This window comes from Chroicocephalus ridibundus, chromosome 3 (assembly GCF_963924245.1).
Source record: "Chroicocephalus ridibundus chromosome 3, bChrRid1.1, whole genome shotgun sequence".
NCBI lineage: Eukaryota > Metazoa > Chordata > Aves > Charadriiformes > Laridae > Chroicocephalus > Chroicocephalus ridibundus.
The window spans coordinates 11,230,966-11,435,867 of record NC_086286.1 but is presented as its reverse complement, the minus strand read 5'-3'; the positions used below and the strand labels follow the sequence as shown (position 1 = coordinate 11,435,867).

At 47.6% G+C, this 204,902-nt stretch overlaps 1 protein-coding gene across 3 annotated transcripts; it reads right to left on the bottom strand.

The window, feature by feature from the left end:
* Positions 1-21,420: 21,420 nt before the first annotated feature.
* SLC24A3 (solute carrier family 24 member 3) lies at positions 21,421-204,449 on the bottom strand. 3 transcript variants are annotated; one of them, XM_063327970.1, is made up of 17 exons: positions 204,376-204,449; positions 173,598-173,735; positions 97,412-97,488; positions 86,500-86,574; positions 80,600-80,684; positions 78,209-78,312; positions 55,956-56,030; positions 51,295-51,320; positions 49,568-49,621; positions 47,866-48,011; positions 44,790-44,950; positions 43,944-44,220; positions 42,140-42,306; positions 40,238-40,352; positions 39,223-39,335; positions 25,857-25,922; positions 21,421-24,819 (listed from the first exon to the last, which is right to left on the bottom strand). In XM_063327970.1, exons 4-17 carry the CDS (start codon positions 86,563-86,565, stop codon positions 24,670-24,672), a joined length of 1,605 nt encoding a protein of 534 aa, XP_063184040.1. In that variant the 5' UTR covers positions 86,566-86,574; positions 97,412-97,488; positions 173,598-173,735; positions 204,376-204,449; the 3' UTR covers positions 21,421-24,669. The 3 variants fall into 3 exon arrangements, with proteins under 3 accessions (XP_063184040.1, XP_063184037.1, XP_063184039.1); XM_063327967.1 differs by lacking the exon at positions 204,376-204,449 and adding an exon at positions 203,720-203,949; XM_063327969.1 differs by lacking the exon at positions 204,376-204,449 and adding an exon at positions 203,720-203,949 and having other exon boundaries at positions 47,878-48,011.
* Positions 204,450-204,902: the final 453 nt, after the last annotated feature.

The following is a 204,902-nucleotide window of genomic DNA, read 5'->3' as shown; positions in this document are numbered from 1 at the left end:
TCTGTTTGGCCAGCTGTGGGATCCGTCCGATGTGCTCTTTTCACTGACTTCGGCTAATGAACCGGAGAAAATAAATCACAGCACTGATGCCGTTAGGACACGCGTGGCCCGCAGTTCATCCCAGGATCCTGACGTTCCGTGTTTCACAAGTTTATTAGATTTATTTCAGTGCAAGTTATTTCAATAAGAAAACAATGAGAGCAAAATTTTCCTTCCAGTCTGGCAGCTGCTTTCTCTGTAAATAGAGTACCCATTAAAAATGCTAGCAACAACACTGAAGACAGCAGCTGGCATGTCAAGCGTGATTAGGAGCATACTCAAGGACACGCAGCGGTGGAAAAATCTACTTCAAGGGGGTACAGCAATTCCAAAATTCAGACCACTAAAATGAAAGGTGGAAGCCTACCCTAGCTTTGAGGAGGTAGGACAAAGCAATGATTCCATGTCTTATTTACAAGGTGGTGACATTTACATTAATCCACAGCTTCCGTGAAAGTGGCCGTTAATCTTCAGGCGCAAGAGACCTGTTTGGCTCATGGCTACAACGGCTTAATGCATCTGAGCAGCTTCTGTTGCTGCAGCTTTCATGTAATCTATAGCTGTCTTCTGATGGAGAGGTGCGAAACTTCCGTGGCGTGAGCTGGAGGCAGCTGAAGTAAACCCTGCTTGCCGGTTGTGAAAGCAGTGGTGAGTTCTGCAAGCTGTCTCGAGGGCCACTGAAGCCTTTCTGCTCCACCTGCCACGTGCACCACACAGCGCGTCGACGTTAAAAACCCATTTATCACAAGGCACACAGTGACTGACTTTTCAGTCCTGCTGCCTCTGGAAGCTGCTGGCGTTTATATGCAGGTAGCCTAGTAGGTGGTACTGAAGTCCGGTTTTGCAATGTCTGTCTTGGCATAGCTGTCAGAGCCCTTGGCTACCCTTACGGAGAGTGGGGAGACACCACTGCCCCCCCAAAAGCATCTGGGAGCAGTTCAGTAAGGTGCCTGCTAGCCACAGTGGAACACAAGAGCAAACGAGAGGCAGTAAACGAGAGGCAGGTTAGGACATAGCCAGCCCTGCCAAACTGGAGCAGGACTGAGCTCTAAGGACTGGAGGAAATTTCCTGGAAAAGACTTTGCTGCATAAAGCCTTTCAAGTATCTGAGATTCTGGGTGAACTTTCCTGGCTTGTTTCTTATTTATCCCTGATTGACATCCCCCTCACCCCAGCTGTGAGCATGGGCTTGGCATGATTTTCTATACATACAGTAAGCTTGCAGAAAAGAAGATTTTTCCAAGCCCCGAATGGCTGGGCTATATTTGTCGTATGGGTGTGGGGCAGAGACCAATGTGTAGGCAACAGGCTTTAAGCATTGGTGGGATGCCCTACAGGACTTGCCTAGTTTGGACAAGAAATGGCACTTAGCCTTCCTCCAGCTGCTGCATCACTGTATTATACACCCCAGTGAGGTGAGGGAGGCTTTCCCATGTAATTTGGTTTTGACTGGGCCTGGGCATTATGTACTTTAGCTATAAAATTCAAAACACCTGTTTCTTATTTCCATTGCAAGTACAGAGGAAAACAGCGTTACTGGGATCTCCAGTATCTTGAGTAGGTACCGAGGGGATAAGAACCAGACTTGCTTATCTGTTGTCACACCCTGGCAACTGCAGCAAGGAGAAGCAACTACTAATTTTTCAGCTAGCTTCTCTTGTGGCTGCCAAGATCCCTACGTCAAGAGACTTTCCTCTTCCACTGGCTCCCATCCTAGAAGCCTGCCACATCGCCGTGGGCTCTGCAGGAGGGAGAAGAGAAACGGCAGCACTTTTTTACAGCAAAGGCAGATGAGTCCCTGGGATCCGTCTCCTGCATGCCGAACACTTTGCTGCTGCGCCACAGGCAGGTCTGTATGATCTCCCAGCCACGACGGAGGTGCGTCCACACCAACCCTCCAGAGCCTGGTCGTGTTCACTGATGACTTCAGAGTGATCTTTTCTCGCCTTAAAATACAATGTGTGTTGCAGTTTATAGCACGTTAGAGCGATTACTTCAGTACAGTCAAAATCTTATCCCTTGGCAGTATTGTGCGTATTACATTTTGGGCTATAAGTGGGATTTCTTGTTCTGATTTGCAAAACAACGTTGGCACTCGTCTGTGTTTTGTAACAAAGGAGGAGGGAGACAAGAATCAAACTGCATGAAGGAGGCACGGCAAAAACTGCTTGAGAGCAAACCAGACCTAGTTGTTTTGTTTAATTTTCCTAATGGCTTCTTCATACAGTGAGCAGAGGGGACACAGATACTTACACGCATGGAACACGTACCAAACAAACCCACAAACCAACAAGTGAACAAAACCCATACAACTGAGCCAACTAGTTTTTCTGCAAGCTGTAGCAAGGCTGGTATTGGGATCCCGAGTTGTTCTGGGCTCAGGCATGACCTGCCTTGTACAGTGAGGCAGGATCTCTCCTTCTTCCACCTCTTCATTTCCCAAATCCAGAGGATACTCCATCTTCATCAAAATTTCCTAGTTTAGGATTCACTAGTGCAAGATAAGACAGTGATCCTGACCCTGTACGCCATATACTCCAAAACTTCATACAGTCAAAAGCCACAGGAGGGACACCATGAACCTCAAAAAGCCGCGTGGAAGGAGAGTGCCAAGAGAAGTCCCAGGCAGCTGGAAGCTCTGGCTCCCCAGGGCCGCGAGTCAGAGCTGGTGCAGATGTGCAGCTGGATCCCAGGGCAGGACAATCCACGGTTGCTCCTTCCCACCTCTGCACGCATGGAGTTAAATCCAGTTGGCAGCTGGTGACAAGCGTTGCTCCCCAGGGCTCAGTATTGGGGCCATTTCTGTTTAATATCTTTATCAACGATCTGGATGAGAGGATTGAGTGCACCCGCAGTCAATTTGCAGATGACACGAAGTTGGGCGGGAGTGTTGATCTGCTTGAGGGTAGGAAGGCTCTACAGAGGGATCGGGCCAGGCTGGGTCGATGGGCCGAGGCCAATGGTAGAAGGTTCAACAAGGCCAAGTGCCGGGTCCTGCACTTGTGTCACAACGGCCCCACGCAGCCATACAGGCTTGGAGAAGAGTGGCCAGAGAGCTGCCTGGTGGAAAAGAACCTGGGGGTGTTGGTGGACGGCCGGCTGAATATGAGCCAGCAGTGTGCCCAGGTGGCCAAGGCGTCCAACAGCATCCTGGTCTGTATCAGGAACAGTGATACCTGGCCAGCAGGACTGGGGCAGTGATTATCCCCCTGTACTTGGCACAGGTGAGGCCCCACCTCAAATACTGTGTCCAGTTTTGGGCCCATCACTGCAGGAGGGACATTGAGATTCTGAAGCAGGTCCAGAGAAGGGCAATGAAGCTGGTGAGGGGTCTGGAGGGGTCTTATGAGGAGCGGCTGAGGAAATGGGGGTTGTTTAGGCTGGAGAAAAGGAGGCTGAGGGGAGACCTAATCGCTCTCTACAACTACCTGAAAGGAGGGTGTAGAGAGATGGGGGTCGGTCTCTTCTCCCAAGTAACAGTCGATAGGACAAGAGGAAATGGCCTCAAGTTACACCAGGAGAGGTTTAGACTGGATATTAGGACAAATTTCTACACTGAAAGGGTTATCAAGAACTGGAACAGGCTGCCCAGGGAAGTGGTTGAGTCGCCAACTCTAGAGGTGTTTAAAAGATGTATAGATGAGGGACATGGTTTAGTGGTGGACTAGGCAGTGCTCGGTCTGCAGTTGGACTTGATGATCTTAAAGGTCTTTTCCAACCTAAATGATTCCATGATTTTATGGGGATTCCCCAAAAGCAGCCTTTCCAACGTAGGCCGGTGCTGTTCAGGCTGGTTACCTGTGAGCATTGCTTGCTCTGCTGCTAACCCGTGCCTGCCTGGTACATGTGGCAGAGCCATCTTGCCTCCTCTCCCCCTGAAAAAATAATTTCCCCTTCCAGAGCCACGTTACACGGCTCAGCGTGAATGGGGCAAACACCTAATATCACTGTAGGGGAAGGGTGTTCCCTGCATATGGATCGGACAATGATCCTGCTCCTTTCAGACAGCCTGGGCTGAGTGATCCTGCCAATATGAGAATAAAGTAAGAGCCGATCCTTAATTTGCTGGGGCCTGGGACTGGTGAGGTGAGACGCCGACACCCTGCAAATGAGAAAGTGGTTAATCCTGTTGCTGTGGCACTGTTTGAGTTGTCACACAGACAGAGCCACCCTTTGAACGAATGGAGCGGGCAAAGGGATGTGACTTAATCCCTGAGGGTGGGTTTTGAGAAGGCCGAAGGTTGAACCCTTTGACTTCTGGCTGCTGGCTGCCTCTTGCCATTTCCACGAGCACAGACACCAATGTCAGGCAAAGAAATAGCTTCAAAACTGGGACTTACGTCTTACCTGTCAGTTCTCTCTTGTGAGGCAATACAGTAGTTCCCCAGTACTGCGCTTTGCTTCACATCCTCATTACCGTATCTTGATAAAGTTCTTCTTGTATGAAAACTTGCCTCAGTGCTCAGATGAGCCTAGCACATTTGTCGCGTTTGATTGCTTCCTGTTTGGCCTCAGTGTAAAGCTTGACAATGACACTGGAGACTGCTTCTTGAAAGAGATGATGTCTTGTGGATTAACCTGGTTTTCAAGAGATTTTGGTTCCCTTCCCAGCTCTGCCTCTGCATGATTCTTAATAAGGAACTCTTTATACTGGTCATCCCATTAACTACAGGGCATGGGCATGCATTTATTAAAGCCTACAGCGCTCTTGTATTTATTGAACTAAAGGCTACAGAAATGGGATAAAAATCAGGCTGGACAAATGTTCTGAAAAAGCCCCAGGTCACTTTTGCTTCTTCACATGGCTTCTCCCATACAGGAAGAAAAAAATCTGTCTCTTCTATTTTCTGTACTCATTGCAGAGCCACTCTTTTTGCTTCTTCAATTATTGTTTTTTCCTCCTTTAAGGTTGATAGCAAAGAACTGGAATCAAATTGTTTATGACTCTTAGTCACTGGGAAGAAATTGCTCTTTCATTATTTCATGGTGCTGTGCTCTGAAGTTCGACTCTCTCAGCCTTGGTCCATGAAGGGAGATCTGGCCAACAGCTTTTCAACACTCCCCCGTATCAAGATGGATTTCCATCGTGGGGTTCTGGTGAGGGATCTGACAGCGGCTAGTCTTCATGCGTCTTCCTGACAGCCAGGAAACGTGGAAGAGGAAATGCTGCATAACTGCATTTCCAGCTCAGTAGCACGCACTTCTTATCTTCCCTCTCTTTAATTTGAAGTACTTTTTTGAAAACAGTATTCAAATAAAAAATGTGTACAGGGATGGAGGAGCCCTTTGACATCTAAGCTCTCAAAGAGCATGTGGACCAGAACCCCAGGTTTCTCAAAAAGCCCCTGCAGAGCGCAGGGCAAGGGCAACCCTGGGGCACCACACGCACCCTGCCCTCGCTGAGCACCGTGTAAGGAAGATGCGAGGGCTGTGGCATCTGATCCCACCTCCTCACCAGCAGCCTCATTAGATCAGGGAACAAGAAGGGAAGGCACAATAACGAGCCTCCAGCTGCCAATGAAACCTCGTTCCAGCTGCCTACGTGCCAAAAGCTATTCCTTTCTCTACGGCCCGAGCCAAAGTGACATGAGAGCAGTGAGGAGATCTCTGTCCAGGGAGATGATGACTGCCAGACACTAGCTGTGAGTAATCCTCAGGAACTGGTGAAAAATCAGAGCCCTATTCTGATCCCACCGCTGAACATGTATCTTTTTCATGTGACACCGTGTGGGGAGAAGGAAAGGGGTGGTAGGACCTGCATTTAGGTAATCGCTTCCTCACTCCATCCGGATGCTCAGTCGCTGATGCTGTCTTAGACCCTGAAGCACAGTGACTTGAATGGATTCAAGTTTGGACGTCAGTTTTAAAGCACTTGGGAGTACCAGCTACCAAGTAAACTAGCCTCTGCCTTCATTATGGTGGTTGCGGTACTGGCAAATGAGAACACGCTCTCATCACCTTCCAAAAAACACAGGCTGGCATTTCCAGTCCTTCTCTCGCAACTGTCTCAACTTGCAGGAAAGTAATGACCGTGAGTCATCCTTTCATCTTTACAACACTACTGGAGAAGACAAAAGGGGAAAAAAGACAGTGTTTGTAGACTGGCCATAAAATTGTTTGTTAAATAAAGTCAACTGTGCTTCAAATCTCTAGTTACAATGAGAAGTGACATACACCATACCAATTTATGGGAAAGCAGATCACTACGGAGAACTGCGATCAATTATTTGTCACTTCAGCGTAATATTTTAACAGTGCACTGTTTAACTAGACCCAACAAAAATGTAATTACTAATGTAATTTCTGCTTCTTAATTAATACTCTTAACATCTGCCCATCGCTTCCCAAGACTTCCACTGCTTTGCTATGCCTGCGTGTATGTGCGTATTTGTGCCCGTGGGCAATGCCATTCCAAGGCGGCAGCAGGCATTTGCTTTATTATCTCTTGGCAGCCAAACCAGACCACTACAAACCTGGAGGAGAATCAGGCCCTCCCTTTGCCGGGACAGCAACGAGATTGCCATTATTCAAGGGGGAGGGGGAAAAAAATGCCTGTAGCTATGTTAAAAGCTCTCGTCTTTATTAGTGGAAGTATTAACATTTCCCAATGTGCTTTCAAGTTATAGTCAAGTATTTTGCCTTCAGTTTGGAGCAGATCGTAAAAACGGTTAAGTCATATAAGGTGAATAACCCGAGGATGATCAGCTCCGAGAATAACTCCTATGGAAGTGGGCAGAAGCTGGTGTGCAGCCTTGGAGTTTGAAGGATTTCCTGAGACTGGTTTGAGAGTTAAAGCCCTTGCTCTTCTCCAGTGGGGAGCAAATGAGTGTATGTAGAACAAAAAAAAACACATTACAGAGATAAATAATATTGGCAGAGAGCATTAAATATTTTAAATAGCGGAGCATTAAATATTGTTACCATTTCCTAGAAAGGCCAAGCATTAGGAAGTCAAATGGTAGGAAGCAAAAGGACAAGATAGTACCTAAAATGTAATACGTGTTGAGTCTGGGTTTCACAAGTAGTTATTGCCACAGACCTCCACTGAACCCAGCAGACAGCTATCTACTTAATCTTCAGCCTGGAGAGAGCTCCGACAGCCAGGAGCGAGGACAGAGCTGCAACTGGGCCAGGTTCTTGAGACGCTTTCGGTTAACCCAGACCCATATTCTACAGGCAGCTCGGTCTGAATGGGAGTATCTCAGTAACAGAGTAAGTGGCTTTTTGCATAAGGATGCCAAGATCTGGTCTGCTAGGTTTAATATTTTAATCTGCTAAGCGTACCGCTGCTCTAATCACAGCTACGGTGGAGTCCTTGAGCAGCTGAAGATTAGAGAGACCATCGGTAATCCCTGCCATGCTGCACAGATGAAAACTATCAAGTGGATTTATGGAGGAAATAAGGTATATACAGAAACTCATTATTTTCCAGTTGAGACAAAACTATCCATTAATATCTGCCACAGAGCATACTCTAGAAAAACAGATATTGAAAATGAGCAAATCCCAACAGGTCTAAGACATATGCGATGAACCACTTGTTAATATTCAATCCGGCAAGATCTGTCACTAAATGTGGGTAGCAGTCCTGTTGGTATTTGTAAGTCTATATGCCCTAGATGGCATTGCTCTGCAACGTTAGAGAATATACTTCCAAAATCCAAGCTCTCGCTGCAGTCAGCACAAAAGAATTTTAGGCAGGACAAGTGTTGATTTAAGTTCACATACACAAAGATAACAGCAGAGTTCTCTTTTCAATGTTACTTGTCTGAGACACTTCCACTGCAGCTGATACATTAATTATGCCAATTTTGGGGTTTTTTTTTGTTCATTCTTTCTTTAAAGGCTCACTGGTAAAATCTTCTTGTGCAAGCAGTTGCAGTAAGCAACTGCTCTGGTCTGAAGCGGTTTCATTGCACCTGCTCTCTCCGGGCCGCGGTATTTAATTGTTTTTGTTTATTCTGTGCTACTCTTCTCTAGTGATTTGCTTGGCACTGTGAAGAAGGTTCACACCAGTGACAGAGTGCTTTTTGTTCCCGACAGTCAGGGGGTGAAGATGAGCCTCCTCTCTGAACGCTAGCCGCGGCCCGCTTCAAGCAGATGGAGGGGAAGCGGGCAGATGCTCTGCTACGCTGCGAGGGCTGGTTACCGTTGCAGCGGGGAGGAAAAATAAGGCACAAAACTCAACATACCTGCAGTTTGTCCCAAGTCCTGTGTCTGCGTGCTTCCCTTTCAGAGGCACAGCCATAGGTTGCCTTTGCTTCAGGAGCTTTCTAGAAAGCGCGATGTGCTGGGAGTGCCTGCGTGCAGCCACCTCCCAGCGCCCAGGATTAGGAGTTGCAGTTTCAAGGAGCTGTGCAGCCCGCCGGCAACCCGAAGGCTGCCTAATAAAGGATTTTGGCACTGAAAGCCCTAAACATTAAGCGACCGGTCTCCAAGGTGTGGTTAACATGTCCGGGCACCCCATGCAAGGATGGGGAGAAGCCTCAGGTGGGAAGTCCTCACTAGCCAGCTCACTGGGCTGGGAGATGCCTGCAGCCGAACCTCCAGGGCTGTGACAGAGAGTTGTATGGAAATACCTCAGCCTTTCTGGGATGTATCACCCCTTTGCTTCATGGACATTGCACTTCTTTTGGGACGCTGAGGTATGTCCTGCTCCGCAAGCGCATGCCCTTTCTGTTGCCTGTGTCCTGGGAGGCTGCAGCACCAAGAAGCTAAAAAACATTTTGGGTGGAAGCTTGTGTCCAAGCCCTCCCTCATTCACTAGACAAACAGAAAGGAAGGCGACTGCTTGAATTCCTCAGGCATGAGATAAAAGTCCTGGTTCCCCAGAAGCCAAGGTCCACAGCGCTGATTTGGGCGGTTGCGCAGTGGGACCGTCGGCTGCGCTGTGACAGGTAAAGGTAGGCTTAGGGAGCAGGGCGTCGTGTCACAATTTCCTTGGAATGACATTTTGGAAGGAAAACTAGTCTAATGCTCCAGTACAGGCTAGGGTATGTATTGTGGATGTACATATAGTATAATTTGTCTTACAGTATAAAAGGGAAGGAAAGATCAGCCACAAATGCAGGTTTTTCTTTTGGTGTTTTTTTTTTTTTTTTCCGAGTGTGTGTGTGTGTGTGTTTTTTTTCCCCAGACGTTACTCCAAAGATTAAAACAAAGGAAAAAAGACATTTCCCTCGGCAGCAGAGACGTTCATTAATCAGTCCTCTTGCAAATGTGATTTCTGAATGGCTGAAGACTTCTGAGTTATCAATCAGAGGACATTATGCTGAGAAGACAGGCAGATGCAGTTTTATTCAAGCAGCAAAGGATGTAATCAACAGGTCAAAAGCAGTTGGGCAGAGCCTGGAGGGAGACTGTTACCTGCAATGTACACAGAAAAAACCTCTCATCTCTGCAAGTGGTATCTCAGAGCAAGTAACTTTCAGGGTGGCAAAGACACAAGTTGGGCCTCCGTAAAGCAAGCTAGAAGTGACCTCCAAAGGGAAAATAAATAGGATTTGTGCCCTAGTCTTGCATCTTTACGATGGCTAAAGATGGCCAGGTGGGAGAGGAGAGTTAGCTTTCAACACTTTGTACTTTCGCTCTGATGTTTCATTTTTTGTTCTGCACTAAAAATTGACATCTTTGCTCAGGCAGGGTTTGTGATGTTTGAAGAATAACTGCAAAGACGACACAGCAACAGCTAAAAATGCAAAAGTGAATACATGAATATGAAATACGTATTCTCAAATAACTCCTCCAGCAAAAGCAATGATGGCTTGCCTTAACACTCTGGTTTTCCTAACTTTAATGAAAGTGGTTAGAAATTCAATTACTCCCCCCTGACCTCCGAAAACTGACTTCTAACTTTCCAGGCTGTAAGTTACACAAATTTTCCTGAAGTGAAGTAATCGCAAGGCTGAATCAAAAAAGATGCATATTTGGCATATCACCTTGGCAGGGGGTAGGGAGTGAGAGTATCTTCGGAGTCCAACAGCCAACTGGAACAGCTCCAAACTGTGACGAAAAGCGAAATTATCTCTGAACCAGCAAACTAGCCATGGGGAAGTCTCTACAGAGACACGGCATCCGTATGGATTCCAACATACCTTTTGGGTTGCCAGCACACAGAGCTGGAAAGCAAACAATCGAACTAATGGAAAATATTTTCAAGGCAACTGCTGGGCTTGCAGTGATGAAAGGCGTTTTCTGCATTAACATCAAAGGCTGCACCTCATCTCTGTACTCGTGGACAGAGAGGCGGGATCAGCGTGAGCGCCTTTTCTGCACTGCATGGCTCTTCTGCACCTGGAAATAGCTGCGGATGTGTAAATAAATAACCTCTTCTGCCTAAGACATACTACTGCTTCTTCTGGACGTGGCGGGTGCTTCAGAAGAAAGATACCATTTTGTCAGTGGCTGTTACAAGGACATAAACAAAGGTATTTTAGAAAGTCAACTCCATCCCAGCTGAAACCAGGACAGCGAGGTAGCTGGTCGCAATTACATGCCTCTTCATTCAAGGATCTCAAACCCTTCCTTCAGAGAAAGTGTAATGGGAGGGGAGGTCAGCTGAAGTGTCCCAGCATTCTCATGCGACGAGGTAGGAGCAAGGAGAATCCTGTCACCGAGGCAGGCTCAGGTTTAGCAGGGGAACTGCAGTCTCTGCTCAGCTGGTGCAGAGCATAAAAAGCAGCGTACGTATTTTGCTACTCCAGAATTATGTCTTCGAGCAAGCCCTTTCCACAGGTTTTCTGCAGCTTTCTGTAACGGCAACTGGCTGCATCAGAACCATTACAATAGCACCTCCCCCTCGTTATTATTCCAAGCACTACTGAAAATATTACTCCAGAAATAACTTCAGAGGGAGGACTGGATCTCATAACCACAGCTGTCACTGGCTGAACAGCCACAGGCACAGAATCCTTCCAGCTGTGAGAGTGACAAGCAACTCCCACCGCCCTATGCCTGGAAGAGAATAACTACCTTCAGTGCAGTAACGTCAGATCTGTGTTGCTGTAACAGAGTTGAATTTGACTCGTTATATAAGAGGAAATAAAATTCCCTCCGTGTTTTGTTTCTGTACAGACTTCGACACGGACAGGTCACACGAGCCAGCCGACTTCTACGTGAGCTACTGTGGTGCACACACCTTTACGGCAAGTGCACGTTAAGTGGCGAAGGAAGTACAAAGAATAAAAACTCTCTCTTCTTCTTCCTTCACTCCCTAACTCCATGCTTAGCTCAAACGAGTGGTACAAAGTATTCTCAGAATTATGCCAAAAAATGAATAAATCATTGGGATTGTGACCCACAGGGGTGCTCTACTCCTATGTCCAAGCACACCCTGAAGTGTTAAGTTAGTACAAAGAGAGGATATTTTTATTGATAAACATTATATTGTCTTAGTGTAGATGTCTGACACATTATTAAATCAAATGACAAAACATTTAAAGTAATTCATTCTAATAAAACTTTTTGATATTCCATAGACAATAGTGCTGTGATTTTTGTTTATAGTATAACACATTAAAAACACAGAAATACAAGTTTCTAATTTCATAGGTTACCAGCAAACAGAGAAAAATGCATGCTTTCATTTCTGTTAAATTTGTAACTTACACAGGCAAGTGGAACAGCTATGCATAGAAGACTATTCTACAACAAGTTGTAAAACAAACATACAGAAAGACTGACCTTATAATACTTGTACAAGTATGACAAAACCATTGTAACTCATTTCAAAAGGTAACAAATGTTTTGTCTGTGGCTCCACCATTTTAACACTTCTAAGATGACTTAATAAAAAGCTATTTTGAGTAGAATTGTATTACTAGAAACCACCGATTCTTTTGTTTTCTGGCTGGCTGTAAATGAACATACAGTCTATGTGCATTCGCACTCAGTTCCACCCACATTTTCTTCCTTACGGTTAGAAGCATCACAGAACCTTCCCACCCAGTGAAACGGAACCCAGACAGTGTCGTTTGATCCCAAATCAAACAAAAGGTGCTCGTATCAGTCACTTTTATTGCTGTGCTTCCTGCAGCTTTGATGCCGTCGCTGCACCATGAAGTAGAAAACTCATCACGCGCACAATTCAAAGAAATCTGTACGGTTTCACCACAGTCTGTTTCAGAACAAGCGATAGCAGGGACTGCATTCAGCCGTCGAAGACTTCCGTAATGGTACAAAACCAAGTTTTCCGTGATAGCTCCACGAAATTATCAGATCTTGAATAGCTAACTGCTGGGCCCTGAGAAGATTTGAACACCACCCCCACCCCCCCTCCCCAGTTGCTGGCACTGGGGCTCTCCCTGCCTGCCTTGGTGGTGCAAATCTGACTACGGGGCGCAGACCTAGGCTGGCTCTGACGGGGCTGATTAGGTCAGAGACAACGCCATGGGAATATGACGGTTTGGGCCTGGCTCCGAAAAAGGCTGGAAGGGGCTAAGAGTGGCCCTCGTGCAAAGGAACGGGCCGCCCTTACACCAGCTGACTTGCTCTGCTACAGGCACGTACCTGCCAACTCACCGCAACCACGGGGGAACTGGTGGGCAAAGCCCCCGCAAGGAAAAGGAAACGAAGGGAAGCGTCTCCAGAGAGCCTGCGCCCAACAGCACCCGCTGCCCTGCAGCAGCAAGCAGGGGCCCAGCTCTTCTGAGAATTCAGCCACGTTTTTAAGTGCATAAATGGGAGCTATCAAAAGTGCGGAGCTGGTCCAAATAAACGCTAGATGAGCCAGGGGAGGAGGAGGCGGCGCTGGGGAGGGCGGGGGCCCCTGAAACTTGTGCAACATACCTGAGGATTAACGGGTCTGCCCTGCTCGCCTTTTCGTTCTAGTCAAACCCTGATTTACACCAGCGTGTGAATTCCCATCGCCGTGCTTGTGCCGGGGTTGCAGGTGGAAGTGACCTTCACCCTGCGGGGCTGCTCCACACCCCCACGGCTGTGACCAGATGAACCACAGACCGAAGGGAAGCACCAAGTCCTGCCCTCCTGCGCGTCCCCGCTGGCTGGAGCTCTGAGGGATGCACCAGCAACGGGAACACCTGAACCACTGCCGAACCGTACCGGGGGATTTCAGATTGCGCAGGACTCTGACAGACAGAAAAAAAACCAACCCACCCCCCAAATCCCCAAAACCCAGGCAAACATCTTCCTAGTTTGGTTTCAGACTTGGAAACAAACATTCAACATGAGGATGAACATAATCTACCCTTCCTTTAGTCATCTCTTACAAATAGTGCCTGCATTAAGGGCCCAGTAATGACTCTCAGCTTTACAAGCCCGTGAAGTCAATCAAACTATACCTCAAGGGAACATTAAGTAAAATTTGTCCCTCGATCTTCAACGCACGGCAAAGTTCACTGCATGCCAGCTCATCTCTCAGGTATGCAGATTGCTACTCGCGGGTTTACGCAACCATTTATCTAACAGATAACATGCAAAATTGTGAAGCTCGGATAAGAACTGAGTCGGGAGACACTACTTTTGGCATCTCTCTCCCCTTCCCTGATAAAGGGATGCAGTATTTCTCACTGGGAAGAAATACCTTTCACCAGGAGGGCAAGAGCTGTAAAGATCAAACAGTATTCAGGCAAACCTCCGCGTACACGCAACCCCTGCAAAACTTGCCAGTATCCTAATTACACAATAACCAGCTGTTTGTGGTGCCATATTACTCTCATTTGCGCTTGCTCTCCACGGGTGATGAATAATTACAGAATCATACTTTGTGTCCTTTGCTTCTGGCTTTCACTTTTTTTTAAAATCCTGAAGAACAAAGTTATTCCACAAACATCTTGCTTTGGCTTCTTTCAAGGACTTGCTGTAGTTCAAGTTCTGCGCTTGCTCATTTGACCTAAGCATCGTGCAATTTCACAATACAATTTTGAGATACAGAAATGTATGTTACGCTCAGAGGTTTTAACTCACCAGGGAGAATACTACTGAAAGAAAAGCCTTGTTTCTGAGAATCTAGGACGAACAACTCAGCCGAGCTTTGTGCTTGACAGAACGTGGAAGCTCACTTTATGTAAATCTTAAACGTTATACAAACCTTTATGAAAGACTGATGTAGTACTTTATGCAATCATCCCTTATTTTCCAATTTTTTTTCCTTTTCTAATCTGAAAAATGCCCAAGTCTTTAACAGCTGATGAAATACAGGCTTCCAGCTTCCCCCTGCCGATACGTTGTCTGTAAAACGACTCCATCGTTGCTCTTACGTTTCCCAACAAGCCCTACTGTCATTCACACCGATAGCAACGACGTGATATATTCTTCTACAATGGAGATCTACTGACCTACCTGAAACCAAAACAATGCAGCAGAAATAGGGAAGTATCACATTTGGCAGCGGTGGGACCATTTTTACTGCAGGATCTCAAGGTGGAGATCCTTGCCTGCTGTAAACGGTAACTACCCCGTCATAAAGCTGGGACAATAAACATCAGCGTCACCCAAGCATATGCTAGCGCATGACGTCTGTTTTAAAGAGTGATTTTCACATTTAACCAGAGCCATTCACTGTTAAAGGGAGCTGGAGAAAACCAGGCAAAGGAAGATTACTTCCTTACTAAAAGAAGACTACTGAAAAATGAAAACCCCTAAAATGTAAAAAAAAAAATATCTACTTGGTATCTTATGAAATGTGAATTTTAATTATTGCAAATGGTACCTCGTGACAGTGTTATTACAAACATTAGAGTGCAACGATTATTTTCTATTTATATATTTCTACTCTTAAAGATCAAGAGGTGAGCACTGCAGAAGCATCTTTGGGTCTCTTAGCGTTCCTCAACTTCTCTACTCATATAAGTCACCAGAAGCATCCACGAAGGTCTCACCACTTTTAGTGGCCACTCAAAAGGACGGTACAATGCTTTTAATGGCTTAGTCTGCTCGGTCCCTGATTCAGGAAAACTTGGCTTTAGCTTTAGGTGGGGACTGAATTTAGGTTCCTAAATCTTCTGTCAGCACAGGGAAATGTTTTCTTGAACCAGGGCCTCACCCCTTAGTGTACGATAAATAAATAAATAAAATGTATAAATACTTCAGTGCAGAATTTCCTGATCTCAATATCTCATGCATGCTAATTTTTTTTTTTTTTTTCTTTTTCAAAGCTGTCTTTATGTTCAGAAAATGCAACTGGAATTTCAAATGACTAACAATAATTACAATTGGAAATATTACCGAATGTACAGAGATAAGCTGTTTAAGCTTTCGAGCTGCTATATTATAGATGCGCAACTGCCATGCACCGCTCACAATACCTTGCTAATACAACGTGGAGACAAATAAAAACTAGTAACCACCTCTTGCCTTTATAAATAGATGTGCGTAAGACTATTTTGAATACTGAGTCACTTAGCATCTTAGCATTTGCCACGACAGGGCTTTATTCCTATGCAGATGGCAGCTGGTTACCGCAGGGCTTCATTTTAACAACAGTGGACGTACTAGGTAAAGTATAGATATAAAGTTGCTTGAGTATAAATCTACGTTCATACATTTTTTAAAAAAATGACACCTGAAGTCTGCCAAGAAATGATATGAACTTATGACCGAGTCCCTCAGTAAAACTAGTATGGTATAGTCTGGCTTCATAAAGCATAAAAGGCCTAGGTCAGATCTATAATCCCTTAATCCGATCAATTATGTTTCCTGTAGAATGAGTGTCTTTGCATAACCAGCACTGAGCAGGGTTGTATCCTTTTCATTCATTTTGAGGCCATTTAAGATATAAAGTATCCTCAAATGCGCAAATTTCCCTTTGAAGCGTCTTTGAAAAGACACCCTATGAAAAGTGTTCCCATGTGCTGTTACGACTGGTTATTTCAATGGTTTGGGGTATTTTGAAGGCAGACAGTAGGCTTACAGTTTTGGAGCCGGGTTGTTTGAGATCAGTGTGCCACCCAAAGATCTCCTTGCACTTTCTCCCGTCGATTCACTGGATCAAAACCTACATCCTCTTTCTGCTAGCCCAGTGCATGAATTCTGTTGTTAAGGAGGGTATCGGCCAGCCTTCAAAGCCAGAGGAATTCAGCTTATGAGACAGAAAGTAGAAGCAAAATCCTGAAACCTCGCAACACAAGGACCAAGACAAAATCTTAAGGAAACAAGCAAGCGGCTGCTGGGCGTACAGGGATGTCTGCGTTTGAAAAGGATTTCACGGCACGTCCCAACATTTATACAGGGTCTGCATACCTCACCTCTATCACAAGTCCTGTACACAGCATCTTAGGTCCCAGAGAGATGTGCCTTCCCGAAACAGCCGTGTTCCTGTTAACTGTCCACTGAACTGCTCAAACTCCTGTCGTTCTGACGTTGATCAGCACACAATCACACAAGCAGCTCTGCCAGAAAGACGGCAAGCTTCAGCAGAGAGATAGGGTGATTGCTGCAGAGGGCGGACACGGGTCACCACCTCGTCGTCTGGCACAGCTGCAGCCAGAGCATATCTGTCTACACACTTGTGCCCTTGACTGTGGGACGGGAGGGTGCACGCTGTAACTCTAGATAGCACGAGGAAAACTCAAGCCCCCGTCATTCAAATGATCGCAAACTACAGCATTGCAGCGTTTATCTTCCCCCTTGCCTTCCCCCAGCCTCACTCCCTTCTTTCCTTCCCAAACAGCTCAGTTCTCGTTATTTTAGCATTTGCTAAGAAAATTACAAGATGCAATTCTAAGGCTGTAATGGCCAGGAAGGAGGTTTACCTTCTGCTAGGGGCTGTGTTGGGTTTCTGTAGCCACAGTGTGCCATTCTACTTAGCAACCCTATAGAAAATTAACCTTTTCTTAACAAAGGCGGTCCTCAACAAAGTGAAGTCAAGAACTGACACGGAAGCTAATACAGAACTGTCTTTTCCTGCAAACTGTCTTTCGTTACCATAGTCCTGCCAAGAGTAATTAATGCCATTTACACACAAGTTACACCAGGGCTCAAAGTCAGGATGTAAAAGCATGTTTTTCTAACGGGACTTTCATCTTAATTTCAAGTGCTGGCTCAAAAGTAGTCAACAGCATCAGAGCATCCTGGATGTGATCCTTCATATTTCACCATCTTTATGCCTACAGACGCAGTTGCACGAAGCTGGGACACGGGAGAGAACTACTGCTGTGGTACCTTAGCCCAAAGTTTGCAAAGCAAAATTATTTTTCCATCTCCTCCAAGAGCACACTGGATCCTCAAATTCAAAAGACCCCAGCCAAGCCCTGTGCATGCTTCAGAAATGCGAGAGGACACCAAATGAACTAACTAGCATATGGCAGGCAGAGGAACTGCCCGGCTCTCCTTTTTGTGCTGGCAGGAGCTGCTGGGAAAGCAAGGCGAGAGGGGCACCCCGCCGCCGGTGCGTGTTGTTAACAGACCAGCCGGACATCTGCCTGCAGGGTACAGCAGAAAGGACACTGCACAACCCCATCTGCAGGCTGCCCAGGGCTTGGGCTTGATCCAAAGCCCTTCTAGCTCGGTTAAAAAACCTTGCTTTTAACTTCAGGAAGCTCAGCGTCAGGTCCTGTTTGCACAGGAGAGCTACTAACATGGGCTACTGGCTTTTAGACAGGCACACAGGAAAGCGGTAAGTTGACCTCAAGGCAAAATCTAACAGGGAAAATCTACTTTCCTAAATGGCATCAGTAGTAAAAATCTCAGCAGCTGACTCCCAGTGAACAGCCTTCTAAAAGCCACTTCCCTTATTTTAACCCAAGGCATGTTCATTACAGGGTCTCCTCATGAGAGCCATCTGCTGACTGACCACACAGGATTCTGCCCCCCCCCCAAATGGGAACGTTTTGCTGCAGTTGCTCCCTATGACAGCCCCCACTCTTACCCTGCACATGCTGCTTTTGGTGGGCACTTAAATAAACCCTGCTGATGCCGAAGAACCGGAGGCACTGAACCAAATTTCTCAGCAAAACACTTAAGCATGGCCTCAGCTTTCAATACACAGACCTCTGCACAGCAAGGTATGGGCTTCAAGTGAAGCAGGGGCTCTGGTACTTTCTGGACTTGCAACTTAGGAGCCTGCTTGAGCACAGCCTGCCCTAGCGTGCCAGGACCTGAAGAGGTGCAAATGCCCCCAGCCCCTTGCACGGGGGTGGGTATTACCCAGGACTGGCAGGCAGTGTGCTGCCTCCCCTTCCCTCGGGAGCAGCACTTTGCGTGTCCCCGAGACGCCGCAAGAGCTGGGCTCAGAAGTACGTCCCAGCTGAACAGGGCTGGGCGAGGGCAGCGTCGTCTGCGGCTACCCTGACAAGACTTTCCCACAACGCGCTGCCGGCTAGCGGGCGCAGCTACACCGGCTGGGACAAGAGCTGCCTGAGGCCCAGCTTTCTCAGGAACCATGCCAGCCACGGGAACTGGAGGCTGCCCAGCATGGAGACATGTCCTGGAGGACACGAAGAACAGCGGTGCTCCTGCCATCCCGTGGCTATTTCCCTTCTAAACCTCTGAAATTCCAACACTCACTAAATGACAGCGATTGTACGGCAGCCATGTACCCGTACGCTGACGGTGCTACTTTTGGACAGGAATTATTACAACAGGTCTCCTTCAGAGATGCGGTGGTTTGCTACCCAGGGGTCTGCTTTACTGAAATGACCCCACCAGTTGTATGTAGATCTCACTGAATGAACGCAGAGGTCCTTATTTTTCATTCCTAATGGCGGTGTTACGTATCCCTATGACTACTAAAACTTACTTACATTGCAGGCCTCTCTCTCCCCAAAACACTTCTGCGGTTAACCCCTTCCACAACCAAACATCTGTCTCTACGTGCACGAAGTGAACGGAGGGCTTGCTTCCTCACCTGCTCCAGCACCTATTGGCCAGGAGACAACGCTGACCAGAATTAAGGTAAGACTTTGTCCTAAGGGAAATCTGCGTTTCTACTACGAAGAAGGAGCAACTGTCATTCCAAGCTAGCAGGCAGTAACAAGGAGTGGTGTGCCCCGGCAGCCCCCTCCTTTCATGACAGCATAAGACAGACAAAATGTCCAGCAACAGGGATTACTCCTCTGGGAATCCAAGCTCCTTGCTTTGCTCTTGCTTGCCAGGCATGCCGCTGGAAAACCTCAAAGGCAAATGCTCAACCTCATAGGTTCAGGCATGCAATGTTATGTTTTCCCTCAACTGGCAATAAAAAGGTTATGTTAAAATTGTTGCTGTAAAATTACCATGTTGACTTCTAGCACCATTCAAATCCTACCTGGCAGACGAAGATTATCTTGACAAGACTTCTGCCAGGTTGTTTTGGTGTGGAAGGTTTAAAACTTATTCTGCAAGGCTATTAGAAAAAGTAACATAAAAAACTACCTAAAATATACCATGATAAAGTTATTTTAACTATAAATACATTACAAAATCTGTTGCGCTAAAGAAATTGTGCTTTTTTAGAAGCTTTCCTGAAATTAGATGATTCTGCCCAAACTTGGATAACTTGGCCTAGATCTCAGGCTGTTTCAGGGCGGTGAACAATAGGTTTCACAGCCAAATCATATCCCTTGGTGCTCAATGAAATAACTGCCATTTTGTCCCTCGTTGCTTTCCTGTAAATAAAAAAAACTTTTCCAAAAGGCATGGATTTGTCCAAACCTGAGATTGATTCTGGCGATTCAAACAAGTCAGAGCAGTTTGGGTGGAAGTAGATGCATTTATGCTTCAGGTTTGAGGCCACTAAGTGCTAACAGAATATTCATGTAAATTCCCTTAAAGGTGCCTAGCCATATTAATAGTTATTCATTTACCTATTCAGATAAGAAAATAAAAAGTTCATTCATCTTTAAAAAAACAAAGTGCAACAGTCCTTTTCAGGACATACTGCTGCAAACGTGTACACACTGACCCTACAAAACAATCACTGGGGTTTTGCCGTTGATTTCAGTAGAGGTCATCTTTCACTCAAGTCAGGGAATACTAAAAACTCTCTTCCTTTAAGCCTTGCGCTACACGTGGTACAGCCTTTCAGCATCCTCAAACTGCAGTTCCTTAAATTTGAAGTGAAGTAGCTGAGGTCTTCCAAATATTCAAACTTCCACCGCTTTCCTTAAAAGCATGGCTTTAAACTGATTCAGTTAAAGTTGTACAAACCTAATATGGACATTCTTACCTGGACTTAAGTCTATTTTAGTCTAACTTACAGTGGCTACTGATCAAGTGAAATTTCACGAATACAGGGCAGATTTAAATCCAGCTAAGCATGATCCACTGAGACTGATTTTTAACGTATATATTTAAACAAGTTTAAAGCTCCAGTGGTGCAACTTTGACATAGGTAAACCTTACACTATTGCACCTCTGTGAGCTTTATTTGAAAGGATTAGGGCTTCCAAAAAAACTTGATATAAGAAATATCTGTCAATCAGCAGAAAGTTATGGTTTTCTAAAAAGTTATCCAACAATATTCAATCTACATTTTATCTCACAGGTATTAATGTGGTTATTTGGAAAAGGCATATAAAAATTCCTGTTCTGACAGCAGGATAATAAATGTTACCCTCAGGTTGCTCCACCTACGTTGAATGTTGTTTTTCTAAAACTAGATTGCTGTTCTGTACCTGATTCGTTTCCTCAAGAAAAAAGCCAGTCCCGCATCTATCTGAATGTTAAGAACAACCATTTGTTTTCACAAGCACTAACATCACAAATTCAAAGCATGCTAATAAATTGATTTGAATGACACAGCGGAGGACAGAAAGCTGAAAACAAAGGAGGCGAGTAGCATCAGAAGAAAAAACAACCAAATTATACCAGTAAAAATCTCCTCATTTCAGGTTGGTGTTCCTATTGTAGAAACAATCTACCAAAAAAGTGCAGTACATCAAAAAAAAAGGGAAAAAAACCCCGACCCCAAAGCCAAAAAATAGGAAGTATAAAATTGACCTTTGGTAGGGACAAAAGCAGTTTTTCCAGCATGTCTTAAGACCTCCTCATGTCCTATCCTATCCTATCCTATCCTATCCTTCTGCCTTTGACCCACTGTCAAAGGAAGGCCATCCACATGTTGAGCGGAGTTGAAATTAGCAAGGGATAACACTTTTAAATCGGGTCAAAGTCAGAGCTGCGATGAAGCGCTCTCCACTGAGGAAAAGGTTCTTTAATCTCCCTTTGAAATACTCATTAAGAATTGTCAGGAAGGGCTAGGAATGGAAACAAAAACAGTCGACTGGTCCAAAGACCAGAGCAGTCTCAGACGTGAAGGTGACCCTTGCTTTCAGAAGAATAAAACCGCACAGGAATCACACTCATATTCAAAACCCCAACCCAACCTGGCTTCACCACTGGTTTCCCGCAGATCCCGGGCCTCTCCACAGCCCCTTTGTGCCTCAGCTCCCTCCTTCCCCCCAGCCAGCCACCCCCCAAACCCACCCCAGTCCCACCACCTACGGCCCTGTCCCACACCACACCTCCCCGTGCACAACAGGGGGGCAGCCGCCCTCGATGGGCTCCTGTGACCCCGCGTCCCAATGACAGCCCATGTCTTAGGCAGCAAAGAGCACTGCAGAGCTTCTCACCAGGAAACCGAAGCTGGGCCCTGGCTGTCCCCCCCACCCCGCACAGCCGGCAGCTTCCACAATCTAACGTCGGGAGGGGAGAACCCCTCAGACTCAGCCCTCTGCTTGGCTTGATGAAGTAAAGCTATTAGTATGCACTGGATTTGAATATAACTGTCTATTTGAGTTTTGGAGTTGACGTACAGGTAGGATGCTAAAAAATTGCTCAGGGATTTTGCTTTGGGGACTTTTCCACAGGCTTTGATTATGCTAATGAGCTGGAGAGGCTCTCTCTTTAGGAGACAAAAACAAGAATGCACACATTCAGTTGGTCTATCCTGTTCCAAACCAGGTCTGCACTGGTTGATTTGGTTGCAAATCGTTAAGCACATCGCACTGCATCTGTCAATACAGGAAGTGCTTATCAACTCATATATGGCACAAATAATGGCAGTTCAATGTACCTTTTTGCTTCTGCTTAGAAAAAACAACTTGCAGAACATTCTTGCACAACACACAAGTGTCAAAACAAGGTATTTCAGGTTTTACACACAATGCAAAGCTACGATATACTACAGTATTTAATGCACACCAATAGGAAAAGTTCCTAAAAAATACTCATGCAGTTTTTGTGCCATGGGATAGGTAATGGCTATTTCGTAGAAATAGATCCAACTGGCTCCATTGGAGCAGCAGTATAAATATTCAAAATAGAAGTAATAATAGGCCCTGATGTGAAACTTCTCTTTTTTTTTTTTTTTTTTTTCTTCCCCAAATCTGTCCCTCTGTCAGCAAGGAAACACTCTGCTCAGGAGCAACTGCATCTTGCTACAAGAGTATAGGTGTGTGTTTGCGGGGTGGATTTTAGTGAGATGTGCCACATTGTTGCTAACATTGTTTGATTTAAGGAAGTATTTTAGGCATTTTAGTGGTTATTATTATTATTAATCACATTAACAACAACAAAAAAGAAACAACAGCAACAAAAAAAAAACAACAACAGGAAGGTACAGTGGGCTTCCTAACGCAAAAGGACTTCCAGCGGGCATAGGTACGAGAAGGCTACTCAGACAACAGGCTGCATAGCTCGACAAGTAGCAACACAAGCGTTTCCCAGAATGAAAAATGACGACGCAGGCATGTCATTGACTCTCTCTACTGCTTGTCCCTGGACCCTTCCTTCTTCTTGCCAGGGATCCACAAGCACACTTTGTCCGCCAAGGCCAGCGGTACACGGCTTTTGCCACTGGACTTCCTCGACACGCACACTGCAACGGCTGCCAGTGCCTCCGCACATTCGGTGTAACAAAGAAAGAAAATCAGGTGCTGAGCTGAATGGAAACCGCAGGGTGTAAATATTTTGATTTACAGCATTTTGCCTAAAGAAAATCAAACTGAAGAAACTTCCAAAAGTGCAAACGAAATTAAAATTGGCTTTCTGTCTGAGAAACAGGACTCTTCTTTTTTTCGGAGTTTTTTTTTCCTGTTATAGTTTCAGGTTTGGTTTTTTTTTTTTTTTTTTAGTTTTCCTTTCTTTTATGTAGGGTTTGCTGTGCCTTACTACCAATATTTGCCACTGTTTGTACCATAGACAAAAACATTCACCTAGCTGGTAGTATCTTAATACATTTCATAGTAGAACATATACAAGAAAGAGGAAAAAACATACCAAATGAATCAGAAGTGATCAGTGCTTAAAGTAAATACAAGAGCCAGCACTGGCAAGAATCCACAGTACCAATACATACAAATGAAGTCGTGATGGTGTTTCTCATGGGGTGGAATCTGCCTGCATATTAATACAGAATTATACAAAATCTAGCTGGGATATTGGAACAATGAATAGCTAAACTTTCACAATAACTTAAGATCTGTGAGCGAGTCTGCATTGAAGATATTCCACATTTTAAAAAGTGCCATCTCTCTCTGTGTCTTCCTCCCTCCCAAAGGAGGGGTGATGAATCCACATGATCTGTATTAGATAAGTTCCACTGCTTAAGAAGACAAATATCTGACCAGGTCCAGTGTATTCTTTAAAGAGTGGCAAATTATGACTTCAGTAACTATGTCTGTGCAAAATATGCCTCTTTTCTTTTAAAGAAACCAGTGTCTGTAACTCATTTAGAAAAGTTCCGACACGTACTTATGTCCTTCTCAGAATGAGTAAGACATGAACTATTGAATCCCCCCAAAACAAGAAATCTGATGAAGCAGAGAAAGTTCTGACCTTCCATTTCCACGTGCAGATCATTAAAAACCAGGACACCTCCTTGGTAGCCCTCCCGGGCTGGCGATCAAACTATTGCTTGGAAATACCATAAACACCCTAGTAATAAAACTCCAACATTAGTAGTAAAATGGTAGCAGTGTTTACCCTTTGAATCCATGTTTACCTTGCTTTTCTCATCACACCTGTACAAGATTCATTATTTATAGTAAAAAGTCATTGTCTGTTGCCTTGACAGTCTTCTTTTAACACGCAGTAAATCCATTCATACGCTGAGTACCTTGAATTGTATTCCCATATTACACTGCCCTGTGACCTTTGGATCGTTACAGGAGACCCAGCGCTCAGGAGAAGCTGCAAGAGAGGACGTTGATCTCTGGCAATTAAAAAAACCCCAACAAAACAACAAAAAGAACCCCAGAAGGACCAAAAAACCAAAACAAAACTAAAAAAAGAACCCAAACAAAAAACCAAACAAAAAAATTCCCATGAATCTCCTTGAAAATCAGCCCGTGTACGACGTACCCTCTTCTGCATTGTAGCAATAGTCTTAAGTCATAAATTAGATTAGTCTTCCATCAAATAACTTAAAAAAAGAAGGAATTGTAGCAGACCAGTTTTGCCTGGCTTGACGCCAGTTAGCAGCCAGTTCATCTAAAGTCCCAGTCACACTGTTCAAAAACTGAGCTAGGAAATCACATGAATGTTGAAAAAAAAAATAATCTTCACATCGATGCAGGATTTTTCCAGGTTGTGGGGGGTCAGGGAGAGGGCAGACCTAGATGGGGCCACGGGTCCTATGAACAGTGAACAGGATATACAGCACGACTTGGAGGTGCACCGCATTCAGGAGATGCCAGCCGTGGTTTGTATTGCACAGGTAAGAAGGAAGTTCCTCCCGACAGTCTGCCACCTGCATTAGTGATCTCTGCACATTGGTAAGTTCACAAAAGTGAAAACATTGAATTCTGTCATGATGGAGAAACACAGGAAGATGCCGTAAAGGGAAAGGCACACACACCCTAGCTTCTTATCCAGTTTCCATTTGTTCATGTGGACGCCAAATACCTACAATAAACACAGAGTAAGCCACCACAGCAGGAACATTTTAAATAAAGCGGTAAATCACATTCTCAATTACAAGAGCACCAAGACGACTCTCCCCTTATTGACCATGGTCACCTGGAAGCAATCACAATGCAAATACTGCAACAAGTGTGCTGAAGACCACAGCTGAAGTAAATCAGAGTATCCCCGTTGCAACCATTGAAGTCACACTGACTCACATCACCTTGAGTCCTGGCCCAAGAGCCTTAAGTTTCTGCAATTACTTTGATTTTACGAAGAACAATCCAATTTAATTCCATCAGAAATGTTTTTGAAGGTCAGATTCCTTTTTCTTCACTCAAAATGCTTCATGTGCCCCTCTGCATCTCCATCTAGAGCCACACAGTCTAAGGCTGTGCTGGACTTTGCTTAGTTTGCTCCCACACAAACCTCTAAAAAGGTTAAACTCTTGTGTACGAGGGAATTGTGTTGGTGTGCCATGCGCAGGAGGACTCCCTATAGCAGCTGGTCTCAAGATTTGGAAGAGGTCACACAAATCCTCTTCCCTCTATCATTTCTAGTCTGCTACGTTGGACTTGGACAGCTCAGGGAATGCAAGGCACTGATTTCAACAGAAACAATGTCACATCCAGGCACTATTTGTTCTGGTCTCTGTTGTATTTCGGAAGGTTCCTACGGAGGGCCAAAGTAAACTGTACAGCATTTTGTCTACCTGTCCAGCAGGAGAATGGATCCAGTCATACATCAAGGGATCTGCTTCAACTCTACCATGAAAAATAACTAAAGATTACCAATGGATCTCCTGGACTCCTCCCATGAAAAATACACAAATGTGAGAGCCATCCTGTGACAGCGATAGCTTCTGAGAAGTGCCAGATTAAGGTCTTGGGAAGTTTACAACAGGAGTGAGCATCCCTATCCCTTAACTACAGACTTTGCATCCACTATTACAGCTGGAGGTGAGAAAGGAACAGGTGAAGAAAATGTATATAAAAATTGCTATTTTGGAAACAAAGAACAAAAGACGATATACATACTGTGACAAAAACAGATGCCAGCAGGAGACCAACAGAATAGATAAGTCCTCTGCTGTTTAACCGAATCTGTAAAAGAAGGAAGTTTATAAAACCGTGTCACAATTTCAAGCAACAATATTTCTCTTTGCTGATAATTCTGTAATCCTAAACTGCTGAGTTGCTAAACACTGTCTTGCAAGCTGTAAATGCCAAGTCAGATCATTACATCACAGATTATTTTGCCTACTCCCTGTTGCCAAAAAAGAAGTAGTATTATTAGTGTCCTTAGGACCTGACAGCTTTCGAACTGTTCCACCCCTACATGGACTTTGTCATCCCTTATATTGTTATATAGTGAAATTTTCTTTTTGGCAATTAACTCTTATGTGAGTCCTGTAAGAACAAACAGGGAAAAAGGAAATTTTGCATTCAGTCACCAATTAACGCTTCACTGCGGGGTGAAAATAAACACGGACACACACAAACACATAACTTCTTCCCTACTCTCACTCATCTCGGTGAAGGAAACAAGTCAGTAATATGATGGCCTAAACCTCACCTGCTGAAAATCATCACTACCAACGTGTTAGGGCACACGAGCATAGGCTGAACATTATTTAGCACTGAGGCAAATAAGGCAAAGAGACAACTTATTGTCTGTAGAGCTGCCTACGGATATTGTCACTTAGGTTCACAGGTGCATCACAAGCTCTGACGTAGCCATCTCCGTGGCAGAGCCATGATTACACCCACTGTGCAAGCGAAGAACCGAGATACTGGCCTCAAAGCTGTGAAGCTATTTAACTGACATTTTTAGAGGCTTTGGAGTCTAGCCAAAGGCCTTTACTTGCATCTTTAATCCCTAAATACATTAAAAACATGATTTTATGTAACACAAGCCTAAAACTACATAGAAAGGCCACAGGTAATAAAGCCACCCCCCTAAGCCTGTTCCTCAGCTAGGATCACACCTCTCTTCAGTTTCCTATTCTTCTCTGATGGAGCTTAAGCACTGGCCCTTTGAGCACTTTTATATGATCTTCTCAAATAGTATCACCTGCAGCATCTCCAAGGGAGCACTCAGGTGGAGTCTCTCAAGGCATTTCTGCAGCGGCTACTGTGTGAGAGAGGCTTCCTCCTAGGGAAGGTTGGCTTCTCCAGGGAAGCAACAGGGCAACTGGAAGCTGTGGAGTGGGTGCCATAGGTGACTAAATTGTAAATCTTTAGACCACCTGTTATCAATTATTACCTTAAGGCCACTATAAGGTAACACAGCCCATCTGTATTCCTCCCTGCACTTTCTGTGTGACGAAACCCTACGTGAAGTTGAGTTCCAACTGGCAGTCACCAAAACCAATTACTATTTAAAGTAGCAACCAACTATTTAAGTTTCCTGGCAGAGGTCAATCTTAGCAAAAGATTATGTATGAGTATTTTTCAAGGATGCTTTAGAAAAGGACACTGCTATTGTTTGTCTAGTAGATGTTGATTTTGTGCAGTGGTTATATTTTCAGTCACACCACTTTGCTGCTGAGGTCAAACAGCAGAACTAAATGCTGGGATCTTCCTTAATGGTGCTGGTAGCCAATTCTTAATTGCTCAGTTTGTTCTACATTTGTATACAAGGAAAAGCAAAAACATCAGTTCATCCCTGCAAACGATCTACAGACAAGAGAATAGTTCCCAGAATGAAAGTTCATCCACCTCAAACAGTACATTTTTTTCTAACAGCTAGGTTTATTTCTTATTTTTTAAAGTGTTTTTAGTCCATTGAACAATTAAAACTAAACTTTCACGCTACAATATTATTTTCCCAACTGTCAGCACAGAAAATAATGGTACATAGTGTATCACTGGCCATTTTTTGGTGCTCGCATCCTTTCAGTTAGACTATAAAGAAGCCCATTTGCAAGAGAACCGGGTATTACTAATTTGACGATAAGCAGCACTACAATTTCATGAATGCAGGACTGCTGAGGCACTTGCACCATTTTACATCACAGTCGGGAAAAACTTTTCACCCAAATATTGCTTCCAAATCCAAAGTAATGATTTACCTTCATTCCCCATGGACAACCGAGGGGAGAGCCTGACTTCCAGAGCCAAGGAAAGGATTACTGGTTCTGACATTTTGCAAACCTGAGCCTGCAATGACCGCCATACACCCAGAATCCTCTAGGCAAATCCATGTTGGAGACAAGGTCAAGCACGCTGCAGAAAGACAGTCTTGGAAGGATTTCTCTCTTTTCCTGTACATGTTCAAGATTCAGCACGATGACGCATTGCTGTACTTCTAATAAACCATGAGAAGCGTGAGTAGGTCTTGCGCAGCTACTATACATTGGAATTGTTATCAGCATTTGTACTCACAAAGGTCCCACCAGTTTGCAGAGCTCTGTTGCTGCCTGAGACTTCTGTTATCTTCACGTACGTTAGAATACCGGCTTACACAAATGGCACATTTTCCTTCTTAACTGATTTTTGCTATCATAAAAAAGGCTACAGCCGTGATGCTCATCTGTTCTTAAATGCATTACAAGATTTCTTTAAGACATAAGGTGTAAGTGTGTGTATGTACAGGGGGACCATTATATTCCTACGGCCATTACATGTAAAATACAGTATTCTCACTAGACTAACCGCCCAAAGAAATGAAGGATTTGGATTGCTTCAGAGCGGGAAAGCCTATTTTTGAACTGTCTGCATAACTGAAGGTGAAAAATGTAACGATCCCCCTGTTAATGTAAACTGCAGGTTCTAAGTGGCGGACAGGAGGAAGTGTATTTTTGCAGCTATGGAAGAATTCTCAAAGGCCACCGTAGCTTCTATTACCAGTCCCAAGAAAACCTCAAAGTTTTGCTGAAACAAGAGCTGCTCTTGGGAAGAGAGACGACATCAGATTCTGACTCAGAAAACCTTTTTCTTTGATATCTTAAAGCCTATTTCCTGTTACACTAAGGAGCCAGGAGAAGCTAAATCTGGAGGCTCTGTGCACACATTATTGCTCCCTGTAGAGATGGACTCGTCCACTGTGTTTCACTCACCCCTCTTCTCCTGCTTCCACTAATCTGAATGATCCATACATGATAGGTGACCTGGATTTCCATTTTAGGTATTCTAAAATGCAAAAAAACCCTAAACTAGCTTTGTGTAACTAAAATACAAATTTAAAGCCACCTTCCCTGCTACCCCAAATGAGCAGCAGCTGGCTAGGGAAGACAGATGCTATTTTACAATAAATTCCTGTCTGGATTTTGGTCAGGAATTCTGTTTGACCAGTGCCAATATCTGTAAAAACTGTCAGTATGAAATACATCAATCGTAAAGGAATCTACAGGAAAAGGAAGCAAATGAAGCAGCTGGAATTATTTTAGCATGGAAAATGTCTGAATTCAACCTAAAGTGCAGACGCTCCTTCTCAGTTACATCATTAGCCTCCATAAAACCAGCAGACATTTGGAAAGAAAACCGTTCCAAAGGCCTCTGTGTCTGATTTGCTGAGGACAAGGCTTCCAAAGAGAGGTGTTTGGGGCTGTTTTCTTTCTTTGGACTACCTGCAAGGCTCCTCTTTGGAGGTCACTCGGGGGAATAAAAGTTGCTAATTAAGGATTATCCAAAAGTAGAAAGCGTATGCTAATTATTTATGACAGGTTTTATACAGTGACACACGTCATGCTGATCCCACATGGGCAAAGCAAACGTGGCAACCGCTTCAGCAGCATGAGCAGCAATTTTCCCTTGCAGTGGTACTGCATTAAAACACACGAGTTTCACTCCAGGTTAACAGCTCTCAACTCAGGCTTAACTAGCAATGCTCCTCACCTGGGATCTAGCCCAGCTCCCACTGTTAAGCAAAGCAATTAGCTATTAATTAACCTAAATAACAAGAAGCTTCCTTCACGAGGCTTGACTATTCCCATAGAAAGAAAGGATTTCCTGGGAGGGGTGGAAAGGGTGTTTTCTAATGCAGTTTTCACTTTCCAGGGCTTTTTGCTCTGCAAAAAATGGGACCATTTATTAGGGTCATTACCTAATACCTCACTCTGCCACGGGACAGCAGGATTAAACCCCTTCCATGTACATAGCAAAGGGTGGTTTCCTTGGGCAAGCAAATGCTAGCTGTGGAATGTACTTTGTCAGGAAGCTCATTTGGCTGAACTGGATACATATCACAGCTGGACTTTCTGGAAGAAAAAGTGCAACTCAGAAAAAGTGCAACTCTTTGGGTAAAAAACTTTGTTGGTGAGCTCAAAGCACTGTAAAAGCTGTGCAGAATTCCAAGTGTTTCCACTGTGGCTCAGGAGGTGCCGCATGCATGGCGTCGCCCTGCCATGCCATGGAGCAGGCAGAAAGGGGACCGAAGAGAACAAAGATGACAGGTGGGAAGGGCTATAAAACAATGAGAAGCGAATGAAAAACAACAGAAAGAGAGTTGGAACGAACTGACGTTGATGTAAGCCCGTCCTCAAAGCAGACTTGCCCTGGGACGGCTGGGAGATGGATTCCATGGATGGATGCTGGGTGTAATTCCGGATGCTGGACTTGCAGTATACATGCTGTGGAGTTACTCTATGTGCACACAAGTAGTCCAAGTAATGTGGCTCGCTGCTTATGCACAGGGCAGCTCTGCATGGTGTGTGCAGGGGGTCCAGCTGTGTACAATGCACTGCTTTGCTGGCACACGCACTAAGTCTGATCTCACTAGCCTTTCACACACATGGAGAATGGCACACATTCAGGCACGGGGCCCAGGGTCTCTGGGTTACTTAAGATAGCCCTGGAGCAAGCTGATTCACACCAGTAAGAAACCTCCCTCACAGCAGATACAATTCCTGTTTAAGTCTTTTGCCCAGATAACTCTTAATGTAAAGGTTTCTTGGAGTAACGCAGTGCTTCGAGATTCTTGCAGCCTTTGTAGCTTACACTGAGAAGAGAATGAAAACTGTCTGGGTTTGTTCAGGTCCAAAATGCAATGGCAGTCCGGTCTTTGAGGGATTTTTTTTGCTAAATATTCTCACTCAAACAAAGAAAGGTCTCCTTGGAGCTAGACGGAACTCATTGACAAGCATTTGTGGGGGCTGCAGCCTGAGGATTTGGAGAGATGTTCTCCAGTACACCTTGCGCTGGTGGTAGAAGGGGTTTCCAGCGTTAGATCAGCCAGCAGTGACTTTCCTGACGCACTGGTCACATTAGAGCATTCTCCATTTACCATAGCTGAGCAAGGTAGGCTTGAGCAAATAGCCCACATTGTTTGGGGTATGACCACATATTCCCTTCTATCAAATTTGCTACTGGGCACTGAAGTATTTTAATTCTTGCATTAAGAGTCACCAGAGGACTGCCGCCAAAGCTCTTGGCTAGCCTATACCTAGCTCTGGAAACAGGTCCGTGAAAACAGAATGGAAACCCTCAAATATTAATGAAAACGAGAACATTTAATTCTAGCAAACACTGCTATTACTTATCTAACACAAACAAGAGAACATACGGTTTCAAAGGAGACAGGTTCAGATTTGCTCTAAGTCTGCTGAAACTCTGAACAGTATTGCGCTAATTGGCGCACAGCAGGGGTGGCTCATCAGAACCAAAAGGCCGGTACAGCAGCTTCCTACTGTTTTATCCTACTTGTTAATGCTAAAGGCTTTCCTACAATCTTCTCCTGTTTGGCCCAGGTCCACATTAGAACCATTCTGTCCGCAGCAATAGTTAGAGTCACAAAAGCCACACAAGTAGGTGTGCTGCTTTTTTTTCACCTTCTGTCCAGCTCTGGTAGTCTTTCAACATTTTCTAATCTAATGCCCATCTATCTATTTCAAAAAGTAATCATACAGAACCATGAATTGTTTTATACAGTATTGCTTGGTGGTTCTAAGATAGGTAAAGTATCTTAGTTGAACAGCCACTGAATAGCCACTGTTTACTTATTTCTCGTTTCTCTCATTTTAGTTCTATACTTGCCTGGAGGATCCTTTCTTTTTCTGCATTTGATTTTGGACTACTTGCTGCTGTTTCACAAATTTCCCATAAGCCTACAGCTCTGGAAATACAGTTTTAACCGACGAACTATTCCCACTTCTCTGATTATCACCGTAGCCTGTCCTTTTTCTTATTGTGACTTCTAACTAACTGTGAGCACAGGAGCTCAGAAGACTCTGAAATTTGGCACAAAAGCTTAAGAAAAATGTGTTGTTGATCTGTCAAATTATGGTAGAAATAAGTCAAGCAGCTTTCGCATGAGTCAAGTGGCATTTCCTGCAAGAGGCAGTAGAATAGGTTTTCTCAGGGTATGTGACAATGTGTAAGTTCAGGGAAAACAAGGCCAGCAAAACATTCAAAACTCACAGTAAGGGAGGAGATAATTTCAGTTTTTAGCAAAGAGCAGAAAAAGGGCCTCAGCTGGAGCCTTCTTAATTATAGAAGGAAAAGCTCAGTTCTCTGCTCATTTAAGAATAGGAAATGCTTCTTCCCCAGGAGAGAACTGTCTGCAGACGAAGCACTCCCTCATACTGCAAGGAGGAAAAATCAACATTCCCAAACTCTCCTTTGAGGTTTGGCTGGTATCTAGTGGCTAAAGCAGGCCAGACAAACACTCTGTTTTGACTGATCACACATGAAAGGTTTGAAAGTTCAAAATCTACTCTGTCTGAATTTGAACAGAGGCTATCTCCTTGCTTCTCGTGTAGCAAATACAAAGACGCTGCCACCAGCTCCAGCTATTCCCACGCAGCTCCTGCAGGCAATAAGGAACTGAGGCTGGAGCTAAACAGCAGAGGAAAAACAATGGAAACAAAATAAATGTGATTCCATTCTTCAGTTCTTTTCTGGCAGTTGCTGAAGGGAAAACAAGGAGCTATTGCCAAAACCCAAACTGGTTTTGCTCCAGGGTCCAAATACGAGAAAAATTACCTCATTCAGGAATATTAGAAGGACTCTGCTATGTTTCCAGTCCCTTGGCTGACAAAGTCACAGGTCCTTTGTCTGTTTGGGGATCCTTTTCCTGCAGTGTCCCTGCCTGGCAGTGAAAATTCAGCGTAAATCCTGCATTCCCCAGGCCTTGCTGTAAGACAGGGGTCTCAACAAACTGAAACTTCAGACATGTTCTGCATTACCGCATGTTTCAATGGAATTTCCTTCTTGGACCTTTTCTGAGACTCCTAAGAAAGAACCCTTGCTTTGCTCTGTATCACACAATTCACTTTGCAGAGGGTACACACCCTGGCGTACAAAACATGGGAGTGCTGCACGCGGACACTCAAGGTATTAAGCAAGAAACGCAGGGGTTATGGTTGGAGAGAATTCCTGTATTGTTAGGAGCTTTGGAAGGGACCAGACACTTTTGCTGTACTACAGTATAACCATCCGAGTCTCCCTGTCACGGAACCTGCGAGAAAGTGCACTCCATACGTGCAAACTACTCCAGGAAGCTGGAGGGACTAGCTTTAGCATGCACCTGCTTGCTATGCCCATCCATAGGTTTTTGGGATCAGCTAATAAATTAAACCATTAATACCTGCCAAGCTGCATGCTGCTGATGCAGTGACACAAGCACATTGCGTTGCAGATGCTAATGTGACAACTGGAAAGAGTCTGGCACCCCAGAGCAGGAAGAGGAGTAACATCTACAGAAGTGACGAGTGATGCTGCAGGAAGCAGGGCCCCCGGCAGACACTTAAGAGCCACCACCCTGTTGCTATCCTCCACCTTAATGTTTGTCCCACAGACTGACAGCTCCATCGAACCTATTCCTCCCTCTTCCCTCAGAGGATTTAAAGGTGGTCTATATGCAGACAACTGGGCTGGAACATGGCAGGGAACAGATACACAGATGCTGGCTGTGAGGAGACGGAGGCCAGCTTTGTCCTAATGTCATAAGATTCATCATAGGGCCTTGAATTAAAACAGCGAACAGCAAACTGGTCAGCGAATAGCAAAGCAGTGACACTTGCCATCTCAATGTGTGTTTCTTGAGTGTCCGCTTCCCTCTGGCTTCTCTGATGTCTAACAAGGCTCACACTGGGGTTACTCCTTCTCTCTCTAGCTGCTCGTTTGCATGAGAGGAATGTAACATCTCTAAGACTTCTAACTTACTGTCAAATTTTGCTGAAACTGGCTGAAGTTATCAGGCAGGAGAGTGATGGATAGACATATGAGTATACTCCCAAATGCTGATGTGAACAAATGAACCTGGCTGTTTGTCCTTAGGCTAAGATTCCTAGTCTCTAAAATACTCTTGGCTGATGTCTGGTTTACAGCTTCACATCCAAAAAAAGATTCCAGAGGGAAGCAATTGGATGGAAGACGTGAAGCAAATGTCCTTCCACTCTGGATTTGCCAGGGCCACTGGGGAAGGATGCTTACAGGATTAGAGAGTCAGCAACGTGTCCAAGACTCAGAGCTGGAAGAGAAGAGAAAGCGAACTCTTTCAAAGGTCTCTCTAGGTCCACAGGGATGCTGCTTTTTCTCCGAAAGTCCTGCTGGCATGCTAGATTAGCTATGGTTGATAACAGAAGGCCAGAGCTGCAGCAGGAGGGTGGCCAAGTGACCTCTGAGTAGTGGAGATGGAAGCTCCAGCGGGAAGCACACAGGAAGGCAGAGTTAGTGCCGGGACATTAATGAGCGTCCAGAAATAACAAGGACTCTTAAAATAATAAACATATAGTTGGGTTAGAGACTAGACATTGTAGAAACAGAAGGGATCTGATATGGAAGCTGTTTGATATCGATTAGATCTCCCTTTTGATGGGAAAAGCATCAGTGGCCTGGCCCAAACCAAGAAGTGTGGGATGGACAACCGAACTGAAGGCAAAGGGCGAGGGCAGAGGAGGACGTTTTTTTCTCTGCACCAACACTAACTAACATTTTCCTTGAGAAGCAAGAGATGGAGCATTCTCTAGCTTGGGGTTGGACTGACTCTAGTCAGCGCTGGAAGGAAAAGATTAAAAATCCAGTATTGCACATTGATGATCACACTGAGATGGACCTGGTTCGTCGTAACAGATACACGTAGGCGAGGCAGGGTGAATGGTATCGGAGACGGGTGCCCTGGAGCTTACAGTGGTTTTGCAAAGCACTGCCTGGTGTGCCAGCTTCCTACATCACATCATGTGGGTGCAGCCCCTCTCTTCAGGCTGGGGCTGTGACTGCCCTGCAGTCTCCACTTGCGGTGTACCCACACCCTACAGGAAAATGTTTCATTCAAAGTAGGAAAACAGAAAAAGGGGAACTTCCTTCTCTAAAATAGGTGACAGATGCTTCCAAGATGCAGCCTGAGAAGCGCAAGATGGTTTTCCATTCCTTTCTTGTAACGAGAAAGGAAGAATAAAATAAATAATAAGCTGAAACATCCATTGACAACGGGCCTGGGAAAGGAGCAGTCGGAACTGGGAAAGGCACTTAAGCAAAATGACTGTGATTTAGCAACCCAGCACCAGGATGTGTCTCGAGAGATTCACAGTCTCTTTCCAGTTCTGCCACTTACCTACTGTGTGACCTGCAGCAAGTCCATTAGTCTCTCTTCGACAGGTCCCCTCTTGCTCTTCTCCTGTCTTATCTATTAGATCACAAGCTGTATTTTTCCCCCTCAGGCACTATCTCATAGACTGAACTTGTTTAAACAAGAAGTCGTGATTCTGCATCGGGCTTCTTGTGGTTGCTGCCAGGCATATGACAAAACTATGCAATAACCAGGACCTTGCAGGACAATGCTTTCAATATATCGATGTTTCACAACCAGCCACAAGCTTGCAGGCTGTATCTCATCCAAAGCTCTCCGCTTACCTCAAATCAAAATGCACCCTCTGTAAAATGGGCTCTGAAACACCCACCTGCCCTCAGGGAGTTTAAGGAAGGCTCAAACACAAGCTCATCCTACGAAAGGTGCTACCGCAGCTGAAAGTGCCATTGGCAGCGAGACTGCTCTTGACATTCAGAACGAAACCCCACGAATCTCCTTCTGGTTGGGAGCAGCTACTTGGCTGGTTAGTGTGTGAAGCCGCTTTACCGCACGCGGCTGAGAAAGTTCAGAATGTGCATAATCACAGGACGTCACACTGCCACGTGCATGTGCACACTGCAGCACAGAGGCAAAGGGAAAGAAAAAGGGAGCAGACCCTCTTCTCCAGTTCTGCACAGCAACACGCCAGAACTCTTGACACCAGCATTAACAGGGAGCAAGATTTGGCCACAGAGGATTCTGAGTCAGGCAGCCTGGAATAAGAGATACGTAGAAATTTTACGGAGTATGATATTAGAGAAATACCATACTCTTTGAGTGTTTAGACTTCCAGAAAAATAAGGCTGGAGAGGTCTTCTAGGACGGTCTTCCGTGTTAAAGCTTAACTTTCAAATCAAACAGTCTACTTTTTTTTGGCTTCCACAAAAGCTATTACTGCCTTAACAGCTTATTGAATAAAATGCATTTACTCTCTACTTTCAGCAAAAGCTTAACCTTGCCACAGCCCTCTACTATTAAACATTCTGGGGAGGCAATCGTGGTTTTGGATGGCTATGCAAAAGCAATCACGAACAAGCAAGCTCTTTTTGTCTTTTACAAATCTCTCCTTCCTTCTGTACGCAAGACAGGGGCATCACAATGGCTTTGAGGAGTTCCTCTCTTGGAGGAGATGCTACAAGGACAAATTTGGATCCTACCAAATACCGAAGGAGCAGAGCTAAATTGTCACTCTTAGCTCAGAAATTACCTAGTGCTTCTGACTCCCAGTCACATTTAGCGGACAAGCAGGTTGGCCCGAGCCTGCGAACCCCCGCACAGTGAGCAGGCCCTGCTTGTGCGAGCAGCCCAAGGCTCAGCCCTATGGACCCTCAGGGAGCAGGAGCTCCTTGTCCTCTGCCCCTGCTGACCTCCGTGTGCCAGGCACATCAGCAGGGCTCCCTGAATAACTAACAGCACCTTGTAGCTCTTAAAGCTGTCACCAGGCTACACCTGACCCAGCTAACTCAAGCCTTTTCTGGCAACTTAGTAATATTTAAATAATTAATGACTAATAATGTGGGGGATGAAGGGAGGGGGCTTGTTTTGTTTTGAAGTCCAATTATCCAAGGATTTAGACAGAAATCCAGGAACTGCAAGTGAAAACTGAGGAAACTCTCTTTGCTAATTGTGGGGCTGTTTCCAAGACTGCCTTCTCTAACCACGTGATCACGCTGTACAATGATCATTTTGGGTGTGCAAAACAGTAGTGACATTGTTATGCCTCCATGAAAGCTGGCTGCTTCTCTTCAGTCACTTGTTTTCATCCTTTTCCGCAAAAATATAGATGAGCTACAGATAAGTTGCTCATTGAAGAAAGGGATTTTCTTCCTACAGCATTGCTTCCTTTTGTCACACCTATATTCAAAGAGAGGGAAGATCCCAGGAACTACAGGCTGGTCAGCCTGACCTTGATACCTGGGAAGGTGATGAAGCAAATAATCCTGGGAACCACTTCTAAACATATGAAGGACAAGAAGGTGATTGTGAGCAGACCTACAGATTTAAGCAGGGGAAATCATGTTTACCAGCCTGATAGCCTTCTACGATGAGGTGGACTTGCTGGATGAGAGGAGAGCAACAGATGTTGTTTATGTTGACTTTAGCAAGGCTTTTTGACGTTGTTTCTCAAACATACTCGTAGACAAACAGAGGAAGAACAGATGAAATAAGTGGACAGTGGAGTGGACTGATAACTGGCCAAACCGCTGTGCTGAAAGTCCAGCTGGAGGCCAGTCAGTAGTCGTTTACCCCACGGGTCAACGCTGCTTAACGTCTTTATTCATGAACTGGATGATGGGGCAGAGGGCACCTTCAGCAAGTTTGCAGCTGGTACAAAACTGTGAGGGGTGGCTGATGCACCAGTGGGTTGTGCTGCCATCCAGAGGGACCTGGACAGGCTGGAGAAATCTGCAGGCAGGAAACTCACGAACACCAACAAAGGGAAATGAAAAGTCCTGCACCTGGGAAGGAATAACCCCACGCATCAGTACGTGCGGGGGCTGACCAGCTGGAAAGCAGCTTGGCAGAGAAAGACCTCTTGATCCTGGTGGACACCAAGCTAAAGTTCACAATGCACCCTTGTGGCATGGAGCACCAACAGCATCCTGGGCTGCGTTAGAAGCAGCACTCCCAGCAGGTAGAGGGAGATGATCCTTCTCTACTCAGCATTGGTGAGACACATCTGGAGTGCTTGGTCCAGTTCTGGGCTCCTCAATACAAGGAACACACAGACTTACTGGAGCGAGTCCAGTGAAGGCCCACAAGAATGATATAAGGGACTGCAGCACCTGAGATACAAAGAGAGGCTGAAAGAGTTGGGACTATTCAGCCCGGAAAAGAGCAGATTCATGGGAATCTTATCGATGTGTATAAATACCTGATGGAAGAAGACAACGTGCAGCCAGACTCTCCGGAGTGGTATCCATTAAAAGGACAAGAGATAACATGCACAATTTTAAATACAGAAATTGCATTTAAACGTAAGAATGCTCTTTTACTGTGAGAGTGGTCAAACACCGGAACAGGCTGCTGAGAGCAACTGTGTAGTTTCTATCCTTGGAGGTATTCAAGACCCAACTGGACATGGTCCCAAGCATCTTGCTCTAGCTGCCCCTGCTTTGAGCAGAGGGCTAGGGACCAGATGATCTCCGGAGGTACTTGCCAATCTCAACAATTCTGTGATTCTCCAGTCCTTTAACTTTGCGTTTACTCAGTGATTGTAATCAACAATCTTTCCTCTGTCCTACACTGCTGTCTGAGCGTTGTCCAGCTAACAGCAATAGCAACAGCGAGTTCCCTCTAGGACTTCATGGCATCTCCTCCTCTGCCTTGTCAGAAGGGAGCTTGCAAACAACTTTGGGGACAGGGGGGTGGCTCTTTTGTCATTTGGGAAGTAAAGGACAGTTTCATTGGTGTTGGGTAGATTTTCTCAAACAGGAAAGCTCTGCAGTGTTTCCTGATGATGGTCATGCTCTGAAATATCCAGTTATTTAACCGCTTCCTTCATCTTACAGTGTGTTAACAGTTTAACCATGCTAGAATTTTTCTTACCAAAGGCCCTAGAGGTTTTCTCTATGCTTTAATTTTCACCTATGTGTTTATCCCCTCTGTCTTATTAAAAACAGGATAATTCTCCTTAATTGGAATATATTCAAGTGCGTGAAAATACCATATACTCTAGTGACTTGGCTTATTTCAGCACAGACTGCCTTTAAGGAAGAAATGGAAGTACCTGTCCTCCAAAGGATGGGGAACATCCACTGACAATTACTTGGTACTTATCCCAAACTGTAACAGAGTCCAGTCCACAGAATTTTGGACTTTTTTTTTTAAATAGGTCTGTTTTCTTAAAGAAAAAAATTAAAAAAGAATCATATGAACTAATGTAGGACTTACGTATGATCCATAATTCACTGCTAGGGTCTGCAAAGCCCACGGGAGGCCTAGGCCAATTAAAATATCAAAAACATTGCTTCCGATGGAGTTTGACACAGCCATATCTCCCATACCTGCAGGAATGGAAACCATGTACAATCAAACATGTCTCAGAGAAGTCTTTCAACTTTTAAACAGAAATACATTAATCTGAGCTAATCCAGACAATTTCCAAGGAGTAAGGCAAAGAGTTAAAGGAGATCTCACTCATCCCATTCCTTCCCTTTCACCACCCCATCACACAAGGCTAGCAGGGTTGAAGGGCCTGAATCCACCTCCTAGGATCATCTGAGAACTTCCCACAACTAATCCTCCACTGCTGTGGGGACCCTGGCCACTGGCTGTGCTGGCTGCAGCCCACTGGCACTCTTGTGCCATGCTCAGTGGGGCTTTTGATGCTTAATGTAACCATGGCACATGAGTTTCTATACTGGACTGATTAGATTAGGTCTTCAGTTAGTCTATTTATTAAGCAGCCAGTTGTTTCAACGAAGAGCCACTGTTTTTGTTCCCCAAAGCAGTACTGACAACTTTCTTTTTCTCTTAAAACACCTGTTGCTGGAGTCACAAGGGAAAAAAAAAAAAGGAGTTTCAAAGAGTTTCATTAAAAACAGAACTATCTTCCAGTCCTTATGACTGTGGAGACAAGCTGGAAAGTGACCTGAAAGTCCCTTATGCCATGTTTTGAACAATTTTATACCATTGATATTTAAATTAAGGAAAACATTGTGACTTTTGGGGAAGGCTTGTAGTTGACCGTAGTGCCAAAATTTGTTCCGCACCATCATTAAGAACATATTAGCTGCTTCGTAATAGCAACATAATGAATTTCCTTCTTGGTTCTTGTTTCAAATTTCAGCATCAGGAAAAGGGCTCTGTATGTTTTCACATTCAGGACACATCTGCGCTACCTAAAGAGGAAGAGGACAGAAGGAAATACTTCCATAGCAGTATAACATCTCTGTGATGAACCTACCTTGCCTTGCTACGATAAGGCTTGCCATGCAGTCCGGCACACTGGTTCCAGCTGCCAAGAAAGTGATGCCCATGATCACATCTGGAATTCCCAGTGTGTAGCCAATGATTGTCACCTAAGGACAGGAAATAAACTGTCAAGCTGTTTACAAGAATTAAAATCAGAGAGCAGCTTGGCCCAATTCTGCAAGATGCTGTGAGACAGAGTTCACTGCTCTGCGAAAACTCACACTTTCTTTAAAGAGAAGCAGTGACAGGCTCTTTTGGTATATTCATCCCCTGGCAGAGCATAGCAATGACGTGCTTTGTACTCCCTGTGGTTAGCTGCTTCACACCTTTCATCCATAATTTTTCTGATACTAACCTGGAAAAGAGACTATATGGTGGCCCACTACCCTGTGTAACAGTCTCCTTGTCTTGGCTGAAGTTTGCAGACATTATTATATACAAATAATAGCTAAGCAGACACTAAACCACCCCCATGGTTCATTATACTACGAGAACGCTATATGCAGGGACATATCGCCAAGTGACTGCAAACAACTCCTATTGGCAGAGAAGAGATACCTTTAATTTCCTCTTTCCTTTGCTATAAACTCTTATCTACGATAAATTAGTGCTCTTCAAATTGATTAATATTTTAAAATTTTGGATGCCTTTGTCTAATGACACCCATTTCCTATAAGCCACATTTAATTGCTCTTCTGAACTCTCTGCAGCATACTCCAAGAAATGTGAACCATATGTTAGAAGCAACACAGTGACCCAGTGGGCTCTGGTATTTCAGCTATGGAAAGCTGCGATAGCTTTTTTTCTTGAAAAACAGCTCATCCTCGCAGATGAAAAGCAGCAAGTAACCTTCTGTTTTCTTTTCAGGGTAACATGGGCTATTGAAAACAAAACAAAATAAAAACCCGTCTTCTGTAACTGCTTTGATTAGTTCCTAGGGAAAAGCCTGGCATTCATTTTTGCATTTAGTACAAGAACGAACTGTGAAGGCAGTGAAGATTTTTTTGCTGCCTCCCCCTTCCCAGCAGGGAAGCAGCTGCCAGTGCTTTAGCGAGGCATCTCCACGCTCTTCGGGTCCCATGCCGACGCAGACCATGAATCGTGCACCCCATCAAAAGTGCAGCAGCCCAGACCCAGGCTTCCCTTGTTAGACCTTCTCCTGATGCCGATGCTCCATCATTGTCTGATTCTGCTTAAGAGTACAGACCGCCCCAAAAGAAACACAATCCATGCTGCAGTGTTACTGTAATCCTAACGAGGATGACTTACACTTTTTACCTACACATATCATGTAGTGAGGCCTGCAGCAAGCTAAAAGGCTCAATGACCCAGTCAGTGCACAAAACTTGTCCCCTGTGAACAGTCCAACTATGCGTGTATTTCCTTGTGTTCCTTTTTATTTATCCACTTCTACCTTTAGGATAATGAGGTAGAATTAAGTTCCTGTTAACCAGAGTAGTTGTGCAAGAATTTGGCTCAATGTCATGCTTTTGTTCATGCCGAGTTCCAAGTTTCGTCATTCACAACTCCGTCTCTCAAGCTTGCTTGCTCCAAGAAAAGGAAAAGCTATTGAGGCCAGATTCTTACTAGCACCAGGGCCTCTTTACACCGCCCTGCACAAGAAGGAGGTGTTAAACTGGTGTAAGTGTAATTTTTTTCCCATGTTAAAGAACCTGGGTGAAATTCCAGCCATGAATGAAGTTCAAAGGCCATGGTTACCGGCCCCTAATTTTCTTCTCTCAGTGTGGACCACTCTAATAGAAATGGAAGCAGGCTTAAGGCTTCTCATTTAAAAATTCAGGTATGTAGAGCTTTCTACAAATTTCTCTAAGCTGTCAAAAACCACTGCTGTTGCCCCTCCCAGGCTGTGGTTTCTGCTTTAGTTGGTACGTACCATCCACACCATCATGTAGGAGAAAGCTGCAATCCAGAGGGTAGAAGAAGCAAAAGTAACCATGAACCATTTTTCCAAGTGGGGTTTGTTACAGTTGGGCACTGTGAAGTACAGGACAAAACTCAATGGCCAAGTAAAAAGCCACTTCAAGATTTCTATCTTGCCAGCTGTAAAACAAAAAAAGGGAAATAATCACAATTCTAGTCTCCCTTAGTCCAGAATGTTATTATTTTGTTAATAACAAGCAAGATGCCAGCAACACCTCAACCTAAGTGCTATTCAAACAGATAGGGACAAGACATTCCTTGTTCAGGATATCATGGTGTGATGGCAGAGATGGGAGGGCAGGGATGGGCAGAGAGGAGGAGTATGAAGTGCCTCCCTGAGAGTTAAGTAACGGGTCAGAGCACACTTGCTACCCTCCCTGGGTCAAGTTCTTACAGGTACCACATAAAAAGCAAGTTCTGGAAAGAGAACTGATCCATCTTCAACCACCTAATGGGAGGGTACAGAAAAGACGGAGCTAGGCCCTTCGCAGAAACGCAAAAGGGACTTATGAGAGCCAACGGACTCAACTTGCAATAAGGGAAATTCAGAACAGATGCTACCATAAATTCTGCGCTTTCTTTTTTTTTGCCCTACCGTGAGGGTTGTCAAACACTGGAACAGGCACCCAAAAAGACTGTCGGATCTCCATCCTTATAGATAATCAAAACTCAACTGGATGCAGCCTTGGGCAACCTGCTCTGAGCAGGGGTTTGAACAAGGGATCTCCAGAGGCTCGTGACAACTTTTCCCATACCATGAATCTAGTGTCATAGTCCATAGGACACCTAAATTACTCTCTTCAAGGCTCAGGTTTTTTCCTTCCTTGAACTATAGCTATGTTGTTTGAGTGATGAGATCTGAACATGAGTTCCCCAAAACATATCTCACCTGTAAAGGGCAGGGCCAGTCCCTACAGTACTCTGGCTTGTCTGCAACACAGCAGATCTTGCCAGCAACAACACAGATCTCACCAGCTGTGTCAAGTGTGAGTCAAAGGTAAGGCAGGGATACGTTTTAATCATCCCGGGACTCGAGCCCTGATGGGGTAAGAGGGAGGGACTTGGCAAAAAGGAGAGCTTCATCCTGCAGGCGCAGTGCTCAGCAACCTGAGGCACGTGTGGTTTTTCCCAAGTCACGCAGCTGCTCTGACTTTCTAAGCCCTCCAGAAACACTGAGAAGACACCGTGGCTGTGCCTAGTTAAGAGCAGGAAGCAGAGGCACCCAAGGACCTTCTTTTGTTGTCTCTCCACACCAGCACCACCGCTGCCTTGTCTCCACTAGTACTACAACTTACCACAAAGGTAAGAGCGCACCTCATTTCCCAGCAAAGGTAAGACCTAGGTGCAGACACATCTGACCTGCATTCAGGCACCTTGACAGCAGCCCCCACCATCCTCGGCTTCCTCTGCAGTCAGCAGAGACAGATGGGCCTCTCTGGTGAGGGTGACCCAGGTTTTGAGGGAGGAACCACCCCATGGAGATTGCTGCCTTTCCCTTCTGACTGCAACAGCAGCGTTGGGCCAATGCACGAGCAGCAGCAGAGGTGTGTCCAAGCCCAGGAGTCTGCAACCTGAGAAGTTCCTGCTGCTTCCCAGTTCCTCTCATCTTTTACCTGTGACCAGGAGCTACACTATGAGGTGCAGGCTGATGAGAGCTCTCAGAGACACTTCTACCTCAACACACATCTGCAATGCTTTCTGGCATACCCAAACAGAGTTTTGCTTTCTGGAACAACACAAACCCAGGATTTTCTTACTGGGTAGGTCAAAAGGTGTGTATGGCCCTTCATGGTCATCATCGTCATCATCTTCTTCCTCTTCCTCATCGTTTTCGTTGTTCTCGTTATCCTCATTCTCATTCTCTGTCTCGTTCCCAGCCTCAGCCATGTCTTCGTCCCGCCGTGTGCCATTCACACCCCGCTCGGCGGAGTTGCTGGGGCCTGTTCCATTCTCAACCACGTGCTTGATAGGTATTTTGATGGCTACTTCTGACTCACCATTGGTGTAAGTCCTGCTGTTGATCAGTCTTTGTCTCTGCAAATACAGGCACAAATTCTTACTGAAAGACAGATTTTTTTTAAAGAGCAAAGGAGGAACAGAGAGAGATGTGCAGAGTTTGTTAAAAATTTGGCTTTAAAAGCAAAAGGGATGAATTTTGATCAAGTATAACATGATGCTTGCTAGCAGATGACTAGATAAATCTCACATATAAAACTTTTATAAGAGAAGGACCAGTGGCTGTAGAATTGACTCGAGGAGTACTCCAAGACTAGGGCCAGACTAAGTACAGACTCGGTCACTTGCACTTATTATTATATAATTATTAAATAAGTGCAAGTGATATTAATGTTGGATCAATGCTGGCAGCACCTCCTGTGAGCAACAGTTACAGGTAACATAACCACTAATGACTTGAAACTTTCTCTGCGAAAATCTCCACGGGGACTGATAGCAAGGGTTGAAGTTGGTGTCAGAAGGATAAAATCTGGGAAGACGCTATCAGGGATCCAGAAGAAACACAAGAGTTCCATTTTGACCCAGACACTGCTACAGGAAAAGGCAAATTCAGAAGAAGAGGAGGTAGGGGGAGATAAAAGACATACCTCATTGATTAACATGCGGCTAGCCATGGAGAGACGTGTTTTGGGAGGGAAGTGGCTAGTTATCATGATCCGGAGCCCAGCCTCGGAAAATGAAAGCTGGTGTGGGTAGGCAGACAGCAGCTCATCCACCATGATCACTGAGGCTTTACGGTGGAAATTTCCTGCAGCCAAGGAACAAAGAGAAACTGAGATCATCTTCCAGCAGTCTCCCTCTGTGCCCTACATGGCTCTCCAAAGAATAAACCTACGGATTCCACAAGTCCTTTGTAAGAACCATTCCTTCAGCTACTACCATTCAAAATATGCCTCTGCTGTCCTTATTTTCTGTCTTTACACATCCTACACTTCTGTCCTTAAATAAATTGCCAACATGGTACCTCCACTCACGCTCATTACAGAGAATTAAATCTGCTCTGCGCAGTTCATCACAGGCCAGCATTAGGCAGATCACTGCCTCCACAGCAGCTATTCCACCAAGGCAGAAATGGTGCTGTAGTAAATCTGCATTAATTCCACTGTTATAATCTGCACTTCTGTGAGTATCCTCACCCATCGTTAACTGTACACAGGGGTGAGGAACTTGTCACTGTGTTCCTGGAGGGTGCCAATGCCAATGGAAAGTGGGTCCCTGCATCCTGGGCTTGCAGCTCATAGCTGGGAAGGTGCCATCAAACCTGGCAGCAAGCACATGTGCCAGTCCGTGGGGTGTGACCCACAGTGCAGGAGCAAAGAAATGAGGAGACAGGGGCAGGTACCTGAATTACGCTCCAGCTGGCTCACAGTGCCAGTGCCCATTGCCTCTGGGGTGACACGGTGCCAGTGCCTATACTTTTCACCTCAGCCTGTGAATTCTGGACCAGGACTGGCACTTGGCAGCAGGAAAACCTGAAGTCTTCCCTGACACATCTCCACTTTGGTATATTAAAATCAGCGCTGAACACAGGCAATCATTCATGATAGGACAAGAGGAAACGGCCTCAAGTTGCGCCAGGGGAGGTTTAGACCGGATATTAGGAAAAATTTCTACACCAAAAGGGTTATCAAACACCGGAAGAGGCTGCCCAGGGAAGTGGTGGAATCGCCATCCCTGGAGGTATTTAAAAGATAGGTAGATGTGGTGCTTAGTGACACGGTTTAGTGATGGTTTTGTCAGTTGGTTGATGGTTGGACTCGATGATCTTAAAGGTCCCTTCCAACCTAGACAATTCTATGGTTCAATGATTACTATTTATTGCCATCACTGCTAGTCTTACAGAAGAGTATCTCCTTGGCCTTAGTGTCACTTTTTTTTTCTGACTGAGAAGGTTTCCATGGATTGGGGTAGGTAAGTGGGGTCATCCATATTCAAAAAAGTCAAAACAGCCAGACACCTTTTCCTTGTGACTTTTTCCATGCTGGCATTTCCTGCATGGCACTTGGGGGAACTGCCCCAAACACAGAAATCCTTCTGTTTGATTCTTTTTGGTCCTCTGTTCAGAAAAGATCTCAGAAAACGAACAGTAGTGTCTGAAACCCTCAGGCAACCTGTTGCAATTGGTGCTGTTTGTGACCACATGCTACTGGCTGGTGTGCACAGCAGTGCCACTTGCCTGTCTGGACCTCCGGTGGCCCACTGCCAAGTAAAAATAGGAACAATCTGCAAGAAAATGAAGCAATCCTTTTGTCTTCCTTCCTCAGCCAGTTTGAGTAACCGCAAGTGTCCAAAACAAAAAATTACCAGCAGCTGAGCAGCGTCATGCAAAGACGCATTCTGGAGAGATTTAAACCAAATCCCACAATCAGAACCGCCTCATTTGTGCGTAACCCTGCGGCCACTGGGTAAACCTAGATGAGTAAGGCCTGAGTTTATGCTTACGGAGAGTTTTACCAGTCTAGCTTTACTGGTACAGAGTGTGGTCATAGTGCCAGCACAGTTTCACTGTTGAGAGCCCCAGGCTACAGACAGCTGTTCCCATAAAAGCAGCTTCCCCAAACCAGAGCGCAGAGCACTCAGAAAAGCCTTCCCTCAGCAATAGGGCAGTAACACCATAGCTGACTCAAAGGGTTTGATGCCAGCAAATAAACCCCCTCTACATTTCATGTTTAGTTGCTTACCGTATACAGACTATGTCTTTCAATCACTGTTTAAGAGAGATCTACTTCTGTTATTTTTTTTTTAGGCCAGTGAAACAAAAAGGGCAGTCCATCTGTAGCCAGAGACCAGGACTGCTTTAGACATGCCAGAGCTCCTTCTCAAGTTAAGCCAGTGACTAGGGGGTGTGTGTTATTCCTGTGGATAGGTGCACATAAATCCCAAGCAGTTACTGCACGTGCTTGTTGACTGTTGCAAAGATAAAAAAAAAAGGTCCTCTGGAAACACAGTTTAACACACGCTTGCAAATGCACATATCGAACTACTGCTGCTGAGCTACGGAGTGGGTGAATTCTTTTAAGCTGAAGAAATACAACCATTTTTATATGCAATTGTGACTAAAGTCAATCGGGGGCATATTTCAGCCAAAGTGACATCCACTTCAAGAGCATTTACTTGGAAAAGTTGTGCACATTCAAGACAGCATGTGCAGTAAGAGCACGCTACCTAGACCAACACAGAGTCCCCACTCTCCCTTCACCAAGGGAAAGGTGTACGCTGGTATAATTAGGGCCTGCTCAATTTATGTCATTTTGGAATGGAGTTAAATTTAACTGGAGGTACTAGATGTAAATGGGCATCTTCAGTGCAGAATAACAGCGCCCACAGGAGGATTTACAATGGCATGGCTGTAACAGCCTAAGTAAGTAGCCCCTGGGCAAGTCAGGCTTGAAGCTGGAGGAGTCCTTTCAGCCAGGCACTTGTCCAGCAGCAAGAACTACCCAGAGGAGGCCTGAGCTGCCTCCAGCAGCAAAGGATGCAGTGGCTGAGGTCACCGTGCCATGCCCTCAGGCACAGAAGCTACGGCCATCTGGCAGGAGGGTTACAAAAGGGCCACCTCCCTGCCTATTTCATGGCTGATACGACAGAAGCAGTCCACACCGTATGACTAAGCAGACAAACTTGTAAACATTCAGAATAATGCAAGCAAGCAGCGTGACTTACTGGAACAGTTACCTTTCTTTAGTAATACCACTGTGGCATCGCAGTTGCTGTTATCGTCCATTTCCGTGTTATTTGCTAAACCATTCACCATATTTGCAGAGTTTTTTGTCTTCCTTTCAAAGCAGTGATGTATGGTTGAGTTGTACCTGCACAAATGAAACAAACTCTAGCTGTACCTTTGCTCTTTCTACGTGGATTTCTCGACGCTCTTCCTTTCCTAGACTCATATCCTGCGCGATCCAACTAAGGGAGGGAAGAAAAACCCTCTGGTTTTAAGGAAATCTAGCCACAGTGTGTGTATGCCAGAGCTCCACGTTGTACACAATGCAACCTCTCCATACCCAGAATGCTACGAAAGTTACAAGACACGGATCTTGAATGTATTATGTGTAATTAGTACACTGTATAGCAAATAATGATTACTTGTCATCGTCCAAACTTACTTTTTATCACATAATCACACCTGAGCGTGAGTGTTGTTTTACCTGTGAAGATCTACCACAGAAACACACAACCATATGCTAAGTTCTGTTTCAACTTAGGGGGGAAAAAAACCCATAATCTTTGTTTCTCATTTTATTTAGAGTAGCCAGGAGCTGACACAAACATGAGCCGAGGATCTCACCACGATACTCAAAGGCAAGGACAGACCACTGTGAACACCTGGCTGAGGTCCCTAACCAGGGTGACGACCTCCCCAGCTATAACCAAAAAGGTATGAAACATCTGTTCACACGACAGCATTGCTTTCAGAAAAAAAACAAAAGCACGTTCTAGAGTCAGACATTACAACTGGCTGTTTTGCTGGTCAGTAAATTGTTGCAAGGGTGAAGCTACCCTCCATGTTAAAAAAAAATTTCTAATTATTAGAAGTGAGATGAATTCTGACTCGTGTTCCCTTCAACCTAGCCCGAGTGTTTTGCTGTTCTCACTGAGAATTCCTCTCACAATATTTACTCTATCCGTCATTTCAAAACAAATCTCTACTCTTACTTGTTGAGACAAGACCACTGGTGTGCTTGGCAGCTAGTAGGTTTTGTTGAATGTTCCAGTTTAAATATGGGTTTCCTTTCCACTGGCTTTTAAAAACAAGGCAGGAGGAGGGGAACCAAACAGCAGAACAGAGTAGCTTTGCTAGCACGAACTTGCGCGACAGGAGTTACACAAGTCAGATGCTCAGAAAATCAATGCTGATTGTTCTGTAGTTTTATCACTTGTCTCCAAGCAAGCAAGAACAAATTGCTGCGGAGTTTTGCACCCATAAAAAGTAGACTGGGATCTCCCATGTGTTTATTTCTGAGTAAGGATGCTAAAACAAAGTCACAGGAGGCTGCTTTGGTGGGGCTCAGAGATGGATTCGGTTCTCTGCTCTGCCACAGACTTGCTGCATTAGTCTTGGTATGTTCCCATAGGGTATGATCCGTAAAGCATCACCCACCTTTAGATGTCTGATCCTTGGATCTATATTACGGGGATAGGCAACCTCTTCCTGCCTCACCAGGATAAATTACAGGTAAGTACATGACAGGGCAAGGTGCTTTAACCCCTACTATTGGAGGCGCTGCTGGTGTGCAAGCTGGGTGATGCAGTGGAAGCCCTGCCCACAGCCTGCAGCTCTCTTTAATTACCTTTGCAACCTCTGGAAAAGGACTGGAGCAGGGAGCCTTACAATCTAAACAAACCAAGGGCACATTTGACTTACTTCATGATAACGATGTAGATGACATACATCAGCACTAAGACTAAGGACTCCCACCTGCAAACAAGAGCAACACAGAAAACAGATCAGAGCAAGGCACGGCAGTCAGCTGCCTGAGTTCAGCCATTCCCCCCATCTGTCACACCACAAAGTTGCAGAAAGGCTTGACCCTCTTGGGTTGTCTTAACACACCTCTAGAAAAGGGCATGTGTGATGCCTCCTTTGTTTTCCTGACTTCTGCTCTGGTTTTACTTGGCCAAATCAATCCATCTGCTAAGAACAAGTGACTAAACCCAGAAGCTTAGTGAACAAATCACGCACCCAACATAAGATCTGTAAGGACAATACCTGTGGGGGCTGCAGCAGAGGGAAGGGAACAGCCGTCCTGCTCTACCTGCACAGGTGTAAAGCACGTCGTTGGGCTTTCTGAGCATGCTAAAGCACACCGAGCACGCTGAGACAACCTGAACAACGGCAGCTGCACTTTCGCTACTGCTGCTGCATAACCACTGAGAATGCGGCAGGCATGATTAGATATTGGCAGGGTTTTCCTCCACTGTTTCTGTGTCAAACTAATTAAATTTCTATGAAAACAAAATAGACTATGACTTTCAGAATTTTTTTTTTAGGTAATATCTTTTTCATTGACCAAAATGCTGTATTCTGCATAGTTCCCTATGCAGAATCCCCTATGGCAAACTGCTAGTCCTTGTGGAAATCATCCATTATCAGGCTGCTATATACCAAAACTCATAGGCCATTTTCTCTTTAAGGATTTTGAGACATTGCACTAACTATATCAATATCTCATTCCCTGCTTCTGGCAGTTCAACACTCGGTTTCCTCATTGATGTGTTTCAGTTGAAGGGCAGAGTCAACTACAATTGGGCCTCGAGTCAATTTTAGTTAAAAAAACAAAACAAAACAAAGAAAAACAAGCCATTGCAAAACTCAGTGTTTCAGAAATCCTTCTCTGAAATGAAACATAAATCCCCCAGCGAGAACAAGTTTAAGAAAACACGCAACCCAAAAAGCCTGACTCCCCCTAGTGCTTGTAATCTAAATAATACTGGCTGTGAGTGAAATCAAAGCTACCACTGTCACTCTACAAGCCCTGAGAGGTGCTGAAAACAAAACCATCAAAGCAAAACAACTGAAAGTACACTTTTAAAAGTGTCTGAAGCCCTCCTAGCCTACCATACCTACTGCAGTACTTTCAAGCACGTTCATGGAGATATTAACATTTTTTTTTCTTTCTTTATACCAGTCATTTGCTCTTTAATATTGCCTTAGGAGCTTTTGCTTTTTAAATTATTAAAAATCCAAATATTGGAACACACTTATTTATGATTGCTTGGGTGGCCCTTTCCATTCCCAGGCGGGCTGACATCCCTGTCACACTGACACCCAAGCAGCAGTCTCTGCCTCTGCTGAGCACATCGCCATCCCTGGACTGCTGCAGGGTGGCCAGAGGCTACCGACTGCTGTCGCTGTATTAGGAAACAGTCTGAGTAATGCTCCCCTATGCTCTCCTCTGTAGCTCAGAAAATGAGTTATTCTAACCCATCTTGTGCTGGGGTTTCTCACACAGCAGGAATCTGCTGCCTGAATCGCCCTGCAGACCTTTTTATCCTTCCCCTCCGCTCCTAAGGAGCCCCGCTTATTGCAGTTTTTGTGGTATAACCAGAAAAAAATGAAAAGAGAAGAGATCCACGGACGGATATACTTACCAGGAAACTTTTTCGTCATAAATAAACTGTGGAGAAAAGGTTTAAAAATAGGCATGTTATACATGAAATCACAGATGAAAACAGCTCATCACCTGAGCATGCAACAGAGCGGGCAGAGCAACCCAGGGCTCAAGGCAATGGGATTAAGCTCTGGTCTGTTTTGGCACTGCCCTCCTGCCCAGCCTTTGAACTTTTCAACCCTTAAGTTTCTCTCACCTAGTAAAGGCGGGCAGGTACTCCTTCCCCAATACCACAGGATCCTTGTGTAACCAGGGCTATTGCGGCAGCGAAGCAGAAGCGGTTGCAGGGGAAAACAGAAGTGAGTCAGAGAAGGGGCTGCACCTGCCTCTGACCCGCAGGGCTGGTCTCACCACAGACACGGCCTCTTCCCCTGGCCTGTTCTTGGGTGGCAACTGGGCAACCCGTATGCAGATTTACAGCCAGCTCCGCGGCTGCTGTGAAATTCCGCCGGCTGAAAACTGTGCCCAGGGTTGTCCCTGCCCATGGCGGGGGGGTTGGAACTAGATGATCTTGAAGGTCGCTTCCAACCTGAACCATTCTGTGATTTCTTTAATATCCACGTGATCACCACACTGGCTGAGTTTAACTACTGCGATCGCCATTTTAGCGCGCCTGCAGGCGGATGCTGAAGCTTTCGGTGACAGTGCTGCGCAAACCCCCTTGGTAATGTGTCTCTTCCCGTGTGCGTTAAGACGCCCCGTGCTGGGGATGAAATAACGCTACGCCAGGACGGTGAAGGGTGTTTGCCCATCCACGCCTGGTTTCGGGGGGGGGTGTGAAGAGGCAGAATTTGGGAGGTGACCGGCAGGTGGCTGCCGTGCTCCACAGCTGGGCCCTTCCCCACTACAGGCTCCACCACCACCACCAGCCCTGCTGCGAGCGGAGGGGGCTGCCACCCTCCCTCGCTGGCAACACCCCTCTGCCTCCCCTTCTCCTTCCACCTCAGAGGGACCCTGGTGGGGGGCTGCTCTCCCTGCCGCTCCCAGCTGCCGCATAAAGAGCGGGGGGACCCTCAGCGTGGCTCAACCCGTGGTGCCGTGACCCCACCTGCCATGGCTGCTGCAGCAGGAAGGCCCTGAGGGCCAGCCAGGCCACCTGGCCTGTATGCAGGGTGGCCAGGAGCGCTGGCCAGGCCACCCGGCTTGTCATGCAGCAGGAGGACCATCCAGGCTGACTGGCCACTGTGTAGGGTGCCCAGAATGGCCAGCCCTTCACGGCAGAGCGGGGCCTCTCCGGGAGGTTGGAGCTGGGGTCGCACACAGCAACCTGTAGCCTCTGGGCGGCCACTCCACCCCGTCAGCCTCGGAGAGGAGCCCACTTTCCATTCGGTCCTTCCAAGGCATCCGCGCCCACTTTCAGCTCGATGCTGCGCGGGGAGGCGGAAATGCCGTATTTGCAGTAGGGAAAGACAACCACGGCAGTGCACCGGAGAAATGGGAGAGAAAGGGAAGAAGCCTCCGGAAGCACAGTGAAACGCTTCCCTTCAGCTCTAGAGCCTGTAAATATCAACTCCTGTGGGACAGCCGGCACCAAGCAATAGTTATGTTGGTTACTGGAAGAAAACGTGACCACAAAACAACACGCATGTTTTAAGTTCCAGCTCCCAGTCACCGTCATCTAATCTGACAAGGCCTGTTTTAGGTTACAATGTGTTGGTGTGACGGGACATGAAAGCATGGGCATTGACCTTTGTGATTAAAAATAGCACCCGTCCCACTTTTGTCACTAATGACTCTGACCACGTCCCTTCAAGTTAAGATACATAGCCATCTTTCTCCCTTCAAGGGAAATGAAGAGTAACAGTTTTGCCAAGCCTTACCAGAAGACAAGGTAACCTTGTAATAGTAAGCTTAAAAAAAAATAAAAATTACAGGGCTGAATCAAGGTGAGGTAAGTATGGTAAGGGTGGTTTATCCGCTTCTAATCTCTGCGATTTAGAGTTCACTCATTCTTATCAAATGGCCTGCAGCACCAAACAGGTGAGTTTATACCGCTTTGCTATTTATTACTGCAGCACTGCAATTACTTGGCTAGTGGAAATAGAAGGAGACAAAGTCACATTGATTTACCCAGCAGAATATCAAGGTTTTGGAAGCTGCTGAATCTCAGCGTTGGCAGGAATGTATTTATTTCCCCTCAGGTGTATTTATGATCAGTAAAGACACCAGTGGAGTGCAATGTATAAAGCAATACCATCCCTCAAGAAAGATGACTGTACTTCAGCTGCTGCAAAGAAGTCCCAATGCCCTGATATGGCAAATCATCCCTATATGGCAAAGCACTTAAGCTCCTTCTGAAATTTAAGGCGCACAGAAATCTAACAAAGGGGGAACCGCACATGGTCACGGAGCCTGTGGCTTGTCTCCCAGCAGAGACATCAGGGACTGGAGAGTTGGTATTTGAGTAACAATGTGCTGCCACCTAAGTTTGATTCTGCCTTAAAAGGATAGGAAAGATCCCAGCCACTGTGAAGCCAGGGTCCCTGGGTGAGTGGAGGAGAAACTTCTTAAACTGAAGCAGCATCTGACTCGTAAAGGAAAAATCCTCATTTGCCATCAACCAGGGAGCAATATGGCATATAAAAGGGTTGGTAAATCAGCTGGGAGCTAAATCTTTAACCATTTAAAATGTTTTCCCTTCCTCCCATCTCTCCCTGTTTTTTCTAACAGGTGTTTAAAAGTAATTTGCAATGATTGCTGTGGAGTAACGCTGAAGAGAAGTGGGACACGCTCCACATCTCCCAAGCCACAATTAGCCATGTAGTGCTGTAACATGGGAATCAGAGTTCTGGCAATGCCTTCAAGCCTCCACTAAGGCCTAGAGTTGCACAGTCCTGCTGCCCTGGCTGCATGGAAGACCTTGAACCTCCCAGCTGATGAGTAGAAGAGTGGGCAACGACTGGAGAGAAGCTAACCCGAGGCTTAGGAAAAAAATAACGGCATCCTGATATTATCGGGTCCACTCCCAAAAGAAAAAGACTTCTGCAGTTCTGTAATTACGCAGAACGGCTTATACAGAAATAAAGTATAGGAGAAAAGTCTTAAGGATAACAGATATGTCTGTTTAATGAGCCATACAACTTTCTCATTACATAGGATACGTAGCTGGGAATTTCAGGGGTGCACTGAACACAACACAGAGTGGTTCTCAACATCCCGAAGCAGCTGACGACCACAAGGATGAACCAACCATAAAAAAAAAAACCTGTCTTGCTGTACGAATTTAAAAACTGATGACAGACTCAAGGATGAACCAACCATAAAAAAAAAAACCTGTCTTGCTGTACGAATTTAAAAACTGATGACAGACTCAACAGATTTTTAACTTGCCTGCCATCACGCAATAAACGAAACACCCAAACCAAACAACAGGAGGCTAAATGCCAGGCAGCTCGCCATGCTTCCTGTGGAGTAAACTAAGAGAACGCCTGCTAGATGTCTTTAAGCTCGTGCAATGTAATTTATTACAATTAGTGGGTGTGGCCAAATTTGTTGTGCAGGAACACTTTTGGTATGAGGTTACTGTCAAGCTGTCAAAAAAAAAAAAGTTTTTTGTTTTGCAGCTCATTGCTAATAATTACGTAGAAAAGTTATTTTTCATCAGGTGCAAAAAGGCTAACCTTGCAGTGTGGGGAATAAAAGTACAAACACGTTGAGGCAAACCCTCCGTTTGAGATTAGACAGATTGCCTTTGGACCTACAGAATACGCGTAGTACACAGGTATGCGCAGAATGAAGGCAAGACAAAACACACTGTTGAAACTGCGACTGACAAAAGTAGCACAAACATCAGAAATGGAAGTGTTTATCTTCTGACTCTAAAGTTCTCTTCTTGCTTACACGTGGAAGTTAACCTCACAAAATCACTCTTCCTTTCTTTAGGGAATCTAAGGGCCTAGACTAGGCTGGGGGAAAAATAAAAAGAAGGAAAAAAAAAAAAGAGCAAAGTAGCAACTGTTACCAGGAAACTCAATCTTTACATTTCCTGACTTTGGTATTGGTTGCAAAGGTAATGCTAAACCGACAGCAGTGTCTTTATCTGAACATTTTTTCACTGGATAGCCCAATTCTGAGAGATTGGGAGTACTTACTGAGCTTGATGAAAGCTGGAATAGAAGCAATGCTAAGAATTACTGAAACTGTAGCCTTCATCAGCGGATTTGGTGCTAATGTGCACCAAACGAGACCTACCCCGATTAACTTTAATGTTTTGCAGTTGCTGACGATCTCCTTCCTCTGGGCACAAATGCTGCCTCCTTACAGGTCTTTTAGACTTTTTCTAGGAAGGCGTGAGGGTGGCTGTCACGAGAGGACTGACCGACACACCGCTCCAGAGCTGGCGGTGGGGGTACAGCACCGGGTTTCAGCTCTGCACCCTGCGGCCGCAGCGGGACTGGAGCAACGCACTTCTCCCCAGCTATCACTCTGGGATCTCTGGACGCTCCTCAATCTCTTACCCTTGGGCCACGTTTTTCTATGTATGGAACCAGGGAGATCACCAGTACATTCTTCCCCAAGCAGAAAACCGTGTGACTCCTGGAGCTAGGATCTTAGCTACAATACTATGATTTCTTAGCAGATTCCCTTTACAGGGGGAAGTAGGCATGGGCTCCCCCAGAAAAATAACTTTCAAAAACTTACCACAATGAGTGCAACTACTGACAGTGTATAGTAGATCGAATCTCTCAAGAGACTCCACGACGACAGTGCAACGACCTGGGAAAACAGGTAAGGAGAGGATGTCAGCCAGGCTCTCACCAGCACGACTGCCACGCTAACATTGCGTGCCAAAGTTAAGCCCGTCGTTCTGTGTAAGCTGTCCCCACGCATACTAGGACACGAAGAGGAGACCCAAGCCAGGAAACGCACTGGCTTTCTGCAGCTGCTCGAGGAACAGCCACTAAGAAGATGGCGGGATTGATGGCTAAATCTGAAGAGTAAAAGGTATGAGGTCACGGGCAGCAGATGACTTCCATGCAAAGTCCCAGACATGCCAGATCACACCAGTGTTGTCAAAGCCACGGAAAGGGAAATCAAATCCCAAGTATTTATGGATGACAAAGAAGTTTCCCATGTGTTCAGCAGGCTACCTGAGATCCCTTTCTCCCTGAAATCCCTCCCACATACACAGCACAGGGCCTGCAGTAGCAGTCCCTGCAGCCTGAGATGTCCCCCAGGTCTGGCTGTGTGCTGCAGCTGGCGGTGGCTGAACCACAGGCAGGTGTGGGGCAGTGGGGCTCAGCTTTACCAGCAGGATCCTTCTGTGCCAGTGCTGACGCTCCGCAATGAATGGTCACAGGAGATGAACAGCCCTGTCAAGTCTTTGGGGCAGGACGCGACCACTCGATTCCACCCACCCCACGGTTCACATCTGTTTCTTGTATTACTTTTCCCCAACCTTGAGACTCCTGCCTTCCTTGAGAGAGGAAACGAGCCTGAAATGCTGAGCAAGAGCACAAGGTTTGCAATGGTCCAGTAGGCAGGGGAGCACCACCAGACACAGTCCCCAGCTGCTGCCTAGCAATGTGGGTCTTCCCCATCCTTGTCCTACCACCACATGCCTACATCTACTGCAAGTCTGGTTGCTGGCATCTCATACACTGGGTTTCCAGGAATTTTAGACTGCTGGATGATGGGCTTCTCCTTGCTAAAAGTCTCATCTTGACCCATGCTGACTCATTCAGGATGGGTCAAGGGGTCATTCGGGGGGGATTCCTTGGACAACAGAAGTCACACTGCAAAACAAGAGTCCGACAGCGCTGAGCAGCCAGATCCCCAGCGTGCTGCTAGTCTGAACCTTGGCAGAGACGCGGCTTCACCCTCCACACTGATGGGTATCAGTACAGCTCCGTGTGCATTTGCACAGGTTTTGGGACTCAAGTTAACACTCCAGCAAAGCATTAAGAACAAACCCCAGGAATTTATATGCAACAGAGGATAAAATGGGACTGCCGTGCTGTTCATTTCACTTGACACCTTCCAAAGCCACAGAAATGAGGAGGAATCATCATCGTAGGCTGAACGAGCCTGCAATTCAGATCTTAGAAGAAAAAAATACCAGTGAATAAGTTAGCCTTTAACTTCATTAACAGTATTCAAACGGGCAGATTAAAAGCAATCACGTGGTGGTAACGTCTTCAGTATGATTATATCATTCACAGCCCTAGGAAGTCCCCTCAGTAGAAGCTTCTTCTCAAATCTTTATTTCCCATTTCTGGAGTGCATTTCAAACGCTGGGGGTCACATCCTTCACGGGTGTAAACCCCAAGGAGGCAGATGGGAGATGGCTAATTTACACTGACTTGGATCTGGCCCCTGAATGTATAAATGAATTTTCTGACCACATCCTCCAGTCATGCTTGTGTGTGAATTCAGTCAAACAAACAGTGGCTTCATTTTCATTTCTATGATATCTAAGAAAAGGTCCTATTTCAGAGTGCTAGCTAAAACAGTTTCCCAGATTTCTCTGCAATTTAACTCTTACAATATTGGAATTTTCCAGAACTGCTAGCAAAACAAATGCTGTAAAAAGATGCTGACCATTATACTTAAAAATCTCTGCAGCCTCTTAATACTATAGCTTTTTAAAGTGGATGTAATTTATGCCCAGTGTAAAGTGTCTTTATGCAACCATTGACATGTAAGAAACTCCTATCTAAAATAAAAAAGCAGGCCTTTAAAGTCCTTGAGTCGGATTAGATTTATACCAGCTGACAATACATTTCAATGCATGTAGGGATAGATGAATGAGATGCTTTATGATGGAAATTTCCAAATGTGGAAACCTGGAGCTGGGTTCATAATTCTATTCAGACATCCTTAATTAAATCTCACGTCTTACAGACAGTGGGTCCCTTCATTTTGATTGAGCAATTTTTGTAAGGAAGTTTATAAAATAATTTGACATTATTCCACCCAGCTTTTATGATGCTGCTTAAGGTCCTATGCACTTCCGTCAGCATGGATGCTGGTGGGGACTTTATCGCTGTAAACTTAAGCTCTGCATAATAAAAGTTACAACATTTCTGAAACAAATGACAAGCCCTGTATGAGCAGGCTTGCTGGAAACTGTCACTATTCTATCTAATAAACTCCCTCCTGGGTATAAGGGGTCACCATGCAGCACAGCATATCTGTGAAAGCAAGATGTCCGGGTTACTATGAGTCAAGCTAGTATCTCTCCTGTTCTTTGATATTCTACAATAATCTTGAAGGTAGTCTGCAGTATTTTTTCCAGGGAATTTTCCTCAGACACCTGCATGAGAACGTTAAGCTACATTTAAGTGTCTGGACCTATCTAGCAGGGACCTAGTGGGCAAAAGTCATAGACCAAGATACTGTGGGAATCGCAAGGACTCCTGTATTGATTTCAGACTGGATTGAAGGGAACGTGCTCGTGCCTGGGACTTGCACAGGCTGCTCGCATTTCACAGACATCCGAGTAGGTCTCCCTGACGCAGTAACTATGGGGCAATTAAATCTCAGCTCTCCTTAGGGCGTGAGCCGTTTAACTGAAGTCTTTGAACCATCTCATCACTAGGGAGAACAATCTGATATAGGAAAGTCATGCACACAAGGTAATCATGCACCGAGGGTAAAAGGAGCTAATTAGCACTGAGGGAAATGGCAGTGCTTTCAGCCTGCTGACAAGAATCGTGTATTCTAGTTTATAACTGTCAAGACCCTGAATGTCTAAGTCGTGCCATATAGTCTTGCAGCAAACCAAGGACCCCACATAAATCTTAATGCACTGCAAACCACTTAAATTACAGTTTAGCAGACCAAGGCAGAAAGGAAATCAGGGAAGCAATCAGCTTAGGCAAAAACATGATCAAATTTGAGTTTTAAATCAGCAATACTGTAACCCAGTGGAGAACTGGTCCTTTGGGAGCCCAGCATAAAGAGGCAGTTGTAAAACCAGCGATTGTCGGGCTACACATTTCCTCTTTTTGAAGGAAATACCCAAAATCCAAACTCCAGACCAGTGACTATTAGCCCTCTCTTGACTACTACAATGGTGACTGAATCCCTAGAGCTGAAAGGAAGAGTTCTTTAGTCCAGGCTTAAATCAGAGCAACCCCCGACGGGTCTGACACAGATGAGGACCCATAGTGCATGCTCACCTGCAAGCTGCAGCGTCATTCCTATGGCAAAATGACCCATATTAGATATTTGGTTTCTCATTAATGAACTTCCAGCCTGCAAACTCTTATGTATAACATTTACTACTCAGAATGCTTATTTCCCTTTTTGAAGGGCTGGAGAGCAGAGAAATAAAGACCTTATCAGTTCCAGTTTGATTTCCGCGGTTCTGAACTCCTGAAGCAGCAGCCCCACGCAGGACACACGACCTCCTCCATCTAGCACACACATGGAGATAAGCCACCAGGAAGAAAAACACTGAAAATCAGACAATGGCACCTTCTGCTCTTGGCATCTAAATTAGCTCAGGGCACCCAGGGCCTCTGGCAATATACTCCATGCCCCACCCCAGGGCTTCCTCATTTACTCTGTATAAAACTGACCCTTCTTTCTTCTGCTCTTCCAAATTATTTCTCTCCTCTTAGCTGTGCAGAATCTCTTCTCCCATCCAGAAGAGACCTGCTGGCGGAGGCAATGCAGCTGGCCATTTTAAAGCCTGCTACTTGCCTGCTCTCCCCGTTACGGTGATGGGCCCGAGATGAAGTGTGTGATGCAGAACATGGCTGCTGCTGCCTTAATAAGGACCTTTGTGCTTCTACTGCTGCCAACGAAGGCACGAGGCAGTCCAGAGGGGTATGGGCTGCTTGATATTTTCTCTGCTCAACCTTCCAGGGGAAGCATGTCAAACGTTATCTAAGCACATCCACGTTCTCCAGCGACCTTTTTCACTCTGAATTGTTCCAGGGCTTATCCTCCTCTCATGGCCCATTCTTTGCTTGACATTCTTGGGCTGAATGATAGGCTACACACACTGCCTGGAAATGCTAGGCTTTGGAAGCAATCTTCCTAATCTTATTTCTCTGTTACCCTCTGGCATAGAAGGTCTAGATCTTCAGGTATTAAGAGCTAATAACTTAATTTGTTAATGTGGAGAGGCAGGAATGCTTGGGTGAGGGTGTAAAAAGATTAAAGGCAATCCCTGCGGTGATTAGCCTTAAGACTCTACGGAGATCAACAGAGATGTGCTGATGGGGAATCCACCGCTCAGTGTCTCACAGCTGGAAGTATCTCCTTCACAGCTGAGGAGCACACGGTGTTGTTGACTCCTCGTGCGTAGTTTTGTTCATTGATGTTAGATCTTGGCAGAGAGATTGCCACTCAGCAGAATGAGTTTTCGGGCACACAGAATGCGTTTTTGGGTAAAGGTAAACATTTCTCATGAGTTTTAAAGGAAAGTGGTCAAATGTCTCTAATGCATTAGACATAGTTTTAATACAAACGTGCCTCCTACAGCACTGCACCACAAGCAAGTGGGACCGATCATGGTCGCTAGTTTGGGTAGGCCCTTCTGTGCAGCTCTGGGGTCCAAGGGTGCTTCCAAATTAATCACCGGTCTGGAATTTCACTCCACAAAGTTTTCATGAGGCTGTACTGAGAGTCACAAAGCTCTTTCCTGGAGAAACAGCTTTTTCTTTTAACCTCCAGCTACAGCCTGAAAGATGACTGTAAACTGACACAGCCTTACCTGGCAATGCTGCAAGACAGGTTAAGAGAACAGGCAGCAAACACAAGCCCCTTTTCCCCGCTCCTGTCTTTCCCCCTCCTCAGAGATGGGAAGCCAAGGGAATATGTACCGCTGCCAGGCTCTGCTAGGCTGGGGACGGGAGGAGCAGCCAGGCAACTGGGTGGTTTCACAGCAGATGCTGCTCCCTCAAGTTTTCATTCAATGCATTTAAATTCTCATTAAGGGCTTGTCAAAAGGCATCCAGAAGCAGAGAATCTGGGTCGCTCTTCATGCTGCCCCTCTTTGATGTGGACTGCGCAGAAGCAATTAGGGAAGATCTTACACCACCCGAACAGAGTCTGGGATCTGGCTTTTGAACGTTCGTCTGTGCTGACTGACAAAACTCCTGCCCACTGTGATACCTTGCAGGCACCCTGAAACATCACAAGCAGCCAGCAGCAATGTGCTGCGTCAGCCTCTTCAATCAGCTGCACCAAGACGTGCGGTGGGAATCTCCTCGCACCCTACTCCTGGTTTGCAGGACCTACCCTCGCAGCTGAGGCGTCACTTGTAAAGCCTGGTGGGGTCCCCTCCAGAAGGTGTTGTTTTCCTGACAATGCCATTCACCAAATCCGTGACAAAACTCCTAATCAGCCCTGTGATAATATAATAGGATCTCATGGTCAAAATAAGATAAATGACTAACTGTTGGCAAATGTTAAACTAAGTAGTGAACTCAGGCGGAGATTGGGGACGGATTTTCAGGGAAATCAGACCGACAGTAATTTGTAATTAATACATGTCTTACGCATTTGGAATAATACAAAAATAAAAAGGGCTCTACCTCGAATACCATCTCTCATCCTGAAGGCAACGTGAAGATGAAATCCAGCAGCACTCTACTTCCTCGTGGTTTGCAGAAATCAGTCCTCAGCGAAGCCCTGGTTTCTACCTCTCAGGAACCAAACCCGAGCACTGCTGCACCCCACTGAAGAGAGACAGGTCACAGCAGGGCCTATCAGATGAAGTATCTCGAGCCACAGCTACAGAGAACTAGGAAGGGAGAAGCTTCAGGGCGCATACGTATTTTGCTATTCACCCATCCAGACGCAACACAAGCGTAGTTCTAGAATGCGGTAGTGATACTGCTTCGCATTGTCCCAGTCATTGCCCTCTTCTGGGATCCAGTGGATCCCAGTCCCTCTTCTGTCCAAACACGACCCCAGCCACAACCAAATCAGCGTTCATTTAAAGAGAGCCTGCTGTGCTCACACAGCCTACCATCGCTCCAGTGGGTCGAGAGTTTCAGGAAGAGAATTACCTACAGTCTGCTGTGAAATCTTCACTTACTGATGGGTTTCATTGTCGTGAACTGCATTGGTAATAACAGTGATATTAGTTGAGGTTTAATTTTACTTGCTCTGGATGAATATAAATGGCAGCTGTCTTAGCAATAAACATCATTATTGGATCTTAATGACCTTATGCAAATCCAACCAATCATCCTAAAGTCACAGCTGCTCAGCCAAGCCAAGCAGAAAATTAAAATATCTTCCATGAAACGACTGAGACACTTTCTCCACCAGGTACTTGGGAGAGAGCGAAATGACTTGATTGGACACAGCAAAACCTGCCTACAAGGATGGATCCTTGTACACCAGACAGTTAAAGATAGAACTGTGCTTCATTTGCAAAATTGAAGTTATGAGCAGTTTGACATCTGTGTCAGTGGTGGGTAGAAATAAAGAAAATCTACCATGATCAGGTAAAATTTAATAGGTTCCCACTGCCTTTTATTTCGTTAAATACAGCCTAAGTTTTACTCGAATCTGAGAAGTCACTGCAGTTAAGGAGATATGTATGTGAATGAGACAGAAATAAAGGGATCCCTACAGTTCCTACACATGGTGTCCCTTAAAACTCATGGAGCTTTTTTGGAATACGAACAAACCTCTGGGGCAGCTCCTTGAAGCCCTTACACCGTTACAAAGATGGGCACCAAACAGAGAGGGCTGCTGTCTGCCACAGAGATGTCTGTGTCTCTCTCACACAAAGCTCTCCTGCAACTGAGCTCTGGCATCTTCCTGGTCACGTACATCTCACAGGGGGTGAACACCGATGGCGCCCAACCTCCCTCACCAGATAAGTCACCAAGCTTCCTCCAGTGCAAGCAGAGGACCATGACAAGCCATGGCTCACTTCTGGCCCCACTCCTTAGGTCCCTCATGCGTCTGTGTGTGGATACGTGTGCAGCTGATGAGTTGCTCCCACATGTTGGGCAACGGCAGGCAAGGCTCTGAGCCTTTGGAAACTGGTCCAGGCCTAGAGTCGGTGGCTGACCTCGAGGGCAGCTCACACTTCCAGGGACAACTTGCACGCGGGCTGCAAGCCAGATGAATCAAGGGGCTGGTGGCCGCAGCAGACTGCTCTGGACAGTCTACACCTTGAGGAACCCTCTCCTGTCCCATGACCAATGCACCGAGCTGAAACATCCCTCAGAAGACAGCAGCTCAAACCGGAGAAGTTTAAAAGACTCAGATTTTGTGCTACTCCAGCATCTGTCAATCTGTATGGAAAAGCAAGAAAAGTCAAATTCTTTCTGCCTGTCTTGACAGCAGCCTGGGAAATCCTGACTTCTGAGGAGCCAAATATCCAGGATTGCCTTTGGTGAATCTGTCAAGGACCTCACTCTCCGGGACAGCCCTGACAGGGACTGATCTCTCAGGGTTTCTCAATTTCCCTTGACAGGCACAGGCTCTGCCTTTTAACTTTGCCATTTATTATTTTAAGAACTCCTTGCTCAGCTCAGGTAATTACAAGGATCCTGCCACCTGCCTGTTCATCCTCGCTGGTCGTGATATCAATGAAGCATCATGTATTAATGTGAGAGAGTGACACTGCCTTATTTGTATTCATCTCTATATTAAATTAGGCTGTAGATCCATCTACGACTTTCAGCAAGAAGCCACTGCAGAGGCTCTGCATGTTTCCTGGGAGACATATCCCCATATGTTATACTAAAGAAGAGAGCTAGCCTGGAGGTGTTCGCCTGGGACTCAAGCAATCCAGTCCTTGTTCTGCCCCCAGCCCTATGGCCTAAGCTCGGGTGAATTAATGAAGCACTCTCCCTTCCTTGTACAGGAGATGAAAGAATTTTTTTTATCCAGCAGCAGCACTGGAGAATAAATGCCCGTGGGACTGCACGGGGCCGTAATCCTTCAGAAATGGGGGACTCACAAATATCACAGATACACACTTACTGAGCTGTTGCACCACGCTCATTTCTCACTCGTACCCACCTCGTTCATGTGCCACTCTGTATTGACAGAATTTTTCTCTCTGTTTAGGTCTTTTTTGCCCTAGTGTTAATCACCTTACCAGCATCCATTCGTTTTGTTTGCTGCTGCAAACCATTCGTGAACTTGCCCAGCAGTACCTGGAGGCCGCATTTTCACCAGCATCATTCCCACAGCAAAACACGGGGTTGTGCCTGAGCTAAGAAGCGCAGACTAGAAATCCCGTAGCCAGGCCTGGTTTAGACGGTGGCGAGGTTCTGGTGGCACTTTGACCCACTCCATAATTCAGACACAGAATCAGCCAAGCAGGTCCAGCAGGATCTCAGAAGCTGCCCGTCGGTCCTCAAACACTGGAGGCTCCCAGCCCTCACCAGCGGGACTTTTTTCCTGGCGTCTGCCAGCAAGTCTGCCACATGACTTCTGGCCACATCCTTCCACGCCGTGGGCCTTTTGGGGATACTCTTCCGATGCATTTCACACCTTCTCTGAGGTCATTTCGCCTCAATGAAACCTCCCTCACCTGCTCAGTAAAATGTCTCACGAACCGGGCTCGTGATCCTTCCTTGTCACTGAAGAAGGCAAATCCTGCCAGAAGGGACAGCAGTGTTTCTGCTGGCTCCAGAGCAGCCCCTGGGGGACACAGGCGGGGTGGAGGCAGGTTCTCCCTGTCCCAAGGGAGAGCCCCCAGCACCTTGCAATGTTCAGCCGCCAGGAAAAACAGCAAAGGGAGTGCTAAAGGTGATGTCTGTGATTCAGAGGCTGCAGGCTTTGTGCTGTTTGAAAGGTCATGACCAAACAGATGGGAAATAGCAACTGCGTGTTTAATATTCTGCACACACTTTCTCTCTTGGTGTTAAGTGTATCAGTCCTAGAGCAGTTGTAATGAAGATATAAGGCAGGAAGGAATTTCTGAAAATAATTACCGCTATCTTCCAGCAGCGTTTAGAAAGAGAGGCACTGCCTGACCATCAGGACTTGCAAGTCAATTTTCACAAAAGTCCCCCTGCTTTAGGCACTATTAAATCTTACCTGCAATGAATAAATCGGTCAATCAGAAGCTAATAATCATTAGCTGCAAATCAAATACAGCAGAGATCACAGGGTATACTTTTCCCCCTTGCTGCTCCCCCAGCAATCATCTGCCAGACTCAGATATGAACCTGTGAGTCAATCACGCGTATTCCCACTTTACTGTCCCTGAAGGGAACAGAAACATTGGTGTGAGCAACGTCTCTGGGTGTTTCCTGAGGAGCTGGGGTCTGAAGGCTGCAGGGGCATGAGAAACCACAGCAAAGGGCAAGTTCTCCACGCTGGCTGGAGCAACATGCTCCACAGCTGGGACAACCCCATTGTGCAGGTGAAGGACAGGCGAGGCTGGCTGCCAAACAGCCGGGCAAACACACGAGGGACTATCTCATGACAGCACAGCGGGAGTCCCTCATCCCGTGTCCCCTCCCAGCATGCTGAACCACCCTGCGACAGATGAAATTTCAGACAGATTCCTGCGTGGAAAGCCACTGCCGCCTGTGCAGCCTTCCTGGAAAGCCAGCAGGCAGTTGACATCAGTGTGGGACTGTGCTGGGACTAACAGCACAGTAGGATGTCCTGGACCGAATGCTAGGGAGCAGACGGGGATGCTCCCTTCTATACCCCATGGTGATGTCTCCCCGCTGTTGACATGCTGGGGTCACAGCTGTCTCAATATCCCAGGACACTATGAGTATTCATCTCAGTCCCCTGACCATAATCTTCACCGAGTACCTCCTGGCAAAGGCAGCAGAGTTCCGCAGCGTAGCATTTGGGTTTGCCAGGGGTTTTGACCCACACAAGTTCAGTCGGGAGGGATGCTTAAAGTGAAATATAAACTATGAGCATGGGGCAGGGCAAAAAAAAAAATCCAGGCCTTAAAATACATGTCTCTCTCAGCTAGTAATTGCCAAGCAGCTCTGATCTAATGGACTCACTAGGAGGAAAGCTTCCTTCCAATTACCAGCCCCCTAATTTTACCACTGGTTAGCCATTCTCTGCAGAGTTCAACCGTCACTCTGGCTCCCGGTCCGTACATTGTGGACCAACTCAATTTATTCTCATTATTTCCCCAAGAATATTTGCTTTTTTAAGCAGCTCTTGATATTTTCATTACTGCGGCAGCAATCCGTCTCTGTGACATTCTCAGAATGGAAACAGTGGACACTCTCCAAACCTCAGGACAAAGCCAAAAATATTTCCCTGCTCAATTGGTATTCATAATTGTCCATGAGTTATTCAGATCATCGTGTCTTTTTAGCTCAGATTCCCTCAGAGCCAAGGCAGCAGGACCCCGAAGACCTGCATTTGCAGACATCTCCCGGACGGCAGGCGATTCTGTGCAGGATTCACAGCAGAATTCAAGGACAGCTATAGACGTGGTACAGGAAGGCATGCACAGGGTAAACATTTCCCATTCTCCCCAGACTGGCCAGTGCTTGTCAGACATAATACCAGCTTCTGTGATTTCCTTGCTTTTACACTACAGATGATTTAAGAAAAAACCCTACCAACGGTAAGTCCACAGTATTGATCTGTGTGTGAATTTTGACAGAGAAAACTTGACCTCAAACGGTGATGGTGTTCAGTGGCAATTAGGGACTAGACTTGATTGCTGATAGGAATCCATTTTCAACTCTTCTGATCGTCTCCTCTATTTGTATTCTACTATTGAATGTAACTCTGTGAAGAAGGTTTTGAAATGCTAATATAAAAAAATCAAAGCAACTTCTATGATGGCCAGGCTCGTCCTGGATCACTCACAGACAGCAATCCTGGCACCCGATCTGCCCATCATACCAGTCCCTATCATATCTTCATGAAGTAAAAGACGGTATTCTATCAGTACCGCCATGCCGTCCCTGGGCCTGAGAGGAGCTTCCCATAAATACCTTACCAATGCCAAACCCTTCCTGTGCCCACACAGCCCATAAATCACTCACTACGTGTTAAGCAGCTGGCCTGCAGCGTCCACATTGCTGGTCCGTCACGGTTTCCTTGTGCTTTCCCGTCTGCCTGCCCAATCCCCCTCCTGTTGTCTCCCGTCATACACTCTGATCAACAGCTTTCAGGCTCAAGAGCTGTGTTCTGGCTCTGTATTTGCATTAACATACAGTACTGTGGAGTTTTAATCCACAACTGAGACTGCTAGATGCTATCACAACAGCAACACGGACCTTATGAGGAAAAAAAAAATAATAAAAATCATCAGTAGGTCCAGTCTCACTGGCCTCATTGTGCAATTTCTGGTTCAACTTAGATGCGGACGCCAGGCCCCCGACACCACAAAGTCTAGGCTTGCATGCCTCACTGGACAGAAATGATGCAAGCAGCCCTGCTTTAAGCTAAGCATTTATTAGCCACTTTGCTAAACTGGCGCCCAGTGCAGGAATACTGATTTCATGCAGGCTGCTAGCCTAGTTCTGGGAAATAAAGTTACTTCGGGAACGACAAAAAGCTTGCAGAGCTCATCAGACCTCTCCAAAAGGAGACCAAAAGGGTTAGGGTGTAACAGGTACCTCTGACAAAGCTTATTCACCATGCACAGGTTGATGCTATGTAGCAACACCGTGGAGCCAAGGCACGACACTCACAGAGAACAGGACAGTCACCTTCAGTGTTTTCTGGTTTAACAGACAGACTGTGTGGTTAACACAGGCCACGTTTGCTCGCACGACGGCTACCAATTTGCCATAAATCCCCAAGTCCCCGATTCCCCAGGTAACATCACTTGTGTTAAAGGGGGAGCTGGAAAGGAATCTAATTTGCTTTGTCACTCAGAGTCGCACTGTTGTCTGCCAGTGCCAAACATCCCAGTAGGAAAACCCTAAGGAAAAGGAGCACTCTGCTGCTTTTACAGTGGGCGAATGTCCTCCTCGATTGCTGTGACAAAACACAAAGAAAGATGCAAGAGGCAGAGGAACCCACGCAGCTGCCTGCCCAGAGTATCAGGGAAGGGAGCCGAGGCAGAGGTAACTTCTGCTGCCGGCCCTGCGGCTGGCAGCACCCTCGTTATTCTGGGGGTGCACGAGGACTTTCCTAGGGCATACAGAAAGGCTGCAGCCTCTCCACTTCGAGGACCCTCAGGCAACATCTCTATTAACTGATGTCTCTGCCCTGAAACTCCATCGACACCTTTCTGCCCTGTCTGCAGTCCAAGCTGCTTACTGAGTGCCCAACTTTCTGTAGGACAGTGGGAATGACACCGCCAGCATCCTCCCGCTGCTCCTCTGCTACTTGGGGTTTCACATACACATGACCATGCCAGCAGTTCTGTGTTCCCATCACGACCATCGCCTTGACTTCTGGGACAAATGTGAGTTCGGTGGAAGTCTCAGCGCTAGATCTTTGTCTGGAAAATTACTGTCCTTTTCTTGCTTTCAAGTCTGCAACACACTTTTATCAGTGAAAAGACCAGGCTTACAGTCACTAGAAAACATTGCCAGCACGAAAAAAACACATAGAATCATAGAATTGCTGAGGTTGGAAGGGACCTTTAAGATCATCGAGTCCAACCTTTAGCCTACCCTGACAAGAGCCACTTCTAAACCATGTCCCTAAGTGCCCCATCTACCCTTTTTTTAAACACCTCCAGGGATGGTGAATCCACCACCTCCCTGGGCAGCCTATTCCAATGTTTAATAACCCTTTCAGTGAAAAAATGTTTCCTAATATCCAATTTAAACCTCCCCTGACGTAACTTGAACCCGTTTCCCCTCGTCCTATCACACTGCCTACCAGACTACAAGAGCAGCATACAGTCCCAACAGTTGGCATTAAGTTGTCCTTAAACTACTTCTCCACGGTTTTACATGTTTTCCACCGATGGTCACAGACCGACGAATTAAAGAAACAACATTCCAACTCTCCCCTCCCAAAACTCCTCCACAATCCAGAAGAAAGAAAAAAAAGCTGATGAATGCAATCATAAAGCCAAACATCAGTAACGACTCCAGTCTGAACTACTTGTTGTCAGTGAAATTAAAGCTTAAAAGATTAAGATGCATGCAAGCTAACTGCATGACAAAACTACGTTAAAAATAGATTGCAAAAGTCCCAGTCTCTTCAATAAACAATGTTCTACCTAGTTATTAAATCTCTGTTCGCTTTCCTAGTCTCAGCTCTTTGCTGTTTGTAACACTTATTTCTTAGGTATATTTTCACACTGATATGAAACTGAGCTCACATCAGCCGCTGATTCTGAGAGGCATCCCCAGCTTACACAAGGGTTTACTGTAACTTGGACAAAGGAGAGTCTTGAGAGCTTAGTTTATTTCCTCAGGTAAAAGAACACCAGTGGAGCAGAAGGAAGCAGGTCAGATGGGGTCAAGGTAGTCCTTTTTTACTCCAGTGTACTGAAGAATGACACCAGGCCACCAACTAGACCCCCTGACAGAAGAAATACCTGGAAGAGACTCTAAAAAACCAAGAACGTCTCTGGCACAACCCAGAACTCATGGTCCCCTGCTCCACCCAGAGCAGCCTGTCTTGTTCTGGGGAAAGCTGAAAGAGAGAACCTAGAACTCAAATGAAAAACACAGCAGTTAAATGGTAATTAACAAATCAAGCTATGCAGACTAAAAACTGCTGTTTAATGCTGGAGCGACTTGCAACTCAAGGTTATACTGCTTTCACTTAAGCACTTTTCACTAACCTCTTCTCATCCTTTCATCCTCTGCTGCAACACTGCAAAAGGCTGCAGTTTAGTGCTGGAGGAGGACAGAGGGGGACTGGATGACATGCAGGAGAGAGCAGCAGAGCTGCAGAATAGAGAAGAATCTGGATGGAGGAATTCTCAAAGCTGAACGAAGTCTGCTTGTGCTGGCTTGAACGAGGGCTGAATTAAGCAAGCACTGACTGCTTCCGAGAATCCCACATCCTTGCCGCCAAGCATGACGAGAGGGCAGCGGAAGGAGGGGAGAATTTGTGAAGCACAAACATGGGAGTCAGAGGAGACAGGGCAGAGAGGCTGAGGCTTGGAGGGGACCCTGGGCTAAGGTCAATCTCCCCATACGCAGTTGGTTTGCAGTCATGGAAAAGGCCTAATACAATCCATCACAATGCAGACGGCAGGCTCCATGCCTGCATCTCTTCCCTGCTATCTAGCATACATCCCTGCGAAATGTTACTGAACTTACGTTTGAAGAGCTGCATCTGCTACCATTTCATCTCTTGCAGCATTCTCTTACTTTCTCATACCCTCTTTGCCAGTAGAAAGCAAAACAGCCACGGCAGCTAAATAAACAATGTTTGGGTTATGTGACTTAGCTGTACAATTGAAAGAATATGCGTTAGTGTCGCAGGCACGCAGACAACTGAGGGAACAGCTACGGGCACATCCAACCTGCCCTATATCAGCATTTGGGGAAGGAGGACAGTTCTTAATCTATTTCCATATGCTCAAATCTTCTCTGGTTTAGAAGTCGCACCTACTGCCTAGATGAAATAAGGCCAGTCTTCCTCAGTGTGTGTGTGCATGTAAGACATCAGCAGAATATTGCAACAGGATGCAAGAAGAAAGAAGGAAAAGCTTCTAAGGCTCACTGCCCCAGCCAAGTGGGCTGGACTCAGCCATCCGCGAGGGTAAACTTCATCTATCTCTCTAAATATGCCTTGGTCAGAGATTTCAAAACGCATCAGAGGTGGAGTTCTTCAGCTTCCAGAGGCCCACTTTAAGATATTTTAAAAAGAGATCTGATTTTCAGAGTGTGGATGCTAGTTTAGAAAATCCAGCGTTTCCGGGTGGTTTTGGTTTGGCCATCAAAAACGCGGGCAGTCTGCGTCGACTGTCACTTTTTGAACAGTGGCCCTCCTGTGCCAAGGATAAAGACCTCAGGAGATTTCATTGCTCATATCAGTGAGAAGAGACAGAAATTGAAAAAAATAACCCTTCCAGTCCAGAATCCTCACTGGTGATCCACAAAGTGTCATCAACACTAATTGGAAGGGAAAATCAAGTCACTTTCAGGCTACTGAAACACACATTTCTTACTTTTTAACAAACCATGACACAAATATTTTTTACATAATCTAGAACCACCTCAATTCTGAAATTAATAAGAAGACCCCCAACTCTTAAGTGTCTGATGGGTAGAGGTGTCTCTGACTCATACTGGATTTGAAACTTTTTTACATTTTCAGCACTGTTTAAAAACAAACAAGGCAGAAAATGGGTTTACAATACTTAACGCTAACAGAAATATTTTTATGATTGTTTAAAGCAATTTTGCTTGCTTGCATTTGTTAATCCTTCCCTAGAGCCTGTAACACACACAACTTCAGCTCTGGGCTGGCGCACGACAGCCGCATGGTAAATCTCCCCGATCTGCTGGCATTATTCAAATCAAAATGTTTTCCAGCCCAACTTGGTCCTTTTCTGGCTGGGCCACAAAGCAAAAAGGAGCACGAGGATACATTAAAGCTGATTTTCATCCACATCAACTGGTTTTTAGCATGAGAGTAGCTCTTCAGGAGCATTACAACACTACCACAGCTATTTGGAAGCCCTAACGTGAGGCGTAACAGCAGACGGCACAAACCAGTTGTGTGGCTTTCCGACACCCATCCTGCAAGCAGCTCCGTCTGCAGAAATGAGCTTGGCTGCAATTGCTTGCAGGACTGGGGCTCTAGCTACCAAGGTGATAAATTCCTTAAAATTTCAAAATTAAACACATAAATAAAGAAACGAAGTGGAAGCTTTTCTAATTACTGCCTTGCTTGAGGGCTTCTGGCAGCCTGCTCCCAAGCTCCTTCAGACTGACTGCTGAGCATTAAGCACTGTTTCCCCTTCCCGCAGCACCAGTTCCCAGCAGCATCTTCCCACGTGAGCCAGGGCGAGAGCCAGGCAGCGCTCAGCGGCCGACCAGCGAAACCTGAGCTGGTGCCTGCAGGCAGGGTGGCCAAGATCTCCATGGCTCTTAACACCCATTTCCAGCAGGCTCCGAGCATGGACGGGGAAGCCTCCTACTCCAAAGGCAGGGGTGACGAGCACCACCGGTGTGTGTCGAATCGAGATGCAGCATAGCCTGAGACCTGCTGGGCGACTGGAGAAAGGGCAACACGTGGGGGCTTCCCATTTTAGACTTGCCATGCTGGGTAAGGGACGCTTGTTATAAGCCTTTTAATGACTTCAGAGATGCAGCCAGAAGGAAGCCTCTCACAGTGGCTGCGACTCTGCTGGGATTATAAACCAGGGATGGTTTGCCAATGACACAAAGCTGGGAGGGGTGGCTGACACACCGGAAGGCTGTGCTGCCATACAGAGAGACCTGGACAGGCTGGAGATCTGGGCAAAGAGGAACCTTATGAAATTCCATTAAGGGCAAGTGTAGGGTGCTACACCTGGGGAGGAATAACCCCACGCACCAGTCCAGGTTGGGGGCTGACCTGCTGGAGACCAGCTCAGCTGAAAGAGACCTGGGAGTCCTGGGGGACAACAGGATGACCATGAGCCAGCAATGTGCCCTTGTGGCCAAAAAGGCCAGTGGCATCCTGGGGTGCATCAAGAAGAGTGTGGCCAGCAGGTCGAGGGAGGTCATCCATCCACCACTCTGCCCTGGTGAGGCCACACCTGGAGTACTGTGTCCAGTGCTGGGCTCCCCGGATCAAGAAGGACAGGGAACTGCTGGAGAGGGGACAGCAAAGGGCTATCAAGATGATGAGGGGACTGGAACACCTCTCTTATGAAGAAAGGCTGAGGGATTTGGGTCTCTTCAGTCTGGAAAAAAGATGGCTGAGGGGGGACCTTATCAACACTTATAAATACTTCAAGGGTGGGTGTCAGGAGGATGGGGCCAGGCTCTTTTCGGTGGTGCCCAGCGACAGGACAAGAGGTAACGGGCACAAACTTGAGCATAGGAAGTTCCACCTAAACATGAGGAAGAACAACTTTCCTTGGAGGGTGGCAGAGCCCTGGCACAGGCTGCCCAGAGAGGTGGTGGAGTCTCCGTCTCTGGAGACATCCAAAACCCACCTGGACACGTTCCTGTGCCACCTGCTCTGGGTGACCCTGCTCTGGCAGGGGGGTTGGACTAGATGATCTCCAGAGGTCCCTTCCAACCCTATGGTTCTATGATTCTATGGTGGGATCCTCCAGCCACGGGCAGAGTAAGGGCAGATGTGTCGCAAGCACTCCAGCACAAACTGCCTGTGGGGTACACCAAGTCTGCAGCTGGCAGAGGAGATGAAAACAGCAGAAAATGTGATTGCCCTGGCTCTAGAGCAGGCTCCTTCAGAGGTGCCTACCTGGCATGGATAAAGTTAGCCAGGAGGATTCAGGTCAAGGAGACACAGAGCAGAGGAGTGAGGAGAGGAGAAGTGGGTCTGGGGCAAAGCTGGACGCTTGAGAAACAGCTATGGCGTGGATCCATGATCCAGGGGAAAAATCTTTCTGGAGAAAGCTTTTCTCTCAAGCCTCAAGAAATAGGGAGGGGTTGGGGAGGGCTTAGGAGACAGATTGAACGGAAAGAAACCTGAGTGCCTGGGTGCTTAGAAGGAACATCACTGCGCTAGCAAAAGCAAGCACCAAATGTTAGGAGATGAGGTAGTTAAGTCAGTTGCTTAATTCAGGTCAAGAATGGTCCTAGGGATAAAGCCAGGGCTCATGACAGAGGTGGTTTTGGTGTTCCCTTCCAGAAGGTGGAAAATAAGCTGGGACTTCGGAGAAGAAAAGGGACTCATATAGCTAACGCAGCTGAACGCTCCCAAGGAGAGATGGGCTGTACAGACATTGAGATGGCCACTGAAACCAAGGTCATCCCAGCAAGGAAACTCATGCGCAATGCTGAGGTGAGCAGCAGGAGCAGTGGGAGCAGCATCTGGAGCCGGAGGGAGCTGCCCTCTGAACAAAGAACATGCCACAGGATCCTATATGTTCAGGGGAAAAAACAGGCCCGTGTCAGCTCTAATTGGCCCCTAAAATGACAAGTTATTCTTTTGTGTTTAATCTCTCTGTGCTTTGTTTCCCCACCTTTAAAACATCCCTTCATCTCACAGAGGTTTGGGGAAAATTAATTAATTGTTCATCAACTGCTCAGATACAATAGCGATGAGATCGGCAGAAGTTCAAGAGGAAATTAATAATTCTGCCTCTGTAACAGGGCTTGAATAGAGCCTGGTAAATAAGGCAGAAGGGCACACACTGAACAATGAAGAGAAAACAAAATAATGAATAGCTGCTCGTTAAGTGAGCAAAGTCCATTCTGTGCACTAAGGGAGGCAGTGACCCTGTGGAGAAACCAGCATGGGATCCTGTAATTAAAGACCGTATAATAATGCATGAACACCAGGGGAGCAAATTAAGGTTGCACAAGGAACCTCAATGCTGCTGTTTTCTAACTTTTCAGTGTTTGACTTTCAACCTTAACAATGCTCTTTTAAATGCAGTTTTTAGGTGCGTAGTGTCACATAGAGGTGTGGCCCTCACACTTTCCTTCTCCAGTTCCAGCAGTGGGATGTTTACTCTCATTTATTCTGGGAAGCATGCACTTACCAACCATTAAAGGCTTAGAAAAATAATCAATTAAGAGTTGGTGTTCAAGTAAATGCACACCAGCTTTTTGGGGCTGTGGGTTTGTTTCTTTTTTTTAAACAAGGTGCATGTAGCCAAACCCAGTGTTTTCTTAAGCCAAAGAATAATACATCCAACACAGCACGTACATACCACAACCTAATTTAAAAATAAAACATGTCCTGGAGAGAGCTGGTCAGTATTTTTTAATTCAACCTTTTTCCAGTTCAAAAAACAAACAAACAAACAAACAAAAGGCTTTCTCATGATACTGAACAGTTCTGCAAAAATAAAGAGTGCTTATGGAAATGCTGCAGAAGTCCCCTCCAGGTTCCAGTTCTGTGTTTCCCAATACAGTGCTCCCGAGTGTTCTGCCACCAGGCAGCTGCCCCATAATCTCCAGGAGAGAGAAATTTCCTCCCCCAGCTGCGAGCTGAGCACCCCAGGAGGGGATGAGGCAGCCCTGACACTGAGTTACGGCTTACTGAGCGCCGCTGCCCGTGCTGCTCTCCGGCCGCCTCCTGGACTGCCGGTATCTCCAAGCAACCCAGCGTCCGAACAGCAGCTCATGCCATCAGGCACGGAGCAGCTAGCGGGATCTCAACACGTTACCACAACTGCAGCTGTAAACTGCCCTCATATAAAAGCTCCTGCTGGAACACTGCGGCTACCGCTGGCAGGTGTTACAGGAAAGCAAGGGTGAGATGACCTCCACCCCCTCCGCAAGTCCCCTTGCGGAAATCGGTGGTGTGATCATCTTGAAATTGTCCCTCCTCTGCCAGAGGCATCCCGTGTGTAAAACAGACAGAGGGGGAACAGAGTAACAGCCCTTCTTGCCCGCCCTGGCAATTTGCAGCAGCCACCTCCTGACAGCAGAGCATTTAATGAGGGGTTTTGATGAACACGAAGGCCACATGAGCATCATTGGGTTGAAACTGCCACAGGTGCAGGCTTAATTCTCTGCTTCTCTCCTCCCACCTGACAAACCCAAAAGCCTTCCAGCCTTGAACCGAGATGCCTGAACGTCCGTTTCCAGGGCAGGAGTCCCAGAAAACGGGTCTGTGTTCCTGAGCAGCCTCAGGGGAGATTCACAAGACAGCAAAGTTTGGCTGCTAAATCCCTGCCCATTGACTCACTGGTCTCATCTGAAAATCAGAGGACTTCAGCTGCTGACTCCGCAGGTCTGAGCTCAAAAGAGAAAACGCTGCTCTAACTGCACTGGAGCACAAGAAGCAGCTTAGACCAACAGCCTGCCTCCGGGCTCACCTGGCCCATTACAAGGCAACTCCAAACTGAGATCCAGGTCCTCAGCAGAATTGAAATCCAACTGCCAACAAAATTTGGCACCTATGCTAGTGCGTCTATAGAGACGTTATTGATAATAGAACAAAATTCCTATTAGTACTAACACGAAACAAAAAGATGAATCACACCAGTAAAAGTGAATGACTTTTTGGTGAAGGGCTGGGAGTGGAAAAAAATGAAAAGCACAAACCAAACCAGAGTTTTATCTAGAATACTGGCATTATTTAAGCTGAGGTTTCTTATTTGCTCATTTAAATCATGATTCCATGCAGCGATGTCAATCATTCCAGTTCTCACCCACCTTCTGTGGGTTAAACTGCAGCAAATAGAAGTTCAGTGACCTGACGAAACCACACGCAAACCACTAACAGAGTCAGGGAAAACAAAGTTGGGACAAATCAGTCCAAATCTCAATTCTTGGCTTGAAAGAGATTTGCAGACCACACTTAGGATGACTTACAGCAGCCCATCCCCACTTTGAACTTCTGACAGCTACCACACCTGGGAGACTGAAGGCATTTACAAGAGCGTTTTGAGAGCTGTGTTACATCCTTCAGAAACACTTCCCATCTGTAAATGGTCTCTTGAGAAGACTGACATTCTCCATCAACCCCCAAAACTCTAGCAAACCCTTTCCACTGTGATTTATAGCCAGTTTTTTAGCAGGTTCGAGGCATGCAATCAATACTACGGAGAGTAAAAATCAGAAGAATTAGCTCCTCTGCCATCGTGCTAAACAGTTAATCGTCTTTCTTCGCTTGAAAAAAGCGAACTGAGCAAAAAGTCCTACTTGATTACAGGAGAGCACCTCTGGGGAACACAGCCTCATGCCCTGGGAAAGCTTTGGTCATTTGCATGCTTCCCATGCAAAACAAAGGTGCTTAGGTGGCAAAACGTACCACCGTGGGCTTTTCCTGAAGCCCCCCCATAGTGAAAATGTTCACCATCATCCTGAAAAAGTTCATTGCTAATGCAAATAAAATTGGATTACAAACTTTCCCGGGAAAGTCCTATTTCTCTGCATGCTTTCTCATACTGACCAAGTTATACGGGCCCCTTCTCTTAAAGCTCTTCTTCCAGTGCCAGTTATCCCATTGCCCTGTATTGATAATGTTACCCTGCTTCTCCTCTTTACAAATAAGTCTGCACAGTCACATTTCAAAGAATATTTTATGAGATTGTAAAAATACTGGGCATGTTGGCAAGTGCCAAGGTGAATGCAGATTCAGATATTTAATTATACAGTCAATCATGTCTGCAATTCAGACAGCAGGCTCAGCTCTCACAACTTAATTACTTTAATTTCAGATTAATAGCTTGTGTTGTCATAAGCAGTTTGACACGCTGGAAAACAGTCAGAACTTACACTAGGAAGGGATAGCCTCACTGCTAGTGGGGAAAAAAGTTGGGGCATCCTTGGAAATATTCAAAAACCGACTGGACAAGGCCCGGAGCAACCTGATCTGACTTTGAGATCAGCCTTGCTTTGAGCTGGGGGGGTCAAGGTAGCGAGGGCTTTGGATCAGAGACCTCCAGAGATCCCTTCCCACATAAACCACTCTGTGGTTACATATAAATAATGAGATAAACTACAAGCAAAGGCTCTATGTTTCTTACACAACTTCGTAAGTCATGCCAGTCACCAACAATGTTGTGCCAGCTCAGCACATGTATCTGAAAACTATCTTACACAAAGACAGCAACTTTTGTGATGCTCCAGCAGTGTCATCATTCTTTCAGAGGCATCGTGCACGGCTCACTGAAGTGCATTTTTACCAGCCAGAGGCACAGACATTTCCCGGTTCCTTTGGTCTAAAAGAGCCAGATACAAACGTCACAACACATTTTTCAATAGCTACCAAGAGGAGGTGTTAAATAATCAACTTTTATTCCTTTGGCCACCCACATATCTTGGGCAGCTTAAAAAGCCTGAGTTGACATTTGCTGTTCTGCTTTTCATTTCAAAAATGCAAGGGGAATAGCGTAGGGCCCTATTAAAAAGAACAAAGCCAGAGAAATTTGTGGCAAGGTTGTGAACCTGGCAGCTGATTTCACAGTACAGCCAAGGCACAGGATGAAGCAAGAACTGTTAGGAATCGTTAAATGCTCTTACCTGTCCTGCAAAAAGCCCACACACGCCAATAATACAGAGAATGTTAAATACAGCCGAGCCTACGATGGTTCCAACGCCTACGTCTCCTTTTGTGATAAAAACACCTGAAAAACAAGTTCAAGGCAAGCTGTGTAAATTGGAAAGAGCAGAATTTTTCCACAAAAAAATTGCAGACCTCACACCCCATTAATGAATGTAAAGGCACGTACCACTTCTGCCACTTTTTCTCATATTTAATAAGGCAACTTTCAGAGAAAGGTACTAGGGTGAATAAAGGTGGCAGAACTTGCTTTCTGAGGGGTCCTGGGTAGATTGTCTAATGAAAACCAAATACCTAGACATGTCTAAGTCCCCAACCTCCCGGTCTTGCGTTCCAACATTATGGTAATACACATCACAAAAGACAGCAAACTCTGTGGGAGCAGCTGGTGGGACACAGACCTTATCGCTCTCTACAGCTACCTGAAAGGAGGGTGTAGAGAGGTGGGGGTCAGTCTCTTCTCCCAAGTCACAGGCGACAGGACAAGAGGAAAAGGCCTCAAGTTGCACCCGGGGACGTTTAGGTCAGATATTAGGAAAAATTTCTTCATCGAAAGGGTTGTCATCAAGCACTGGAACAGGCTGCCCAGGGAAGTGGCTGAGTCACCGTTCCTGGAGGTGTTTAGAAGACGTGTAGATGTAGTGCTGAGGGAGGTGGTTTAGTGGTGGACCTGGAAGTGCTAGGTTACTGGTTGGACTTGATGATCTTAAAGGTCTCTTCCAACCAAAATGATTCTATGACACAAATCTGCAGGAAACACCCCATAACACATCCCCTCACCAGTACTCTGCTCTTCCCCATATCCTCATCCCTACTGGCTTCAGTAGGCAAGCAGAAGCTTGGGCTGGAGCCGATTCAGAGCTGCCTGGTGACCAGCTACTTGCAAGCTGAATGATGTCTCTCAGGATGAGTTATGGGGCTACATTAGAAGCTCCTTTCAGAGCTCTTCTGTCAAATTTGGTTAAAATTGGCCAATGAGGTTAATGGTGAGGGAGACGAACTGACAGACACATGCATCATGGTACTGCACAAAATTCTTTCCTTAGGAAGTCAGCCTAAAAATAACACCCCATCTCCTGCTAGCTGTCAGCCTGTTTAAATTCACCACTTGCTTTTAAGGTTCCAATAGTATTTAACTGGCCAGTGTAGTTTAGATATTTTTTTCCACTTTATCCTTTTCTCAGAAACATATTACACAGAAGCAGTCACCCACCAAGTGACACTCAGTATCCAGTGGATTACACCACAGCAAGATAATAATCTGACCGTTCGGGCTTCTCTAAGCCGCCTGAAGGAATCTGGTTTTATTTTCACCCTGCTACTGCGCTATCCTTAACTGGAACACAACCGCAACTTGGTCCAATTTAAGTTCCTACATTTTGAGGCTTTGCTTGGGTAATTGGAACTCTCTGCAGAGTATGTAGCTTCGCGTGAATTAATTTGTGCTCTGCATCTGACAGCTGTGACTGAAACAGAAGTATCTTCTAGAGAAAGTATCTAAGCTGAGAATAATTCTCCTCCGTGATGGAAAGCCCACCTTAACCTCCCAACCGCTGCTCTGACGATCACCTACCAATAGAGATGTGGATCTATTGCAAGACTTCCCCCTTGCGCCAGGTAGCATATGTACAGTATCATTTTATAACAGCCGACTGCAGTCCCCTCTTAGCCAAAGGCTGTTGAAAGACCACATGAGTTTCCTGGGTTTCACACACTTAAGGACTGTTGAATCCCTTGGTCACACCTCCCATAAGCAGAGAGTTGCTTTGGTAGCGTGATGCTCTGACCAATTTGTTTCTGTGACAAAGCATTTCAAATCCTCTTTTTGTCCCCACTCTGGCTTTCCCCAGAGGGAAATGGTGTTAGAAGACTAACCAGAGTGGAGGTGATGGCAGAGAACCTGCAGCTGAGGACACACGAAGAGTTTGCCTGGGTACCAACCCAAGAGGCTGGAGGTGCATCCTTTCACGCTACGTCCTAGAGACGGCGCGGCAGCTAGCATAGGAGGGCGGATAGGAGGGGAGAAGGCTGCACGGGCAGAGAGCAGCGCTGTGCAGTGCGGCTGTGCTACAGCGGGGCAGATTAATGGACAGTTAAGGTGAACCGCCTACTGGCCCTGGTTTGACGGGGTCAGATCAAACCACTTCCAAGGCAGCCCTGCTGTGGGATAACGGCACTTTTTCAGAGCTGCTTCACCTAGCAAGGATTCCCCACAATTAGTCCTATGTGTGCCCACGAGGGAAGGGCCAGGTATTACAACGAATGTTACCGGCACTTAGCAATCCCGTTTCAACTCTGAAAAACAGCCAGGGAAACGCGGAGGTTTCAAGAAGCAGCAGCAGGTTAGTTACCTATGACAGATGTAAACAACTCAGGAGCAGAGCTTCCCGCTGCCATGAAAGTTGCCCCAGCCACATCTTCGCTAAGATGCAAGCGCTGCAGAAAAACACATCAGAGTCATCGATTACAACACTGAGAGGCTGAAGGAATTCAACTAGAAACGTTAAACTGTCCACCTAGAGTGGGAAACCGCCAATAAGTATACAGTTTTATGTTAATAAAGTTTAAGTATAGGGGGAAAAGTCATCACGGGCACTAGCTACTTAAATTGGCATCTCCTTGTAGAGAGGGCAGGTTGTGGCTGTGATACCCTTTACAGAGGAGAGAAAGAGCCGTACTCTGGACAACAGCGAAGCAGTTTCACCAGTCACGGCTCTTTGCCTCCTCCATGACCCCAAGAATACACACCTTATCTCATCTACTTTGGCCTGTAAAGGGCAGGACTGGAGCTCAGGCATGGTTCACCTCTAGCTGCCTTCCCTGCTATCGTTTCAGCCTTGGACGTTTCTCTCTTCATTCCCTTTGACTTGGATCACCATCGATGATACTCACCTCCTACAGCCTTCCCCTGGCAGTGCCCAGGGACTATCTAAACCCGGGATTTCTGGAAGGGAAAGGAACCACTACTCCATGAAAACTTCATCAGCATATGCTGTTTCCAAAGATTTACTTGGTTAATTACTTCCTTTATGTTTTCTGCATTCCCGTTGCTCCATCTGCACAAGTCACTGTTCAGCAAACGCGACAAGGCTGTTAAAGACCACATGCCTTGCTGGCACCTTCCGTGGTTTAATGAGTAGCTAAAAAAAGCCACCCCCTGCATACGGCCATAAACTGCTGAGCTGTTACTACACAAAGCTGGCTTGCTCGCACGCGTGCGAGTCAGCGGCTGCCACTGTACAAGCAAGGGGAAGACAGCCGAGGGTGGTGGGGATGTTTCCCTAGCAGAACCGGCTGTTTGAAGCTTCCCTCTCCTCTCTGTAGCGGTGCAGGGTTTCTCTGCAACTTTATTGTTACCAAAGTACATTTTCGCAGAGGCAGGATTGCAGGAATCCTCCCACCAACCTTATCTGGATTGAAGATCCCGCAAAAGATATTCTAGGCCTGTAAGAGTAGGTAACTCTAACCCCTCATCATACCTATATAACAAAAAATCTTGTACATACGTTATGGGGACTAGGGAAAAGGAAAAGATGTGCCCCCACAGCAAACCCTTTTTAAGCAGAAGACCACGACATCGTTGCAGTGCTATAAAAGCTTGTGGAACCTGATTAAACACAGCTTTATAGAAAATTATTTTAAAATAGGATTGAAACCATTGTCGAAGAAGTTCATAGGACCAGAAGTAGATCCTCAAAGGCCATTTGCTTCTGCAGGATTCTCTATGGAAATATAGAGACAGTCATCCTCCAAGAGTCAGTCGGCAACTCGATGGTGCCTTTGGACAGAAAAGACCATCCGCCAAAGAAACCAGCTGTGCCAACTTTCTGTGGGCATGTTTCAATTTAAAGCTATAGTAGGTTCCCTCGAGGACAGTTCCTAGATAATTTACGGCAACGCATATGTTGATTAACACAATAGAGCAGAGAATACAGCACACTATGTAGGAGGCAAAAATGTATTCTCTGGTATTTGCAGACAAATGTTTGCAATTGACATATGACGTTAGTTGCGTCACGTAAACACTCTGAAAGACCAATAACAGAGAATAGCCGGGCAAATGCAAGTACAAGCTGTTTTAGAAAACAAATGAAAATCAGGGCTTTATTGTAAGTACATCTGAACTAAGGCAGAATGTGAATGTCTACCATAGCAAGCGTTCTGGAACAAATTCTCACCTCAACACACACATTTGGGAGCACAAATGCCTTGTTGGTTTAACTCAACGACCGCTTTCCAAACCAGATGAAGCTAAGCCAGAAAAAGGGCATTTGTTTTAGAGTTAGTGCATCTAAACTGTAAGCAACCGTAGAATAACTATTGGTTGATCTCCAAGACCAAAAAAGCCTTCAAGGCAGGAGGTTTAAATTCTTTTGTGCTGGATACGACAGTAGGTGGTAGTCGGATTACTGATGGTAGATCTTAGGTCAGCAGCAAGTCATTACCATTTACGGTTGTTTGCATGCTAAGCGCATTGCATGTCCTGCCATACCCAGTACAACCTCTTAGACGTGAGTTCCTGCCAAGGGGCTCTCCCCCTGCTCCTTCTCTCTCTCATGATTATTTTTTGTGAGTTAACAAACAAGTCGACACCCTTGAAAACATCACCGGTCTTAACTCATCAGGTGATGGAGAAGGACTCAGGCGGTCTTCTCCCTCACGAAGCAGCCCTGGCTCTCCAAGTCAGCCTACTCATTTCACAGGGTCTTTTATGTGGGGAGAGTATTGGTTGGTGTGAGCAATGGTGGTAGCATTGTCTGTCATCGAGCAGCGATAAAACCTTTCCTTTCCTAGAAAAATAGGCAAGAGTGGATACGACCAAAGGCTGCAAAGGCCTTTGCCAAGTGACCCGAGCCTTTTCCCATGCATTCTTGAGTGCTAACATCAAGGACAAACCATGAAAAGCTGGATGTTTTGAAGACAAGCCATTCTGGACAGATAAAATCCAAAGTAGTTGGATCAAGAAACAGGAATGTGTATTTCTTTTGCTATCATGTAATTACAGAACTGCTTAATTATGCATAAAATACATAAATACAAGGACTTGAATGCCCCTAAAGGTCACCTATGGGGTGAGAAAAATCTTTTTTGGGAGATAATCAAGTAGGAGCAACAGGAATAGCAAAATTCTGATCCATTTATATAACCCATTTTGATAATCTCTAATGACACAGGACAGTACTTTCAGTTACTTTCTCTGGATAGTAACTTCTTAACACAATATGCTAGATCTAGCGTCCTATCGCTAAACTGTTTCTTTCACACACAATTGAATAAAACCTGTTATTATCATCTCGTTTTTTGGTGGTGTTGGGTAACACAACGGTTCAGAACTGCTAAAGCACGAGTTGTTACGTATCATTGAGAAGACAACAAATAACCAGAAAGTAAAGATCTGGTCAAGTGAAAGTAGCCTTCTAGGACCCAGGGGCTTGTAAATACTATGCTAAAGTGACACGGGGACATTACTTGCTTTTTAGACGTTAGGTGTCTGTACAAATCCAAACACATCTGAGAATTTGTCAGAAGAACAAACAGCACCATAATTCTGACACTTGTACCTCTAGAACCAACGTTTTGGGGCAGGTGGAGAGAGGCACAGCTCCTGCACCTAGAGAAAGCTAACGACAGTAAAAAAGGAGAGGGACTTCTCCAGCCTGCGAGCCTCTCATTTACGATAACTAAGTTTACCACCAGTACAGTTAGAAACGGTTAACATTGTGCATAGTATTTCCTCTCGTGATTTGCAAACACAGTCAAGGACCAACACTTCTACTGACCAGCGCAGAAAACTGACAGAAAACTGCACTGGTGCAGAGAAGCGATGGAGCTTGTCCAAGGTCACTCCGAGAGTCCACGGCAGAGCTGTAACAGGCGCTAGTTCTCCACAGACCCAGATCAGACCCCTGCGCCATAAGCAAGGCCACTAATCAAAATACACTCATAGATGAGATTTATTGAGTGCTCGGTCAAGAAAAATAATAACCAATCGTCTGGCTCGACCTGTGTCCCTCTGGGTGGCAGGCCTGCCCTCAGGCATGTCGACGGCTCCCCAATATACAAGCCTGTCCCGGACACTGCTTACTCGGCTCAGGTTTCGTTCCTCTACAGTGACCTGAGCTGGCCTTCTTAAGGCCCACGTTTCCCAGCAGGGTTCCGTTGCTCGGGAGAGGGGAGGTTAAATAACTCAGCACGTTGACGTCTCCAGCATCTCCCATCCCCACTTGCACATCAACACCTCTGTTCCCTCTGCCTGAACCTCGCAGTGGCTTTCCCTAGACTCGGCCCTAGAGAGTGCAGGAACTCTGCAGGACAGAAGCTCCTGCCCTCTGTTGTCGCCCTTCAGTTACCTGAATACTTATGCACCAAAAGAGTGGGATTTCCTGGGGACTTTCTTTTTTTGATGATGCAAAAAAGGCCTGTATGGCAGGGTGCTGAACTACAAATATCAGGTTAGTTTAGAGACAGCTTCCATCAGAGCTGTCGGCACAAATGATCTCTCCTCCCGCCTCCCACACCTCCTCCAAGGGCCAGGCACAGCCTGGGCCACGATGAGTGACACTTATTGCCGGGCAGATCGGCAGGCGTCTCCTCCAGCTGACAGAGATGTCTAACTGGCAAGACCAAACCATATTTTCCACATGCAAAGATTTCATTGCCCAAGACTGACATTGGAGGGGGCTCGCAGCGACTTCGGACACGTGGTGGGTGTTCACCCTGTAGCTGTCTGAGCTGATTTAGGCTAAAATGTACTCCTTGTCTTCTAAAATTTCAGCACGCCAACCTTAGCGAAAGAGGGACAGGGTCCCTTGGAATTGCTGGAAGTGTTCAAGTGCTTCTTTACAGTTGACCTAGCTGTCCCTGCTGCTGTACAACTTATACCAACACAACACAAGGTATGAAACTCATGACTTTGAAGGCAGGATACAAGATCCATGATTTCTACTGGGGTAATCACCAGAGGTTTTAATTTATATCATTTAAGGGTAGGGCCTAGTGTTTTTGGAGACACCCCTGCAAAGACACACAGATGTGAGGCAATAGCAGCTATCACAGTGTGAACGGTGGGAGCACCTGGAGAGCCGTCAGCTCCCGCGCTGGGCACCGCACAAGCAAAGCCGAAAAGCCCCGGGAAGCGAGCACGCTGCACATCTGTAGCATCCTGAACCTAAAACCAAGTCTTCACTTCCAACCAAAGTCCAAGCAGCCAAACCCAGCTCTGGTGTGGGTCTGCTCGGGGCAGTCCTGCCCTGGCTAGGCAGCACTCCCTGGTGGGGCTGCCCTGGGAGCCCGTAAGCCCCGGCGTGAACACACCAGCGGCATGCAGGTCCTCACCAGAGCAGGAGGGAGGCGCATTCCACCGGTCCCACAGGGCCAGGACCACACGCAGGGGCAGGACCCAGCTCTCAGACAGCCAGCTGAGAGCTTGGCATCTCTCCTTCCCCTCGATGGTTTTTTCTTTCTGTTTTTTTTTAAATACCAACGCATCTAAACTCCTCGTGCGTTTTTTCTTTCCCAGCCTGACGCTTGGGATGTTTCTAAGTTTTAAGTTAAAGCTATACGAAACTCAGAAACACCTCATGGATCAAAACTGCCATGCAAAACTCAGGAAATAAAAAAGTTATCACTTTCCAAGTCCCAGGATAACCGAGTGACATGCCTGAAGCCATAACTGAACTAAAGCGCTGTCCCCTACACGGGCAACGAACAACGTCCCAGCACTCTCACAGTCTCTGACGGCTGGATCCTACCTCAAGGGCAGGGTTTCTCAGCTGGAGAGGTGGGAGCACGTCAAGAGGCAAGCCGCAGAGCACAGAACAAGCCTAACAAGCTCTGCTGGGCTTATTACCTGGAAACTGGTGCTGCAGCTAGCACCACCAGGGAGCCCGCAGCGTGGGTCTGAGTTCGGGAATCGCTGCTCTAGAGAAAGCGTTTTTCACTACGTTATAAACTGCCTCCGTTTTTAAGAAGCGCTATGATGCGTCTATAGGAATTGTTATCTGAGAGGCAACTGCTAGCGTTAAGAGGGAGCATCAGCCAAGTTTACCCACCAGCAGACTCCCAGCCCATCTCCTGCGAGTGAGAACACGAAGCTGAGCCAACGCACACACGCGGTGTTGAGCAACTAAACGAGAAGCATGGGGAACGCTCTAAGACAAGAGTAAACACACTATCATCACGTTCAGAGGCTCTCAAGGAGAACTGCTGCTAAAGCAGCACACAAGCTTAAGTAACATCTTCTAATACTTACTTCGCAAATCTTTTCCAACGAAGGGACAAAGAAATCATCGCAGACAATTGCCAAAGCATAAAACATATACACGGCCTGCAAAAGAAAAGAGAAAATGTTGAGTCTGGAGACTGTCAAGCAGAAACGAACTGCAGCATCCCAACTCACCTTAGGTTTGTTTCGGTATATGTTTTAAAAAAAAATAAAATTCTCTTGCAAGAAGAATTCATGGGGCTTTCTGGGATTTAATGGAAAGATAACAAAGTATTCTGTGATTAAGTATTTATTCAAAAGTTCTTACAAGCTGTCAACATTTTATCATCATCATAAAGACTACTTTTTTTTTTAAAAAAAATTCTCTGGATATTGCTAAGCTACACTTAAATATTTTTGCCTTCTTTTTTTTCCCCCTGTTGCACAGCACGAGGATTTTTTATGATTGCATTCTGTGGAAATTTAAACCCTAGAGAAGTAAATTTTGGAATGCTAGTGTTTTGAAAAAGGGGAGAGGAGCTTGTTTTCTGCGACTGAAGCGCCCTGCCATGTCATCTGGGATCCCAGTGATAATTCTTGCTAAACTCCACATAGGAACAACTTCCAAATGACTGAAACCCAAGGGGAAACACAAGACTTGAAAGGACACCTAGCGAATCAACTCTTCCAATTTCATCTGTATTTCTGTAGTATTAAATAGAAAGACATTTCCGTATTATTAAACAGAACACGCTAGGGCCTGATTTCTGCCCTAACGGGCAAATGGCACAGTGTGGCTTACATCCCTGCAGCTAAGCTCTCGTCCTCCCCGAAGTGGGTGACCTGGTCCGTATTGCCCAGAGGGAAGGATCTCTATCCCCTGCCTCGACTCACGTCCTGGCACTGGATAGGAAAATGCTCGTTGGCATAGGGGGAAAACCAGGTGAAAAGCATGCCAGTTACCTAACAGAGCACACCATCACAGCCAGGCTTGCGCCCGTATTCCAGCCTGCTCTGGTTTACTGGCGTAGACGTATCGGAGGCCACCCAGGCTACTCTGGCACCACCTTACACAAACTTAGACCTGTGGTAAAGGAACAGAGCCAGTAATACAGAGAGCCAGAGGAATAAGGGCATCACCCAAACAGGGTAGCCCTGCCCGCGTTTCCCAGAGGACACACTGCAGAGAGGAGAGCCGTTCCTGGAGTGCCGTAGCAAAGTTTTAAAGCCAAGTGTTCCGTGGAGCAGGGGACGTGGGAGAGAAGAGGAGATGACTGCACCCTCTGAAGACCTGCAAGACAGGCCAGTGCTCAGCCCTTGCAGCACTCCTTGGTGTCAGGTATGGAGCCCATCTATTACAGCTGGCATCCCCGTAGAACTAGAAACAATCTGTCTGCATGTGCTACCAAAAACCTGCCACGGAGAGAGCCTTCGTTACCATCTTGGATCTCATTCCCAGCAAACTACAGTAGTGGCAAAGGTTTATTTATTGCTATGTACTTGTGAAAGCACGCATGCACGAGAGAGATCCTTAAATTTTGGGCATGTGAACAGAGAGGCGAGGCTCAGGGCATGAACCTGGAAGAAACTGCACTACAGCAGCTGAGCACAAACCAGCTGTGTCCAAAAAGAGAGGATATGAAAGGCTGCACACGGTCAGACAGGAGAGATGAACACCTGAGCTCTCCCTCTCCAACTCCCCCTCTGGGAGTCCGCTGGCCACCTCTGTCAGGGGCAGGACCCTGCGAGGGGCTGCACCCTGTGCTCAGGCCAGCAGGCTCACCGCTCCTGTGCGTCGAAGGAAATGGTGTCCCCCCCATCACCCGTGTCACCGCAGACGGAGAAACACACGCTGCTCCAGAGCAGTGCGTACCATTAACCATAACAGCAAACTGAGCATCACCGCAGACGGAGAAACACACGCTGCTCCAGAGCAGTGCGTACCATTAACCATAACAGCAAACTGAGCATCACCACCGGGTTTGCGTGGGGCACGGCCCAGCCCAGCCCGAGGGATGGCTTACAGCATCACAGTCCCACAGCGGCGTCTGCATTCCCGTCCTGCCCTCAGCTTACACCCCTTGTCTGACTTGATCACGTAAATCCTCCTCACAGTGGAAACATACACCTCCATAACATTTTGCTAGGTTTTCAGTTTCAGGTCACAACAACCCCATGCAGCGCTACAGGATTGGGGCAGAGTGGCTCGAAAGCAGTCCGGCAGAAAAGGACCTGGGGGTGTTGGTTGACAGCCGGCTGAATATGAGCCAGCAGTGTGCCCAGGTGGCCAAGAAGGCCAACAGCATCCTAGCCTGTATCAGGAACAGTGTGGTGAGCCGGTCCAGGGAAGTGATCATCCCCCTGTACTCGGCACTGGTGAGGCCCCACCTCGAGTACTGCGTTCAGTTTTGGGCCCCTCGCCCAAAGGGAGACATTGAGGTGTTGGAGCGTGTCCAGAGAAGGGCTACAAAGCTGGTGAGGGGTCTGGAGGACAAACCTTATGAAGAATGACTGAGGGAGCTGGGGTTGTTTAGCCTGGAGAAGAGGAGGCTGAGGGGAGACCTTATCACCCTCCACGACTACCTGAAAGGAGGGTGTAGAGAGATGGGGGCTGACCTCTTCTCCCTGGTGACAAGTGATAGGACGAGAGGAAGCGGGTTCAAGTTATGTCAGGGGAGGTTTAGATTGGATATTAGGAAACATTTTTTCACTGAAAGGGTTATTAAACATTGGAATAGGCTGCCCAGGGAGGTGGTGGATTCACCATCCCTGGAGGTGTTTAAAAAAAGGGTAGATGGGGCACTTAGGGACATGGTTTAGAAGTGGCTTTTGTCAGGGTAGGTTAGAGGTTGGACTTGATGATCTTAAAGGTCCCTTCCAACCTCAGCAATTCTATGATTCTATGATTCTATATCGTTGCGATATTTTTCTTTTTCTTAAAGATAGAGCTTCTCACCTGTAGAGCTACCTGTACTGTGCTTTCAAGCAAACAGCCCAAGAAAGAAGTAGGTTTTGGCATCTGGTCCAATAAAGCAAGCGAGCATGCATCAATCCCTTTCTTTTTCACAGTACCACTCACAGGCATGACAACATTACCCATCTTTCCACTCCCAAAGTGAGACAAAACTACTCTGAAGTTCAAAGACGGCTCCATCTTTTTTTGTAACACCTGCCATGTACCACTACAGAATTACTTTTACAAGTAGTGCAGCTCCAGTGAGTAACTACGGCTGAGAGAAGCGGCCAATGTTTGCAGAAAAACAGCGTCTTAATCCTATCAAAGCACAAAGTTATTACCACGTCACCAACACATCCTCCCTGCTTTGCTTGCCTCTGAAGTTTACTGTTGAAACTTGGCTGATGGGAGGAGACCAGAGTGTGTTTTTCTACAGGGAAAGCAGCAACAAAAAAGGCTTCTGGGCTTTTGTTTTTGTTTTCATTTCCCAGGAACAGGTTTATATCCGCCGAGCTCCCTAAAACACGAGTTTCTAACTTGCCAGAATTTAATTACAACTTTGCTGCAAAAAGTCAATGATTCCTGTAAAAATCTCAGCCATGAAAACTTTGAAGCTCAAAAATAATTCAAGTGTATTTTTTTCAGGATTAGAGATGGGAATTTCATCATAATGGAGGATTCTGACGCCATCTTGAAGATTCAGTGCTAGACTGTCACTTCGGACAGTTTCTGTGCTCCTCTGTCACTTCTCATAAACACGTATAAATGTAACTTACACTTTATTAAACTCTTACACTGCAAAATAGCCCAGAGGACCACGAACGTAAGCAAAATTCCAGATCTACAGCTTGTGCCAGGTGCAGCTGAGACCTTGGATCTCGCAGAGGGAGCATTAGCTGCTGACATGATACCAAAAGATAACTGTATGAACAGAGACAAAGGAAGCAAACGGTTCACAGACGTCGTGCATCATAGGAAGAAGGATCAGAAACAGCCCCAGAGAGTTACATGGCCAAATCCCATTGAAATACAATGGAGAGCGGGTGCCCAACTTGAGCCTGGATTTTCTGATCTGCTAATCACATTAATCTGCACTGGTTCATGCCATCATTTCCCTTCCCGAATACACAGTAATACCTTTCCAGAACAGTAATCTGTACACCATCATCCCTATAAATTGAGCGCATCCTCTATATTCGACATAATCTACAGTCACAGAGCGCAGGGCATCATATGGCTGCTTGGGCTTCCTGCAATCTGCTGCCGTTGGGGGAGCCAAGTTCTCCCGAAGGGGGGCAAGGCAATGGGGTCGGAGAGAAGACAGCAAACCAAAAAAAGCGCACGCTCAAAAGCCAAACCAGGTCACTTCAGCACCTGCCTCCACACGTGGCACACACGCGCAGTCGTTGCCCCCCCCATCTTCTCACCGTTTTTTTCAGAGCATGCGAAGTTACTGTATCGTCTGCGGTTGCTCACCAGAAAGACGCTCACCTGGACGGACACCAGGTGCAAGACGTCCATCAGTTTAAGTTTAGGAAAATCCTTCTGAAAGTTTTTAAATGAGCATCCAAATGATGTGAGCGTTGGGTTTGCACTGTCTGCAGTACAAACAAGAATGGCAAGGCGTATTCACGTCCCGGTAACCATGATGTGTGCAATGGCAGCGGGGGACATGACCGACAAAACACAAAAAATAAGTCTCACCCTCAGCATCATTTAGTTGTGTTCCGCTTGAAGTGAAGATACGGAAGTCTTTAAACAGGCAACCTACTTAAAAGACACTCTTCCTCCCCAGAAGGACATTAAAAAAATTATGAAAATATAACGGCCCTGCATAAAAGGATTACAAATACCAGATTAAGTATTACATTAGGATTGATTTTAAAATGACGATTCTAACAAACAAGCATCAGAGAAGTAATTGCAATCTCTGCATCAAAAGAGATTAAGTATCTTACTCGCAATACGTGTTCTGCTGCACAGGACATAAATGATAATTCTTCATGTTTATCCAGCGGTCCTTTGAGATTTCCATGCCAGTCTTCTGACCCAGATTAAAACTTGCTTTACTGAGCTAAGCAAGAAGCTTTTCATAGGAAAGCTTAAATGCTGCAGAAGCCAGCGATTCGCATAGCCCTGCCTTCTTCCCAAGAGAGAAGACTGTCCCTGGCCGCTTCCCTGGCAGACCTCCCACCCCAGGTGAGCTGGCACAGCCAAGGGCCATCACTGAAACCACTGTCACCAAGCATAGGGCTTTCTTCAATTCCGACTGCGTTATAAAACCACCTAAAACTCCATTACTGAAGAGAAATTAAAAAAAAAAAACCAACCACAAAACCACAAACAACCAAACAAGGAACCCACGGAGTCCAAGTTTAGTCGGAGCAGCAGCCCATGCTACCGTGACGTGCTCAGCAGCAAGCTGTCTGTATCAGGCAGCATCGCTAAAGCAACCACATCCAGGGCACTGGAAAACCATCACCTTAACGAGCCAGCCTCTGTGCTGTACAAACGAGATGCGGCTGACTCAGTGCAGAAATAGATAAAGAGGGGATGCATCCAGAGCAACCTACATTTTCTGAGCAGCTCGCACAAGGGAGGCAGGTGCCCCCGTTGGAGCACCCCGTTCCCATGGCTACACCGAACGATGGCAAACGAGGAGCATGAGGGACCCGCTACGCGCGGACACAGACACCTCTCCTTCACCCCAGCTCAGCACACGGTGCCATAGCTCTGTCTGGCAAGGGGTCCGGCCTCAACCACACACGCACACAGACTCTTCACACCAGCAGCGTCCTGGCACCACGTTCCAGATTTCCCTGGAGAAAGCCGGGAAAAAGGGAACCAATGCTGTACGGGAAAAAGGGAACCAATGCTGTACTGTTAAAAAGACTGGGATAACAAAGGGATCGGGGCAGAGCCTGCAGCTGGGCAGATGGGAAGTGATCATCCCCCTGTACTCGGCACTGGTGAGGCCCCACCTCGAGTACTGCGTTCAGTTTTGGGCCCCTCGCTACAAGAGGGACATTGAAGTGCTGGAGCGTGTCCAGAGAAGAGCTACAAAGCTGGTGAGGGGTCTGGAGGACAAACGTTATGAAGAACGACTGAGGGAGCTGGGGTTGTTTAGCCTGGAGAAGAGGAGGCTGAGGGGAGACCTTATCACCCTCCACGACTACCTGAAAGGAGGGTGTAGAGAGATGGGGGCTGACCTCTTCTCCCTGGTGACAAGTGATAGGACGAGAGGAAGCGGGTTCAAGTTATGTCAGGATAGACATAAGGTTAGAGGTTGAACTTGATGATCTTAAAGGTCCCTTCTAACCTCAGCAATTCTATGATTCTATGATTCTATGAAGGCTCAGCAACAACAGGGCAGGGAGGAAAGAGAGTGCCCATCCCATCAGGCTTTTCCAGGGAAACCTGCAGTGATACCCAAACCTTCCTTCCTCTGCTGTCAGCAAAAACCTCACGAATGACTCAGCAAAGCGACTTCCCTTCCCTTGTCTCATGGAGGTAGCAGGTACCTACCACCCAGTGTCCGTGAGCACGGTAGGGCTGGGGTTCTGCACAGCCACCAGTACACATCTGCTGGAACAAACTATAAACCAGTTAAATGCTACGACAACACCCAGACACCTGCACAACACCATGAGGAACAACGCTAAGATGGCAAAACAAAGCTCTCAAGCGCTGGGGAGCTCCCGGATTGCAGGCTGTACACTCGATCCTTTAGCAGTGAACAGCACCAGACTCAAAATCCAGACCCTGGCTCCCTCCAAACTGAGCATCCCAAAGCCGTGACTTAGTGCGGGTGTGACTGTCCAGAGCAGCACGGCCTCTTCTCAGAGAGGACATGAAAATAATTAGCAGCAGTGAAGCAATCAGTTGATGACCTCCAAAGTTTCTATGGGGAAATGAAACACTATGGCTTCAAACCTGCAATACATTTTTAGTGGCCCGCTTTTCCTTAAACTGAATTATTTTCAGCTTAGACCTAAAACTACTGCTGAACTGTTCCTGCCCAGTTTTTCCTAGATTTTTGAAGTGTTTAGGGATTTACTTTCATCTTTATGAAGCGTCAGATTATGTTAAATAACTCTCCACAGCCCCACCGTGGGATCTGCTGGGTCTTTGTGTTTTCACTTTCGTTAAACAGTAGGGAGAAGATGCCTTGGGAATCCCTTGAGAGGCCATCTACTGCCTTCCCTCAAGGCCCCAATTTACAGCATTTGCCCCCTGGTTCTCTGGCTTCTGTTAAACCAGCTTTTACACCTTGATGTCTTCCACGGAAATAAACACAAAAGTATGGGCAAAAGGGGAGAGGAGAAAGATCCCGTTTTTACTGAAATGAATAAAAACTGTCTAAGGGGAGGTCACTAAACACGAGCAGCACGATGATGACCTGCTAATCATCACTCCATTGTTCTCCCTACCATTACAAAGGCCCTTTGATTTTACAGTCCCCTTTCCTCAAACCCCCAAAGAAATTTCAATGGAGACAATGTGACTCTGTGTCTCTCTCTGTCCTTTTTTCCCCACAAAGTGCGTTTCTGTGCATGCTCTGATTTGATCAGACATTCGGTAACTGTGTCGCCAGAGGGCATAAAATAGAATTAGAGGTTTATCACCCCAATACGATGACAACCCCTTTCAACCCCGGCTAACGAGGCAGTCTGCTAAATGCCGACAGCTGCCTATATTCTCCAAGTATCAATTTTTTCTTTGACAAACAGGTTACAAACAGTCACTCTGCTATAGGAGAAGGCAACACATTTGTCATTGCAGCTTCTGCTTCCCACTCCACCCGTGGGGCTGGACCAGGGCCACAGACAGCGAAGCCCGGGGGAGATCTCCTTGGGATTCACGTAGCTGGCAGCTTGGGGTGGAAAGACACTGGGAAACCTCTCAGCTGACGGCCACTGTCTTGGACCCGTACGCCTTACGACAGCCTCTGACAAGCCAGGGGTCACTCCCAAGTACCACGGTGCTAGAAAGGGTGAATCCAGCTGGGTCCTGCACCTTAGGGATGCCCGAGCTGGAGCACGGTCAACAAATCTTCTTGGTCAATAAAACCACTATGGAGAATGATGAAGCACTGATGGACCAAGGCTTCCGTCTTGCTGCTTGCTAGAGGGATAGACACTGGATATGTTTCTGTTGGGACAGCAGATACTTATCTAGTTCTCATTAAGAACGGATTTTTCCTTTTATTCTGAAGTAGACAGTTCATCTTGAAATTTCAGTCCTCGAAATCTCATTTTGACACATGTTAAAAGCATGTACAGCTTATTCAGAACTGACGAAAAAGCTCGTGGGAAAATATCTTGAGGGCAATTATGAAGCCCAAATCATAACTTAAAGTAGACCGGAAAATAACCCAAACCATAGCTTATGCAGTCAACCGTATGAGAATTCCGTGTGATTTCATTGTTGCTAATAATGAAAAAATACAGTCCAGGTCTCGTCTCTTTTAAATAGCCTGGAAAAACACATTCAGAGGTATGGATCACACAGAGATTAAGAATGATTTTAGCAACTCATATTTTTAATGGTCTCATTATAAACTTATTCCTGCAACTCAAGAGATTTTTTTTAAAAAATAATGTCTGTGTTAAAAAAAAAAATCTAAGAAATGTGAGGTTAGAAAGCAGCAACGTGCTGCTATTAATTATCATCTTTTGCCTAGAGCAGCTACACAGGAGTCTGCCAGTTGTTTTCCAAGCAGAGAGATGAATTTAACTGCATATAGTTAATCCCTTTCTTAAGCAACACTTTTTTGTATTACCCATGGTACAGTTACAAGGGTGCCAAGGGCCTACCAGTATTTTTCAAGACTCATTACGACGTTTACACACTTCCTGTATGTATTAAGAGCAGTTAATACAGTTCCTTGAATTAACAGATGATCAACAGTGACCTTTTCCTATCAAAACACAAAAGCTGTTGGAGGCGCAGAGCACTGACTGACAGGAAAACAACCAGCACTTGGGATGCAAACACACACCGGCCGAGGTGCGCGTCAAGGTAGGTGTGAAACCCCGCAGCTGGTACTATGCAACAGGCTGACTGTGGCTGTGAAACAGACCCTGGGGTCATGAAATCAAGCTTCCAAAAGTCAGGAAAGAGCACACCAAAGGCTGCTTGGGATGTACGGACAGGTCTCCAGGATGGCATTCCTTGGGACCACTTCTCAGTTCCATCGGTGCCATCCCCGGTGCCTCTTTCAAGCCCAACCCAAGCCCCGAGTTTGGACATTCAGAAGGCGGCACCGCGCTAACCACCAGCACCAGGGATGTGCAAAAGCCACCACGTGCGACAATGACCCCCCGTGGTGCGGCACACCTACACCACCCCCGAGCAGAAGCAACCCACTGCTCGTTGAGGGGACCAGCAGATTTGACCAGAGCCAGGCAGGTGAAACCCAACGTGCAGCTTCACCCCGTACCTACAGCGGAGGAGCTGAAGATCCTCCGAAGGTCTCTCTCTCTCTCCACCGACTGCAGAGAGACTCTGCGTAGCTCACTGCTGCACGACACTACTTTGAAAGACGGTTTATATGAATTTTTAGAAGTATTCTTGTGGCTGCTAAAAAATCCAGCTCAGGTCCAATGCTCACTTTTTAAAACATCTCAAAGCTCGATGTTCCCATAGAAACTTGGAAGCTTCGAGCTTGACAGACAAAGTCAACTGTGATGTTACTGAACAAATTATTGCAGCCATTTAGCCAATATAAAATCATAACACAAAGCACTCGCATTACAACATGCAATGCAATCTAATTTATACTTAAAAAGACATCATGAATCATTGCACATAGCTAATGGTGACTGCTCATTTAAGCTGACATAAAATTATGAAATGCTTTTAAACATTTATGAGAAGCAGGTATCTTCTTAGCTGCTTAAGTATGCCTCTTCCCCTCAAGAAGAACCAACCTGGCAGTTCTTCTTAAATTAGGACGACATTCAAAAAGAAAAGAATTGTCTTCATTGACTTAGTAAAAGTCGAGAAAGGGATTTGGAGGGGCAGTGCTTCCCTCTGGGAGAGTACTGCAGCTGCTGAATGCAAGGTCCTCTGACACGAGCCAAGTGTCTAGTGCACTGACCGAACAGGGCTATTTACATACATTTAAAGTATGTAAATATGAGTATCTTTATGTAAAGTATGTAAATATAAGTATCTTTAATTTTGGCCTCACCCGTGCACACCACTTACACGGACTTGTTTGGGGAAGAGATCACAAAACTCCAAGCCCAAAATTGCACACATTTCTGATATTAGTAAGGTCTTTAAAATAGCATCAATTAAAGTCTTCTTGGCACATTTCTGAACTTGGAGGCAAATCCCTCGCCTGCCCAACATCCTCCAGAATTCCCAAGAGGATCCAGGACACCCTGCAGCTGACAAATGAGAAGTTACGATCTTTTCTTTAATATATTCAGGAAGAAAAACTCACTTCAGCAATTTAAGTACTCAGGGAAAATCTGGAGTCCCAAACTTTCTTTTTTTTTTTTTTAATAAAATTAATCCAGTTGATAATTGTTTTAAACAGAAAACTTTCTCTAATTTCTTTCTCCTACAGCTATGTCATAAGGGGCGCCATAAGGATTTCTGGGGGAAATTTCTGGGGATAAGACTTCACTTACTTTTGAAGGCAATTACATGAATGTCCTCCCTTGACCTGCCAACCCCACGGCATCCTCATGCTCAGGAGCAGAGGATCACAGCTGCCTGATGGCCTCAGCAAAGTCAGTCTGGCTGGAGTAAAGTAACTTGAAGGAGTTTACTCACATGACAGCATGCATCTGCGCTCATGTGCACCGGGGCTTTTAAAAGGGGTTTATGTAAAACCGAAGTATGTTATACTCAGTGTAGTTACTGAAACTCGCTCTCAACCACGACGGAGAGCAGAAGCCCCCGTGGGCAGGAGGCGGCATCAGCCTGCGGTGAGCGCGCTGAGCCCTAGCCACGCTGATAGGAGAAAAAAGGCAAAGTCACCAAACTTACACAAAGGACGTGCAGGACCACAGCTCCATGTCTCCTGTCCTCATTCGTGAAGATGTCGTTGGGGAATTCATGGAGGGCTGCGAAAAGCGGGGAAAAAAGAAAGCTCAGATGTTTAATCAGCTCCTGAAAACCACCGCACGTGCTGTTAAGTAATGTAACAAAAGTTGCTCGAGCCTTTCTACTGGGCAGCAGTCCTACCACTACCCATGCCAGAGGCTCTTTGTTTCGCCTCTCCGTTAGTTTACCTTAACTTGTCCTCTGGTAATTATAGCCTTTCCCCAAATGTTCACTGTGTGATTTGCTTCAGTGGCAACCACACCATTGTGTACCCAAAGATGGCCTGGGGAGGGCAGATAAATCCCAAGATCACAGCACTGCGCTCTCCTGCAAACGTTCAAGGGAAACAGAGTTGTACAGAGCAGGTGGTGATGGGTCACTCTCACCAAGCACTTCTGACTCATGGTTTTGTATGCAAAATGGATGGCTAAAAGCCCCCTGCCAAGTCCCCGGCACCCATCCGTAGGGCACAGGTAATGTGTACTCATCTCTGGCAGGACCTAAGGCTCTCCAGATGGGCAACGACTTCCATCAAGTGCCCGTCCCAACAGCTGGCGCAGAGATGGCCTTGTAGCAAACCACATCTCAGCTGGCTTCATTCTTTACCCAGCCTTGGTGCCTCTCACTGCCCTCACTGAGCAGGTAACAGCGTCAAGGTACCGGGATCTCCTGCACAGCAAACGCTCCGCGGACAACCTGCTGTGTCGGATAGCCAGCCAGGGGCTGAAAGGACAGGGGCAGATTCGGGAATTTCCAATCAAAATGAATCTCTCCTCTACCTCCAGACTTCGCTCTGCCTCCTCAGAGACGTCCTCAACATGAACAAGACCTCTGACAGATGGCGCCTGGGACGCAAAGAGGGTTTTGACAAAGACATATCAAATATTCGGGGTGGGGGGGGGGAAGCACAAGTGCAGGTCTTTGGACCTGCAAAGGTCTCCATCAGGAAGGCTTAGCGTTACTGTAACCCTACACGCAAAGGCAAGCTGGAGTCCTCCTGAAGACAACGCTTCCGTGACGCACGCCTGAAATGCTGGAGGTAACTTTTCTGTGAAGCTGCTGCTCCCTGCGCCATGAGGACGGGTGAGAGCTCCCACCTTCCGGGCCCGCACGCTCTTGCTCTGCCCAGCCAAAGGTGGTCTGTGTAAAATGGCCGAGCCTGTGGGGCCAGGCCTCAGCCACAGAGCCACGGACAGGCAGCAGCTATTGCCCACAGGAATGCAAGGACGGCATTCAAGGACCCCCCGGCACGGCCTGTACACGTTCCCAGCAGCAGCTTTTTCCCCCCTGCAAACTCAAAGGCAAAGCCGTTCCTGCTCCGAGTGAAGGACACAGGCTTTTACTCTGCAGCAAGGCTGTGGGACTCAGGCAGACTCCATGGTCTAATCAGCTTCAGAAAAAGCGTCTGTCAGTAGAAGCGAACCATGAAGAAACTCCACGCAGAAACATAATTATTTCAAACAGCGATAGGATCGAGCAGAGAAAAAACCAGCAACCCAAATCAGATGCTGCTTCTCTCTGTAAAGCTGCCCACTGGCAGGGTAAGGGGGTCCTGCTTCTCACCTCACTGATCTTCCCATGACCGTGACCTCCTCAGTGCTTCACAGCACCTTGCCACCATCAGCTGCCCTCGGGTAGCCCAACTCACGCAAAGGGAAAAAAAGAAGGCGGTCCACATGGTCAGCACGGTGACGTGCAAAAGACGGTAACCCCCCTCCGATTCCTTTCACCTTCCGAAATTACAAGGTGGCACATTTTGCAAACAGGCAGAACTACTTTTACCCCATGGCATCGTATAAAATGGTGGATATCATTCCCTTGCGATGCTGTGACAGGCAACAAATGAGGAGATCCTCCACAGACTGTCTGTTGGTGATATTAAGTATGGTAATCTAAACGCAAACTCCAGCCACTGCAAACCCTGTCTTGAGCGGTCAGCAATGGTACGCATGGGCAGAAGAACTGATCTTCACACGCTCCATCGCTTGTACTTCTCCCAAAGCACTCCCTACCAGTCACTTCCAGAAGCAGGATGCTGGGTTAGGTGGCCATTACGCTGACTTTCTAACTCGGGCAGTTTTCTAAATAACCAGGAGAGAAGAAAGGGACATTTTGGATCTGCAGGGAGAGGTGATGGAAGCATAGCCATGACCTCCTCATTGCTCAAGCATTCATGCTTTTGCTCCCTTCCTCCTTACAGCGGAGAAAAGCACCAGCTCCAAAGCAATGAGCTTGCACCTAGAGGAGGTTTGCAGTTCTCCTTGGTTTTATCACACGGTTTAACTCCAACAGAGTCATAAAGTCCTAGAAATGACACACTAACAAGCACCTGGGACAGATGATGGCCCGCTGTACCAACCCAGAAAACAGCTCAGCAATTTAGTTTGTCCAATGTGCCTTCATTAAGAGCAATATATTTTTGTTAGATTAGCCGTCCTCTTTCCAAAGTCAAGTAATCAGTATAATGGTTCAAAGGAGCAGGCAATATAGTCAGATAAACTTTGTTGCAAAGACGGTGTTGCAAGCTATTTAAAGACCCCAATGCTTTATTACTGTTCTGGATGTTAATTAGATTATAAAGCACCTAAGGACAGTCTCCCAATTAGGTTGCAGGGACAGCTTTTGGTTATAAACTGCAAAGCAAGTGTGAAGATGATGTTCTGGCATTCCAAGTGCTTCTCAGTCATTCCAGATTTGGATTGCTCAATAACAACTAAAATAATGGTTTCCTTCTAACGGCCAGTTCTGCACATTCAGCCTCGAGTTGGAAAAAATCAAGCTGCGTTTTTCCCGGCTTTCACATCATCATCATTAATAAAGCTCCAGCAATTGGAATTTAATTAACAATTCCACAGATGATTAAATGGAAAAACAACCCAGCTCACTCTCACAGCTTTGCTGCCTGTGAAGCAATAACTGAGGAAAAGGTAACTTAATTTTGTTACTAACGCAAGCAAGGGATGTAGATACGCAGGAACTGTATCTGAGGAGGAAAGCATTCTTTTTTACGTAAGTGGACTTCTGGCCAAAGACTCACCTTAATACTATTAACTGTATTCCTCTGCATTGGTAAATTTTATAATGAGCCCTAACAAAATACAGACGGCACCTTTGAAATTCATCTTACAACGAAGTAACACCAGCAATACCCTCAAATGAGTGCTAAATAACGTCGCAAACACAGATACGGCCATGGAGACACCACATCGCAGCAGGCCAGAGGACTGTGCACCACAGCATGCTGAGAAGCCTGGCGTGGTAGCCCACCACCAGCTCCCGGCTCACGTCGCTCGCCTGGGACCACACGCACCCAGGGACCGGGACCCGCCATGCCTAGCCTCTGGGTGGACTGGGAAGGCCCCCAGTCCCCGCGGCTCAGGGTAGGTGGGAAGCCTGGAGAGAGCAGACTGGGGCTGCCAGCATACACCGCCCCCGGCAAGAGAAACGCCAAGCCTGGGGGCCACCCCAAACTGCACAGGGGGCGGGAGGTTTCGGATTTTTATGAGGACTACCAACACCTGTGACTTTTTCATAACAAATCAGGATTCACCTGGCAGGAGTTGTAACTATTTTCTTCCGAGGCACAGCTACTACTTGCCAGGATGCCATTCACCCTCCCAGCCCCAACAAATGTCCTGCGCCAGATACGCCCAAAGCTGCCGAAAACGTGTTTAGGTGTGCAACCTAAAGAAACTAGTCAGACAGGTACCAGCACAAAAACAGGAGTTAAAAAAACTCCCAACAAACCAACACAAAACACTACGGAAGATGCAAGACAACGAAGTTAAAATAGCTGGAAAGGATTCATCTTTCCTCGGCATAATATCATTATGTGAAAACCAAATGTTTTCATCACAGTTTTGCTAAGAAATGTTCCTGACAATTCACCCGACCATAAGACACTGCAAAGGCAACGCGAGGAGGTACGTTTTTAGCAATATGCGAAACGGTTTGCTAACGCACACATATGCTTCCCTCTCCCTCCTGCCGCTGCCTAGGAGATTTCAGCATGACAATTCATAACAGGCAGAGACGATGAAAATCCAATCCCTTTATCAAGAGTCTCTACCTGTTCCAGGAGACCGAAGTGCACCTAAGGTAAAAGCATGCAGGAAAAAATCCAGTACTAAAATAGAACACGCTTGTCGCTACTGGTGGGGAATCCTAGCCGTCCTTTCTGTGCGCAGCAGAAACATCCAATCCTCCCTCCGGTTCCCACCCCCACGCTGTAATGAAATGCACCTTCTTATCAGAGGAAATCGAAGGTGTCCATCACCGCATTCTCTACCCCGTTGAACACAAACGCTTTTAGTGGCTTACATTTATATGTATGCAATCACAAAATAATGTATGCAAATTTCAAATCTGCTGCATTTTTATTAGATGCATCAGGTGCAGATGAGTACAGATAAGAGGAGAGCTTTGCAAAACACAGGAGCTCCTTTCTAAGAAGAAATAAAGGGTGTTGCTGGAACACCACTCCAACAACAGCTGCCCTATTTAGCTCGTATAAAAAGCTCATACAGTTTGTTATTTTGCTTAAAAGCGTGTTCAGCTTTTGTACAGAAAACAGGGGCAGATTTTGTCAGGCTCATTTAGGATGCACCAGGAAAAAAAAGAAAACAAATACCCTGTCAATGAACCTAAACTCAAAGAATTAAAGACTTCTGCCTCATTGATCCACTCTCGTCCTGCAAGCTTTGTAGGTATTGGGTCCACTAACTGCAGAAGGGCAGAGCCTTCACACGAACCCAGCACCTCCACAGACATTTTCTGCACTGTGGGCATTAAGTACAATGCTAGTTGTCAAGACCAGGCCCATACCCTTGCAGCAGCACTGCAGCATCCAGCACCGACAGCATTTCTACCACGGACATTTGAATTCCAGCCTTCAGATGCATGCAACTCAGTTTTAGTTTTCAGTTAATGAGGTATGTTCTCAGAAAAGAGGAGAGAAGGACTTTTTACAAGGGCACGTAGCGATAGGATGAGGGGTAATGGCTTCACTCCGGAAGAGGGTAGATTTAGGTTGGATATCAGGAAGAAATTTTTCACTCTGAGTGCGGTGAAGTTGTGGCTGCCCCATCCCTGGAAGTGTTCAAGGCCAGGCTGGATGGGGCTTTGAGCAGCCTGGTCTAGTGGGAGGTGTCCCTGCCCAGGGCAGGGGGGTTGGAACTAGAGGATCTTTAAGGTCCCTCCCAACCCGAACCATTCTATGACTCTACGAAAAACAAAGCGCAGGAGCGTGTGGTTTAACACAACGCTTTTTTTTAGGGTGCAGTTCAATCTTGTACTGGCAACTTGTAAAATTACTAGTAAATACTACGATTATCAGAATTCGGAAGTAATTGGAACTAGAGGACTATTAGCTTTGTAAAGGAGGCTAAATAATAAAGGAGCAGACCAGCGGTAGGTGTGAAAAGTTGTGCTCTTTCGCTTTAGCCGAGGGCCTGTCAGCGAGACTTCAGATGTTAGACAGGTAAAAGCCGCGGTGAACGGGGAGCCCATGCCTTTCGAGAGCGGCGCGCGCAGCATCTACCGCAGCCCAGGGCACTACCCCACCAAGCAGAGGGCAGCGGCGGACGCGCTGCTGCTCACTCACACGAGAGCATTCACAAGGGTATCGCAGCATGTGCTCCCCCTCACCACATTTAGAGGAAAATTTTGCATCTACGCTTGATAGGGAAAAGTTATTTTAAGTCATAATACAATGACTTGGCATAAATTCTTGTCCTTTTATTCTCAATCAGTGTGCGATTCATTAAAATTGGAACCCTCCTCAGCCTTGGCTTTAGCTGACTTACAAAACGCTCCGCATTACCACTCTGTTCAGAGGATTTGCCGGCGCAATACAAATTTGCCTCTGTTCTGCACAGTCAAGTTACACCAGGCAGTTCGCACGCTGTGCCAAGGACAGATGTGCAGGCAAGACGCTGCTGTACCATTCTTCTGGAGGGCAGCAGGGAGCGTTGCCCTTTCGGAACCCTCTTCCCTGCCACTCCTTTCCCTCTCCTATTTAATGTTTCCACCTTTCCAAAAGGATTCTTTTTTAAAAAAATGCCAACACCGCACTGGATCAATAGGTTGCAATACATACTTATTTTTTCAAAAAGTCTTTATATTGCTAGCCAGTGTACCTACTCCAGGGACAAGAAAACCCTTGGGAAATCTGCCACAGCTTTCATAGAAAAAGGAAGAACTGCGGATGTTCAGCCTAGGCAATGAATTATCAGCAAAGAAACCATCAGAAATTTAAGAACTGGGTTCATTTTCTCATGCTGTCCCACAATTCTTTCACAGCCAGAGGTAAGTCGCACCAGTGCTAGACACTGCAATCCCAAAGTACCCAAACAGCTAGTGGGGACAGGTCCAGCCTGTATTTGTATAGAGCTTTCCAGGAGAATTACTTTGCTCAGTGGCCCCTTATTTGTCTGCTTCTTTCCAAAGAGCTCTTCAGAAGCGGGCTGCAACATCCCATCACGGGATAGAAGATAAGGCTACAGAAAGGCCTGACTTGAAAAATTTGCATAAGCAGGCTGGACGAGAAACCAGGATTTAGATACACAACTCCAACGTTTAGGGACCATTGGTATCCACAATATCAATGCTACTTCAGTTGTTGTTACAAGTCCCATATACTTCTGCAGCTGGAAAAACACGCAGACACGTAGCTGTGCCAAGCAGCTGGGTGCGAGCTCTTGTCTAAGCCCAGATGACAGATCGTTTGCTCCTGTGCCCAGCTCGGGGTGCTCAGAGCGTGCCAGCTTGCAACAGGAAACCAAATACATCATTAGCAACAACCACAACAGGAACAGAGAACTCAAGGGAACATCGTTACGCCGTTGTGGTGAGGTATTTTAGGCAGCGCCTGTCGTGCTGGTCTCCCCGCCTCGAGAAGGATGCGGTGCGGCTGCAAACGGCTCGGAGAGCAACAGCATCAGCCAGGAGGATGGACAAGCCTCCACGCAAGAAAGGCTAGGAGAGAGACCACCTCTTTGACCTGAGAAGGGCAGAGCAGAGCAGGGATTTCTCAAATTGAGTGGCAAGGGCAGGGAGAAAAGGGACCAACTGCTCAGCAGCTCTCCCAGCGCGTCAACGAGAGAGGGAAGCAGGTCCACGGCCACAGCAGCTGGTCCCTCAGCGCTCACAGGCACTTCAGCATGCAAATCTCAATTTTCCGTGGCTTCACGAAGCAGACTGACAAGCCAATGGCAGAAAAGTAGTCCATCAAAGGCATGTAACTTCAAGATTGTTCCTGTGGCTCAGGAAGTCCCCGTACAGCAAACAGCTGCAGCCGGGGAAAGCACATCAGGAAGGGTCCCCGCATGTTTCCTTAATATATTTCTTTGACTATTTCTACTGTCATCTTATCAGGGAAAGATATTAGTGGACCTCAGTGGACCTTGTGATGTGATCCGGTATAACTGCGTTTTTTGAATCAATATCGTCAGCTTTTTATGCGAGGAAATAAAATAGACTTCAAAAAAATCAGTTACTTTTCTTTTTTCCCCATCCTGAAATTCACGATTTTAAACTCAAGGTTTTTGATCGCTTTGGGGTTAGCAATGATATTACATTCCCCACCTGCCTGCACACTGTCCAGCCCAATTCCCTGACCTCCAACAGCATCCCCTGAATGGTATCAACTCTGACAGTGCCGCAGGCCCTACCAAATATACAGAAGAGTAACCGCTACGTCCCTGAAGTCTGTCCCTCACACAGACCAGCAACCCGCCGGGCTGAGCCTGCAGATGCAGGGAGGCGGGGGCCTCAGAACAGCTACCACCGCCCCTGGAGACTGGCTCGGATGCGGACGGCATCAGGCTCCGCAGCGTGCCAACCTCTGCAGCCAAACCCCGTGGGAACAGCTTTAAATCACGTCGCATGGGAGATCAAGGGACTGTGAAAATCTTTAGTTGTCTTTAAAAGCAATAAAGGATTGATGAAATTCTCTCTGAGGGGAGGGCGGAGTACCTTTTTTTAGAGAGAGATATATATATATCTAAAAAAAGAAATGTTTTACTTTCTGCCAAGTAAGAATGGTGTTAGCATTACAGTGCCATGATCTAAAGTTCAAGAGAGCCAAACTACGCTGATACATCAATAATAAATCATTTTGCTAATGTTTTACTCGTGTCACCACTTAACCGCTGAAAACAAGCAGCTGAAACAGCGTGGGGATACAGCACGCCGCTATAAATCATGCAGCATCCCCACGGCCGATGGCACGCACCACCCCATACCTTGCAACAGCTTTTCAAGGGTTGGCTCGTACCAAGCAACGGATGTTCACATAGCATTCTCTGTACCTTTGCAGTAATGAATTTCTAATTACCAAGAATTAAACATTTACGGTGCATGCTCAGGCAGCGATGAGCTTATGTACGCTTCCACTTCCTCGGGTTACCGCCCGCTGATTTGCTCCTGCAGCGGAGGAGCTTACGCCCAGCACAAAGGATGCTGACAGCAAACGCGCTGAACAAAAAGCATTTTCACGTTTTTCCAGGCTGGCTCTTCAGCAACAACGCACCCAGAGCGTCGCTGTCAGGACAGCGAGCCTTGCTACAAGTCAACGTCAGCTGATTTGCACACCAGCTCTGACCGACAGTGAAAATCCACGCACACGCACACCCACCCCCCGCAGCACATCTGGGTGGGTGCCGGGTCACCTTTTAAAGGGAGAGAGGATGCAGGGAGAGGCGCGGGGCCACCCAAGGTTTCCCGGAGGAGGGGAAGCAGAGCGGAGCGACGCTGCGAAGACGCTGCTTCGCGTGGCCGGGTGGGGGGATTCCTGCGGTGAAGACTGTGGGAACGGGAGGGAGCTCCTCCGACTCCCGGCCGCAGTGCACGGCCCCAGGGGTCTCAGCAGTGGTCCCGTCTCAGAGGCGAGTCCTTGACACTGGAGCTGTGTGCCCATCCTGATGTTCCCTTTATTACCAGTTGCCTTCGGAAATGAGGTTTTATGGAACAAAAGAAGAGCTGCTGGAGCAGATGGAACATGAAGCAAAGTAGATTTAGACAGAGATGTGAATACATGAGCAGAGGGCTTTGGTCTGCATACAATTAGCAAACATTTTCACCCTAACTTTCTGGGAAGGGGCAGATGAGGGGGAATCTTACAGTGGTTGTCAATAATCAGGAGCTGCAGAAAGACCCCGAGTCCCACCTGAGGATGTCAAGCACACAGAAACCTACCATCACAAGTCGCTCACCCCGCAAACTTCTCCTCTGAAAGCGTTTTGGTTGATTTGCACACATTCTCTTACCAGGAAGTCGCCCTTTAGCTAAATATGGCAAGAGGGGAGCGCTGCGGGATCCTGCCAGGATATAAATCCCATCGTAAATTCACCCTCTTAGTCACACAGGGCCATTTATTTAGTCTGGGGGCTTTTTTTAGATGTTAAGACTAGATGCAGCTGTGTCAAAAGCTCTTACTGGAAGACGTCCATCCCATTTGCAGCGTGCTGCTGAGGCTGACGGTGGCATCACCAAAGGATGCTGAACCACCTGGCCAGGGGATGGGGCACTGGGGGGGCTTTTATGGTGTCAGCACCCCCAGGCTGTGAGACAACTATGTGCTTCCCAGAGACCCCAAAACTGCCCCGTGGCTCCCTGCCCTTCCTCTCTTAAGTTAGCACGTATGATACGCGCAGAGCGGGCAGCGTGCCGGGCTGTTTCCTGAAACAAAAACCTAGCCAGACACACACCACAGATCGTGAGCCTTACCATCAAAAATCAAGCATCTTTTTTTGGCTTCCCCTTCCCTGGAGAGACCCCCAGCCCTCTGCAAGCCAAGCGAGCCCCGCAGGACCCTGGTATCCGCAGCCCTGTCGGTCACTGCTTTTCTCTGCTCTCCATAACAACCTGTGCCTCTCCAACAACCAAATCAGTCTAAAATTGCTCCCCCTAATACTTGCATAATTAAGCGTTCGTTTCAGGATTTATGTACGTTAATCAACAGGAACACAGGACAACTCCACCCCAACCAGTCTCCCAAACCCCTCCTTTCTCACCCCGCCAGCAGGGGTCTGTTTCTGCTCCACCACGAGAAGATCAGATCCTCCGGAGGCTGCAGCTCATCGGCCGGACAAGATGCAAAGTGGGCTCAGGGGCTTTGGGTGACAGCACTGGCAGGTTAAAGGAAGTTAGGGTTATCATCTTACACCATGCCAGATGTTGGGGTTTTTTTTTCCCCTCACTGATCTTTAGCTCCCCTTATCAATGGGACAGTCTAACAGCCTAGTAAAAACGCAGGTTTCAATTACAGATAGCTGTTATCTTATCAGCTCCTCTGTCAGTGATCACTGCAAGAGGCAAAGTGATGGGAGCGTCACAACTGAAGCTGCTGAGCCTTGCCAAGTACCTGTTTACAGGTGCCTCTTGGCGGGATGCGCCAGACAAAACAGACGTGGTATGAATAAAATGGGAGAGTTTGCATTTTATTTTTTTGAGTATGGTAACTTATGCATGGGCTGGAGGAAAGAAAGGAAGGAGAAGACGGAGGAACGGGAATATGAGATGATGAACCGCGTGCACCACGGGGAATTCAGAACTGGCAGCTCATTTGCATAGGAAGTGAGAAGAAACATTGCTCCTTCCTATCCTGGAGGAAGCACTCATGAGAAATCCCTGATTGAAAACACCAGGCATAGCGAGCTTCCCCATCTACCCACCTATGCAAACACCCTTCATTAAATCTCCTGGGAAGCCCCGTTTCTGCCTTGTAACACCAATTCTAGGAAGGGAAGCTCTGGCCAGGCTTGTGATTTGAGACTGTAGTGATGTTTATGTATAAAACACGCACATACACTAAACGTGCATGGCTTTGTTAGTGCACCTAATGGCTTAGCTGCTTCTAATTCCATGCACATCTGATTTCACGTGTTCAACATTTAAGGTGTTCAGAGTTGTACAGAAATCGCAAAGTGCACCTCCTTTGAAATGAGGCACCCGTGAAGTGCTCAACCCTGGGCGCCCCATATTCCGTTGTCCCCCCTTTCTTTAGGTTGTCTTGGTTGTGTGCTGTATTGCAGCGTGCTTCCAGGCTTGAATCCTGCTCCAGCGCGTGGCTGTTTCACTATGCCAAGCGTCACACACACACAAACCAAGTCAGATCCAGAAGAGGCTTCCCTGAAACAGATGCTTTCCCCAGATCCAGAAAGTAAAGCCTTGAAGGAACAAACCTCTACCTATTTTGACACTGTTTCCCACAGCATTCTCCTGGAGAAACTGGCTGCTCATGGCCTGGACAGGTGTACTCTTCGCTGGGTAAAAAACTGGCTGGATGGCCGTGCCCAGAGAGTGGTGGTAAATGGAGTTAAATCCAGTTGGTGTCCAGTCACAAGTGGTGTCCCCCAGGGTTCGGTGCTGGGGCCGGTTCTCTTTAATATCTTTATCAATGATCTGGATGAAGGGATCGAATGCACCCTCAGTAAGTTCGCAGATGACACTAAACTGGGCGGGCGTGTTGATCTGCTTGAGGGTAGGTTGGCTCTGCAGAGGGATCTGGACAGGCTGGACCGATGGGCTGAGACCAATGGTATGAGGTTCAACAAGGCCAAGTGCCAGGTCCTGCACTTGGGTCACAACAACCCCATGCAGCGCTACAGGATTGGGGCAGAATGGCTTGAAAGCAGCTCGACAGAAAAGGACCTGGGGGTGTTGGTTGACAGCCGGCTGAATATGAGCCAGCAGTGTGCCCAGGTGGCCAAGAAGGCCAACAGCATCCTAGCCTGTATCAGGAATAGTGTGGTGAGCCGGACTAGGGAAGTGATCACCCCCCTGTACTCGGCACTGGTGAGGCCCCACCTCGAGTACTGTGTTCAGTTTTGGGCCCCTCGCTACAAGAGGGACATTGAAGTGTTGGAGCGTGTCCAGAGAAGGGCTACAAAGCTGGTGAGGGGTCTGGAGGACAAACCTTAGGAAGAACGACTGAGGGAGCTGGGGTTGTTTAGCCTGGAGAAGAGGAGGCTGAGGGGAGACCTTATCACCCTCTACAACTACCTGAAGGGAGGTTGTAGAGAGATGGGGGCTGACCTCTTCTCCCTGGTGACAAGTGATAGGACGAGGGGAAACGGGTTCAAGTTACGTCAGGGGAGGTTTAGATTAGATATTAGGAGACATTTTTTCACTGAAAGGGTTATTAAACATTGGAATAGGCTGCCCAGGGAGGTGGTGGATTCACCATCCCTGGAGGTGTTTAAAAAAAGGGTAGATGGGGCACTGAGGGACATGGTTTAGAAGTGGCTCTTGTCAGGGTAGGCTAAAGGTTGGACTCGATGATCTTAAAGGTCCCTTCCAACCTCAGCAATTCTATGATTCTATGATTCTATGAGCAGAGCCCTCGTGAAGTCAAAAAGGTTCTGCCTTGGCCTCGCTGCAAACGAAGAGCTTGCAAAGTCAGAGGCGCATCTGAGATCTGAGGACAACAAGCAAATATATCTAAACACAAGCGGGGAAGAAATCAGAAATAATAAATAATATGCAACAACATATGGTTCAGAGAGAGTTTACGTCAAATCACAACAGCAAGTGACCTTTACAGAGAAGGTTATATTTTCTTTTTTTTTTTTTCAGTAGAAGACTTATTTCTGTCACAGCAAGATGATGGCAACTGTTTTCCAGGATCCCTTAGCTTTTGTATTTCTGTGTTTCGTTTTGAACATGCTATAGTTTTTCTTTTGCTTTGTTTGTGGCCCTCCCCATTCCCCATCACTAGCAGCAATTACTGCTTCCAGAAGGAAATGCACGGAGGCATCAGGAGAATTGCGCACAGTTACAGACCTAAGCACAGCTGGCCTCGGGTCAAGATGTTTCCCTTGACGAATGCAATACTTGTGCAAAGTTATCCATTATCAGCCACACGCTCTGGTCAGAAATAACCGGCACGAGGAAGGTTCTTAGCAAAACCACAGCCAGCAAAGAACAAATCTCTGGCTAGCTCCTGTCCTCACATGAACCGCCAGATATTCCTAATAACTTACTGGCTTAATTACAGCTATTCTGGACTTCCCGGACTTCTTTTGATTTGGAACAGAATACAGTCCCTCTTTCATTAGCTTTATTTTGGGGAACAAATATTTACATTACATTCATACTGATGGGTAGCCTATCCAACTCTTGCAATTTTTTGCGAGAAGCACTTTTATAAAGCCACCTGAAAAGGAACAGATGCTGCTGTCACATCTCTTCTTATCTTGGGGAGAAAAAGGAGGGACTTTATCATCTCTCAAGATCCCAAGCACTGGATGCAGGGATATTGTGAGTTTAAAGGAGGGGAGCAAATCCCCCCTGGTATGCTTCAGCCATATCCCCATTATAGGAATGGCTGGGAACCTGGATTCGCGCAAACCAAAAAACGTCCTGCAAACAAATGAGCTTTTGGGACTTTGCCCAAAACATGCTGCAGTTGAACACGTGGTCCGGGAATGTTTTTTGCTGCAGATGCTCCTTCCAGCCCAGACATCACCCTTGCCAGGCGCAGGAGACTGGTCGTGTAGCGTCCGTATCGAGCTCACGCTATCTGCAGACTTATCTGTTCACGTCATTAGACACCAGGGCTTTCCCCTCCCTTTATTATTTACTTATTTTGAAAAATCAGCCACGTGACGGTGCTTGCAGGACAGATGGGATAGGCATTAGCCAGCACCAGCATACCCACCACCGTGCCCCAGTGACACGAAGCCCGTTCTGCCCGAGCACAAATCTGCACATGAGCTGTTGGATACACAACACACAGAAGCTTGGGCACACAGCTGAAACACAAGACAGATGGAGCCAACTTTTTGCCAAACAAGCAGAGAAGGTACCGCCACCACCGTGGGCAGCTGCGGCTCTCCCCTCCTGTGGGATGAGCACACGCCTACCTGATTTGCTAGGCTCAGAACCAGCTCCTGGTGGCTTACGAATGCCCAGTGCTAGCCAGCTCCTGGACACACAGAAAACAGACAGTACATCCCAAGGGATCACCTCTGAAATCTGCCAGGGGACTTGCCCACACCCTAGCAGCGAGAGGCGAGACACGCGTACCTCTGTACAACTGTTCTTAGCCCAAAACCAGCCACTCGCTGCCTACAGCCTTCTGGCTCTCCCACAGCCATGGCAACTTGCGGAGCAGGATCCCTACAGAAAGACCCAGACCGCTGTTGTCACTTAGCAGAGGTCTGCTCCACACCCTGACACCAGGCTGAGGGACGGACGGGACTGATGGCCAACAAAGGAGCCCTTATTTGAGGGGAGGGCAGCAGCTCATGATGCCCGCTCTGCTGTCTCTCATGAAACAGGAAAAATAGCTTTTTATTAGAACTAGCCTCAAAGAGCCTAATCTTTCCACAGACAGCAATCACAGAGGAAGCCAAAGGGACATAAGTCGGCATAAAAAACGACTCTCGTTTTGCTATTGATCCTGCCTTCAGGAGTCCCCGGTTATCATTTCCTTGCTCCACATTTCAAGCACACAATTGCAACTGATGGACACTGCCACAACCCCAGGCAGGATGCTTCATCCACCCCGGCCCCTCCCAGACCTCCCCTTCTCCTTCACCTAAGAGAAACTACTTCAATTGTACATTTCAAGACGCACGCAAGACAATGTGACCTTCCTAATAACAACCACCCTGATTTTGCTTCTGGTATAAAGTAATTCTGTAATCCCTCACTGGTTTAGCCGAAGAAGGGCACATCCCAGTGCAGTCCCAAACTGATTTTTAAAATGCTAGCAATTTAGTTACTTTTACAAAGGATCAGCTCTCGAGAGCATTTTTAAAGAAATTCTGAAGGGGGCACACAGGGGCTTGTAGTGCTTTAACTAAAATGATTCCCGTTTGCGCACAACCGGTCTGCATAGGCAATTCCAAACCACTCGGCGCTTCAAGCCTGTTGTGCTAGTGGGCATAATGAAGTTTAATAACAGGTTGCACGATGGAAAAATGTCCACTTTGAGCCAATTTATTTTACGGTGTGCCAAAGCCGAAACCTCTCTCACTAGCTCTGTTCGGCTCCTGATAGAATTGTCCATGCCTCCTCCTACATGAAGCATCATGTCGTATCAGCGATGAACCTCGCCCCTGCAGGGCTCCTCGTCTGGGATTTGTTTTTAACCCCTATTTCAAGAAGCCATCAGCTTCCAGTCAACAGCAGAAGCGACTAACTGAAGAGCTGTCTCGCTTGCCTGCTAAGTACAAGACCATAGATACAAGTCTAGTAGCCCCATCCTCGGAGACGAGGGATGGCGTTTTTAGAGAGGCTCTTCTGCCTCCCACCTTCTAACTCCCTGAGAACTCCCCCCCGAGATGGGTGCGAGTGATCTGCACCACTTCAGAGCAGCAGCGTAACATTCAGAGGCGTTCAGACAGACTTTAGTCACTAAGCTCTACAGTGAACAAGCAGCCCTGGTATTTGACATTTAACCTCCCAGGAATGAAGGCTTCAGTTTTGCCTGTTTATTCTTGCACCCTTCGCCAAAAGCTCACAGTCTCCTGTTTAAGCAGGAAAGGCAGAAAGCAAGGAAGATATGAAAATGTTCTCAGCTCCTTGCTACTGGTCTTCAGAAGAAACCCCAAATGCTCGACACTCAGCCTCGTCCTTCCTCTTTTGCATCCGAGGAGGGGATGGGGTCAGCAACAGCCTACAGCCAAAAATGCATCTGGACAACTTTGAGATGTTTCTGTCCATCTTATCACTTGTTTACTCTCTTCTCTTCTGAGGAGGCAGCTTCGAGTTGGGTCAGCCAAAGCCAGTACTGCCAGGTAAAAAGTATGGCAGTGCGACTGCCAGCAAGAGGACGGAGCATTCCCGTACCTGGCAGTGTGGTACAGGGCCAGCACCCAAGGTTGAAGGAGTGAGTGCCTAAGAGGATGGCGAGATCCTGCAAGGCGAGGATGCCAAGCGAAGCCTGGCCAAAACGCTTCTCCAGGCCAAGGTGGACAGTTTTATAATCCCAAGTACAAATACAGGCTGGGTGGAGAATGGACTGAGAGCAGCCCTGAGGAGAAGGACACGGGGGTGTTGGTTGATGAGAAGCTCAACATGAGCTGGCACTGTGCACTCACAGCCCAGAAAGCCAACCGCATCCTGGGTGGCCAGCCGGTCGCGGGAGGTGAGAGGACGAGGGGTAATGGCTTCAAACTGGAAGGGAGTAGATTTAGATTGGGTATCAGGAAAAAGTTCTTCACTCCGAGTGCGGTCAAGTTGCGGATGTTCCATCCCTGGAAGTGTTCAAGGCCAGGCTGGATGGGGCTTTGAGCAGCCTGGTCTAGTGGGAGGTGTCCCTGCCCAGGGCAGGGGGGTTGCAACTAGAGGATCTTTAAGGTCCCTTCCAACCTGAACCATTCTATATTCTATGATTTCAGCTGGGAGCTAGGGCAAAGCACGGTGCTAGGAGTCGCTGCAACTACAGGGAGCTCCAGAGGGGCCATCCTCACCGCCCCGGCACTGGGAGCAGGCCCCTGGGGAGCAGGGCTGAGCCACACAGCTGCCGCAGGCTCTGCCGCTCGCATGCCGTCATTGCAGGGATTTGTTGCCTTCAAATGAATTTCAGCGTTTAAACTGTCCCGGCTCATCTGCGTAGCAACTCTAATACTCTTTAAGCTCCCTCAAATTTCTAAATGCTTAAAGCTATTACAATCTCTCTGTTATTTTACATTAGGCATCCCATTAACTATTTTCTTACTTTGATGTAATCAGCATTTTACATTATTTGGAGATTAATTCTGGACAATGAGGCCACATGGCCTGTCTTTTCTACCAGCAGACCGGCCTAGAAAAGAGAAGCCCACTCTGCGAGGTAGGACAGCCCTGTCTTTGTCAGAGAGCCACCGTCCCCGCTGCCCTGGGGAGCACACCAAGCACAACCACCCCCTCCACCATCAGCTGGGTGGAGGGCGGCTTGGTGGGAACCACGCTGGAGATGGGCACGGCGGCTCTCGGCACAGCCTGCGGCACCGTCCTGCCGGTACATGACAGTGCCCGTGCCCGAGGTCTACTTTGCCAGAGTTTGAGCCCCCTCCTCTGCAGGGCAAATGTCTGCAAAGTCAAGGTTCAAGACCACCTTATGCAACGACCTTTCAAAGCTGCTTTTTTTCTGTTTTCGGCTACTTTCTTGCAACGCGCAGTGTAAACACACAGGATGAACGATTATTTGATTTTCCCAGTATAGGACCCCCAAAGCCTGTTAAGATTTTTCCTTTAAGCTTACTTTCCCGACACACGAAGGATCTGCTCCCTTCCCCTCTCAGTCAGAACAGAAGCAAAGCTATCCTTCCTCTTTTTCATCCCAACACTATCATCAGCAAGGTGCTTAAAGTGCCTAGGCACTTAAATATTTTAAGTAAATATATTTAGCAAATCAGAGTGAGCTACGTGCTTCAGACATCCATCTTTTTGTTCTTTGCATATAAAACTGACACAAACATTTTCCATTCCAAGACGGCAAAGTGAAAATGATATACATAACTAATGCATCTGTAAGAGGGAAATCAGAGTAATCTTTTACTTCGATAGATTAATGAACGTACATTAAAGGGGAATTCTGGGGGATGTAAACACGTAGCATTCACTCAAATGAAAAAGATGATCGCTGCAATCAATATTGCAACCCATGCCCAGTATTTGCAATATTACTGAAATAAACCACCACTGAAATTAGCCAACAAAAACCTCTGAACATCTGAAGAGGACCTGATTCCCACAAACACATTCACTAACATACGAACAAGCATCCTCTCGTCATCCAGATAGCCATTTTCATGTGTGCACCCAAGAGAAAAATCCTCATTTGCACATGTTGCATACATGTTTGCGGCCTTTCAACACAAAAGCACGTTGGGAGGGATTTTCAGGTGACAAAGCAGTGCAGCTGCCCCATGTCCTTGCTGTGCTTTTACTTCTGGGGGGAGGTTTTTTGCAGGTACCTGCACGAATACGCACGGGTCCTTTGCAAATCAGAGTAACATAAAAAACAGCCCTGCAGCAGACTGACATCCCCTCGAGACAGAACGAACTCCGCCTATGCAAAATATAAACTCTGCCTACGGTAAAGAGAGAACTGTTTTCACTGCTCTCCTAAGCTATACCCCTGCTTTCTCAGGATGATAGGTTGTTTTTTTTTCCAAGGCATCACAACATCGCTGGCTGGGACTCGGTGCGTGATCAGCCACAACCTCAGCTCCCTCTGGGAGAGAGCCGCTGTCAGCTCTCTACCCGGCTGGTTATCCCACAGCACAGTGCGCTTACTTGTGCCCTTTGAACATCACCGTGTCTTCTCCAGACCCTTTTTCAGTTTATCAGGATTTTTGAATACCACTCTGCTACTCCAGATGTACCCTGGAACCCTCAATGCTTCATGTTACCTGCACGTCCAACAGGTCCTCCAGTGGTCCTCGGTGGTATCTGCTAATGGTTTGGGGATTATTTAAACCATTTCTTCACCATGAAGTTCATCACGTCCAGGTTCAATTAGGAGGCTTCTCAGCTAGCTAATTACCCTGTCGCTAGTTCTTTCCCTTACTTCAGGCTGAGATTTCACCGTTTTTCTTAGTGTTATATGCATTAATCATGCGCTTGCCAATGACCATTTCAGTGAAGACTGATACACATGCTGTCCCAAGAAGCTTGATAAATCGCTCACTTTCTAAAAACAGTCACGGCTCCCATTTATGGCGATGAAGTAAATGCCCAGAGCCTCCCAACTGAGCCCTTACATCGCTTCTACTCCGCTTCTGGTGAGCAGATGAAACCAGACTTTTTTCAGGGCCAAACACCGACATTTCAGTTTTGGCCCCTGACCGCATAACACAAAGCACTGTCTCTGCCCAGCCACGTGGACATCGCGTCCACAGTCCTCCTAGCACCTTCTGGCCCAAAGGCGGGGTGGGCCACCAAACCTGGGAGCTCACCACGTGAACGCTGTATTTATAGCTTGCTCATTGTCACTGGTTACAGCATGAAAACATTCGGATGGTCTCCAGCAACTGCAAACTATACGCTGAGCCAGCTGAAAACTGGAGACGACCATAGAAAGAACCGGATGCAGCGCTAGATTCACCACCGATGGAAACCACCATGGCCCTGCCTAAACACAATTAGCGTTAACTGAGGACCTCTAACTGACCTTAGCGTTCTGCTACAAACTGACTCCAGCAGAAAGTCTGTCACAACGCTTATTTGAAATTGAATGCCGGGGGCTGAGATCAGTGAAATTAAGATTTCTGTCTCTCCAGCACAGCCCAAACAGAGTGCGCACTTCTTGTTCCCCACATCTCAACTTCTGAATTTCACAGGAAGAAGCTCAAGAGATTTTTGGCTATTTTTTAAATTACCTGAATAGTGGCATTCTTCTGTCTTCCTCTTATTTTGTCCAGAAGAGCGTCCTTGATGAAGGAGCTCAATGCCGTTTAGGGGATTCAGCCAGAAAGCGAGAGCTGCCAGGGTTCAGATCCTTGGAAAATCCATGCCCGAGCTTTGCTTTGAGCACTCAGTAGCCCTGGCAGGATGGAGGGCCAAGGACTATCCTCTGACATGCAGCAGAGCTGGGTCATGGTGGGCTGTGGGCTGCCCTTTCCTCTGGAGTTTCACTTACAGACTTCAGTTTTCCATTTTGTCCTAGCTGGTTTCTACGCAAAAAGATACTCGAAGACTTCCGTGGTTTTACCGCTGGTTAACTAGATTTATTCCCTGATGAACTACACTGAGCTGCAGGAGCACCACAAACCCTGCAATCCCGCTGGCTGGCAGGAGAGAAGAGAGTCATGTCGTGGTGAGCGTATTCACCTCGCCCGTGCGCGGTTTCCGTGTGTGCGTATCGCTTTCCTGCCTGGCACCGAAATACAAACTGACACATGAGTTTCATTTATGTGCCTATAAAAAGGTCTTACAGAGGCTACACACACATACGCGTATGTACTTATCTATATGCACACATACATATGTGCATGCCCGCACACATACGCATGCAATAACACTAATATTCATTTTCTGAAGTAAGGGAGCCTCATGATAAAGGGAAATCGGTGCATTTGGGTTTTATACCATGATTATTGGGGAAAAGTGAACAAGCATCACAGGCAGATGAAGCAAAGTACACGGCAGGTTCCTCTGCAGTTACACGTTTTGCTTTATGGTGACAGGGAGGCTTAGAGCCTAATCTCCGGCATAAAAATCATATCAATCAATGTCAGCATAATATTCATACATCAGAAAGACAACACTGGCTTTAAATAGGTACCAGCAGTTGCAGAAGACAAGGCGCTTCCAGAACTCCATCTCCGAAGAGCCTTTTATCTCTCTCAGAAACAGAAAGCCCCTAAATATAGGACTACTATTAAAAATTCATGAGCTTCAGCAGCTATTTATCAAAGTCATGGAAATGGGATATTTCCACGATGGTGAATGGCTTGACATTCATTACTAATAAGCAAATGCGCACTTTATTACCATTTTAGAACAGAACATTGCTACCGATACCCAAGGAACGTCGCATTATCACTAGGAGTTAGCATTAGGCTTTGCTACAATAGACACGTTATTTCTGCCATCTGGATGCCTCACGCTTATTAGTTCACAAATGATGATGCTGATGCCAGCTTTGTGAAGCATGTCTGCGCAAGGCTGCTAAGAAGGTCCAGGCGCTGCCCTCCTGGAGACGGAGTGGTGCTTTGGTGCTCCTCTTGACTAGCCGTGTCCCAGACCACAGTTACAACACACCTTCCTCCCATTTACTGAATGCTCTCCCCAGAGCAAACGTTGCAGAACGGCACAGACTGCTGCAGAGTCCCAGCTCCTCAGTGGCACAAGCCATTGCAAATACGCAGCATCACCCTGGTAATTGCACCGTGACAAATCAGCAGGTAGTGACTGCATTACGACTGCTGCTACGGTCCCATGGCAGATGATGATGGTGATTGAGATGCTGCCTTCATTATCAAAGGCAGTTCCTTTTACCCCCTACTTGCGGTCTCCTACTGCAATGACTTCACCTTGAAGTTCTAATCAGAATATAGCCTTACCTTCATATAGAAGAGGTGAAAGAACTGCTCCTCTCTGTGATGGTTTAGATTTTTTACATCTTTTATAAACGCAAGCTTTTATACACCTTCTACATTGACATGGAAGAAGCCTTCGCTGCTGCCTGCTGGGATGGCAGAAAGGAGAAGAAGAAAGTAACACCCCCCCTTTCACCTCCCTCACATGTCAAAGAGAAAACTGGACACAAAAATTGGGGAGTTTGACTTCAGTGGATCCCTGAGAATTTGTTCTTCCCAAAGGGGTTCTTGGAGGTAACCTGACCAACAGCTGTCATCCTGCAAGTGTACATGTGCCTGTATCTGTCACTAAGCCTTTTGGACAAAAGTCAGGAAACTTTGACTAACATGATGTAGGATTACATCCCCTGGGGCCAGTCTGGCCCTGAAGTTGTGGAAATCTGTGGAATTCAGGAAAACTCAGGATTGCTCTACTGTAGCAAAAGAAGCAATCGTTAAGGGGAAGAATGGTTTGGCACCAGCTGCTACTCTGAAGCCTCTGTCCTGAGAAGGTATTACTATACCGAGACTGTGAACGACTGGGGCAAAAACTGCTCTGCGAGACCCCACCTGGAGTACTGCGTCCAGCTCTAGAGCCCTCAACACAAGGATGTGGACCTGTTGGAACGGGTCCAGAGGAGGGCCACGAAGATGATGCGAGGGCTGGAGCACCTCTGCTATGAGGACAGGCTGAGAGAGTTGGGGTTGTTCAGCCTGGAGAAGAGAAGGCTCCAGGGAGACCTTATAGCAGCCTTCCAGTACCTAAAGGGGGCCTACAGGAGAGATGGGGAGGGACTCTTTATCAGGGAGTGGAGCGATAGGACGAGGGGTAATGGTTTCAAACTGAAAGAGGGGAAATTTAGATTGGATATCAGGAAGAAATTCTTTCCTGTGAGGGTGGTGAGGCACTGGAACAGGTTGCCCAGGGAGGTTGTGGCTGCCCCATCCCTGGAAGTGTTCAAGGCCAGGCTGGATGGGGCTTTGAGCAGCCTGGTCTAGTGGGAGGTGTCCCTGCCCAGGGCAGGGGGGGTTGGAATTAGATGATCTTTAAGGTCCCTTCCAATCCAAACCATTCTATGATTATAGGATTGATATTGATCTCCTGGCAGAAATTTGTGGGAAACACAGGTGTAGCTCAGAAACAACATTCGGTGCCTGCACACAGCTCAGCAAGATCACAAAATCACACAGTGGTTGAGGTTGGAAGGGACCTCGGGAGACAGTCTGGCCCAGCCCCTGCTCAAGTAGGGTCACCCAGAGCAGGCTGCCCAGGGCTGGGTCCAGTCGGGTTTTGGATCTCTCTAAGGATGGAGACTTTACAACCTCCTTGAAAAGTATCAACAGCCATATTTTGCCAAAGGTTGGTATTACATCACAAGAACAATCTTCAGCCTTCTAAGGTCCACCTGGGAAAAGCCAAACATGATTTCCCACTTGTTTCTAAGTTTGAAAAAGAAACAGGGGAAAAACTCCTTCCTTGTTTGTAAATAGATAAATCATTCCCTCAACACCATTATCCCCTTTTCTTTAATTTTTACATCCTTTGCAGCTCACACCTTTAGTATTCCAAAACAACATCGTAACAACATTACTAAGAAGCTTTATGTTCTGGCAGCTATGGTTGTCATTTGAGAGATGTTACTTAAAATGTTTTATCCTTTTCCCTTCTACGTATTTTTGAAGCTCCCAAGGAAAAGCTTTTCAGAACTGGTGACAGCAACAGCATACTCTTATTCATAGAAATATTTTATTTTTGGTACTGCTCCCTCCAGGCACCTACTTCCTTCCAAACAAGATACAGCTACAGGGCAGAATCTCAGCTGGAATAAATGAGTCCCTTGGCACAGACTTAAGGAGGCTGGGAAGAGTCCTGGCCCAACAGATGTGTGCCCCGCTCCCATGTAATTAATCTTTGACTAAAATGTATGACTCCAGCAATGAAACCCTAAGCGAGGCTGCGAAATCAGAGTTAGAGATTTGAACGGTTGCCACATCGACTCTCCTACCTCCTGCAAGCCCCACATCTGCCAAAAGGCCGCAACATCACAGCAGTGAAGGACAACACAAAGCACGACTTATAGTCTGCAGGACATGGAGGGAAAGAAAACTCGGCACAAGCGCCAAGCTGACACTGCAACAGCAACTCAGCTTGCAAAGCCCCTTGTCCCAGGCGTTAGCATCGAGAGGGCTGGTGCAGCACACAGCACAGGCTGGGGGTTCCCACTGCTGCTTTTTTGTGTTCAAACACTAGGAAATTCAGGAGGGGAAGGGGAGAAGCTGAAAGAAATAATGGCTCAGTGGACATGCAGCACTTCTGAGCGCCACTAAATGGGTCTGTTGAGCTGGGAAGTTCTCTGAACCAAACACGTGTAATTATCTGGGGTCATAACAAGCTATATGCGCATCACAATGCATTTAAACCCCATTCAGCAATGCCCTTCACGGACATAAATACCTGTGGGACTACTCACAGTCTTAAGGACTAAGCATATAAGGAAAGGTGTTTCTAAACCAAGGCTTTAGAGGACGCGCAGGATACGGTGAATTCCTCTCCTAGGCTTGTGCAGGGTTTAGCTTACAAACAGGCACTGACTTAACTCCTGGGAACATGAAGGAAGGGCGATGCTTTGTACAGACGCTGGGCTGAGGAAGGCAGCCAGCACAGACGGACCACTCACTACACTTTACCTAACATTCAACATCAGTCCTCCCCACCACAAACTAAATTGGCTTTTTCTTGCCCTACCTGCACCGAGAATATATGATGGGCATCTGAACCTTTTTATACAGGGAAACTTTTGCTGTGGTCCCTACCCACACGCTCCTTGCTCTCCCACCCCTTCTTTGTTCCTTGCACTTGGGGCTGTCCCCAGCCTGCCTATCCCCCCGTGCGAGGGGACGTTCAAACTGCACAGGATGTCCCAGCCGAGGCCTCGCCAGCCATCAGCACACGCCATCAGCACACGCCTCCCACGCCTTACCTCCTAGGAGGAGCACCCAGCTACCAGCTGCCCCAGTCAGCTTGTGGTCCACCACAACCTACGGATCTTACTCCGCTGTTTAACCAGGTACCATCCACTTTGTTTCCAATTCTGCATTTGTGCCTGCCATGTTTCAGTACAATCCTTCATGCACATTCATTTATTGGTAACTGTGTTTTTGTTTTTCATGATGTTCCAATGAGGTTTTCAATTAATCAAAGTCCCTGAGTCCAAACCTTACCCTCGGAGATCTTCCAGCTCTTTGAAGTTTGGTATGATGTGGAAACGTCGGGAGTACTGCCCGCAGTCAAAAGCTTGGATGATGAGAAATGCTGAACCCGACCAAAACCAAGGCAGCCTAGGATAGGTATCCCCTTGAAACGCCTTTCAGTTTACAGGACACCACTGAGAACTGCTCTTCTGCTGCTGTTTCTCCATCAGTCATGCACCGGCTCCACTATTTCCCTAAGCCACCTATGTGAGTGTCTTAGGAGGGGCATTCAGACACACAGTCTCTGCTTCTTCCCTTCTCATCCGTGCAAGGCCAGTAATGCTGTCCAAAAGGACACCAGACTGCTTCAACACGATGTGGTTGTTTTTATTACCCTCCAAGAGCTTACAAATTAATTAATAATTTGTTCTAATGTCTTCTCAGTGATCTGAGTTAGGCTGTCTAGCTGCTTAACTCCCTTCACCCTCATTTTCCCCATCGCATTTGCCTTCCTCCAGTCTCAAGAGATGGCCTGTCCTCCACAAATTCTTTGCAATAACTGCAGAAACGTATAGAGATAACGTTGACTCCTTCATTAAATGTTTCAAAGGGAATTTCATCACACCTGTTGGACAGAATACATTCAACTTACCTAAACCATCTTTAGCAAAGACGCTACCAGTGAATTCTTAGTGCTCCTTTTCTCCTACAAGTGTCCTTCCAGCACATCCTGTTGGGAGCCCTCCATCCTAATCTGGCATGCTAAAATGCTCGCCACTTACTTGAGCTCCAAGCAGTCTCCTCTGACATAACACCATCCCAAGCTGGAGGCCAAAGACCTCCTTGGCCTTCTCAACAGTACACCTTCATGGCAGGGTGCTGCTGACGAGGACTGGCTAAGGACAGAGCCCTTTGGGTGGCTCACTAAGTGAGAGGAAGGCGGCAACCTCAGTCAGACATCAGGACGCCTGGGACTCACAGTCCTGGGGCACTGAGGCACCCAGGTCCCCGCAAAGGACCTGCAACCGTGGACCTTCCACCAGCCCCTTGGACAAACTGGCTGGAGAGGTGGTGAGAGTCAATGAACATGGTCCACTTCGAAGTGGTCCCTGGGACACAGCTTCAGATTGCCACGTAAGCAAGCTCCCACAGGTGATTCACCAGTGGTTCCCAGCACAGCCCAGCATACAGCCAGAACAACGGGGCTCTGCTCATTCTGGTGACATTCCAGGGACCCGGGCGCCAGGCTCCAAGCCCACAGTAGAGTTCCAGACAGGGGTTTTCCTGGCTGAACGTCAGATGGAGCACAAGAAATCCTGGGAGAAGAACACACAACGTCAGGGCACTCTGTACAACGCGAGGCCTTCAGGCCTTTAATGCCCAAGAGGGACGACAGCGCACACACGATTTGCTTCCTCCTTCTTTAGAGAAAATAAAAAAGGAAAGGAAAAAAAGAGGAAACTACAAGGGCAGCTGTAATTACATGTAAATCCCCACATGGGCAGGACTCTATTTTACATGTGGCTAGAGAAAGGACCATCTGTTTTACGAAGATACTAGGCTCTTCTTTTTTTTCCCTTTTTTTTTTTTATCCCAATTATATTCTTTTCCTCCCCCCTCCTCCCTAAATGGAAGCATTGCCGTGGTAATATCAAGAGTCTTAAAATAAGATTACGTTTTTAAATGAGAGAGTCTTTAAAGTGGGATTATACCTTACAACAGCCAACTAGGCTTTCAATCAGTTTCAGAGGATATGCTTACAACTTCATTACTCTGGAAGAGGCTATGTTTACAGAGCAACAAATGAGAAGCACTCACATGATGGCAGATGAGTTCAAAGAAAGCCTTCTCCACCAGCTTCTCCTTCCCTAAGCGCAACCAGGGTTCTCTGGTCCTCCTCCAGAGCTTTGTCCGCCGCCAGCTTTAATGACACTAGTGATACTGGCCCTTCAACTATTATCCCCAGCATTTTCCCAAAAGAGAAGAAGTCATACAGAGCAAGATGGAGCTGCTCAGACATGCCAGACATGCCTCGGTTTCAGAGGTACCACCAGCCAGACATGCAGCTGAGGAAGAAAAAGACCTTGGGAAAAAGAAAAAGGGGACCTCGGCGCAGCACAGCAACCCGTAAGGGGGTTTTAAACTGTTTCTCCTCTTGCAACCCTCCCAGCTCTGTTTTCTACAGCAAAATCCTATGTCAGGGTGGTGCTTGCGTCACTTTTGAGTGACAACTCCAGCCAGAGATAGAAAAACAACATCAGAGATGTCTTCCTATCAAAGTCTCATTTAACACTTTCCACTTTTATGTCAAACATCACACACCTCATCGCCCCATCCCCCCTTCTGCTGCCCTGCCTTCCAAAATGGAAAACCAAAAAAGCAGCATTCCCATCCCCAAGGGCAGTTTCTTTGTTTGAAGGCCCACATCCCTGAAGAAACAGGACATGAAATAGACATTTTGTACAGACCCTGCCTGCTGCTCGGCAGGGCTGGAGCTGGTGAAGGGACGCGTGAATCAACAGGCATCTCCCATTACACATTGCTTTTCATTAAGCAAGTGCCGGCGACTCCGTAAGAAGCTCACTGTGCAGACCGGCAACAAGGGCCATTAGCTCACATCTTGCACTGCAGGCTGTGGGTGCTTCTCCTGGGATGACAGAGCCACCTACTCCACCTGCACCCGCCTGGGTTCAGGAGAGACTCCCACCCAGGGCTCTCAACCACCTTCAGCTGCTGCGCCCAAGTATTTGCTATGTACAAACTAAAAACTCCACAGCTGTTGTCTGCGTCCCGATTTACATGAGATCCATCCGTCCCATCTTAGGCATCTGCAAACACAATTAAGAGGGCGCTTGTTGAAAACTGGAGCATTACCTTGTTGCCTGCTGCACAGGCACCTGTGGAGAACAGTGCTGATGCCTACGATCTGCTCTGGAAATCTGCGACAGCACTCTCCCTAAACTATGTTTGGGACCTTCTTGATCCATGGTAAAAAAAGCAAGCGTATAAACTTCAAGCATTTCATATTGCAAATTCACCAAATCCCACAAGTGCGACTCCATTTCTTTATAATGTACGCAGCACACGCTGTATTAAGAAGTGGACTAGGGCTCCTGAAAGCATTAATAGAGGGGAAAATCCACTTGCATAACATGTGGCTTTTAGTTTTAACAGCTGTAAGGAGATAAAACACGTTTAAAGCAAAGCCAAGAAGGATGCTAAGCATCTCCCTCCATTTTATCAGGTTAGAGACAAAACACTCTATCACTAAGGATGCTGGGCTTGCGCCATGCTGGCATGCAAAGGCACAGGGAAGAGAAACGGCTGAGCGAAGGAGGACACAAACAGGCCTTGGGATGCGAAGGGGTATTTAAAAGTAGTATGTCTTAAACAGCTGCATCAAACAAACCAGGCTTTGAGTTGTTTCTGGTGATTCAGCGTGTAAGAAAGAGGGTTTCCTCAGCCTCAAAATGATACAGGCACCGAAGAGGTGACTGCACAGGCTAATTTCCTCTGCTGACCGACACGCTTCTGTGTCACGCTCGGGGAACAAATGCTAAGGCACTTCCAAAACACTTCAGGGAGGTTTAGCTAGAAGGGCAATGGATTTCAGTGGCAATCACACAGCTAAATACCACGTACCCCTTGGTGGCATAACCTTTGCATAACTCCTACACTTTTCTGCGGCGAATAATCTGCAAACAGCCTTACGAAGGCCCTCTCACCCTCTCCGGCGCAAATATTCCCATTTCATGGGGGCACCCGCTAAGAAACACCGTGAACCCCCCAAAGTAGCCTCCAACAGCATGTCTCCAGGTGTCATTCTAGCAACACAGAAGCCCAGGGACGGCATCTCTTCCTGCTGGGTGGCCAGTCAACACCAAGGCAGGGAGCCTGAGGGCATCAGGAGCCCGTCTCCTCACGCTTGTCACCCGTGACCATCTCCCCTCAGGGAACAAGGCGTGTAAGGCAGCCTTGCCTGCAGGCTGCCATTTACACGGGGAGGACTTTTGTAGACATGCGTGCGCAGTGACTGGAAGTCCTGCCGGCAGCGGAAACTCTGGCTGTTTGTGAAAGACAGAGGGCATAACACAACAGTAAACTCTGCCAAGCTTCATGGCACAAGGCTGCTGAGCACTCGGCTGTCACTGAGATCTCTAGGAAATGGGCACGAAACAGTGAAGAACACTGTGGCTAAAGCGGTCTTGGAAAACGGGATTGCTTACAGCCAGGCAAGGCACTCCTGTGCATGCTAACAACCCACTTCATAGCAGGATCCTCCAAAACGCCCAAATGGCTTCAAAGGAAGAGCATTACTGAAAGGCAAGAGAGTTTCTCGGAAGCCTGGAGCAGATTCATCTCGCTGAACCGCAGGTGGCTGAAAGCCAGCCTCCGCTCATCAGCCAGGCTGCCCCAGAAGCGATGCCTGCAGAGGCAGCCAGCGAGACTGGTCCAGACAGGGTGTGCAACACAAGGGTGCCTCCAGGTAGGTGAGATGCTCAGCTCCTGGACCAGCCTCCAGGTCCACTGGCTCGCTGGAGTCAATGGTGAGATGAATCAACGTCATCATCAGCATACTTCTGAACACCTACAGCGTGCATACTGACACGCACATTAGCAGCGTTGCCATACCCTTCTCAGGCACAAGTAGCTCCGATGACTCTTCATAGCCGTAAGCTTTGTAACCTTAACCAAGGTTCCTCCTTGAACCTTACGCCCCACTCACCCCTGCCACAGAAAGCAGAGGACAAAATACATCAAGCACAGTGGTGTTGTCAAAGATGAGAATGAGACCGTAACCAAACAGGTCCCGACTCAGACAGATTTTGTTGGTGAAGGAAGGAAAATATCTGTAACGTTTATATACAGTGCTTCTATCCGCATCTCTGGGGCTAAACTGGATTTCCGAAAGCACAATGGGGCAGCAAGAGAGTTCACTGTCACATAGGTGAGCCACAGGGACGTTTTAGAGGAAACATGAAGATGACACCATGTTTATTGGCAGTCTCCTGCCATGTCTCAGAAACACAGCCAGAATTTTTAGAGCCTTAAAAAGCCGGCAAGCTAACGAACATTATAGGTCCAATCAGCCGCTCGGCTCACAGGGGAGCAGCGTGGATGCAAACAGGAGGAAGAGGCAGTGAATCGTGAGCAGCAAGGCTGCTCTTCCCTTTTGTATGCAGACTGAGGTGCCAGTGCACAAATCAGGCCTGGCTGAAATTAGTGCATGCATTAGCATCTTCTAATGCGTCCTCTTGCAAGCTCTGAGCCATTTCTAATTCCGCCAGATCCCTTCTAGGTCGAAAGTTAGACATCCCTTTCCTTTACCGCTGAAGGCACAAAACCTGGACGCATGATACATTCAAAATGCAACCAATTTCCTTCCCCCAGTTATCATTTCATATCAGTCAGAAGGAAAAAAAAAAATTATTACAGGGTAATGGGGTTGAAAACAGAGTTGCTGAGAAGGGGTCTAACAAACTAATCCCTTTGCTCTGCATGAACTAGCAGCACAGTCTGCTCCTGCGTTTCTGCAAGGCAGCTCCTTGCATCCCAGGTGGGGGGTGGATCCGCTCGAGTTAGGTAAATCTGTGCAATCCCAGTGCTGGCGGGGGGGCTGGGGTGGGGGGACGGGGGCGGACACAGTCAGGTCTTCTTTGTACGCTATAATCCTCCTGCCCTCGGCGCACCACAAGCCTTGACCTTGCTGCAACCCAGGCAGGAAATAAAATTTGTAAAAAATAATCTCTGTTTTCCTTCCTGCCTCCCGCCACTTTCTTTCCTCTTTCTCCCAGCTCCAGGATGCTGATGCCCTCCACCGAGTTCCCTCTGCTGATGACATGGGGAAGGCGAGCATCCCCTCCATCTCCCTCTGCCCAGCGGCTGCCCCCACACCGGCCCCACAGTCGCCGCTGCCCCCATTATGGTAGATTGAGAAGGAAAAGAAAACAACACCCCAAAACCAGGCAACCCGAAGAGGCAGGCGACAGCAGGCGTGCAGTGCAGAAATCCGTCCCACTGAGTCCAGGTGGGGGGTAATGGCTGGACCAGCGGCCCCTCACGCAACTGAAGACCTTTTCCCGCAGATCAACTCTCCTCGTCGACAGGCACAAAGAGCCGGTGCCAGCCTACGTGCCCACCGACTGCCTGCGGGGTACGCGCAGCGTGCAGGGTGGTGGGAGCAACTACGGCTCCCTGACCCCCACCCACTCTGCTCGGAGCCGCCTTTGGAAAGTTCAGGCGGTGAGAAACTCTCGTCGTCCCAAATAAACTAAAAATTGCATTTGCAATGAAAGGCTTTGATTAAAATTGGCATCCCTGAGTATCCTGCTGCCAGCAACCACGCTACTTCAAGGAGATACGCTTTATGGCAAACACAATATGGAAACCTCAGCAAGGAGACCGTGAATTGGATCCATGCTGCTATAATCCAAGATGAATGCAGAACTACTTACAGAAAAGACTGTTAAAGAAATAATTATTAAAATGAACTGGGGACAAAATCTGCAGGAAAGCTTTTCTCTAGTGACGCAAGCCCGCATTTTTCAACGCACATGGAGGCTTTTGCATCTTCTGTCTAGATTCCTTCAGTAACTGCTCTTGGAGAAAAAAGCAAACACCGCAAAATCAGGAATACCCGTCTTCAGAGCAGCAACATTCCCTCACCAGGGCACAAACGTCAAGAACAACAAAGTGTAACAAGGCTGTTGGAACAAACGCAGCCTGATGACAATAAAAATATAGGAAGATCCTTGAAACAGACGCGGCCCCCTGCGATCGCCCCATGTACTATCACTGGCAACCCCTTTCATTTGTCTGCCAGCCGAAAGCACGAACGCTGTAAAAGGAAAGATTCATTATAGGCACGGACTCTGCTCTTCAGGATGACACGGCCCTAAATCAGATGCGTGCCCAATCAACATCTAATAATCAGCCAAAGTGAAAAGTGGTTTTTATGGCCTACTCAAGAAGTAAAATACTGCACAGGTATTTTCAGTCACCTAATACTAGAGATTTACAGTATTTCTGTTAAAGAGCCCTGCTAGAAGAATCAGCAATATTTCTAAGGCAGGTCTCAACAAAGCAAAATATCACCAAAGAGCAGCTGAATATTAATGAGACCAAAAGCCACAGTTCTTCACCCAGGAAAATCCTCCTGGCTATTTTGCGGAACAAGATAAATATGGCCAGATATAGTATCTGCTTTATTTATCTGCATTTTTAGTTATCAGCAGCAAACAGGAGAGGAAAGCAGCCCTCGGCAGAAGAGCTTGCCAGCTCTGCCATCCTGCCCTGCATCCGCGCCCTCCCCAGCCATACCCCACTGGACCCTCCTGTCTTTTCTTGAAGGAGGTGGTACAGCAACTCCTGAGCAGGAAAACAGGAGCATTCCCCAGTCACGGACCCAAGCGTCTCCTTTCAACAGCACAACTGGAGGAAGCCATGCACATCTCCCTGCCCTCGCTCCGGGTAGGGCAGGTGCCCTGGGCACCCTTCAGGTCTCACTGTCTAAGTCCCGTTTGCCCTCGCCAGTCCCCCACCAGCTTGGGCAGCAAGATCTGACCAAGTAACGGTGTGACCTAGGCCTTGCCATTACTGGTTGGGACTATACAGAACGACACTTTATTGCACCTGAAGAAAGGTCCATGACTAGGCAGATATTAAAGGCAGGCCATTAACAGCACCCAGAAGGACAATATATGTTACTATTTAAAGCAAAGAAGAAGAAAATTCAAAAACATGCTTGGCAATAAGAAAGCCACCGCCTTAAGCTCTAGCAACTCCATCCTTAGCGTAGGAAACCGTACTGGGCCAAAGGAGCAAGATTTGAGTTCTGCCTTCATCCCTGGCTTTCAATATATTTAGTATATCCCTCAGGAATGACATTACCCCACTGTGACGCTGGGATAACAGCAAGAGGGCAAAAGGACCACTGCATTGATGGGCTTGGTAACGAGCATTAACTGCTGTACGTGCAACTTGGTCCCCACCAGAGAGCTGGAGGAAGAATTTAAGCATGGGAAGAAATGTCATACAATTAACACAGCAAAACAGAAAATTGCTATGTAACGGCGGTGACGAGAGTGAGCAAGCACGTCGCTACTGACCATCAGGACATACAGCAAAGCAAGGAGACCTGGGGTCACCACGCAAGGTCACACCTGGGGGCTGGTATCAGAGAGGGTAACGCCTTGGGAGGGAGCAGCCCCTGAAGCTGCAGCATTAGCCAGGATTAGCGCACCTCCAAATTCTTTCGCAAAACCAATTCCAAAGTGACTGCTGGGCCACGCACTGGGGCACACAGCCATCACAGGCAGGGAGGGAACTTCGGATTGGCCAAGAAGGTACAAAGCATGTGGATCACAAATACTAATTTCTTCCACTTCCAAGGCTCCTTTCCACTGAGATCTCCCAAAAGCATTGCAAAGGATTGGCTAATCCCCACAGCACCCTCGCGAAACAGGCATTATTCTCCTCACTTTACTGAGCAGCACAGTGAGATACAGAGAGCTTAAGTGACTCGCCAGATATCACAACTGCAGGGAAGAGCGGACTTGGAAATACAATCTGAAGACTTGTTTCCCGTTCCCTTGTTCTTACCACCACGTTTAAACCAACACTCTTTTATCAGACTGCGATTTCCAATTAACGTTCGCTAATTATCAGTCATCGGAGGGAAGACTAAACAAATACCCTTTTTCAAGCTGCCGAGCTGATCCGAGGAGCCCGCCATTGCTGACTCACAGCAGAGCGCAGAGACAGCCCGGCCCTTCCAGCAAATTCACGCTCCCTCACTTCCCCAGCAATAGCATCTCCTGCCGCTGGAGCAGGAAGGCAAGGCTCTCCCTCCCAGCACCAGCCTCTTGCCCTCCCCTCTCTCCACTCCTTTCCACGCTCTTCCCTTCCTGCCCACCTTACCAGGGGGCACAGCCAATTTTTGGGGTTCCCAAGCACGTGCCCAACATCGCCGGAGCAGGCTGGCACCGCGGCCCCAGGCTGCAGCCTGCCTTTCGGCTCCGGTCAACCCACCATGCTATTATCACGTAGTGAAACCAAAACCAGACAAAACCCGGAGGCTGAAAGCTTCAAGGCTGGAGGACGGGGTCGGAAGAGGCCCAGCAAACCTGGATGGGGCGGGAGGGCTGCCATCGCACAGGTCTGCCTTGGTGGCAATGCCGGCTTGCCAAGCCTTTACAAGCCTGCAGGCAGGCAGGTGAGAGCAGGCAGTGCGTCCCAAATAGCTTCATTCTTTCCCCCAAAACAGACCAATTCCACACGGTTGCCACATGTCGCCAGGATCCTGTCCCCTCACCTCCCGGTACCAGCGGGGAAGGCGCAGGACGGCTGGTGAACCCGGGGCGGCTGCAGGCAGGGGACAAGGTTTGCATTTCAGACTCACAGACCGAAATACCTTCTCATGTTTCCACTGGGCTCAGCATCACACCAGAAACCACCCCACCCTTTCCAAACCCCAATAAAACCTAATTTTACAGGACTCAAACCACACCACTTTTATGGAAGAGTAAATGATTTTGTTAAATGCCTCCCTCCCTGCTCTGAAAACCTTGACTTCATTCAGCGCTCTGCCTTTGAATTTCCCTCCTGTAATTCAGCTTGGCCAGAGCTGACCGAAATCAAGGGAAATTTTTCCACCGGCTGCAGAGGGGTTTGGAGCAGGCCCCGCACAAACTTTGGAGGTTTGCTTGCTCTGCTTGCTCAGAGCTGGGAGCAGGTTCGCACCAGCTTGTCCTGGCTGCCCTCCATCACCACCTCTTCTACTGCGGTCACTCCGGCCACCTGGCAAAGCCACAGCTGGGACGCAGCAGGCATCCCTCATCAGACGTGGAGCCCATGGACGGGCTGGGGGGAAAGGAGAAGACCTGAAATCTTACAGGGGCTTGGGCTTCCTTGCAAAAATAGCTCCCCATGAACAGGGAGAATTTAATACGCCTGAAGTCCCCACTATACTTCCTGCTGCAACCACTCATGGCCAGGTTACCACTCCCGGGTATTCACTCCCTGGAAGAGGTGACCACCAGCATACTGTCATTGGAGAGCTTCTCCTCATCAGATGACCTGTTTTTGAAAAAAACCTAGCAAAAAAGTAATTTATGCCAGACAGCTGTCTGCTGGAGGGCATGAACACGGGAATGAGTAGCTGAGAATGGTGTTCCCTCCCTTCAGACCAGTTGCAGCCACAGCAATAAGGATGCCGTCATGGCAAAACAAGGCTGGTCTCCGGGGTGACCATGTAAGCTGGGAACATCACAGCTTCAGAGCTCCGTACCCCTTTGAGACGACCTGGAACAAGGAATCCAAGTCACACAGTTAAAGGAGGGAGGGTACACCCCCATTCCAGCTCCCAGTTACTTTGATGGAAATCTGGGACCAATACCTTGGCTTGCTGTCAATACTGTAATTTGGTGTCGAGACTTAGAGCAAGATTTGGCCCCCTCTAAGTACTGAAAGTCATCTCAATTTGGATGCTTTGACTGGATTGAAAAAGGTTCCCTGCCACATTTTTAACCAAGCCAGAGCAAAAACGTATCCTGGTGCAAAGGATTAATCCTAGCCGGCGCTCTTGCACACGCTGGAGGGAAGGCAAGCTGCAGCACTACCACAGATGCCAAACAGTAAATGTACAGAATTAAAGGTCAGATCACTTCAGAAGTCAAGAACACACGTGTTTCAAAATATTACTGACTTCACAGACTGGAAGCCTCCTCACAAGCTTTCTGGAGGAAAGTTCTCCTTCCTTGAGGGTGCTCCACGGTTACAGCAAAATAGCCGTGAAAGTTTTGCCCATCAAGGCAGCCTGCTTTAATCACATCCTAACCCGTTTCTCCTTCAGAGATGAAACCCAATACTGTCAAGCATGATACAAAGCACAGACTCTTCCTTCAAAACATCCACCCCTCCACTTTCTATTTCAGTTACCACCAGGCAATTCCCCCACTGCTTGTGCAAGGTAGCGCGTCTTCCCTTTTCCCCTATCGTACCCATCTCCTGGGCCACTGTGCAGGTTTTTCTAGGTGGCCGCAACGGAGCAATGCCGACTTGCACTAGCATGGATCGCTCACCACCACAGCAAATGTTCTTTCCACAGTACATTACGACACCGTGTCACAGGCCGTGAAAGCACCGTTTTCCCGTAGCAAGGCTGGATTGATCAGTACAGCAGAATACGCTTGCAACAGTCATAGGGAAAGCATTAATCTGTAAAGCAGAACGTCCTTGCAAGATACATGGGGAAAGTATTACTATCCCCACCTAATGCATTTTCCTATTAGTTTCCTGAAAGGCGTCCTGACTCGTGACTGGGTCAGCCCAGCACAGCGGTGGCTTTTCCTGCGCTGGATGAGACTTTCTGGCACTCCATTGCAGCCTGCTTTCTTTCCATCTGAGAGCTGCAGTGGCCAAGTTTTCCTTTTTGAACTGTTTGATATATGCAGTTGGAGCTCTCTAATATGCGGACAGGATCCCCAGGGAGGGTTTGTGGTTGTTTGGGAACATTTTCTAAGGTGTTTTTGAAATCTCTTTTAACTCTGAGATTTTTCCCCTCTTCCCCATCGTTTCTCTTATTGCTGCCAAGCTGAAACATAATGAGTTCATTTAAACTGGGACTGGAAACACTTTCAAGGGATCCATGAAGTTTTAGCCATTCCTATTTCAGGGACTTCGGTGAGCAGATCTGGCTGAAACTTCTCTAACAACAGATCTGTTTTCAAAGGGAGAAAAAAACCCAGCCAAACTCCCCAACATAAAAATTTGCATTTAAGCGGTATTTCAATGTTTCTCAAGCTGTTTAATGAGGCAATACGTGAGCTGACATTCAATGAACTCCCTGACACCAGGCCACGGAGGGAACCCCCAAACTCTTTACTAAGGTCCCGTCACACAAGGCAAAAAAGCAACAGCTCTTAAAAACCAGAAAAACACGAGTGATATAAAAGCACTCGTAAATCACACCTCTGATTCTGGTCATTTCTTGCCTACTGTGCAATTTAGAATTTTATATCGTGATGTCCTGCCCACCCTCATTGGCCATGGGAGCACATGATTAGCAATATCAATCCACCTTCTTCTTTCAACTCCCAGACATTACAGTTACTTGCTAACAACCCTCAGTTCCCTCAGAGGTAGCCACATCTGCTCACTTAAGGCTTTGCATTTTAAAGGGTAGACCTTCCCGCATCCAGGACAGGCTGTGATGCTTCACAAGGACAGAAAAGCTCCACGGTCAACGTACTCATTCCTCAGGAAAGAGTCAGGAGGCTTCACCCAAGCTCTGGGCCTCACTGCGTTGGGTCCTGCACAGACGGCAAGATCAAGCTGTATTTTCTCAGGGAACAAAACGGTTGTGCAAAAGGGTTCTCCCAGTTTTACCCAGCTGGCTGGTGGCGGAGCTGGGATGATAAGCTGCAAAACTCATGCCCTGCTCATTGACTTCAGTAGCTAGTCCTATAGCTAACGTGCCCTAACATGACACGCAAAGCCATCAGAGCTGCCTGCTAATCAGCATTTTATAGATTGTTAACACTGATTATGTTGTCATTTAACTTAAGCAGACTGTGGAGACTAAAATGCTGAAATTCATTTAAAAAGCGGATTAGACTAATTCATGGAAGACAGGTCCTGTCGGTGCCTATTAAACACCACAATCTGGATGCAGTCGCTGAAGAGCCATTTGTTGTGCTGGAGCTAGGAGAGCAGGTAAAATAAAATCTTTGGTCTGGCCCACTGCAGAAGCTCTCTATACCTCCTAAATATACTAATTATGAACACGGCACAGACTTCATAGTAAACTCAGTTACTGTGATTCATGCCTTGATCCTGAAGGAAAAGCCAGACATCTGTGTTCGCGAGTCAGTGGGACAGTATGGGAGAAGACCATGCAGTGGGAAGACATGGAGAAGACCTGTGGTTTTACAGCCTGCAACGCTCACCTGCAGCACTCGCTCTGTGGGGCAGGAACCAAAAATTACCAGATTCTGCACGCAATGCCTTTTCAGCTGGCATCAAGGGGTGGCAAAGGTCAGGCATGCTTCGTTTTGGCACTGCTCACTGCTCACACATGCCTGTCCCTTTCCAGCGAGGGCAGCCAGACCAAAAGATCCTATTTCCAACACCGGTCACAAAGTTTATGTTTCACCTCCATCCTTGGCAGTTGTTTTCAGTTTTTATTGTTTACCCTCATATTTATTCCGAAAACAATACAACGTGCTCAACAGAGATATGTCAGGAGAACGCCGCGCACAAAATAATATCAGCAGGCAGGTCACTGGAAGTTTAATGGCTAGATGCCAATCAGATAATGATTTGCAAGCTGTTACTCAACACGTGGGTGAGCACATGGGACCCTGAACTGCAAGCAAAAAGAATGTTTTTTCTTGGAGACTAAGCACGACCAGCATATGAAGTGACCAGCCTACACAGCGATGGGGGTTACTTGAAGCCGCACTCATCTTTGTTGCCTTATGGTACTTCAGTAAACAAAAGAGAAACACGTTCCCCACCTGAGTACCAAGATCCTGGTGCTCTCTCCTGCTGCCCCAGGAATGCCATACAGCTCAGGTACGGAACATGACAGAAAATCCATGCGGTTGTTGAGACCCCTCAGCTTGCGAGGCATTGACTCTTCCATCCATGCATCCGTGCAGGCTGCTATACGTTGGGGCTGTAGTCTCTAGGAACCTACACAAACACCATTCTTTGATATTGTGTGAGGCCACTCCTGCAGAGCCTTCCTGCCCATCACTGGATTTGAGCTGGGACTATCACTGGTCCCAGTTTGCGACTGCTCTGGTTTTCCTTCACAACTCTTTCTGGGAAGCTCTTCTAGAGCACCCATGTCGTGGCTAGAAATTTCTGGTTTCCAGCCTGTATTTATTAATTGCCAATTGGTTCTTGTGCCAACCCTATTCATCAGTTTAGAGTTTACCCGTGTTTTTAAAAATAGCACTTCTTTTACTAGGCTGAACCAAACAAGACCGAGGCGTTGTTTTCTTGTTTTGAGCCTTCACAGTCCCCTGCTGATCCCGGTATTTTCCCATTTACCTGCTCCAGTCTGAACTACTCTTTCTCATTGTGCGATGACACCATTGCACAGAGTAGTCTTAACGAGGTCTCACTAGAGTTGTGGGCTGGAGCACAAACACTTTCCGATCTCTGCTGGAAACGCTTCATGTGACACAGCTCAAGAACTCGCTTCCCTCCGTGCAGAAGCTGTGCTTTGAATCTCGTCTTGGAGCTACAGCTGTTGTGCTCGTCCTTATGATATCCCAAGTCTTCCTCTGAGTTCATGACACCTCCCAACTGCATCCCTTCGGACTTCTGTACAAAAGGCACTAACAAATGCATGAAAATAGACCGTTCCCAAGACCCAAAACTTCACGAACAGTAGCCTGCCTGCTTCTGCAGGAGGTTAAAATTTTCGGGCCACATAGTTAGGCAGTGCAGATCCTATCAGTGGGATTCATTTACTCCCTTTCTGCTTTACCACAGAGCTTAGAAATGGTGTAAAATCACCTTACGTTCACAAACCTTTGGATGACCGGTGTGCTAGCAGCACGCAGACCGTCTGGCTGGGGTACCCTCCCGTCACTTGCTCACGGTGACCCAAACATTGTGGTGGGGACAGTCCCAGCCCCAGCTCTGAGAAGAGCATTTAGAAAGCACACGGTGCTTTTTGAGGAGCTAGCTGCCTTTCAGACCTCACCCTGCCTTCTGGACAAAAGAGTAGGACACCCAGCCTCACTGTCCAGCTGCAGCCACTCTGACCACACGTGTGGCCTGCATCCATGGGTGAACGCTAGCTCTGGGACAACAGCACCAAGACCTAACCCCACAGCTACTCAAACCGAGATTCCTTTGCCCTCTCATCCTTTCCCCCTACTGTAAAAAAGCCACCTGCTTCATATGTCTTGAAGACCTCAAGCTGCATTTTATCCAGCAACATCCACTTCACAAAGGCACTGCACGGTGACCCTGCTCTCCATTCAGTGGAAAGAGAACAGGCGAGCTGAATTGCCCTCCAAACCACCCAAAGCTTGGTGACATGGACGCTGGCCCAAAAGCCAACACTGTGGATTAGGTATTTATTCCTTTTGGCTATCCAACGTGTTCAGCTTACACAGAAAACCAAGACTGATGTCTGCGTGCCAGAAGAACTAGCTCAGACCACATCTCATAGTCGAGCTGTCTTCTCTCTGCTCCATCACTAACAAAATTGTGAGGATTGGGAAATCATCAGAGACCAGACAATATTGTTGAGGATGTCCAGGCCGTAATAAAATCCATCTGGCTCTTTCCCAAGTTACTCCTTCTTATGTTCCTGTCAGGAGTGAAAAACTGTTGCTGATGTCAGTAAAGGCAAGCAGACAGACTACACGAACAAAACAGAAGATCAGATAAAAGCTGTAAGTGAACCATACCGAAGCACTGATTTCTGGCATCACCTACTCACTGAAGTTCAGGGCGTTTTGAGAGAAGCACCGTACAACGCTACAGGACCAGCCCACCCTGTCCTGGCGGGATGAGCAAGCATTTGCCATCAGTCTCTTGCAGAGAGGTCCCTCGCTTCAGGCTTAGGGTCTGCTAACGTGCTCCTGTTCATCTCCTGCTCCAGCTTCTTTGCAAGACAAGAAGCTATTTTCAACTAACTCCCCCACCCGCAACAGCCCTTGAAACCAAGCGACGCAAAAAAAGACCCTGACTGCATCTTGCACTAACGGCTCCGTTGTCAGGAAAAGGCCAGAAAGGACAAAACCAGACTGATCCAAGTGCTCTGGTTTTACCACGCTCTGCAGTGCTACAAGCAGATGGGATGCAAGGTGGGCCACAGAGCCTCCAGCCCCACCAGGACCTGACACTGGCAGCTCTCCGGCCCATGGGAGAACGCTGGCATGGGACAACAGGGTGACGCTGGCTCCTAAGGGGGTGGCCTTGAAAGGTGGCAACTGACACTTGTGTTGGTGAACATACCTGTCCCCCCACTCAAACCAAGGCGCATGCAATTATTCAACGGCAACGTTTTTCACTCCTTAAAACAGCAGAATTTTTTCATCCTGATCTTCTGTAACCGTAATCTTGTCTTGGAGAAAAGAAAGGTTGCAGCCTTTTTGCTCTCTGCATGGACACCTTTCTAAACAAGGGCGTCGGAGGTAGTTATGGGAATTTTTTGTTTAGCAAATCAAAATTTTATATGTGGACACTAATGATATTAGTTAAGTAAAAATGTTTGTTTGGGTTTTTTAATCATTTTTCCTTAGAGTAACAGTTGCCTTTCATACGCAATTACAGGTAAAAGACAAACAGATAAGGAGATTAACTCGCTGTAGGCAGTAAAATGCCATCTGGTTTATGAATCATTCTAGGTACGACACTCTTCTTCCAGATATGTCTTTTGACGTACACGAATAAATTTTTGCCAAAAAAATAAATAAAAGAGCTTAAAAGCCACCTTGCCTCAGGTAACACTCCATAAACCCCCAAAGCTGCAACGCTGCCCTTCATTCCTCTTTGACAAAGGGACAAATGCTTTCGTACCTATTACCCCAATCATTTTGGTTACAATTCTCTTTAAACCAAGCTGGTTTTGACACATCCTTCGAAAGCTAACACCGTAATAAATAATAATTAAAGCATCAATGAACACGACAGTCCAGGAAACAGAGGGACCAGGCCCCATAACAGCCTCTCTGAATAGGTTTTCACAGGGCTGCAGGGACACCAGCATGGCAATGGATGAGAGATCAGATACACCCACCACGCCAGAGGCCACGGATGGAGGCAAGAGGAGGACTCGTCCAGAGACCAGCACCGCTGGGAGGAAGAGACCTGCAGCAAAGCAGGACGGCTCTGAGAAAGCATCTGAAAGATGACGGCAATCCGGCTGGGAGCCATGGTGAGCGGGATCTGCATCTGAAGGGTGCTCAGCAAGGTCTCCGTGAAGGTTTTGCAATGGCAGGGAGGAGGAGGAGCGTGAAGCACGACACATGCTGAGATAAAACAGCCTCACACCCCGCGGCCTCTCCCTCCCCTGGTGAGGATGGCAGCGGGGGAAGCCAAGGTATGCTGAAAGCCCGTCCATCATGGTGAGTCTGTGGGAGGACATGGCACACTGGTGGATGCCGATGGGAGAAGTAACCGTCAAGGTCCATCCCCCCCCAGCTCACTTCTGACTCACATCGGTAGCGAAATGCAAAGTAGGTATCCAACCCATTTCACATGGATGAAAATGTTCCAGTTAAGTGAATACCAATGTTTTGCTCAGTTCCAGGACCCATCTGAAAGGCAAGAAGTTTGGCCCAACTCCTACTACAGGAAAAGGGACATCCTGGCTGGGTTTCTACTTATTGACCGGTTTTGCCGGACAGCCGCAATCCAGCGCTCAGACCACCGCCACATCCCTCTGCGCAGCTGGACAGTTGGCGAACACAAAAGCGTATAAACCAAGCAGCTTGCTTTGCGAGGGTCTTTCTGTGCTGGCTCCTGTTGAAAAAAAACCCAAAATACGTGGGACAGAAGAAACACCCAACCTTTCCAGCAGCCAGAAGCCCTGGCAGGCACCGGCCCCACTTCTGCCGCACGGAAGCAGAGCCGGCCAGCTCAGGTGCAGGCAAAAGAGCTTACGGATCCAGCTGGGAAAGGTCTTATAGTATCCTACTCTCTTCCAGCCAAGCAAGCCAGTTCCTTATGGTCTTGGTGTTGCACACTGATACCAAAAGGCTGTCATGCACCTGCCGCAGAGATGCTGAGATGTAGGTGATCTTGGCAAATACCTTCCACCGAAAACGAAGAGAAGAGTGAAATCAGAACCAGGGTTTGGGCAGGAAGCAAGCACGCGGGGCAGGCACGCTTCTCCCCGAGCATCGACAGGAAATCACAAAACTGGCCCCGTCACTATCCGTGTTATTCCAGAGCGCGGCTGCAAAAGCACCAGCAAATGCATATCCACAGACTGCAAGAAAGATTGACGTGAGCTGTTTGCTTTCTGCTGGCAACAGCCAGCTCTTGGGAGCTGGGCTGCCATCAAACGCTAGCAGAGACCATTAGAAACCGCTTAGGTGCTGTGTAAAGAGAAGTATAAATTAGCAGAGAGCTCCTGAACGTCTCTTTCCAAGCAGCCTTATGCAGAGGTGCGATGAAAGCCTCCAGAGTCAGGTGGGTTTGGGTGCCCAGCTCCCAGGGGAGAGTCTGGGACCGGAGACCCCCCCCCACCCCGCGGTGCCAGGGGAAAGCCTGCTGTGCCAGGGCAGGGGTACCCCTGCGACGGCCCTCTCCAACCCGCCTGGCAAACACAGGCAGCCCAAACAGCCAAGTGGCCCTCTGGAGAAAGCAGAGGAGGTTTCCTTCGCACGGCGGGGCTCGCAGTGGTCGAGCCTCCTGCAGCCCCACACACAGACCCCAGGCGCTGAAGCACATCCCGCGCCACCCGGTAAGTGGATCACCACATCGCTTTTCCGTGGCTGCGGCTGGATTTTGCTGCCTTCCCCCCAACAAGCATTTAGCCATGCCAGCTGAGGACCGTCAGCTGTGTATCACTCCCCCAGAAAACCTTCCAGCCCCTGCAAAGGATTTGGCATACTGGTTTACACTGGATTTCAGTTTTTCCCCTCATTTCCATGCTGTACCTCCACTCAGTCAGATTTCAAGATAAGTCACTCTTTTCAGACCAAGGCAATCTTTTGTTCTAGAGAAACCCAGTACTAACTTGCCGTTCATTGCTGTAAATCATTAACATCAAGAATGCTGAATCATGAACCCCAAGTTTGGAGCGCTTACATTGTGTTTAAAACCAAATCCAGCATCTTTCCAAAGGCTTTCTCTGCATTATCTATAGGGTTCATCACCTCACTAGATGTTATTACATTATTTCAAAGACGCCTGCAAGACATTTTCAGTCTTGAAAGTCTCGGAAGAAAATCAAGTTGCACTCAACATTAATGCAACACAGTGCATTTTCCTTAAGTACACATATATGAAAAATTATTTGGCAGAACGGTGAATACAAACAGCTACTAATAAAGTATTACAGAAAGCTAGAAACAAGATGAAGATTTTTCTTTTGCTCTGAGGGAAAAAAAAAAAAAAAACCAACAAAAAAACCCAACTTGGCTCAGCAGCCAGCTGTCATCCAATTTGGAAATTACAGAACAAGATGAACCAAGTCCTTCATTAGTGCTCTTAGTGCTCTCCCAGCCACTGTCAGGACAGAGGGAATCCCATGAAGGCACAGGCGGACAGGAAAGCCTGGAGAGAGAAGTAACATAGAAAGGACAAAACCCCTTATTCTGAAAGAATCCACCACCCAGAGCCCACCCACCCCCATGTGAAAAATCACCGCTCTGCCTTCGCCCGGTACTTCTCAGGACAACAAAATCACTGCCACTACGCGGCTGGACACCTTTCCATTGCCCTACATAGACAGGAAAATGAAATCTTTTCACTTGCGGTGCCAAGTATCTGAGGGTGCAAGTTTTGATTGCCCGTGGCTTAGCGTGAATGGTGAAAAAGTGGTGAATAATATTAGGTTTCTAAAAGCCCAGTTAGGCGCCCCAGTCCCCTCAGCGCCGAGCACCCAGGAGCTGACTGAACGCTCAGTGTATCTGAAAACTGGCCTGTTTATTTTTCATGCCTATCTGGGCACTTTAGCTGCTGAAGTTTACAGACTTGCTTTCGCAAACCCATGTCAGTGCTGGAGAAGACCCTGCGACGACACGAATCATGGAACTGCTCATGAATGAACAGGGTGAAAAAGTAAATATCAAATACGTCCTAGTGAAGAGGGGGCTGGGGAGCAGGAGAGATCGGGCATTGGAAACGCACCGGTCGCACACATTGAGTAAGGCACCTTGTCTGTACCACAAGGCGGAGGCGAAAAGGATCAGCTCCTCTTCCCCTCTGACAGCCGCGCTAGAAAGGGTTCTTGAAAGTATTCAGATCATTAACTGAAGGCAACACAAGGGCCGAAAAGCAAGTAAGCAAATGCACCAGCTTTTCCCCTCAAAAGCATTAAATTCTCACCCTGACTTCAACGGCACTTCAGAGCATCTCCAGCCTTGGAATTACCTTAAACACGGGCTAAATCCCTGCTAAAATCCTGAATGTTTTAAGTGCTCTCCTAGGCCGGGTCTTTGGTGAGATGCAAGAAGGAGAACGCGCTCATTCTTCCCACTTTTTCCCAAACCGCCGCACACATCCGCCATGCCTCCACTCATGGAATAGCCTCTGACAGCCGGATCCTTACTCTGGCTACACAATTATTTACAAAGGTGGGCATTTTCTGCAGACTCATCACTTTTGTCTGATCAGAAGCACAAACTAGGTAAAAATAACTTCTTAACAAGACAAGAAACACTAATATTGTTGCTAATACGTTTTTCACTCATATCTTTCACTTAACTGACTCCCAAAACAGATTTAGGAGTAAACTGGCAGCTGGGAAACGCTGAATGCTGCTGTCTGCCTGCACAACATTTTCCAGCAGGATAAATGTAAAAATTAGAGTCAATCGCACGGGAACACTCTGTTACAAAAAATCGTTAGAAGACACAGCTGGGTACCAACCATCTGGGTACCTGTTTCAGAGATGCTGGCACAGATGCTAACTGAAGGAAAAAGGGACTACATCAAACTTCTTGCTTTTTCTTCTTATTGAAACGTTTCCTTCTGCCAGAAGGCTTAAATCAAAAGCCGTGCACAAAACCGCGCGGAGCACCTACAGGCAGCAGGATGACTTCATGGAATTGTTTTCAAGAGAGCTATTTAAAGTGCTCCTGTTACTGCAATTTGTGTGACTGGCTGATTGACGCAGCTCCCGGAGCACAGCCCAGCCCACGCGGTGCCAGCAGCTCCCTCTGCCCCCAGCGCAGCTGCCCACAGCCCAGCACGGCTCCGGCTTGCGTAAGGCTCGAGTACTGGCAGATCCTATCCAAGTTGACCAGAAAGCCTTGAAGCTTGCACTTCAAGCAAGCAGGACCCCATTGGGTTCATTGCACATCTACACCACGGTCAAAATAGGACATACTCAGGCCCAACGGGGACGTTTTAGAGACTCCGTTTGCCACTGTTTGTGGCTGCAGTAGGAGCACGCGCACTGCTCAGAAGTGCTAACACATCACTTTGGAGGAGTGGACCACAGCAATGCCTGCGTACGCACCTACACAAGCGTACACGTAAACCCAAATTACTTCCTGACCCCCAGCACGGCTGAATTAGGGCTAATCTGGTGTGTTGACCTCAAAAGGATCTCCATAAGAAATCTTCACCACCCTAGGGACAGCACGAAGCTTGTCCAACCCCTTTTCTCCAAACGAACGTGCTTCCTTGCCTCGACTCCCACAGGCAACCCCAGCTCCTTCCTTGCGTCCCCAAGACATGCCTGGCTGCGGGGGGCGGGTGACAACCAGCCAGGCGCGGGCTTGCCAGGGAGAGGAAGGGAGCAAAGCCCCCGTGGCCGGCATCCCTGTGCCGGCCGAGGGCCACAGCCTCGTTGATCCGGAGAGGGGAGGCCAGCCGCCGCAGGGGCCACCCCAGCTATTCCCCTGGCAGGGCACGTCTCTCCCATTGCTCAGCCCCTGCCCGGCCGGGAGCTGCCCTGTATTGCCACCGCAGCCGCCGAACCTGGCTGCTTTTGAATTGGGTATGTTTTTTGTTTTTTTTGTTTTGTTTTTTGTTTTTTTTTTTTTTTACATTAATTCAACTAAGACCCTGAATACTGATTAGATCCAAGCCCCAGACTAACCTCTCCAAAGTTATGTAAGCCCCGAAATCCAAAAAGCCTTGAAAAGCTTAAATGTGACAGTGCTGGTGATGTCATGCTGCTGAAAGGTTACCATGGAAACCGCTCCTACCACTGCCATATGCCTGTGGCTCTCAGCACCGGAGCCCAGCATCCTCTGCTGAGTGCACAGTACCCCAAGCACTAAATTCTGGGAGAACTGGGACTAAATGGCTAAGGACACCCAGGTGCCCTTCAGCTCCCTGAGCTCCTCATCTCGCCCTACAGGCACAAGAGCTGAGCTGCTAACGCGGCTCCTTCGCCTCTGCAGAACGAAAGCCGTCAGCACCTAAGAGACTTCTCCCACCAACCAGAAATCCCACAGACAGCTGGCCCCCAAACCCACCGGGTGCTGACCTCCAACAGCTTTTGAACAGCTTGGTATGGCTCTTCAGGGGACACGTGGATCCTGGCCGCCTTCAGCCAAGTGCCGAGGCACATCCCCATCCCCACGTCTCATCCCAGGCAGCGGCAGGAGCCACGTGCCGGCCCACCCTACGGGACCGCCTGCAGCCCTCGCTCCGTGCCACCTCACACAACTGGAGGATCGTGCCCATTTTCACCACAAGGAAGTTAAAAAAAAAAAAAACAAAACCACAAAACCAGCCAAACAAGCAAAAAGCATTCCTGAGTCCTCATGGCTGCAGAAAAGAGCTTGAAAACATTCCCCAAACCTGAAAGCAAACAAAAAGAAGAGATCTACTAGCTTTAAAAATCTCCTCCTTCTCCCCGCCTTAACCAACCTTATAATTCCTGCATAACGGCAGCTGTAAGGCTTTGTGGTTTGTTTTTTTTTTTTTCTAAGAGGTAAAGCTTAATTTTCTGATGTATCTCTGCCCGAGTTCACCCTTGCCTAGCTGATGAACTAAAATGAATGCAACAAATTAAACTCTGGGTTAATTTAAAATCCAAGCAAAGGGAATGCCCTTGTGGTTTTATTTCCCTCAAGGAAATTGAGAAATTCTCCCTATTAAAGGGCTCTGCATTCTTAATCATCCCCTTCGTCCAGGGCATGTATGACACACCCTTACGTAAGGGCTATAAACTGATTTTGTGTGCTCAGAGATGTGAAATGATGTTGTCTGGGTTCAGTATCCGTGTATAAAAGTAAGAGAACGCTGGAAGTGTTTAGCTCAGTCCTGATTTCAAGGACCGCCCCATCTAATTATGTCTTTACTGTAGATCATACAAATTATGTCCACTGAAACAGAAACGGCCAGGACTTCTACTTTTTGCTCCTTGAACTGCAAGAACCAGCGAAGTAGATGGGGCAAATCCTTTCTTACTGGATTTAACCCACGGCTCTTCATCCTGGTTTTTGGACGCAAATCTCCAGCATCCTGGGACAACTCCCTACCCCAGCCCTGGTGAACGGATGGGGACCAGGGACATCTGAGCCTCGCTCTTCACAGCACCCAGGTGAAGCGACACCCACTGTCGCACCCATGTACTAATGACTTTGCAATTAACCACACACTGCTGGTTTGACCACCCACTGTAAACGCTCCCCCTCTGTGGGTAAGAATGGCTCCGACAAGACCAGCACAGGAAAAATCAGACAGAAGAGGGGGCGACTGGGGACCCCCCAGCAAGGGAGTGGGACAGGACCAGGGGATGATCGGGGTGCCCCAGCTCAGGGATGCTGCCAGCCGTGGCAAGTGGCCCCAGCTGCCACGCTCGCACCCAAGCCAGCAACCCAGAGGCATTTCTTCTCCATCGCCAACTGTCCAGGGAGCTAAACAAAAGGTCCCAGGTGGGCTGACCAAGGACAACGTGCAAGCACCAACAGGGACACCCTGGCAACATCTGCATGACTCGGCTGTTGTCCTGTCCCGCCAGAGCCTGGGTTCAGTTGCAAGAGCAACATCCCGGCATGATACAACAGTGCTGGGGGCAGAGACTGTCCCACAGCAGCTTGATGAACAGTTAATCACTCTTCACAGAGAGATGTGCAGATCTGGTTTGTCCCACATTGCATTCACCCTCCCGAGCAGTTTCCAGTGGGAGGCTGGATAGCCCAAAATGGATTTTTGAAGAATGCATCACATACACTTTGGCAAAACTAAGAGAATAGTCTCAAAAAGGCTTGAGGGAAACATCTTACTAAACGGACTGCTGTTTTCTCGTCTCCCATGAAATCCCTGCCAAAAAGCCTATAGCACAATGCAACAAAACCAAATTACAATGGTAACATTTATTCAAATTAAATGATGAGTCCATATTTTTGAGCTTAGCATGGATTCCCTTTTTTGGCATTCACGATTTTAATAGTTACACACATGTCCCAGCTTAGTTACCCCCAAAACATTATCAAAACATTACTATTTCAGGACATGCTGAAAGTAACGCTTTCTAGAGGCACAATCACAAACCCTTCTGGATTCTGGGCTTGCGGCTTTTCACTGCCTGTTTCCTGCCGACCAGACATGATTCACTCAAGTCCTCCCTCAAAGAAATGAAAAAACACTCTATTTCCCACTGGGGCAAAAAGCCCAAGGTGTTTTCGCTTTGTTTTCTCCCCCGTGTTCTCTGCTGGACCAAGCGCAGCTCTGCAGGTATTTTTATCATTAGTCCGTGTGAGAACAGCACAATTGAAACCACAGTCAGAGACCAAAGGGCCAACAGCAGCTGCCTCACACAACCTGCCTGGAAATGAAGCGAAACGGCCAAGCATCACCACGCACAAGGGGGCCATCTTTGGCAACCGCTTCATGCATGCCGGGCAGCCTGGGAGAGCCTGTCCCACGCCATCGCTCTGCCAAAGGGGCACACACGGCTCCTTTGCTTTCACCTCCTCCCCTCCATAAATTCATCAGCCTGACCACCCAAAGCACTCGCGTCTTTTCGGTGTTAGTGCTCCAGCCGAGCTAGAAAACCTTGAAAAAAAAAAATCTCAATCTTTGTGATCCTTTATTTATCGCTGTTGACTGCATGTGTTCCTGCAGCATTTCCAGGGAACAGGACGTGGTGTTATTCTGCAACTGCTAAAGGTCAGCCCTCATTTCCACAGCAACTCTGTTTAGAAAAGGTTTGCAACTTATCTATTTAACACACATCATGTTGAAATATTGCTCGCAGGTTTCATGGCTTGGTTCGCTTGCTGGTAGTTGTATTTCATTCAAATTCATGTTATAATTTCCAGCCAAGTCCTGAGGTTATGGGTTTGTTTGGTTTTCTTCCGGGCATCTGTGGAGAAGCACCATTGTTTTTTTTTAAACAATCAAACTTTGTAAACTTCAGGTCTGTGATGAAAATGTGTGGCCTTTGGAGCACAAGGTACCCAGGAACTCTTGAGTTGAGCCTGTTGCCTGCTATCGCAAGTGACCCTGAATTTATTCAGCAGATAGTGTTTGCCGATTTTCTCCCTACGTCACGTTTTCCCAGTCAGCTCCAGCCCAAGAAGGCATGCCACTACTTCCCAACGTGTGGGAAGGCTCCTAAAGTCAGGGCACACACTCATCCCCAGCAAGGAAGAGGAATCTCCATGCTTGATCCTCCCTGCGAGTGCTTTCCCAACGCTGACATGAACTTTGCAAACAACCACCGGTGGTTCTGAAAGCCAGGATAAAACTTCCAGGAACTTGAAAGTTTTCTACAGCTTCTCTGCAGCGCTGTGTACCTCCTGGGCCAAGAACTAAACCCCATGTTGCTGAGGCTGTTTCGATGACAGCCTCCGGTGAGCTCCCACAGCTAGCCACGCATGGCTCATCTCACTGGGAAACCACAGGCTCTGCACATGGGTTGAGCCCCCATCCCTTGCAAGCCCAGCAAAGCCGCCTGCTCCACCACCCGCTGCCAACACGGCCCCTGCCCCTCGCCGTGGGGCTGCCTACAAGCCTCCAGCTGCCCGCCCCACCAGCCTATACCAGCTGCTTTGCCGGAGCAGTGACGGACCTGCTCCCAGGCAAAAGTCACTTCTCGATGACCATTGTTTCAAAGCTGGTGTTCTGAACCATAAGGACTTGTTTTTTCCCCCGCATTGTTTATTTTTTGCAATGCTCCAACCCACTTACAGCATTTGTTCCTAAGATAGCCCAGCTCTCATAAACTATCATTTGGTGGTAATTTTTTTGCAATCAGCAAGCAATATAATTAACTTCTCCAAGTCTGGGGCCTCCTTCTATAGCAGCATTATTCCTATGGCGTGCCTCATACAAAACAATGACACGCTGCTTACCAAGAGCTCTAATCAAAATTCTTTCACTGCAAGCAAAAAGAAAAGGGAACGGCATAAAGAACCATGTATTTCTCAGAACAGTGCTTTATGAAAGAAGTATCTCAGAAAACATTCAGCAAACTTAAGCAAAGAAAACTCACTCCTGCGTGGTTTCTTCCAGACGCAGTCAACCCAGTCACAAAAAATTCAACATTTTCCCCCTTCTCTCTTTGGGCTCCATGAAAGCAGGTCCTCCAGCAAGAGAGGAATTACCAAACTGCTGTTAGTCCTGATAATCCAGGAAAGACATCGGAGCTTTGATGTCTTCGTGCACTAGCCCACAGAGCCCAGTGAGGAGCACGAGGCCATGCAGGCAGAGGGGTGACCCAGACATAGGCAGAAGGTGGTGAACTCTGATCTCACCATGGCTTTTCTGCTCCGTCCATATCCCTTCCCAGAAAAACAGCTTCAGAGCAAACTCTGCACACTCCCACAGCTCAAAATCGCCTACAACGGGGTGCAAAGCAGGCGAGGATCGATGGTCCTGCCCAGCGCATGGGGACTGGGAGGAGTGGAGTCATGCTGGCTCCAGCAATGACACTTCTCCTACCACCAGAGAGCTGGCAGCCCAGAGGGAATATCCAGAATAACCCATGCCTCACACAAAGCTTGACCTCCCGGAGGTGCTTCAGAACATCACTGAAGCAGGTTGTCTTCTTCAGGTGTCAGCTGTTGGATGGGGATACCTACTTGGACTAAACATACTCGTCTTAACTGCAACTGAAAAAGTGACTTTAAGGCCATTTTATTGTCTTATTGGTCCCTCACAATTTAATTTTTGTACCATTTCTAATACTGGTAATGTTCTTCTGGATCTCTAGCTAAACCTATCCATATACACTTTTCACTGATTCCCACTTATTCTTCCTCTAAATATTCATGCTGGTAAATAAATATTTTGCCTTCCCATGCTAATGCATAATGTATAAATCAGCCCCAAACACAAAGAAACCTAAAAACAGTTCCCATAAAAAGGATTTTATTTTTTTTCCCCCGTAAAAAACAGCTGGCAAAGTATCTCACAAAAGAAAAAAAAAAATCCCACTTTGCTGATACATTTAATTGCTTCAGGATTTAATGCCTCTCTAAAGTTGTGAGCTGCAGCCAACGTTGGAAACAAAGTATTTCCGTCCAAAAACTGATGGAGCTATCCTCATCTCCCGCTGCAGAAACTCACTGCCTGCCCAACAACTGTGCTGCGGCACCCCCTAAAAAGAGTTGAAACAACACAACAGCTTTCTCTGCAGCCATCCTCTCAACCTGCAGGCAAGAGTCTGCAGCCGCTGAACTGCTTTGAATCATAGAATTGTCTACGTTGGAAGGGACATTCCAGATCATCGAGTCCAACCATCAACCTAACACTGACAAAACCAACGCTAAACCGTGTCCCTCAGCACCACATCTATGTCTCTTAAATACCTCCAGGGAGGGCAATTCCACCACGTGCCTGGACAGCCCGTTCCAATGCTCAATAACCCTTTAGGTGTAGAAATTTTTCCTAGTATCCAATCTAAACCTCCCCCGGCACAATTTGAAGCCATTTCCCCTTGTCCTATTGGTTGTTACTTGGGAGAAGAAAGCCTGGGCCTCGCTGCCCTGCCTCCCAAGCGGACACTCCAGTCTCCGGGGCTGAGAGGAGGCTGTGTCATACCTGGAACGATCACATCCACACGCAGACACCTTCACATCGAGAGCTGCAGCGGACGAAACGGCACTCTGGTGAAGCTCTCCCTCCAAGATCCGTTGCTCAGCGCCAAGTTGCAGACAGTGGTGAGTGCTTACCTACTGCATGCCCTTTCGGCTGGATACCCAGTGCCCCAAACCGCAGGCTCATCACCCCAAGCAGAAGAGCACCCAAACCATCGAGCGGCTGCGCAGCACCTGGCAGGGAGAGCCCGCGAGCTGGCACGAAGCTGCAAGCACAGCTCACTCAACAGCAGGCGCCCAAGTTGATGGCCACCATGGTGCAAGGAGCACCTGGCCTCATTTTAATACCGAATGGCAGGGGTTGGAAGGGACTTTTGGAGATCATCTAGTCCAACCCCCCTGCCAAAGCAGGTTCACATAGAGCACGCTGGACAGGAACACATCCAGGCAGGTTTTGAATGTCTCCAGAGAAGGAGACTCCACAGCTTCTCTGTGCAGCCTGTTCCAGTGCTCTGCCACCCTCCAAGGAAAGAAGTTTCTCCTCATGTTCAGATGGAATGTCCTGTTTTCCAGTTTGTGCCCGTTGCCTCTTGTCCTGTCACTGGGCACCACTGAAAAGACCCTGGCCCCATCCTCTTGGCATCCACCATTTAGATATTGATAAGCATTGGTGAGATCCCCTCTCAGTCTTCTCTTCTCCAGGCTAAACAGACCCAGCTCTCTCAGCCTTTCCTCAGAAGAGAGGTGCTCCATTGCCCTGATCATCTTTGTAGCCCTCCGCTGGTCTCTCTCCAGCAGTTCCTTGTCTTTCTTGAACTGGGGCGCCCCAAACTGGACACAGTACTCCAGATGTGGCCTCACCAGGGCAGAGTAGAGGGGGAGGATGACCTCCCTCAACCTGCTTGCCACACCCTTTTCAATGCGCCCCAGGAGACTATTGGCCTTCTTGGCCACAAGGGCACATTTCTGCCTCATGGTCAACTTGATGTTCAACCAGGCCAGTTCATGGGGTTATTCCTCCCCAGGTGCAGGACCCTACACTTGCCCTTGCTGAACTTCATTAGGACCCTCTCCACCCAACTCTCCAGCCCATCCAGGTCTCGCTGTATGGCAGCACAGCCTTCTGCTGCATCAGCCACTCTTCCCAGTTTTGTGTCATCAACAACACTGCTGTTATGAAGGCCTGACTTGTGGGCTGCCACGAATGGAGCCTGCGCCAGACCCCTCCACCCCATGCTGCCCCACGGGAAGGTACGCAGAATCCGTGCGCACGAGGTGCGGGGTGCCACACGCTGCAGCATCGCTCAGCCTCGTATGTCTTCTGCTGGAGAAACCCCACCTACAAACAGGGCAGAGCTGGGGGACCTGGGCATCCTGTCCAAGCAGCGCATCACTAGCCGTGTTGTAACACGCCCCGCTGCTTCGCTGACATTCCCAAATACTGGAAAAGTATACTTAGACAAAGCCAAATAACAATTTTCAGTGATCCAAAGGTTTAAAAAATAATATATATATATACACATAAAATTCTACGAGGCTGGAAATTTTAAGATTCCAAGTATTTTTATTCAAAAATTAAAAAGCGAGCAAATGAGTTTCATTTAAAATGCAAGTGAATTTGATAACAAAATGGTATTACACCAAAGCACAATTGAATGTTTTCAAAAAAAAAAAAAAAAAAAAAAGACGACGAAAAGGATAAAGGCAAGTCTTTTCACTTTTCTGTAACTATTTTCATCCCTACAGAAACAGTTTACAGCCATTTACACAACACCCCCACGTGTTTCTGTTTGCCTGCGTCAGCATTCTGATGTAGACGACCGGGGCTGTCGCATCATGCCTGCCATTAAGCGTATCAAGAAATAAAGATGAATTTGCACTGACAACGACATCTGAGGTTCAGTAAGTCAATCAGCGGGCAGGAAGCAGGCTCTACCTTCCCCTTAGTTTCTGTTTACCCTGAATCTCAGTCGACCTCATTTTTGCAGACCCGAGCACCCCAGACTTTGCTGCTGTGCAGTAAAGCTTGTCAAAGAGGCAACATAAACCCGAACCTTTCCTGATCCTCCCACAAGCCCATCCTTTCCAAAAGGCATATATATGCCACAGTACCGTATGGTATATAACCTCCCTCTTCCACAATTTACAGCACCTACATGGTAATCAACACAGAGTAACAAACTCGACAAGGAATACAGCCTATTACCTTCAAAGCACCAAGCACAAAACTCTTTATTTATTTCAGTTTTCCATACATCTAATCGCTCACCGCAACATCAGTTTCAACAGTTCACATATTTCTCCAAGTTCTACAGATAAACTGCAAAGGACGTGTTTTTCCACTAGTCTTGTGGGAGTAGAAGATTAAGACAGTAAACTACGTCTGATCTGCTGGCAAATCTCTCTCTGAAATTAGGCAACAGGTTCTGGCTTTAACCCTACCACCTCACCGTTCGGCTGAGTTTCAGTGGGGACTTGCAGCATCCTCTTTGCACCGAATTCGTAAGCAGGGTGCTCAGACGGTACCGCTGCGCGGCTCCGTCCCTCACTAAAGGGACGCCTGGGCTTCAACCAGTGCTCCTGGGCCCATGGTTGGACCAGCACTTCAGCCATTAGTGGGTGAGATGCCAGCGGTTTGTAATCTGCCGGCTGGGGAGGGCTCAGTGGGACCAGGGTCTGATTTAATAGGGGTGGGAAAAGGAGCGAAAGCAAAGCCAGCCTTTTTTTCTTTTTCTAGTTGAATTTGCTGCAGGCAAGTCTGCACCTCCACTGGGAATACGTCAAGAATCTGCAAAATCAAAATAGGATGGGAAACACTGAATGACAGCACACTCCCTTAAAAAGGCCATCTGATCCTGATTTATAGACTCTAAACAGCAGGGAATTTCCTACATGGAAAAATTTGCCAAGGAAATGTCAATCCCATCTTTACTGGCACTGTCACTTACTGGGCAAAGCAGTTCAATTTGCTCTTCAGAGGAAATAAGACTTACGCACTCATACTGCGTGCACGCGTGCTTGGGAACATGGATGCATGCGTGCCTGCGCACCGAAGTCTCCTCCAGCAATCCCCAAACACCACCAAACGGTTTTCAAGGAATCTTGGCAGGGCAGATTATTAGTAACGACATACACACGTACTCAGCTATAGATTGCTGGGTCCTCTCTCACCTTCCAGCGTGCTAACCTGTTTATTAATTCTATACTGAAAATAAGTTAAATATCCCTGCAAGCCTTTCCCAGGAGACAGTGATTCAATCCAAATGCATCCAGCATGGATGCGGTGGAGGCAGGGCAGGAGATGCCCTGGCTTTTAACAAAAGCTTCACTTAGATATATATATATTTTTTTTTTTTTAAGAAAAAGGGAGTGGGGAAAGAAATGTGAAAAGGAGGAATGTGAGTGCAAGCAGAACATAAAATTAATTCAAGCACGGTGGCAGCACGAACAGCTCGACTTCCCCGTTGCCGGCTTCCCCCCAGCAGACGAGCGGTGGTGGCTCAGTGGAAGTTTCCATCACCCGGTCCAACTATTTGTCAGCTCCTGCATCCTGATTAAATCTGTAAACCCAGTTACCGGGGAAGGCGACGGGGGAAAGAGGGAGGCTTAGCATTACCCACAGAAGCCTCAGGCTCAGTAGGTATTCAAAAACGTCACTTTAAGACACAGTTCATGTGGTGGCATTTATTTGCACTACCATGCCCACTGCTCTTCTCAGCTTTCCTCGCCAACCCCTTGCCCACCCCTCACAGCTTTGAGGGAGCTGCCAGAGTGTTTGCAGATGCCGGGGCTGCTGGGGGCACGGCCTTCCAGACCTTGCTTCGGTGTGCTGCCCACTCAGAGCAGCAGGGGCAAACCCGGCCCCCATCACCCCATCCGAATGAGGAAGGCAAGCGCTAAAAGCCTTGCCTGCACGACGGGGATTTCTGAACCACACGTGGGCAGTTTCAAGGAGGAGTTCAATAAGTCTATGAAAGAATCAACATGAGGGGACACCTCCCAGTCAGAGGAGTCTGGTCCCTCGATCTGGCCCCGAGTGCCCGGTGTGGATGCATGCCAGAAATGGACCCTGCCAATACAGCCATCTGGGGACTCCACCAGGCGCTACCTGGTGTCTTACTTGTGGTTCCCCTGGATTACTGTGGGTTAGCTCACTGCCCGGCCACTGCCACACTCATTTACACCTCTCTCCCCTGCCTATCGATGCGGTGATGCCAGCAGTTACCACCACATCCCTATTGGTTGCTACGGCTACAGGAAAGCTGCTGGATCCCTGCATCCTGCACTCAGCCTCACCAAGGGGCCCCACGGCAACCAACTGCCCTAGAGGATGTCCTCTAAAGTCCTCCTGCTCGCTGTGTGAGACCCACCTCTGCTAGCTGACGCCCCCAGCACAGCAAATCTGTGTTTATTCCTTCCCTTTTCCCCTGTCAGAGAGACAGCCTCACAACAGGCACAGTTCAGCAGCGAAGCTCTGGCCATACAGGGTCGCAGATGCCAAAGGCTCGCGCAGGGCTCAGAAAGCACTCAAATTCTCAGAGAAAATAAAGCACGGAGAGCTATTTCATGCAGAGAAACCAGTCACTGACTCCTTATGCTGCAAATTACTGGGAGATGCAAGAGTAGACCAGGGCAGCGTCACTCAGTTCATCAGCCCAAATCCCAGCGGTAAAAACATCTCGCGCTTTTCTTGCATTTTCCCCGTGAATGCAGCACTGGACACAGATGGAGCTAGAAGACAGTGTCGGAATGACCTTTAGCCTGACCTGCCCCCCTGTCGTAACAGGGCCCTTCTTTAGACGTGCTGACCCAGTTGTGTCACATGGATAAGGCCGTGTCTTACAACACAGGCAGGCGTGCTCTACCCCTAAGGCAGTCGGGTTGCAGCCAGGTTTTCTGGAGCCATAGGTTTACCTTCTGCTGGCAGCTGCCCCAACAGACCCCAGACCAGCATCCTTCTGAGGGAGCCATCCATGCAAGCGGGTGGCAAAGCGCAGGGCTCCCAGCGACAGGAGGTGAAGGCTCGCTCCTCCACCGCCCTCCGGTAACCCAGCCCAGAGGAAGCCGTGAACCGTGACTGTGCCGATCCACATTTGAGTTGTGACGATGAATAATTAATTGCTGCTTTGTTTCCTAGTGGAATTCTATAGCAGTAATTATCTCTGTTTTAACACAAAACAATTATCACCTCCTCCTTTCCTTTTCTTCTCCCATCAATTAAGAGATGGGAAGACAGCATCTCTCGCTCATGACTAATAACAGCCCTTCACTAGATGAAGCTGGTGTGGTGGGTAATTACCAGGACGCTTCAGCAGGTAATGTCACTCAGCCAGAGCACAGATAGCTTGCCGAGCCGCGGAAGAACAGAGCATCACAGTGCTCAGGTCACCTTGGAGTCACAGTCATCAGCACAGAAGCTAACTCTCCAGTCAGTTTCTTCCTAGACTATTAATGACTGCTAATTAGAAGTCTTCATTCAGCCCGTCAGCACCTGCATGTCCATCACCAGAAGCCTGGGTTAACACTGCTTCTGTATTCATCAGGCTGCAGACTCCGGGTTGTCTTTGGTTACGAATATGCTGGTCATGACTGCTCATTTTTTTCCCTCCCCATCTCTCCTTTTAGCAATGCATATAAATATACAAATAAAATCAAGAAAAGGGTATGTTCCAAAGCATTTCCCCGCTACGACAGAGATGTACAACCACTGCTGTGCAAGCAACCTCTGAAGCTCCCGGCAGATTCCTCATCCAGCCTCGTGCCTGTGGGCGGGGGACACCTTCTGCTCCTGAGACTGCTGGTGGGGACAGAAAGCTGCAGCACCGCCTGGTCACTAACTACGGCCACCAGCAAAGTGACAAAAATCAGTCTGGAGGACGCGCACAGGGCAGGAGAAGGCTCGACCTGACAGAGAAGCAGCTGGATATCTGGTGATGCAATCTGGGGTAAGAGCTCCCCCAGAACTGCTACTTTTTTTCAGAGAAGCACCAGTACCAGTTGGCCTTTAAAGGATATTTGACAATAGCCTAAAATTCTGCAATTTGGGATGGAAATGAAAACAAATACGAAAACCTCCCATTAACTTTGGATGAGCAAACATGAAACAAAGAGGCTTTCCATGCTGCGAACTCCAGCCAAAACCCCAACAAAGCAGGTGACTATGGCATGCATGGATGTTTACCTGGTTTGAAAGGTCAAAGCAGCTGGCACCCTTTCTTATTATTATTTATTTTTGCACAGAGCATGCCCTGCTTTTACAGACAGTTCTGTATTCGTAACGTTAACTCATCAAGCATACAAGAGGTGCTGGGCTACTTGAGCTTCGGCACTCGGCGCGCAGATTTTGGCGACGGAGCAGGCTGCAAACTCGCTTAGCAAGGATGACAGCCATCACCTCTGCTGAGGTTTTGGGGCAGAACAGCACCGATCTAGGGAGGAGAACACGGCTGCCCTCCCTGCCTTTTCAATCAGCCTGGGGCACCAGTTGCTTTACCTCCTACCTTAAACCTCATCCACTCGGGCTGCAAGAGTGGCACAGAAGACTTTTCTGTGTGGTTTTATCATGCCTAGCACAAAAGACTTTTGATCCCATCACGAGTGCAAATCTTTCTGGAGGGCCTGGACCAAAGCGGGGGCTCTCTTCCTTACCACCTGCTCACTCACCACCAGCAGCAGGCAGCAAAGGAGCCCTTCTGCCTCAGCTTCAAGAAAGAAAAAATCAACCTCATCTCTCCATTTCTTAACAGGGACAGCACGGAAATAAAGAACTTGCACATATGGCTAACTAATATCTAATCTGGAAAATTCTTTCTGCAGTCCATGAAAAAATCCATTTTAATTAAATACTTTCATTTTACCCACTGCTGTGCACTAAATTAAACTGTTTCAGCATTAATATATAAAACTATTATTCTATGCATGCATAAGTGAGTTTATGCACGTGTCTGTGTACAAAATCTATACAATTAAGCACTGCTTAAAATGCAAATGACAGATGATAAAGATTCCATCCTGACTGTATTAAATCTTGACTTGGGATGTATTAGATCCTCGGCAATTTAAGACTAGTGTAAACTCAATGAAGTTAATGGAGCTAGTAATAATTTACATCAGTGGAAAATCTGGACCTTTGATTTTTAAATACTTACTACTGGCAAGAATTGAAAAACAAGCAACAAAAATCCACTTTGTAACATGGAGCCAGATGTTATTTTTCTTCTTTTACAGTAATAGCTCAAAAATAACAAATTTAAAACAGAAACTCTAATAAAGACTTGTCCTGGGACAGATCTTGGAGTTGCATCAGCTTTCACCCCTGAAGGCACAGGAATTTAAGTTAAGGCTGGAGGCCCTCGTTTACACGTTCATGTTCAATCTGCAAAATACCACGGACACGCCAAAATTTAAAGCACGCGCTTATAACTATTTGCCCTGATTTTCTCCATTTCTCCAAGCTTACTCCCTCTACCTGTCTGGCAGCGCAAAGACTTTAAAACAGGTTAAAAATGTATATATTTATATTGTGGAAGGCTCCTCAACAGGCCTGAAGTTCCAGGAAGGGGTCCTGGCAGGAGAGCTCCTCCTGACCACCACCCAGCCATGGGTGGGCAGCTTGCCGGTGGGCTCCCTACAACAGAACCCACACGAGGTGGTCATGCCTAACCTGGGCAGAGATGGTGAGACCGTGATGGCAGACGTTCCCACCACCAGCAGAGCTGGTCCAGACAGAGGGCAACAACCCCCAGGGCTGGTGGTCCCTTGTGCTCAGCTGCATTGCGTCTTGTTTAGAACCATAGAATCGTTTAGGTTGGAAGGGACCTTTCAGATCATCTAGTCCAACCATCAACCTAACACTGACAAAACCAACATTAAACCATGTGCCTCAGCACCACATCTACACATCTTCTGAATACCTCATGGGATGGCGACTCAACTGCTTCCCTGGGCGGCCTGTTCCAATGCTCGATAACCCTTTCGGTGAAGAAATTGGTCCTAATATCCAGTCTAAACCTCCCCTGGTGCAACTCGAGGCCATTTCCTCTTGTCCTATCACCTGTTACTTGGGAGAAGAGACCAACCCCCACCTCTCCACACCCTCCTTTCAGGTAGTTGTAGAGAGCGATAAGGTCTCCCCTCAGCCTCCTTTTCTCCAGGTTAAACAACCCCAGTTCCTTCAGCTGCTCCTCATTTTTAAGTTTAAGCAGCTCTGGTCACCAGCTCCAGCCCAGGCCGCTCTCCAGAGGTCTCTGCCTGAGCACAGCCCAGCCCAGACCCAGCTCTCTCCATCACCTCCTTTCAAACCTACCAGCGTTTCCATCCCTGGTGACATTTTTCAGACGAGCAACCCCACGGACACCACCTTACGCCCCTTTGGCAGCGGTCCTGTGCTAAACAAAAGGCCACACAGCACTGACAAGCCTTTAACCTCACGGAGGCATTGTTTTTCAGGCATATCGCGCAGGGGCCGGGAGCCCTGGGCTGTGCCAGCACTGTCTCCCCGGGCCAGCGGGGGACGGCTCACAGCCCCTCTCTGAGGAAGCACCAGCTGCGGAAACAGCTACACCATCAGAGCTGCACCTCGCCGCCCCGAGACGCCTTTCCTTGGCCATAAAAGTCACGCTTGTAAAAGACGAGGGCTCTGGTGCAGCCGGAGTACACACAGCCATCCTCCCCCACCAAGCGCCTATCCCTTCAGCATGCACCGGCGGCAAACGAGCGCATTCGGCGCTCAGCGTAGGCCTCACACCTCTTCCCTGTCATTCACTACAAGTTAAACATTAGTGGGCGCTTGGACCGGCTCTGGGCCAGGTCAGAAAGCCGCAAGTCTCCATCTCTGCTCGAAGGTTGCTTGGAGGGAAGGTGCAGGCCGGCCTCCGAGGGTCAAGGAAAGCCGCCCGTTCGCAGGCGGGAGTAACGCTGGCACGCTGCCTGCGCGGGGAAGAGACACAGGGGGGCTAAACTCGGAGCCTGGCCCAGGAGATGGGAACTACACCAACACAACATTTCAGCCTGCCATCGCAGACCACCAAGGTTTTCTATTCCTGATTTTAAAAGACAAATAGAAAGGGCAATGCCCCCTACTGCCAGCACCCTTCCCAAATCCATGGGAGTAATTCTCCGAGCTGTGCAGAACTCCACAAAACCTGAGAATCCTTTAAAACATTTGCTATTTCAGCATGCGCCCTCTGAAGTCACCCTTTAAAAATAGCATAAACTCGCACAAAATCACCTGAGCTGGAGAACCTGCTGTAGCTAGGACTGAATTTCCATTTCCACCCCAGGCCTCCCTTTTCAATAGCCGATAACCACCAAACACACTTCTGGAGAGCCGACGTTTCCCGCAGCCCTGCTTCACCCCGACACCTCCGGAGTCTGAGCGCAGTACCTCTACCCATTATTTGGGTTCAAAAAGATACTGTCCTCCATGTGCTTTGATCAGAAACTTCATACTCTGTCTGAACAAAAGCAAGTCACTGGAATGAGAAACGTCAAAGGCGGCTCTCTTGTAGTTCTTGCAGGAGCTGGAATACCTGACCCCGCGTAACCTAAGCCAGAATTTGAGGGGTTTAAGCCTTTGGTGTACCAATATCATCTGCAAAGAAGGCCAAACTTGAAGATTATCACTCAAGGTACACAGGTATGCACAGTATTTTTAATGAGAAGAGGAAACACACAGACCGCCTCAAGGACAGTGGATTTTACAAGGCTTGGGATCAACAGTCACCAAGACAAATGACGTCAGTCCCAAATTCCTTGCTATCTCAAGCACAAAACTTTCAACACCCCAAAATTTACTGTAGCATAGATTTTTTCCTTTCTTTTTTTAAAAAAAAAAAAAAAACGCCAATCTCTTATTGGCTGCACTAAAGACAATACCAGTACGGCCCACAGCAACATGAACTTCAATGGAATTAGTTAATTATTAGAAAGGCCAATCTTACTGTTTTAAGCCTCAAATCTCAAACTAGCAATTTCTACCTCTGCCTTGATATATGGGGCTGGTTTTATGGTACTGCACAACTATGAGCGTGTGTTTGTTTTGACACGTGTGAAAGTGAAAGCCAGTACACAGATTTTTGCAAGTCACACATTATCCCTTACTGTCACAGGGACCTCAAACTGGAGGAGCTGCTGGAAGGCACATGGGGCAAGTAAAGCACCAAAAGCACAACCAGGAGGTCAACATGTCGTAGACATGCCAAAGAGCACTGAACCTCAGTCGCTGGCCGCTCGGTGCTCTGGGTTCATGACAGACGGACCAAGAGGATGGGCTGGTTACGCACAATACCCCCACGCCGGCAAAGCCCAGAGGCATCACCATGTGCCAGAGCCGCAGATGCTGCTGCCATGTCCCTCCCCTGCATTAGGAAAGGGGAAATGACGCATCGGCCCAGAATACCTGCTGTGGTCCTACAGAAAACCCTCCTTGCTCCAGTTTTGCACAAGGGACCTGGATCTGTCCTACCTGCACAAGTGAACACCGAAAAGCGTGTCATCAAGGGCTACCCCATCACTTGGTGCAAACCAACAGCGTTCAGCAGAGCCTGTCTGACTTACATCACCTAAAGATCTGCCCAGACTGTGCCCACAGGTGGGCAACTTAATCTCTCTACTGTCAAGAGACAGGAAACATAATTTAAAGTATTCAGAAGCCCTCCTCCCAAAAATCTGTGTTTGTGCTACAGCACAGCCATGGCTTGCAGACTTCTGCAGCCCTGTGAGAACTTGCATCTGTTCGGAGCTCCAAAATGGCTTAAAAAGCCAGCTGTCACTCGCTCTGGGAGAAACCAGCAGCATAATAAAATGTTGCAGGAAGTATGCCACAAAATAGGAGTTTGGTGGAAAAAAGGATGATGGGGAGAATTATGACATTTTACAAAAACGCAGCAATATATTTTTAAACACTTAAGTGGACAATTTGCATTTACCATGACAGAAGAATAATTCAGGTATGTAAAAAGAAAAAACAAAACTATTCTGGTATCTGGCCAATCTAGAACATCTACATCTGGTACGCATTTACTTTTATTACAGCTGCGAGCCGTTATTTGTACTTCAGTAATGCCCCGAGGCCACGCTGCATCGAGCAGCTTGCATCTGCTAAGTAAGCGTCAGTCACTGATTTGATCAGAAAGATGGTCCAAAACGTATCATGAACACAATCGCTTGCAATTTACAGATTTTGAATTGGTAATAACTCCTTACGGAGCACTTTTCATCAGCACAGTCCAACCATGCCCTACGCTGACAGTCAGTATTAGCTGTGCTGTCTTGCTGCCAACGCACAGAGGGGACCCAACCCACATCTCCCAGCAGACCCACAAAGAAAAAACACCTCTCTCAGCACCTCAGTTTGCTGCTCCCTTCTACAGACCCCCTCCAGCAGCAGGGCCAGGAGCCAGAAGGTTGCCCACCTTCCCCCAGGGAGCCTGCAGCAGACCAGCAGGACAAGAGGCCACCACTGGCATGGACCAGCATCACCAAACAAGGGGACCACAATGGTTTTTCACAGCTACAAACCCAAAAACCTACAACAGGTTTTGCTGGCCATCCTCGTCATAGAAAAATCCAAGTACATTTTCTTCCAAGAGGAAGGAATAAGTCTGACTTGATAATTTTTTTTGCCACCTCCTTCTTAGAAATTCAGGTCTCAGGCTTCACGGAAGACTTCTCGGATTACTAGAGCGATGCACTACAGCAGCCTGGCATCCTCAGGTGTCAGAGAAGTAAAACCCAGTTCAAAAAGGTACGATGTGATATTTATTCAAGTCTGAAGACCTGCTTTGCTTCTTAGCACCTTTTAAATGCAAAGATTTGGAAGCAACAGTCCCTCTTCAGTATTTTAAACCTCTCTGCTGCCTTTTCCACAACACACAATAACCAAAGGAGTAACCCAAGCTTGCTAAAAGTTCTAGGAAGCAAGTATCGTTCCTCTAGATATAAAGAGCAAAAAAACCCAACCAAACAAAAAAAGCCAAAAACACAAAACTAAGAATTCTAAGAATTCTGGGCATTTTAAAGTCATTTCAGAGGGGGAAAAAATAATCATAAGAAGGGACACAGGATTCCTCCCCTCCATTGCTGTTGTTCTGAACGTGGGTGCTTGCTATAAAACTGTAGTAACTGGTTGATGATATACTTAGGAAAATATTTTCCTCCTCTTTGTGCTGAAAAGTGTTGATATTTGCTACCTGCATTTCTCCAGAAATAAAGCAGGCAGCTCCTTTAGAGTTGATGTAACTGAAAAAACGTGTCTGTCCCCCGTGAAGGGGGACAAATGCAATTGTATGCAAATGCAATCCATTAGATCGTCCGAGGAATATTTGAGTTCCATTGCGAAACAGCTGCGCTCCACCTCATATTTCTTTTCTTCTTAAAAATACATTTATTTTTACTGTGGCCCGCTCCATCACATAAGACCGGAATCCCAAAAGCTCGTAGTCTGAAAGCTGCATTCTATCCAGACTAATCACTGTCTTTGAAAAAGGAAGCAAGAACTTAAGACGGGGATAAAAGAGACCATCTTTATGTTGGATAACCATTCCGCCACATCTATTTTTCATTTATTTGGCAAGCCTACATAAACAGCAAAACAAGTTTCAAACCCTTAGCACGCTCCAGAGCAAACCGTGACCAGGATACCCACAGGCAGAGCATCTCAGTGTGCAGGTCCTCGGGTGCCAGGGATGGCCATGGGGGCATTTTTGGTCTCTGACAGATAGGAGAAGCTCCCGCAGGCACAGGTCACCTAGGCTCCGCATCCCTTCAGCGGAGAAACCAGCTTGCCAGCACAGTGCCCTCCTGCTTTTGCTCTCCCACGTGTGTTCAGCAACGCGTTTTCTCCTCCTGGCTTAAGTGGGCATGACCAAAACCTCCCTCTGCGGTTGACAGCCCTCCCCTCCCAGGAGGAATGCATCCCAAATGCCTGCACTGGCCATGCTCAAGTCACGGGCCTGAAAGGATCTTTAGTAACAGCATGTATGAGGCAAAGTTCTCTCACCACGACTGGTAGCACCAGGGTCAGTATTTCACATCTAGACAATATTTAGCATGTAGGTTGCGGGCAGGTCATTTCACTACAGTCCAAATGAAGACTAGAAAGAGAAAAGAGATCAGAAGCTGTAGCCCTATCTATGCCTATCTTACATGGTTAATAATTTTTAGTTGAGTGTATCTCTCTCTCTCCTAAGCCCTTGAGCTGTACTTCAAAAACTAAATAACTAAGCCTAGCCTATTATTAGCAAAACGCTGTGAAATATCAAAGGTTAACATTTGGATTTTGGCAAATCTACTTTGCTGTGGAAGCACCCACACTGCACCTGGAGGGACAGGGATGAAAAGGGCAACAAGGGGTTGAAGCAATAAGGACTGATCTGCACCAAACGATCTCGTCAAGGTATCAGATGCAGACCTTATGGGGGTGCTGTACCTGTGTGCTCCCTACTATTGCTACCACTATTACAGCACCACTGTGCTACCACTATTATTGCTAAATTCCCCTGGCCAGCAATTCTATGTCCAGCATTCCCTATTTCAGGTTTTGTCCGTAAAGCCCACTGGCAGCCTAAAGCAAAATACTGACTTGATAAATGGGATACTAGGAAGAGCAAATTGGGTTGTACTTCTGACTGGCTCTCAAATGATGTCCTCCTGTGTCTTTGATAGCAGCAGGTGTACAGGTTAAGATCTGTTCCTTGTTCCCTACAGGATTATTCCTTTTTTTTTTTTCTCCCCTCTTGTCATCATTTCTCAAGACTATTAACATGCTTCTTGGGTAGCAACAGTCAATTATCCTTTGGCATTCTTCACTCAACACCCAGCACGACACACAAATCTTCCATAAACACTCTGCAAGGCCCTTATTGCGTAGCTAGCATATGACAATACAGTAATTTCCACTGGAAACAACAATTACAACAGGAACATGATAACCACAAGCATCGCCAATTAAGCAAATGAGTCCCAGTAGGTGAGATTTTGCAGACTACGGGTGCACATCTCAGCCATGTTGCCATGCAGAAGGCTGGAGGCTGAGTACTCATAAGCCAGGAGCCAATGGGTCTAATGAGATTCTTTTCTATTAGAACAAGTAGTGGTTTAATTACAACTGTTTGATTCACATGCCATGATGTATTCCACAAAAATAAACAGCAGCTTTCTGATGAGGGCACTATGGGCTTGCAGGAGTTCACCACCTTTCCTCTGCCTACAAACTGCAGAGGTGATGCTGGTTTCGGGATTTGGGTTTTACGTTGCTGTCTTGCCACTTAGGTCCTCTCCCTCTTCTAATTCTTTTATCAATGCAAGAGAACACACTGAGGATAAACTGAGAAATAGAACTGCCACCTCTTTATTTTAATCACAGAACTTGTATTATTTTTCTCCCCAAAGCTTCAGCTCCTGGAGTCACACCCACGATCACATGGGAATACGGTCAGAATTTCAGCAAAAAGAATGCTACTGGCCTCCCGTGTATGCAGAGAGGGCCCTATTTTCCAGGGAACCGCAGGATTTTGGAGATCGGTTCAGAGTCTTTAAGTACCCAGCAAAAAGCAATTGTCCTGAGCTTCCCCTTTGGCAAGTGGTCCAGGTACAGTCGTGCTGTAAGTACACAACAGGTCCTGCCTCAGAGCGGCTGGTGCTAAGGAATCTGCCCCCTCGTATACCAACGTAACTCAGTGACACTTGGGCTCTCGCCCCCTTCCATGATTCGAAGTCCTAAAGAAAGTACTTGTGAACACCTCTTCTTTCGAAGAGATCCTGCAATCCAAGAGTCCCACAGATTAAGGCCCCATAAAACACAGCCCAGAAAGCAAACCCTGCTGTGGGTCCGCAGCACGGCCACAACCGAGGCAGGTTCGAATACGCGCTTCGCTCGGCTTCGACTCCAGAGCAGCTGAACATGTTTACAAATAAAGCGGCAAAACCAAGTCACAAAGCAAGTCCGGAGCCAGGAACTTCGCAGTGCCAAATCCCAGCCTGAGGATAATTGTCCTGACACCGCAGCAAACGAGCACCGTATGCACGTGTGTGCATGGCCAGCCCAGGCGCAAGTGGCACTGCCAGGCTGCCGGTCCCCTCCCGGCAGGGCAAGCGTTCTCGCTGTTACACCGGAGCATTCAGCACCTCGCCGCCTGTCCCAGCCCTAAGGACACCGCTCCAGCTCTCAGCCTCTTCACGTGCACGACATCGGCACGACCCCCAGGAACACCGGGCTTCCCAAGGCTCCCGCGTGCAGCTCGCCAACCACCATCTCACGGCTGGTGTCCTCCACGCGGCAGGAGAGTATTATTGAGAAAGACACACTTCTTTCTCCCGAAGGGGGACAGAGATGCTGTATTTTCCACTCCCTCGGCCACCTCTTGCAATGTAAATGGCTCCTCCCTGTTAAAAACATTTCTTGGCGTAGCCTTTCCCTGCTAGGTTCAAGGGTCTGCTGGTCCCTGGTAGTTCCCCCCAATGCCACCCACTTGGTGGCACACTGACATTGGAACTGCCACCAGGAAGATTAAACATTTTCCGAGCCAGGAAAATAAATTCTCACTCTAGTCCATTGCAAACAAAAAAAATTAAATCTAACTCCACTGACAGAAGAGAAAGATGTTATTCAAAAGTTTGCAGAAAATTTCTGGAGCCCAAGAAATCATTCCAAGGACCAAATAGGTGGAAAATACCCTCCCAAAAAACCAGCTGCGTGAATAACCAAGCAGCAGAATACATTCCACCATCTGCAAATTAGGTTTAAGTATCCCTCGCAGCTTCTTGCAACTTTCACAGGTCAACTTCTCCGACGTAGGCTAATGAGAACATCTGTGATCAAAATAAAGTGGTGCTCTCCCCTGTGTCCAAGGCCTGTCCTACCTGAAACACAGGATGGGAGGCTTGTAAACAGAGGAGACACGGTGTGCGCATGTCTCTGCTGACCCAATTTCACCTGAAGCCGAACTTGGCTCTAGACACGCACTTCAGCTGCCAAAAAAAAACCAAAACAAACCAAACCCAAACAACCAACCCCCCCCAAAAGATAATTACAGGTAAGTGAGCTGGGCGTACCCACTTTCAGATCAACACTGGAACAGTCTGCACTTAACGTATTTGCGCGTGGCCCATGGTAAACACGGGTGAAGAGGAAGATCAGTATTTCTAACAAACCAAGCAGGCAGACTCAGCACGGAAGAACTTTTCCAAACCCTACGGGTTGTTGCACATTTCCCCCTCAGCCAGAGGTACAGCCCGTAGGCACGCAGCCTAGACTAAATGATGTTTAGTTAAAGAGTGGGTGTCAGAGGTGGAGCTTTGCCAACGTCGGTGTTGGTCTCTTCAACCCTCAGCTCTTGGGGCCAGGTGACAGCCCCACGGCTTCAGCTCTTGTTCCCATCAAGAGGACATCTCTCCTTCCTGACTGTAGGAAAAGATAACCCAGCTCCATGCCAGCACACAAACCTGGAAGAAACAAGCATGGTTTTTATTTTTATTTCTGATGTTTTAACCCCAGTATCACAGTTTTCTAATGCTTTAAGTTTGGAGTTAAAGAAGCCTGTCTGTGCTGCTTGTGAGGAGCCTTCCAAGGCAACGGTGCATCACTTGTGATCCCCGGCTCCCAAAGCACGAGACCTGCTGGCCTGCACTATTACTACAGGAGAAAACATTGCCCTGGGGAGACTTTTGTTTTAGCCCCAGGGGCAGGGCTCCTGTACCAGGGTGGAACGAATGAGAACCCTCATTTGCAAAGCACCAAAGGGAAAAAATAAAATAAAAGTGAATGACAGTACACTGGAGTCCTCGACACGGGAACTCCTTGGATCATTGCGATACTGGGCACAAAAGCCATTTCAACCTAGATGAGAGGCAGGGGTGGCAGAGAGAAAGGGACGCGGCCACGTCTGCCCACAGAGCGCCCACAGGTGACACCCGGCTGCAATGGCGCACCCGAGGGATGGAGCAGCCCTGGCTCCTGAGCCCCAGCCTCACGGTACCTGCTGAAATCTGCCTTAGCGGACGGATGACCCCTACCAGAGGGTAAGCAATCTGCTCCCATCCGGCAGGAAAGACCAGTGCCTGGCGAGCATTACTCGCTCCTCTTCCCTCTCAGCCTTCGCTCAACAGGAACCACACTCCTGATTACTGTCAAGTCTTCTCTTTTTGTGGGGGAGGGTGGAAGAGAGCGATCAACAGACAGGAGCAGAGTGTGGGAGCAGAAGTTCGAGGAAATTTCTCCTAAATTCACAAAACTGTTATGATTGAAGGAGGGAAGAATGTCTTTTTTTTTTATATTCCTCGAGGACATTTTGTTACTAAACTTACAGCAATTTATTTTTCAAATGTTTCCACGAGTGAAAGCAAGGTTTTGCAACTTGCTAGGCAGAAACAAATTTTTACTTTCCATTTTGCCAGGAAAAAATTAATTTTGCTTGAGGGAAAGCAACTTTTCTTTTTTTAATTGCATTTTGATTCAAACAGGAGAAAAAAAAAAGGGGGAGAAAAAAAAAATAAAAATCACTCTTCACATAGCCTATTATGTCTGCTTGTGACGAAGGCCTTCCTGAACTCAGCAGCGGCAGAGCAAGAGCGGTCTTGCTCACTCTGCCAGCAGCTACTTCCAGTACCTTTCCAGAGGAATTCCATTTTCTATGTCTTCCCATTTCCCATCCACAAGCCCACTCCACTAAAGCAAACCCCAGGCTTGTATAGATACCACCCCTTGCATTTTACAGAGGCAAAAAGCAGAAGGATGCTTAGAAAGGAAAGAGTCCAAGCCTGGCACCGTATCTCCAGGTACAAAGGCCAGGACGCGAGAAGTCCATGTTACCTATGGACCACAACCCTCCACACCCAAATATCAAGGCTCTACTAAAAGGTTATCTTACAACTTACCCACAACTAGAGGACATCTTACCCACATTTAATTTGTGTCTTCTCCACCCTCGATGCAAATGGGTATCAGTCCCGCAACTCACACTCTAGCGGCCAGATACGCATATCCCCAAGCACTGACGGACAGTGCTGTTGTACACGCGAAAGCATGAACATAAGCTGGAACCTCAGGACACCTCCACTCATTAAAATACTTCAATGCTTGTGTATTTCATTTAATACACTTTGTTTCTAGCGCACAAACCCATCTTAGACTGTTCTGCTGTTTTGGGTTTTGCTAGGCACTTCTGCCACGGCTGTGATCTCCTGTGCGGTTTTATCTAGACAACGTTGACAATCGACCAAAAGACAACAACATACAACCCAGAGAAAAACAAGGAACATTACAAGTCCTGAATTTCATCCTGCTGTAGTGAGTTTTACAGCTGCATAGATGCACTAACTTCTCCAGCCTTCCCATCTCTCTTTCACTGAAAGGCTGAAGGTCTCTAGGGCAGGGACTCTTCTGCTACAGTTTGTCTTAGAATCATAGAATCATTCAGGTTGGAAAAAGACCCTTGGGATCATCAAGTCCAACCATCAACTCCACTCTACAAAGTTCTCCCTTACACCATATCCCTTAACACCACATCTAAACGAGACTTAAACACGTTCAGGGATGGTGACTCCACCACCTCCCTGGGCAGCCTATTCCACTGTCTAACCATTCTTTCTGTGAAGAATTTTTTCCTAATGTCCAGCCTAAACCTACCCTGCTGCAGCTTGAACCCATTCCCTCTTGTTCTATCGCTAATTACCTGTGAGAAGAGACCAGCACCAACCTCTCTACAGTCTCCTTTCAAGTAGTTGTAGAGAGCGATGAGGTCTCCCCTCAGCCTCCTCTTCCTCAAACTAAACAGTCCCAGCTCCTTCAATCGCTCCTCACAAGATTTATTCTCCAGGCCCTTCACCAGCTTCATTGCCCTCCTCTGCACTCGCTCCAGCACCTCGATATCTCTCTCATATTGAGGTGCCCAGAACTGGACACAGTACCCAAGGTGCGGCCTCACCAGTGCTGAGTACAGGGGGACAATCACCTCCCTACTTCTGCCGGTCACACTATTTCTAATACAAGCCAGGATGCCATTGGCTTTCTTGGCCACCTGGGCACACTGCTGGCTCATGTTCAGCCACTTGTCAATTAGAACACCCAGGTCCTTTTCTGCCAGGCAGCTCTCCAGCCACACTTCCCCAAGCCTGTAGCGATGCATGGGGTTGTTGTGGCCCAAGTGCAGGACCCGGCACTTGGCCTTGTTGAAGCTCATACTATTAGCATTGGCCCATCTGTCCAATTTATCCCAGTCTCTCTGTAGAGCCTCCCTATCCTCATGCAGATCAACACTCCTGCTTAGCTTCGTGTCATCTGCAAACTTGCTGATGATACACTCTATGTCCTCATCAAGGTCATCAATAAAGATGTTAAACAGAAATGGTCCCAACACTGAGCCCTGAGGGACACCACTTGTGACCAGCCGCCAGCTGGATTTAACTCCATTGACCACCACTCTTTGGGACTGTCCATCCAGCCAGTGCTTGATCCAGCAGATCTTCTAGCACCAGCACGTGTTTATAGGTAAAGACACAGGTCTCATGCACTGCGTGTGTTCTCTGGATATTATTCTGGGCATGACAACCTAGGACAACTCAGACCACCTAAAGCCGAGCACGAGCATAAGTCTTTGCCCGCATGAGGGTGAAAAGATAGCTTCCTTTTCAGCGCAGAGACACCTACTACTGTTTTGGCTGAAAACTGCCTGCTTGGGCTGTGCTTCAGCACATCCACGGCCCAGGGTGAGTTCAAGGAAAGACGACTGCACCCCTCTGTTTTAACCCAGAGGAAACACCACTTCGGAGATGATCTAACAACCAGGAGAGCACTTACTGCTAACACCAGCCTGCCCGCGCGGGCAGCAAAGCACGAGCAAGAGACTCCTCTCCCACAGCAAGAGGAAAAAGGTACAAGAACAGATCAGGTTTTCCTCTCCTTCTACCCTCAGGCCACACCACGCACCAGGCAGAGCTCGGTCACCAAGCTGTTCGTCAAGAAACCCGTGGTGGTTGGGGTAATCTCACTGCCTGGGTAGGCAAAAGAGAGGGGAGCAAGTGTTTACCGGGATAGAGATCAGAAAGCACAAATTCACATGAGGTGGTTTGGGTTTTGTGGGTTAAGGTTTGTGGTGCAACGCAAAAAGGGCTGTAAAGAAACGGTAACAAGCATAAGCAAGCAGTCTGGAAGAGTTACCTGCTTCATAGCCAAGCGCTACAAATTACATTATCATAATCCATGACTCAACTGGAGAAATATGGATAAAAGAGAAAGTTGCTTTTGAAATAAGAAGAGGAAATGTAAGAAATAATTGCATAAAAACTTCTTTGGCTGTTTAAATTAAACACTTTTGTGCCTGAGGGTTTAAATGAATATACCAAGATCTTTTAGTTTCTGCAGTAATCGCGTATTTCCTGCTATTACTGATAATGACTTTAAAACGGCACACTTAAGCAGGGCTGTTATTTTATTTGCAGCCTTTCCGAGGCAGGAGCGGAGACTGAGCACGTGGGAAGTGGAAACACCGGGGGAGGTACACGATGACAGCTTGTCAGAGGAAACATATGTCAGTCTAGTGAGGAGCTAACGAGGGGTGGCACCGGGACCTCAGCGTGCCACAACCAAGCAGCATCTAACATCAATTTCTAGACACGTAACGTCCCATCCTGACGCAGGCTGTGAGCTCGTCACCTTCATGACAGCTGATAAACCAAGTCTGAATTAACAGCAAGTTTCTCTGAATTTCTCCAGTGCAAACCTAGCTCTGAATTTGGTAGCACATAGACCTGACCCAGAGCTCAACATTAAATCAGCTCAAGCCTTTCTGTTGGCTTCCAGAGGGTGAGTCATATTTCTAAACAGGACTAGGTGGTTAAGTGATACCTTGCCTGAAGTAACACGAGTACTTCTCAACTCTTTCCTCATCATCTTTTGTATTAGCTAAAACTGTTTGCCAAACCCAGCCAAAATCAACACGTGCTTTAGTTAAACAATATCACTTCTTTGTGAATAAACTGTCCAATATTTTTTGTCCACCTCTAGTTCCACCCCTCCTTCACATGCATACAGGGACAAGAGGATGGCAGGAGAGGCCAGAAGAACATCTGCTGCATGACAACACAGTCAGGTTCTCCCATGAAGAGCCACGAGGCATCCAAGAGAGACGGGCTAGGCACGTACGATCACAGGACTGGAAAATAAGGGAAGAGCAGACACAAGACCAGAGGCTCTTTAGAAAAGAAAGTGGGGGTGGTTTTTGTTGCTCTGCCGCCACAAGCGCTCAACACAATCAAATACAACACCAGGACCGGGGCAGAGCAAACGATGATTATTTCTCAGCTTCTTCCTGTTAACAGGACTCGTAGCAGTAAGGCTTAAACTGACATTTCAAAACATACCAGCAAGGACTCAAATCCCACAGCAACAAGCAGCGAAAGTAACCTAGCAGCCTTGCAAAGACAGGCGTCCTCTTTTGGGGCTGGCATTTCATCTCATCCATTTGCCACGTCTTGCTACTTCCCCTGCCTTTTTTTTTTTTTTTTTTTTTCGGGTGGGTGGGGGGGCACTTTGTTGTCCGCATCATCCGTAGCTGAGCGCCAGCTCTCGCAACTGCTCCCAGAGCCAGTCACTCACGGAGCTGAACCCTAAGCAAGGCATACGCGCAAGAGCTAACCAACTCTGTCGGCGCCGACGGGGCAAGGGACCTAGACGAAAGGTTACCATGCCACCATTGCATCAACTACGTGCAACGGATTTTCAAAAAAAGATAGATCGTCTCTTATTTGCTACCCCTGATACAGAAGCAGCCATCTTCCAGACCGAACCTTGCACGATTTATTGCCAAATGCCATACAGCAGGGCTCAAAAACCTCCCTGGGGTTTAGTGAATGGGGGCTACACAGTACGGAACAAGCAGCGCGTTTTAAAGGCAACTGCTCAAAAAGAGCACACTACCACTCCAACTGAACAGCTTCAAAGCAAAAAACTACAAGGCCAAAAAAAAAAAAATCATTACAAAAAAAGGTCTTTAGGCAGGATTCTGTCCATTTCACCCCTTTAATATTTCTACAACGTACGTTTCAAAGGAAAAGTGAGCAAAAACCTCACTATCTGGAGCAGTTCTGATGATAAAATGCTACTAGATAGCCCACTGGATAAACCATTAGCAAATAAAAATAGCAGTTTGCAAATGTCATGCCAGGCTTTCAAATGAGCCTGAAAATACACGTGCAGTTAAAAGAAAAAAAGATCTTTCCTTTAGTGTGTAAAAATGTTGTTTACTGCCAACAGACTACAAAAGCCAAGTGTTGCAAAAAGCCACAAAAAGACTTCAAAATGAGGTATTTTATTTCCCTCCCCCAACAGATGAGGGGAAACTGCTTTTTTAAACACTCACTTTCGCCTAGCTGTAGGTGGTTATGCAACTTAATTTTGGAAGTAGGCAGGAAAAAATAAGTTGTCTTTTCAGGCAGCATTTTCCCACCAATACTCACCAAAGGGACAGAGAAGCACCCGAAGGCCGAACGCACATAAGTGCACGCCCTGTGGGGATGCTAAGGGGGTTTAAGCTCTGCCGATTCCCAAGTGACAACAGACGCCCGAGAGTCAGGTTATGCACCGCGTGTGAATTACGCTCAGCAACATCACAATTTTAGCCAAATTGCCGGAATTTCCTTGAGCAGCACTGTACAGGCAAGCACTTAGAGAAGGCCTGAACACTACACAACGTACTCAGTAATTATTATTTTATCCTCTGGAAAGGGGAGAGGAAAAAAAAAATACACACCCCAAATAAAAATCCCACATGTTTCCTATAGGGCACTTCACTTGGGGAAGTAAACTGTCCTCAGAAATAGCTGAGGACGTTGAGATAGCAGGTGCTGATGTACCAAGAGCGGTGGGGGAAAGATTACTACAGATGCTGACATGAGGCCGTAAGATTGGATCTGCACTACACAGGACATACGCAAACAAGTGAAAAATTGAGTAAGAAGAATTTTTGTACTAGTTTCACTGTCTAAAAACAACTATAATCATCCATCCGTCCAGAAATGTTATTAAGGACTACAGTGGAGGAAAAATTGTCGGTAGAGAAGCGCAGCAAGAACTGTATTTGTTAGAATTTCTCTTGGGGCATGTAACCTACGTAAGTCCTGAAGAATGGAGAAACACCTTTCCTTTCTCCTGCCCTCCCCTAACTTTGAGGAAACCACATCCAAGCTCTGCTGTGAAAAGAAAAAAAAAATAAATAAAAGACCGAACAGCTTAGAAAGCCTACTCTTTTGGTAGTGATACATTATGACGACTTCTGTTTAGACAGAAATAAAAACGGCGCAATTGACTGGATGCAAATTGAAGACTCTCCGTCTTGTTCCTTCTTCTGTCATCCATGGAAAGTTTTTTTGTACAAGGTTGCAAGTCATTTGTCCTTTTAACTAGGGGAGAGGAAACTGCCCCTCTAAATAGAGGGGGGCTTTCAGAACGAGGACAAGGATTTGACAAAAAGCCCCAAACAGCTCAGGGAAGGCAACTTCAAAAAGCACATCAGCTCATCTCCTACAGTTAAATACCCACCCTGCCCAATCTGCCTTAATCCTGGTTGCAGGCGGATCCCTCAGGAAGTGGGACACAAGAAGCACACAAACACAGCCAACGTGTTTGTGCTCACCTCCCCCAAAAGCTTCTGAATACGTCAACCAACTTCAACAAAATATAACAGAGCGGCAGCTTCAATGACGTTAAGCTCCTACAAGTTTCATAAAAACAGGAGTCAAGGAGATGAGGAGGACCCTGCTAAGGTCCCTCCCTGAGGAAAAAAAATCTACATTATGAACTGAGCCCTATTTCTCATTAGATCAACGCAACTGCAGGCTACAGGCGGCTAGTTTTCTTTGGATCCGCTGCTGGTGGAAGTACTTGTACTAAATATACGACTACCTACTAATTTCTCAGATAATAATCCTACTAGCACACATCGTCACTATGTACATCCCCCCCTAGAACCGCAAGCAATGTTCATGCAGGATCCACAGAAGACATGCTTCTTACGATCTCAGCACTTGGCTATCAGCACATATCAAACATTGTCTCGTACTCTAGCTGACAGCAGGTCCTCCTCTTCTTAGCCCTAGTTGCTGAGGGAGTTTGCAATACCCATATGGTGCACACATACAAGGAAAACAACATGCGTGTTTATTGACTTACACGGTAGTAAGTACAAGTGTTTCGGCAGTAAAGAGGATACCAATACACATATCTGGAGGTAAAGAAGCCAACTGTAAGACTGAGGAGCTGGAAGCAGCTTTCGTTCCTACCTGGTTCAGTGCAATTTCTGACGTACGGCTGCCCCCCACCCTCTGGGATATCAGTCGTGTTCTCCTCATTTGCTTGCAGCAGCTGTCTCCCACTCCATTTGTCATTACTTTCCACGGAATAGCTCAGGGCATCATAACCTAAAGGAAAAGAGCAGTAGATACATAAGACTGCACAGAAAAGGCAACTCCTGCTTCTGTTCCTGAATGCTTGAAGAAGACAAAACATTTGCATTTCAAACCCAGTGTCCCTTGGGTTAGAAACAGGGGCGTTTCTAATCCCACCAGAAAGGTACGCTGCCATCAACTCCACATCCCAGTTAGTCCCAAAACCATCAGGAGTCAGGTTCATTCCTCTACAACTTCAAAGGTTCATCCTAGAAGAGCACCTATAGTTTCATGAGAAGTTGTAAACTTCAATCAGTTTAAAACTGGAGTACCACCCACTGTTTCGGTTTAAAAACAAAACAAAAACAAAAAACCTCCACAAACCACCACACACAACAAAAAAACCCCAAACCTCAACTTATTACTTCTGTAGGCATTTCACTGCTGTGAAGTACCAGCAAGACTGCTGAATTTCGCACATGCTTATACAACATTTAAGCCATTTCTGCTTAGGATGACAATGTGATTTGCTGCTGAATGAGGCCTCAGAAATACAGTGTCTGACACGAAAGTTACGTAGGCTTCTTTGTGAACCAAACAAAGGCTACCAGGTGTTAGGAAAGCTCTGCCCCGACAGAGGACGAGGTTCCTCGGGACTGCAAGGGCAGAGCTCAGCAACCCGAGCTGTGTCAGGGAAGAGCAGTAGGGAGGCTGCATCGCAGCGGGGACCGAGGCATCGGAGCAATCGCCGTTTCGTAATACAAGTCTGAACAGTTATTTTCACCGAAGTGGTCGATGGGGATCCGTTTCAATATCTTATGCCCTAGTCTAATGACATCTGTGGAAAGGCTCCCGAACGCGTTTCACTGCGGGCCAGGCAGCAGCTCTTCAAGGCGCTAAGAAGCATTCACTCATTTATAAATATGAAATCTACAGCTTCCTTCAGGTTCTGCTCACAGGGCACAAAGCAACTGATGGAAGCGTCTCTACGAGAGTATAGCCACGTTCGTTCTCAACACGGCTCTTATCAAGCCCAACTGCGCTGTTATTACCACCCAACACAATCTCACCCAAGCCAGATTGTGCCTCCGAGTCACCTCAACAGTCCTCCCTACTTCCAGTCTCTAAACGTCAGGGGCATGTACTTCATACAAACATTAAAGGGGGGGGGGGGGGGAGAGGATAAACCCCGTTCCAGCAGGAGTTAAGCATTTTAGACCCAGGGGTCTGAGGGTACTCTTTACCATGCCCTACCCTCCTAACAGGAAGCGTGTGCACATTTACCGACTCCTCATTTTTCCGACACCACCCATGTTGCTATTTGCTCACCAATTTCTTCGCCGGCAAGACACACACCTGGTTGCAAAACAGCTGCACACTATCAAGGAAAGTTTCAGTGCTACACGACTGCTGTTGAGAATACCACGAAAATCCACAACAGTGTATTCCTAGGCCATCAACCTAGTGAAATGTGAATCACCAACTGGAAGTAGCAAAGAGCAATAAAATAAGGAGACTGAAGCGGCACATCTTTGACTCTAGCAGAGAACGAATGTAGCCAGCAACATGACTTTGCCACTGAGAAGCCACGAGGAACTGAAAAGTGGATATTGAGAAGCGAGCGCAGGCAAGAAACACACCAAAAAGTCAACTCACGGGTACCAAAACCAGTTTGCACGTAATAAACATGAAGACACATCATACCAAACCCCTGGCTCCCACCAGCAGCACAGCACAGAGCAGCAACCGCTCTATAGCTGCTTTGTCACCCAGGCTCACAGACTGGTTCCAGCTGCACAGCGCAAGGCGCGGGGTGGTTTCAGGTACAAATACGCTGCAAGTAACCCTACCAAAGGTAACATGTCACTTTGCCTCGCTACTTCTGACTCTTTCCTTGCCTTACTCCCCACTTCGGCTTTGCCTTGGTGCTGGTAAGTTAAACTCTATTTTGACAGCATCAACAAAAACAGCTGGCTGACTTCCATTATATTCTTGGCACAATGCTGGTCAGCCTTGGACATGTCATATCTACCTAATTAGCTGAAAGCACGTGCTTACGTGTCAGTTCCACGCATCCCATGTAGTTTTAGATTCAAGGGAGGAAGAAAAAAACCCTATAGTTTTTTTAAGCCACCAAGGCATCCACACACACGAAATCAGCTATCTTGCAACAGAGACCTTGAGCCCATCTCATAGCAAACAGCATTTGAGAGAGATTTCCACCCACCCATCTATCTTCTTTCCACCAAGCAGAATACAGACTCTCTCACAAGGACTTTGCTCCTCAGGTGCCTATCACTGATACTGTCCATGGCCTTTCTCCTGCATGCACTCAGGTTGCGGCAGGGCCTGGCTGTCCTGCCCACTGAGAAGACCATGCAGTTGCCTGTCAAACTTCTACGATGTTTTGAGGCCACTAGGAAATGACAGGTTTTACTCCATGCAGGGAATTCACAACACCAGAGGCTGTGCAGAGGCCGGAGTCTGCGCCCAATGCTTGATGCTTCAAAACTGAACTATTCCCAGTTTTGTCCAGCACTTTGGAGACAGATTGCAAGCAAAGAGCAGTGGAACAGAGATTCAAATCTTGGGGCGATGCCTCAGAGGGTGCTTAAGGATAAAGTAAAAGGTTCTCTGCAGGTCCCAGCCCATTTGTTAAGTTCTCTGACTCATCCCATTGAGAGAGGTGGTCAACCTCTCTCATCATAGTCTGCTTAGGGCAGCTCCCACGTCACGCTACCAGCGGGGAGGCAATGACTGGGAAGGGGCTGCCTGGAAATTTGCATCCCAGGCCAACGGCAGTGACTGGGACCAACACTCCGAAGACACGCAAGGGTCAGCCTGTGCCCATGTCTGGGGGAAGCACCATGGCTGCATGGGCAGCCTTAAGCACCCCTGTCTTCTGAGCGAAAACTCTTTCACTTGGGAAATTAAGTATCACCATTCGAAGCCTCAAGCACTTTGTGCTTGCTATGCTTTACAAATTTGAGAGGATGCTGTTTGCTGTTTGTTTAGTCTGTGAGCACAGTAAGGGCTTAAACTGCGAGTTAAACATATACAAACACCACTGATAGAAGTGGACTGTGTTTCCCAGAACACAGTGCGTTACTGCACATGCAACAAATAATGCAACATCAGGATCTCCCATAATAATACATACACTCTGGTAATCTGAGCTAAGCAGTTTCAGTTCCACATACAAGCCGTTTTCAAAGGAGAGAGGCTCTTCTCCAAGCAGTCGATGTCTCGTTGTGTATCGCCACACGGAGGAAAGGCAAGAGGAAGAACCTGCAAGGACTGCAATGGCCCAGAAGTTCCTGCAGAAACCTCTCCTGCCGCCTCCCCACCCACAACGCCTTTCTCTCTCCGACTGCAAACTTTTCCAAGCAAGGGGCAGAGAAGAAGAAAGTCATTTGAGGTGACTTTGGAAGGGGAAAAGCTTAATTTGGCAATAAAAGTGTTTATAAAGGCTACATTCAGCATTCACACATATCAGCGTAAATAGCAGCAGAACCGGTCCATGGCTGAACTTGATGGGACGGCTGTGACTTACACCAGTAAAAGCTCTCCTCTAGCACCTCCATGTTTAAGCGGGGTCAGCCGTCCCCACGGCAGGACTTGCAACCCACTGACCCCAAAATCGCGCCTTGGGTGTCTCCACTCTATAACACATTTGGCCCAACAGAGCAATAGAAAACAGAAATTACAGATGAAAGGAGACGCTTTCTTCAAAGGTTTGGCCTTCCAAGGATTTTGCTGTGAAAACAGGGACATATCAAGATTTTAACCTTGCTAACAAGGACATTTTATAACAATTAAATGAGGTCCACATTTCCCTGCTTGCCGGCACTGGCCTCCCCGCAGCATAGCCAGAGGCATCTCAATGCCCGCCCTATGGGCACAGTCTGCGCTCCTATCTGCCCTTGCAGAAAACAACTCAGAAACTTGGATTCATGTTTTGGCAGTGAAAGAGGAACCAACTGTCAGCTGCGGTTTAACCCTTCACATGTGGCTGCCTATATAACAGGGACCTCACCCATCCTGTTGGATGCAGGGAACACCACCATTTTGGCCTGGCACCATCTATCCCTGCTTCACACCCAGAACCACTATCTCCAAGAAGTGCTGCAGCACCCGCAACTAGGGACATCACCTTGGTCATAGCATCCCCACCATGACAGGGCCGCGTGAAGAGCATACCACCACCACGGCCAGGTGGACAGACCCGCTCTGGCTTCCACGGCCCCTCCCCACCTGTACTGATGAGGTCCCGCCTTGGGGTGCCACAACACCGGCAGCATGAGCACCTCAGGCTCACTTGGGGGAAAGGCACGAGTATATTCTGATCTATTAATACTATACAATCACATCCCCAAGACGGTTTCAAAAAGACAGATGCAACAATCACAAATTCTCTTTGATAACAAGTCTTTTGCAACATGTGCCTTCGGCTTCTCATTTCAGACTGTATCGCGCAACCCTTTATTCACCTGTTCTAAGGCAAAACTTACACTGGCTTGAACCTTCATACCAGCTGCCAAAGGCTGTGGGGCCGGAGCCCTCACGTCACTAAACAAGGGCCCCATCCTTTGATTTCAACATAGACTAAATCACAGCCAGCAAAACGTAGAATAAAAATCTGATATTCCGCAGAGGGGCGACGAGAACAGCAGGAAAAAACAAAACTCTTCTTTCCAAGAAAAAGTAGGAAAGGTTCTGGAAAGAAAGCTAATAGTTTTCTTTCTGAAAATGCAGTTATTCAGAATTGGATGATTTTTAATGGGAAGCATGTCAAAGCAATTTTTTCTCATTTTCTCAGCAGAGGTAACGACTACTAAACATCTTGCATTACCTACATTGTCATTTTTTTCAGGTCAGTACGTAGATTGGATGTTTTTCTTACTAATGTTTCAGCTGCTGGCTTTATAATAAAATAATACTGTGGCATCTTTTAAAACTTTGCTACAAAAAACCAAAACAAAAAAAAGAGGTTTTACCAAAGCTGTGTACCATAACATATTTCAAAGTGGGTGAATTATTTTTTTTAAGCACTGAACATTCCCGCAAGGTATTTTCCACAACTCCAATTACCCAGCACCAGTTTTACATTACAGACTCAGAACCCAGGTTCTGGAGAGTTTCCTCCCAGAGATATTCCCATGGACAAAAAAAAGTGTACGAGTCATTTTTCCCTGTCTTTGTGCCTGTACTGCGTTTCATAATACAAATACGACAACGCAGACGGTGCATTTCCACTGGCCGTGTCTCTTTAAATAAGACAGGGAGCACATTAGTGTGTGTTTGCTGGGAGCTCCTGTTCCTGCCAAGTTGGGGCAGCAGTCTGGTGAGAACAGGCTCTCTAGCAAGATTGCTGATCTGTTCTACTTATGATCGTGAAAACGCAGTAGAGTGGAAAGAAGAACTGATCAAATTGCTCAGAACTTCTGAAAACACTCTGCGTGTGACCCAGATCTCCACGTGGGAACTCAAGAGCTCCTTACGCTATTCCAGACGGCTCTGGCTGGAGTTTACAACTTCCAGCACCGCAGAAACGCAGCTGAACTCATCCCGATCCTGCACTTTTCAGCATGAGGAATACTACTTTATAAAAAGCTATACAACATAACGATGTTTCCCAATTACACACTCATCTCAGAAAAGTGTATTTATTTTCAGCATCAAGGCACAGGAACCTCAACAAACCAGAAATGCGGCAGGACCTCGGCGCGGACATCCAGTTTCTAAGGGGGACAAAGCAACCTGGCATAGATCTTGGGGTCCACCTGTGCTCCTGCAGGATGGACAGCATGGGGGGGGACCCTTCGCACAGCTAGCCAACATGCCTTAGAGAACTGAATGAGACAAGAGCACCCAAACTCACCTCTGGAAGGCGGGATACAGGTTAGGGGAGACAACGATACCACACTGATGTGAAGTTACCTGTCTTGCACTCAGCCACACGGCAAAGACTACTTCTGCACAGGTTTACTTAACGCACATACACAGATGAAGAAAACCCTTTTAAGTATTTTTACTGTGATAAAAACGAGTGCAATTGCTCCCTTCGCTAGGATTGCTCCTTATTTCTGGTCCAGTAGCACTAAGTGGCTCTAGATGGGAGGGGACAACACACTGCATGGCACCCTACACCGGCAGCCAAGTGCACGACTAGCAAATACAGCAAGCTCACACCGACCACGAGGCCAAGTATTCAAGTATATTCAAATATTCAAGTACACAGCCTCTCCTCTAAACGTATGCCATCACTTGAGGGAGACAGACTTCTTAGCATCTTTCTCTCCAGGCTGATGATTAAAAACCAAACACCCCTCCGCCCCCGCCAGGTCCCCATCTTTGAGATCAGAAGGTTATTTCATGAACCTGGCCATGAAGCGACCAGGTCATTTCATCAAAGCCTCCAAAAACATCCGTTACCCCATAATCAGTGGAAAACGACACAGAAAAGGTTAAGGGGAAGATGAGTGGCTAAATCAGGGTGCTGAGGTTTGCTATGCGGAGGTTGTGGATCAGGAGGCTGGTGTATGGCAGTAACTCAAGATGAGCGTATTGCAGCCCTTCTCATCCAAGACAGGGTTGACTCAGTGGACAACTTTAGATTAACGGGGGGGTGGGGTGGGGGGGGATTAAAAAATACCCAGGTATGACGTTCAGCTGGGGGAAACTGGGATAACCCCTTCAATTTTGGTGCAGATACTGATTTACAGCAGTGAGGGATTTGGGCCAATAATGCTGAAGCGCAGAAACGCAATGAAGATGAAAGGTGCTTGTGAGCAGCAAGCTGGAGCGGCGAAGAGCTGACAGGCCAGAGGCTGGCCCAGCCAAAGGGACAGATCTGTCACCACAGCCCTTCACAAGCATAATGCGTTGCTGCTAACGGCTTCGCAGAGCTGGCAAGTATCCTCGCCTCTCACTGACAACTACTTTCTATGCAAACTGCTAGATCCTGCTGGCCAAAGCCAAAAACAGCACAGCTTTTCTGAAATATGCTCGTCCTCCCTCCTCTCTTGTCTGTCCCTTTTATCTATTGTTTTGATGGTGGCGGTTTTGGAGGGCTGGTTTCACACACACCCCTTCCAACCAGCTGAATTGTCTCCCTTCTCCCTGAAATTTTCCTACAGTGAATAAACACAACAGGGAAACATTTCTGCGGAAGAAAAAAGCTGGAAGAACCGAGCACGGGCTCCCATGTTAAGCTAGCGGCAGAGGTGGGGAGCAGTGGCGTGGTTACCTCAAAACAGACAGGACAAATCCTCTTGGCAGAGCAAGACTCAGCTAAATTAACTATAGCGTTGCTCCAGAGCTGCCCTTCCACCCCTCTGTCCTGCCACCCCCCAAGACCTGCAGGTAAGCATCCACTCAGCCCCCGTACGCAGGTTTCTCCCAGCGCAATCAGATCTGCCACAGATTGTCACAGCGTAATCTGAGCTCAGGATTGCATAAGCATTTCATAAATGGATTATCTTTCTTTGTAGGCTGATTTGGGAGATGCTTTCCTTTCAAAATCAGCAGCAAAGACCATAAATAGAGCATCCTCGGGGGGGGGGGGGGCAACAGGAAAAAAAAAACCAGAAACCCTACACCTGGCTTTGAAGAGCAGCCTGTTCCTTATGTCCGATTTCAAAACTGTATTTCCACACATACCGACCTACATGTAAATGTGCAGAAGGGCTGGGGAAGTGCACTGGCGATCCACCACTGTTGTTCATACTCGTATAACGCGACTGGGGCACAGAGGCCAAAGCCAAGTTACAGGCACTTAATAAACAGGAGAGGGTCCCTGCACCAAAGGCCTCTAAACCTAATCTAGATGGCAGAGCAGGAGAAGACACAGGTGCAGAGCAGAGGAGCAACTTGCTCGAGAAACACCGCAGGCAGGCCAGCAAGCAGCACTCGCTGCTCTACCAGCAGCTCTTTTCTCCCACAACATCCAGCCTCTACCTCCGCACGCTGCCCAGCCCGGAGATCCACCATCAAGACAAGGGCAGGAGCTAAGGAAGAGACCTCGCAGCCCTGCAAACAGTAAGCAATGAAAAAGGTGACCTGAAGGTCCTGGAGCAACCAGGCACTACCAAGTATTTTAATGGTGAGGATGACTTATCAGAGCACCAGGACATCTGCCAGGTGAGGCAGGTCACCCAATGTGAGACACAGCTTGACAGAAAGCCCAGATGGATTCCCTGCCGCTGAGCAGCACCTGGTCCCATGCCCACAGACCTCCTCTCCTCACCAGTTTTGCAAATCCCCATGGAAAAAGTCCGGTGGCCTTGACAGATGAAGAGTTGTGAGATTTCTCCTACCCCAGCTCTGGTAATTGATTTCTCAAGATTCGCTCCTCAGCCAACAGTCATTAAGCTCAGCCAGAGCCGTGTGACTATATTCACAAAGAATCACAGAATGGTTCGGGTTGGAAGGAACCTTAAAGATCATCTAGTTCCCACCCCCCTGCCCTGGGCAGGGACACCTCCCACTAGACCAGGCTGCCCAAAGCCCCATCTAGCCTGGCCTTGAACACTTCCAGGGATGGGGCAGCCACAGCTTCCCTGGGCAACCTGGTCCAGTGCCTCACCACCCTCACAGGAAAGAATTTCTTCCTGATATCCAATCTAAATTGACCCTCTTTCAGTTTGAAACTGTTACCCCGTGTCCTATCATTACACTCCCTGATAAAGAGTCCCTCCCCATCTCTCCTGTAGGGCTCCTTTAGGTGCTGGAAGGCCACTATAAGGTCTCCTCAGAGCCTTCTCTTCTCCAGGCTGAACAAGCCCAACTCTCTCACTCTGTCCTCATAGCAGAGGTGCTCCAGCCCTTGCATCATTTTTGTGGCCCTCCGCTGGACGCGTTCCAACAGGTCCATGTCTTTATTGCGCTGAGGGCTCCAGAGCTGGACACAGTACTCCAGGTGGGGTCTCACCAGAGTGCAGCAGAGGGGCAGAATCACCTCCCTGGACCTGCTGGCCACACTTCTTTTGATGTAGCCCAGGATGCGGTTGGCTTTCTGGGCTGCAAGTGCACACTGCCTGCTCATGTGGAGCTTCTCGTCCACCAGCACCCCCAAGCCCTTCTCCTCAGGGCTGCTCTCAAGCCATTCTCTGCCCCGCCTGTATTTGTGCCTGGGATTGCCATGACCCAGGTGCAGGACCTTGCGTTTGGCCTGGTTGAACTTCATGAGGTTCGCACAGGCCCACCTCTCGAGCCTGTCAAGGATGCCCCACACCTTCTTCAGGGGACCGATGCTGCAGCCTACCAGCACTTCTCACCTTGCTGCCCAGCTGGTACTGGTGCACAGCACAGCTCCCAGACCTTCCCAGTTGAGCTGCCTCCTTCTCCCCATCGCAACGGCCTGCTTTCCTACCAGCCCCTCCATACAAATTCCTATCCACCAGCAACAGCCCTCTGCAGTCTTGTACCTCCATCCCTGAGTCTTCTCCCGCTTCCGTGGAAATTCCGTAAGAGGGGGGCAGAACAAAGCACTTCCGATTTTTCAGTTTATCGCTACACAGTGACTCAAGTGCCAGCCACAAAAAACAAAGCGCAAAACCTCACGACAACAAGGAGAGAGTGGCGCTATGCCAGATGGCCCCGCAACCAGAAGATGCGGCAGAGGCAGGTTTGACCCCTCCCCAGGTAATTGGGGCAGGAATGCCACTGCAGCTCCACCTCCCAGGGAAGATTTTCCCATGGTAGCTGATCCTCTGGGAGAGGTCATTAAGTTTTAACCGGAGCAGAGACCGTCCTCCGCCCAGGCAAAGCCTCTCTCGCTCCCCTGTGAAGTTGCTCCCCGGCTTTCTCTGCCCTCATTATTTGTTGAGACAGGGCTGAGGAGCTCGAGGGGACACTCCACCACCCCACAGGACTTCACATTTCTGCCAACAGGCAAAGCAGCGACGCCTGAATCTAAGCTCCTGCGCAGCCAGAAGAGGACAAATTCTCACCACACCCCGCTTCCCCGGCATCTTTCTCCCCCATTCATTACAATTTTTTTATGTGACCACCAGCAGAAAAAAAAAAAAAAGCAGCCCCCACAAAACCCCCAGACGCAATTATATCCCAAATGCCTCTCGCTCTCTGCTACAGAAGTAAATGCAACTTTGATTAAGGATCTCACCTGGTCTTAGAGGAAGATTATAGGCCTGAAGGGATGAACTACAAGTTCTCCTGTTCTCGCACCAGCAGTGACCACACAGATAGTATTTGGTCAAACCGATCCTCCTCTCTGCCAGTTTGACTTTAGAGACGTCACAGAGGCTGACTCTCTGAGCCTAGAAACCTCTCCCAATCTCAAACGCACCACACAGTATCACAAAATACTGCCGCTGTACCCCCTTCTTCCCTCACGTGCACCCCGAGAGGAGCGAGGCAGAAGACCAGAGACCCAACTGAGAACAACACAGCCCCCGCGCTCCCATGCACCTACCATCTCGGCTCCCAGCCCTCCCTGCCAAACCAGACTCCCGTGCACCTCCTGGCAGAGGCTCGCCATCCCTCTCCCAGTAAAGAGCACACAAGCCCACCAAGAGCCCCAAGAAGCTTCCATCCCTCCGAGCAATCACAGGGACTCATGAGCAACAGCTGTGAGCGATGCTCTGAATGCAGCCCAGCTGCTGGTTGGGAAGGCAGGGCACGCTCTGAAGGTCAGACAGCTCTACAGCACATCATGAGGAACAGTAAAACAAAAAAAAAAAAAAAAACAAAAAGAACGTGACTTTGAGCTTATTTTAACTCTGAAAAGCTACCAACCATCTGAAAGTGAAATTTCCACATGCACTCTGCTCGAGTCTTCCTCTGCTCCCACGCTGGAGGCAACGGAAACTCGAACACCAGGCAGTGCTTTGTAGAAACCCACTCACGGCAGTGATTGCTCACCAAGCTTTCTGTCACTTTGCGTGGCGGTCCTGCCCTGCCAGAGGCTGGGGTCACCTCACTGACCACTGCACAGGCACCTGGGAACAAGGAGCAACACGCAAACATCCTCCACCCAGAGCACCCACCGCTTGTTGCTGCACCCTTGGGTGCTCACGGCACTCCATCATCTCTGCTGGTGGGTGCTGGTGGCAGCTCTTGGTGTTACGTGCCGCGCTTCACACAGCAAAGCTCAGGGGACGGAAAAGCACCTTTGCAAGGGATTAAATCTTCTACTGCTCGCTGCAGCACTTAGAAGAGAAACGCCAGCAGAACTCCCCTCCCTGGCTGGGCAACGCAAAGGTAAAACCACATGCAAACCGGAGCCTGTAGCCAGAGCACGAGGCAATGATTTAAGAGACTGAAGTTTCATTCCTGCTCTGCCACAAACTCGCTGTGACCTTCACCAAATGCTCGCTGTCTCTCCCGAATTTCACCCTCCACCTGCTTCAGCTCAGCACAAGGCCTGTTTTCCCCTATACCTTCCTACGATTCTTCGCAGGAGGGAGACACGACACTTTAAAAGCATCACAGCGTAGGCAGTGCGGCTTAGGAAGGCATTGCCGCAATCGGGAGGACAGGCTGAAATCTGGATGAGGCGTGATGCAAACTAAAGAGTCTTACTGTTAGGGACTCAGGCCTTCTCTCGTGTTCACCACTTAAACAGCAATAAAGCCCTTTTTCTTCCCCCTAAGCAGCATCACCCCTTGCCACCGCTGAAGCGGTGGCGGAGAGCGGGGCTCACTGCACGAGAAGAGCGGTCAGAGGTGATGGAGCAACGTGCCGGCAGCGCATTAGTTACTGTGTCAGCCCCGGAGCCCCCGCCACAGGAATCCCAGAGGTGCCGGGGCTAGCCACCGAGAGGACGCTTTAACCTTGAACACCCTTGTCCTTCTTCGCTTGCTTCAAACATCGAGAAGTCTCCCCAAAACTGATTTTAAGGAACAATTTACACAGACTGCGTGTGTTCCCGTTTTACCTGTCTTTTCACTTGCCCAAAAGTTATAGATAAAGCCAAAAGCAATAGTATTTTTTCCTCATGGAAAGCAGAGGAGAAATTAGCTGGAAAAATCCCTTTCATTAACAAAAGCATAGAAGGAGATTGTTTTTTCTCTAAATTTAAGATCTCTGTGACATTTTATGTTCTTATAAAACAGGCATTTTGATACAGGTTTTTATTTACAAATAAAACAGGAGGGATTTAAAAAAAAAAAAAAAAACAACGCTAACCATTAAAAAGCTGGCTCTCTTTAGGTCTGCTAGTTCTCCAGGTCAGTAAAACACCTCTGCCTCAGACCAACCATAAGGTACAACTCATCTTTTAGGCAGCGCACAGTCTCCACGAGAACCCATGGATTTCTGCATGCACTTCTCCACCATCCTGAACAGTGTTGGTTTTAAGCTTAGTTCACTGAAGATAAAACTTCCTGTTCACTGTCTTGTGCCAAAAATTGTCATTGGATATGTGATTATTCAGGCTTCCTTGATTTTCATTACCAGTTTGTGCAGAAACTTATGTTTTCTTTATTATTCATATCAGCTTGACCATTAAATTGACTATTCCCTCCTTCTTGCTTTACACATACGTACAAAAGAATGGTTTCACACCTGATAAAAAATACTTTTTAAATTCTCCCTATCACGCCTCCTGCGATTCAGCTCCTCTCTAAACAGTGTTTTTCTTCTTACGATAATCTTTTCACGCCTCTAATAATTTTCATAGTTCTGGCTTGGACCTTCCTCTATGCCCCTGCTTAAGCCACACGGGATGCTCAAGGTGACAGTTTCCCACCGATCTATACAGCAGCACTCAGTATTTTTAGCCTGATTTCTCTACTTCCATTTCTCAGGGGTATCTTAACTCTTCCGCCGGCACTCTCAATTCATTAACATTTCACTTGTTACAAATGGCAGGTCTGGACGCTGTTGATATTATCTCTGCTGCTTGGCAGCTGCTGACTGCCAGGCGTGATTTCCACTGCGCCCTGGCAACATACATTTTTCCTGACAGAGCTGCTGCCCGTTTCTTCTGCCCTGTGACGTTCCAAAAAAAAAAAAAAAAAATAAATAAAAATGGGACAATCTCCTAAGACTGGCCAGCAAACTCTGCTTTTGCCTCCCACCGCTTCTGCGGCTGTTGCGGAGGGGAATTTCAGGGGTAGACAGAACAGCATCCTTTGCGTTACCCTGTTGTAGACGCCGTGACTTTTTTTGCCCCCCTCGTAATAGGGAGGAAGTTTTCAGAGGCATAAAAAGAAGACGGGCAAGAAATCTTCCCTTCCTAACACGTCCTCCGGGCAGCTCCTCCCTCCGATCCGAGCTCCTTCCCAAGGATCCCCTCTCAGCCATGCTCCTTGCCCCACTCCCTGCAAGGGACGCTGGGCAATACCACAGTGCATCCAGACTCTCTGCTCTTTCCTTTTTCTGCGTTTCATCAAAACTGTCTCCGAGCTCCCTTCTTGTGTCATCAACCTCCTCAACTCAATTTACCAAGCCTTCCTGCTCCTGGCAAACCAAAAGCACCGCTCAAAATCTTTGCTTATGAAAAATCAGTAAAGCACTAGTTCTAATGAATTTCCAGGTCCCATCAGCACCTCCTCTCTATCAGCCCTCAACATCAAAAAAGTCTCAAAACATGGGCTTTGGATGGAGCAGTGAAACCAACACAAAAGGTCCCTCTGACTTCAGAGCAGAAGCAAAGAAACAAAGGACAAGAATCATGGTAACGAGAGCGTGTTACAGGCGGTTGCACCACAAGTCACCCAGGTCATCTCAGGCTACCATATCAAACTCAAGCATCACAATTTTCTTTCTTCATGGTAGACAGCAAGGAAAAAAATAGTAACAATGAATTAAAAATAACCTGAAATTGATTTTCCATCAGTAAGAGTTCTACTTTTTATAGAGTTCCAGGATTCCGTGGCTTCTTGAACCTGGAAATCAAGACCTTACGTGGCTGAAAAAGCAGTAATTGAGATCCTTACTGTTAATCAAACAGATCCTTGTTTCTTGGAAGTTTCAGGTAATGTACTGCAGTAAGAGCATAATTCTCTGAAGGAGATACTTACCTGCTAAGAAGTAGTAAAAAATGAGTTGCATTCCAAACCTATGTGACGGGAAAATCCTTGGGGTTTGACTGGGGATTTTTGTTTAGGAGCTGAACCTTCACTCTTCCTTCCCCCACACGTACATATTTGTCTCCTAATTCTGAGGTGACACGGTGAGAGGAAAGACGGTTTTGGGTCAGATGAAATGCTTCAGTCAACCTGGAATAAAGTATTTTGGTTTGGTTTGCCCTCTTTTACACTTTCAGCTAAATATAATTCTGCAGAATTAAATTTAGTCTGAAAATATCATAAAGACACGCTGGGAAAAGAAACTCACGCCCAGCCAGGCTCAGAGCTGCTACTTCAGCCTCTGCACCGCAGCAGCATGGCTGAAGAAGCTGGAAGGCTGGAGCTGGATGCCCTGACGGACGCGGTCCTTGGGGTGCCGAGAAGGAGCAAACAGCCAGAAATGGAACAGATCAGAGAAACGCACCAAGAGCGGAAGCGGAGCCTGTTCCCTCGGTGAACGTGACCCTCCCGTGGATGATGGATGGAACAGGCCTGCTGTGTCCCTCCAGTGAGCTGGGTGTTGCAAGCATTAAAAAGAAGCCGCCACTTGCAGGAAAGATAGAAAAAAAAGAAGGAAAAAAAAAAGAGAGAGAGAGAGACTATCATAGACCCTGCCTCCCAGTCTGGTATCTAAACACCAGAGTGCTCCGATGATAGGGGAGCCATCACAAAAGAGCAGAAGAGGGGTTTTTTTCCATGCTTTTCTCCACAAAAGATTAAGAAAAAATGGACCTTGCAAAAAATAAACAAGCAAGAGGGAAAAGGGAGCTTTTGTGTCCGATTTCAATCCAAACATGTTTTTCAAGTTAAAAGACTATTCCTCCCTTCCCTTTGCCTTACAACTCTTTTCCCCTTGTGTTTCTCTGCAACAACACTACATAAATCCGCAACTGTTATTTGTTTAATCGTTATTATTTACTGCTTCCATAGTGCTGGAAACACGCTAGGCACTTTGCAACAGGGAGACAGAGTCTCAGCCCCAGAGAATACATCGTCTCTGATATTTAACTCTGCTCTACTATACCGAATCTGGATTCACTCCCTGAAAGCACTCTTTATGTGCTGTGAAATTCAGGAAAACTCACCGATAGCCAGACAAGGGAATACAAAGCAGGGACCCCCCCCCCCCCCACCAAGACCAGGGCAGGCTGGACTGCTGCAACCCTCACAAATCTCCCAGGCCTTGCGCTAAGGCGTCTCGTTTAACCACCTGCTACACTGGCACAGGCAAAATTGCAGTGCAGCCAGTGTAAGAACAGGGGATAAAACATAATTAAATGGGGTTTTTTTTGTATCTGTTCAGAAAACCCATGAGACTCAACTTTTATCACCGATAAGAAGATGCTGAAGGGCAGCCGTGGGACTCATAATTGACGCTGTGCCTTCTTCCCTACAAAACTGAACTCCCTGCACTAATGCATCTCTTTCGTTGCCTGTGCACGGGGCTAAAATTAACACTGGATAGCAAGAGCCACAGGAAAAAAACAAAAAACCCCAAAAAAACCAAAACCCAACACAATGAGGAGCTCAGGAAAGGCTGTGAAGGTTTGCACCCCACACAGAGCGTTTCAGATGTTTGGAGGTGCTCGTGGTCCTACACTCAACCCTGTTCTCCGCCACTGGCCAGCAAGTGGATCTGGTCCGGAGCTGCCACAAGCTAGCTGCAGGCAAACAGGCTCCAAGAGATGGAGAGAACACGCATCAAGCGTCCTCTTGGAAAGCCTGGTTCTTCTACAAAGTGGACAGAAGCACAAGGCTTCCTATGCTGCCAGATCGGGAAGTCTGCCATAAGAAAATCAGCAAAGCACTAGTTGCAACAAATTTCCAGGTCCCATCAGCACCTCCCCTCCATCAACCCTCAACATTATCCCTTCTCGCCGGTTCTCCAGCCGACGAACATTTCCCTACGATTCCCATGAACTGTGCCTACCAAGGGTCCCAGCTGCAGGCAGGTTTCTGCCCTCATTCAGACCGATCTATGCGTGGCCTAGCCAGGTTGAAAATTACCTTAGTGACATAGAGTGTTTTCCCTACGGTACCCACTTAATTAAATATTGAAAGAGCTATTACCTTTCAGGGATGCCTGTGCACTGGCTGTGTCCATTATTTATAACATAATGTATTCATTATGTATTTTATCCCATGCTCCTATCTGCTGATCTCATAACAGGCCCTTAAAAACAATTTTAAGCAATTAATCCTACCTTAATTACAGACAAATACATACAGAAGCCCCAGGACATCTCTCTCTTCTATTTATTAGAAGTAAAGATACCTAGAAATAATTCTAGTCATCAGAAAAGTGAGGGACAAAGCCCACCAGCCACGGTAATGACAGACCTGGAGACAGGCACATTTTAATCAGCCGCAGTAAAAGTGCCAGCTTCGTCTGCCTGTAAAAAGTAAGATGCGTCCTGCTGCAGCATCCCTCCCGTGACAGGTTCTTCTAATAAAACTGCACCACTAGCTGCTGCCTCCTCTATTCTCTTTCACACTGATGATACAAGCCAAGGCTTACTACACCAACATACCTTGGGTTTTCCTGCCTCCCACAGCCCTCCTAACCTCAGATCACCGGCAGAGCCGTTTTCCCAGTCAACAGGTGTCACCACTGAGCCATCTCAGGTTGTCCCTTGTCCTTACCTCCTCCAGCTGAGAGCTAGCCCTTCACTCCTGCAGACAGATTTGGCTGTGAAGTCCAACCTCTCCTTACCCTCCTTAGTGCTTGGGTGCCAGCTCCCTGCTGCCTCTGGGGAGGATGTGCGCAGTGTAACAGGAAGAACGTGCCTAGCGTCCCGCTTGTCTCATTCCGCTTTGTACCATTAGGGTCACTTTTCACAGTCCCACATGAGGAAATTAGCTGTGGGACTCCCTCCAGCAAGAACCGGGCTGTTCCGGTCTGTGCATCTCTGCTGGCAGACCTTACGTTTTAATGCAGTCCTCCTCTCTCCCACATCCATACCAACACGATGGCTACTGAAAAAACTTTTCCAGGTTCGGGGCAGGGGGGGGGAAGAGGGGAGAAAAAAAGAAAAGAATCTCTAGACGCAGCGAGGAAGCACCTCGTAAATCCCTAGATTTTAGCTCGTGTAGGAAACACACTCTGTGACTCTGGAAACACTAGTTTCAGCTCTTTTCTGAAGAGCCCTGGTAACGTACAGGAAAAAATACAATCATCATTAATGCTCATAGAATCATAGAATGACTGGGTTGGAAGCGACCTCAAAGATCATCCAGTTCCAGCCCCCCTGCCCTGGGCAGAGACACCTCCCACTAGACCAGGCTGCTCAAAGCCCCATCCAGCCTGGCCTTGAACACTTCCAGGGATGGGGCAGGCACAACTGCCCTGGCCAACCTCTTCCAGTGCCTCACCACCCTCAGAGAGAAAAGTTTCTTCCCCATATCTAATCTAAACCTACACTCTTCCAGTTTAAAGCCATTACGCCTTGTCCTATCACTACATGCCCGTGTGAAAAGTCTCTCTCCAGCTTTTCTGTAGCCCCCCTTTAAGTACTGGAAGTCTCCCTGGAGCCTTCTCCAGGCTGAACAACCCCAACTCTCTCAGCCTGTCATATTTTCTGCAACTTTACTGGCTTACCAGAACTAATTCCTATGTTTAGCATCCACCCTGGGAAATCTCACACTTGAGAGGAGTCTGTCTTCCGGTCAAACAGAGCGATCACAAGTTCTCTGATGCTGAGCATGTGGGTCAGCTCTTGAACCAAGGCACGACAACTCAGTAAAGCACTTTCCTAATCCCCCAGGGGTTCGGTGTCCGAGCTGGGAACAGGTTCCCTCTGCTCTGCCTCAGGGGCACAGCGGGCATCACGCGTCAGATGCTCTAAGGGCTCTCAGAGTGGTACAAGTCCAGCTTGGACCTGTAAACATCTGCTTCACACAGGGAGCCTCTAAGCAAGGGAGGGAGAGGGAATTGGTGTGCTGGTGTAGAGGTGCGCTGCAAACCACTGATGCAAGCCTGACCAAACAGACCTTAAGGAATAACTCCAGGTGGCCAAAGCTAGAACGGCCCCGTCTTTTCTGATCTTTCCCTTTCCCCACCATGGAGAAAACAGTACAAGGAAGATAATGGTCTACGATGCCAACTCAATATTCAGAAACACGGAAAGCAGAGAAGAAACATGTCATGCCCATCCTTGAAAAGAATTTAATGAAGACCCCATTCCAAAACCAGGTGAGGACTTGAAGAATAGGATCTTTATCACCCTTGAAATCAATATAGAAAACCATCAGTGGCTTCAACGGATTTTAGAGCAGCTCCTAAACGTACTCTCAGGGTGACATTAGCATATGAACTTTCTGAAAGATTTCGAAGGAGAGTTTCCGTACTAAGCCTTGACTGAAGCTTGTAGAGGCTCCTTTGCAGATCTCTGAAAAGGCAGCCTGTCCCTACAAGCAGATGATGCGAATGTAATCCCTGTCCAAACTCCTCGCTACGCTCTTACTCTTTTCACCTGGGGAATGTTTCCCTACCTGCTGATAAAGACAGACACAAGCCCAAACAGGTACTAGTCACGGGAAGCGCAGCAGCACCTCAGCCTTCCTCCTCTGAGGAACACGCCTGCCTCGGCTCAACTCAGTCCCTCGCTCACACAGAGGAAGGGCATCTTTCTAGTAAAATCCCAAACTGTAACTTCCCAAAGTATTTTAAGGAAATAAATAATACTATAGAAAAAAAAAAAAAAAAAAGAAGTTTCTATTTTTAACCAGAGATCCTGGCACAAAAGGGTAGCACTCCACATCATACCAGAATCCAGTGTTTGACGCTGTCCTTTCTTTATAAGGCTTTAAGAACGGCAGGACCCTCCAAGAAGCGGTATGCATTCTTTATTTACCCTGAAGTGAGACTCTGCAGACCCGGGTTTAATTCACCGCTCTGCTATTAGCCCGCGAGGTGACCTTGGACAAGTTGTTCTGTCCAGATTCTCAGCTGGTGTCAGCTGGCACCGTGCCACCAAAGTCAATTTAAACAATTTGAGACTCCAGTCCTCAGGTCCTCGGCCTCCCTATCCAAACAGCACGGCCAACCGGCACACAGCCCTGCCCCTCAGATGCTTCGGAGACACGCACCTAAGTGACAGGTAGTGGGACCAACGTGACTCGTCCTTCCCTTGGAAAATACCTGGTTTTCACTAAAATTAAACAAAAAGCCTTTGTTGTTTTTTTTTTTTTTTGAAAATAGCCTTATGAGCAAGGCTTTAAAAACAAAACCACCAATGCTGTCGTTTCATTTTACAGTCTGTTATGCGTTAGCTGGTGCAAAATCCCTAGGGATTTTAACTTTAGCACACAGTAATGGGTGGTGACCCATACTTTTTTCATTCTTCTCCTTTTAAGTTTCATTATCTTTCCAAAATCTTCTCAAATTTCTCTCTCAACTTGCTTTCATCACCAGTGGCATGTCGGAGTGCTTCTCCATCACACTGAGAAGACGAACACCTGATACCCTCCCCTTGCAGGAAGGCTGGATTTCAGGAGGGGCTTAGGAGTCAACAGATCTTGTGCTTTCCATCACAGGAAGCTCCTAAGACTGGAAAACTCTAGACAGGATCTAAATGAAGACAAAAAAGAACTAATTCCTTCATCAAGACCAACCCTACCAAGGAACCACCTTGTCTGAGAAAACCTTTCTTCTGTAGCAGAACCAGGGCAAAGTTTCCCACGTCAAGGTTGATTTACCTCCATGGGTAACACACACCAACGTGACCCTCAGACCTACATCGCCACTCCTGGGCTGTCCCTGTCCCTGCTCACCCTCACCACACCAGGTCCTGATCTGTGCCTGCAGTCCAGCCGGATCTCCAGCCGTCCTCCCCAGCACAATCCGGGTCCCCTGCTTGTACAGCAGGACAGGGCACGGGCTGTCGAGGCCCATCGAGCCAGACATGTAGCCACACGCGGCTCCTCCTTGGTCTCTTCTGACACCAACCAGCCTGGGGCGTTGTGACCCACAAAAAAATCTATTTTATCTGACCAAACACCTGACGCCTGTGAGATCTGGGACAGGAAGGGCAACCAGGAGGTCACATTGCTTCAGCGGATCCACCACACCCAATCATGCGCTGCCCACAATTTGGTCCGATGCCCTGGAAGCAGGAGACCTCAGGCACACAGCCACTCATTCCCAGGATGAATGTTTAGGAGAGTACCTCTCAAGGCCTCTTACAGATGTCCTTCACCCCAGATGCAGCATCAGCTCTCTCCCTGCAGGCCAAACCCCACTGGGAGGTGCAACACCAACTACAGTCTACATGACGATGGCTCCTGAGCTCTCGTGGGTCCGTAGACCTTCCCCACTGGCTGTCTCACAGCAGCGAGCAACAGCAAGACAGCACTCCTGCAATCTCTCTTTGGATTGCTTTTTGACTCAAGAAGCTTCTCCATTACTCAGTTATGTTCTTGGAAAACACCTCCACTTCTGAACAAGCTTCATTGGTTGCCTCCTCTGATTTAGTGCAAGAACAAATCCAAAGAACACGAAACTCGTAATTTATTTTACTTTGTAGTCTGCAGTAAAACTTACTTAAGGTTTGGTGTTTTTTTTTTTTTTTTTTTTTTTAAATATCACCTCTTCTCCTCCCCCTGTCCTCCAATGATACTGCTTTCCGAGGAGGAGTCCACATCAGGCAATACCTTGCCATGAGCACAACGGATGTAACCTGTTGAACAAGCGTTATCAACAGCAAGCTACATAAGCCAGTCGCCTGGGTTGGAAGCTCCTTGGGACCAGGGTCTTTTTAGCTCAGTTCTCACAACAGGGCTTCTGAGAACCCCAGCACTAGGCAGTACACTCGGTATTGTGGCAGGACTGTCTCTGCTCACCCAGACGTGAGAGGCGACCTGTGCTCAGTCAAAAGATCTTAACCATGGTACTGTATGTTGGTTACACCAAGGGACCCACCGCTCCACCCAGCTGTCCAGCAGCCTACATCCCTGGGAGGACTTCGTGCCACCTCGTCACCGAGATCTCCTCCCGCTGTGCAGTCTGGTAAGGCTGCTGTGCGCAGGGCTCTACGGCATCCTCGGTCCATCCTCATCCGTCTGCTGCCCTGCAGCAGCACCACGGCATCCTTCTGCAGAGAAGGGAGCAGAACGTATATGTCAAGCAGGATCACGGCCAGAATCCTCACCAGCTCCGGTACTGCATGTAACTGACTAAAGATGAAAGCAAAGTGATTAACAACTCTCTTCTACTCGTCACCACACTGTGGAGTTGCACACGATACATATCTACTCATTTTTAACAGCAGAAATCAAATGCTGTGAGCCTTTTAGTACGCATCATTCTGTGTAACGTCAATTGAAATGGTTTATGTTCCTCTTTCCCCCTAAAGTGAACCGTTGCATCGTATCGGTGCGTGTAATGTTCATTTTAAAGAGTTTCTCTCCCGTCCTCCCTGTGAGCTGGCAACAAAATACAAACTGACTAGCACAAGGAGGTGCACTGAGAATTAGAAGGCAGATCTTCTCAGAAGAGAAAGGAATGTCCATGTAAGGCTCGTTTCTCCTCCTGCTTTATGTTACAGGATGTTCTGGCCATCTTAGGGAAAAAAACCCCAGCCAAGTCTATCTCTGAATGAGAATTATTTTAACAGCAGACCCTTCAGTTGTTTGTAGTTCAGTTAGCATGTTTTTGGCTTGCATATCAGAAAAGATTTTTTTCCTGGACTTTAGCAGGCTCTTTCCTAATTGAGCTATTAGAATTTGCTTGCAGCTCTCATTTGATAGGCGATGCCTGCTGCAGGAGCGAACACTGAGGACGAGCCCTGGCATCCCATGGTTTTCTGTAGAAGAGCACACTCAGCACCATCCAAGCACGTCTTTCTCCTCTTCCACCGCCGCAACAGATGAGATCTACTGCGCTTACAGAGAACGCCTTGGCTGCGCGCTTTTTGTCCCTCAGCCGTCATGGGGCCACAAGAGTCTTCCTGGCGTTGATCCGTAAGGACATGTCAGTACCCCACGGACTGATGCACAAACCCACCTGCTGGCCTGCACTCCGTCTGGGGCTCTGCCATTCCTGTGCCAGGAGAGCCCCACAAAACTCCTCTGATATCGCCGTTTCCCTACTTTGTAATTTGAGGACACGTTTACTTGCCTCATTTCCTCCGAAAAGGCAGTGGATTGAGGAACGGCTTGAGTGAGGGAGGATCTGCTTAACCTTGTACACACACGAGCCCACTTGAAGTCAACTGCATTACTTCACAGACCACGAGTAAAGCGCTCGCCCCCTGGATCATGGCCCAACTGCCTATGGACACACAAACATGGCTGTTGGCCAAAGTACCACACACACTACTGGAGGTATAGAAAGGTCAGACCAGACCGTGAATCTCGGCCACTTAGCACAGCTGCTCAGCTCACGGCTCGGCAAAGGAATGTCTCAAAACAACAAAATCTGTGCCTCCAAACCAGTTTTGACACTCCCTTGTGCATAAGAGCGTTTTTCCTTGATGAAAGGTATATCCCCTTCTCCACACGCGCGCTCACACCCACCGACACGGAATCCACAAGCCGGCCTGCCAAAGGCAGCCTGCGGAGCCGAGCGAGAGGATGGCGTGGGGCAGGAGGTACAACAGGAGACATGCACCCACTCCCCTCTCCTCTCGGCCTGCAGGCAGTTGCCAGGTCCCAGGCAGGACTTGGGGACCATCTGCTTCCCGCAGGCAAGGCTTATAGGCAGATGACATTCAATCCCACCTCTTCAGCAGTCCCTGTTAGCCAAAAAAGTCCATAAAAGGCAAACAAAGTCCCAGCAAGTGCTGTCCCATACAGCCTTCTCCCTGGATACCACATCTGGACTCCTCTTCAACACCTCCCTTTTTTCAGAAGAAAAAGATCCAGGACTTCTCCCTGGAGCCCTTGTGCAGTGCCCCTAGTATCAGGGATACCGCCAGAAAAATTCAGCTTAAACATCTTCAGTCCACATCAAGCTTCAGCTTTTAATCCAGTCTGGGGTTGTCTCCAGTTGCTGTGGGCTTCTATTCATCAGACCCTGTTGCCGGATGCAACATCCCGTCCTGCTCCCTTTCCTTCCTTACCTCCCAGCAATCACACTGAGAAATCCCCTCATTTCCAGAGTCTTCTCAGCCTGCTCCTAAAGAAAAGCTTCGCATCTACAGATTGTACCTTTTTTTTTTTTTTAATCTGAGTGTTAAACTGAAATCCAGCCGTGCTATTGTACAAACACATTAACCCCACATATTTAACGTCTTACGGACGTACAGACACTCCTTGGATGTAGTTGGCTCCATTGCCAAAGCGATGGAGGCCTCAACACCCTCCAAAATTCCCAGGTGCAGTGGGCTCATCCCACGGCAATCTCCATATCAAGGCAGCTCCATTGCCTTCAGTTTCCAAGCTGACAAAATCAGAAATAAAGTCTCACCTGAACAGGCACTTTTTCCGACTGCTGGGGAGACTTGACCTTCCGTGGAAGACGATGCAAGAAAAGATAATGTAAACTCTGCTGGGAGACAAGATAAAGGGAGATGGAACTGCCCCTTAGGGGTTTCAAGTAGCTAACTGCAAAATCCTGAGTCAGGACACCCTTGGCAGTAAATAACGCAAGGACAGGCTGTTCGGAGCTGGAGGAGAGTCTGACAGTCCAGCAAGGATTCCACGCAGAGGCGGAGGTAAAACACCTTCATCCCTTTAGGGGGAAGCCAAGAATCCGTTCACGAGCTGCAAATTACACACATTTACTGCTTTCATTTTCACAGGATTTCCCTTTGATGCTGTAAGCAATGCAGCTTCGCTGTAGACGGGGCCACAAAGATTTACTCACTGTGTAACCTTAGGCTTCGGAGCGCATGTCTACAGGACGTGATGATTAAAGTAGCAGGACTACAAACATCCTGCCCGCACCAGGGCATGCCCACTGCTTCTTCCCATAAAGCCACAGCAGCGGAAAAAAATTAGGATGAGGTTACCAACAGCTCTTGGCGATATTCAAGGTAAAACCTAGAGCAGAACAAAGCTTCTTGAAAATCCCTAGTGCTTTCTAAATCCCATGCTTAAAGACTTGTCTAGGGAAGAGCATGGAAGACAAGGCTGGGAAAAAAAAATAAAAATCAAACACACTTTCCCCCCCCCCCCCCCCCCAAAAAAAATGCACCACTGCAACTCAACTGCCTGGTTGCCGGCTGTAACAAGCGGTGTGCCCCAGAAGAGGTGGGAAAGCACAGCCCGCGGCAGCGAGACGCGGCTCCCACGGCAGCACGGCAATCGCTGTGCCTGCAGAAGAAACCTGCGTTTTTGCAGAAATTGCCTGAAGAAGTTGCACTGGCTTCTAAGCAATGGCGGGAACAAGATGCATCCCTCGGGCTCTATGCTCCACAAACACCATGTGGTTTTCATTTGAAAAAAAACAAAACTCACAAGTTTTCAGTGACAGGTTTCACGAGACCTGGCTCTTTTCTTCAAGTCTCGTCTTAGGGAAGGCTCTACGAAAACTAAATTTTCTATGCTTCCTTGTGGACAGGAAAGCCAGAAAGGGTAACTTAAACCGCTCCAAAGGCACAGAAAACAGAAGGGGAAAAAAAAAAAAAAAAAAAAAAAAGAGATTATTTTTCCAGCTACCATGGAGTTGCCATCAATTTAAAGAGAGAAGAACAGAAACAAAACAGAGAAAAATGCCCTGGGGCAGACTAACACTTAGAAGCAGGGTCAGCTCCAGGGGTGAGGGGAGTTTTCCAGTCACAGGGCTGGCTGCTGATCTCCTCAATGACCCTCTCCCATCCCAGGACAGACGTTTTTTTTCCCCATAGTCCCACTCCCAGGAGGCTACAGACATGTGTACCTGCCGTATGAGTATAGGACAGGCCCAACCAAGCCTTTCCTTTTGAGGATCTTTGACCAAAAACAGACAGCGTGACCAGCCAGCCTTCTCAACATGAAGGACCATTTAAGTTTAACAGCAGGAGGGAACTACTAAAAAAGGGCTTAGACAAAACCAACAAACCATGCCCACCTTACCATAAGCTCTACCATTCTGACCGCGGCCACCACCCAAGGGCTCTATGTTCAGCCGTGGCTTGTTAAGACCCCTCACCAAGTCGTTTCAGTGCGCTAATTCGGCAGAAAACTTCCTTTCTTTATCCTGGGCTAGTTTTCTGCTGGGTCGGCTTGCTGAAAAGACTCAGCTAAGGGTCACCAAAATGCCAGACCCCGCGCGAAAGGACGCAAAGGGGGAAGGAGCAGCCACAAGCAGCAGACAGGGGAGGACGGAGCATTTACAGTTAGACCAGCATAGGCAGACGTCGAGCCACAAGCCTACCTTCCCTTAACAGGCACTATAGAAATACGGACTGTTGTTTTCCTGCTGTTCACCGTCTCACAGCCTTGCCTTTGCCCTGTTCATGAGCAGCCGGGGAGGCTAGCAGCGTTTTGCCTGCATGCCCCGCTGAAGCCGAACTCCCAAGCATCCTGCACCCACATCCCGAGGACCGAGATCCTGCGATTTTAGGTGGCGTGATGGAGTTTACCTCAGGCACCCGACTTTGGCAAGCTGACCAGCCTGGCACACACATCCCGGCACTTCCAGAACGCTTTAATTAAGCGGACTCCAAATACTGGCAGGTACGGAGATTTGGACGTTTTTAAGGCAGTTCCTTCAGGGAGACCCCGAAGCAAGCACGGATTCGCAGCCAGGTGTCACTACCGCAAGCAAACGCTGAAAGCGAAGCACATCTTTAAGCACGTCCCCCCATGCCCCTTCCGAGCACAGCCGCGTCCCTGCCGCTCCCCGAGCTGTGAGCTGCTCGATAGAAGACCTCAATCTCTGTCGGCTGTTGGTGCAGGACCTTGAACACGTACTAAGTAAATGAACAAGTCATTTCCTGCAAGGCCAAACAAGCTCCCTGCCAAAGAGGTCACATACCATGCTCTGGCCTGATGCCTCTCCCTAGTTTATGAGGGTAAATTCCCATATCCAGGGGTCCAACGATTACAGCATTACATCTGGGCTAGGATTACTCTCACTGAAGCTAGGATTACGCTTCACTGAAGAGGTGAGGAAAACAACTGCTTTTGTGCTTTCATTGCATGACCTCTAAAGTTCGGTTTGGGTTTCTTGGTTTGCGCAAACCAAAACACTCAAACGAAATCAGGGAGTTTTCGCTTAATTCCCAGCTAGAGGACCAGGATCTGTCACACCAAGGCTCTTCAATGCTGTTTTGGCAGTAAGGAGATCTGTAAGGAAAAGCCCTTTGAGGCAGGGCCCGTGACAAAGCGGTCAGGAGGAAGCGGCCTACATGGGTCATTCCAGTCTTGCGAGCTCCTTCAACTAACGTGGGGGTGGAAGGCGGCCACGCTGAGATCTTTACTCCCCATCTCCCATCATGCTACCCAGGATGGCTTAGAGGCTTTCTGTAAGTCTGTTACCGTGACATGGATGCTCCCAGCCCCTCGCAGCCCACGAGGGGGACGGGGCACCCACCAGTCCTGTCAAAACAACCCGAGCTTTGGATTTGGAGTAAGTCTCAGAGTTAGTCAAAACGCATCTGGCAGGCCTCGCTCCACCATTCTGAATACTTCACTCCCGTCAAGTTAGAACAAGACTTAAAAGCAACCCAAATCTTCCATGCTTGAATCACGCAGGCAACTCCATTCGCTTGGATGTGCCCATCCCCATGAGTAAGGGCTGCAGAATCAGACACAGCTTTTCCTTACCATCCTGCCAAAAACACAAGCACACAGAAAGAAGAAAAGAAAAATCCCACTGACTGATGCCCCTGCTATTTTTTCCTGTCCACGACAGCAAACTGGTAAAAGGCCTGACTCAGAAGCCTCCCTTGAAAAACCTGAATCATCAGAGTTTGGAAGATGGTCTCGTATAATGAAGGAGTCTCTCCCATCCACCCCTCCCTCTCTGTATACAACAGAGGATTTACGAGTCAGACTGACGGCGGCAGAAAAAAAAAAAAAAAACAAAAAAGAAAACTTCATGCCTTTTTCGGCTCTTTCTGCATGGATGGCAGAGTCAGGTAGAGTTTTGGAAGCAACTCACACTATTCAAGTTAACGAGATATTTCTATAACTTTCCTTCACCTGCAGTCCCCTTCAGCAGACTGAAAAGCATACGGCAGTCCAGCGGTCGGCAGCTGTATTGCTGGTCTGCAGAGCTGTGTTTGATCTCAGTTACACCTCTTATTTACCAGCGTGACTTCCTCGATGTCAGAGCACAACCACGGACTAGAAGAGAGAAAGAGGCACCCCAGCTGTACATTCACTGCCCGGATGAACTTTGGGAGCTTGGATTTCTTCTCAATTTGCACTGTATCCATTTCTGAAAGCCTGAGCCTTGTAGAATATAAAGATTTTTGGAATGACCTCCACATAAACAGTATAATGCTATATAACACTTTGTTATTACACATCATTTAGCGTCGGGAGATCTCAAAGTAACTTGAAAAGGAGGCCTCATTTTAGAGATCCAGTCAAATGAGACATGGAGAGATTAAGTCACCCAGAAAAGCAGCGGGAGACAGCAGAACAGATCTTGTGCCCTATCCTCCAGGTAGTCACCCAGTACAAACGGTTCATCAATTAAAACACTGTGGTTACCTGCCTCTTCAGGAAGAGCTCCGGCCTATTTCTTGCAGGTAGATGCAAGTACACACACCTTCTGAATGAGGCTTTGGCATCTCGCACCCCTCTGCAAATAGAGGTCACCCATGACTCAAAAAGCCATGCATCTCCGGATCCAGGTCCTGGAAGAGACAGTGGCTGAGGGGAAGGGGATTGTCCAAGAAAAACAGCAGCACTGAAAGCTAAAACGTACTATCTAAAAAGGTGATTCAAGCCTAGGGTCGCTGGGCTAGATCGCACCTCGATGCAAAGGCTCTACAGGAGCAGCAATTGCTCCAGCGTCTCCACCCCAATGAAGCCTGTGCCCAGCTTTATACCACCGTCGGTCTCACTGGCATCAAGGACGCGAGAGCTGCGCACCAGCCACGCACGCTGCTGCGGCAAAGCCCCCCATTCTTTACTCCAAATACCACATTCCCTTGCTAGTAAAAACTGCTCTGCAAGCGTAGGGTAAGGCTGCCGCCTCCTGCCACCCAACCAGGGAGGCCATTCGATATAAAGGCACTGCAGTCGAGTCAAAAGTTTGCGTTTGTTCTTCAACCACACATTTTTTACACGGGGAAAAGATTTAAAATCACTAAATCGAAACCCATCTTTCCACCTCCCATCTAATCACAACACAAAAATGCAGACAGCGTCAGGCTGTTGGCTGTAAGCGAGGTCCCCAAGAGAGCCCAGTCACTTAGGTCCCATGAAGAGGCAGCGGAGGCAGTGGGCGCTGTGGAAAATTTCCACCTGTGAAACGATCCTTCTCACTGTCGCTCCCAGCTCTGCGCAGCAGCAGACACACAGGGTGCCACGTCTATTGAGCCAAACACTATTTCTCGTCTCTCGGATTAATTTTAAGCTAACTCTGATGACAGACAACGTGAGACACTCTCCTGAACTGAAGCAAAATTGGCAAAAGCCCTGACAAAAGTTAGCAGTGCCGGATGGGCAACACTATGGGCAATACGAGCAAAGCACAGACAAATTTATCCACAGGACCTTTACAGCTTGTGCCGCCTTTACTCAGCGGACAGAGCTCCCTTCCACATCAGTACAAAAACCGTGTCGAAGGAAAGCCAAACACGGGATGGGAATCCACGCTACCTGTCGGAGAGAAGAGTGCACTCCGTGCACCGTTTAGAATAGGTCTGAAGTTTGCCTTTGCCATGTAATCTACAATTTATTGTGTGGCCAAGGCAAGCAGCCGGTCTGCTCCACTGGAGAACAGCACGGAGATGGCTTGGTTTCCCACCGACAGAAAGCAAGGAGAGAGCACAGGTCTGGCCCCACTGGCACGAGAGGCAGAGTACACCAGCGGCAGCACCGTCTCGCCGGCAGCCTTTGGAGTTTGTGTAAAAGAAGGACTGGTATTAGTGTCACACATCCACGTATTCTGTGTGGGCAGACTTAAACATCCTTAAGTACATGCATACACCCCTGTTTACTTACAACGATGCTCATGTCTGTCTTTCCTGGCCTTACTTCTCAGAAGCAATCACCACGTTCATGAAAAACAAGCATAACTTTTAGAATACATGTATTAAAAAAAAAAAGAAAGAAAATGTGATTAATGTAAGGGCATTAAAGTCCCAAATCTTAAAAACGCATCCAAGCACTGTTAACACTCCATAAGAAAAACTGTGTTCAAGTCTTAGCTGGTGTTTGTGCTCTTTCCTAAACATCAGAGCATTCCTTACACCATGCTGGACACCGCGAAACCCTTAAGACACGTCTGTTTATTTAAAAAGCAAATTCAAGTCACGGAGGGGTACGCTCTCCTTCACTTAAAGGAAAATAAGCCTTGCGTAAATTCTGCTTACACTCACATATTTGCAATGCAAAATATAAATTGCTTCCTATCACCCTCTTCCTACAGCTGGCTGCGAAACGAAGCAGCAGCCGGCCACCCAGCACCCGAGACCCAGCGACACCCTTCCGAAAACCCTTTTCCTCTCAAAATGCCACACGGGGAAGCCCATTCAAACTGCCCCGAAGCCCTCCCGCGCCGCCAGGGCGGCCGCCCCCTTCCCGCAGGTTACCGGGAGCCCACGGCCGCGGGCGGGTACCCGCGGGGAGCCCAGCGCGCCCCGGCCCCGCCGCGGGGACCCCGGGGTTGGGGGGAGCAGCCCGCAGGGACCCGCTCCGCTCCCGCAAAGTTTCTCCTCTCCTCTCGCAGCCCCCCCCCCCCAGCCCACACCGCCCCGACGCGGACCCCCGCAGCAGGGAGGGGAGCCCCCCGGCTCGCCCCAGCCCCCGGTGGGCTTCGCCACCCCCTTTCCCCGTCGCCCCCGGCTCCGCGCAGGTGGCCCCGCCCGCCGCCGCCGCCGCGGCCCCCCGCCCTGCCCTGCCCGCCGCCCCTCGGAGCGGCCCCCGGCGCAGACTCACCGCCGCGGCCGGCCAGCAGCAGGGCCAGGGCGGCCAGGGCGCCCAGCTGCCCCCGCAGCAGCTCCCCCCGCCGCCTGCGCCGCCGACGCCGCTGCTCCGACGACGACGACGCCGCCGCCGAGGCGCCCATCGCGGCCGCTCCGCTCCTCCGAGCCGAGCCGAGCCGCGCCGCGCCGAGCCCAGCCCGGGGCCCGTCAGCGCCGCCCCCCGCCCGCCCCCCGCCGCCTGCGCGCCGGCCGAACCCACCCACCCACCGACCGCCCTGCGCGGCGCGGGCAGCGGGCGCGGCCAGGCGGGGTGGGGAGGGGAGAGGGTGGATGGAGCCGGCGGGGGCCCCCAACTTCCCGGCCCGTCGCCCCCCGCCCCGGGCCCCCCCTCCTCCTCCCCGCCGCCCAGCGTCCGGGGCGGCTTCCTGGGCGGAGAGGGGGCGGAGAGCTAGAGCAGCCCGTCGCCGAGCTGCCCCGCCGCCTCCCGAGACCCCCGCGGGGTGGCGGGGGGGGGGACGCAGCGGTTCCCCTGCGGCAGGGGGCTGGCGGCCGCAGGGTCTCCCTCGGGAGGGTGGGGATGGCAGAGGTGGTCCTGCGTGCGGCGGGCACGGGTGGCAGCGCCCGTGGGAACGCGCGGGGGTTCGCCGGGGGGGGGTCGGGGGGGTCGACCTTCTCCTGGCCTCAGGCTTCTGCAGGTGTGCTCCCGTCAAACCCCGCCAGACCTTCCACCGCCACCAGACCTTCCACCGCCACCAGACCTTCCACCGCCGCGACTGCAGCCCCCGCTTCAGCCCGCCTATCTATGCTGGGGTAAACGGGGACTCCCAGCATCGCCTTCTGGGCTAAAAACTTTACCTGCTGTTACCGTCTTTAAGACAAAACAAAACCCACCCAAGCGAACCAGTGCCGCCTCCCCTCCCACCAGTGATCCCCCAGTCTGAACAGGAGGCAGCCCTTGCTTCGGTTGCTTTGCACTTCATATGCTCTGGAGGATCCTCACCATGTTTGTTGGTAGCTTTTTTTTTCCCCTTTCCCACACTCTGAAATTTTTTGCTGGGTGAGCAACCTCCCACTCCGCCTGCCCTTCAAACTGGTTCTGTGCAAGAGCAGGCGAGGGCAGAACTACTGCCGGCGCTGTCACCACCGCCACACCTCTGGTGCAGGCTCGGGCAGGGACATGGGTGCAAGCCGGTCGG

Bases quoted from the DNA above. Each gene is read 5' to 3' on its own strand.
- SLC24A3 (XM_063327967.1), bottom strand. From the start codon at position 203,849: ATGGGCGCCTCGGCGGCGGCGTCGTCGTCGTCGGAGCAGCGGCGTCGG. The intron at 51,321-55,955 runs GTAAGTTTTTGA...TTTTCTCCACAG, and splicing joins CAGTAGTTGCACTCATTGTG to TTTATTTATGACGAAAAAGT. The intron at 49,622-51,294 runs GTAAGTATATCC...TCTTGTTTGCAG, and splicing joins TATGACGAAAAAGTTTCCTG to GTGGGAGTCCTTAGTCTTAG.